Source organism: Mauremys mutica, chromosome 5 (genome assembly GCF_020497125.1).
Source record: "Mauremys mutica isolate MM-2020 ecotype Southern chromosome 5, ASM2049712v1, whole genome shotgun sequence".
Taxonomy (NCBI): Eukaryota; Metazoa; Chordata; order Testudines; family Geoemydidae; genus Mauremys; species Mauremys mutica.
The window spans coordinates 33,303,958-33,514,624 of record NC_059076.1 but is presented as its reverse complement, the minus strand read 5'-3'; the positions used below and the strand labels follow the sequence as shown (position 1 = coordinate 33,514,624).

The 210,667-nt window shown below is 43.4% G+C and overlaps 1 protein-coding gene and 1 non-coding gene across 4 annotated transcripts; one reads left to right on the top strand and one right to left on the bottom strand.

The window, feature by feature from the left end:
• Positions 1–11,120: 11,120 nt before the first annotated feature.
• Positions 11,121–143,098, bottom strand: ELOVL6 (ELOVL fatty acid elongase 6). 3 transcript variants are annotated; one of them, XM_045018842.1, is made up of 4 exons: positions 142,843–143,098; positions 48,445–48,576; positions 22,882–23,033; positions 11,121–17,594 (listed from the first exon to the last, which is right to left on the bottom strand). In XM_045018842.1, the coding sequence occupies exons 1-4, from the start codon at positions 142,929–142,931 to the stop codon at positions 17,170–17,172; spliced, it is 798 nt and encodes a 265-aa protein (XP_044874777.1). In that variant the 5' UTR covers positions 142,932–143,098; the 3' UTR covers positions 11,121–17,169. The 3 variants fall into 3 exon arrangements, with proteins under 3 accessions (XP_044874777.1, XP_044874778.1, XP_044874779.1); XM_045018843.1 differs by having other exon boundaries at positions 48,445–48,553; XM_045018844.1 differs by lacking the exon at positions 48,445–48,576.
• Positions 143,099–209,951: 66,853 nt separating this feature from the next.
• Positions 209,952–210,050, top strand: LOC123372101. The gene has a single exon (XR_006580101.1). It is a non-coding gene; the product is annotated as a U6atac minor spliceosomal RNA (small nuclear RNA).
• Positions 210,051–210,667: the final 617 nt, after the last annotated feature.

Sequence of the window (210,667 nt, the reverse complement as noted above, 5' to 3'; positions counted from 1 at the left end):
CCCCTGTTTGCAGCCTAATTAGCTGATTGGGCCCACCTGGCTCACCCCATCACGGACACATACAGTTCTTATAACACTGTTAATGGGGAAAACCCCACCACCCTCAAAATCTTACATAGAAAGCAGATTGCAAGCTCTTTAGGACAAGGGGCTGCCCACTTATTATATGTACAACGACAAGCACAAATAAGCCACAGCCTTGTGGAGCCCTCTAGGTGCTACTGCATTACATATGTATAATAATGATTAGGGCTCTGTGTTTTTCACAGAGGTCATGGAAGTCACAGATTCCATGACTTCCTGAGATCTCCATTACTTCTGCAGCGGCCAGCGTAGCTGACCCCAGGGCTGCCCAAGGAGTCAGCTGCCCAGGTGACCCTGGGGACAGCCATGTGGGCTGCTGCTGGAGCGGCTCTGCAGCCAGCTGCTTGGGTGGCCCTGGGGCCAGCCGCACCAGTCGCTGCTCTGGCGGTCCCGGGCAGCTGATCCTGGGGACCACCCAAGCAGTGGCCAATGTGGCTGGCCATGGGGACCACCCAAGCAGCAGCCGATGCAGCTGGCTCTGGGGACTGCCTGAGCAGCGGTGCTGGGGGTGGCCAGAGCTGCCGCTGGCCCCCCAGGGCTTCCCGCACTGTGGTGGCCAGAGCAGCCATTGGCCCCCTGGGGCTTCCCCCCGGCAACTGGTGCCCTGGGCCCCCAGCCCCCACGGCAGCCTCCCCTCCTAAGATTCAATCAGGGGTATTTATGGTATAAGTCACAGACAGGTCACAGGCCTGTCACGGACAGGTCACAGGGTACTAAAAATACCCATGATTAAACCGTAGCCTTAATAATGATATGCTAAATTGGCATGCATTTAGTATATGAAGATCATCAAGAAACCAGTACCAAACACGTCTAGGTACCTGGTGATTGTATTAAATTATGAGACTTTATTTTTTCCTCAGTAATACAAGCAGACATCCAGAGCCCAGTGCCTCAAGATACATAAAAAGGTACATCAGCAGCTGACGTTACCCTGCTACCCACACACACAGCCAGACAGACATATGGTGATAGAGTGGAGCTGAGAAGAAAAGGCTCTGCAGATATTTTACAGGTGCCACAATGATGGATGTTTAACATGAGTCCAAGAGTGGAAGAGGCTGCTGTGACTAAGACTATCACACACAGAAGTGTCCATTAGAAAGAAAAAGAAACTGATTTAGAATCTCCTTTGCCCTGTTGACTCATTCAGCTACCATGGCATTGTTGCTGAGTACCATCTATTCTGCATGTAATGTCCTTTTTAAAAAGTATGGCAAATACTTTAATTTCCAATTGAACAGACTTGTCAAAGCTTACTGGTATTATTTAGGCTCCTATTAAATATCTGTCACAAAATATAACCCCTTGCATTAATACATGGCTATACTTTGGACCCAGCCCTGAGAAAGGGGTAGTGCTTATGCTGCGCCACCCTCAGGAAGTATTGTGCCTCCGAAGGCAAAACTCATCCCCTCCCTGCTCCGGGGTAGTATTTTGTACCTCTATGTGCTGACTCAGCAGCACTGGCTAGTGAGTTGTTGGGTGACACCAAAGCTCCTTCCATTCCTCACCCTTCCTAATTCCTGGCGCTGGAGTTAAAGTAAATGGATTTGGAGTGGCTGCTTGCTGCTGCATAGATATCTTGCACAGGAGTGTAAGGGGAGTTCTCACTCCCCTTAAAACAAATAAAAGGAAGTTCTTCTTCACGCAGCGCACAGTCAACTTGTGGAACTCCTTACCTGAGGAGGTTGTGAAGGCTAGGACTATAACAATGTTTAAAAGGGGACTGGATAAATTCATGGTGGCTAAGTCCATAAATGGCTATTAGCCAGGATGGGTAAGAATGGTGTCCCTAGCCTCTGTTCGTCAGAGGATGGAGATGGATGGCAGGAGAAAGATCACTTGATCATTGCCTGTTAGGTTCACTCCCTCAGGGGCACCTGGCATTGGCCACTGTTGGTAGACAGATACTGGGCCAGATGGACCTTTGGTCTGACCCGGTACGGCCTTTCTTATGTTCTTATGTTCTTATGTTCATGCAGTCCATCACAATCTAGTCCTTAGTTTTACTCACTGTTGTCTAATGATCTGTATGTGATCCTATGAGAAGAATGTTCTGGAAAGTATGTAGAAAACCACACTTGCAGAATCTTTTGGCTATAATAATTCAGTACCATATGTGGAGCTTACTCCATTAGCTAGCTCTTTATAGTCATAGGCTGAAATTGTGAACAAACAGCATCACTTGCCCCATAACCTCAGCTGTACAGAACGCAATGCCATCCACAGCCTCAGAAACCACTCTGACATTATAATCAATGGCTGACAAAGGAGGTGCTGTAGTCATAATGAACAGGCTGGATTATGAATAGGCAACTCTCCACCACCACATGCAACTCTCCACCACCACATTCTACAGGCCAGTATCCTCTGATCCCACTGAGGAGTACCAAAAGAAACTATAACATCTGCACAAGAAACTCCCTGCTACAGCACAGGAACAAATGTACACGGACACCCCCCCAGAACCCCAACCAGGGGTATTCTATCTGCTACCTAAAATCCATAAATCTGGAAACCCTGGACACCCCCTCATCTCAGGCATCGGCACTCTTACAGCAGGATTATCTGGCTATTAGAAGTCTCTTCTCAGACCCTACGCTACAAGCACTCCTAGCTATCTTTGAGACACCACCGACTTCCTGAGGAAACTACAATGCATTGGTGATCTTCCTGAAAACACCATCCTGGCCACCATGGATGTAGAAGCTCTTTACATCAATATTCCACATGAGGATGGACTACAAGCTGTCAAGAACAGTATCCCTGATAAGGCCACGGCACACCTGGTGGCTGAGCTTTGTGACTTTGTCCTCAACCCACAAACATTTCAGATTTGGGGACAACTTATACCTTCAAGTCAGTGGCACTGCTATGGGTACCTGCATGGCCCCACAGTATGCCAACATTTTTATGGCTGACTTAGAACAGCGCTTCCTCAGCTCTTATCTCCTAGCGCCTCTCCTCTACTTGCGCTACATTGATGACATCTTCATCATATGGACCCACGGGAAGGAGGCCCTTGAAGAATTCCACCTGGATTTCAACAATTTCCACCCCACCATCAACCTCAGCCTGGACCAGTCCACACAAGAGATCCACTTCCTGGATACTACAGTGCTAATAAGCGATGGTCACATAAACATCACCCTATACTGGAAATCTACTGACTGCTATATTTACCTACATGCCTCCAGCTTCCATCCAGCACATATCAGACGATCCATTGTCTACAGCCAACTCCTAAGATACAACCACATTTGCTCCAATCCCTTAGACAGAGACAAACACCTAGAAGATCTTTATCAAGCATTCTTAAAACTACAATACCTACCTGGGGAAGTGAGGAAACAGATTGACAGAGTGAGATGGGTACCCAGAAATCACCTACTACAGGACAGGACCAACAAGGAAAATAACAGAACATCACCGGCCATCACGTACAGCCCCCAGTTAAAACCTCTCCAGCACATTATCAATGATCTTCAACCTACCCTAAAAAATGATCCCTCACTCTCACAGACCTTGGGAGGCAGGCCAGTCCCTGCTTACAGACAGCCCCCCAACCTGAAACAAATACTCACCAGCAACTACACACAATACCACAGAAACACTAATCCAGGAACCAATCCCTGTAACAAACTCCATTGCCTTCTCTGTCCCCAAATTTACTCTAGCGACACCATCAGAGGACCAACCACATCAGCCACACCATCAGGAGCTCATTCACCTGCATGTCTACTAATGTGATATATGCCAACATGTGCCAGCAATGTCCCTCTGCCATGTACATTGGCCAAACCAGACAGTCCTTACATAAAAGAATAAATGGACACAAATCGGACATCAGGAATGGTAACATACAAAAGCAAGTATCAGAGGGGTAGCCGTGTTAGTCTGGTTCTGTAAAAGCAGCAAAGAATCCTGTGGCACCTTATAGACTAACAGACGTTTTGCAGCATGAGCTTTCGTGGGTGAATACCCACTTCTTCGGATGCAAGTGCACTTGCAAAAGCAAGTAGGAGAATACTTCAATCTTCCTGGACATGCAAGTGCACTTATACAAAAGCAAGTAGGAGAATACTTCAATCTTCCTGGACATTCTATAACAGATTTAAAAGTAGAAGCAGCAAAGAATCCTGTGGCACCTTATAGCCTAACAGACGTTTTGCAGCATGAGCTTTCGGACTTGCATCCGAAGAAGTGGGTATTCACCCACGAAAGCTCATGCTGCAAAACGTCTGTTAGTCTATAAGGTGCCACAGGATTCTTTGCTGCTTCTACAGAACCAGACTAACACGGCTACCCCTCTGAGATTTAAAAGTAACTATTCTTGAACAAAAAAAACCTTCAGAAACAGACTTCAAAGAGAAACAGCAGAACTAAAATTCATTTGCAAATTTAACACCATTAATTTGGGCTTGAATATGGACTGGGAGTGGCTGGCTCATTACAAAAGCAGCTTTGCCGCTCCTGGAATTGACACCTCCTCATCTATTATTGGGAGTGATCTACATCCACCCTGATTGAATTGGCCCTGTCAACACTGGTTTTCTGCGTGTGAGGTAACTCCCTTCTCTTCATGTGTCAGTATATAATGCCTGCATCTGTAATTTTCACTCTATGCATCTGAAGAAGTGGTTTTTTACCCACAAAGTCTTGTGCCCAAATAAATCTGTTAGTTTTTAAGGTGCCACCAGACTCCTTGTTGTTTTTGTGGATACAGACTAACACAGCTACCCCCTGATACTTATAGTCACAATAGTCACTGGACAACATGCTAGAATAAGATTGAGAAGGTAAATTCCTTCCAGGTCTTTCAAAATGTCTATTTAAAACCATACCTTGCAGGTCTAATAACTGGCTCTATAAAAGCACTTTGGGCTGAAACCCTGTATGGTATACAAGCTATTAACAAGAATGCAGCTTTGCTTCACACACTTTATATTTTTTGCCAGAGTCTAGCAAAAAAAAAATTGCCTTAAACAAATCAAATTTAAAGGTATTTACAGTGGTTACTATTCCCAAGTAGGAAGATCTCAGGGGAAAACTGGTGCTTCTCTCCTGGGTTTTTCACTTCTGTCACTGAAAATGAAAGAGGCACTTGCAAGGACTCCCATAGCATCATATTTTAAAGCAATCTCCTATTTGTTTTGCACTGGACAGCACAGAAGATGCTAAGTCCAAAATTTTCAAATGTGGCCTGTAGTTTTGATGCCTTATATAAAACTACTTCACTGGGAGTGCTCGTGTGCTTAAAGTTAAAGTGTGTGATCAACTGCATTGGTTTGCTGTGTCAGGGTCTTAGCAATTTATCAATCTGTTTGCAATGAGAACTGAGAGGGATACAAGATGGGAAGAAGAGGTGGAGAGAAAAGGGCAGGAATAGCAAGTACTGTATGAGGGCCCATTAGATTGTGAGTTTAGGGCAGACAAGACAATGTGGTCATAAAGCGGCTTTTATGGGGGAAAAAATGTACTTCAGTTGGAACTGTGCATGTTCACCTTTGAAAATCAGGCCGTACGTCTCTACAATCAGGCAATCCAAAAATAAAAAAACCTTGAATTTGGAGCCACTTTTGAAAATCTGGGCCTTACTATGCACCTCATTGGGTTGAGTAAGTAGTGTTGGGCTGCAGATTTAGATTAGTTTTAGGCTAGAGTCTGAGTTTCTGGCTGAATCAGGGCTAGGGTTTGGTCTTCAGTTAGCACCAAAATCTCACAAGCTATTTTGGGTAGATTTCGGTGACACAAGATCTGAAACCAGAAACCAGGCCCATTCAGTTTTGGATCTGACCCAGAGAGCAGGTTTGGCTCTATTTAAAACTGAACACCCCCCTGCCTCCCATGTTGAAGGAGTTTTCATGAAAGATTGTGGTTTGGGTTTATATCTAGTTACTTTAATATTCCATTTGAAACAATCAAGATATTTACACATAAAATAGTACTTGTTGGGCATCTGAATTGTTTTACTTACATGTTTTTAAAGTTGTGAATAATCCTATTATATATGTTAATTTTACTAATTACTATTAAATAATTAATACCATTAACATTATTTAATAGTAATAATACAATTTTGTAATATGGTATATATTCCATCTGGGCATTAATGTGGGCCAGAGAGGCCCATTAACCTCTCCGGCTGTACCTGGAGGGTGGGCCAGCCCTACTCAAAAAGGAGTCCTAGCTGGGAGAGGAGCTGGGTGGGTGTGTTGAAGGCAGGAGGCCTGGAGCAGAGGGAGGCATTAGAAAGACACACTGTGGTCTCGCCCCTGAATTTGAGAGTGGAGAGACCAGGAGTATCAAGAAAGAAGCCTGGGGGGAGAGTTGGCCCTGGGATCTGCTGCTGAGTAACAAACTCTGGCAGGATACCAGGAGAGAGACAGAGCAGCCTGTGAGGGTGCAGCAGGCTCCAGCGGTGAACCCTGAGAGTAGGGCAGGAGGTGTACTTCTAGGGAGAAAGTCCTGGGAGGCTATCAGTGAGGGAACACAAGGATGAAAGGTCAGCTCGAGGAGGGCAGAAGTGGGTTTACGTTTATCCTTTTGAGTTAGGATTTATTAGGGGATTCTGGGGAAGCCCTGGGAGTCCTGGCCCTGAAAGACGGGTGAATGTGGAGAGGCTGTCAGAAAGGCCTATTGATAGGAAGAAGTCCAGGGCAGTGGCAACAAGGAGTCTGGCAGAATCACTCTTAACTGCCTGTCTTGGCGTCCCGGGGCTGGCGCTAGGGTTGCCATCTGTCCAGGTTTTCCCAGGCGCGCCCCTTTGTACCGCTAGCGGTCTCAGGAAATCTGAGAGGGACTTAGATGTCAAATTTTATGGTCTTAAAATAATCCCACATATACCTCAGAGGTGGCAACCCTAGTTGGTGCCCAGGGTACGTCTGAGTTCACCTGGCAACCACTGGTAAGGTGCTGTGAAGCCCTGATATAAGGGGCTATGGACTGTTGGAAGGCCTGAGAAAAAGGTGCATGAACCCCTGCACTGAAAATCGAGGCAATGGATTAGACACTGTGTTTTTGCTGAACTTTGTTCCCCCAGAAGGGATGGGACCTAGCTAGGGGGAGGGGTTTGAAGTGGTGAGGGCTGAGTCATGAGAAAAGGCAGACCATTGCAGGGGGTGCTAGATGAGGAGAGCCTGGTATGCTCTATGAAGGCACACCTGCAGGGAGTACACCCTTCTAAAATGTTAGTTACTGAAGAAAATGTATTTGATGCACACATTTCATACTTTACTCTTTAGGGTGATAGGGCCTAACCACGTATTAATCACCTGGGATGAAATGTTTCCCTTGTCTGCCAAAATATTTGGAGAGTTGGTTTTGATTTACTCCACTGCAAAACTGTGGTTGTATTTAGCTTAGTATTTTTTCAGACATGATTTTGGTAAATTATGACATTTTGGTGGTGGTGTTGCAAACTAAAGGATACTTTTCTAGTCAATGTTATGCAGGATTATCACATTAATTTTATTCTACAAAATCTTATTGAAATAAGGTAGGGGGAAATGGAGATTATATTTGTACAGCAAGTGTAATATTGTTTCATATTGCATAAAGAGAGCTTGGACTAGAGTCTGATCTCACTTACATTGACATAATCCTGGAATAACTCCATTAAATTCAGTGAAGCTACTCACATGTTACTAACAGCCAGAGTGTCCACAGTATGTAGTGTATATAAAAAAAGTTGGCTTTGCTGTAGAATGAGAAGGGAGTAGTTTCTACTGAATAAAGTCACTTATTTAATGTAAAAATGCACCACGGATTTCAATAGGACGTTGCCTAATTAGCAGACTACTTAGGAGTTCTGCATAATACTGACATAATATGATATAGTTACTGTGCAAGAAAGCTAAGATGGTTGCTGCTGCACCTGAGGGGACAAAAACCACATTCCACTTGGGAAAATGTCCTGTGCTATTTGTACTATTAGTTAAGACTAATCATTAAACAAACAGACAAAAGCTAAGCTGTAAGGGATACATTTTCCATTTGCGATGTGGGAATTAATTCCATCAGCAAGAATAGGAGCTGTATTTTGTATTGAATAATCTGCGTACTGCTTTGAAAATTGACCCCATAAATCTGATGAGTTTACAAAAGCAAGGGAACGCAGAGTGGCACTATGGTTTGACCAAGGGATGATCTTGCTCCAGCTTTAACTCTTGCTGGCCGTTTCCAAACAAATGGTCAAATGAATGCTTTGCCGGGGTGTGTGCACGTGTGGGTACAGATTATGAAATATTCTTTTTGTCAAAGGATTAAACTTGAGTGGTTTGCCTGAGCATTTTATACAGCACTGTACATCTAACTGCCCAAAGAGACTTTTTTTCTTTCTATTTTTGCTTCCTGTAGAGTGTCAGGATTTCTGCTTCCAGCTGGCCCACTGGTATAGTCTGTTCTCAGAAAAAGCACCCAAGGGGAGCGCTTTTTGGTTCTGCATCTGGCTTAGGTTTGGGTTTGATTTCAAAATTCAGGTTCAAGGCTGAATGAAGTCAAGAGTTCAGGATTATTGACACTGAAATCTCAGGAGGTGGTGGTGGTAGCCTCAGATGGTGAAAAACATACCAGGTTGGCCATTCTCCAGGTGGTTTTTCTCCATTTTTGGCAGGAAAATCTGCCTGTGACCCAGAAAATAAGACCCCCACTGGTTTTGGCTCTACCCTGGATCTAAAGCTGTTGGGAAGAGTAAACAGAGGTATTCAAGTATGAACCTACCCTGCCTTCCCAAATTCCAGGGGGCTTAGATAAGAGGTTCTCATTTTGGCCCATCTCTACTGTTGTCCCATTTCCTAAAGGCCTCTCACATACCACATAGGCTGCAGTACTTGGCCACAGCACAGTCTGTTAAGAGCAGAATATAATCATCCCTCTCTTTTAAGGACACTATGTGAGATTTTGTTAGCACATAAATATTGTCTTGATGCAGTAGTTTCTTGTATTTAATCAACATAGAATTAAACACATTGCTGGCTTGAATTTTCATACACAGAAGTCCAAGTGACAAAAGCTTTACTAAGGACACCTGGTTTCTATTCCTGGTTCTGTCACTGACCTGCTGGGTGACCTTGGGCACATTGCTTCACTGCACTATATCTCAGTTTTTGCATCTGTGAAATGGGGGCAACAATGCTTACCTTCTATTTCAAGGTACTTTGAGAACACTAGCCGAGAAGCACTGTAAGAGCTAAGTATTGTGACAGAGTTCCTCCTCTACCTTGGTGGGTCCTGCACTTATTGGCAGATTTGCTCATCTCACAGATTCATCCTGTGGGTCAGGAACCAGCCCAGAGACCTTCCCCTCTGGTAGAAGCCACAGTCCAGGTTAATTCCTCCTATGATTGATCAGAGGTTTGGGGGAAACCCGGGCCTGCCCTCTACTCCGGGTTCCAGCCCAGGGCTGGACTGCAGCTGTCTCGAGTGCCTCCTGGTACAGTTACACAACAGCTACTTCCCCATGGCCTCCTCCCAACACCTTCTTTGTCCTCACTACAAGACCTTCCTCCTGGTGTCTGATAACGCTTGTACTCCTCAGTCCTCCAACAGGATGCCTACTCGCTCTCAGCTTCTTGCACGCCTCTTGCTCCATTCCTCACACACACTTCCTCTCCTCTGGCTCCCTTTGGCCTGACTGGAGTGAGCCCTTTTATAGCATCAGAGGGGCCTTAATTAGAGTCAGGTGCTTAACAGCCTCACCTGACTCTTTGCAGGTTAATTGGAGTCAAGTGTTACAGGACAGAAAGCAAACTCTTTGCAGGTTAATTGGAGTCAAGCAGCCCCTGCTCTGGTCACTCAGGGAACAGAAAACTGTTTATCCAGTGGCCATTATATCTCCCTTCGACTACTTTGCTGTTCCCAACTGGCCTGGGTCTATCACAGTGTGCTTATTGTCCAGCAAAATAATATGCTTGTACATTAAAAGTTTAGCATAATTAGTTAAATTAAAGTATGGCTTTGATTTAACCGCAAAATTTAAAAAACATGGATGTTTTTGTTGATGTAGGGCTGTGGAAGAATGTGTTCATGTTTCAGTAGTGGAGTGTGTCGGTGGTAGTGTAGGCTGCAATTCCCAGTACTGAGGCCTGGAACAAGCAATGTTGTGTTTAATGTTTTGTTAAAAAGAGAAGCATTGTTCCAAACTGGACCGGGGGCGGGGGGAAGGGAGCCTGTTTATTGAAACTCTCATGTGGTAGGCCAGCAGTTCTCTTCTGAGGATGGGTGGGGTAGGAAGAATAAAATACTGGGTGGTGTGTAGGGACGAATGAAGTTGTGGGAAGACCGCTGGAACTGTCAGCGTGACTGAGTAAACTATTTGATGGTTAAAGAGGTTTAAAGGGCACGTGGAGGTTGGGAAGAACTCCACGTGCCCTTTAAGAAAGGAGAGACCTGCTCAGAAAACTTCAGCAGAAGTTACTGTGACTCTTTCAGTTTTATGAAAGCAAAGGGGTGTACAGTTTCTCAAAGGACTGTTTCTGTGTCTGTGCATTCCACCTTTCCATTCAGAGTGCAACAGGGCCAGACTTCGACCAAATGGCACCCCAGGCAAGAAGCGTCTTCGACACCTCCCACCCTCCATTTGTTCAACTTTTGAATACAGACTACCGGAAACATTTAACTTCAAACATTCTATTTTCCCTTTTGTTGCTAACAACCAAAACAGCACCCTGAGCCCGGGTCCCCAGGCAGTCGCCTGGGTCACTCGCCCCTAAATCCAGCCTTTAATGTAATATAAACATGATGAATAGAGCTTTTCCAAAGTTAAAATCAAAAGATTATGATCCTTTTGAAACCCATTACCAGTAAAAATTCCTTTTATGCACATTTAAAATGTACACACATTATATACTCGGAATGAATAAAGATACTTGTGTGTGTGTATAAAAATCATAGTGGGGGTGGGGCATGAAGTGAGATACAATAGGAACACCATAGTTTGATGGCCAAAGAATTGCCTATGTCACCCTATAACCACACATGACAGAGTTATTACCCCAAGAGATAATATAAGAAAATAAAACACAGAAAAATAATTTATTTTGAACCAAAAGTTAAAATTTTATTTCGAATAGCAATATCCCTCCCAAAAATAAAAATAAAATTCCTTTTATGTAGTGAAATATCCATTTGAAAATGGCAAAATAAAGATATTTCTCTTATTATTCTCTCCTAGTTATTGTACACATTTAATCTTATCTGAATAGCAATCTAGCTTGAGGTTTAATACTCCAAGAAGCCTAAAAGGTATATTGGCTTTTGAGAAAGCAGAAAAGTCAATCAGAGCTGTGGGGTGGGTGGATTTGTTTTTTGGCAGATGGGCCTATTTGAAGCTGCCCAGGATTAGGAAGAAGTGGGACCTCTCAGGAATATCATTATGTAAGGGGAATACTGCTGTATGTCCAATAGGAAAGAGATTCAAACACATCGAGTTGGCAAAATGCAGCATTCCACTGAGATACTGTCATTTTAGGAAAGGCCCATTAGCTCCCAAGCTGCAGAACTCACTCTGCAAAAGCAGCAAAGAGTCCTGTGGCAACGAAGTGGGTATTCACCCACGAAAGCTCATGCTCCAAAACGTCTGTTAGTCTATAAGGTGCCACAGGATTCTTTGCTGCTTTTACAGATCCAGACTAACACGGCTACCCCTCTGATACTTGTCACTCTGCAAAGCTGATCTAACTTGGTATAGCTGATTATCTTGAAACCTGCTAGGCAGTTTTGGCTCCCACAGGTGCTGATCCTGCAACTAGTTCCGAGTGCGTAAAGCCCTCTCTGCCCATGTACAGCCACAGTGACTTTGGTGGAGCTCTGCATGGGCAAGAATCCAGTTGCAGGATATGGGTCTTTTGTCTTTAATTAAATGAACATAAGATATATAGAAATAAAATAACAGAAAAATATTGACGATTTCTCCTTATAAACTCTGCAGTTCATTTAGGGAGGGTAATGTGGCTAAGGATTAATGACTTGTGTCTTCAGGGCCTGTGATGTGCTGAGGAACCTCAACACCCATTGAACTTAGCAGGATTTAGGTCTTTTATCACATTGTAGGATTGGACTGTAAAGGCCTGACCCAAAGCCCACTGAAGTCAATGGATGTCTTTCCAGCCACTTCAATGGGCTTCAAATCAGGCCCTGAAGGAGAGAGACATCACACCAATGCTGGAGCTCATCATCATCTATTCAAATTGCTTCCTCTATCAAAGCCAGTTTATTACTATACATAAAGTATACCTATATTTATTTGTATATAAATATATTATACTGTTATAAGTGGTTCTGAAATACAGGACAGAAAGCAAACAATTAACTTGTTTTGATACATCACAGTGCACTAACATACTATATCTGGCACCTGCCCACAAAGGCTGCTGTTTTCATAGTTACAATCATTTGAGTTTTACACAGTCTGTTACATAAAATTGATTACCTGAATACAATAGGAGTTTAGCTCACTTAAGCGTTTGTCAACTGATATATTCTCCCAAGACTTAATGTTATGAGAGAGAAGAAACATATGGAAATCAAGTCTTCAGGGTCAAACAAATCATAGAAAAATTCTGAAGTTGTCAAACACTTGAGTGGGACCAAGGAGCCACTGTGCAATTAACTACTCAACAAAATGTGTAGGGACAGACCATTTTCCACCAGCCACGGTAGTATAAGCTATATAGGATACAACCCATTTACATTAGACTAATTTTTAGAAAGGTTCCTAATCCACATTTTAACCTCTCACATCTAATATCCTAAGCACCCTGATTTGTAAATGGCTTTTATCAGTAACTATCATCTCTTGGAAAACAGGACAGGATTGCCTTGTCATATCTACTGTAACATACATCCTAATCCATGATTCCAACTACTCAGGTTGCTTGTTGACTGTATTCCATTTGCATGGCTGTGTCCTTATTTTGTAAGGTAAAAACAGTTGTTAGTTTACCGTGACATTCTCCTGGTTGGGCTCCATGGGAGTAGCTCTCCTTTGCATCCAGTCACTCTTATGCGCTATCTGGGAGATTGGACACAAATCATTTGTGACTCTGATGTACAAATGTTTGTAAGCATGGGTTATTTTCCCACAGGCACAACTTAAAGAGCTTTCAGACTTACCCTACTTTTTTGACATTTTTATTAACCAGTTGAAAATATTTTCTTTAAATAGTCACTATACAATTTCACTGCTCAGCAAGAACCAAATTCTGCTCTTAGCTTCATGAGTGTAAATCTAGAGTAACTCCACTGACTCCAGTGAACTCATACTGGATTTATACTTGTGTAAATCAGAACAGAATTGGGCCCCAGTGGGCTGAATTCATAATTTGTGTAACTTCCTTGACTTCACAAGGCCAAACGAATCCCATGAACTGTGCTGCCAACTGTCATTATTTTATCCTAGGTTTACAATACTTAAGAGTTTTTCTTACAGTCTGAGCTCCTGGAGTCATGTGACCACAACAGAGTCTTAGCTTTCATTGAAAAAAGATAAGTCTCTAGCCCTCATGTTTGTAGAATAGAGGTTGAAACTGTGACCGCACCCCTAAGGCTCAAAATGCTGAAGGCAAAGAAAAATAAACCCAACACTTATTATTTTTAAATCATGATTTTTAGGGCCTGACTCATGAATTTTGAACAATTTGGATTGGCAATACTGCATAAACTTCAGTGGAATTACACCAGGACTGAAGCCCCATAGGTTTAACCCTAATGTTATTGGGTTAAATGACAGGGGCCTGAAGGGGATGTGTGCTTTTTTGAAACTAAAAATATAAAAACAAAATTTTTTTGTATTTGGACTTAATCTAATTTAAAGGAATTGAGACTATCACATTTGAATCCAGTGAAACTTCATCAGTAAAAATTCTACTGTACAGTACTGCAATATAAATAGGACATAAGTAAATGAGTCCATGGTATGGCATCAGATAAAGCAAATGACCGTTCAATTTTCAGTGCAGCCGTCAATTTACACAAATATACTGCCGAATACGATTCTGATCCTGCAATCCATTAATAAGTAGTTCTTATCCGAGTAGCCCTATTTATTTGCATGAAGACTTTACTCTGTAGTTGAGCTCCCATTGACTTTGGGGACCTCGGTATGTACTTGGATTACTAGCCCATGCTGAACTCCTTGCTACCACATCTTCACTCCTGTTACTCACGCTAGCTTTAATCCAGCTAGCATGGGTATGCCTACCCATCCTATACTCGCAACTTTATTTGCTCTGCAGATGTATTCGTAGTGGAGTAAAGTATTACTCAGTGCGTGAAATTCTGGTTTTGTTTAAGTCAATGGCAAAACTCCCAGGATTTCAATCTCGTCCTACATTTTTAATACAGTATCATTTGTTTTTCATCTTGACAAATTAAACAAAATGTGTAACATATACAGTATTTTTTGAAAATACTGCACAGAAATAATTGTTTTAAAAAAGTCTACTGTATTATTTCCTCTCTGTTATACCACTGAAATTAGCCCACAATACTTTACCTACCTATGGTCTAGCTTCTCATTTCTAAGGTTTACTGAGCCTTTAAATAAACATAAAATAAATTAAAATGAATGCATTTTTTCCCCATTACTCAGATAAAAGAAGTAGCATTATAGGGTGAAAATGTTAGCCTCATTCAAGTCAATGGCAAAACTCCCATTGATTTCAGTGGAGTCAGGATTTCACCCCTAATTTCAAAACACATGTGGGTCACTTTCATCTTTTTATTTCAGCCTGCATAGAAATGATTAGAGACCACAGAAACACAGAACTGAACATCTGAATGGCACAATCGTTGGCTTGTTACTGATGCTTCTGTTCTGACTGAATTCAAGTTTAATTTTGTCTTTTTCATCCTTAATTATTTTTCTTCTCTTCAGTTACTGCTACCTTTAAGCCCCGGCAAAAGTTAAGCAGGAGAAAACAGCTTATTGTGCATTATAATTATCTACTTCCAAATTTGTGAAATACCATCGTTTACATGTTTAATTCTTTTTGTCTAATAGCGCTTATACAGTAGTTCTATCATTTAAGCTCACGTCATCTTCATTACTGAATATCACATTTTGCTGTTGGTTGTGTACCATAAAATAAGGCCAGAACATCAATAACGTAAGTAACACACATGTAAACTTGTTTTTCTGCTTGTTATAGTTATGGGTAGGCCCCCAAGGACTTTCTGATTCTTTTAAAAGCATTCACATAATACGGAATGTAACTTTATTTTTTTTCTTCTTCACATAATGAGACACTGAAAGCCCTTCTTGTCTCTAATAGGATATTAAGCAGCTCTGTTTTTATGAATGTCAGCACAATTAAAGCCAAAATAATAATAATAATAATACTTTGTACTGTACAATCTCAAATTAAAGCAAGAAAGATAATGACAACTTTTGCATTAGCCAGAAAATGTGATTCTCTTCCACTGGATTTTTTTCTTGTTGACAAGTCACATAACGTGTATATGGGTGTAGTTGTGTATATTCTATGCAGAACAGCAACCCCTATTCTGTTCATCTAGTTCTTCTAATTGTTTAGTTAAACTAACAAACTGATACAATTTAGAATACTACATTAACACATTTAACATCAAGTTTACATACTTGCTTTTTTTAAATACTAGGAACTTGTACACATTTTATTTGGCTTTGTAAGGACTGAAATATTACAGATAATGCAATCTACTTTTCTTTGAAAGAATATGGCTCTTATCAACTAACTCTCTCTGAGGTTCAGAGTGAAATACCTTTTCTTCTATCTGTAGCTGACTTGAGAACAGGATGTCTTCTTAAGTGGTCAGCAGGATGCTACAGTACAGATTGTTCTTAATTAAGGATAATTCTCTCCGGACATTAGAGTTAAGCTGTTGCAGCAAAATTATTTCATTTAGACGAATTTTTCTATAGAAGTCTCAAGAAAAACTATTCCAAGTATGTTTTGTTGTAGTATCTCCACATGACCAGAGGAGGGCACTTTAAACATCTTTGCACTGCTCATGAAGCAAATGCAGAAACACAGTGTTACCCAATGTCACATACAGTCCTGCCGAATGCTATTAAGGTTGCAGATATCTTTTTCCGAAGTTCACAAAAATATAAAATATGTGCTGCACCACAGGGCTCTATTCTGTAGATAGAGAGAGTGCCTATCTCTAGCTATCTAGATTTTCTTCTGATTCCTCCCCACTTTCATTTTCTTCAACTTCTATTATACTGCTAATTAGTCTGAGACTCACAGATAATTGTTAAAAATATCTGGGGGTTCTCTCCCTCCCCCTCCCCCTCCACTGCTCTGTTGCTAGCCCTAGGTAATTTAACAGAGATTGATTTAACCCTCTGTATTATTCTGCTGCAGAAATTCCTTGACTTTGATGCACTTGGAAAAAGCACTCTCTGAGATATGATATGTATTGCAACAGCACATCTCATCACAGTAAAATCTTGTAAAATTACTGGTCCCCCCTGCCTGCTCAAAGCACTGATGTTTCATACCAGATCTGCATGCACAGCATAGTACAGAATGGAGAAATCAATCTTTTATCCACTACATTCACTACTGGAATGGAGTTCAATGATGTTCCATAATAAACATTCAAGATAGCATTCACTTTTCATTTTGGGGGTAAACATGTCAACCCTTTAGGATAAAGTTTTTAATTTTGTAACTGTACTGGTATCATAGACACAAACAGTTTGCTCTCTGCTTTGTTTTGTTCAAATTTAATGCAGAAAAAAGATTAGAAAGGATATAGAAATAATTTGTTTTTAATAAAAGTCTTTCTTCCATCTTTGGGGAAGAACAACGCTTATTTTTTTCCCCACAAAATGTTATTTTCCTTCCTTTTTCAGAGCTGACAGGTACAAGAAGGAAGATGTCTTTCCTCAGCAGTCCTTTGAGATGGAGTAGAATTCAGTGAGTCCTCACCATGATAGGATCATAAACTTACTGGTTTAAACCAACCTAGCTGTCCCTAAGCTGCTGAGTTTTAGCTGCACCATACATGTTTCCTTGTGCCATTTTCTTTTGTTTGTTTTTATTTTGTTTTTCTTGATGACCCTGAGCTATGGCTTCTGTCTTGTTTATACCACTAGTCAGCCTTCCTTGCTTTTCTGGTTTTGCCGACGTAGGCCTCAAAGAAGAAATGGCAGAATAACACGAAGTAGCTGAGGTACATGAGAGAAGACCAGATGATGTTCTGAACATGGGAGTGGCACTGCCCCTGCTGCATCCAGGAGAAGACCAGATAATTAACTACACAACCAATCAACATCTGAGTGATCTGTGATAAGGTGATGAACATGGCAAACTTGCGTGAGACTCTGAAGCCAGCAGCCCGCAAGGCATAGTAAGAGTACATAACGGCGTGGACCCCATAGTTCATGGTCATAAACCAGCCACCGCCAGCCACCATGTCCTTGTAAGAGTACCAAGAATAAAGCAGCACCGTAATGTGGTGGTACCAGTGCAGGAAGATGAGCTTCTGTTTTCTAAGAATAATGAATATTGTATCTCCTGTAAGAGAAAAGACAGGGGGGAAATATCAGAAACAAATCAAACTACTTTGTAATTCTTATGTTCTGCCAGGTTTAAAATGGTGGGAAGTTATTTAGATTGTAAAGTTTTGGGGCATTGATAAAAACCTCAGATCTAAACACCCCATAACTTTATTGGAGTTTAGAAACTACTTCTGTATGTATGTCCAGAGCCAGATTTTACAAGTGTCCCGTTATCTTTATGATGGGGAACCAAAACTCCAGGTCCAAACACTGTCTGCACTGGTGGGGTCTTTCTTTGAAAAGAACATAGGATCCAATCTTTGTGACATGGCTAACTGCTATTTTAAAATGCTACTGCTTAATTTAGAGACATTCTCTGCTCAGGAGGCAATCTGTGAAAGTCTCTCGTAAGCACTGTATTTTTGACTTGTGTTTTGACGTTCTGAGTACAAGCAATGTCCATTTGTCTGATGCAACTTCAGGAAACAGTGGTATTTAACAGACACCAGGAAACCACGTTTAACAAACCAAAAGCTAATTATAGTAAGGTAAGACTGACTATGTGTTGTCCCTGAGGTTATATGGCAAAAATTCAAGTCAACATTTTCAAACCTAGGTGCCTAAAATTAGACCCCTAAGGCACATGAATGAAAGTATCTGATTTCCAACCCCTGCTCACATGAAAGTCAATGAGTGGTAGCTGCTCAGCCAGTTTTTACTAGGTGCCTAAATATGGATTTAAGTGCCCAAATGTAGACGGCCCTACCCCCCAGGTTTGAAAATTTCAATCACAGAGCACAAAGATTTTGTATCACTGGATCCTGGCATATAGGACAAAGTGAAGAAAACTCCTTATGGACCCGTCCTTTCCTGTGTCTGTTTGCCAGTGGAATTACAGTGGGGTGAGAGCAGAATCAGGCTCTGTGGAGTTACACAAAGCAGTGACAGTCATGGGTAACTCAGGGAAGAGTTTGGTGTGCCATTGTGTTCTCACCAATAAATATCTAGTCATCTGTGGTACTCAGTGTTAATATAAATAGGAGCAGGAGGGACTATACTAAAAATGTTTCTCTAGCAAAGTTCTGTGTCTGTGTAACTCTTTAAGAAATCTGTTTAATATACGTGTCTTCAGAGTTTGTATGAAGAATATTATAACTTGAGCAAACTATTGTCAAATCGTTCACTGTTGATCTACACAAAGTTCATTAACAAACGAAGAAAGTGAGTCTCTCTGCAAAAGGCTTTAGGTTTTTCCATCCATGAAAGCAGGATTTTTTTAACCTAACTGACGGTATTGTTAAAGGGACTGTAGTGGTTGGGAAGGTGGAGGGAATATAACATAAAACAATGAATACAGTCAAGTTTTTCAAAATGCTGAGTGACTTTGAGTCCTCAGTTTTTTGGCTGCCCAACTTGGGACACCTGCAACGGGGCTGATTTTCAGGGGCAGGTGCTCAGCAATTTCTGTTAATAAGGTACATCTAAGATGCCTCAAAAACCTGAGCCAAATCACTAATTACATTTGAGAATCTTGGTTGCACCTTCCACTGACACTTCACTCAGAGCTCGCACCCAACCATGTCTGAGGTTTTGAAAAGTTTCTGGGACTTTTTTTCTGCCATTGGTTGTCATTTCCCCACATTTCTGCACTTCCTGGTTGTGGCTTGACTAAAAGTACTAAATAATGGAAATCGTAAAAAAAAAAAAGTCCTCTGCTGTTTCTAGCCAAACTGAAGCAGGAAGTACCGGACATCTCAAGGGAGAACCTGCTCTCATGAGAGTTTGAACTCATTTTTTAAGACTTGGGTCAATAAATGTTGTTCTCAGTAGCTCCATTAATGGCAATGGAGTCATTCTGGATTGACTGACTAGTGTGACAGCATCATACAGTATGAATAAGTATCTGAATGCTTGATATTTATGCAAATCAGCCTGAAACACCTGCATTCACTTACTACTATGCAAAATGCTACTGTATATGTAACCTGTACCACTGGAGAGGGAGTGCATGTGTAAACACTTCCTGGTTTTAGAGAGAAAATGGGGTAATTCTGAAATACCTCATATCCCTTTCTTCCAAATTCTCATGCTATTGCTGCAGAAATGTGTTTTAGTCTTCATTCCACTTACTCTTTTTTTCCTCTCTTCCTGCTGTTTGCCACTACTGCATTGATCTTAATTATTTTATTTATATGCATATGCTCTTCTTATAGACAGTGATTTATGGGGGGGTGGGGAGTGTAAAGCATGAACCACAAAGTGTGTTTATATGTGCATATATCATTGGAAAAAAGATGAACGTTAGTGAGGGGATGGAACTAAATCTATGCCTTACATACTAATGCTACAGTTATGCACGCTTCTGTTTGCTTCATTAGCTGCAGGAATGCCGAGTCACATTGGTTAGAATCTACATTTCTAGCAGATAGTTCCTAATTTTAACAAAACCAAATCTAAGTGAGTTTTCATGTAATTCAAACAGTAAGAAACCAAAGAGTCTGAAACAGCATGAAGGGGGCTGTGTGTCTTCTTCTCTCATGTGCTGATAAATTGCTAATCTGAAATCCACTGAACTGAGTTTGCTGCTGAAATACAAACCTATTCCTGCTGTTTATCTGTATCTAGTGAATTCTGCTGCTCTGTGAGGTTTCAGTAACCTGCAGCCTCAGTAGTGAACTGGGGGGCTGCTGAATCATTGTCCCCTACTTTGTATTAAGACCATTCTCTCTCATACTACTAAGTCCTATGAGCAGCAAACATACAGGCTGGGTACTAAACATACTCTAACAAGTATATTCTTTATAGCCTTACAAAAAATGCTGGAGAGAAAACCATTTACAAAATATGCATCCAATAGGAGGGTGGGTGGAAGAACTACAATACTATGGGAAAGGTGTTTATTTTCTGTCTGCAAGAAGCAAACTGCCAACTAGGTTTCTGATATGTTTAGGGTAGGGGGAAACACAATGTTCCTGTGTGTACACACACAAAATAAGGACAAATAAAACAGAACTGAGGTAGAATGGGACCTGAAGCCTCTTGCTTCCATAGCTTGATGCTGTTGTGTGTGGCTTCCAGATTTATATACAATAAGGCAGATGTTGAGTCACTCTGCAAATCACTCTATTAATGTTTATCTGTAATGACTGACTGCTTCAGACATGGGGCACCCTGTACAGTCTGACAGTGATTTCTTTTTGTGGTTATTTATGGAACAGGCCTAGATAAGGTTATGGAGGAACCTAGTGTATTGCTCTATACTGGGTTCAGGACCTGTCCCCATGTAATCAGTCAAAGTACAGTGATAAGCCCGAGGCTGCAACTTTCCCTTGACACTAGATACAGTCAGTGTGATGTCTATTTTTGGTTATTGAACCTGTGACCTACAGAGCTTAACCGTGAACCTCAACAGCTTGAGTTTAAGGACCCTGGCTGAAAGCTGTAACAGATTCATCTCTGGTGCAGACAACACAGAGTGGGGGCACTGAACAATGGGTTACATCAGGTTTTCTTGACCTGCTGACTAATATGTATGTTCCTGAGCTACCAGCTGCACAAAGTTGAATAGCCCCAGGAACCTGGACCTAAAAGCACTGCTATTTCTAGATGGGACATCTTTGGTTCCTTCCCCAACCCCCAATTTCTACTGATCCTAGGTGGCTTTTAGGGTGGCTTCCCATGGCCATATGGAGCAGTCAACCGCTTCTTCTCCTTATACTCCAGGCTGGATAATTTGTTCTGGTTGCACATTTTGGGAATTTCTATTAAACTTTATTTTTATTCTGAACAAATTGCATCAGGAGTATGAGGCGGATTCTGCCTTCACTTACGCTGATATAAGAGTAACTCCATTGAGGTTAATGCCATTTTACTGGTGAAAAGCTCATAGCAGAGGATGTATCAGACCTTAAGTATATCTGTATGTTGGTTGTTCAATTTCAGTCAAGAAGCCATAGGCACTAGCTCAGTGGCTGATATCCAACTCTAGTTGGTAGCAGACTACCCAAAAACAATTAATTTTTAGTTATGTTCAATGAGTTGATGGTCACTAGGTGCCCACATCACCAAAACCACAAACACTAACTAGCACCTATCTCAGAAGAGACCAAAGACCGAAGAGAGACCTACAGTATCATTCCTATATGTCACCTGTCTAGATCAGGCTTGGGGTATATTAGCAGGGTAGTATGGGGAAGCTTGCATTGCCAGTGCCTGCACTATATCTGAGAGAGCACTTCATGGTCCAGCACTGCTGAGCTAACAAATTTAACAAATACTAAATTTAGAAATAGGGGTCAGGGCCCAACTATTTTGCAGGAGGTCTGTGTATATGATCATTAAAATAAAGGAATGAAGTTTCCAATGCCCTGGCTGGTATAACCATTAGATAAAGGCTTATTTATCTCTATATAAGGTGAGAGGAGAAACAAGGGATCCTATGAAGAGAGAAATGAAAAACAATACAACGTGGGCTTATTTGACACTGTCAGTCACCTTCTATGGGAGAAGAGATTGCCCCAGCATGAATATTTTCCTTAATCAACAGGTGACAGACTGCCCCCAATCTAGCAGATAACACTAGGTAACTCTCACTTCCACTATGAACTGCTAATAGGGGTTAGGTTGTCCCTAACCCTAGCATAGGTGTGTAGAAATAGTGAGGAAAACAAGGGCACAAAAGGTCTCTCTGTCTCCTTCCACACCCTCCAAAAAAGTCAAGGAGAAATAAGGTCCCCTGTGCTTGGAGGAGCACAGAGACTGCTCCATCCATTGCGTCTAGTAGAACACTGTGCCCCAGAGAGGGGGTTGGGAGGTACAGGGCCATGAGCCTACTTGCCCTCTAGATTGGCCTGTGGCGTTAGCTGGGTGCACTGGGAACGAGCAGGCTGTACCATCCCAGGAGTACTGGGGAGCTACGGGAGGGGCACAATGCGTGGGCTTCATGTGGTTCTTTAATGTCCCCAACTCAGAGCTGTGCTAAATGCCACGGGTTAACCCAGGGGCATGAGTTAACTAAGCAAAAACCCAAGCTCGCCTAAACTGAATCAAACCTGCTAAAAATTAAGGTGAATTGACCTGAGGAGTTTGGGAGTCATCTTATTCAACTTTTCATTGCTCTAATCTTAGTTCAATTGAGCGTAAAGCTTAGCGACTGAGGAATATGGGGCGGTTTTGGTTTGGCTTTTTTATTTACAAGCCTGAAAAGCGGTTTTCAGCACCACTGAATGGTCTGCATGTTTTCTGCATAAACTCTTTTGCCCCAAATGTGCACATTAAATAAAAACGAGAGCAGGGGTACTCACCTAGTTCGGGTGCTTTGCTTAGCACAAACGCGTAAGCCCAGAATTTGCTGACAGGTCCATTGTAAAAACTCTGGTCACACACTGACTGCTTCAGGCCTTTGGTCATCAGAATGTACAGCATATAAGCACCAGTTCGAACAGCACCAAATATACTTCAGAAAAGAAAGAGAAAATAAAGAACATTCAGTAGTTACTTAATAGCTAAACTTAATCACTTCAAATCATTATAGTAAAAAGCTAGCAATGGTCTTAATTATTAGCAGGTTGGGGCCAAATATTGATTCAGGTGTATAGCTAGAGTAACTTCACTGCCTTCAAGAAGTGAATATGAATTTCTAGAGTGAGTGGAGAATATGGGTGTTTTATTGGACTGAAATATCTGGTACAGTCATGTCAGTTCCCTTCTTTCGGTCCTAGGGAAATGCTACTTCAGGTGTCAAGAGTAGATGGGAATGTCTCCTTTAACTCTGAGTGTGCAACCTGCAGAAGTTTGATCTTGCTGGCTGGGAAACTGCACAGTCCACCAGCGGTGAGTTTAATAGCAGCTTGCATTTTTTATTAACTCCCTCCCCTGAGTTTCTCAGTGTGTTCTGTCATCTGTTTTCTGTGCCCCAGTCCTGCAATGAGTTTCATCCAGGTGGAATCCTGTACCCAGCCAGAACTCCACTGACTTCAGTGGGGAACCTGCTTCAAGAAAGGAGCTTAAGCTTGTAAACGCTTTTGGTAGAGGCCCTGGCTGGCTTCATTTTGTGTCTCAGACATCACCTGGCACATTGTTTGCTCTTAACTCATTACTAACAGAGGAACTGACAAACTAGCACTAGACAAATTCATTTCATGAGATGCACAAATCACCCTTATTTCCTTAAACTTGTTTGGATAGCCAGATATGTTGTGTTCTGTCAATGAGGTATATTAGGATGTACATTATGGTGTTAATTAGTGTCATCGATGGAGGAGCTCATTTTAGATTACAACTGGCATACAGGTGGCACTATTGAAACAGCTTCACTTCAGCAACACCAGCTGTACCATCATCTAGTAGCTGAGCAGGTCTCCACTTTGCAACCCCTAGCTGTTGGCTCAGTAACCAGAAGGATGAAAGGCCATTCTGGATGCATTACACTCCAGCTTGATAACTGAATGTGGAGAGAAACTGAAAGGCTTCGTTCTCACTCTGCTTGCTAAGTTACAAGAGCACTCATGCATACTGGTTAATTGAGTGGTTTCACTAGCATTTCTGAAGTCCATACTTTGAGGAACTTTAAGTAACCTGAAAAAAGTTCAGGCCTTTCACCATCTGAACACTCAGGCATACAGAATTCACCACACTGGATCACTGTGGCCCACCACTACCCCGCATCACCTCAATCAACGCTGCCTTGCATCACTTCAGCCAACATCACCTCACATTGCTGTGTGCCAGCACGGCCTTCATCACCTCCCCACATCCCTGAGGTCCATCGTTGTCCCACAGCACCATGCCCCATCGCTGCTCAGTTTAACTGTCCCGCATCACCTCCCTCATCACTGTGACTCATCCCTTCCCAGCATCGCATCCCCGCTGCCTCCCTCGCATCATGTTGCCCTGCATCGCCTCCTCCATCCCTATGCCCCATTCCCAGTGCCCTGCACCACTGTTCCCACTCACTGGTTTGTGATATTGCCCCATCACTGCTCCACATCACCAACTCCATCACTTCTCTGCATCTCCATGCCCCTTCACTGCCCCCATTACTGTGACCCACCAGAGCCTCCCATCACCTCCTCCAGTCTCCTATCATTGTGCCCCCATCACTGCTGTGTCACTGCCCCCATCACCTCCTCCACTGTCTCTCATCCGTGTGACCCATCACTGCCCTTCATTCACCACCTATCCCATGTCTTCCACTCAGCTCATGGTCCCCTGTCATGGACAGCCATGTGACAGTAAGAGGGTTGATGTGATGGATTTGACTGTGGAAATGTATGCATATAGGCAATACATATTAATCACCTATGCAAAGAAAGAGGAAATACGGTGCACATTTTTAACAGTGTGGGTAATCAGCCATTGGGACCGCTCACCTAGAGTTGTGGTGGATTCTCCATCACTTGCAGGCTTTAAATCAAGACTGTATCTTGCCAGAGATATGCTTGAGCTCAAACAGAAGTTATAGGCTTCAGGCAGAAATTACTAGTTGAGTTTCTATGACCTGTGTTACACAGAAGGTCAGGCTACATGATTATAATGGCCCCTTCTGGCCTTAAAACCTGTGAATCTATTAATCTAGATCTTTATATCATTTATATAAAGTCCCTTGACTTCTAGACCTACAGCATTAACAGGTATGTGTAAACTGATCATTGCTGGCCAGCAAAACACCATCCTCACCGCCATATACAGCATTGCACAAGAACACTGTACCAGACATTACAGTGGTTTTTAACTTCCTGTGGAGCATCAAGTATTGGGTTCTTCCCCTGTGCTGCACGTGGAGGGAAATGTTGCTTGCTGACTCCTGCACTGATCACCTTATATCTTGAAGCATGAGGTTTGGGTATTCTATTAGTATATAGAACTACAGGTGTTATTAACGTACAAGTTAGCCTGTTCTTCTAAAGGTCAAGCTTCATTGTATGATACGATGGTGATATCATCATTTGTACTGCAATAGCTATTAGGACCCCCACTCGTGGACCAGGACCCCATTGTGCTAGGTGCTGTATAAAAACATCTCCATCCTTAGCATCTACCTGGACCCTACGGTCTCTCTTCTGTATAGGGTTGCCTTCCTGTAGAACCTTTTTCCCAGCATGCTTTTTTCATATCGTTCTGGGGCTGGCCCTTTAACTTTGGCAGAGACAGACAACTGCAACCTTAAAGCAGCTATATGTAAATTGAGTGCTCCTTGCTGTATCTCCTCTTCTTTCAGCTAGTAAGTATTCAACTCCTGTTATGCTTTCCTATTCTCAGTCCTGAGGAGACAGCACAGTGAATTCCGCAGGCTGACTGGGATAGCCATGTTGCTGTTGTTTCATTTAGGAGTTGGGTGGGACAGCAGGGATTAGTGGGATCAGACGGAATATGTCCTGGATATGCAGTAACAAGCAGTCTAATGTCAGCACTGAGGCATTTGCTGACATGAAAATAAAACGGGGAAGAAAAAAATCTGAAAGAAATATCCTCTATTACAAAGTAAAATAGTTGCAAGCAACATTATGTCCATCGCTCTTTTAAAAGAATCATATTTTAATAACATTTGCAAATCAAACAGGTTTCTGAATCGTGAATTTAAGCTCAGATCAGAATAGTGTCTGTCTAAAATAACAGACCAAATTCTGATTGAGCTAAAAGTGGTGTAAATCTGGAAACCCAAGGAATTACTTTAGATTTATATCCAAGTAAAATCTGGCCCCTAGGGCATACCGATCAATTCTTAATTTGGCATGGATGAGATCACATATGTCTTTATATATTTCTTTTTTGTTAGTATTGTTCTGTGGTTTCCCTTTGGTACTATCTGTGTGTGTTGGTCCATGTATTCCCAATTACTGGAAGCCTAGCTAGGTAATAGCAATCCCATGGCTGGACACTTTGTTCTACCTCCATGTTTCTAACTGGGAGTGACTTGTGATTAGTATTCTACCCAGAGTTTTCCTTACTCAACCATAGTGATCTTTTATATTAGGCAGACGAAAGCAACATTACCTTCAGCATAATACATACATTGAACTGATATATTGGGGTGTGCTGCGTGCCTAAACTCTATCCAGCTGACAAGCCGAGGTTACCAGACAGAGTAATGTTTAGTGAATGCCCCAAAGTGCATGTGAACTCAGAGAAACGGCGCTGCTTTTTGTGCCCCCACGCCTTTAATCGTGTCGTTCCTTCTGTGAGGTGAGATCTACCAACTGATTTATGTCTCGCACAGAAACGATGTGCAGGAGGGTGATGGGACTGCTTGCTCAGTAAATCACTTCGGCTTCATTTTGCCCAGGCCCTGGTCTGTACTGTCACTATTGTGAGGCATTAAAACGCACTGCCTACCAAAGCAGTCTGGCGAGTGGGAGTCAGCTGGGATTCTAGAGTGAAGGTAACTACTGAAAAGTTACAGCCATTCCAAATGAAGAGATCTATCAAAGACATACTGCACTGGTAAATACTGCTTTCGCGTCTGTTCAACTAAAAAATGGCCTGCATTTCTTTCCCTTCCGGCTGTGCCTTCTCGAGTAGGCTAACAAGCATCCAACTGATATGTTTTGATCATGTTATGGACAGGTAAATAACTGCTAATATAAAAATAATACTCTTCACTTACTTTCTCCTTTTAACATGAGACTCAAAACATTTTAAAACATGGCTTAAGACCATGAGACTTTTGAGTGGGCAGCATCATCGCCCCATTTTGGAGATGGGGGAAATTGAGACACAGGGCAGTTAAGTGATGGGACTAAGGTCAAAAAGCAAGTTAGAGATAGGAGCTAGGAATGATCTCTAGGAATCCTGACTCTGACGTTGCTGATTTAACCACTAGACAACGTTCTTTCCACACAACCATAATAATGGGAATTGAACCTGCTTCTGCAGGGCTGAATTAACTTTCGGTGTCCATGCTACATAGATATGAAAGCATCTGACAAACACTACTACATATACTAAAACATTGCCACTGCAGTGCTGAGCAGAGAATGTGGTCTTATTTCAGCTCTTTAGAACTATCCAAAAATATCCAATTTTCTTGTTTAGCTCGCTGCAGCATCAGTACTGTGTGTGTTGTTCTACCTGGAATATTTGATATATATTTTATTTTCTGCTCACAGATCTAGAGACAAAGCCCATTTTCTGGCTCTGAATAACATGCACATCTCAGAACAGAAAACATCAGCCCATAAGTCAAACAGTTCCTCCTATCAGGCAGCACAAACATAGCACTATGGCTGTTCTTTAAAAACAGAAAGAAAACAAAGGCATAGGTTTGTGTCTGCAGGCCTACCTGAAGATGGCACCATACTGGAATCCGTAAGAATTCTGCGTATGGTTCTGCTAAATTTAAAATGAAATAGCTATGTGTTACACATGCACACTGTGTCCAGATCTTTGTGTTTTGCATGTACACAGTGTCTCTTATTCCAAAGGATCCCACCATGCTTTACTAACTATGTACATATGGCACTAATGAAGTGCAGCCAATTGGATCACAGCATACTGCACAAACATAAAGGCAGAGAAATTCTGGCCAAAGACTTCAGGCAAAACTCTGCTTATACATATGGGATACTTAAACCCAGAACAGAGAGGAGCTTGGCTTGTAAGATCTCATCACAAATTCATCTTCTCACATCCGCCAACCCACACTAAGTCTGGGTTAGAACAAAAGGGTGAGCTTTGAACCACTAATTCCAGGAAAAGCCAAGCTATTCCAGACTTGCAGTTTGGGTGTCACTCCCTTCCCTGGGAACATCCATGGGAAGAACTGGGGGGAAGAGAAGGCTGTCATGTGACTATGGTAAAGATTCAGAGAAAGTCACCTTCTCCTAACACTCAGGAGGGAGCTTCATTACAATGAGGATAACAGTATTATCCCTAAAGCTACTCAGTCTCACTGAGTTTCACTGTAGATCTTTTGCTTAGAAATGGCCAGGGGTGGCTCTATGTTTTTTGCTGCCTCAAGCACGGCAGGCAGCCAGCCTTTGGCAGCGTTTCTGCGGGAGGTCTGCCCCAGTCATGCAGATTCGGCGGCATTTCTGCAGGAGGGCCACCGATCCTGCACCTTCAGCGTGCCTGCCGCCAAATTGCTGCCGAAACCGTGGGACCGGCGGACCTCCCGTAGAGATGCCGCCAAAGGCTGCCTGACTGCCACCCTCACGGCGACCAGCAGGCCGCCTCCCCCCCCGCGGCTTACTGCCCCAGGCACGTGCTTGCTGTGCTGGTGCCTGGAGCCTCCCCTGGAAATGGCTCCAACCTGGCTTCCTGCCACAAGTTTAAAAAACTCCAGCAAACACACCCTTGTAGTTTCCCTCTTTTTCTTTATAACGTGTCTTTTTACAAGAATTAATATGTAACAAAATATAGCGCTGGACATAACATACCACTGGCTTTATCACCCTCCTGGAAGTCAGGATATCTCTTAACAGGTATAGGCAGGGTGACCAGACAGCAAATGTGAAAAATCAGGATAGGAGGTGGGGGGTAATAGAAGCCTATATAAGAAAAAGACCCAAAAATCGGGACGGTCCCTATCAAATTGGGACATCTGGTCACCCTAGATATAGGGAGCACGTCGGGGTGGGGAAAGAGTTTTAGGGGACTCGTAGGGCCCATTAAAAATCCAATGGCAGAATTCAGAGCTGCAACCATTGTGGGGCTGGCCTACCCCTGAGAATTGGGGAGCCTTAATTCTGCCTTGACGTATTTATAAAGAAGTGTTTATTCCTTGAACTGCCCATGTATCAGCAGTGAGTTTCTGTTGAAGTGCACATGTGTAGAGTTAGCCAGATTTTCTACCGAGCATGTTTCATAGTTAAAATCCAAAACAAAGAAATATCATACTTAAAAGAGCACATGCCCCTAATTGAGATCAACATCCATGCAAAGTTTGAAGCTTCAGCAGCCTTCAGCCTCTTTTGGTGTATCCCAATAAATAAAAGAATTGAGGCCACAGTTTTTTATAATTAGAAGATTTACAGGTGAAATATGTTGAGTCAGGTAGAAATGTCTCTAGGTCAGTTCCTAAATTTTTTTTGAGCACATAACAAAAGTTCATTAGCCTTAACGTTTAATTCAATAGAAGATATTTTATTGTATTAGATTTCCATTCTTCTGCCAAAGAACTGGTTTCTTAATGGCTTGGGGTGGCCTCGCTGTGCCAGCATGTCTGCATGCTGATGTAACTGCTGCAACCTCTTACAAATGTGCAACAGGTTATATTTCCTTTTAGTAATGTGGAAATTGAGCTGTTGCCTGCATGTTTGAAACAACGACGTCCCGCACACTGACGGAATGGAGTGGCATGGTGTACTACAAACATGCTGAGACAGATGACAGATGAGGTAAAAATACCTAACAGAAAATCTCTATGCTTAGCTGAGTGAGAGAAAAATGCATAGCAGGAGGTTATATAAGGGCATCTACAGGAAAAATAATTATTTTATCAAGGTTCATAGTACAGTAACTCCTCGCTTAACGCTGTAGTTATGTTCCTGAAAAATGCGACTTTAAGTGAAGCGATGTTAAGCGAATCCAATTTCCCCATAAGAATGAATGTAAATGCGGGGGGGGGGAGGATCCAGGAATTTTTTTTTTGCCATACAGTATAGTACTATAGCTGGGAGGTGCCCCCGCCTTACCCCACACAGGCACAGCCCACTGGCACTGGAGACAATGAGGCTGGCAAGGAGGATGAAGGTGCTGTAGGCTAGGAGAAGCATGTTGCGCAGCAGCAGCGGCAGCTTCCCCTACTCTGCAAGCACCGGGGCGGGGGGGCTCAACCCTCGGCCCACCCACACACCCCCTTCCCCCACACCCCTCCAACCCACCTCTTCTCCCCCCACCCCCTTTACTCTGCACGCCACGTCCTCGCTCCCTCCCCCTCCCTCCCCTGCTTCCTGTCTGCGGCAATCAGCTGGCTTGCGATGTTCAGGAGGGAGCGGGGAGGAGTGAGGACTTGGCGCGCAGGCTCCCCCTTCATCCCCTGCCTCCTGAATGCCACAAACCAGCTGATTGCTGCAGGAAGGAGGCAGGGGAGGGAGGGGGACCCTGCACGCTGAGTCCTCCCCCCTCCCTCCTGCCTGTGGCAATCAAGTGGCTTGCAACATTCAGGGGGCAGGGGGAGAAGGGGGAAGGCGCTGATCCGCGGGGTCTGCTGGCGAGCAGGAGGCACTGGGGGGGGGGCATGTAGGGGAGCTGATAGGGGGGCTGCCAGCTGTGGACAAAGCAGGCAGCCAAATGACACTATAGTGAAGCATTGCACAACTTTAAGTGGAGCATATTCTGTAATTGAGCAGGGATGTAAGATCGAAACAACGTTAAGCGAGAAGACGTTAAGTGGGGAGTTATTGTAAACAGATGTTCTGTATGTGTAATTACATTTATTCCTGTAAACAGAAGTCACAAAACAATCAACCCAGCAAGTCTCAAATCCTCATATTGGAAGTTGTCTTATTTGAACTCTAGATCAGCGAAGAAGCAGCTTTTAGAATCTGGAGACTACAAATCTGTGATATCACATGCACAGTGCATCAAGTTCATAACTAACATAAATGGAGTTGGGCCCACATAAGTCAATTTGGCCCATACCTCCCCATTTTGTAAGAGACACTGCCAGTTTCTTTTTAAAATACATAAGACACATTTCGGACAGAAGAACCTTGAAATATAAAAGATTTTTTTAAAAGTCTTTTAAGAATGTTTAAAAAGGCTTTTCTACTTTCCTACTGATGTTTATAAGGCCAACAGAGAAGCTTCTTTCAAAATGTTTCATATTTACTAGACCCTTTTGAAGCTGCATCCCAAAATACCTGTGACCAGCTTTGTTTGAAAGTCTATCATTGAGAAGCACAGGGAACAAATTCAGCCATGGCATAACTGGAAATAACTTCCATTTATTTCTGCAGGACTTGTACTTGCTTATACCAGAGATAAATATGGTCCTTGGTCTTTGCAGCCTTTAGAATAGTGGTCTTTTTCCTGTTTATTACAGAACAAGTTTTTCCACAGATCTGAGAGAAGGCTGGCAGGAAGCTGTTGTTGAGAAACAGATATTCCTTTGGCATGCATAAGCACTGTAGGATAGTCTGAGCAAAGGTGCAAAGGTCCTTCAAAACAGCTTCATTCATTGCATAACCTTAATTCAGCTCTAGAACACGAACCATCCTGTTTATTCCAAGTACATCTTGCAGCTTCCAAGTTCCAACTAACCTGACACTTCAAGCAAGGGTTGAGATGTATACAAGCCATGTCATTTAAGGTTTGCGAGACTTGCACCATCTGCAACTGGGGCATTTTGCCCAGCTGTCGAGCTATCCATCAGCATGAGAGAATTGGAGCTCGTGTTAATGATGGCTGGTTTCCACTCCTCTAGAATGGTCATCAAAGAAGGGACTGTGTGCATGTTAAAGCTTGTTCGAAAGAGAAACTATTATTCACAACAAATATGTTTTTCTTTTTCATTTGGTCAAACTTTTGTTTTAAAGGATTTTTTTCTGTCCGGCACACAAGTATGTGGTGGTATTGAGTAAAATTCTAGAATCAACATTCTATTTTTTTTTTTTTACTATTTATTGGACACTTATTTAAAACGTCTTGTTTTAAAAGCCTACATTGTGTCCATTTGTCCATCTGAAGGAAGAATTCACCAGGACATCATTTAACATTTGTCAACAGTCCTTCTGCTGAATTGGAATTCCATTCACTTGCAGGGATAGGACCTGCTAGATTTTCTATGAATGTGAACTCTCTGATATATGGAAACAAAGGATGAATGAGCAATGTAACCCCGGATTACATTTTCCCTCAGTTATGTATTCCTGAAGAGCAAACTGGCACGTATCTACATTGTTTCTCACAAACACGTGAGCTTTTCTCCCTCATTATTATCAATGAATGTGTAAACGAATGAAAGTTGCAAAGGAGTAGAACAATTAACCAGAGTCAGTAATAACTTTGCTACACTTGATAGCTCACAGGGTACTACTGGGTACTTGCAAACTGGCCAGATTTGTTGACGCTATTATTTCCCTTTTTAAATTTAATCATGTCTTCCTCTACCATTTGTTTCCTTACATGAAGAAATACACACTCTTCCATAGGTGCCCAGCTTTGCGGTGGGGAAGAGACCGGCCTTAGTAGTCTTGTTGAGCACAACTACTTATGCACACTTGGGCTGTCACATAAGTAATACTGGATTTTTCAGGAGGAATGGATTCTCCTATTGACAACAAGTAACAATTCATCTTTTGATAAGCTTCAACATATTTTCCTTAGCTGGCCAGTGGGAATAGTGATGGGTCTTTAGGCATGATTCTGATCTCGCTTTTACCCAATGATTTTACCCAAGCGTAGCTCCATGTCTTCAGTGGAGTTATTCCTGCTTTAAACAAATGTAAGGATTGTGGTACTGCTGTTTGTATATCCGTGACTGTAGAAGCATGATCTCGTATCAAGCCATGGCTTTAAACTGAGGTTTTGTGTCCGTTACCATGAGATATGCAGTATTGTTGTAACCATGTCAGTCCCAATAACAGAAGTTGATCCAGTAACAGATATTACCTCACCCACCTTGTCTCTCTAATCACCACAAGAGGCTGAGTTACTGATTTCTTGGTAACCAGTTAAAATTTGGAGCGGGTTAATAATGACTGAAAGCTATTAAAAAGAACAGGAGTACTTGTGGCACCTTAAAGACTAACAAATTTATTTTAGCATGAGCTTTCGTGAGCTGCAGCTCACTTCTTCGGATGCATAGAATGGAACACACAGACAGGGGATATTTATACATACAGAGAACATGAAAAGGTGGAAGTATGCATAACAATTGATTAGACTTTTCCTGTTGTTATGCATACTTCCACCTTTTCATGTTCTCTGTATGTATAAATATCTCCTGTCTGTGTGTTCCATTCTATGCATCCGAAGAAGTGAGCTGCAGCTCACGAAAGCTCATGCTAAAATAAATTTGTTAGTCTCTAAGGTGCCACAAGTACTCCTGTTCTTTTTACGGATACAGACTAACATGGCTGCTACTCTGAAACCTGAAAGCTATTACTATCTTATGGTTGTTTAGTGACCTGCGTGGAATTAACCAATCTCATTTCAATGATTAATGGAGAGGTGTCTGCATTGCAAAAACAGACATGACAATTTGGCATGTTGTCTAACTCCAGCTGGCAAAGAGGACAGAAATGGGTTTATAGTCTGACAATAGGCTCATACCTTGACAGTGCCACATAAGGACAGCACTCTTCGGCATTATGTTGGCTGCCAGGTGCATGAGTCAAAACACTGACCCAAAGAGTACAGGCAAACCTTATTTAATCTGATTTTAGTTATCCAAAAATTCAGAGTCAAATTGATTCGTATTCTGAATTGTGTCCTAGATACATAGAAAAGCCTTCATCTTATCCCAAACCCTGCTTATCCACATTATTTTCACTTCCCCCATCTCATTTTGATAAACAAGTTTTGACTGCAACTGATAAAAACGTAGCTTTCAAATAAGATGTCTCTCTGAATTTTTGGAATGCTGGGCTGGTTTCTTTTAAACAAGATCCAAGAATGAGAGTGTGCACAAAGCAATCACTCTATATTTGACCTCTCAATCTTCATCCTCAAGGGAAACCTGCACACCACCTTCAAAAGATGAGCCTCGGAGCTTAAATTCGTAATTTTGCTAGACACTAAAAACAATGGACTTATTAGAATAGAATACTGGATTTATTACAACAATCATTAAGCCACTATCCCCACCCCCATCAACCCCAGTCTCCCTTTCCTCTTCCCATGATGGGAGGGGCATTAACAGGCCCCTTCATCTTGAATGGTCCCTTGCAATATGTGTTAACTACTTATGCTAAACAGTATGTTCCAACTTGTATTTAGCGGTAACACTGAGTTCCTTTCCCAGACCTGAAGAAGTGCTCTGTGTAAGCTCAAAACTTTGTCTCTCACACCAACAGAAGTTGATCCAATAAAAGATATTACCTCACCCACTGGTCTCACTACTCTGAGGTCCATAGTTAAGAGAACTACCACTTCCCTTTTGGGTTGCTCCATAAGTAGTTATCTACAAGCAGGCGGTCACAGTGGTATTCTCGCCAATAATGCCTTTGGTTCCATCTCAGACATCTTCTATATAAAGAGACCTTCACCAAGCATCAGCCTCTAAGCATAGGGCTACTCTAAATTCTGACTTCTGGCACTACTTGAACTCAAATCTAGCTTCCCACCCCACAAGATTCTGTTTCCATCTGTTCTGGTACTTCTATGACCCTCATCCCTACAGTATCTGAGCACCTCACAATCATTAATGGTTTCAGCCACACAGCACCTCTATGAGATGGCAAAGTATAACTCTCATCTTACAGAGAGGGAACTGAGACACAAGATAGTTTGTCACTTTTAAGGAGGTCAGTGATTGAGCCAGGCTCTGAATCCAGGTCGCGAGTCCTAGTTCAGTGCCCTATCCTCTAGACCATCCTTCCTAGATCTGTTTGAGACAAGCAAAGGGAGCTTTGTTCTCTACTTTATATCAGTTAGAAGGGATTATACTATTGAATAAGTGCATAAACGCAGTCCATCAGCAGGCAGCATGCAGGCAGGAATCTAACTCACTGCATCCTTCAATAACATTTCACTTGTAAAGGTTTTCTGTAAATACTTCTCAACTTACAAGCCCCAAATCCTCCATCTGAATTCCAAGAGATGCACTATTACCCTTCAGGATAAATATTTTAAGGATACAGGAGCTGTTATTACACCTCTTTAGATCACATTTTCATTACCTGCTCATGTGATGTACTGGCAACAAACTTCAAGGCCTAAATATATGTGGTGACACACAGAGCTCTAGGGAAGTTTACAAAAATGCAGGGTCTTAGGAACAAGAACACAGCTGAAAATCTACCAATTTAGCAAAAATGCAATATAAGAGCAGCAGAAGTCTTCCAAAAATTCAATAACTGTCTTTCTTCAACTCTTTCCCCTGGACTCACTATGCAGTGGGGCGGGCATAGAATGCCATACGCATTCTAAACTCACTCATCACCTACAGTTTTTCCAGTAACAGCTCCCTTGGTGCCTATGTTTCTGCCTCCATGCATGTGCACTACAGCCTCTCTCTAGGCATCTGGATGCCTAAGTCCCAGTGCAATGCATGATCTGAAAAAATACATAAATTCCTCTGCCTAACTTGCCTGCAGGGCCTGATCCAGAAAGTGTGCTCAGAGGCCACTTAGCAGATCGGGCCCCACATACAAGCTAAACGGGAGGCAAGAAGAATTTCCCTCAACTGTAAGCCCAGTGGTTAGGGTACTCACCTGGGATGGGGGAGTCCCCCAGTTCAAATTCTCCCTCCACCTTAAGGAGAGAAGGGATTTGAAACCTATCAGGTGAGTGCCCTAACCACTGGGCTATGGGATAGTTTATTAAGCCCCCCATTGTCTCTACCTGAAGCTGCTCCACTTTAGATAAATAATTAAAGAGTCACTGGCACCAGGGGACTGGATCCTGGGTCTCTCACCGCCTAGGTGAGTGCTCTAATCACCAAGCTATAGCGTCATTCACATGCTTGCTTTCTCTCTCTCTGGGGCCCACGGACTTTTTAATTATTTATACACAGTGGAATAGCTTCAACAGGAGAGACTGAGGGAGGCAGGAGACCTCCCCCCCGCCATCAGAATATCCCATAGCCTAGTGGTTAGGGTACTGTGCATCTAAACCTTTTAAATATGTGCCTGTTAAGCTCTAATGCCTAGGAACATTTACGTTCATCTAACACTGTTTAAACAAGAATAGGAACTTATTTTTGTTCGGCCCACCAGTGCGAAAGTTCACAGAGTATGATGCAAAAGCTGTGCTAAGCCTTATAGTTTTCATCACTAGCGTTGACATAGAAATTTTTTTTTTTTTTTTGCTTTCACTGTGGATAAGTTCACATGCACTTTAAGGTTTAGGTTTGATTCTACTCAAAATCTCAAAGCTCTATTCAGTAGAATCTGATGACTTGGTCCCTTTTTTAAAAATACCCATTGAAATCATGCATTTGAGAGCAAAACAAACAACTGACCCATGAGGTCTCAAAAGGCTCCTTTGTACGTTTTTCAGTTAATGTGATTTGGCTTTCAATTTGGAACAAAAAGCGAACCCCGGAAGTTCAGAATGATTTAGAATTTTGTGCAAATACTTTACACGGCTCTACTAAGCATGCATTGGCAAGTGCATATATATAAATAGACAAGTAAAAGTGTCTGTGGGTGGCTGTTACTTTCCCACCTGAGGGTTTGTTGGCTGTGTGTGTGTGTGTGTATAAAAAGTGAGATATTGCTCTTCAGTTATTGGACATAAAGTGAGAATAGAGTAAATTAGCACTGTGAGTAAAGATTTGTCTAATGTTTTCCAGAATAAGTTATGCAAAATATTTATTTGTGTCACTCTCACCTCTCTTCAGGTCTTCTCTCCCTACTTTTATAGCCTAGACACCTCCATCCACCTCCCAAATGGAAGTATAACGTGGCTCAAGTTTACAGAATTTAAATGAGAGAGCTGTATTTCTAGTATACAATCCAAGTTCCATGCCACGTAAAAGTAAGGAGGGACTAATGAAATGGTCATAAGTATTTTAAAAACCCTTAACAACTCAACTGAAAGCCTAGTGATTATAACATATTTCATTTTTGTTTACTATAGACAAAAGTTTTCAAACCTAGAGATCTATATAAATTTGTTCAAATTTTCAGTGTGGCATACTAACAGCCCTCAACTTCCATCAGCATGAATGGGAATGGAGTATATTCAGCCCTTTGCAGGATCGGACTCCAAATCTCCTATCTCTGCCTGCATACAGAGTGCTTTAACCTAGGAAGTTTTCAGTCCCACTCTTTTCCATTCTTCTACAGATAGAACAGAACCCCATCTACAACCTACAAACAAATCTATCAGTTACAAGTTATCAGAACTTACTCTGACCGTCCCAAAAACATGGAGCTATATGTACATTCTGAATATGCATACACTAATTCACTGGCCTGGATAACCATCAGTAAAATGGGGATAATAATGCTTCCTTTCTTTTCCTTTTTGTCTGTCTCGCCTATTTAAATGGCAGGCTCTTTGAGGCTGGGACTGTCTCTTATTGTGTGTGACTGTACAGTGCCTAGCACAGTGGGTCTGGTCTCTAATTGGAGCCTCTAGGTCCTAGAGTAATACAAATAAAGAGTAATGATCATGAATCTAAATTTTATACTTTGAATGTAAAACATTAATAAGCAGGGAACTGCAGGAAAGTTTAAGAAAAATCTTTTTAGTGATGAGAACAGGATGTCAACATATGGAGACACAGGCCTCGACTGGGCATGGTCTTTCCCATGTGGGCAATGTGCCTTAAGCAGGCATTGTAGCTCCAGGGGCACTAGTGGAATGCAAGCTGGAGTCATCCCTGGTATGCCTTTCCCAAGGTGCGGTATGAGAACAGCTCTGCTGGATGCTGTAGAGAGGATTTAGGGCCAGATTTTTAAAGCTATTTAGACACACAGGGATGCAGATAGGGGCCTATTGGTATTTTCAAAAGCACCTTGCTGCCTAGCTCCCATTTAAATCAATAGGCACCTCAGGTGCTTTTGAAAAATCCCACAATATAAAGAGCTGGATTGATCCTGGTCCCTGTGCCAGGAGAGGTTGGGGGGCACCACAACTCCTTTGAGAATCTGTGCAGACCTGAGCATAATCTAGTCCAAGATGTACACATTTATTTAACAAAATCTTCATGAAAAAACTGCTGTGGTCTGGCTTAACCCTAGGCAAGAAATAAAAATTCAGCATGCGAGGGGGGGGGGGGGAAATAATAATACAAAGGCAAACTGGGGCAAAGTGAAGAAAGGACAGAGGATGGGATAAGAGACTAAAAGAAAGGGAGGAAGAGACAGAGCTGGAAGGATAAAGAGGAAAAATGAGAAGGAAGAAGTGCTGTTAAGTGGAGGGTGAATTCTTGGGGAGACGGGATGACAGAGTGCAGGTGGGAGAGGAAGAAACATAATAAATTTCATTCCTGTAGGAGCCTCATGTCCCAAGGTCTCAAAGTACTTCCAAAATATGAATGATTTAATCCTCAGTCCACCCTGGGATGGTGGGGAGAGGAAAGTTACAAAGTGGGAAACTGATGCATTGGGAGCCAAGTTTACTGCTGACGTATGCTGATACAACTGCAACCTCACTGAAGTTGCAGCCACTAATAGCACAGGTAAATCTGGCCCAGAGAGATCGCTGTAGCTTGCTTTACATGACAACAGAAGTCTGCGGCAGAGCAGGCCCAGAACCCAGATGTCTTAACTACCAGTCCTCTGACTTAACTAAATGCCATCCCCAATTACTTTTATCAATACTATTTATCTGACAGCTCACAGAGTCTCACATGATTCTAACCAAGAATGTGAAACCACTTACATGCCCAACTTCAGTCAACGGAATTTTCAATTACAACCCACCACATCCCCAGAACCTGTCTCCCTATCCCTGGCATTAACAGAATCTGAAAACATCATGCCTAACCTATTCCTTCAAGTGCCAGGAGATCTCATTAAGCACACCCAAACAACAGCATCTCCCATTGGCCCTAAATGCTGAGAATCAATGAACGCTGTCCCTCTGGAGACTTTAAAATCACATTCATGCTGCAGTAGAATAAAATCCATCCACTGCTCATCACTAAAGTGATAAAACCCAATATCTCTGCCAGCTGCTGCGGCTACCACTTGGATTGATTTTTTTACATGTAAATAGGACTTCTATCCCAGCTACTTTATCTTCCAGTTTGTTCTCATAGAACCTTAGTTCCCTCTCTAGGGAATGCAATTTGATGCCCCAAATCTACCCTCATTATGACAGGGATTAGCTACTTTATTCCAATATTTAGCCAATCCCATGCAGCACAGCACATCAACAATCAATAAAATGAAGCTCTCTGAATTGCTGAAAAGAACTTCACCAATTTAAAAAGCAACCACCAAAGAAATAAGTGACATGATTAAATCCTTGCTTATATTCTTTTCACCAGATGTGGAAATTGGAGGAAACAGAATGGGAGTGCCACTCCAGAGAGAAAATAAGGGTCCACCAAAGAGACCATTCACTGGTTACTGAAGGCCTGGCAGCTTCTGGCTAGGAGATGAAACAGCAGCAACCATCATGCTGGAGACTAGCTTTGGTCAATCATCTCTCTTAAGATATGAAAGACAACATCATTTGCTTATTGGGACATCAGCTTAAGCCTATTCCAATGAAGAATAACTAACTGTTCTCCAGGAGGGGAAAAAAACATGTATTAACCTTTTCCACTGTTAACTTTCCATCTGACATTCCCTGCGAAACTTCCAAATAGTCCCGTAGAAACTAATCAACAGTTTCATACCATTGATTCTTTCTGTATAAGCAAGGAAATAATAGTCTTGCATGTGTGCTGTCAATTGAAACTGTTTACTGGATTTCTGATATGGGTGATAGGCATCTTGATGAAGTGATAATTATTTAGTGAATCTATCGTTTTACAAATAAAAACTCACTAATCCATCCACAAAAATAACTGAACTTCTGTGTATGCCCCATTGACTCCCCAGAACTCTTAAAATAATTTCTTGTCAAGTGGACAACCTTATCAAGAAACATTTCTTAGTTCCACAATATTCATGTTAACAAGTTTGGACTATGGCTAAATTATTTAAAAAAATATTCAATTTTCAGCTTAAACCTAGCAAGAAATCTTATAAGAATTAAGGAATCCACTTAAGGATTTCTAAAGTAGCCCTAAAGGAATTCATAAGCATAACATATCTCTTAAGTAATCCTTAATGAATGCTTCAGGGGCATTTTTGCTCATTCCCTGCATTATTACTGAAACTATTTTAGGCTCCCAACATTATCTCAAGAAAATTTCAGAGTAACTGTAATATTCCGGAGATTTGAACAGTAATCCAAAAAAGGGGAATACCTATCTCTGCAGGATAATTTTAAGATTCTTACCGGATCAAATGTATCAAGTTGTTATAGCAACTGGAATACTTAGCACTGAAATGTAGGTGTTCAGGAGTTTAAAATTACCCTAGCCAAATAATGCAATAAAAGTAATAAAGTAAAAGATTTACCAGGGAATTACATCAACCGAAGAGAACTAGTGATCACTAAAACTGTAAAACAGTCAGCAAACAAATGTAGCAAAATCTAAATTACAAGGAAAGATTAGTATTTGACAGATTAAAGGAGGCTTAAAGAAGCTAAAAGTTATAATATGGCTATAATGAACTGCTCAGCGCCATAAAATGAATGGCAATTACAGGGCCAGGGCCACAGATTCTTACTTAGTTTTCAGTCTTTACCTTGGCAGAACTCCTATTGACTTAAGTGGAAGTCCAGCTCTCAGGATTTGATCTGCAGTTAGTAAACAATATATACATTTGCAATCTAACAGCAAGTTAGAGAAGACTCTGAATGGAACATTGCAGATAAAGGAAGATGAACTGCTTTTCTAAACAAACTTGTAGCTTACAGGTAAATACACAGATCTCTAGCTCCACGTCCTGCCGTTGCTCCTCTCCTCCTCATTTCACTAGAACTCACTGTTTGAGATTACTAAATTAACAGGCTCGTTCATAAACCAACTGTTGGATTTGCTGAGGCATAACAGTTTAAAGAGTTGTCAGCATTTGTTCCAGTGAAATGCCACAAGGATAATCTTTTGAGGCCTGTTCAGCAGAAAGTGTATATATTTTTAATATATAAGGCAACACCTCATCCCCTTTTCCCCCTGCCTGTTCTTCCTCAGGAAGCTGTACCCTTCTATAGCAATATACCAGTCAAGCATATTATCCCACCAAGTCTCTGTGATGCCAACTATGTCATAATTGTGTTTATTAACTAGCATGTAATAACATGATAAAAAGTTGCGGTGAGGACAAGCTCTTGGTGGGATTAGAAGCAATTATGTCACTTCTTCCCCTGCACATAGCATTTTAAGGAGGGAAGTCAAAGGAAAATGAGGTTGTGTTGCTGCTTCGTGTGAAGAGTAGGTGGTCAAATATACACCTAATCTATCTAAGCTTTAGTTGCACAATTCAAGATAATAGTGCAACATATACAATAAATATTCTGGAAGGCCTATGAAAAATTAATTGCAATAATCCATCTGAGATGTAATGAAAACATGAATTAACAACTCAGGGTCCTTCTGTGAAAGCACTGTTCACAGCTCAGCTGTGTCCTAGAAATGCCGGTGTGATGGGTTCGGTCACAGAGACCCCCTTGGGACTGTTACCTGAGGTGCTGAAACTACCTCTGAGCCCATTTTCCCTGTCAGTGTGGGACTCCAGAGCCCTGTCTCGTTGAGCCAGAAATGCAAGCCTGCTGCAACACAGTCCCAGGGTCTGAACCACGTCTCCCAAACTGCAGGCTTTAACTGAAAACCGCTTAGCAGGTACTCCTGTCTCCAACACCCAGATGCCCAGCTCCCAATGGGATCCAAACCCCAAATAAATCCGTTTTACTCTGTGTAAAGCTTATACAGGGTAAACTCATAAATTGTCTGCCCTCTATAACACTGATAGAGAGATATGCACAGCTGTTTGCTCCCCCAGGAGCAATAATAAACAAAAATGATTTTATTAAGAATAAAAAGTAGAATTTAAGTGGTTTCAAGTAATAACAGGCAGAACAAAGTAAGTTACCAAGCAAAATAAAACAAAACATGCAAGTCTAAGCCTAATACATTAAGGAACTGCATACAGGTAAATCTCACCCTTAGAGATGTTCCAATAAGCTTCTTTCACAGACTAGACTCCATCCTAATCTGGGCCCAAACCTTTCCCCTGGTACAGGCCTTGTTAGTTCCAGCGGGCATCTTAGGTGAAAAGCAGGGGATTCCACAGGACTGGGACGCCTTTGTTCTGTTCCACCCTCTTTTATAGCTTTGGCACAAGGCGGGAATCCTTTTCTCTCTCTGGGCCCTCCCCCTTCTAAATGGGAACGCACAGGGTTAAAGATGGATTCCAGTATCTGACATGTTCACACGTTCTGTGAGACTTCATACCCACTCGCTGGTACACACGTATACAGGAAGGCTTACAAGTAAACAGAGCCATCTACAACCAATTGTCCTAGTTAATGGGGGCCATCAAGATTCCAAACCACCATTAATGGTGCACACTTTGCATAACTACAATAGGACAATAGAATTATATTTCATATTCCTAATTTCTGATACAAGAATGATACATTCATATAAATAGGATGAAGACATGCAGTAGATTATACGCTTTGTAATGATATCTTACAAGAGACCTTTTGCATAAAGCATATTCCAGTTACATCATATTTACACTTATAAACATATTTCCATAAACATCTGGAGTGCAATGTCACAGACGGCATGACGTTGTTGTATTATAGCTAAGAAACAAGTATCAAAGATGACCCTAACTTTACCTTTGTAACAGGATGCAAAGTAACTTTATCTAGAGGAACTGGCAACTCAGATTAGGTGTGTTCTTTCAGAATTTAACTTCAGGAAATGTTCAAACATCCAAGACCGAATACCACTTAGACACCTAATCAAATCAGAAATTGCTTCCTTAGGTCATTTGAGATGGAAAAATAAAGCTCTATTCCAGCATCATAACCACAATGATAATGGTTAATTGTTACTCATCCTGTAGCTGAAATTATGCAGCCAAATGAGAGGAAACAAGAACAGCAAAGGTTCAAAAATTGAACCATATGGAACTTCGTCAAAGAACTGAGATGGGTACAGTACGTCCAGCTCATGTAATTAAAATGTGAGAGCTGAGGGAAATAAGACTCAAATAATTTTAGACAGCACCAAAGAATTACTCTTAAGTCGCTCACACTTGAAATGGGTCAACAGGCCTGTGAGAGGAAACAAATGCCTACATTCTTAGCAAAACACATGAAAAACCACGTTTTTGTTGTTTCAAAATGAAAAAAATATTTTGGGGTTATAACTGTTGATATTGTAAAACTATTTTTACTGCAAAAACTACATTATAGCTGAGACAAATATTTGAAAACTGGTAACATTTCCAAACAAAAAACCAAGTCAAATTTCACCCTCCAGAAATGCTGCTTGCTGCTGGCATTGACAGGTTTACTGGCCTAGTGGACGGGGGGAAGCAGTAGATGTGAAATATCTTTGTTTTAGTAAGGCTTGACATGATGTGACATTCTCATGAGCAACCCAGGGAAATGTGGTCTAAATGAAATTACTATAGGGTGGGTGCACACCTGGTTGACAGACCGTATTCAGAAAGTGGCTATCAATGGTTTGTTGTTAAACTGGGAGGATGCATTTAGTGGGGTGCCAGAGGATCAGTCCTGTGTCCGGTACCATTCAATATTTTCATTAATGACTTGGATAAGGGAGTGGAAAGCATGCTCATTAAATGTACAGATGGCACCAAGCTGGGCGGGGTTGCTAGCACTTTGGAAGATAGGATTAGAATTCAAAATGATCTTGACAAATTGGAGAACTGGTTTGAAATCAACAAGATGAAATTCAGTCAAGGCAAGTGCAATGTACTATACTTAGGAAGAAAGAAAATCAACTAGAAAATGGGGAATAATTAGGTGGGTTACAGTGGATCACAAATTCAATGAGTCAGCAATGTGATGCAGTTGTGCATATCATTCTGGGGTGTGTTAAAAGGAATGTTGCATGTCACACACGGAAGGTAATTATCCCACTCAGCACCAGTGAGGCCCCAGTTGGAGTACTCTGTGCCCTATTCTGGGCACCAGACTTTAGGAAAGATATGAACCAACTGGAGAGTCCAAAAGAGAGCAACAAAAATGATAAGAGGTTTTTCTAAATCTAAGAGGAAAGGTTAAAAATATTGGCATGTTTAGTCTTGGGGGAATCCAATAACAGTCCTCAAATATGTTAAGGGCTGTTATAAAGAGGATGCTGATAAATTGTTCTCCATGTTCACTGAAGGCAGGACAAAAAGTAATGAGCTTAATCTGTAGCAATAAAGATTTAGGTTATATATTAGGAAAAACTTTCTAACTATAAGGATCGTTAAGTCCTAGAATAGGCTTCCAAGGGAGGTTGTGGAATCTCCATCCTTGAAGGCTTTTAAGAACAGGTTGGACAAACACTTGTCAGAGATCGCCTAGGTTTACTTAGTCCTCGCCACTGGGGCTGGAATTGATGACTTCTCAAGGTCTCTTTCAGCCCTATATTTCTATTCTAAAATTTACCCTTGGCCAAATTAATGAACTCTCATTAAGCTCCCAATAATTTGTGGTTTAGTGTTGCTGTTTTTTTAGAAGCAGGGGAAGTTAGTCCTGGACTAGGATAAAAAAGTGAAAAATGAACATTTTCATGGGAACAGATTTCAAGAAAAATTATCTTTTGGGAGAATCAAAATGGAATTGTTTTGCTTCCTAGCTGCCTGCCTGGACAGCTCCTGTCCAGTGAAACAAACAGGATCCAGCACAAAGTGAAACTGACAAGAGCCTTCTAGACCAGCTGTGGGAGAGGTGGAGCAAGGGTAATGCAGCTCAGGGAGCTAGAGCCTGGCTGCTCAGTGCCCCCCCGGGTGGAGAGGCAGAGAACTGGGGTGTTCAGACTCTGTGGTCCCAGAGCTGGGCACAGTGCTTAATTTGTAATAAAAGAGGTGCTGGGGCTCAAGCAATTAGATGCCGGAGCTCAAGCAGTTTTTTTTTCATTCGTAACGGATGCAGCAAACCCAGAGGTGCTGAGGCTATGAATTGCCGAGCCTAAATATGCCAAAACTCAGCCCTGGCAAGCCTACAGACGGACAGTGAAATTGGAATTGGAGAGCCATCAGTTTGATCTTTCCTCCCATGGAAAACTGAATTTTTTTCAGCAAAATTGATATTTTTTGCAGCAAAATTTCAATTTTGCAAAAACAGCATTTTCTGTCAGAAAACCATTCCAATGGAAAAATCCCAACCCGTTCTGCTCAAAATCAACCGTATAGTTATATTTTCTTTTCTCCCTCTCTCCCTTCATCCTATACAGTGTAATTGCATCACATAGTTAAGATGCTCTCGAGTCTACAGCTAGTCTTACACTAGGGCATATATCTTAAACTTACTCCAATAGTACCACTATCCTAGAAATAGTGTCTACTGAAGCAAAATTAATATAGTCTTTACACAGTCTTATGGGAATGCTAAAAGGGACATCTAGTCATATGTTTTAGGTACCCTTAACTTAGAAAAAAAAAAAGGTCCTTTCTAAGGGCAGCCAGACATTTTAATATAACTCCACCAGTAACCCAGGCAACTTAAAAACTCAAATCTCTCTTCCTACCCAACAATTGCCCACCTTTGCAGTCCCCCTGCCATCCCCGTCCCGTCCCCCACCCCCGCACTTTCCAGCATGCAGGAAAAATGATGAGTTTTGCAATGTATCCTGAAGGTCATTAGAACTGGGCTATTTAGACGGTGGAGTGCAAGGAAGAGGAAGCAAATTCCAAAGCAAAATGTTCCCTCCCAAAGAATGCCCTGACAACTGCTTCTTCCTGCTTACACTGATGGGGTACCAGCTCAGGTGCCTCTGCTGATCTCAACTGAGGCAGCACGGCCATGGCGAGAAGTAGGCAGTTAGGTCCTGCCCACCTACAGCTTTAGAAGTCAAACCGACACCTTAAAACTTCACCCAGAAATCTGCAAGTGGCTGATGCAAATCACAGAACATGGGCTTAATAGCTTGTAGCAAGATACTCCGCTGACCAAGTGGACTAGCGTATTTTGCACTAGTTTCAGTTTCTGGGTGTTTTAGCCCCATGTTAAGATCATTTACTAAATGTAAAGTACATTTCTGATGTTCATTCTCCTGAGAGGAGTATATTATTTATGTTCGGAAACCCTCAATAAAAGAAGCCTTAAAAACGGTATCAGGTCATCATTACTATATATTTACTTCAACACATGTCAGCCTGGGGCCAACTTGCATTGAATGTAATTTTTTTTTTTAATCATCTTGGTGACCTTTTTCAAAGACAGTTATGAAATCGCACTACACTTTCTCAAATTGGGAATTAAGCTAACACAATGCTACAGAAGGCAGCTACCCACTAACGGCTATGTTTTATTGGAAACAGGATTGTAATTATGTGCATTTTTCATTCAAATGGATGCTAAATCACTTTACAAACATCTACAAACTGAATACCATCTAGGAACGAGTTCACCCATCAATGATATTCAGCCACTTCTGAGATAAAGTACAGCAAATGCTAACAGGTGCCCAGCAACCCTATGGGTCCAGGTAGGATAGGAGGTGGAGAATGCAGTGCTAATTGAAGCTATCGGAAAATTATACATAGACATAATGTAAGAACTTAAAGTAGAATTTAGTCAGGACACTCAGGCTTGTCTTCATTAGGCAAAAGATCATTATTTTAAGAACAGTAGTTCCTAAACAGTGGGTCCTGACCCACCAATGAGTCACAGACTGGTTCTAGATTGGTTGGCATGTACAGGGCTGATCACTGGGCCCTGGCCTAGGCAAACACATGCTTCTCCCAGCCTAGCACAAGAAGAGGTTACAAGTGTTGGGGTGAGGGTGGGGGGGGGGGGGAGGGAGGGGAATAGAGCCTGTCTTGCACTCACCCTGGAGCAGTGGCTCCTGTCCCATGGGGCTGGACTTGGCTCTCCACTCTGGGCGTTGTGACCTGGTGCATGGAGCTCCAGTGCCATTCAGGTTTGGTCTATGACCCTATGACCTTGTGCACCAGGTTGCAATATCACTTGCTCAAATTTGACCTGGCTGTCCCTCAATGATGGAGGGATGGCTGGGCCAAACCTGAGTGGAGAGTGGGCCAGACCTGGATTGGGAAGCTGGCTCAGCCACATGGGACAGGAGCTGCCGCTGTGGGGTGAGCATGGGGTGGGATTGCTCTCCATTCTCCCACCCTCAGCACCGCCAGCTGGGATTAGGGTTGCAGTGCCGGAGCAGAGGGTGCATATATGTAACTACGTAATGGTGAGTTACAAACAAAAGATAAAATGCAGCGGTGTGTCATCTTAGTAAAGAGTTTGGGAATAACTGTTTAAGAGCATCTTAGCTAGCGCGTTCAAACTAACAGGTTATAAAGCTCTAGTGCAGACAAGGGACAGGCAAGCACAGGCTAGCTGGTTGAGTCAATCTAAAGTATACCTTGCCCTCTCTAAACTAGGTTTTAGATTGTTAGTCAAAACTTGCCAACATTTAAAAATAAAACAAAAAACCCCACATCATTTTATCGTAGTGAAGACAAACCCTCAAACTAACCGTCTGTGACATAATTTGCAAACCAGCCACAGTGTTCTACTGACACCTCTGTTCACTTTGCAAACCTGAATCGTGGGTTTGTGAACTGCTATAATGAATAATCCATGGAGGTAGAAATATATGCAGCTATCAGTGGCCTTTGATTTTCGTTTACAAATTGTTTTCATGCTGCATAGTGAATTATAACACATGTTCTGTATAAACACCGAAATCTGTGATACTTGGAATTCACAATCCTAGTTTCTCTGTACATTAGCTGACTGTGGTTGGTGAACTGAGTTGGTACCATGTGTACCTGGAAGGGATATTAGGGGAAAGCTATCATTAAGATCAGTCAGACTCACAGCTGGGTCAAATAGGTGACAAACGGCCTGTCTTTGCTCTCAATGAGAGTTTCACCACTGACTTGAATGGGGCAAGTGCAAGCTCAGAGGAGGTAGGTCACAGCAGAGTAAGATTATTTCCCACTTTTTTGTCATCTTGATGCTCTCGTTATGGCTGTATCTCTTTTAACCCAGATAATAAACTAATGCAAACAATTCCTTGCTGTTTAAAAAAGGCCTACCTGAAGACTGCAAGGCTCAGGGACCAGAGTACTAGTGGTTTCCTCAGTTCAAATTTTGCTCGTTTGTTCATTAGGTGCCGACCACCAAATATAAAGGCAGCGTACAGAGCTGAAAACAGAAAAGATTTCTTCCTGTAAAAAAAGTGAAGAAAAAAATCCCCATAAAACATTTATTATTCATCAGTTGTACACAGTGTTTTCTCATCTTTAGATGATTGCCAAGAACTTGTCATTTTCCTTGCTAAAAATAAAACAATTCCCATTTGAACACACTTCTGCTACTAATTTGAATAATGGAATAGTCAAATGCACATGAGTATGAATCCAGATCTTGAAGTTCCTACTCAGGGCAAAATTCCGATTGACTCAACTGAAACTTTCCTGAGAAAATACTGCAAGCTTTGGCTTGTATTGCAGATAATTTCTTCCCCTACTCAGGAACGTTTTCCTTTAGTGAAGAAAAACAGATGGCGCATGGCCAATTTGGTCCTCTGCCCATGCATGTAGTTCTAAAAATCAATGTTCAGTTCGTATCTGAACCAGCTGATCAGGTTTAATGGTTCATTCAACATGTTGAATTGATATAGTGCTGCCTGCATGTTTCTTGCTTAACATTCACTTGTCTCTCATTGCTTCCTCAAATAAGAATTTTGCTATCTTAACAAAACAAAATAAAATCTGAAGAGGCTCTTAAAAGATGGGAACATCTGGCTAGAGGCCAATAGTTCTAATAATCAGTGGTCATATTGTTTTGATTTTTATAGTTCATGAGAAGCAATTTGGGTGCAGTGCAGGATTATTCTCTGTGGAGAAGTCTAATGAGTGTGCTGAAATGGTCATATACTACTTTGCTAATGAACTGAACTACAAAGCAAGCATCACTTGAAAATGTCTATAATGATACATCAGGATATATATTTCCATCAGTCAGCATTTGAACCTCATTCTTATAATTCACTTAGGCTCAACTGTAGCAGGTCAGAAAAGAATGAAATTTGGTACCCCTTTCTACGCACACAAGAGATTCCGATGGCTTGTAACAAGTGTCTATATGCCAAATTAATAATGATGCACAACATTACTAATGTCCTAACTGTGTAGATATATATTTATGAGCAGATTTTTGGACGAAGTGTGTAATTGCAAACAAAGGGAAAATGAGTAATCATAAATATCAATGGACTAGATAAACCCAGCTGCAGCAGATTGCTCTTTGCTGTAGTAGTACAAAGTCAGCCAGTTTCATCTAAGCCTTAATGAGTGATAAACAAAACATAAATATCATATAACGATGAAAGCTAAATAGCGATGTGAGCCCAAAGACATCACATTAAGACTTGGACAACATAGGACTTTCATGTGTCCTAAAAAAGTATGTTTCTCTTGACACAGCTAATGCAACATGTAACAAATCATCAACTGGAATGAAAAAACAATTAATAGTATTGCATGCAGAGTTATGCTGATATACGGACAGCTCTGCTGCATCCCAAGTCACCCTCCCCAGCTGAAAATATCCTTGTCTGGCCTGGCACTGGAGTTACCTACGTTAACTTCAGTGTCCCTGGGGATAAGAACACTCGTACATCGACTCAGGATCTCAAAGATTTCATGACAAGCATGGGACTGTCCTCCCTTGAAGAACACAGTGATACTGAGAGCCACTGGAGTGGCAATTACAATAGCATGTTTATCATCAGCACTATGCTTTTTTTCCCAATCAGACCTAGCTGCTACCACCTTGTGCTTCCCTGAGATGAGGCACTGATGAGGATGAGTTGGCTGAATTTGACTCCAGGCTAGATGGAGGTGACACCGATGGGCGTGGAAAGCTTCTAAATAAATTGGAGGAGGTGGTGTGTGCTCCCTCTGTACAGGGTATACTCACCCTTTGTCAATGAGGTTCACACCTCAGGGGTTGTTTGGACCCTAAATTGCTCTGGACTGGAATCACACTGTTGTACATCTATGCTTGTCTAGGGAGTTGCTTTCTTTTTTTCTTGGCTATGGTCTTGCCCATATAGTTATCCATACCTTCGTCATCTCTAGGCTGGACTAGAGTAATGCACACTACCTGGGGCCACCCAACAGGGAATCTTCAACTGGTGCAAAACCCAGCAACCTGCTTAATTAGCAATGAAAGCTGCATTGAGCACATTATACCTGTTCTCTGTATATCCTATTGGCTTTGTAATTGCTTCTGAGTGGGATTTTCAACCCCCGCCCCCACAGGGGAGGAATCAGACACCTCAGCTGGGCATCCAAATCTCCTAGACAGTTTTGAAAATCTGAGTCTCTATGCATATAGTTTTAGGCGTCAGTGCTAATCTATAAAACCACGCATGCTGAGCATCCTGGCTGCTTTAATCCGTCTCTCTCCCTGATGTACGTACCCTCCTAAGAGCTGAGATCAGCCAAGGTATTTCTGATAACAGTGTTTGAATTCTGGGTCGCCAGGAGGCAAGTCATCTTCTCTGGAGTGTTCATGACTCTGGAACTGATCCCTATTCTGCATTACCAGTGTTCAAGTTTGTTGAACTTAAGAGCAAGGTGTTAGAGCCTCTGTTTGCTTAGACTTTTCCCTGAGATCAACTCAATAAAGCATTTGATTTAAAGGATGGTTCCAGAAAGGTCTGGGAAGAATTTCTTTTACTTTTGTATTTTATGATGCATTATGGAATAAAGATCTGAGGGATTGTCTTTTGATTCTTCCAGCTGTTGGCAGTATGTTGTTAAAGGTCTTATAAATGATGATCTATGAATGTAAATGCAACCAGAGGCTCAGACAATGGGATATTAAAATAAATAAATAAAAACATATTGGAAGTGCTGAAGAATGTGACATCTAACAATGTGCACAGAGGACCCTCTCTCTTTGTTCTTCTCTAGCTGCTGATTCTGTATCTAATGCTGAATCACCACAGGGAAGGTGTGATGGGGCGTCTGCCTCATACTGGCAGAAGAGGGGGTAAAGCAGCGCCAGGGAGGCTGTGCAGGACGCAGCCATTTAGGAAAGGGCTTGTAGAGACAGCCAATCAGGAGAAGGGCTAGAGAGACAGCCAGGCAGGGCCAGACTGGGCCATATAAGAAGGGCTGCTGAACAGAGAAGCTTCAGTCACTCCCTGGAGTTTGAGGAGAGAGGCCTGGCTTCCCTGAAGGAGGGAGAAGAGGCAGCACCATGGTCAGAGCAGCGCTGCGCGGGTCATGGGAGCATGAGTCAGCTCTTGGCTGACTGCTGCCAGACTGGGGCCCGGAAGGTTCTAGGGCTGTGGGGAAATGGCCCAGGGAAACAGATGGCAGGGGTTAGAGGTGATGCAGTGTGTGACTGCTGGGCCCTCCCCCCCCGACCCTTTGGTCCCAGTTGCCACTGACAAAGGTGGCTAGACCCTGGACTGCTGCCTGCCACTGAGGCAAGTGGCTGGACAGAGGACTGCTGCCCCCCTCCAAAAAAGGGGGCAGGGGAGAGAACCAAGTGGGGCACAGCTGGAGAGCTGTGTCCAGAAGAGGACACTGGGGTCCTGACAGCAACACGGGTCCTGATGGCAGAAGCAACGGTGGTGAGATGCCACTAGATGAGGGTGCACCAGTGAACCAGAGCTAATTCCCAGGAGGGCCAGCAGGAGGTGCCGCAGTGGTGAGTCATGCCCTGTCATAGAAGGAAATTAAATGAGTCCCTATGGAATATCTAATATGTCAAAGTGATAATGGGTCAATTTTTTATTTAGGTATCTAAAGATATAGATACCTGCCTAGGCACATGTGAAAATCCCACTAGGTGCCTCTCTGCATATTTAGGTATGTAGATGAATACCTTTGGAAATATGGGACCATGTTCCTTTCTTAATAAAGAAGATATAATGCAGTTTCAATGATTGTTCTTAACGTTCACAGTCAGGAAAGAAACATAAATATCCCCCTTCATGGGCAAGATAACATTTATTTACCCAAATGGCATTTCACTTAGGCTCTTATTAATGAAATTATTGCTTTGTGTTGCATCTAACCAAGTAGGTCAGTACTGTAATTATATTACACTAATTGGAATTGCTACATTTTAGGTCACTTCACCAGCTTTTTAATGAGTTCCATATTTCCTTATTTAAATGGTACAGTATCTGTATAAGACTTGCCACTGGTGATAACAAATACTAGGGAATTTGACTGTATTGGAGATGTGTACTGTACAGAACAGTTTTAAATTAAGAGGAGCCTTGAGGTCATGACGAGTACTGTATACAAAGGAGTCTGATATTGAAAGTATCCCATTCTCTCTCTTTTTGAGATAGAAAAAGTGAATGGTTATCAGTAGTTGTTTAATTTTTTTTTAATCTTTCCCTTATGGAATAACTATTTTTTAAGGGAGACTGTATTAGAGGACTGGGAGTAATACAGGTGATTGGTTATTGGGCTGCACAGCCTTCCACACTAATATTATGGGTTCAAATCTGGCCAAGATCAGTAATGACCAGAAGTTATTTTGTAATGTTTGTATAATGGTCTGTGTGAAATGGTGGTAGTCTCAGTCCAGTTCCTAATGAACAGATATAAAGCAATGGTAATTAAATGCTATTCAGATATTACTGCAATAGTTCTGGCCAGCATGACACTAGTAACACAGAAGTAATTCTATAGACAGAGTTTTGGAGTAGTTCTAGGACACTGTAATACGATTGTCATCAGGGATTTTATCCTTATATTACAATCTAAACACAACGGAACAATAAAGCAACATTAAGATTTGAAGCTCAAAACCCAAAAAAGTAAGTCAGTAGCAAAGTCTCACATCTAATAATTTCAGCGTTAGCACATTCATATGTTTCCCTTCAATTCTGTTCTCTAAGGATAACACAGTAGACATAAAGAAAGACAAGGCTGCCAAGTCCCCCACATTTTGCAGGAGTTCCTGCTTCTCACAGTTGTCTTCCACCTTCCTACATTTCCAGTCATCAGGGATTAAGCACCATCGGTACTGAGTGCTCTGCACTCTGTGAAGCCTCTGAAAATTGCCTGTTCTCTCAGAGTCAGACTGGAGGAATCTTCCTAAAAGCTGTACAGAGCACTATGCTCAGTATGGGGGTCACTAGAGGGAGGAAGATAATGTGTGGACTTGCAGGCTGAAAATGAGGGGGAGATCTTCTGGAAATCAACAGCAGAGGAAGGGAAACCTTAGCATGGCAGAAAGGAAATTGGTAGGGAAAGGGTTGTAGGAGAAGATGGACAAAAGTGGGAGGCAAATGGAGGAGGGAAGGAGAGGATGATGACTATAGAAAAAGAGCAAAGGAAGTTGACAGAAAAGAGAAGGAAGTGAAGGTGAGAAAACAGAAGAAGGAGAAATGAAGTGTAATAACAGCGGGAGTAAAAGAACAGTGAGAACAGGAGATAGAAAACAGCAAACAGAAAGCATTAAAAACTGAGAAAGGAGAGGCAGAGACTGAAGGAAACAAAGAAAGATGGAGAAAATCCATCCCACCAGAAACAGTGCTTCTTGTCAGTCACAGACAGGAAGTGTTGCCTCCAGGAAAGCCAATTCAGGGATCAAGAAGTGGCAGGGAGAGACTGAGTCACCTGGCCTAAGGTAGGAAAACAAAAGAAAGTAAACAAGACAAAGGTACTGAGTGATAAATCTTCCTCCTCTTCTCCCCCTCCCCCCTCTCTCAAAATATAATCTGTAAAATACTGAAGTGTTTTTTTAGGCCAAATATTCTTGTTGGTGAAATGAAAAGTAAGATACTTTTAAGTGTTTTTTCCTCTGTCAGAATCAGCCTTTCACAGAAAAAGGCTATGGCTATTTTAAACTACATTTGATCTGAGAAACTTTACACTATACAGCACATCTATGCGCTCATTTTGCAAGCAGCCTGTTCTTGGTAACTCAGGCAATGTTGCTTTCTTCAAGGTGCTAATTTACAATTGCAAATGCTGTTCATATAAAAGGTGTGAAACCATTCCTGATCACCTTAGCATTTGCACTTCTGAAATACCAACAAAGCAAAACCTTGTTCTAGCTTCATGGATACAACGAGAAAAATCACTGAGGATGGATTCACTGTACAGATTTGTCAGCTTTATATAATAAATAGTAACTATAACTCTGGAAAGTAAATATGCAATTCTGTAACTATTTCTACAGTACTTAAGAATTTTAAAGGAGGGAAATATATCAGAAGACCAATCTGATATGCACGTCAGAATAATGTGGTTTATGCCTACAGCAAAATGTCCTGTGACATTTATGTTTAGAGCAGTGACAATGAAAGTCACTCACGTGGGAAAGTGCACTCATTAATGAAATTCTTCCAAGTAACACACTACCAGGGAAATACAATACAAACAGGAGTCAGCCTCACAATGTTCCCCCATTCACTAGATTTCTAATAGAAATTGGCTTTCAAAATGCTAGTATGACAGGGTATAATCTGGACTGATGAACCTGGGGTGCCGTTTACACTGCTTTGCTTTGAGCTACCATTCCTGGTCTGCTCACACACAGCCTTCAGCATGTAAATTAATCCCAGTTGTATTGTATGAGTGCTATAGTCAGCCAGTTTTGAATTACGCTGCAGAGCAACACCAGCAAATTCCCAGTCTTTCCCCCAGAAAAGTGCATCTTATACTGCCCAGATCTCTCCTGGACAATAAAACTCGCATAAAGTTTGTCATTTTATTAAAAGAAAGTGATATGCACAAACCCTGTTATCCCAAATGGTGTTTCCCAAACACACTGGTTTAGATAAAACAATAAAACAAATGTGTTAACTACAGAAAAATAGGTTTTAAGGGACAACAAGTAATGAGGCATAAAAGTCAGGATTGATTACAAGAAAAAAGTAAAATGAAACTGAATTCTCTAACTTGTTGAGTTAGGCATTAAAGCAAAGTCTCTCTCACCACATGTTTTGACAGTCTTAGGGTACGTCCAGACTACCCGCCGTATCGGGTATCGGCGGGTAGTGATCGATTTTTCGGGGATTGATATATCGCGTCTCATCTAGACGTGATATATCGATCCCCGAACGTGCTCCCGTCGACTCCGGAACTCCACCGGAGCAAACGGCGGTAGCGGAGTCGACACGGGGAGCTGTGGACGTCGATCCCGTGCCATGAGGAACCGAGGTAAATCGATCTAAGATACTTCGACTTCAGCTACGCTATTCACGTAGCTGAAGTTGCATATCTTAGTTCGATACCCGTCCCCAGTGTAGACCAGCCCTTACTGGCTGAATTCCTTTCAGTCAGGATTCCTCTCCAAGTACAATGCTACTTCCTTTGTTCGTCACATGTTGTCAATGCCGTGGGTAGACAGGGAGAGAGAGATCATTTGGGGCATCTGTTCTCCCTTCCCATAGTTCATTCTCTTCTTGGAGAATCTTCTCCAGCTGAGGTTCAGGAGACAAAGTCTGTGTGGATAGGAACCCTCAGCTGTTTCTCTGTCAAGATGTAGATTTTTGCCCACATCCTCTTTCCTGCTAAAGAATGGCCACTTAACAAGGTGATGGCCCATTTGATTTTGACACCTGGCTGAGGCGCTGGCTAGCCTTTTGTCTCTGGAGAACTGGTTTGTGACTGCTTTCCAGACTTGTGACATGTCTTAGTAGATACCGTATAGTAGATTCTGATAACTTAACATACAGTGTTACCACACATACTTTACCAGGGCCATACTGATTAGCAAATTATGAGTTTTCAAATGATACCTCACAGGCATACTTTGTACAAGATTTATCATAGTTCTATAAAATGGGTGAACATAGGGGGTACAGACTGTCACAGGTAGGTAGCTATTTAAAACACATAGGACAAATCTGTCTTTCAATATCAAGATCTCAGCAATAATTTGATAAACATTTAATTGAACAGGATGTTCAATAGCAAGAGCTTGATTACCCTCTCAAATCAGTGAAATTCCACTGAAGTGTATGGAGTTACTCCTGATTTACACCACTGTGAGAATGAAATCAGGCCTTTAGTATAAGACACAATATGTACCTTGACAGTGATACCCAGTTCTAAACACTGGAGTTGTATTACTTCTTCTATTTCTTGCATAGGACTGGACTAGTGTCTGGGCTAGTGTGCAGTTTAAATAGACACCATACACATGCAGAGAAGAGAGACTTAGGGGCAGGGTAAATGTGCAGTGGAATGTGGCTCACCTCTTACAGCTCCCTGATTGTTAAATATGATACATTTATCATTATTTAAAAGAGGATATTTATGATCAAGCTTGCAGAACATAAATTTTGTAGAAAGATTCGCAATAATTAAGTCAGCATTTAGGAAAGAATATAGCAAATATGGTTAGGGATTAAAACTAATCATTCTTGCTTTCTCTTTTCAGTGTGCAGATGCTAATGGAAATTAAGAGAAGGAATAGAACTTTACCACCACACATGAGATTCAAGTGAAAGGACCTAATTCTGAATTCACAAATGATCAGGACATCACAATAAAAATCATGGCCATCACTCACACCCAGATTTTTAAAGGGAATAAGTTACATCCCTACATACTCCGAAGTTACAAGGTATTCCCAAGAGTCAATTACAGCATGCGTGCAGATAACCAATTGAATTAGGAAACCATTCACCAAGTACATTACTAGATACTCTATTTTAACAGCTAGTTTGCCAAGGATTAGCTATTACTAAAGGCAAATCAGTTGCATCTTGGGATTTGTCCCAGTTTTCCTCTGTTCTTACATGCCTTTTTAAAATTTGACCTCATACGTCAAAACTTCACCCTCACAGAGGTCTGAGGGTAGGGTACACTTCACACTGCTGATGGCAGCATGTAGTATATGTATAGTACACGCAGCAGTGAAAAGCAAGCTGTGCCCACACTGTGCTATGTAGATACATGTGTCAGTGAAAGACTCTGGTAGCGGGGAAAGTCTTCACCAGCTCCTCACTGCTGGAGCCTTTCACTACATGGAGGAAAGGCTCTAGAAGAGGGAGGCAGTGGGGAAACCTCCCTGCCAAAGCCTTCCTCTGTGGCAGGGAAGGGCTCCAGCAGCAAGCAGGCAGTGGGACACTATCCTGCTAAAAAAAATAGTGTAAACAGAGGCATGGCTCGGGCAAGATGAGAGCCATGGAGAATATGTACTCGCGTACATACCAACACCCATCAGGCATGTTTTTACTCTACTCACCTAAGCTATGTCTCACAGCTACACACTGCTATTTATACCCATGCTAGGGCACTTACGTGCGAATGTAAACTACACATTGCCAAAGGGAGCATGCAGCGTAGATGTTCCTTACTACCAGAGTCTGATAGAAACACTATTTATACAAGTTGCAGAGCACTGGATAATGGGTCCACGTCTTCCAGTTATGGGTTTGATTCTGATCTCGTCTTTGGTATAAATCCTTAAGTAACCATGTTTTTGTACAGTTACTTGGGATTTTCACCCATGTAACTAAACAGAATCTGGGCCCATCTGTTCATTTCTGGTAACCCACGAAACAATGAACATCCCTGCAATATTAGAGTTCAGCATGCAGAGAGATTTAGTCACACATAGTTCCCATTTAAGTTAACAGGAATTTGTGTAGCTAAATCTTTGCACATTACACTGAGAATTTACCCTGCATCTTGCACCAAGACTCCCTGTTATAAAAGAGGCAGTGGTGATAAACATTATTTCTCCTTCGACATATTATTGCATTCTCAAGACATTGCTGGCGTTGTCTCCCCATCACCATAGGGCTGACACAATATAGAATACCAGCAAAGAAGATAATGTATGTCCGTCACTGTAGCTCTGATGCACTTTTAATATTATCAGCTTTCATTTAAACTTCTGCCATTTACTATCTCCAAGGTTGTGTTATAAACAGATACAACTGCAGCTGAACTTGGGGACAAGGACACCATTTGTACCTGAGTTTCACCAGAGGTTATTCAATTAACATATCTACAGGTAGAAGCATATTTTATAGATACAATAAAAAAAAATTAAATCTCCATCCCATTGTCAATATTCCTGTGTCTCCATAAAGCAGATCAATAGCAAAGGGATCAAATTATTTTCTAGCTATTCTCATTTAATTATCTGTTTTTCATTTTAAAGATAAAAACTTTACATTTATGTAAGATCCAAAAGGCTCCTGTAATAAAGTCAACCACCTCTTGAGAGCCTCCTCATCAGGGGCGTCTCTAGAGATTTTGCCGCCCCAAGCACGGCAGGCAGGCTGCCTCCGGCGGTTTGCCTGCGGAGGGTCCGCTGGTCCCGCGGCTTCGGCGGATCTCCCGCAGCGTGCCTGCGGGAGGTCCTCCGAAGCCACAGGACCAGCGGACCCTCCGCAGGCACGCCTGCGGGAGGCCCTCCGAAGCCGCAGGACCAGCGGACCCTCTGCAGGCCCGCCTGCGGGAGGTCCTCCGAAGCCGCAGGACCAGCGGACCCTCCGCAGGCACGCCTGCGGGAGGCCCTCCGAAGCCACAGGACCAGCGGACCCTCCGCAGGCCCGTCTGCGGGAGGTCCTCCGAAGCCACAGGACCAGCGGACCCTCTGCAGGCACGCCTGCGGAAGGCAGCCTGCCTGCCACCCTCGCGGCGCCGGCAGAGCGCCCCCCGGGGCTTGCCGCCCCAAGCACGCGCTTGCCATGCTGGGGCCTGGAGCCGCCCCTGCTCCTCATGGCCTGAAGTGAAACTGCTGTACCTTGCCTCGGTTTCCCCTTCACTCAGCCTCCTCAATGACTACACAAAGGCTTGTGATACAACACCCCACCCCTTCCTGGGATCTGGTTTACTAGCATAAAACAAACTCAAAATAAAGTCTCTTCCACACCAGTCTCAGGCTGGCACAGCCCCACCTCCCTGAGGTCTGGTCTGTCTGCTTTTAATTTTCCAAGCTGGGCACAGCTTTTCAGCCCTTAGCAGGCTCTGATCAGCCACTCCCCTCAGCCCACCCTAGACTGCTTGAAACACTCCCTGCTCTCTTCTGAGCATCCACGCTCGGGATTTCCTATCTGGAGTCCTTCCCTGGTTTTTATCTCTGCAGAAACTTCCAGGCATTTCTGCCTGGAGTTTTTCCACATGCTCAGTGTCCAAGTGACCTTTCAGGCCCAAATCTTTCCCAGACCCAGCTCCTTAAACGCTTTGGTCCGATTCACAAGGGGGACTTACGCTTTGCAATCCTCTGCACTCTGCATCCAGATACTGTGCCGTCCAGTGGAATTAGGCACAATGCATAGGGAGAGTTGGGCACCTAAGAATGGGCTTCACAGAAGCTAGCACAATGAACACAGAGCTGCCTACGCTAGCCAATAAGACACAGAATCGTAGAAATGTAGGGCTGAAAGGGACCTTGAGAGGTCATCTAGTCCTTCCCCCCGCCCCGCCATGCTGAGGCAGGACCAAGTAAACCTAACCACCCCTGACATGTTTGTATAACCTGTTCTTCAATGATGGGGGTTCCACAACATCCCTAGGTAACCTGTTTCAGTGCTGAACTATCCTTAGAGTTAGAAAGTTTTTCCTAATACGTAAACAAAATCTCCCTTGCAGTAGATTAGGCCCATTACTACTTATCCTACCTTCAGTGGACGTGGAGAATAATTGATCACAGTTCTCATTATAACAGCCTTTAACATATTTGAAGACTATTATTGTAAGGATCTGCAGGACTAAAAGCTGGGGCTGCAGCCTGGGGCAGCTAACATTCCCACATCACCATCAGGAGGCCACCGGAGCACTGTGGAGATTAGGTGCCACAGGAAGTATCATCCAAAGGGGCCAGAGAAACAGCACTCTGTGGCCTTCTGATTGGTCCATGGTCACTATTTAACTCTCGAGGATGGCCCAGGAAGTTGTCTGGGTAACCATGTAGACTTCTGGCCTGCTGTGACGCCACACCGTACCTTTCTTGCTAATCTCCAGTCTCTGACCCCAGCCTGATTCTCTCTCTGACTCTTGCCTCCTGGTTCTAGCCTGGTAGCCCTCTCTGGTCTCTGACTCTGGGACTGACTTTTGCCTATTTGACCATGGCTCTACCGATTACTCTGATCCCGGATGGATTGCTGACTGCTGTCTTATGATAGTCCTTGACTTGGTAACTGCTAGGCTAGATTGCCTCTTGCCTGGTCTCTTACATTTATCACGCCCCCCCTTCAGTCTTCCTTTCTCAGGACTTAACGTTCCCTTTTAACCTTTCCTCATAGGTTGGTTTCGAAACTTTTTATCATTTTGGTTGCTGTCCTCTGGACTTTCTCCAGTTTGTCCACATCTTTGTAAAGTGTAGTGCCTAAAACTGAACACACTACTCCGGCTGAGACCTCTCCACTGCTGTGTCTTACAAACAACACTTGCCTTTGGTATAAAGATTAATACACCCCAGAACAATATCAGCCTTTTTCACAACTGCATCACATTGTTGGCTCATTTTCCATTGTGATCCTCTATAATCCCCACTCCTTTTCAGCAGTACTACCACCTACCCAGTTATTCCCAGGTGAAGTACTTTGTCTGCCTTTATTGAATTTCATCTGGTTGTTTTCAGACCAGTTCTCCAATTTGTCAAGGTCATTTTGAATTCTAATCCTGTCCTCCAAAGTGCTACCAACCCCTCCTAGCTTGGTATCATCTGCACATTTTATAAGCATACCCGCCACTCCATTATCCAATATTTTAGTGAAAATGTTGAATAGTACTAGACCCGGGGTGGATCCCGGTGGGATCCTACTAAATACATCCTCCCAGTTTGATAGCGAACCACTGATAACTACTTTTTGAGTACTATTTTTCAACTAGTTACGCAGTAATTACTTTATAGTAATTTAATCTAGACCACACTTCCCTCGCTTGCTTATGAGAATGTTGTCACAGTTCAGGGCCAGTATCCCCTCCTTTATGGTCCAGCAAGGGCAAGTTTCCCCCCCTTTATGGTCCAACAAGGGCATCCACTCTAGGCTTCTGGCTCCCCAGCTACTGTCTCTCTTGGATGGAGACACATGTCTCTCTCCCTTCTGAAAGGGGTATTTCCAGGTTGCATAATCCCCAGACTACACTGTAATATCTTCAGCAAAGGACAAGCAGCCTAAGCTGGCTGCTTTTGCCTTCTCTTTAGAGACGATATACAGTGTAATGGCCAGAGATACAAGATACCACACAGATACAGAGATACAAGCTACCACACAGTTTAATCATGCTCTGCTGACTTGAATACACATAACTTTACTTTACCTGTTTTTTTCCCCCTATTCTAGCTTGCATTTCCTCCTTTAGGTTATTAAGTATCTGGTCATTTTAATAGACATTAAAACCTTTGCTTTCTTGATGTTATCTGTTGTTAGCTCTCCTTTCTCACTAAGTAGTGCACCTACACTTTCCTTCATCTTTCTCTTGCTCCAAATGTATTTATAGAATCTCTTCTTATTACCTGTTATGTTCCTTATGAGTTAAGTGAACCTCATTTTGTGCTTTAGCCTTTTTGACTTTGTCCTTACATGCTTGTGCTATTCTTTCATACTCTTTTTTAGCTATTTGTCTATGTTTCCACTTTATTGTAGGATCTTTTTTGGATTTTTTCTGGTCCTTAAAGAGCTTGCAATGGAGCCATGTTGGCTTCTCATTCTTCTTCATAGCTTTCCTTCGCATTGGAATGATTTGCTATTGTGCCTTTAGTTTAGACTACAAGAAATTGCCAGCTCTTCTGTGCTCCCTTTTCCCTCAGATTTTCTTCCCCTGGGACCTTACCTACCAATTCTGATTTTAATGTCTGCTTTTTTGAAGTCCATTGTCCTTATTCTGCTGCTTACTCCTTCCTTTCCTTAAAATCATGAAACCTGATCATTTCATGATCACTTTCACTCAAATTGCCTTCTACCTTAAGATTCACAACCAATTCCTCCCTGTCAGTCAGAATCAAATCTAAAATGCTGTTTCCCTGCTCACTTCCTCCACCTTCTGAAACAAGAAGTTCTCCCTAATTCACTCCAGGAACTTATTGCACATTTTGTGTTTTATACTACTAGGTCTTGTGTGTTTGGGTTTTTCTGTTACTTGTTTTAGAAATGCTTCCTCTACCTCTTCCTCCTGAGTTGGTGGAGGAACTATACTATACTAAGACACCCACTATAGTGGACCCCTACAGTGATTATGGTTATGGCAGTGCCCTGGGAGATGGGTGATGAAATTCAAGTTCCTTCCTCATGAGGCAGAGTGGGGATCTAAACATGGATCTCTCATGTCCTGGATGAGTGCTCTAACTAGTTGGGGGGGGGGGCACCATCTCCTCCTCCTCAGTCATCTCTTGTATGGGTTTATACATGCTCTGAGCACATCTACTGGGTCAGGCCCCAAAGTCAAGTTAGGAGGGGAAACGCCTAGTTTGTTAATTCCACTGGGGCTTATGCATGAGATATGTGCCAAGCTGCTGGACTGCCAGGATTTAGATGGTTGAAATGTAGGTGCCTCAGGGACTCTTAGCATGGAATGTTTAATTAAAATGGCACAATTTGGTATGCTACAAACAACATACCAATAAAGTTTGAATAAAGTTGTCTTTGTCACAGTACCTGTGCTAGATCCAATGCACTGTGATGGAAATGTCAGTCCTCTACCACTGCAATAGCAACAGCAACTCTTAAGCAGTTTAAATGATGGTATCTATTGAAATGGCAAGGGAATGAAGGTAGGAAAAATGTAATTACCCCAAATGGAACATAGGATATTTAATGATAAAAGTCAGCAGCAAGCTGATTGTATAACTGTCCTAAGAGACCGACTCTCCAACAGACAATGACCATTTACACCATTTAGGGGCACTTGCTCAGAAATGATATTGTCACAGCTACCGCTGGATTGTGAAAAATGTCATGCAGGGGCCTCTTGTTTTTCAAGAGGGTTAGCATGACTTACTCCAAAGAAATATAAAGGGATACCCAAGACTTTCTCAAAATTCACACACCAACCTTACCAACAGGGGCATCCAAAGATAGGTTCAAGTTTATTCATGCAAAATTGATGGAAAGTATTTGGGAAATGTTTGCATATTAACTCATTCAGATCTAGAATGTTATCTCTGGACAACCAAAATAAAAGCATGTGTGAAAAATATAAATTAGAAGATAAATAAACCAAATAAATAAATAATTGGATAGAGGAACTGGCCAGGAAAGCAAGACATCTGCACTGTTTGGATATTATTAAAAGACAATGTAGATATGGGTGTGTGATCATTGTTGTAACCACTGTTATATATTTGCAGAAAATATTGTACAAGGGTTGCTGATTGAGGTGTCTACGAAAAGGTTATGTTTTGCTGGTTATGATTATACTATCTGTATGAATGTATCATATTTGTATGTCAAGTTATAAGTATTGGCTCTATACTTGGATTTCAAATGTTGGCTCCTGGGGTAACACCCACAAGGCAGCTAGCCAGCACCTCTTGAAGTGCTGTTCAAATTAAGTGGTCCATCAAGAAACACTTGGTTGACAACGGACTATGGAAGACACCCACTTACACTGAGTGGACTGTCATGTAAACTTGCTGTCTGGAGTGTATGTAATGGCTTCCCGCAATGACTGAGGGGAAATTGGACATGAATGTGTGACTTGCCCATGTAATTCCAAACTCCATCTTGGTGCTGTAAATTCCCACAATAAGAACAATGGGATGCCCTCCACATGGCAAAAGCTATAAAAGGCCCTGAAAACACCTCCATTTTGTCTTCAATTCTGCTTACCTCGGGAGGAACTTTGCTAAAAACTGAAGCAGACGACTAAATAAACCGAACAAAAGACTAAATAACCCATCTGAGCTGTGGATGAATTCCAGAGACTTGACTTACGTCAGCTGTTTATTCCATTATTGCTACAAGCCTAAACCAATAACTTTGCCCTCACTGTATGTAATTAATTCCGTTACCCAATTTTCTTTCTTTCTTTTTATAAATAAACCTTTAGATTTTAGATACTAAAGGACTAGCATCCATGTCAGATCTAAGTTCTATATTGACCTGGGTGTGTTGTTGGTCCTTTGGGATCAGACAAACCTATTTGATGAGACTGATTGTAAAGAACCACTCATTTCTGAATACAATGTTTTTGGTGGTAATATAGAAACTGGAATGCCTGAGAAAACTGCCTTTATGTTTTCTTGTTAGCCAGTGTGGTGAAACAGCAGTTTACTTTCGTGGCTGGTTTGGTATATCTTATTAAAAATAACCACCAGTTTGGGGCTGCGTTTGCCCTATTTCTCAGCAGTTCGTCCCAAATTTGGCATCCTCAGTTGTGACCTACTAAGGCACAGTTACTGGATGTCATCATAATGATAGCACTGCAGCACAAAGCAACTCGCTATCTATCATAGTAACCTCACATATACACTGAAGCAGAGAAGTGACACAACAGAATTTTCAGGTGAGAACCCTTGGAGTGGGTGACCAATTACCCTAGAATACTTGCTGACACCTGTCAGGAAAGAAAGAACGGAGCTGCCAAAGAACAGACCCACCATTCTGACAGGTCCTGGAAGCATGCCCGCAGCACCTTGTGGTCATCAGTATCAAAGGCTTCTTGACAGAGCTAAGAAAACCTGACAGGACTCCTAACCTTCCTTCATTGCCAGGAGGAAATCAGTGACCAAGAATATTAATGAAATCACTGTAGAGTATCCAGACCTAAAACATGGCTGATAGGAAATCAGAGGTATCCAGACGGCGCTGCAGAAATCTTGCCACAACCTTTTCAACCTTCCCCGCCAACAAGAAAGGTTTGAGGAAAAAGGGCTCAACATTGAGCCCTGCTACAAAACCTTTGCACTGCTTTTGCTGCCAGCTAGGGATTCTGCTGGTGCTGTGGGCAGAGCAGGAGTGAGTCAGGGATGTGGCTAGACCATGCTGTGCTCCAGCAATGTTTAAATGGCAGAACACCACCTGGGACACAATTTACAGTAGCCCTGAAAAAGCTCTAAACACCACCTTCTAGATTAGGGAGTGGCAACACTCTCCTTTGCAGCTCCACTGCCTCTAATGTGACCAGTAAAGACTGAATGCACCAGAGAACTTGGCCCAGAATCTTAACTGGTTAGGTCATTAAGATGGTGTATTCTTGAACAAGCATTTAACCATGGTTTATTTAAGGGGGGTTGGCACTTTGTATTCCCAGAGCAGGGTTAAATCCCCAGTAATGAATAACAAACTCAACATTTCCTTGCTATTGACTTTAATCTATGAGAGCCATGTAATAGATTACAGCCTCCAGCTTCACCATTAAATCCAGAACCACTGAAACCAGTAAAACTCCAGCAGTGAAGACAATACATGGAAGTAACCAAACCCATCTCGATCCACTTCATCTTATTTGTGGAGAGGCTGGAAACCACCTGAGGGTGAGAACTACCTCAAGTGGAAGTAGTCTCTATTCACTGGGCTGCTAACCAAGTAGAACAGCCCAGCTGGTCGGGAATTCAAGGATATAAGGATGGGTATGGCGGAAAAAAAACCTCATTTAGCTTCCATTACAGCCACCTCATTGGAATGTAAAATCTTAGTTCTGCAGTCTATCAGACTTGGAATGAATTTCCTGCCCCTAATGCTCAATTTCCCTCACACTGATCCTGCCAGTACTTAATTCACCCAGATAGCCCTTATTCACTCTCACACAGCCCCTGCACATCTGAGCAGGAATTTGCAGAACCAGGCCCCCAAACCTTAATATGAGCTCCACTGCTGTTCTAAGATGCCCTTACCAGAAAATAGATTTTGGGGTAGAAATCAAGGAAGGTTAGGGTGGAATATTAATCAGACAAATAATAAAACATTCTCATTTGCTCAAGGATCCTTTAGAAATAGCAATATAAAGAATATAGCTTATTAAAGTACTAAATAAAAAAAAACAATGTTAGTGTATCCAAAAAGGATTGTATAACCCCCATTTTACCAGCCTGGTGCACAAAACCATTAGTAAATGTTAGAATATGGAAAATACAGAAGGGGATTAAGAAACAAGGTAACTGACTGTGAGGGTGCAAGTGATTACAACGATAATGGAACAGACTATAGTGGAACAGTCTGCTACTATGGTGGAAGCAATAACTGGTATTAACTGCCACAACAAATTGCTATTTCTTTAAAGGTAGCGCTGTTCAATTTGATTCCACTTGCCCAGAGCTATCTCAGTTCCACGCAGAAGATCAGTACAATGGGCCAAAAACTAATTACTGGTAATTTATTTTTAAATGAGCATCTCATAATATTGGACTTAATGAAGTCACCAATAGCTAGGAGATAATACAGCAGTGTAAAGTTCAAAACCAACTTTGTGAATGGCTGAGTGCTGTTGTGATTTTTAAGCAGAACTCCCACCGCCATCAAGGGCAATTCATGTTCCTATAATAAATCTACAGAAGTATCTCAAGCTATAGAACACTATACAGCTAATAGTATATGGATGTAGGTATACTTTATTTTATCACATTATATAGTTCCAGGAATTTTTTTGTTTTACTCTGACTGTCCATCAGTGGCTTTTTATGTAACTTTAATTTGGTTTTCTCATGATTCACCTCATAAATATAAGTTTTAGTTAATTAAGAAGTTATGGGTAATTATGCATCAGGCAGCCTTTTTAAAAATAAATGTAAAAAGTGGGAAAAATCAGTGGAAGCCTCCAATTCCACATTTTTCTGACCTCATATTCATGAGTAAAGTCCTCCTATTGTACATTTGTTGCAATCCTTGCTCTGTTTAATATCCAAATCATGTCTGAATTTGTGGTTTGGATCATTTGAAAATTTCCAGACAGGAGTTCTGTAACAGTTTGATTACCTTATTTTAGGAAATGAGAAATTCAATTAATTAATTTGACTGAGAATTGGGTATCCAAACCCCTTACACTGCTTTGAAAATCTAAGCCAAAAATTCCAGAGATAATCCAGCATGAAAACCATAGAGACATTCAATCGGCGTGGTTTATTATATTTGTTAAGGTGGCAGCCAGCAAAATGATATGGGGTTACTGTTTCCATAAGCAACAAAGGTGTTAAAAAGCTGAACAGTTATGGTCAGTTGTAGAACAAAAGAGAAAAAAAAACCAAGAGTTTCTCAAGTGTTTATTTTTCTTGGCAAACACTGGTGCCTTGTAAATCATTTGCGAGCTGTAGATGTGATTATATTGACTGGCACCTTTTTAAACCGGGTATTGTGGCTGTTGCATAAATCTCTCTATGTGGCAGGTGAAGAAAATGACTAATAAAAAGGCAGGCTTGTCTTAAATTAATGGGAAATTGCCACCCCACATACAGTAAATGTTAGAAACTTGTGCAGTAGAACATGTTTTTTCCTAAGAGAATAGGGGACATAGAAAAGTAGGCTCTTTTCAATGGAAATAATGCATCTTATGGGACATAACCACTTAACAGGCCTTTTTGATAAAAGCAGTTCAAGTCAAGAGTACCTGCTGTATTCAAACCTACATGCAGGAAACTGTCTTCTACCAGTTTCTTCAAACAATTACAGCTTTTATAAGAGCATCAGTGAATCTGTGCCACTGCTTTCATGTCATGACCAGATGTTATCCCTGCAGATGAATTCAGTTATATTAATGCCTCTTGAGTTAAGGAAGACATTCTCTTTCATCCTTTCACTCTTGTTGCTCTTTTACTGTTTTTGTAAGGACTACAAATGAACATGTTAGTTCCGTAGCATACAGTGTGTGGGTGGAGGGGGAGAGAGGGAAGAAAAAGGCCCCTGCTAAGATGCCATTTTCCAGAACATGCCCCAAATGTTACAAAGCTTTCCAAATTTATACATAAATTGCTCTTTGCTGTGTGCCCAGCACAGCCTGTATATCACTCATTGAGCTGTGAGAGCACTGACAACCGTGTTCCACTCAGCACTGAATGGGCTGTCACACTGGTATGCCTTTGGCACACAATGCAAGTCTTTTTTCGGTGCCATGCCTTCTTACTATCACTAATAATTTCCTTCTGCAAACAAATACCAGTCCACTTACTACAGTTTTCTCTTTCTGTCTAGTTTAGTTTAGGGGTGACCTGACTTTGCAACACCCACAGCTAAAGTGGTATTTTGCCAGGATTCACAGGGCCATCATTAATGGGTATGTATAATATCATATGCGGACACCTGAACAATTAACCAACCAACCAAAACCTACACAACCATACTAGCTGCTTGTATCTCTCTTCCTTGTTAGATAAATGGAAATTGCTTGTTGATTGAGTTCAATAGCAATAAAGACATAAAGACAAAGATATTCACAGAGACAGATAAATAGGAGACTTGGACTATGGCCTACTGGAATCAGTCGTCTCCATGGGCCATACTTTCATATCTATTGTAAATTATGCAAGATGGTAGCTATGCACCATATTTTAAGATTCCAAAGGTTACATTTTAGGCATCTATCCAGACCAAGGCAATTATATCATGGAGATGTCATGTCACCATAAATAGACTAAGGCCCGGTCTACACTAGGAATTTATGTCGAATTTAGCTGCGTTAATTCGAATTAACCCTGCACCCGTCCACACAGCGAAGCTATTTAGTTCGACATAGAGGTCTCTTTAGTTCGATTTCTGTACTCCTCCCCGACGAGGGGAGTAGCGCTAAATTCGACATGGCCATGGCTAGGTGTGGATGGAATTCGACGGTAATAGCTCCGGGAGCTATCCCACAGTGCACCACTCTGTTGATGCTCTGGACAGCAGTCCGAGCTCGGATGCTCTGACCAGCCACACAGGAAAAGCCCCGGGAAAATTTGAATTCTTTTTCCTGTCTGGCCAGTTTGAATCTCATTTCCTGTTTGGACATCGGGGCGAGCTCAGCAGCACTGGCAGCGATGCAGAGCTCTCCAGCAGAGGAGTCTATGCAATCTCTGAATAGAAAGAGGGCCCCAGCATGGACTGACCGGGAAGTCTTGGATCTGATCGCTGTGTGAGGCGATGAGTCTGTGCTTTCAGAGCTGCGCTCCAAAAAACGGAATGCAAAGACCTACGAGAAGGTCTCCAAAGCCATGGCAGACAGAGGATACAGCCGGGATACAACGCAGTGCTGCGTGAAAATCAAGGACCTGAGACAAGGCTACCAAAAAATCAAAGCGGCAAACGGACGCTCCGGAGCCCAGCCCCAGACATGCCGCTTCTACGAGGCACTGCATTCCATTCTAGGTGCGGCCGCCACCACTACCCCACCACTGACCGTGGACTGAGGATGGGATAGTGTCGACGGACGGTTCCTCGGGGATGTTCGCGGACGGGGAAGATGAGGAAGGAGATGCGGAGGACGAGGCAGTCGACAGCGCTTACAGCGCTGATTTCCCCGACAGCCAGGATCTCTTCATTACCCTCACGCAGATCCCCTACCAACCCTCCCCAGCCGTTAACCCGGACCCTGAATCAGGGGAAGGATCAGTCGGTAAGTGCTTTAAACATGTAAAAATTTATTTCTAACAGAACAGGAATATTAACTATGCGAAAAGAAGGTCAATATATATGGGGATAGAACAGAAATCCTCCTGGGAGATCTCCACGAAGCTCTCCTGGAGGTAATCGAAAAGCCTACGCATGAGGTTCCTGGGGAGAGCTGCCTTATTGGGTGCTCCGTGGTAGCACACTTTTCCGCACCAGGCTATCCTCAGGTACTCTGGGAGCATTGCCTCCACGAGCATGGCAGCATAGGCCCCCGGTTTGTGCTGGCTTTCACGCAGCATGCGCTCTCTATCGCTTTCAGTGATCCTCCTCAGGGTGATCTCGCTTGGCGACTCCTGCATTGAATTAGGTGAATTAGGGTAATGTTAGTATTGGGAATGCTTCACTCTTCCTTTGCATAACAATAAGCGTCGGTTTACAGCCACGTGGTGGAGGCTGCAGAGGGGCAGCATACAGGGATCTTTCCCGGGAACAGCCGCGAGGGGGTGGAACAGGGGCAGAGTTCATGCTTTCCGGATTGCCTGCAGCAGGAGGCACTGCTATACATTAAGTTTTAAGCAGCCAAAAGTCTATGGCTTACCATGCCTGCCTGCTCCACGGATTCTGCTGTCCTGCCCCGCTTCTCTGATCTCCAGTGCAAGACCCCAGGCAATGAATGCGAAGGCCGAAAATTCGAACTTGTCCAGAGTGCGCATGAGATAGGTACTGTGCATGGTCTTGTTCACAGAGAAAGTCTAGTCTATGTTCATTGTTCGCAAAAATGTATCTTTGTAAGGAATTCATTCCCTTTTTCCCATCACACAGCTGCGACTGTCTCCCGACCTGTCCCAGCATCCCCCTCACAGAGGCTGGCAAAGATTAGGCGGCGAAAGAAAAGGACACGGGACGAAATGTTCGCTGAACTTATGGGCTGCTCCCGAGACGAGGCGGTCCAGCAGAGCCAGTGGAGGGAGACCCTCTCTCAGTACCAGCGCTCACACAGCGAACGGGAGGAGAGGTGGCGTGAGGAAGACAAGCAGGCGACTCAAACGCTGCTTGGACTAATGAGGGAGCAAACGGACACGCTCCGGCGCCTTGTGGATGTTCTGCAGGACCGCAGGCAGGAGGACAGAGCCCCCCTGCAGTGTATCTGCAACAGCCCTCCCCCGCCACAAAGTCCCATACCCCCCTCACCCAAAGTAACAAGAAGAAGGGGCGCCAGGGGCCTTGAAAACTGTCACTCCACCCCTGCAGAGTGCTCAATTACCAAAAAGCTCTCATTCCCTAAATTTTGAGAAGTCCTTCCCTTCCTGACTCACCCAAGCCCCAATCCCAGTTTCATCCCCTGTCTAGTTGATTATTAAAAATACTTTGCTGTTAATTACTGTTTCCGTCATGTTCTTGTACATAAGACTGTGTTTGAAGCGGGGAGGAAGAGGGTTGGTAATTGAATAGGACAGTCACCTTTACCAGGCTACAGACACGGGGGCAGGATCAGCAGCAGGTCACACACACAGTGCAGTCAGTAGGCACCCTGGTCGGTCTGGGAGGTGGTTTTCATGTTCTGTGTGGGTGGGGGGTACGTGACTTTGTGGCGGGGGAGGGCGGTTACAGATCTTATGCAGCGGTCCTTGTCCTGGACCACAGAGCCACGCAGCAGGGGAATCTGTAACTGTCCTCCCCCGCCACAAGGTCACATAGCCCCTGCACACAGAGTCCCGAAAAGGAGGGATGGCAGGCTCCGTTGAAACAACCAGTCCGGCACTGCAGACCACTCTAGGAGCAGGAGCCTGTCATTCCTCGAGTTTAGAAGCGGTCTTTACATCACTACACACCCTACCCAGCACAGTCTGCGTCCCAGTTTCAACCCTTTAACGCGAAGTCATTAATAGAGAAAACGTTAATTAACAATGTTCCATGTATTTTATTTTTAAACGTGTGTTGGAAGGGGGGAAACGGGGTGAACGGGGTATGTAACTGCAGAGGATAGTCAACGGTAACTGGGTAAAGAAACAGGGGCAGGTTCAGCTTCTCTGTAAAGAAACAGAACTGTCACAGGTCACGCTGCTCGCTGAGGAACCTAGCTTTCAAAGCCTCCCGGATGCACAGCGCTTCCCACTGGGCTCTTCTAATCGCACGGCTGTCTGGCTGAGCATAATCAGCAGCCAGGCGATTTGCCTCAACCTCCCATCCCGCCATAAAGGTCTCCCCCTTGCTCTCACAGAGATTGTGGAGCACACAGCAAGCTGCAATAACAATGGGGATATTGGTTTAGCTGAGATCCGAGCCAGTCAGTAAGCTTCGCCATCTCCCCTTGAGACGTCCGAAAGCACACTCCTCCACCATTCTGCACTTGCTCAGCCAGTAGTTGAAGAGTTCCTTGTCACTGTCCAAGGCGCCTGTATAGGGCTTCATGAGCCAGGGCATTAGTGGGTAGGCTGGGTCCCCGAGGATCACTATAGGCATCTGCACATCCCCAACAGTTATTTTGTGGTCCGGGAAGAAACTACCTTCCTGCAGGCGTCTAAACAGACCAGAGTTCCTGAAAACACGCGCGTCATGAACCTTGCCCGGCCACCCAACGTTGATGTTGGTAAAACGTCCCCTATGGTCCACCAGTGCTTGCAGCACCATTGAAAAGTAGCCCTTTCGGTTAATATACTGGCTGGCCTGGTGGTCCGGTCCCAGGATAGGGATGTGAGTTCCATCTATAGCCCCACCGCAGTTTGGGAATCCCATCATGGCGAAGCCATCTATGATGACCTGGATGTTTCCCAGGGTCACAACCTTTGAGAGCAGTAGCTCAACGATTGCGTGGGCCACTTGCATCACAGCAACCCCCACGGTAGATTTGTCCACGCCAAAGTGGTTCGCTACTGACCGGTAGCTGTCTGGCGTGGCAAGTTTCCAGAGGGCTATGGCCACTCGCTTCTGCACACTCAGGGCTGCTCGCATCCGGGTGTCCTTGTGCTTCAGGGCAGGGGACAGCAACTCACAGAGTTCAAGGAAAGTGCCCTTACGCATGCGAAAGTTTCGCAGCCACTGTGCTTCATCCCAGACCTGCAGCACTATGCGGTCCCACCAGTCCGTGCTTGTTTCCCGGGCCCAGAATCGCCGTTCCACAGCATGAACATGACCCATTGCCACCATGATGTCCACGGCGCAGGGTCCCGTGCTTTGTGAGAGGTCTGTGCCACTCTCACACTTCATGTCCTCACCGTGCTGCCGGAGCCTCCTCGCCCGATTTCTCAGCATCTGACTTTGGAAGAGGTGGACGATAAGGTGCGAGGAGTTGACAACGGCCGTAAGTGCAGCGATAATCGCAGCGGGCTTGCATGCTTGCAGTGCTGTGGCGTCTGCGCTGTCACTGACCAGAAAAGTGCGCAAACAGATTTCCCGCCGGCGCTTTCAGGGAGGGAGGGCGGGAGTGACGGTTGAATGATGACAGTTACCCTCGATACATTTTTTTCCCCCAGCAGGCATTGGGGGCTCACCCCAGAATTCCAATGGGCAGCGGGGACTGCGGGAACTGTGGGATGGCTGCCCACAGTGCACCGCTTCCAATGTCGACGCTTGCCCCGTTAGTGTGGACTCACAAAGTCGAATTAGTGTCCTTAGTGTGGATACACACGTTCGACTTTGTAAGGTCGATTCCACAAATTCGAGTTAAGTTAAATCGAACTACTCTGGTAGTGTAGACATACCCTAAGATGTACAAAAGTTACCCATGTGTATACTGGTGCTATTTTACTCTCATGGAAAGTTAATCTTTAGCATCAAGTCATGTAGTTTATCTTGCACATGTGTTGATTACATAGTGACCACTTTTAAAAGCTAAAAAGCCTGATTTTTCCACTCTTTTTTCCACTTAGAGGTTGATGCAGTTTCACAGAGGTAATTTTGCTGGTCTGGGCCAACATGACTGCACAACGTGCCATACAGAAGAGTTCAGGGAATAATTGTAATCACTAACTTTTCTGCTTGCAGAATATCTTGGAGCAGATTCCAGATTCCTAATGGGTCTTCCTTTTCAATTATTATTTTCATAACTGGAGCTTGGCACAAGCAGTTTTCTGTGATTATTCCCTATTTTCTTTTTGAAATTCATGAATCTTAAGGCCAGAAGGGACCGTCAGCTCATCTAGTGTGAATGTCTGTACAACACAGCTCATTGAATTTCACCCATTTACTCCTGTATTGAGCCCAATCACGTGTGTTTGGCTAAAGCATATCTTCCAGAAAAGTGTCCAGCTTGATTTAAAGACATCAAGACATTGGGAATCTACCATTTCCCTTGATGATTTGTTGCCGTGGTTAAAATTTTGTATCTTATTTCTTATCTGTATTTGCCTATGTTGAGTAACTGTAATTGGTTAGAAAAAAAATCACATGGTATATTATGTTCCACAACTGAATGAAGACAAAAACGCTTTTGATGTGAATACTTGTTTTCATCAAAAATTGAACACACACAAATGCAATTTTGAAAATCACTTTGTTAGCACTTCAGAGAGTTTATTCCATCTACTGCAAAATGTATTTAGCTGTGTTCATGTTTTCTCATCTCCTCAGAAGGCTAGAAAATTGTTTTTTGATTAAAATGAATCAGTGAGATTTTATGTTGTCTATAAAGGTACAGGGCAGAGAAAGGAAGAGGAAGCTATTTAACAACATATGTATGCCGCTTATCTTCCAGAATAAATTCACAAAGGTACTGTGAAATTCTGTAGTCTTCCCCAGTCTTGTCTTTCATTATACCTACTGTCTGGTCCTGGACCTCTCCTGAGCAGACACAGACAAGAGAACTAGACTTCGTTCTTGACCTGCAGTATCCCAGCAATCCATGCCAAGGCCTCTCATGAGCAGAGGCTGCCAAGTGTATTAGGTTGTGCCAAGATTAAAAACCAAACAACCCTGAACACATTCACTTCTGTGCTGAATTTGAATATATTTATTTTTAGACCTTGGTTTATGTTTTAGTCCGTCTAGCTATCAACAGAAAGTTCAACAAAGCCCTTCTTTTAGGTATCTGTCAATCTTATATGAAGCTGGTGGTTCATTTAAAAAGAATCAGAACTATACCTACAGAACACTGTCCTTTATATTTATGTTTGAATGCAGAGATGGACTTTTCTCGCCAGTATTTTAGAAATGCTACATTCATATTCAGAACCTCCTCCCAAAAAACCAGTAATGGGGTTATGGTACAGACCTGGAAGTTAGACAAAACAGATTCTTGTCTCAGCGCTAGCACAGTTTTTGTGATCTCAGACCAGCCAGTTAACCTATGTCTTAGTTTAGACCTTTATAACAGGGGGATAACACCTGCCTAACTCACAGGACTGTTATGACACTTGAATGTTTGTAAAGTGCTTTGGGTGGATGGAAGGTAAAGCAGATATGCTGAGATCCATGGCCCTACTCATATTGAAAAGTACCAAACTGCTTGAGTGGTCCTATTAAAGAACATGAGTTAACTAACAAAATGTCTAAGGATATCAGAATCTGGCCTTGTGAATTATGATGATGCCACTGCGACACAGCTGTTAAGTTTGTGTTTTGTTTTGCACTTAAAGTAGGAGTACAACCTCTGTGTTTTATAAGAAAAACCCAGTGTGCGTGTCCCAAATTTGCAACATATAAACTGAGTAAAGTTTGATTTTTCTGAGATGTTTCAACAAAACCAGTGAATTAGTTTGAGGTCTAATCAAACTTAAAAACTACAGACAACAGAAAGTAACAATGTGTACACAGTGATTTTGGTGGGCTCTCTGGGGTTATGCAATTACTATTTTAATTAACACAGGAAAAATGGCATTATTGGTCATAACTGAATCTTATGTGCTGCAGGTAGCCAAGAGAGAAAATGTTCACTGTCAACTATCTCTATTCTCCAATACAGGATGTGGAAGCATTTTTACCTGGTTTAGGAGAGGGATATTAAACTACCTTTTGGCATATACCCCAATAATACTTGCTATATCCAAAGTTTCCTTTTAAAATATGAGGTGTAGGGAATGGATTTGGCTAGTCAAATGGCATTAGTGTTGTGTCAAAGCGAATACTGCAACTGCTGCATGCAAGCCACTTCAATTTCTAAGAGTGAAAAAGGATTTGCTGCCTCTGCTTAACGCAAAACACTTTTTGACTACTGAGAAGGCTTGGGGTATTCTTATACTCATTTTAAATAAAATATACAACAATGAAACATTTGTGAGGAATAATCTGAACTATTGTTTGGCAAATTCACTGGCACAAAGCTACCACAAAAACACAACCAAAATGTTACTGAGGACTGCAATGGCATGTCGCCACGGGCTCAAAGGCCACATGTAATTGGCATGTATACATAACAAACACAGACACTTTAAACAGAAAGGGATGTCATGGTGCCCTATTGTAACCCTAATATTATTTGCTTTTACAACTCTTCAAGATTAGACGTCTACAGCACAAAAAAACCCATCCCTCCATATTAGCCACCTCAGTTTGCTCTCACACTGGTAAGGAGGGAAGACAGGTAAGTTCTTTTTGCTTTTCTTTTAAAAAATGTGATTGGGAATGCTTGTGGAACAGAGGGATTGACAGCCGCCCCAGTCCTGACCTGAATACCTGCGCAGGTGATTCCATTACTTTTGAGCTGTTCCAGTACAAAAACAGCAGACTGTAAGCTCTTCAGGGCAGAGATGAGGATCTACCTACATATTTGTGCAACAGCTACCACAACAAAACCCTGCTACTGAATGGGGCTTCTGGGTGTGAGTGCAATACAACACAAAATAACTGGCTTCTCTCTGTAGAGTGTCTTTCATACAAACTGTATCCAAAGGCAATTTTCAGAGTTAATAATACATTAGAGAAGGAGAGAAATTCAAAGCTATAGACAAAGCAAGAAAGGTATGTTCACACGTTAAAGGGCAGAATGTGGCTAGCCTTACATGAGTATGCCAGGGGAGTAGAGGGCGCCAGTTGGTAAGTCCTCTCCCCCTCCTGGCAATGGCCATGCACAAGGATTGGTTCCAGTTCACCAGGTTCCTTGAATGCAAGGACTGTAAAATTAACAGCTACAAAGGTATGGGAGGAATGAGAATGGGGCCATGGCCACACATACCTCTGCATTGACTAGTTGAGCTGGGCAATCATTGGAGGAAGTTCAAGCTGCTTTCTTCCAATAGGGGGAGCAAGCAGCTCTTCTGGCCCAATCACTCCCCAGCTATACCCAGAGTGCCAGTTTAGCAGCTGAACATGGGGACATGAGGAAGCTACTTTCATCTCCTTGATTCTCTTTCTGCTTTTATGCTAGACATATCCTAGCAGAATTTAAAGTAGTCCAGGGGCACTTTAGGCTTGTATATTTCACTAGCACAATTCTTCATCAGCTAACAAAATAAGCAAACCATTTTTGAGGATTTGACAATATGTCAATTGACTAAGGGCTGACCTCTGAAACCACTCTTCAAGATGCTGAACTGTGCAAGGTAATGCATACTATACAAGCAGCTTGGACAGACCCAGTCCTTAAGAGAACTTTGTAAACATTCTTCACTGTGAGCTCAGAACGAATTTTGTAGATGCACAACTGGACATATCTTATGTAGAGGAGCCCAGGTGATCATCCCAGAAGCGTTGTGACAAATAGTTCTAGATGTAGCTCATGAAATATATTTGGGAATTATGAAGATGAAGGAACTTCTGCCTACTTATGCTTGGCGGCCAGTGCTACACTCAGACATTCAGCATCGCGTGAACGCATGCTAAGACTGCACAATGCATAGAACTATTGCTCTTCTGGCCCTTTGAAACCAATAGTCATAGACAGACCATGGCAAATAATTGCAGAAGATGTTACTGGCCCCTCAACTGTACTTCATGGCTACACACTATTGCCTGTTATAGATTATTATTCACATTACCCCTTTGCATTTCTAATTTCACAAGACACCTCCCTCAAAGGAGCTCATTTCTTGCCTACCCACTTTAATTGTGATGTTTGGCCTACTAGAGAGCCTTGTTTCAGGTAATGGAACACATTTTGTATCAAGATTTTGTATGTGATTCTGATTCTGAAATATACATTCTCATTACAGTGCCAAGCTGGCAGTGACAGAGGATATCACGGAAGGATTATATTACCCACAGGGGAAAGGTGCTCCTTGGAAATCACACTCATGCAACTCCTATTACCTGCAGGCCAACTGGTAGGAGTATGCTGGTTACATCTCTATTCAAGAAAAGGCTCATCTTCCTCCCAGGTCAGCGTCAGAGAACCTGCGAGGGACCAAACTCATGGGGGAACTTTCGCTGGTACATAAGAACATGTTTTCATGCCCCCAGTGAAAAAGAAAGCCCTGTCTATAATGGGCTTTTTTGCTCAGAGTAAATTCACCACACCAGTGCAACTTACTAATGCTAGTTCCCACTTGCACTGGGATCTGCAGCAGTATGCCTACAGCAGGGGTTCTCAAACTGAGGGTCAGGACCCCAAAGTGGGTCACAACCCCGTTTTAATGGGGTCACCAAGGCTGGTGTTGGCCCATGGTCACAGCAAGTCTGAAGCTCAAGCCCGAGCCCCACTGCCCAGGGTTAAGGTTACATGCCCCCCACTCAGGGCAGAAGACCTTTGCCCCCCCCCCCCACATTATTTAGCTTTAGTATCGACTGCATTTTCCCATTTCTTTGTGCACCCTGGTAGGCACTCTGATGCAGATTCTTCTGTCTCTTTGGAGAAGGCTTTTAATTCAGACATAGACTTGTGTGTTCTATTTTATTTTGCTTGGTAATTCACTTTGTTCTGTCTGTTACTACTTGGAACCACTTAAATCCTACTTCCTATATTTAATAAAATCACTTTTTACTTATTAATTAACCCAGAGTATGTATTAATACCTGGGGATGGGGGGGAACAGCTGTGCATATCTCTATCAGTGTTATAGAGGGCGAACAATTTATGAGTTTATCCTGTATAAGCTTTATACAGGGTAAAACGGGTTTATTTGGGATTTGAATCCCATTGAGCTGTCCCTCCCGTAGTCTTTGAGGGCACCAAGATAACAAAGCTGTTCTCACCCAGCCACATGCAAGGAATTACATGGCCTCACCTTCTTGATCATTTCAACATACAAAATGGGAAATGACTACCTAGGAAGGAGTCAGGGCTGGCTCTAGGCATTTTGCAGCCCCGAGCACAGCAGGCAGGCTGCCTTTGGCAGAGGGAGGTCCGCCGAAGCCGCAGGACCAGCGGACCCTCCGCAGGCAAGCCGCCGAAGGCAGCGTGCCTGCCGCCCTTGCGGCGCCGTCAGAGCGCCCACCGCGGCTTGCCGCCCCAAGCACGCGCTTGGCGTGCTGGGGCCTGGAGCCACCCCTGGAAGGAGTACGAGCTAAATATGAGTCAGTGTAACGCTGTTGCAAAAAAAGCAAACATCATTCTGGGATGTATTAGCAGGAGTATTGTCAGCAAGACACGAGAAGTAATTCTTCCGCTCTACTCCATGATGATTAGGCCTCAACTGGAGTATTGTGTTAAGTTCTAGGAGCCATATTTCAGGAAAGATGTGGATAAATTGCAGAAAGTCCAGAGAAGAGCATCAAAAATGATTAAAGGTCTAGAAAACATGACCTTTGAGGGAAGATTTTAAAAATTGGGTTTGTTTAGTCTGGAGAAAAGAAGGCTGAGCATGGACATGATAACAGTTTTCAAGTACATAAAAGGTCATTGCAAGGAGGAGGGAGAAAATTTGTTCTTCTTAACCTCTGAAGATAGGACAAGAAGCAATGGACTTAAATTGCAGCAAGGGTGGTTTAGGTTGGACATTAGGAAAAACTTCCTCACTGTCAGAGTGGTTAAGCACTGGAATAAATTGCCTAGGGAGGTTATGGAATCTCGTATCATTGGGGATTTTTAAGAACAGGTTGGACAAACCCCTGTCAGGGGTGGTCTAGATTGGTACTTCTCAAAGTCGGGCCGCCGCTTGTTCAGGGAAAGCCCCTGGCAGTCCAGGGCGGTTTGTTTACCTGCCGCGTCCACAGGTTCGGCCGATCGCGGCTCCCACTGGCCGCAGTTCATCATCCCAGGCCAATGGGGGCTGTGGGAAGTGATGCTGGCTGAGGGATGTGCTGGCCACCCTTCCCACAGCCCCCACTGGCCTGCAGCGGCAAACCACGGCCACTGGGAGCCGCGATCGGCCGAACCTGCGGACGCAGCAGGTAAACAAACCGCCCTGGACTGCCAGGGGCTTTCCCTGAACAAGCAGCAGACTGGCTTTGAGAAGCACTGGTCTAGATAATACTTAGTCCTGCCTTGAGTGCAGGGGACTAGGCTAGATGACCTCTCAAGGTCCCTTCCAGTTCTATGATTCTATGATTGATTGGGAACCACTGAGTGCTCCCTAGCTACTGACCTTGGAAGGTGTTACCTGTCCTTGCAGCTCCCTGCAGAGCTACTAAAGCAAGAGAAGAGTTTCCTGCCTCACCCATAGCGGAGTCTCAGGCCACTTCCTGCTACCTCCTACCATTGGACAGTGTTCCACCACGTAGGGTCCCCCTAAAAAGCGAACATGGGAGATTGGCCAGCTCACACTCCCCAGAGAACCAGGGGATGGGCCTCTGGGCTCAGAGACAGTAGAGAGGGGAAAAGAGGCCACTGTGCTCCTCTGAATACAGTAATTGTCAGTAAGGAGTCCCCAGGCTTGTGGGGAAAGGGAAGGTTGTTTATGAAGAGAGGGAGGCTAGGGCAGACGTTTCAGAATAGGGTGCAAATTTTTGAACCAAAACATCAAATCTTGAACCCAGGCTTAATGTAACTGGGTTCAAGCTGTGATGCAAACATTTTACCTAGTACCGCTTTGCAAACCTTCTGAACCTCTGAAGTAGTCAATAAGAATGAAAATGCTGCACAAGACCCTCTTTCCCTAAATAGATACACTTTGATTATTCATTCCATTAATTGATTGCATTAAGGAATCAGCAGCACCCAGCACTATGTGTTTAGAAGCCGTCTGCATTTTAAAAAAAAATTCTCTCTTAATCATTTGCAATGTATTCCTCTCATTTGCTATGAAAACAACATTTTCTTAATGCAGACTGAATTTATTCTGGAGGACAAAAGTCAGTTGCCTTTACTACTAATAGATGCACTTTAGTGTAGTTAGTTTCATGACTATTAATGAAATAACATTCGAGCTTTTGCCACTAAAATGTTAATGAGAAGGACTGGATAGTGGCTTGGTAATGGGATATAGATCCTTTTACCTCCAGTTCAATAGTTCAAATCTGGCCTATGTCCATAGTTACCAAAGGTCATTATTACCTGGAGGCTATTTGATAATCCATGTGAAGGGAGTAGGTGGTCTCAGTTCACTTCCTAGTAGAAAGAAGCATCACAAAAACTAACATCACAATGTCTCACTCTCAGCAGAGAGGTGGAGGGTGTGGAGAATGGCTATTCTTTCACTTCTAGAAGTAGTCTTTTCATATCAGTGTTGAGGCACTTTGGTAAATCAGAGCAGTGCCACTGCTTGTACTATACCTGGCCTGTGGACAGAGAACTTCAGTATTCAGAGTTGTTTATTCGGCAGTAAATACAACGAAGAAGAATCGAGCAGAAGAAGTTTTAGTATAGTTAACAATGCTGCGGGTTATTATTGCTTAGCAAGCCTCAAAAGAGAATTAGATACGCATAAACAACAATAGCTCAGCTAAAACCTACTGAAGCTATCACCCACCCCTCTCATGTTTCAGAGCATAAAGTAATCACCAGCTGGGTTCAGGAAGAAATTTCCCTCCATGCTATAGATCTGCACAATTTTTTGGATAAATTATCAGTGGTGGAGGTTTATGTTATTCTTAAGCATCTGGTAGAAGCCACTGCTAAAGACACTATAGCAGACTAAACTGCTACACATGCTGTTCAGGTCTCCAAACAACATAACAAGCAATCACTAGTTTCTGTAATGACTAGTTTGTATAATGCCTCTCAGCCAAAGATCCCAAAGCATTTGACAAACTACAGTAATATAGGTGATCAATTCCACCATTGCTGAAGCAGACACACATCTGGGATGTAAGATGTAAAATTCCACAACCCTACACACAATTCATAACAGAACTGAAGATGACTGGATCTTCCATCTGGATCCTTAGATGGTTCCCTACATAGTACTTGAGCTCCTCCCAAAATCAATGAGTTTATCCTCACAACATCCCTGTGAGCACAGCGAGAAATACTCTGTCCATTTTACAGATGGGTAACTGAGGCATAGAGCAATTAAGTTCTTTGCTCAAGGTTACACAGGAACTGAAACTCATTAAATCTACATGGGGAATTTTAGGTAGCCATAATGTAATTACTCAACTAAAAATTCAACCAGTTCACCGAGGTGAACATCTCTTCTCCTATAACCACACATGGTCTAGACTTAGGTTTTATGTTTAATTGAGAAGATGGCACCTTCACACCGCAGTTCCCCTTACAATCATGCTGGACCACTGCTTGAGTACTGGACCATTATTTCAGAGGAAAGACTGCTACCAGCTGTATCCCACACACCACTTCCTACAGCACCTATAATTTTCAATAGAAATATGAACATATCATCCTGTATATCATAATCTGAATTAACCTTTCTTGTTTATCTTACCTTTTTCTTTGCTTGTTTCTTGGCCATAGGAAAGTGTTTTTTATTGGACTAGATTCTCTCCTGGGGGTGAGGCAGAAGAGGAGAGAGCAGGCTCATTGATTCTTGTGGCTAGCATCAGCTTGATGCATTTTAAGCTATTGACAAGTAGCTATAAATTGTGTCTGTGGATCTCCACCACACCCTTCACACATCAGTGTATTGTGTTTGATCATTCTTTTAAATGTGTTTTTTGAGACACAGTGCCCTGAATGCCTTGGTGTGCAGGGGTAGGAGAAATACAATAATGAAAGGCTTGTACTGTGTGGTCAGCAAAATTTCATGGGAAACCATGGCAATATATAAAATAATCAGTTTCACTCAAGCCAGTCTAGAGCCAGTCTTGTGGCCCTTTCAGAAAGCAACATTTTAATATAGCCAAACCCAGTGATTCCAGAGCATTCTTTTAAAAGTTATATAAAATTATGTAAAATGGGCGACATTGAAAGTGGCCTATATTGGTGATGTTACTCTACTGTAAACATATGCAGCTGGTATTTCATTAGCAATAAAAGATGCATCAGGCAGTCAGAGTTTCAAGGAACAGGGATTTATTAAACATAATGGCCTATATTTCAAAAGTGACTAGTGATTTTGAGTGCCTCCATTTTCAGGTGTCAACCTGAGACACCTGTAAGGGACCTGGTTTTCAGAGCGTGGTTGCTCAGCACTTTTTAAAATCAGACTCCTCTAAGATATTTCATGTCAGGCACCCACATTTTAGGGCCTCTGGCCAGCATGATAGCAACCAGAAATGCTACCTTTACAGAAAGGTGTAGCAGAGAGCAGTGTGCCAAGAGCTCAAATGGAGGCTCTGTGAGGGTTGATAAAACAAGGTATCAGGTCAGTTACTGAAGGGAAGTTGGCCTTCAACATTGGTTCTCCACTTGTCAGGTAACTCCCTTCTCTTCATGTGCCAATATATGTTTATGCCTGTTTCTCTAGTTTTCACGCCATGCATCTGAAGAAGTGGGTTTTTTTATCCACAATAGCTTATGACCAAATAAATCTGTTAGTCTTTAATGTGCCACCGGACTCCTCGTTGTTTTTGTGGCTACAGACTAACACAGCTACCCCTCTGATGCAGGGAAGTTGCAAGCCAGTCCCTTCAGGAAGTGGGCCGTGAGTGGGTGGGTAAATACAACGTAGATGTCTATTGGGGGATGAAACACACTGATGGCTGACAGATGACAGATGAGGAAGCTAATACATAAACCCCAAAGATTTTAAGGACAAGAGGTAATTTGGTATACCTGGGATCTTAGCCGGTAAAACTTCTTGCTGATTACACCAGTACATAACTTTGCTTTGTTTTTACAGCACTTTGCTTTATAATATTTTCTGGTAGCCTTTTCTTCTGCTGCTCAGAATGAGCATCAGATGAACAAGCCCTCTAACTCCGATGTCCATCCAAATACCACGCCCTCAGGTGAAGCGTGGCTGGGCTGGGATTGCAAATTCATCCTTTGTCCTGGGTTAGCAGCTGACATATCAGATGAGTACAGAGAGGAAACTGGGCAGAGAGTTGCAGAAGCCCTGAGTACCAGAACTATCACTCTCCCACCCCCCCAGTGCTACAAGGATGACTTGTGTCTTGTCCTGCCTGATTCTCAATACCCAGCATAAGCGGGGAATTGGAGGGAACACATATCTCAGGGCTCCTGACCATTGTATGAAGAACATGTTGCCCAGAGAGCCTGGATTGCAATCCCCTCTGGAGCAAAACTCTTTCACTTATTATTCACATGGGAGGTGAAGAGGTATGTGGATAGGAGACCCCACAATCAGAACACCTCCCGGAGAGTCAGGTCATGTATCTCCCACTCGTGTCTGTGGAGAAATGCCTTTTGAAAGTATCCACCAAAGTACTGTGGATCCTTGGCAGCTCGTGGCTTTCCTCCTAGGGAATCATGAAGGAGGTTCAAACAATACTGGAGGGCCTTCCGTTCAAGTGTGATGCTCTTTTCAGTGATAAAACAGATGAGTCCCTTCACTCGTTGAAGGTCTCCTGAGCCACATTGTGATTGCTGGGTATTACACACCTGCACTCAAAAGAAATCCCAGATGACCAGTCCCACCTGACTTTTATCACTAGCAGCAGTACAAATCAAGCATCAGAGAAGATGCTCTTGGACAACCATTTTCTACCTCCCAACCACGACCACCCTTGAGACTGACATTTTGACGGGACCTTCAAGAGCTGTGCACCAACTGTCCCTCCTGGATTTTCACAACCCCTCGGGCTTTTCTACTCCTTTTTGGAGGATGGTTTTCTCACTACCTATCTGTCTGGACAGAAATCACAATGGATGGGTACAAGAGGTTGTTTCTTTGGGGTATACCAGCCAGTTCTCTTCCCTGCCCCCACTGCCCTTCCCCATGCTCTTTTAGGGACCCTTCCCATGAGAACATCCTATTGCTGTAGGCAGAACTGCTCCTTCAGCTGGAAGCAAAAGAACTTTTATGTCCTAAAACAAGGGGAAAGAGGTTCTACTCAAGGCATTTCCCTCGTTCCCCAGAAGAAAGGTGGATGGAGACCTATTTTGGACCACAGGGAACTGAAGAAGTTCATCCACTGCTTAAATTTCAGGATGGTGACTCTGTTGTCCAAGTCTCTCAATCTCAAAGTCGCCTACTTTCACATGGACATTCATCCAGCATACAGGAGATTCCCGAGATTTGTGGCCGGTCAACAGCACTACCAATACAGAGTTCTCCCCTTTGGATTCTCGACAGCACCAGGAGTGTTTACCAAGGTATTGTCAGTGGTAGCAGCTCACTTTCCTTGGCAGGGGGCCATGGTTTACCATTACTTAGATGACTGACTTCTGAAGGGATGATCTTCCCAGGAAATATGAGAAGCAACTTTTATGCTTCTACATCCGTTTGAGAAGCTCGGCATAGAAATGAACCTGGGAAAGTCCATCCTGGAACCCTCTGTCAATAGAATTCATCAGGACAAGGCTGGATGCTGTTACAGCCAAGACTTACTTACCGGGGAACCACTTCCTCTCTGTCACCAGGCTCATTCAGTGACTACATTTGAGCCCCAAAACATCCATGCAATCCTGCCTGGCACTATTAGACCATATGGCCGCAAGTACTTATGTGATTCTGTTCACAAGTCTTCACCTCAAATGTCTGCAAGCCTGGTTGTGCGCTATCTATACTCCAGCCAAACACAGTCTTGAGCTATTCTTCATGGTCCTACAAAGTCCCTTAGCCTTGGTAGGAGGATAAAAGAAAAGTATGTGTGTGGGGTATCGTTCAACACCCCTCTTCCAACAAAGACTGTGACCACAAGGAACACACATGGAGGGACAGGTTGCCCAGAGGATATGGTTCCCTCACAAGACTATGCTTCATGTCAGTGTGTTGAAGCTGAGAGCACTCAGACTAGCCTGCAAACAATTCCTCCCCTCATCTGCAAGTCAGTCCAGGTACTATCAGACAACATGACGGAGGTCTATTATATCAACAAACAGGAATGAGTGTGCTTTTCCCAGCTCTGCACGGAGACAATCTCCTTCTGGAACTGGTGCATATCCATGCAGATTACCCTAACTGCCATGGGTCATGGGTCTCATCACTTCATCTAGGGCAGTCTGAAGCATCAATCTTGTCACCAGCTTCCCTTCATTGATCAGGGCCTGGAACAGGTCTTAACGTCCTGAGGCACCTGATTGTTAAAGCCGGCCAGCTTGTCCTAGATGTTAAAATTGTATTTGACCATCAGAGCTTGGCAGTTTGAGACTCAGAACTGCAAAGAAGCCAAGGAATACATCTTCTTGCCAAAGAGGTGAAGGCTCTTGCGTCTTTCTCAAGTAGCATAGACCAGGGTTGTCTTAGGCAACTACACTCAGTGGCCACAGATACCACCAGCAATCTGGGAGGTGAGGGAGAAAATAAGTACGCTGACACTTTTGCAGTAATGAAGTACCTCTTCTTAGCTTGCTTAGATACCAGTGGGATTGTAATGGGTGTCTACCTGAGGGCAATGGTGGGTTCAAGCATGGCCTCATTAATAGGGAATGCCACCTTGATCAGGTCCGAGCTGTGCAAAATTTCCAGCAGTTTTTATGGTGCTCCCTGGACCTCTTCCAGGGAAATCTGAAGTGACTTTGCCACTTTCTTAAGTAGTCCTGGAAAGCGTTAGGGTCACCAGGACATGGTGGAGAAGCTGGAATCACCATGTCATCCAGGGAAAAAGGGAACAAAGTCATAGGTATAGATTCCTCTTGTTCTTGTTGCTCTTCTTATTGCTGCTGGGGTTGAGGCTCCTGAGAAGACTGAGGGAGCTCCTCTTCTATCCTGGAAACTCAGGGTCTGCTCCCTCTGTGGGAACTCATAAATCTTTGGTACAGTGCCCCACGTGACAGGGTACCAGTGAATATAGGGGAAATATTCTCTTGTATGGGAGTGGTAAGAAACCTTGGAACCTCCAAATCCCCTCTCCAGGCTCCAACCTGTCACAGAGCCTCTTGGGGCATAGCAAGGGACCAGATTTATGACACAGTCCTCTCCCAACTCTGAGAATTCAGATTCTAGATCCAGATGGGCATAGGCACGGAAACTAAGAGTGCGGGGGGTGCTGTAGCACCCCCAGGTTTTATGCGGGGCCCCGGCTGTCGGCCCCACTCCCAGTCCTGCACCCGGAGCCCTGGCTCCCAGCCCGGGGCTCCATGCCTACACCCAGCTGTGGCCTCAGGCTCAGGACCCTTACCCCTGTCTGTGTTCCCCCCTTCCGGAGCCACAGCCCTGCTCCCAGCCCCAGCTCTAGGGAGCGGGGGAGGCACAGACAGGGGTAAAGGGGAAGACTTGAGATAAAAAAGGTGATTTGCAGTTTTGCTGGCTTTCAGCAACCCCACTATAAAAAGTGTTCCAGCACCACTGCAGATGGGAAGCCCTTGGTATCAGAGGAGTGGGTGGTGACCTGCCTCTTCTCATTGTTGGTACCAGAGAGACTGACTCGACCCCTACTTCTGTATGGGGAGAGAGGCAGGTACTGTAACAGTATCGGTACCAGCTGCAATTCCAGTGGCCGGAGTTGAGTCTGGAGAGGAGAGATTACTTCAGTTCTGGCAGCAGGAAAAGGTCTTTAGCTTGCTTCTTGGCTCCCAAAGCTGATGGAGTCATCAAGATAGGGGGAGCCAGATCTGACAGTGCTGACTATGGTTTTGGTGTAGAAGAGGCATCCCCGGTACCAAAGGGTGCTGTAGTTTTCCCTTTCAATCTCTCGGTCTGATCATTCCCAGTACCAGACGGTCCTACTCCAGAGAATGGAGCCAATGACTAGCTTCGGGATGGGAAATCTGTCTCTTTTTAGAGGGCTTGGAAGGGGAACCTTTCTTCTTATCCTTATGGAAGAACTTATATCTCCCTGTCCATTTGCTTTTGAATCTGTTCTCCTGACTCTCAAAGCTGGAGAAGGGCGGAGGTTATCAGCCCACGCAGCACCAAAGACAACCTCCTTCAGGCCAACATACAATCAGGGTTTCCCACTCAGACGCTGTTCCCATCTTCATGGCTTCCTCTGTGAGAGCCCAAACTCTCCACATTGTTTAGTCCTACTTGTGAATAACCTGGAGATACCGTACCTGGAAGGGATGTGCACTTCCCCCAGACAGTACAGACAGGTGTCATGGTAGCCTGTGACCAGGAACAACTTGTGGCAGGTATTGTAGCTTCTGAAGCCGGGGATCTTAGGCATACTCCTGACAACCTGAGAGGGGTGGAGCATGACAATGGTTTCCCACCCCAGGAGGTTTCCAAGATAAGGAACCAGACCCTTTTAAACTAATTCCTAACTAACTATATTAAGAGCTAACTAACTATGGCTACATCTACACTTGGAGCTAGGGGTGTGATTCCCAGCTCACACAGACATACCTGTGCTATCTCTCATCAAGCAAAAATATTAGTGTAGCCAAGGTAGCAGTGAGCAGTGGCACAGGCTAGCCGTGCAGAGCACAAATCTGCTTGAATCCTGTGGGCACATACTCGGCACGGCTAGCCTGTGCTGCAGCTCCCATTGCCTGGGCTACCCCAGCTACACTATCGTTTTTAGCATATGTTTATGCAAGCTGGGAATCATAGCCCTAGCTCTGTAGTGCAGACATACGCCAATAGACAATAAACTTTTCTAAAACTATTTACAGCAGCAGCAGAAGGAGCCAGCACAAACACTGAAGCTCCATCTTAGACCATGAGCGGTAAGAAGGAACTAAGTTGGTGGTGGTCCTGCCGACCTTTTTATCCCTTGTATTAGAGTACATTGAGATCTATCTTAATGCACAACCGCAGTACACAAAAAAGTATTTGTTTAATAGCTCAGTCTGAACTTTACAGTTTGCTCCACTGGAAATTTAATCTTTTATCTAGTGTTCATGACTTTATCCAGTTGAAAAGATGTTCTCTCCATTGGTTTCTTGTTGCTGTTCAGCTGATAATATATCTTAACATTTGGGGGGGTTTCTAAGTGGGATCCTCTGCACTTTCCAGTGACAGTCCTGAAATAACTTTAGAGAAGAAATAATGAGCCTCCTCTTAGGTTCTCTAATACAAGGTAAGCAGCTTTACAAGGCTTAGCTAGTCTCTGCTGACCTAACTGCATACTTTACTCCTACGACAGGCTAACATAAGCAGCCCGCTTCCCAGGACAACTCAGTACTTAAAACATCAGCTTTCCTATTTTTTAAGACCATGCACAATTTTTGAATCAGAGAGACCATGTTGCCATGGATGAGATCGTTAGAAACATTTCATGTTTGGAGAGAGTTTCATATTAATAAGCAAATCAGTATATTGATTAAACTCCCAGTCCAGTTTCCCCTGAACTGTGGCCCTGTTGCCAGTGGGACAGATATCCTTGACCCCTCACTCCACTCCCACCTCAAGCCCAGCACCACACCAGCAAGGATGGGATTCGGGACCAGCTAAGCAGCCAAGTTGCTCCTGGCACTACAATGGCAGGCACTAAACCTGAGCGGTACTGCAATCCTGCGCGCCAGGTTGCAATGTCACTCAGATTCAGCCTGGCCACCTCTTCATCATGTTGGAGGGGCAGCCGGGTCAAACCTGAGATGAGGGGCCCTGTTTGCAAGTGCACCGAGTGCACACTGGTCAATCCGGGCCTGCTTTCTCTGGGTGCAATTACACCCATGGACCCCAGCTACAGAGGCCCTTGGTTGTTCTGTTCTTTTTTTAATTTTACGGTTGTTTTGAGTTGTCTGCCTTTGATTCATATTATCATGAGAAGACCTTGTGTCTGAATCGCTGAAGGCTAATGAGTTTGACATATTGCCAATCAGCACTACCGTATTTATATAGGATCAGGCTGCCAGTAAGGAGGTCAAAGCTCCATCTCTGCCTATGCATATGACTCTAACCAGTAGCTGACCTTTTACTGTATGCACAAGAATGTAACCTGTGCTGTTTCTTCCTCTTTGGACATTTGACAATGCTCTGATGGAGAGAAAACACTGACATGTCTCTGTCCAAAACAGGAATATTGAGGGATCAGACATGATTTCTACATATGCTGTTTGGAGACATGATGTAATCACACTTGCACCATTGCTTCTGATTGGAGTCCATAAACACATGCTGCATCTGCTCATTTTCTCCACCATCTATTTTATTAAAGATTAACAGCAACAGTGTAAAGAAAGGCACTGATGTATTGGTCTTTTGTGGCTGTACAAAAGGGGAGGTTACTTTGTAACCTGAGAAATTCCTCCCCATGCACTGTGTGTGAAGGAAATGTCAGAGCAGACAACAGCAAGATGGGAACAACTAAAAGTATAGAAAACCCCAAGGTGGGCCCAATGTGAGAAATCAAGGTTAAGTATATAGGTGAACAATTCACAGTTCAGAGAGGGAAAGGGTAGGAGGGATGTTGTGGTTTTACATGTAGCAAAGGAAAAAAATGAGACTTGGCATATTTCTGCATGAGATGTTCATTTCTATGCTGACTGTGCGTGGAAAACAGCAGATGAATTATAGAGCACATTAAATATATCTCTGGCACTAATACTGTGAACCACAGTAAGAAATTCCTCCCCAGACATGTACCCAGAAGCCTCCTACTGCAAGACAAACCCAAGAAAGAAACCAACAGAACTCCACTGGCCATCACATACAATCCGCAGCTAAAACCCCTCCAACGCATCATCAGGGATCTACAACCCATCCTGGACAATGATCCCACACTTTCACAGGCCTTGGGTGGCAGGCCAGTCCTCGCCCACAGACAACCTGCCAACCTGAAGCATATTCTCACCAGTAACTGCACACTGCACCATAGTAACTCTAACTCAGGAACCAATCCATGCAACAAACCTCGATGCCAACTTGCCCACATATCTACACCAGCGACACCATCACAGGACCTAACCAGATCAGCCACACCATCACCGGTTCATTCACCTGCACGTCCACCAATGTAATATACGCCATCATATGCCAGCAATGTCCCTCTGCTATGTACATCGGCCAAACTGGACAGTCTCTACGGAAAAGGATAAATGGACACAAATCAGATATTAGGAATGGCAATATACAAAAACCTGTAGGAGAACACTTCAACCTCCCTGGCCACACAATAGCAGATCTTAAGGTGGCCATCCTGCAGCAAAAAAACTTCAGGACCAAACTTCAAAGAGAAACTGCTGAGCTTCAGTTCATCTGCAAATTTGACACCATCAGCTCAGGATTAAACAAAGACTGTGAATGGCTTGCCAACTACAAAACCAGTTTCTCCTCTCTTGGTTTTCACACCTCAGCAGCTAGAAGAGGGCCTCATCCTCCCTGATTGAACTAACCTTGTTATCTCTAGCCTGCTTCTTGCTTGCTTATATATACCTGCCCCTGGAAATTTCCACTACATGCATCCGACGAAGTGGGTATTCACCCACGAAAGCTCATGCTGCAAAACGTCTGTTAGTCTATAAGGTGCCACAAGACGCTTTGCTGCTTTTACAGATCCAGACTAACATGGCTACCCCTCTGATACATCACAGTAAGAAAGTGGATGGACATTATGGAGGTAGCATGTTAACATTGTCGTGATTGAGATACTGAAATATCTGTTCACCAGTAGTCTGATAAATATGTAGCAAGCCTTGTGCATTTCGTTTTCAAAATATGATGGCCAGCAGGAAGAATCAAGAGAAATTATATTCAAAAACTTCATTATTCAATTTAAAGGTTAAGACTTTATTTGCACAAAAGTAAGGACATTTAGGCCTGGTCTACACTAGGACTTTAAATCGAATTTAGCAGCGTTAATTCGAACTAACCGCTCAACCGTCCACACCAGGAAGCCATTTAATTCGAACTAGAGGGCTCTTTAGTTCGAATTTGGTACTCCACCCCGACAGGTGGAGTAACGCTAAATTCGACATGGCTAGCTCGAATTAGGCTAGGTGTGGATGCAAATCGAACTTAGTAGCTCCGGGAGCTATCCCACAGTGCACCACTCTGTTGACGCTCTGGACAGCAGTCCGAGCTTCGATGCTCTGAGCAGCCACACAGGAAACGACCCGGAAAAATTTGAATTCCTTTTCCTTTCTGGACAGTTAGAATCTCATTTCGTGGTTGGACATCGGGGCGAGCTCAGCAGCACCGGCAGCAATGCAGAGCTCTCCAGCAGAGGAGTTCATGTAATCTCTGAATAGAAAGAGGGACCCGGCATAGACTGACCGGGAACTCTTGGATCTGATCGGTGTGTGGGGCGAGGAGTCTGTGCTTTCGGAGCTGCGCTCCAACAAACGGAATGCAAAGACCTACGAGAAGGTCTCCAAAGCCATGATCCAGACAGAGGATACAGCCGTCATGCAACGCATCGCCGCGTGAAAATCAAGGACCCCAGACAAGGCTACCAAAAAATCAAAGCGGCAAACAGACGCTACGGAGCCTGCCACCACTGCCCCACCAGTGACCATGGACTCTGATGATGGGACAGTGTCGACGGACAGTTCCTCGACGATGTTCACGGACGGGGAAGATGAGGAAGTGTTTGTGGAGGACGAGGCAGGCGAGAGCGCTTACAACGCTGGTTTCCCCGACAGCCAGGATCTATTCATCACCGTCACGGAGATCCCCTACCAACCCTCCCCGGCCATCAACCCGGATCCTGAATCAGGGGAAGGAGCAGTCGGTAAGTGCTTTAACCATATTAACTTTTATTCTTAATATAACAGGAATCTGAAGTGTGTGAGAAGGAGGTCTCTTTATATATGGTGATAGAACAGAAATCCTCCTGGGAGATCTCCACGAAGCTCTCCTTCCGTTAATCGATAAGCATCAGCAGGAAGTTCCTGGGGAGAGCTGCCTTATTGGGTGCTCCGTGATAGCACCCTTTTCCGCGCGAGGCTTTCATGCGGTATTCAGGGAGCATTGCCTCCCCGAGCACGGCTGCATCGGTCTGTGGTTCGTGATAGATTTCACGCAGCATGCGCTCTCTATCTCCTTCAGTGCCCGTCCTCACGGTGATCTCGCTAGGAAACTCATGCATCTAAGTAGTGGAATTACTGTTATGGTGCGCCTGGTCCAAAGTATTTTTAATAAATCCACGGACAGACGGCATAGCACAGACTCAGCACGCAGCTGCGTGACGAGCGTAACGGAAAGCCAAAGAATATAATGGACGCTCATGGAGGGAGGGGGGAATGAGGACGCAAGGTATCCCACAGTTCCTGCTGTCTCCGAAAAGTATTTGCATTCTTGGATGAGCTCCAAATGCTTCTAGGGTCAAACACAGTGTCTGCGGTGGGTCAGGGCATAGTTCGGCAATTTGCGCACACACCCCACCCACCACCAGAAGTGAAAGGGAAAACAATCCTCTCTTGACTCTTTTACATGTCACCCTATCTTTACTGAATGCTGCAGATAGACGCGATGGTGCAGCACTCAACACCAACATCCTTGCTCCCCCCACGCTATGGATGGCTGATGGTGCAATATGGCTGGTATCCGTCCTCATCATCAGCCTATTGGCACATGGGGCAGTGCAAAAGGACTGGTAACCATGCGTACTAGCATCTGTGAGGTTGATCAAGGGCGCCTGGCCCTAATTTTTCATGGTAGATGGTGCAGTATGGCTGGTAACCGTCCTCATCATTGCAACAGGGGGCTGAGTTCCATCAGCCCCCACCCTTCCTGTGTAAAGAAAAGATTGAATTGCCCCTGGACTAGCAGAGGGATGATGGGCTCCTTCATCCACAGTAATTAATGTCCTGCCTGGACTATCATTGCAGCTGGAGGCTTCCTTCCACTCATTTCTCACAAACAAGTCACTGTGTCTTATTCCTGCATTCTTTATTACTTCATCACACAAGTGGTGGGACAATGGTATGGTAGCCCAGAAAGGCTGTGGGAAGGCCGGAATGAACAGGTGGTGTTGTTGCAGGAGCACCCCCTGTGAATAGCATACAGCTCCAAATTTATGCAGGATCGGACACAGAGCAGCTGTGCTATCTGGTTCTATGATACAGTGGTTCTCTAGTACACTTGCCCATAATCTAGGCAGGACTGATTCTATTTTTAGATACCAAAAAGGAGGGATTGACTCAGGGAGTCATTCCCAATTTTTGCTTTTGCGCCCCTGGCTGCTCGGCCAGGGGCACTTATGACAGCACCAAATGGTGCAGTGCAAAAGGACAGGTAACCATGCCCATCTTATTACCATCTTATTACCAATTTATGGTATGGTAGATGGTACAATATGGCTGGTAACCATCTCTGCTGTCATGCAAAAGCAAAAGCATGCTGCTGTGTAGCGCTGCTGGACCGCCTCTGTCAGCGGCATCTAGTACACATACGGTGACATACACAAAAGGCAAAACAGTGTCCATGGTTGCCACGCTATGGCGTATGCCAGGGCAATTCTGGGAAAAGGGGCTTGAAATGATTGTCTGCCGTTGCTTTCCCGGAGGAAGGAATGACTGGCGACATTTACCCAGAATCCACCGCGAAAATTATTTGTGCCCCAGCAGGCACAGGGGTCTCAACCCAGAATTCACAGAGACAGCCTAGACTCAGTTAATTGTTCGCAAAAATGTATCTTTGCAAGGAATTCACTCCCTGTTTCCCATCTCACAGCTTCCACTGTCTCCAGACCTGCCACAGCATCCCCCTCGCAGAGGCTGGCAAAGATTAGGCGGAGAAAGAAAAAGACAAGGGACAAGATGTTCGATGAACGTATGGGCTGCTACCTAGCCGAGGCGGACCAGCAGAGCCAGTGGAGGGAGACCGTCTCTCTGTACCAGCGCTCACACAGCGAACGGGAGGAGAGGTGGCGTGAGGAAGACAAGCAGGCGACTCAAACAATGTTTGGACTAGTGAGGGAGCAAAAGGACACGCTCAGGCGCCTTGTGGATGTTCTGCAGGACCGCAGGAGGACAGAGCCCCCCTGCAGTGTATCTGCAACCGCCCTCCCCCGCCACAAAGTCCCATACCCCCCTCACCCAAAATAACCAGAAGGAGGGGCGTCAGAGGCCGTGTAAACTGTCACTGCACCCCAGCAGAGTGCTCAAGTACCCAAAAGCTCTCATACCCTACATTTGCAGAAGTCGTTCCCTTCCGGACTCACACAAGTCCCAATCCCAGTTCCATCCCCTAAGTGTCTACTTAAGTAATAAAAATACTTTGCTGTTAATTACTGTTTCTGTCATGTTTTTTCAAAGAAGACTGTGTTTGAATGGGGGGCATGGGGAAGGGGGTTGTTAATTGCATAGGACAGTCACCTTTCCCAGGGTACAGACACGGGGGCAGGATCAGCAGCGGGTCACACACACAGTGCAGTCAGTAGGCACCATGGTCGGTATGGGAGGTGGTTTCCAGGTTCTGTGTGGGCGGGGGGGATGTGACTTTGTAGCGGGGGAGGGCGGTTACAGATCTTATACAGCGGTCCTTGTCCTGGACCGCTGAGTCACGCAGCAGAGGAATCTGTATCCGTACTCCTCCGCCACAAGGTCACATATCCCCCCGCACACAGAATTCGAAAAAGAGGGATGGCAGGCTCCGTTGAAAGAAGCATTCCGGCACTGCGGACCGCTCTAGGAGCAGGAGCCTGTCATTCATTGAGTTTAGAGGAGGTCTTTACATCACCGCACACCCTACCCAGCACAGTCTGCCTCCCAGTTTCAACCCTTTAACGCAAAGTCATGAATAAAGAAACCTTTCTTCAGTAACAATGGGACAAGTATTTTATTTTTACACGTGTGTTGGAAGTGGGGGAAACGGGGTGAACGGGGTATGTAACCGAAGAGGAGAGTCAACAGTCAGTGGGTAAAGAAACAGGGGCAGGTTCAGCTTCTCTGTAAAGAAAATGAACAGTCACAGGTCACGCTGCTCGCTGGTATTTGAAGAGTTCCTTGTCGCTGTCCCAGGCGCCTGTATAGGGCTTCATGAGCAAGTGCATTCGCGGGCAGGCTGGGTCCCCGAGGATGACTTTAGGAATCTGCTCATCCACAACAGTTATTTCGTGGTCCGGGAAGAAACTACCTTCCTGCAGACGTCTGAGCAGCCCACAGTTCCTGAAAACACACGCATCATGAACCTTGCCCGGCCACCCGACGTTGATGTTTGCAAAACGTCCCCTATGGTCCCCCAGTGCTTGCAGCACCATTGAAAAGTAGTCCAATTTCTCATCAGCTGACTGTGGAAGAGGTGGACGATAAAGTGCGAGGAGGAGAAAACGGCGATGATCGCAGCGGGCTCCATGCTTGCAGTGCTGTGGCGTCCGCGCTGTCACTGACCAGAAAAGTGCACGAACAGATTGCCCGCAGGCGCTTTCAAGGAGGGAGGGAGGGAGGTTGTGATTGACGGTTCAATGACGACACTTACCCAAAACCACCCTCGACACATTTCTCCCCCCAGCAGGCATTGGGGGCTCTACCCAGCATTCCAATGGGCAGCGGGGACTGCAGGAACTGTGGGATAGCTTCCCACAGTGCACCGCTTCCGAAGTCGACGCTGGCCCCGTGAATGTGGACTCAGAAATTCGAATTAATGTATTTAGTATGGATACACAAATTCGACTTCATAAGGTCGAATCCACAAATTCGAACTAAGTTGATTCGAAATAGTCTTGTAGTGTAGACAAGGCCTTAGTTTTATCATTCGCAAACTAACTTTGTACTCTTGCACTTATGCATTGCATTCCTCACATTAATGTGCAACTTTAGGCAATGTGATGTATTTATTCAGCAAATATTACATTGTACAAGGAACTACACTTTTTAAACAGTAGATGTATAAATGTTGTACTTTGCTTTTCTGTAATTATTCCAGGGCTGTACTTTAAATACTGATACTCATATGACTATGTAAACGTGCTTAATTCTGTACTATGCATGTATATTTGAAATGTACCCTTTTCTCAGTGCTTAAATTTGTAATGAAAGACGTGCCGGGGCTCAAGTAATTTTTTTACATTCATAACTGATGCAACAAGCCCAGAAGTGCCGTGGCTATGAACTGCTACGTCTAGAGGTACCAGGGCTCAGCCTTGGCAAGCCATGGCAAAAATTAAGCACTGCCTTTTCTGTAATTATCAGTGCATATTACATTTTGTATTTGTCATGTGATCATGTACTTTAAGAGCTTACTGTAATGCATAGGAGCAGAATTATACTTGCTATAGGAACCTTAGCTCTGAATTTACCTGGCCATACTTTGTGTTACACCCCATAATTCCTCACTGAGGCAATGACTTTGCACAAGATGAATGTTGGTGCTGAATTTGGCTCATTGTTTTTTGTATCAATCTCAAAGGTAACAGTATATCAATAGTTTGGGGCATACATCTAGATAATATTTATAGTCATAAGCTTCCCACAAGTAACTCTCATTAGCCAGAAAGGGAATGGTCTGCAAATACTGGAAGGAGAAAAAAATCAAGTCCAATTCAATACAGCATTTGCTTTCTGGTTTTTTTCTCTGGCACTAATTCCCAAGTGTCTTCCATATGCTTTCATTGTTCTCCCCATATGCACAAGTCCTATAGAACTTTAAAGGGATGAATCCAGTAGGGCTCTACAGAAATTATTCTAAAAATTTACAGAATTTAAAAGGGAATGAGATCACTTCAACAGTTCTATAGCTGGGATCTTATCCACTAGGAAGACACTTCCATAAGATTCTGCATTTGTGTATACCAGGGATTGACAACCTTTGGCCTGCGGCCCGCCAGGGTAAGCCCTCTGGCGGGCCGGGCCGGTTTGTTTACCTGCCTCGTCCTCAGGTTCAGCCGATCGCGGCTCCCATTGCAGCTGCGGGAAGTGGCACAGGCCGAGCGATGTGCTGGCCACCGCTTCCCGCTGCCCCCATTGGCCTGGAGCGGCACAATCGGCCAAACCTGTGGATGTGACAAACCGGCCTGACCCTGGCAGACCGCGTGCCAAAGGTTGCCAGTCCCTGGTGTATATGTACCTGAAAGGAAATTTTGTGATACACCTGATCTCCTAATGCACATAACTGGCCAAATTCAACCATGATATAATTCCATCTATTTCTCCCAAGATGAATTTGGCTTATTATATCTCAAGGAAAGTCTGATCATATTTAAGTCTCTATGTGAAGTTTCATTAATTAAGGAGGAGATATCAAATATTGCATATGCATCAAATAAAATGTAAGGAGACACAAGAACCGATGCTCAGTTGCTACTGTACTTTGACTATGGTCATTAACCATATACACAATCTCTGGAATTTTAAAAAGATTAATAAATGTCCTGATATTCTGATTACAATTTCCCAGCTCCTAGTAAAGCTTGAGTACAAACCATAGACAACAGCAGGGATTTTTCTATCTTCTGGGATGCTCTCATTTCTGGCAGATTTGGAGCTCAATCATTCCCTAGGCTACCACTGCTATGGCTGGCTTCAGGGAGCAGGAGTAAGTGAACATATAGAATCAGTCTCCCTGGGCAAACAGAGTGAGCGCACACCACAGCACTCAAGTGAGTGCTAAGAGAAAGTGTACAGGTTAACACATCAGCCTATGCAACACAGACCCCAGCCCTTTGGGTAAAGGAGTTAGGGAGATGTTCAACTCCACTAGTGGTTACTGCATGTGCTGCAGGCAGCAGCAAGCCCTAGTCAGGACACATTTTGTTTCTGGTCAGAGGACGACTTCATCATGTGACGACTGCCTTGTCATCCATCCCCTCCTTCCTGTGGATTCCTGTCTTGGTTGGCAGGAGTCATTTGCAGGATAAACTGGGCAATGTCTCTATACCTCTTCCTCAAACAATTTAGGGCAGAATTTAGCCCTTAACATTTTTAAAAAAAATCAAGTTGAACTGAAATGCATTTTAATTATGCAAGACAGACTTAATTTACCAGGCCCAATAACAGGATATCAAGTGGAGTTAAATACCAGAGTGATGAGGGCAGTATAGAAACTAAAGAGCACGGAAGAGGTGGAAAAAACATGCAATGGATTTCAGTAGAAGAGATTTCTGACAATGACAGGAAATGAATTAGAAACAAAGTATCATCTTTTACTTTTAATTGCGTCCTTTCCTTTTCATATTAACAGATATTGATAGAAGGTGTTCTCTAGTGTCCATCACTGTAGTATCTAAGCACTGCACTGATAAATTCGATCTGCACTAAGAAGTCCAGATTGGATATTAAGGAGTAATTCTGCTGTCCTCCCTTCCCACATGCCAAGGGAAAGGTTTCCTAACCACAGTCTTCACCCTCATCTTGGTGGAATTTTTTTTAAATTAAAAAGCAGTTTGTGCTGTGCAGGTGGTGAGCTTTTGGTTAGTCTAATCCAGTGGTTCTCAACCTTTCCAGACTACTGCAGCCCTTTTGGGAGACTGAGATGAAACTTGGGGTATGCAAGACAAATCCCTTATAAACTACTTACTTACAAAATCAGACATAAAAATACAAAAGTGTCCCAGCCCACTACTGCTGAAAAACTGCTGACTTTCTCATTTTTACCATATAATTATTAAATAAATCAATTGGAATATCAATACTGTATTTACATTTCAGTGTGATACGTGAAGCTGTTTTTCACTTGTGAGCCTCGACTGAAGCTGGAGCCCTGGGTGGCAGGGCTGAAGCAAGTAACTTAGCTTTGCAGGTCCCCCAGTGGCGTGGTGCCTCGGGCAATAGCCCTGCTTGCCACCCCCTAATGCCAGCCCTGCACTTGCAACCCTCCCTAAACCTGTCCTGCGACACCCCCTCCCCCGGGGGTTGTAACCCCCAGGTTGACAAACACTGATCTAGATGAATTGATGTCCCTCCTGAAAGACCTTTGTGTACCCCGATGAGTACATGTACCCCAGGTTGAGATTCACTGGTCTAATCTCCTCTGGAAGCTCACTCCACAGCTAAACCTCCTTGCCCAAGGGGATACACGCTTCAGCTCTCAAGCCTTTTAATCTGGAATCTCTTAGCTGCATTGTCCCAGAGGAACACAGTCGCTTTCATGAACCATAATTAGGAAGTGGTCATTCACAAAGCAGGCTCCTTATCTGTTGATGACTTTAAAGAGTAGGACAGAAGACTTTGCATTGGCAATGGAAGTTCTTTGGTTAGCCAGTGGATGATAAGGAGCTCTGAGTGATATCTCAGCACCCTATCTTGCTAGGGGGTCGGCTGCCATATTCTACATAAATTGCAGCTTCTGTATTACTTTCACCTTCAGCTCCAGGTGCAATGAATTACAGAAATCCAGTCTGGAGCTTGGCTGTACCTACTTTCTCAATGACTTCTACCTGATTTTAACTTACCCTCACCAAAATAAAACACTGGCTCTGGGATAGGAATATTATGCATAGAGCTGCTATACTGTCCATGTCTGTGTGGCTAGCATAGGTCGTAAATGCTGTGGCTTGGAAGGAGAAGAAAAGCAACTTTAAATAAGAGGTGTAAGACTGTTACTAACCCTGAACCTCAGTTAAAATAAAAATTTTGTAATTAAAATTGTTTATATTTTGAGTTAGCCATTTAGTGGGCATGCATGCTCACCCCCCATAAAGATAACTACAGACTTTCTTTGGAGAGCTTCTTTTGCAAGGTGAGCAACTAAAAAGTGTAATTGGTTTGTACTTTAACTTCAAGAAGGCTGTATTTTATGCTTCAGTTCTTTTTAAATTCGCTAGAGAACTTGGTATCCTGATTTATGAACCTACCTATAGCAAAGCATTAAAGTGATATGCTGGAAATCCTGCCAGTACCTTTGACTGTCATTTTCAGCACAAGCCCACATCATTACAACAGCATAGCTTTAGGGCAGATTTTAAATCTCCTAAATTAACCTCTTATCAGACCTAATATAGTTAACCAAGTGATGCTGAAAACATGGTGACCTATTATTTTGCTGTAGTGGTTATAGAATAAAGTTATGTAAAACAAAACTCTGGTAGAAACATTGAAACTTTTTTTAGACTTTTAAAAAAACCCAAAATTGATGTGAAACATTTTCAGATTAAACAATGAGTTGAACTTAAACTTTGAAGAGTACAATATGATGGGATTTAGGTTCCAGTTTACGTTTATATGATAGGAGATGGGCAACACCCAAAAACAAAGATCCTCAAACCCCCCAAGACAAAAGATTTGAGATCTGGACCTGAATTTTGTATCTGGTGTATACAAGTCTGATTCTGATGGTCACTCTGGTGTGAATCAGCAGCAAGTTCATTAAAGTCAGCGCAGTTATACCTGTTCAAGTGAGATCAGAATCAAGCCCTACATCTCTAATAAAATAATTTTCTGTAAAACATGGCATACACAGAAAATATAATGATGTGATACTTTTTTATAGACACTTGTTCTTGATTGTGGGTGCAAAATGGGAAGCTGGGATCAGGCCTGTATAAAACGTTGTCCCTTTAAGTTCGAGCGCCACTACGAAATTACAAACTGGTAACAATCACTAATGCATATCAGGTAACATTTCCTGTTCAAGAACTAGTAAGCAGATGCTTGCTATATCAGAAATACTGGCATCAGTAGGGCCTACTAAATGATACAGTCATTGGTCCCTAGTCTTTAATCTTTGGAGACCAGAGTTCCAACGTGGTTTAGGTTAGAAATTTGGTGGCCACTATTTAGTCTTTTGTGGACATTTGTTTGTTTCATAAACTCACCATACAAAGCTCTGTCCACAAGTGTACTAGTCTAGGCTCTTTACAGACAAGGTGTCTCTGGTTATAATCTAAACAGATCACATGCAGGCAAAGGAGAAGTGAATGGGAGCAATTAAAGGTAATGAGATTGAGCAGTGAAATTAACTAAGCATTTGTAGTTCCACAATTTCTGCATGGATTGATTTTTCTTTACAAACTTCTTCAGTAAATTAAGCTAGATATAAACTCGCTGTGAGTTAGGGGTTTATAAACGATTTTGTAGAATTCAGTGTTATGTTTTTATTTTTTTTTAAAGATTGTCTTTTCTATAATTATACAACAGTGTATATATTTACAGAAGGAAAGGTTACACAAAGCTTATACAAAGAAACTTCACACAGCAGGAGCAAACAACAGCGGGAACACCTGGAACTTCAGTGTGGTCCAGAGTGTGTGTCATTATTTAGGGAGAATGGTGATTTAAGGAGGGAATTAATGGGCAAAATTTGGCAAATAATTGTGGATGCAGAATATGACATTTCAACAACTAACTGATTTCATTCACAGCTGTTATTTTAATATACAAATGTCAATCTGCACCTGCCATTTCTAAATATTAGACAGAGAGAGCTGATCTAAACAAGGTGAACAATCATATTATACCAATTGCCCTGAAGATGTCAGAGATCAATAGGCAGAATATCCTCAACATGAGGTCTGGGAAAATTAAGTTGGCAATCTGTATATGGCTCTGAACAATAGGGTTACTAGCCCCTTTTAAATGGCAGTTTGCAATTACAAATTGTTGTTCTAGGAAATCAGTGGAAGTTTTGCCTGACTAAAAGTTGCTAAGGGCCTGATTCTGTAGGAGACAGTTGCAGAAATATTTCTCATTTGCAACTGTAGCTGATGAACACAGGATTTCAAGAGTTGAAAGGCTAGTGTCTATTCCATCTACCTCATCTGTCCTCCATACTTTTTTTCTCTCCAAAGTAACAAAACTTACTGGACCATATCAGAAACTGCTTTCAAAATTCAGTTTTGAAGAAGACTTTTTAAAATTATATGAACAAAAGTTACCCAAACTTGACAAATGCCCCCTCCATTTATATGTATATAGATGGATTTACAATACATAAAGTTAACAAGATTTGTTTTTAATTTGTAGAAAAAAAGTCTCACTTAACTAGAACCTTGCATGCCAAATTTCCCTGACAAATATGTACAGCTGAGATAGTAAACTCAAAAGGTAGGGTTTTATAGTTATTTACAAGAGGCTCACTGACACCTCCTACTATAGTTCTGCATAAGCTCAGACAACAATGTATACTTTTCCTCTGAAATACTAAATAAGAAGTGTGAGATCCCAGAACAGAGAGAGAGACTGCAGAGTGCCTTGCGGGTTCTAATTACTGAAGCCTGGGTCCACAAAAGGGACCTAAGCCATTGCAGTGTGTGTAAGCAGTCACTGGAATATTCAGAGAGAGGGAAAAGGCTAGGGCACCCACCTGGGACTTGGGAGACACAGGGTCCAGTCCCCCTGCTCCAATGACTGTTCATCCAAAGTGGAACAGGAGAGATTGAGGGAAACCCAAATCAGAGTATCACATAGCTCGTGTTTGGAGCACTCTCCGGAGAGGTGGGGGACAGCTGTTTAAATCCTCTCCCCCTATCAGGCAGAAGCAGGTAACTGAAACCATGGCTCCCATATCTTGGGGGAGTGCTTTAACTACTGGGCTAAAAGTTACAAGGGAGTCATCACCTCCTCCATGATTTTGGATCATGCTAGGTGCTCCTCTGCCTATCTTTCCCAGTCCGTGGATCACACTGGGGCTTAGGCATGAGATAGGCATCTGAATGCCTAGACCAAGGCAGCAGCACACATCCCCAGAGACAGAAACTTAGGCACTCAGGGGACTTTTACAGCAAACATTTAGGCACCAAGTGTAGGTGTCTACAGGGTTTGGCAGCAGCTGGCGGAGGGGGGTGTCTGTGGGTCACAGTGGTGCCTAAAACTGGGACAAAGGCTCCCAAGTCCCTTTGGGGATGCGGGCCTGAGTTTCCAATTTAAAATCAGACTTAGAAGAAAACCAAAGTGTTTTGAGGCCATAAATAACCAAATTCTAGGCTCATTTTTAATCACAGCAAATCAGAATGGAAATTACCAGCCACTGGAGAGCAGATTAAAATTTAATGCAGTGCAGAAACGCTGGAACTTAAAACTAAGTTACTAGAGAAGCACTTACACCAGCTGAGAAGGTGTCAAAACAAAATACCAGAGGAATGGCTGGTATTTATTATTGAGTATATTGTTCTACAACCATATAACCAGCAGGATGCTATTTGGGGTACTGAATAGGACAGGAAAACTTCCAGTGCTAGATTACACACCTTACTTTTCAGTGCAAGGGGGTTTTATTGTCCATTAAACAGCTTAGACTCATAGACTTTAAGGTCAGAGAAATCACAATTTACACTAGTTTAAACCTGCAAATGACCTGTGCCTCATGCTGCAGAGGAAGATTTCTTTGAACTCTTTGGCTGGTGTAGTTTTACATGCATCATCCAAAATAAACAGAACCAGTTTAGCTCTCTTTACCAGCCACTGAACACCACTGTACACTGTATTTTCTCATCCCATGCCTCCTGCCACACACGGGCACATTCCTTAAACTGAGACAATCATGCCATTTATGACGTCAGTATATCACAGGTCCAGCTTTATTAGGAACTCCTTGAAAAGTCCCCCTTAGGTCTGAATACAGCGTTGGATCGCCACTGGCTGAATGATAGTAACAAGTATGTCAGTACAGGAAAGTCATCATGTATCCAGGAAATGTGACTAGTTTTCCTATCAAGGTCACCCAAGAGAGAAGCTTAATTACTAGCGTACACAAAAGACAGAGGGCCATGGAGGGCAATAAACAGGGCTAGATCAAAGCACAGAAAATATAGACTCATGCCTAGGACCCCAGCTTCTGGAGTCTCGTGACGAGTCAGAATCTCAAGTTTCTTTTAAAAGAAAAAATAAGCGTTTCAAGCCCTCATGCACGCAAACAAGCTTGAAAACATGGACTCTAATATAACCAATGCAGGGATGTTCTCCTGCAGCTGCATATAGTCTGAAATAACAGATCTGAAAGATGAATGAGACAACCCTCACCTTAGCTCTGAAAGCAAAGCTGCCACCCCAGGAGGGGTGGGACCATGCACAGAAGCGTGGCCACAATGTAAGGGCAGGGTCATGGGAAGGGGACATGTGTGGGCTGTGCTTAGGGTCTAGGATTGCCATAATTCAGCCCTGGAATGAGCCCTCTAAATTGTCGGGAAATATTCTCCTAACAGGACAATCAGTCATTCTTGCTTACTTTTTAAGCAGATATTTGAAAGCTGGGCTGCAAGGCCTCTTTTCCAATTGGACCTGCATGGGGTGTGGGGGTAGCTATGTGTTGGAGCAACCATTCTGCTCTGAGATATTCAGCATGCAACATGCAGAAGGGGACATAATTTTTTTTGCCAGAAGCAAGAGTTGCAGTCTGTGAGAAGAAAAGAGTTCATTGCTTGAGAGGTCCATGGTTCAGTCCTCACTACGGCAGAGTGCATGGAAAAGAAAAAACCTATTTGCCTGCAGTAGGCACCAGAAGCTAAGAACTATGTTACTAGAACAGACCCAATAGCGTATGTGATACCACTTACTGGCAAAAATAAGGCCTTTTTTGTTTTTAAACTCTTGCACTAATATGTCTGTTTCAAACTCGTCTGCTATTTTGAGGATACAGAAATATCAATTCAAATCAGAGATAGCTAATGCTCTTGACCAGTAGGTGTAATGCAAATTCAAAAGGCTAGAAAAAAAAAGAAGGTCAAATTTAATGTGGGCCAGGAAACTCTGTTCAGCCTTTACACACAGTTGCAACGGCCGACCGGGACATTCTTTGCATTGAGGTCTCAATAGGAATAAACCAGAAAATATATCTATTTGAAATTGTTGGAAGCAAATATTTGGCCCAGTTTGTATTTGGACCAGATGATAAAATATAAATATAAAGCTGAACAAGGGCTTGATCTTGCAAGCTCTTCACACATGGAGCTGCCAGTGAAGCTAATGGAAGTTCTGCACTGGAAAGACTTTCAGAGGATTTGGTTCAAAAAGTGGAATGACATTTTTGCCGTGAAAAGTGACTTTCTGCTCAATGAAAATAACACAAAAGTTGGGCACCTAACTCCCTCCAGCTCTTTTGGAAATCCCAACCTAAATCCCTAACATTTTAAAATCCAGAATGTCTGTTTGCAAATGCTCATCATTGCTTTGGCTAATAACATGAAATCTGCACCATTTAAAAACCCACAGTAAGGAGTGAGATAAGACAACATGGTTCAGTGGGGTGCTTTTGATAAACAAAGCATGCCTAAAAACCAAAAGCTAAAATCCCTCGGACGGATTGCTTTAAGGCAAAGCCATCAAGCCCAAAACACTCAGAATTACCACTGAGACCAATATTCAGACATAGCAATGGCATCAGAAAGGAAAACTGAAGATTTCAAAGATACTGCAAGTGGTGAATTCTGTACAGTGAGGCTGTGGAGTGTTACACATATATTCCCAATATACAAACTGAAGAGCAAGATAAAGAGCCTGAGTTACCAGGATCATGCATTAATGAGAGGGCTGCTGCATTGCCAAGTGTCAGGGTCCTGACAAGGGCAGCCAGGATCCAGGGCTGAAGCAGCGTCAAATCAGAGGCCAAGAGTAACAGAGAAGTTCTTACTCAAGTTCCAGGCTGGGGTCGATACCAATATTCAGAGTCCAAGTCAGGTTTCAGGGTCTGAGTCAGGAGGCAAGGTCCAAATCAAGCTGAGGCCAAACCCAGGAATTCAAGAGCAGGAATGGTTGTGGTAGGTACAGGAGATCTGTGCTGTTGCCCAGACCATTCCTGCAATGCCCCTTGGGTTTATATTGGGCAGAGAGCCAAACAGGAGCTATGAGGCTGGTCTCTGTCAGACTCGTGGAGGTGGAACCTCCCATGGTTTGTGTCCGCAGAGGTCGTGGATAGTAGAGCACAAGCTGGTTACAGGTGGAAATATTTTCTGCCTGGCAGCTCGGTGTTCAAGAGCTGCTGGGCCTTACCTCAACTCACTCTCGCTCGGTACCTTCTCTTCTGCACATGTTAATAAACCAAGATGTTTGGATTATTATTACCAGACAATATCATCTAACTGATTTTGCCTAGAAGTTTGTCACTTTTCACATGAAAACGGTGTCTGACAAGTGCATCCAAAATAGACCCCAACAGATAGCTTTGAAGCAATACTCACTGAAATTAAATTTTGCACTGGACTGTGATCAATCCCAAAATGTAGTATTGATGGTCCCATTCTCCTTCTTTAGGGCCCCTAATGGGGATGTAATGGAAGGCAATCACTTTCTTAGTCATGATGTTATATCTGTAGTGCCTCACACTGCTCCCTTCAAGGCCTGCTACACCCAAACCACTGCTTCTTTCTGGTGGATGAAGCCTTGTGACTCCAGCCCCTCAAGACCATCTTCCATGGGGCCCTTGCTCCCACCCCCAGGAATATCCTTCCATTAGCTCCAAATGTCTTTCATTTGTCTTTTCTCTGACTAGCCAAGATTTAGATAGCATTCTTCACTTACCATCAGTTGCGCTCCATCTATTTTTTTCATAGCTGATGGAAAGTAGGACGAACGTGGTGAGCATGACCATACCCCATAGAAGGTGATTTCCTCCCTCCCAACATGAAGCATTTACAAAGTTTTATTTTGTGGGCTGCCAACCTCAAAAGCCCAATAACAAAGGAACTCTTATTTCAAATTCCTCTATGGACTCACTTCTTCCATGATGCCCACAAAAAGTAAGTCAATTACTAAGAACATAAGAACGCACACTGGGTCAGACCAATGGTCCATCTAGCCCAGAATCCTGTCTTCCAACAGTGGCCAATGCCAGGTGCTTCAGAAGGAATGAACAGAACAGGTAATCATCAAGTGATCCATCATAATAAATAATAAGAAGAAATATATCATTCTAGCTATTCTCTCCTCTGGGTTTCTCAGTGCATGTCCTCTGTACTGTGTCTGTGATGTGTAGCTTGAAAACTCTTTGGAGGCAGAGCCTGTTTATAATTTGTATCTTTTAGAAAGAGAAGCATGTTGTTGGTGCTTAACATTAAATAACAGAAACAGCACTGGGGGATTCACAAGGACCTCTAGACAATAGGAAAGAATCCAGTAAGGGGCACTGCATCCTCCATTGACCTTTTGGGGATTCCTCGGTTTTGGATCTTTTACAAACCCCAACGTGCGAAACCTACTAAAACTGGGTTTCATGCATTTTTTTTTAACTGGGTAGAGAGCTTGCAGATGGATAATAATATTGTATCCAAACATTGACACTTTCCACCACAATCTGAGACAAATGTGAATACTCTGTGTATTGCAGTGTCTGCGCACGACATTAATAGCTGAGATAAAGATGAACACAAATGGGGAGAGGGCAGAGGGAAGCAGTACAACAGTGAGTCAGCACATTCTCACACATTAGGCTGATCCGTGCTTTTGAACTCCCTGTGAGATGACTAATATCCCAGACAAAGTCAATATGTGCAATCAGAACCCCATCCAGCTCTGTTTACTTAAACAATACATCACCTTGTGTTAGGACCTTCTTTTGCAATAGAAGCTATTTATTTCAATAGTATATTGTGGAAGGCATCACTGCAGTTTTCTTCCATTACTCCAGTTAAAGTTGAGAAAAGAAAAAAAGGTCTATATAGTATTTAGAAAGACACAGATCTGTATGTAGTCTATATTATATTTACTAAAACAGAGGATTATGGTGATGCTAATGCTGTATTAAACTGTCCTGATAAAGAATCTATTTTCAGAATTAGCCTATTCACTTTGCCTGTCATATAATGCACTCTTAAGTCTGTTTTACAAATCTATGCCTGTGCTCTGACTTCTCTTTAAATCAGGCACCTCAGTAAAAGAAATGTTACGTGGCTCCTGAGAACTGAATAGAAAGAAGGTGCCAAATATGTAGGCCATAGCACAGGTTTGCAAATATTTTTCAGTCAATGGATCTGATTGCATACATCAGAAATAATTCAATTGAAATTAGTGGACGTACACCAGCATAAAACAAGTGAAATAGGAGAATCAGCCTCTAAGCAAACACAATCTGTGCTTTTGCTGAAATCGCTGGACCTTAAGGAAACTAGGATACCCTGCAATCTTGCTGATCTGAATTCTGGATTTTGCTAATTGCCTTTGTTTGATATTACAATGAGAATTTCCAAAATCTAGGATTCCAATCAGTTGATGCATCGTGACTTCATCAGAACCCTGCACTCTTATTGTTTGCCTCTGTACTGCTGTTTATAAACCAGGGATACTTTCAGGACATTTATATTCAACTATATTTTCACACACAAACAGCCAGTTTATATTCTACAAGTAAACAACCTTTAAAACGGTGATGTGAACTTGGATTTTTCCTTTACGTTCTGTAGGCCTTGTCTACATGAGAAAATTATATCCACATTTTAAGTGCTATAGCTATAGTGGAATAACTCCCTATGTGGATACTCTTATTCCAGAATAAGAGTGCCTACACGGAGTTATTCCAGTCAATTTCTCCTTATTCTCCATTGCCACAAGTTAGCTCACAAGCTATGTGGCCTTCTGGTGATGCTCCAAGTGTAGGAGCTGGGGAAAGAAGGCCATTTTCCATCTCTTCCCCTTTGCTCAAGTTTCTTAGAAAACACCTGTGTAAATGTTGTTTACTCAGACTTTAAGGAGCAGTCAAGAATTTGACTCTGAGTCTAGTGCTAAAGCCAACTGGTCTATTTATGCACTAAGATTCCAACTCTCACTCAACTCATTGTGAGTCTTTCCATAGACCTGAATGAGCATTGATTCCAGTGCTAAGTTTATTAGTGCATGACCACAAATGCACTGAGGTTACAAGTACAAATCATCGTGTCTGATGTATTAAAAGCTGACAACTTCCTTTCTCCCCCCATTATTGCCATTCTTAAAACTGATGTTTTACCAATTCATTGAACAAAATGGGTGGAATTAGATATTTTAGAGCCTGTAGCCCAAGACACTGTCTAAGCAGGCTGCATCCCTGGTTTCACTTATGGAATGGGCAACAGTGTTTGCCTAATTCACAAATTTGAAAGTTTGGCTGCTGACGGGGGCTGAGCCTTTTCTCCTTGTGCACACTGCCAGGTATGATCCTTTCATACTGAACATGAGTGCATTTGAAAGTCCACCTGAAGAACGTACCAGCATGCAAGCCACGCCCATGCTAGCAGAAAACATAGCAAATGAGGGCCAGATTCTCTCTTCGTTCTGTAGCTAATGGGACTACTCAGAATAAGGGACTATTCAGCATTAGTAATGGGGAGACTCTGCCCCTAAGTCAATGGCTCCAGCTCCAAGCAGCAGTAAATACCCAATAGTACACTATGGTACCTTGCCCTGATACCACCCCATTGTGCAAGACGCATGGCCCAGGAATCCACCACTATTGCCCCACGTGCCGGATAACAAGAGAAGGGCAAGATCTAGTTCTCTGTCTACATAAAATAAAGAGCAGACAGCATGATTAGTTCAGCCATCAGAAAGCAGTGCTGCTGTGCCCTGAGCTTTAGTACGTATAGGGGTTTTCCAAAGGGTCTAAGGGACCACAGAGCACAAGTCCCACAGACTTTCAATGGGACTTAGGGATGGAGGAGCAGAAGTCCCACTGAAAGTCATTTGGGGTTGTGCTCCCAAATCCCTTGGATACTTTTGAATACACACAGGCTAGTAGCTTTTGAGCCTAGTAATAGTGCTCAATATTTATATAGAGCTTCATAGTCTCAAAATATTTTACTGCCTTTAGATAATTAACCTTCAGCATCAAATACTATGAGCCACCTTTCTTACCCTCGCCCCGACCCCCATACCTGGCCCAACCATGCGCCTAAGGCATACTCTAACTTATACTGGCTCCTGTGCCCAACTGAATGAATGCATATGCTGCAAAGGCTAAACTGGCTTATTCTGTTATCGTCTCTCTATATTAATAACAACTTCATCACCAACCCTAAGCTAAATGCAATGTATGGACAGCACATGAAAGGTGCTTATTCTTGTTTTACGTGCTTCATATTGCTGGATTGAGAAAGACAAGATCCAACATTAAAACAGATTTTCAAGCTGCTAAGAGAGGAAGAGCATGAACATGTATTTCAAATTTAATGGTATACACCTCCTTTGATTTAGTTTTTGGCACAGTCACTTAGAATATTCAATAAAAATACCTGTGGCTGGCTGGTGTCAGCTGACTAGGGCTCATGGGGCTTGGGCCGTGGGGCTATAAAATGGCAGTGTAGCTGCTCAGTCTGGAGCCTGGGCTCCAAAGGGGGAAGGATCCCAAAGCCCGGGCTCCAGCCCAAACCCAAACATCTACACTGCAATTTTAAAGCCCCAGAGCCCAAGTCAGCTGCATGAGTGTTTTAGTGCAGTGTAGACATACCTTTTAGGGTCTAAGGGTATGTCTTCACTAGCAACGTTAAAGCGCTGCCGCTAGAATGGCTTGTGTTAAAGGCACTGACCTAGCTTTAATTCCTGTCTCTGCCCCAGACCTCCTGTGTAATGTTGGGCAAGTCATTCAATACATCTCTTATACCATCTTCAATATCTCAATATACCATCTTCAGAATAGAAACCATAATCCTTCCTTTGTCTATTCACATTCTAAATTCCTTGGGCACGGGGACTGTCTCTTAGTATGTGTATCTATAGGGACAGATCCTCAACTGATGTAAATTGGCATAGCGCTGCTGATTTCCGGGGTGCTATGATAATTAACACTAGCTGAGTATCTGTTCCAGAGTTCCTCGCTCAATGCGGGGCTGATCTAGATTGTGGCCTCTGGGTGCTACCATAATGCAAATAGTAAATGACACTACTTTTGATGGTTCTTTGCACTGGAGATTATCTGAACATGACAAAATGCAAATATTCCTGTGCTTGTTTTACCCCCCTTCCCAAGCCTATTGGCTTGTAACTGAAATGTTTTCACCAACTCAGGCTCTGTCTGCTTTGATTGTAGTAAGGTGCAATGTTAGGTTCTTACTAGGGGGGGGGCTGATTGTCAAATTTCAGAAAATAAGCAGCTGAGTGATCCTACCTGTCCACGATGCATCTGAATGAGGTAGCGGGTTACCTCCTTACAGCAACTAGTATCTGCAGCATGTCCAACAACAACCAGAGCAGCAAGATTCTACTAGTACAACATGCCTGCGTGGACAGGTTTTTTCCAGCAGCTTCAGCTCAGATTGAAACTGACTAGTCACTTTTACTCTATAATAAGTGCTGCTGGCAAACTCTTCGGCACAGGAACTCTGTGCTACCCCAGGTCACCAGAGCTGCGGGCCTGTCTGTTCTTAAATGAAAAAAAGATACAAAGAAGATCAAAGAGAGAGAGAGACACACACACACACACACACACACACACACAAAGGGAGGAGGGGGATGGTGGAAATATGTAGAGAAAGGGAATGGGATATGTAGAACAAGGTCCAGAGACAATGGAAGATGACAAAAACTAGGGAGATACACAGAGTAAGATGATGAACCATAGTCCAAAACCTGTCTTTAACCAACACTAGTATCCCACATAAAGGCTGCATCAATGATTATGCACTGTAGACTAGATATGGCTCACAGTTCTCTCACAAATAATACAATGTCAATTTGTCTAATGCGGCACAGTCTTTATTCTGCAGTTCACGTGTTTTAGTCCAGGTCTCTAGTGATTGAAATTTAATGGCATCTCACAGCTGTTTGGAGTCCTATGGACAATTAAGTTGGTTTGAGTCAGCTCCTAGCAGACAGGAGTCCACAGCACAAACAAAATCACTACAAATTAGCACTAACTAGATAAAGTCTGCAAAGTGCTTGAAGGGCAAAAAGCAATAAAATAATGAGTAACAACTTGCACTCTTGTTGGCAGTCAGCAAACGCCAGGGATTGAACGGGCATGCGAAAGTTAAGCCTTCCACGACAGGAGCGAGGCACATTGGTGGAAGAGTCTGTGGGAAGCCTTCATTGCCACTGTCCACTCTGCACTAGTTGGATGGGTGAACAGATTACTTCAGTCTCCCAGGCTGTCGAAACGACACCTTGTGTAGGCACAGTGGGCCAGATTTTTCAGAAGAGCTCAGCATCCACAATCTAGCTTTTCAAACTGAATTGAAATCCCATTTAGACACTAAAATAAGTGGCTGCATTTTCATAGCGTAGTATCTTGGGCGCTAAGGTCTTTTGAAAAATCTGGCCATAATTGTTGCAATGGGAGCTACTAAATCCTGGACAATTTTGAAATCTGGCCCTTATTCAATTACGTATATGGGAGCTGAGCTCTTTTGCAAATCTGGCCTCATCTGTGGGTGCTGAATACTTGAAAATCTGGCCTGAGCTCTATAAAGAGGCTGAAAGTTCACTAGAGTCAGAGGCGGAAAATATTTTAGATAGCGTGTCTATTGACAGTACAGTTCTTTGTGAATTCAGTGTTTCAACTCTTTTATTTTGCAGTCTTCCAAAGTTTTAATTTTTCTTTTTGTCCTGAAGTTGCTTGGAAAACTGTTTGGCAGCTTTGCTTGTACACCATCAACTCACTACTGCCTTCCAGTGGAATGTGAAATGACTCCCATATTCTATAAGTGTGTAAAGCTTTTTGAATCTTTCAGAATAAAAAAAGTATGTTCTGGGTGTAACATATTATTGTTGTTGTTAAAAATGGATTGACATATTTTGGACACCTGGCAACAGAAGCAAGTGATCACTGGTAGACAGACTTCAGTTTCTTTTCGACTTTTCTCCATGCAAACAAAGCATGCTAACTCTGTGGCTGACCTTTTTGTATGTTTGTTTTACCCTCCTCCCCATCCCCGCCACATACTTAGAGCCAGCTCTGCCTACTGGCACAAACTACTCTCTTTCCATCACACCATTGGGCACAGTGCAAAGTTCACCGTTTTATCACAGTGATGGTGATGACATAGTACAGCTGATCTCACTCTTGCATTACTGACACCGACTGCCAATATTTATCTTGACCATTTGGGGGGAAAAGTCACACTATGTTTCACCCATCTGTTGAGTCTTGTCTAAGCCTTGGGACTCTTGGAAAAGGGACTATCTTTCTATAACATGTCTGTACAACACCTAGTATAATAGGACCTGACCTGGTTGGGGCCTATAAGTGCTAGTGGAATATATATTATAATAATTTGGAGTTTTCCACATCATCCATCAGGCCATGTACAATTTTTTTTAAACAGAATTTAATTCTAAGTTACTTATTAAGTTCTGAAACTGCAAAAGAATGATGCAACAAAAATTAGCTGTTGTCTGCCTACACTGATCACATTCGTGATGTACAAACAGAATAAAGTCAAACAAAGTAATATATATACTTGGCACTTTAGAAGGACCAGTTTCACAACGCTGAAAACAATTATGAACTAAATCAATTGAGAGAGAATTTAAACAGAAAATTGTTAATGATAATTTGGAACTGTTTAAGAACATTTTTACCAGATACCACAATCGAGAAAGAGGCCACACTGCTTTAAAAAAAAAAATCAACTTGGGTGTGATGCTGTATGGAATTTGAGGGACACTTTAGGATAGTATGAATACCAATATTAAAATCTCTCTTCTTGTTCTCTCTTTTTTTTTTATAAAAACCTTTAGTTTTAGACACTAAAGGATTGGCTGGCAGCATGGTATTTTGGTTAAGAGCCAAACCTATACTGACCTGGTAACGTGGCTGACCCTTTGGGATCAGAATAACATTTTGTGTATATGAGCAGAGTTTTTTTTAGTAACTTCTCACTGTACTGGACCTAGATGCTGATTGGGAGCCAGAGAACTGGAATGGGATAAAGGGGGCCGTGTGATTTCTTTTTTGCTTCTGGATAGCCAGTGTGGGGGATCAGAAGCACAGTTTGACCTTGGCATTTCCGGTGAGGGCTGCCCTAGGCACACTGCATCTCATAAGGGCAGTGAAGACAGCTATATATTTTTTTAAAATATATATAACAAATGGAAGAAAGAAGAAGTTGATAGTAATGAATATTAATCAGAACCTAGGAAGGGAAGCCACAAGAACAAAGAAAAAATCTGTGATCAGCAGAGTTAAGGATAATAAAGTATGTGGGGTTGGGGGAGGTTTAAGTTTAAAGGGCTTGTCTACACTTACTGGGGGATCGACGAGTGGCGATTGATGCATCAGCGGTAGATTTAGTGGGCCTAGTGAAGGCCCAATAAATCGACCGCAGATCGTTCTTCTGTCAACTCCTGTATTCCACCGGATCGAGAAGAGATGGGGGAGTTGACCAGAGAGCGTCTCCCGTCGACATCGTATAGTGTGGACCCTGCAGTAAGTAGGTCTAACCTATGTCAATGTGAGTTACACTATTCACGTAACTCAAATTGCATCGATTTGATCGAATTTCCCCTGTAGTATAGACAAGGCCTAAGGAAGAAAAAGAATCCTAACAATGGTATGAGTTTATTACTAAATGAAAATGATACAATTGTCAATAATAGTATACAAAAGGAAGAAGAGTTCAATAAATATTTCTGTTCTGTATTTGGGAAAAAATAGATGTAGTCATGAAGAAACATTTTCCATTTCAATAGGAACTCAGGAGGATGTTAAACAGCAGCTACATTTTTAAACAGCAGATCTGGATACCCTGCATGCAAGAGTTTCAGAAGAGCTGACTGAGGAGGGCTCACTGGACCGTTCATGTTTATTTTCAACAATTCTTGGAACACTGGGAAATTTCCAGAAGACTGGAAGAAAGCTAATGTTGTGCCAATATTTTAAAAGGGTAAATGGGATGACCTGGGTAATTATAGGTCTGCCAGCTTCATATTGGAAGTGATTAGTAAAGAATAAATGAGGATAATATAATTAATGCCAATTAATTTGGGTTAATGGAAAATAGACTCTATCTAATTAACTTGATTTTTTTTAATGAGATTACACGTTTGGTTGGTAAAGGTAATAGCGTTGATGTAAGATACTTAGATTTCCATAAGACATTTGACTTGGTACTACATGTTAGTTTCATTAAGAAACCAGAAGGATATAAAAACCAACATAACATACATTAAATCAATTAAAAACTAGCTGACAGGTCTTGTAATGTAGTTGTAACTGGGAAGTCAACACTGAGCTCAATCTATTCATCTTAACACAGAGAAGTTTAAGGGGTGACGTTCACTGACTATAAGTACCTACGTGGGGAACAAATATTTGATAATGGGCTCTTCAGTCTATCAGACAACGATCTAACAACATTCAATGTCTGGAAGTTGATGGTAGACAAATTCAGACTTGAAAATAAGGTGCAAATTTTTAACAGTGAGGGTAATTAACCATTAGACAAATTTACTAAGGCTGTGGTAGATTTTTCATCACTGCCAATTTTAAAATCAAGACTGGAGATTTTTCTGAAAGATATGCTCTAGTTCAAACAGGAATGAAATCAGGGGAAGACCTATGGCCTGTGTTATACAGGAGGTCAGACTCCAGAACCACATTGGTCCCTTCTGACATTATAATCTCTGAGAGTTTTAACAGGAAATCAAAAAATGGTTTTTTTGGGGGGGGGGAAAAAGAACATTACACACATAAAAACAACCTGTTTCATACAGTAGTGCAAAACCTTGCTCACATCAATTTTGATTATTTTTACTGGTAGGGTTCGCTTTTCACTGGTTTCATGACTTCAATTTTCACTTTGGAAACACAAAGTGAAGACACAAGAACCAGGTGAGTTTTGTTGGATTCATATCATCCTGAACTTCTCTTCCCCACAGCACCCAGAGCCTTGTCCCCACTTTAGCCTCCTAGTCAGGCAAAGGAGACCCAATGGGCTGTTATCACACACAACTCTCAGTGTCTTCAGGAAGGGGCCATCCAGTCTGTTCCCCATCCCATCTCTCCAGGTTCTGTCTGCAAAGCAAACCTCCTCCTACCTCGTGTTTGGTATTGTAACGGAGTCGGACTCACCCCTGCGGCGCCTCCTGCTGGTGACTCCGGGGAATTAGCTTGGTTTCCAGCACGGAGCGCCCTCTGCAGGCCAGTGATCCGCCTGTTCTCTGGCCCCGAGTCCCTCCCTGGACCCCAGTGCCCTTTTACATGGGGTGCTGCCCCCCAGCAGTAACCCCTTCCTCTCAGGGTCTCCCCTCTCAGGGAACCCCCACCCTCTATCCCCACCTTGCCTCAGTGTATGGCCACTGCCAGTCATTGTCTAGCCCCACGTCCTGCGGCAGACTGTAGTATCAGCCTATTCATCCCTGGTAAGGAGGGTTTGGACCTGCTGCTTTGGCCTACCCCTGGGCTGCCTCTGCAACCCCCAGTACCTATTAGCCCTCTTCTAGGCGGCAGCCTGGGGCTTTCCAGGCTGGAGTGCCCCAGCTCCTCTGCCTTTCCCCAGCCCTGCTTCACTCAGGTACTCGGTCTGGCTCCCTGCAGCCAGGCCCATCTCCCTCTGAATGCAGAGAGAGACTGTCTGGCTTCTGGCTTCCCTGGCCTTCTTATAAGGCCCTATTGCTCAGTTTGGGGCGTGGCCCCAGCTGCAGCCACCTCCCCAATCAGCCCAGCCTAAAGCCCCTTCCCAGGGCTGTTTTAAAGCCCCAAAAGGGCAGGCGTGGGTAACCACCCCGCTACAGGTATCGTCAGGGAAATGCTTCTTTTCCCACTGCTGCTGAACACAATGGCCTCTAACAGCAGGGATCATGAGACAACGTACAGAATACTCATTCTGCTCTTGTATGAGAATGGGGATTTCCTTTAGGCCCACTGCACTCTGGGCATCAGTTAACCCTAGAGGTAAAGGGTCAATACTGGAGTAGCCAATGCAAGAAATTGGGTGGCAAGTAATGTAGGCAGTTAGTATGCCACTGGAAGAAGAGCTTTGCAATCAACCATTCCCTGAAGAACATGGAAAGGGGAGAACTGCAGTTCTACATATTCTGCACTCAGAGCCGTCCCGGGGGGTGGGGGGAGGAGACAAATCAGCCTGTTTGGGCCCCCCTTAACATTTTTTATACTGTTGAAATCTGGTTACAGTGAACTTCAAGGGCAGCTGCAGGCTGCAGGCTGAATATTGATAGAGCCCGGCTGTATAATTATAATGTAGTTCATATAATTTAAAAAAACCTCACCATGAGGCCGCCCCGCCCCAGGACTGAGCTGTGCATGGACCCTCTAGCTGGGGGCCAGTGTCCAGACACTCTGCACCACTGCGGGGAGCTCATGGGCAAAGGCCCGGCAGGCCGCACAGAAGTAACTAGCCACGAGGGGCCTCTCACAGGCTCCCAGAGCTGGGGTCTTCCTGCGACCCTGCTGCCGGCGAGCTGGGCTGGGGACCCCGGAAGGACAGCACTGACCCCCGCAAGATGGGGCTGGGAGGTCCCAGTCCATGGGACGCCCCACCTGGATGTGCTCCCCCCCTCCCGCCCCACACTCACCCCCTGCCCCTCCGGTGCTGCCTCCTGCCTCTGATCCCGCCATCACCACAGCCCCGGTCTCTGGGGCAACCGGCCACGGGGCCCGCACAGGGACAATCGTTGCCACCTCCAGCGCTGTGAGGCAAAACTGAGAACCACCGCCAGGATCCCCCCACGAATCGCCATGGATCTCCAGCCCTGATCGGCCCCGGGATCCCTGAACCACCCGAGCAACACACACGCACACTCTGATGGATGCGTGTGAAGTATTGCATCTGACACCGTGATGTCGAAGCGTAGGGACCCCAGAGCGCGGGGCCCAGAGCAGTTGCCCCAATTCGCCCTACCCAAGGGACGGCTCTGTCTGCACTTGATCCAATTCCCAGTGATGTCAATACAAATTCTGCTTTCAGAAAGAAGAGAGAATAAGCAAGAGAGATCTGCACTGCAAATCAGAGAGGACAATGGTTCCCTTCAAATTAAAGTTAAAAGGAAACTTAATTTTGAGAGCCAGGGATTGTCAACAGTTGTTAATAAAACCACTACCCTTCCATGTCCCATGGGACAGTGCAACAATCTCATTTTTCTTTCATCCACATATGAGTATATCCCTAAGGGCCATACACTGCAATACAGACATTAAAAACACAGAGTCAGGTTCATCCTTGGTATAATTCCAATGTCTTCCACAGATCATTTTACTGAGGTCAGTTTGGCCCAGTGTCTCTTCCTCCTGAAGTGTCAATTAGCCCCCTGCAATCCTGGGGTCATATTTTTTCCCAGTGTATTTACATTTAATTAATGTTTGCTCGAGATTTACAGAGAAGATATTTATACATACAAATGCTCTTTCACTGGGCATAAGTTTCATATCCTAGAATACATGAGGCAGTCAGTTATTATAATCAAGATATTAAATTTGAAAAGCTCATTATAACAGCGATTTTTTTTTTAAAAATGTTCACTTGGTTTGCAGACTTCAGATGCTGCAGCTACATAGCAACAGATCTTGAACATCCTTTTCCTGCTGTTTACACTCTACTTCTCTCCACCAAGGGATAGGGGCTCCTATGCACAGGTGAGATCTGGTCACCATTTCTTCATTGTGTGACACCGACTCCCTGCAGACTCTTTGTCATGTCACTATTCTTCTAGCCAAAGGGTAGACAGTACTCCCTTTGAAGTCCCTCAGTCCTGCTTTTTAATCAATAAATGGGGCTGATGGTAATCAAAGTAATTGAGTCCACACAAGGGCTCAACCAGTTGCTTCTGCTAGCCTGGGGAGATTAGAAACAAACTCAAATATAGGTTGATCTGACATCAGAGCTTATGTGAGAACTAGCACTGCACCCTGTTATTATTAGTAGTAAAGTAGCACTTGAAAGCCTCAGGCAGGGTCAGGGAGCCATTGTGCTACGTGCTGTATAAACAGAATAAAGACAGTCCCTGTCCCATAGAACTTAAATTGAAGACTATAAAACTAGATGCAACAAGTGAGTTTGTCGAATAGGAGACAGAAGAGGAGGAAGGGTGAGGGGAGCAGTGATAAGATAATGTGGTTACATAAGGCTAGCTAGTACCTACAATGAAGAAGTCAGATTCAGGTGAAAGTTTGTTTTAAATCTTGACCAAAGCTAATTTCCATTTTAAAATAATAAGCCAGAGGTGGAGATTAAAATGTATATTTCCATTTTTGAAAAATGTACAACTTCTCCCCAGACCTAATCTTTTTTTAAAAGTATGGATTATAGAGTCTTGCTATGCACACTCCCTACAGACTCTGTACTATAAAAAACAAGCTATCATAGCTCCGTGAATGCTAATGAGGTTTATCACTGAGAGCAATAAGAACAGAAACCGCAGCTCTGCTCCCGAGATGGCCTTCAATATTTTTAATTTCCTATGTAGGCAGGTACTCTACACATCCCAATTACCACACAGCCATAATTCCCTGAATTCCTAGCTCAAAGTCAACCATCCTCCATCTTCTCCAAAGTATAACCACCATGAAAACAGAAACAGTACAGCCAGACGCAAAAATATCAATTATCCTTTTTTCTCCAATCTTATTACTATAAGTCAGCAGATTTAGTATATTGGCTTAAAGAAGGGTTATGATAAAAGCCTTCATTAATGACCAGCTTGTGACCTGGGATCGTGTGGCAGTGCAAAGGAGGAAAGATGCACAAACCACTCCCTTACACCCTGGTGCCAGCTACCTGCCCTGCAGGTAGCAGTACAGGGAGGAGAACACCTTCCAAAGTGCCTTCCCACCTTGTACACACAGTGGGGGGTGGGGGGAGCCTTGGCTCTGTCCTGTCATACTACAGCAAGCATAGTTATGCAGGTGCACTGTGAAACCCCACTGGAGTGAGTAGAGACCTGGCTAAGGGTACTTCCCCTGAAGGTAAGGGGAAAACAGAGGCAAGATTGTGACTGGGAGGTACAATTTGCCTTCTCGTCTGTTCCTGTGGCAGCATAACAATGCACTGCCACTTGCTCAGGGCTCATGGAAAAGCCCTAAGTAATTGAGCCCAACGTGAACATGGCAACTTTGGTGAACATGACTTCAGGATACACAAGATACTGTCATAACTCCCCCTCCCCCAAATAAACACAAAACAAAAAAAAGTGTTGACTCCTCTTAGCACTGGAGAGTCAAGACATCTGTGGAACAGTGGGATGGGTTCCAATCTGCCTCGTGCGTCACCCACAAAATGGTCAGCAAAGTTCTTATTATGGGATCTTTAGTCCTGGAGACAGGTTTCCAGATCCCAAATCAAGGTTGTACACCAGAAACAGCGGTTGCAAAAGTTGGCCTGGCAGAACCCCTTGCAGAAAATCATCTACATGGGAGTCACAGCAGCACAAACCCTAGGAGGGTGCAACTGACTGGCTCAGCTAACAAAAGGGGAAGAAGGGATGGCCTGGGAGAGGACAGAGCAAAACTCCTGGGCCTTTGTTTATATAGTGCCTAGTACAGTGGGGCCCAGCGTGCACAACTGGGTTTTTAGGCACTACAATACCAATAGTGAATCAATCAGTTCCATCATCTGTGGTGATGACTTGCCCCTGTGCTGTGCTGGAGAGGGGACTCAGCCATAGGGGAACCAGGTGATTCCCTCTGCTCTCCCTCGAGGTATTGCCAGGCTGACAGAGAGCTCAGTTTTGGCCATATCTCAGCAGCGAGGATGCCCAAATGCATGGTGTCAGCTAGACCAGTGGTTCTCAAACTAGGTCCGCCGCTTGTTCCGGTAAAGCCCCTGGAGGGCCAGGCCGGTTTGTTTACCTGCCGCGTCCGCAGGTTCGGCCAATCGCAGCTCCCAGTGGCCACGGTTTGCCGCACCTGGCCAATGGGGGCTGCGGAAAGTGACAGCCAGTACGTCCCTCTGCCCGCGCTGCTTCCTGCAGCTCCCATTGGCCTGGAGCAGTGAACCACGGCCACTGGGAGCTGCGATTGGCCAAACCTGCGGATGCAGCAGGTAAACAAACCAGCCCAGTCCGCCAGGGGCTTTCCCTGAACAAGTGGCGGCCCTAGTTTGAGAACCACTGAGCTAGACAAATCTAACGTGGAAGCCAGAGTTTCACAATACCAGTTCTTCAAAGCTAATTTTCAGAGCAGAACCATATGTTAGTGTTCAGATAATTTAGTCTAAATATTGTCACAGTCTATCCGTGATTCACTCTAGCAATACCTAATTATACTGGTTCACATGCAAAACTTCTGTCCATTTTTTCTCAGGTAACTATGACTTACTTCCAAAATTATGGAAAGTTATTGTTATTTAACATTTACACAAAATCAGCAGCGTACCTGATGCTTCACAGTTGTACTAAACATTTCATTTTCTCCTCCCCTTCTGCCCGCAAATAATAAAACCAATGAGGAGGCTTATTCAGAAAGAAGTGAGCAAATGTTAACTAAAGAAAAAGCAAGTCAGGTGAAGAGATGTTGCAACCTTCTGTTCAGTCAATATGCTCCTATTCTATTTGGCTCTGTATGCCACATCCATCACTGTGGTATTGGATTGTCTATCCTGAGCATGTGTATCACTTGTTCTGAGATATGACTTCTATCAACTCTAACCTTTGACTAATCTGTGCAGGAAGGCTGGAAACCTCATGTCATTACCGCATCTGTTACGACATTACTGTTTTTTAGGCTGTGGACGGCCTCGCCTAATAGGCAGGATGGGGAGCTGGCCTAATGGTTGGAGCCTGGGTGACCAAGCCTAGTAGCCAGAGCCCAAATCAGGAGCCAAGTTACCAAGTCCATGGAGGGAGCTGTAGTTGTGGACCAGGAACCAGGGGCAAGAGCTGGGGTCCAAAGCCAAATATCCAGTCCAGGGGGCAAACCAGAACTGAGAGCCAAGAAGCAGGAGCCAAGGGTCAGAAACAGAGTATGATCTGGAGTAGGAACCAGGAGCAGGAGCCAAGAATCAGGGGCAAAGAGTAGGAGACCAGGAGCTGGAACAAGGAGACCAGGACTAGGAAGTGGGACCAGAAACACAGCTGCAGGTATGAAATGCTATTGAGCAGCCAGGGTCTAGGGTTGCTGCAGGGTTTAAGAATGTGCCTGCTGTAGTCTTCAGCCAATCAGGTCAGGTTCATTAGCTGAAGGCAAAAAGATGTGTGTTGGTTCTGCTGTAAGTCCCAGATATTGTCTACTGAAGAAATGTATAACCACATTTTCAATCAGTAAACTCGCAACATGACACCTGGACCACTGGCTTCATCATCAACACTTAAAGTTGATCTCAGAGTAATATATTAGCCATACCAGAAATCATAACTAGGGCTTCCTGTTTGTCATGGAGGTTGCAGAAGTCATGGATTCCGTGACTTCATGCAAGTCATGCAACCTCCGTGACTTCTGCGGCAGCCAGTGTGGCTGATCACAGGGCCGCCCAAGCAGCTGGCTCTGGGGCCAGCAACACTGGCCTCTGCTGGAGCAGCTCTGCAGCCAGCCGCACCAGCCGCTGCTCGCGGTCCCGGGCAGCTGGCCCCGGAGACTGCCCGAGCAGCGGGCGGTGTGGCAGGCCCCAGCGACCACCTGAGCAGCAGTCCCAGGGGGTGGCCAGAGAAGCCGCTATCAGCGGCCCAATGCAGTGGTCCCATGGTGGCTGGAGCAGTTGCTGTCGGCAGCCCCTGGCAGTGGTCTCTGGTCAGCCCCCAGCAGCGGTCTCCAGGCAGCACCCGGCAGCGGTCGCTGAGAGCAGCCACTGTCAGCAGCCCCCGGCAGCAGTTCCCAGGTGGCCAGAGCAGCCGCTCCTCAGCGGCTCTGGCAGCTGGTGCAGCTGGCTCCGGCCCACCCACTCAGCCGTGGCCCCTGGGGCACCCACCCCAGTAGTGACCCCCCCCAGTAGTGACCCCTCCCAAGATTTAGTCAGAGGTCAGCAACCTTTCAGAAGTGGTGTTTCGAGTCTCCATTATTCACTCTAATTTAAGGTTTCGTGTGCCAGTCATACATTTTAGAAGGTCTCTTTCTATAAGTCTATAATATATAACCAAACTATTGTATGTAAAGTAAATAAGGTTTTAAAAATGTTTAAGAAGCTTCATTTAAAATTAAATTAAAATGCAGAGCCCCCCAGACCAGTGGCCAGGATCCAGACAGTGTGAGTGCCACTGAAAATCGGCTCATGGGCTGCCTTCAGCATGCGTGCCATAGGTTGCCTACCCCTGGTATAAGTCATGGACAGGTCATGGGCTGTGATTTTTTGTTTATTTCCCGTAACCTGTCCATGACTAAATCATAGTCTTAATCATGACATGTACTCTTTCTTTTCTGCCCTCCATTTTTCACTATCTTTGGCTCAAAATCTTTGTTGTCGTTCTCCCCCAGTTACACTCTGGTAACTGTGATCATTATAGGTGCAAATTTACTTGCAGTAAAGTCCTACCAGGGCAAAAACTACTGTTCCTTTACCCCGTCCCCAGAAGGAGTGAACTAAGAGGGGCTTCTTCAGTTGTCAAACAAAGGCTTGGAAACACACTGCTCATTGGAGATGAGATTCCTGACCCAGCAGCTAACTTCAAGCAGCAAATCATAGGCCAGATCTTTCTCTCCCTGAAGTCAACGGAAGCAGGATCAGGTTCTGCATTAATAAGGACCAACAGGCCCACTGGACATCACGAACACTTTATTTATATCACAGTAGCACCTAGTGGCCTCAACCAGGTCAGGGCCCCACTGTGCTAGGTAGTGTATAAACATAATAAGCGACAGTCCTGATCCTGCAATGAACTCTATGTGAGTGCACCCATGTTCACACGGAACCCAACTGAAAACAGAAGTCTGCTCCCACAGAGTTCACTAGGTGACTGCAGCCTAACAAATTACTAGTCTGCCTGCATTATCTCCCTAGTCATATTGCTGCATTAGAATTTAATCAGACTGTATCTATTTATTATAGGCAGTAAGAAAGAATAATCTCCTTTGTTCGTAGTATTTGCTGATTGTATATGAGAGATGTTAAGGATTGCCAGGTTGCAAAGGGTTGATAACTGTAAATGCATTATTAGAAATACTAACAGAGGGAAAAAAGAATACATCAACCTAAGTAAATGTGGTACATTGTTACGGTTTGATTAAAAATTGAAACTCATGAGTGGTATATTGTGCAATACCTGAGGCCTTGTCTACACTACAAGACTATTTCGAATCAACTTAGTTCGAATTTGTGGATTCGACCTTATGAAGTCGAATTTGTGTATCCATACTAAATACACTAATTCGAATTTCTGAGTCCACATTCATGGGGCCAGCGTCGACTTTGGAAGCGGTGCACTGTGGGAAGCTATCCCACAGTTCCCGCACTCCCCGCTGCCCATTGGAATGCTGGGTAGAGCCCCCAATGCCTGCTGGGGGAAAAAATGTGTCGAGGGTGGTTTTGGGTAAGTGTCGTCATTGAACCGTCAATCACAACCTCCCTCCCTCCCTCCGGGAAAGCGCCTGCGGGCAATCTGTTCGTGCACTTTTCTGGTCAGTGACAGCGCGGACGCCACAGCACTGCAAGCACGGAGCCCGCTGCGATCATCGCCGTTTTCTCCTCCTCGCACTTTATCGTCCACGTCTTCCACAGTCAGCTGCTGAGAAATTGGGCTACTTTTCAATGGTGCTGCAAGCACTGGGGGACCATAGGGGACGTTTTACAAACATCAACGTCGGGTGGCCGGGCAAGGTTCATGATGCGTGTGTTTTCAGGAACTGTGGGCTGCTCAGACGCCTGCAGGAAGGTAGTTTCTTCCCGGACCACGAAATAACTGTTGTGGATGTGCAGATGCCTATAGTCATCCTCGGGGACCCAGCCTGCCCGCTAATGCACTTGCTCATGAAGCCCTATACAGGCGCCTGGGACAGCGACAAGGAACTCTTCAAATACCAGCGAGCAGCGAGCAGCGTGACCTGTGACTGTTCAGTTTCTTTACAGAGAAGCTGAACCTGCCCCTGTTTCTTTACCCAGTTACTGTTGACTCTCCTCTTCCGTTACATACCCCGTTCACCCCGTTACCCCCACTTCCAGCACACGTGTAAAAATAAAATACATGTCCCATTATTACTTAACAAAGGTTTCTTTATTCATGACTGTTCATGAAAGGGTTGAAACTGGGACGCAGGCTGTGCTGGGTAGGGTGTGCGGTGATGTAAAGACCGCCTCTAAACTCAAGGAATGACAGGCTCCTGCTCCTAGAGCGGTCCGCAGTGCCGGAATGCTTCTTTCAACGGAGCCTGCCATCCCTCTTTATGGAATTCTGTGTGCGGGCGGATATGTGACCTTGTGGTGGAGGAGGACGGATACAGATTCCTCAGCTGCGTGACTCAGCGGTCCAGGACAAGGACCGCTGTATAAGATCTGTAACCGCCCTCCCCCGCTGCAAAGTCACATCTCCCCCGCCCACACAGATCCTTGAAACCACCTCCAAAAACCAACCAGGTTGCCTACTGACTGCACCGTGTGTGTGACCCGCTGCTGATCCTGCCCCCGTGTCTGTACCCTGGGAAAGGTGACTGTCCTATGCAATTAACCACCCCCTTCCCCACGCCCCACATTCGAACACAGTCTTCTTTGAAAAAACATAACGGAAACAGTAATTAACAGCAAAGCATTTTTATTAATTAAGTAGACAGTTAGGGGATGGGACTGGGATTGGGACTACTGTGAGTCTGGAAGTGAAGGACTTCGGCAAATATAGGGTATGAGAGCTTTTGGGTACTTGAGCACTGTGCTGTGGTGCAGTGACAGTATTCACGTCCCCGGCCGCCCCTCCTCCTGATTATTTTCGGTGAGGGGGGTATGGGACTTTGTGGCGGGGGAGGGCGGTTGCAGATACACTGCAGGGGGGCTCTGTCCTCCTGCTCTGTCCTCCTGCGGTCCTGCAGAACATCCACAAGGCGCCTGAGCGTGTCCGTGTGCTCCCTCACTAGTCCAAGCATTGTTTCAGTCGCCTGCTTGTCTTCCTCACGCCACCTCTCCTCCCGTTCGCTGTGTGAGCGCTGGCACAGAGAGACGGTCTCCCTCCACTGGCTCTGCTGGTCCGCCTCTGCTAGGTAGCAGCCCATACGTTCCTCGAACATCTTGTCCCTTGTCTTTTTCTTTCGCCGCCTAATCTTTGCCAGCCTCTGCGAGGGGGATGCTGTGGCAGGTCTGGAGACAGTGGAAGCTGTGAGATGGGAAACAGGGAGTGAATTCCTTGCAGAGATACATTTTTGCGAACAATTAACTGAGTCTAGGCTGTCTCTGGGAATTCTGGGTTGAGACCCCTGTGCCTGCTGGGGCACAAATCATTTTCGCGGTGGATTCTGGGTAAATGTCGCCAGTCATTCCTTCCTCCGGGAAAGCAACGGCAGACAATCATTTCAAGCCCGTTTTCCCAGAATTGCCCTGGCATACGCCATAGCGTGGCAACCATGGACACTGTTTTGCCTTTTGTGTATGTCACCGTATGTGTACTAGATGCCGCTGACAGAGGCGGGCAAGCAGCGCTACACAGCAGCATGCTTTTGCTTTTGCATGACAGCAGAGATGGTTACCAGCCATATTGTACCATCAACCATACCATAAATTGGTAATAAGATGGTAATAAGATGGGCATGGTTACCTGTCCTTTTGCACTGCCCCATTTGGGGCTGTCATAAGTGCCCCTGGCCGAGCAGCCAGGGGCGCAAAAGCAAAAATTGGGAATGACTCCCTGAGTCAATCCCTCCTTTTTGGTACCTAAAAATAGAATCAGTCCTGCCTAGATTATGGGCAAGTGTACTAGAGAACCACTGTATCATAGCACCAGAGAGCACAGCTGCTCTGTGTCCGATCCTGCATAAATTATGAGCTGTATGCTATTCACAGGGGGTGCTCCTGCAACAACACCACCTGTTCATTCCGTTCTTACCCCAGCCTTCCTGGGCTACCATACCATTGTCCCACCACTTGTGTGATGAAGTAATAAAGAATGCAGGAATAAGACACAGTGACTTGTTTGTGAGAAATGAGTGGAAGGAAGCCTCCAGCTGCAATGATAGTCCAGGCAGGACATTAAGGAGTGTGGATGAAGGAGCCCATCATCCCTCTGCTAGTCCAGGGGCAGTTGAATCTTTTATTTACAATGAAGGGTGGGGGCTGATGGAGCTCAGCCCCCTGTTGCAATGATGAGGACGGTTACCAGCCATATTGTACCATCAGCCATCAAAAATTAGGGACAGGCGCCCTTGATCGACCTTACTGATACTAGTCGGCATGGTTACCAGCCCTTTTGCACTGCCCCATGTGCCAATAGGCTGATGATGAGGACGGATACCAGCCATATTGCACCATCAGCCATCCATAGCGTGGGGGGAGCAAGGATGTTGGTGTTGAGTGCTGCACCATCGCGTCTATCTGCAGCATTCAGTAAAGATAGGGTGACATGTAAAAGAGTCAACAGAGGATTGTTTTCACTTCTGGTGGTGGGAGGGGTGTGTGCGCAAATTGCCGAACTATGCCCTGACCCACCGCAGACACTGTGTTTGACCCTAGAAGCATTTGGAGCTCATCCAAGAATGCAAATACTTTTCGGAGACAGCAGGAACTGTGGGATACCTTGCGTCCTCATTCCCCCCTCCCTCCATGAGCGTCCATTATATTCTTTGGCTTTCCGTTACGCTCATCACGCAGCTGCGTGCTGAGTCTGTGCTATGCCGTCTGTCCTTAGATTTTTTAAAAATACTTTGGACCAGGCGTAAAATTACAGTAATTAACCTAATTAGATGCAGGAGTCTCCGAGCGAGATCACCCTGAGGAGGGTCACTGAAGGAGATAGAGAGCGCATGCTGCGTGAAAGCTAGCACGAACCAGGGCCCGATGCAGCCGTGCAATGGGAGGCAATGCTCCCTGAATACCGCATGAAAGCCTCGCGCGGAAAACGGTGCTATCACGGAGCACCCAATAAGGCAGCTCTCCTCAGGAACCTCCTGCTGATGCTTATCGATTAACGGAAGGAGAGCTTCGTGGAGATCTCCCAGGAGGATTTCTGTTCTATCACCATATATAGAGAGACCTCCTTCTCACACACTTCAGATTCCTGTTATATTAAGAATAAAAGTTAACATGGTTACAGCACTTACCGACTGCTCCTTCCCCTGATTCAGGGTCCGGGTTAATGGCCGGGGAGGGTTGTTGGGGGATCTCCGTGACGGTGATGAATAGATCCTGGCTGTCGGGGAAACCATCGTTGTAAGCGCTCTCGCCTGCCTCGTCCTCCACAAACCCTTCCTCATCTTCCCCGTCCGCGAACATCACCGAGGAACTGGCCGTCGACACTGTCCCATCGTCAGAGTCCACGGTCACTGGTGGGGCAGTGGTGGCAGGCTCCGTAGCGTCCGTTTGCCGCTTTGATTTTTTGGTAGCCTTGTCTGGGGTCCTTGATTTTCACGCGGCGCTGTGTTGCATCCCGCCTGTATCCTCTGTCTCTCATGGCTTTGGAGACCTTCTCGTAGGTCTTCGCATTCCCTGTTTTGGAGCGCAGCTCCGAAAGCACAGACTCCTCGCCCCACACACCGATCAGATCGAAGAGTTCCCAGTCAGTCTATGCTGGGTCCCTCTTTCTATTCACAGATAACATGAACTCCTCTGCTGGAGAGCTCTGCATCATTGCAGGTGCTGCGGAGCTCGCCCCGATGTCCAGCCAGGACGTCAGATTCAAAGTGCCCAGACAGGAAAATGAATTCAAATTTTCCCGGGTCATTTCCTGTGTGGCTGGTCAGAGAATCCAAGCTCGGACTGCTGTCCAGAGCGTCAACAGAGTGGTGCACTGTGGGATAGCTCCCGGAGCTACTAAGTTCGATTTGCATCCACACCTAGCCTAATTCGAGCTAGCCATGTCGAATTTAGCGTTACTCCACCTGTCGGGGTGGAGTACCAAATTCGAACTAACGAGCCCTCTAGTTCGAATTAAATGGCTTCCTGGTGTGGACGGTTGAGCGGTTAGTTCGAATTAACGCTGCTAAATTCGAATTAAAGTCCTAGTGTAGACCAGGCCTGAGAGTAGTCAAAATTCATGACTAACATAACAAACTAACTGCTAACAACAGCTCAAGCATGCTCATATACACCTGTTTTTCTTAACATGTGGGACTGACCTTTAAAAAAGAAATGAGTGACTGCTCCTTGTACCTAATGCATTTATCTAAGGCAGTGGTTCTCAACCCGGGGTCCAGGGCCCCCTGGGGGAACACGAGTAGGTTTCAGGAGGCCAGCATTAGACTTGCTGGAGTCCAGGGCAGAAAGCCAAAGGCCCACTTCATGGGGCTGAAGCCCGGGGCTCTGAGCCCCACCACTCAGGGCTGAAGTCTAAGAAATGTAGCTTTGCGGGGGCCTCTGTGGCATGCATCCTTGGGCAATTGCCCTGCTTGCTACCCCCTAACGCCTGCCTCGCTTTCATATGCAGAAAAACAGTTGTGATACAGGTGGGCCATTGAGTTTTTATAGCATGTGGGGGGGGGGGGGCTAGAAAGAAAAAGATTGAGAAACCCTGATCTTGGGTACAGAAGGTCCCATTTAAATTATGCATGTGGATTGACACTTTCACCACAGTAGACAAAATAGAGGGATCATCTCATAACTAGAAATTATATCAGTTTTCAAATGCCCACATAGCCCAATCTGTCCTACATTTCATTACAAGGTTGCACATCATATATTGGAAAGCCAAAACAATACACAAAATATGTCAAACCCCTCCCCCCCCACAATCCTAGCTGAGAACTAAGCAGGTAATTCAAAGTGCATGTGTATATGTACAAAATATTAGAATGGATCTTTATGACCAAATATTACCTCCAGGGGGAGGGTTATTGGTGGGGCAAGAAATTCATGAGTTTCACTTTGCAGTTTCCAACAGATCCTCCCCGCAACTAAGAGGGGTTTGCAGGGGCAGGGACGAGGCAGGGAGCATTGCTTTCAAACCTAGGATCCACGGGGAAGACACATTTCAGTCCTGAGGAGAATAAGCCTCTCCACATTGCTCCTTTCCCACCTCTCCCACTCAGACAGCATGACTCCCGTGGAATCCATGTCGCCATTGGCTAATAAAGCTATGCTTGCAGAAATCCCCTCCCTGCACCCTGCTTCTAGCAGCATTTGCTTAGGTGATGGTATTGGGTAACAGTTTTCAAAAGCACATAAGCGACTTATGACCCTACAACCCATTTTCAAAAGTGATACGGGGTATTTAGGAGACTGCTCCTAAGTCAGTTTTGCAGATGGAAGCAGGGTCCAGAGTCACTTGGGCACTTTTGAAATCCTGCCCATCGTTATTACTCTATTATTTCTACAGCATTATAAGTGTGAATGGTGCTTTACAGACAAATAGAAGATGAAGTCTTGGCTCTCAGAAACTTAAAAATTAATGATGCCACATGAGGGATGTGTTCAAACACCATGGGCATGGAGTGAACAGGAGGCCACGGGCTACAGTGGTAAGTTTAAGTTAGCCTAGTTACAGATGTTGACACATATCTTGAGAGTTAGGATTTTTCTTCTTAATATTTTTCTCAACTCTTTGCAAACACTGGTATTTGCCGCACATACACACAACTACCTACAAACATCCCCAATAAAGAGACTGTCTCTGAAATGCCATCCATTGTCATTCTTCCCTAGCTCCATCCCTGGCAACTCCAGGTAGCCTTAACCCCGAAGGAGCTCCAGCAGACTGGCCTTTTGCTGAGGGTGCCAGTGGGGTGGAGACAATGCAGCGGACTTTGCACTCCCCCTATTTCTGCATCACCAGAGTATTCTGCTGGATGATGGTGCTCTCCACTCAAGGTAACAAAGAGACGGATTGGTCTCATACTTAGCAATAACTCAGGCAAGGAATATTACCAAAGCAAGCCTCAGTTTCTCTCTGACACACACACACCACCACATGAACCGTTGGGTGGAAATGTGGAGATTTGTGTGCGCAGCCATTTATTAGAACGTATACCTTATTCTATTATCATGTTATCATTTCTGGTTTCTGTTTGTTTTTTACATTGTCTAGGACCTGCTCCATTTGCCAGGGTCAGAATTTCAGAATCAGGCCTATAATGACAATGACCTGTGTGATTTTTAGTTTTTTAAGGGCAATAGAAACCTTTTCTTAGTTGTTCCGTGCCTACTGATGTGCTTTAATATAGCACGGTTTTAAATTCATCTTGCACTTGGAAGGCAAACCACTAGGGTATGTGAAACGATGCTCACACTATTACCTCATTCTCCTTTCCACCTCCCATGCTACTTTTTTGTTTGATCCACTTGTAAGTTTTTGGGTGAAAGTATTGCTTTTACTGCATGACTGCACATGGCTTAGCATAATAGTTCCCCCATCCTTCTTTGAGAGCTCTAGTTGCTACTGTAATACACAAATAAACAACAATAATGGATAATGCTGAGTGCATTTCACAAAGGGCTGGGCAAACTATGATGAATGTTGAATATATATATTTACAATCCAGGAATTTGAGTTTATTTAAAGGAACACGGTAATTTTAAAAATCTTAAACTAAATTCTTGGCCTCACTGTAATTGCTTTACCAGGCTCCAGGGGCATAACATAGCTGTAAAGCTGGCAGATCCACGCTAAAGATTACACTTGTGCAAAGAGAATCCCAAACAGCTGGCACAGCGGCTTTCCAGCATCACCCCTCTCTGTCCCTAGTGCAGGGGGCTTTTCTTGAGAATGGTGGAGTCAATGAGGTATCCTTATACTTTGGCCTTCCCTGGCAGTTGGAATGACCTCCGGGAACCATGGAGAGTGGGACACACAAGTTAGAACAACCTTCAGTTTGCTCGACGTTAAGTCCTGCAGGATCTATCCTGGGTTCAGTTCTATTCAATAACTTCATAAGTGATCTGGATAGCAGCATAGAGAGTACACTTATAAAGTTTGCAGCCAATTACACGCTGGGACTCGGGATTGCAAAAGCTTTGGAGGACAGGATTAAAATTCAAAATGATCCTGACAAACTGGAGAAATGATCTGAAATATATAGCATGAAATTCACTAATGAGATATGCAAAGTACCACACTTAGGAAGGAATAATCAGTTGCACACTTACAAAATGGAAAATGGCTGCCTAGGAAGGAGTACTGTGGGAAAGGATCTGGGGGGTTATAGTGGATCACAAGCTAAATATGAGTCAACAATGTAATACTATTGCAAAAAAAAAAAAAGGCAAACATCATTCTGGGGTGTATTAGTAGGAGTGTGATGTTGCAGTCTATATGATTTCATAAAAAATTGATAGAGTGAATAATATGTAACTAGAATATGCTTCATGCAAAAGGTCTCTTGTAAGGTATCATTACAAAGCTTATTATCTACTGAGTGTAATCATCCTATTTGATGATTTGTATCTGAAACTACAAATATGAACTTTAACTCTGAGGGCCTATTGTAATTATGCAAAGTGTGGGCCATTAATGGTGGTTTGGAATCTTGATGACTTCCATTAACCAGGACAATTGTCTGCAGATGGGTGTGTTTTACGTGTAAGTCTTCCTGTATATGTGTGTGCTGGCAAGTGAGCAATGAAGTCTTGCAGTGACATGTGATCATGTCACCTGAACTGGAATCCATCTTTAACCTGGTGTCTTTCCATTGAGAAGGAGAGAGTGGAAACCCAGAGAGGGACAAAGGATTCCCGCCTTATGCAAAAGATATATAAAGGAGTGGAACAGAACAAAGTGAGGGGAGAGGAGCCATCATGAAGAATCCCCCAGCTACCACCTGAGCTGGAACAAGAGCTGTACCAGAGGAAAGAATTGTGCCCAGGCCTGGAAGGTGTCCAGGCTGAGGAAAAAACTTACTGAAGCTTCTCTGAGGGTGAAATTATTTGTATTCAGTTTGATTAGACATAGATTTGCACATTTTATTTTATTTTGCTTGGTGACTTACCTTGTTCTGTTTGTTACTACTTGGAACCACTTAAATCCTACTTTCTGTATTTAATCAAATCACTTTTTACTTATTAATTAACTCAGAGTATGTATTAATACCTGGGGGATCAAACAACTGTACATCTCTCTCTATCAGTGTTATAGAGGGTGAATGTAACAGGTGGGTCCGGGGCTCAACCCTCTGAGGGGAGGAGGGGAGCCACACCGGCCCGCTTGTCTCACAGGGGTTCTGTCCTGTCTCTTTAAGGCTAGGACAGGCCCAGGCCCCCTGGTGCAGGGGCTGGGCGACAAACAGTCTAAATAGGTCTCAGGCCTTTGGTAGCAGGCTGAGCCAGTAACAAACAGTACAGGGGCTCAGGCCTTTTGTGGCAGGCTGAGCCAGTAACAACAGTATAGGGGCTCAGGCCTTTTGTGGCAGGCTGAGCCAGTAACAAACAGTACAGGGGCTCAGGCCTCTTGTGGCAGGCTGAGCCAGTAGCAAGCAGTACAGGGGCTCAGGCCTCTTGTGGCAGGCTGAGCCAGTAGCAAGCAGTACAGGGGCTCAGGCCTCTTGTGGCAGGCTGAGCCAGTAGCAAGCAGTACAGGGGCTCAGGCCTTGGTAGCAGGCTGAGCCAGTAACAAACAGTACAGGGGCTCAGGCCTTGGGTAGCAGGCTGAGCCAGTAACAACAGTATAGGGGCTCAGGCCTTTTGTGGCAGGCTGAGCCAGTAGCAAACAGTACAGGGGCTCAGGCCTCTTGTGGCAGGCTGAGCCAGTAACAAACAGTACAGGGGCTCAGGCCTTTTGCGGCAGGCTGAGCCAGTAGGTAGAGGGGGACAACTGCCACCCGTGAGTGGGGTGGCAGGGGGGGACACAGGCCCACCCACTCCACTGTGTCCCGGCCCGGGGCCCTAGGCAGCGGTCCTCACCGCTGCCGGTCAGTGGGGATCCTGACCGCAACACACTGACATGGGTTCAGTCTGGTCAGCAGCCTGACTGAGGTCAGCTGCCCCCGGGCCACTTCCACTATCCCCCTCTTGGCCTACCTGGTCCACGGCGTCTCGCCCCGGGAAGTCCCACTGCATGGGCTCGTCCCAACCTGGGCTGGGGGGTAGGTCTGGTAGGTCCTTAGGGAAGTCCAGCCAATCCTGCCCCGGGGGCTCCTCGGGGTAACAGCATGGCAGCTGGGGCGTTCCCCCGGGCTCCTCGTCGTAGGTGGCGCGGGGGAGCTCCGGCTGGTCTTCCCAGGAGCGAGGTAGGGTGCTCTCCGTCCAGTCCAGGCAGTCGCTCGGGGCTCCAGTGGTTCCTCCGGTAGGAGCTCCCTCAGGCAGGTCTGCTCTCCCCGGTGGCTGAGAGCTGACTGAGCTGGGAGGCCCGGCTTTTATTCTTCCGGGTCGCCGCCTGACCCTCTGAGGGGCGGGCTCACCCTGCTGTAGCCCCGCCCCTTCCTGTGTCCGGGGCTCAACCCTCTCCGGGGAGGAGGGGAGCCACACCGGCCCGCTACAGTGAACAATTTGAGTTTATCCTGTATATGCTTTGTAAAACGGATTTATTTGGGTTTAGACCCCATTGGGAGTTGGGCATCTGAGTGTTAAAGACAAGCACACTTCTGTTAGCTGCTTTCAGGTGCAGCTTTGGGGCAAGTAATTCAGACCCTGGGTCTGTGTTGGAGAAGATGGGAGTGTCTTGCTCAGCAAGACGGGGTGCTGGAGTCCTAAACTGTCAGGGAAAGCAGGGATAGAAGTAGTCTTGGCACATCGGGTGGCAGCTCCCAAGGGGGGTTCTGTGATCCAACCCATCACAAGGAGTATTATAAGAAAGACACAAGAAGTTCTTCCGCTCTCCTCAGCACAGATAAGGCCTCAACTGGAGTACAGTGTCCAGTTATGGACACCATACTTTGGGAAAGATGTGGACAAACTGGAGAAAGTTCAGAGGAGTGCAACAAAAATAATTATAGGTCTAGAAAGCATGACCTCTGAGGAAAGATTGAAAAAATTGGGTTTGTTTAGTCTGGAGAAGAGAAAACTGAGGAGTGACAAGATAACAGTTTTGAAGTATGTAAAAGGTTGTTATAAAGAAGAGGGTGATAAATTGTTCTCCTTAGCCACTGAAGACAGGACAAGTAGTAATGGCATTAAACTGCAACAAGGAAATTTTAGATTAGGAAAAAACTTCCTAACTGTAAGTGTAGTTAAGCACTGAAACAAATTACCCAGGGTGGTTGTGGAATCTCCATCGCTTAGAGGTTAGACAAACTCTTGTCACAGAACATCTAAATAATACTTAGTGCTGTCTCAGTGCAGGAAACTGAACTATATGACTTAATGATGTCCCTTCCAGGCCTACATAGCTATGATTATAATTTATGCCAGAGGATAGGCTCTGCCCAGGATTGTGGGAACACAAAAGTGGCTTAAACCCATCTCTGCCCTCCATACATGCCCTCAACCTTCGACCTGGGTTGAGCAGACCAGAAAAACTGGCTCCATGTGTGAACAACACATATTTCTTTAGTGTGGTGCTTATGCAAATTATTAAAAGTAAATGAATTTTAAAAATCCAATTGAGTTATCAACGTCTACGGCTCTTTATTTTTACACTTCCCCCAGCTTTGACTCTGAAAAATCAACTGTTAGATTCAAGTTTGTTTGTAATCACACTCAGTGCTACAATGTTACAGTTTCAGACAATAAAGGGTTAAAAACAATTGCAGCCATGGGAATTTGTTTTTAAATTGCAGAAACATTTCTATTGGTCTCAGGTTTACAAATCTGAGTTGCCTGTGCTCATTAAATAAATGACTGGCTTACTTCACACAGTGTTTCATTTTGTACAAAAGCTTTCTTATTAAACAGCTCTCTTCTATAATATACTCCAAAGAACATTTGTAGCAAAATAACTTACAGAGTTAGGACGAAATGCTGCTCTTACTTATACCTGGAACTCCATCTGGTTTGCAAGGTGTTAAATGAGAGCAGATATTGGCCTGTATATATATATATATATATATATATATATATATATATATATATATATATATATATATTTGTTTGTTTGTTTGTTTTAAAGAGAGTAAATCATTTCAGAAATAAGCAAACCTGGAAAAAGAAACAGTTTGAGAAGCATCTACTGGTAGTATACATCACTATACGGACTGTACAAGGTTCCACAGAACAGACAGGGGAAAAGTTTGTGTGTCATTTTAGGCAAACCCTCTCATGACGTAACCTCACATACATAATCTCCGAGCAGTCAGCACAGACCTCAGGCTTTCCTATTGGTGAACACAGTGTCAGCAGACATCAGAAGATAATTATTATTGGCTAGACAATTACAACAGGAGCAACTGTCATTTAGTGCTGCTGGCATAAACCTGGCAGTCTGTAGGAGTACAAGGAAAGAAAGAGTGAGGATTTATTGCTCACTCAGTTAATTTCTATCATTTTTTCCAATCACTGACCAATTTTGCTACCTCACTGACTGCAGCTGTAAACTAGAAACCCAGCTCTAGAATCCATTTCACAGTACATCTGACTGCAATATAAATTTTCTTTAAATAAATCATTTATATGTACGTTCTACCTGACACAAAAAAGTAAAAATGTATTCACTCCTCATGCAGCTGTTTAGCTAGAGAAGCAAGAGTCTGCAGATTTTGCTAATTTCCTATATCCCCCTCCCTTTTTTCTTTTCAAGAATTGGGGGGGGGGGCAGGGGGTTGAATAATTTAAGAAATCATCTTAACAAGTACTGGGCCCAATCTTGCTCCCGCTGAAGTCAACATTCCTAAAGTATAGGCAGAGCAAGGTATAGTTTGGTATTTTTTTTAAAAACCACCAGCAATATGTAAAAAAACATACATCATTAAGTGAAGTAAGATTTTATTATAACAAGTGGGCCTACTGGCCCTAAAAAGCACTGTGTGATTCTGTAAATTAACTGCTGAGTCAGTAATCTCACCTCCAGTGGGTGATGCATTGTCAGGTCTTTGTTTGGCAGCCAGAAAAATCATTCTCAATTAATTTTTAAGTGGGAAAGAACCAGAGATTTTGTGGGGATAGCTGGAGGGATGGAGTTACATTATACATACACACATGTTAACAGAAACACAAATATTAGCTCATACAGATCACAAAAAACATCATTCATTTTGCCTGCATTTAAAAACACTATGCTATTTACTACATTGCCAATTTAGCCCAGATTTCAATGGGACTGCATCCGCACAGCACTCCACCCATGGGCCTCATTGCAGGATCAGGGTCTTCATGAAGTAAAATAAGAACATCTCGAGTTAAACCATGGTTACTCCCACTATATGTCAGTGGAACTCCATTAATTCCCCCCCGCAGCGTGCTGGAGGCATAGTTGGAGAGTGAGAGCATGCCAATAGTGCTTGTTGCTATGAGGATTCTGGATTGCATCACAGTCCCTGGGCAGCCCAAGATGGGCCATTGTAGAGGGACATTTTAGTCACTGAAGTGGCCCAGAATCCAGAAGGCATGAAAGGGTGTAAAGCTACTTTTGCCATACTCTCCTGTAGGCTTCAACTTCTGTGCTGAGTCTTTGTATGAATAAAATTCTATAAACTATTTAGATTCCAAACATGCTATCCAAAATGCAGACACAGTAAATTCCCTAGGTCCTTTTCACTCTATCCATTCAGAATAATCATTTAAAACATTGCAGATTTATCTTATTTAGGTAGCCTGGTAAGATATCAAGATACATTTCTAACATGGAATAAATGCCATACCTATTTGATCTTTTTTCTACCTCCATGTTATGGTGATGATGATGTATTCTAACTTAAAAGACTATTGCAATCTCTAGTATAAAGCCTCCCACCAGTGGAATGTCTTGATTTTTTTTTAAAGCAACAATTTTGCTTATTCCACTGATATTTGCATTTGCTACAAAACCAAACATGTTTATCCCTGAAACATGCTTTTTAATATGCCTATTTTAAGGCCCTTATGTTAATTACACTGGTCCAGACAACTTCATATCAAGCCTATAACAAAGTCAAGAAGCCATTTACTATCCTTAATTTGTGTATAGAAATCCCATTATGTCACTCTGGTGGGAGATAAAGAGGCCTTTCCTCATGCTCTTTACCTACTGAATTTTATCACATAAGTTCTCTTAAAAATTAAAACACTGGAAACACAATTAATTGTTTTGTTAGGGAGTTGTATTTCCTGAATAGGTTTATCATCTACTTTAACAACAAAGAATTTTTACTAGCATTTCCAAGGGAACACTCACAAGGCAGAAAGCATCTCAATGGACATGACTCCATTTCATTTTCAATAATATTCTCAAACCTGAGCAAATCTCTCCTCCTACAGTTTAATATGAACTGGAGGTCTTAATTCATCAATGCCCTTAAAACAGATGAAGTTAGATTGAGAAGTTCACACACGGATGACCGAATCTCTTCAACTATAAAGTAATAGCATGAAAATGTTTGTCCCCCCTGCCTTGAATCTAGAGAGTTGGGAGCTTAATATTATTGGAATTGCAGCAAGCAAACCTTTGCAGTAAACTGAGGCACTTAAGGGGATTTTAATATTATCTAGCACTTATACAACACTTTACATCTTCAAAGCAATGTACAAACATTAGCTAATTAATCTTCAAAGCATCAATCAGGTAGTTATGCAAGCAATATTATCCCCCTGTTACACCTGGGGAAACTGAGGCACACCGTGGTTATGCAATTTCCTCAATGTGATGGCCACATAATGAAATGTAGCAGAACCAAGAAGAGATCACAGGAGCCTGACTTCCAGTCATGAATTAATTCATTAGGCCACACAATTTCCCTAGTGGGCTTATGAAAGTATTTACTGAGGCAACAATTTCCTCCACCCCAGGGTAATCAATTATTTTTTTGTCAAGGTATAATCAAGGTGCAGACTTCAGAGAAAATAATACAAAAATAATAACAATAATGATAATAAGTAAATAAAAAGATTTTGCAGTCTGTTCAAAAGCATCTGGAGGTCCAGATTTGGCCTGCAATCCGCCCATTGACTATCCCTGCCTCCACTCCTTTACTGAAATGTTACATCATGAGGATAAGTTTCTCCAGGAGCAGAGACAGAGAACAAAAAGAACAAGAACCAGAGCTACTAACCCTAATAAGATTTTTAAGATCTAAGAAAATAAAAACAAACAAAGGCAAAACAAAGAATCAGGCTGAACAGAGTGCCTCAAAAAGGTACCCTTCAGGAGCTAATTTCCCTAATCATCTCTCCTGCAGGTGAACAGAGAAGCCAAAGCATTTAATGGTCATTTTAATTCATTGCTGTTCTAGAAACCACATATGCCACTGAGCTATCCCAGAAGCATCCCTGGTACCCCAGTGAGGGCCTTGGATCATTCGGCCTAGCAAACCCAGGATGTGCAGCCTTAGCTTGTAGCTGGTTCCTATCCCTCATCTATCACCCCCGGGGAAACAGGGAAGTTACTCACTGGGGTAGCAGGATGAGAAGAGAGATGGCAGGGGATGTGAGGGGAGTGCCTGGTAAAGGAGCGAAGGGATGGGACACAGGATATGAGGGGAAGGATGCAGCACAGAGACAAATAAATGAGAGGTTTGGGGGCAGAGCGCAGCAAAACAAGCAAGCATAAGGGGCAAAGGGAGAGGGAAAGAAGGGCGAAAGTCTGGCACAAAGCGGGAGGTAAATGCAGAGGGTGAAGGAATGAAGGGCACAGTGTGCACTGGAAGGCAGATGCAGAGGGTATGGGATGAGAGGTACAGGAAGCTGGGAGAGAGAAGGGGGTGCAGGACAGGGGAAGTTGACACAGGGGACAATCACACACAATCAAAGCGCAGCAGCAGAGGAGGTGGTGGGAGGCTCCAAGCCTTGCACTGGGGGCTTTGCTTTTCACCTGGCCACTTTAGTGTTGATTTTATAATGAGACTCATGATATTTGGTGTGTCTGTTAAAGCCACAGGTCCTGTAAGCATGTGATGAGGTGAGACTCTTGGCTTTCATGTCCTACACAAAAGAAGTTTCTAGCTGTCTTGGTTGCCCAGAAAAACTTAAGTGACCCAAGTGCAGCCTAAAGGTGGGAGAAACGAGAAGGCACATAGAAAGAACCCAACATTTATTATTAATGAGTTTTAAGTCTCATGAGTCAGGCTACGATTTAGTCATGGAGGTTGCAGAAGTCACGGAATCCGTGACTTCCAGTGATCTCTGTGACTTCAGCCTGTGGCGGTCAGGAGCTGTAGGTTGCCCCACCACCTGTGGGGGCAGGGAGCTATGGGGTACCCCCGCTGCCTCTGGGAGCCCGAGCTCCAAGCCACTGCAGGCCCCTGGACCTGTGGGTGGCAGGGGTCCCCTGCAGCGTCCAGCTGCTGCAAGTGGCAGGGGCCCCACTCCCAAGCCTGGGCAGCAGGGGACCCCGGAGCTCCTAGCAGTCGCACAGCTGCCCCACTGCAGGCAGTGTGGGGATGGCAGATCCCCATTTTTTTTCACAGATATTTTTAGTAAAAGGCCAGGCCATGGCTTCCCAGAATTTTACTTGATTGCCCGTGACCTGTCCTGACTTTTACTAAAAAATATCTGTGATAAAAGCTTAGCCTTACTCCTGGTTTCAAGGCGGTCATCATTTTGGGGGTCCCCACTCATGATTTTTTAAGCTGGGGGCTGGCAATTCTGCCATTTCGGGGGTTGCAATGGTTTCTCTTCCTCCCGCCTCCCTCTCGCACGGCGCTGCTGCTGCTGCTGCTATCGAGGTACCCCAGCCTCCAGCTGCTTCCACGGCGAGGAACAGAGGCAGCCGCCTCAGCTCAGCTATGGACACCCCCAGCCCCGGGCACCAGAGCAGGGCCCCCTCGCCATCCCCCCAGCCTAGGCCCCGGCGTGAGGCGCCGGGGGAGAAGGAGGGTTAAATGCGGCAGCGAACGGGGCGATGATGTGCCACAGTCCAGCCCTGGGAGGGAGCGGGAGCGGGAGGCGGCGTGGAAGATTTGAAAGGGAGGCGAGCGAGCACTGGAGAGAGGCGCACGTGTGTGTGTGAGTCCGAGCGCCCGGGGGATGGCGGCTCTGCAGTCCCGGCCGGCGGCGGCAGCAGGCCAGCCAGCGAGACCCGCCCGCCAGCCGGCCCCTCGGCGCCCGGGCAGAGAGGAAAGCCCCGCTCCCTAAAATCGCAGCAGCAGCAGCAGCAGCAGCAGAGCGTGCGCACTGTCTGCAGCGACCCGGTAGCGTCTCCCGCTCACTCCATCTCATCAAAGAGAGACCGGGGGGGGGGGGGGGTTGTGGTTGTGAACGAGACAGTCTCGCCGGCGAGCTCGCGCTCCGTGCATGCCGCCGGCCGGTGTCTGGGCAGACCTCGCCACAGGCTTTTTCTGGCTCCAATCCTCCACCTAGAGGACCCAGCGTTTGTTTGTGCTCACACATCCTCCCGGCGAATACACATGCACTTTGCAAACCCTGCCGGGCGACTCCATGCTCTGGCTGGCTGGCTGTACCCTCCAGTGCCTGGATTGTCAGGCACCCACCGCAGACATGATGTGCCCGGCACGGGAACTTTTCCTGCACGAGTTCCCCGCCTGCCCCTACGCAGTTTAACTTTTCTCTTTTTTCTGATCAGTCCAGGTCACTGAAGATCTCCCCCGATACAGACATGCATAAAAAGTTAATAGCGTGGAGGCAGTTTAAGTTGTATTTGAAGCAGGGGACTCGACAGTTCCTTGTGTTTTGTTTTTAACTTGTTCTTCTGCGTTAGAGTTGGAAGGAGGTAACTGGATCAGTGGGAAGGGAGGACGGGGGGAGAGACCCTGAAAGAGGAAATGGGGCACACGTACAGAAAGGAGTTGCAAGGAGAAAAGAAGGGCATAAGGGAGATGGCAAAGGTAGGGGTACAACAGCGAACGAGGAAAGAGGAACAAAAGTAAAATGGAAGGAGGTCGCAGGGAATCGTTTTATCTCATTATAAAAAATATTTTATTAGTGGGAATGCCATCGGTGTTATATAACTTTTTAAAATTAGAAAAACAGGGCAGTCTCTCAATATTAGTATCCTTGAGCTTTTATTGTGTGGTTTGTTATGTCACTGGAATAATTCACACACACTCTAATGTGCATATGCACACAATATATGTATGTTTATATATACATACACACACACACCACTGCACCTCATCGGAGCCAGTAATATCCAGAGACTGGCTCAGCGATTACCCTGTAGTCAATTATGTCTAATCCATCCATAGATATAAAACACACATGCTCAGAGAGAGAGCTACAGTAGCTACTGGTAAATACTACATTAACCATCACCTACCAATTCTCTTGCATCCACTGGATGGCTTCATTCTCGTTGAATTGCTTTTCAAATTCGTATTCTTGCAAAGTCAACACTGACATGTTCATTGGACCAATCTTCTGGGGGATGCCTTCCTATGTCTAAAAATAAATATACTATCTAAAGATCTTTTCCCCTGCGTATCTTCCCTTCAATCGCCCCTTTCTCTCTCCCCCTCTCTTCCTGTCTCTCTCAGCTATATCCTTGATTTCGCATTGCTTTTCTCCTCTTCCTATCCTTCTCCACCCGTGTCTGGAGGTCTCCTCCTCTCAGCTTCTGCATCCACCCTGAGAGGAAATGGAGGCGTTGCGGTCTTAGTGCCCGTCTGTGTAGAGTTTAGCCTCTGCTTGCTCACAGTGACATGCATATACCTCGTGCAAGTGCAAACGTAGCCCCCGAGCTAGAAAATCCTCCGCCGTTTAGAACAAGACAGTCTGACTCATGCAAAAACTGGGAGGTAAAATAATCTAGACGAGGTTGCAGCATTAAGGGAATCACTCCTGAGTATTAGCTTCTTTGGCATCTAATCACGTTCACTTCCTTTATGGCTTTGAATGAGACACGCTGCCCAGTCTCCCATCACTGGAAGCTGCTAATGACCTTACCCACGATTTTCACGTTAGAGTGGTAAAAACATATACATCACAGGAAACATTAAGTACTGCTAATACCAGAACAAAGCTTACAGCACATTTTTTTGGAGATTGGATTTGAAACTGATTAACATTTCTTTCCTTTGTGACAGGAAATCACCTGGGGGTGAGGGGAAGATCATTAGATCAACTGTCCCAATCAAATTCTCTCCCCCTCCCTTCCCCACTACTACTAATGTGAATAATTTCCTTCAATTAACTTTGCAGATAATCGTTCCTCAGTCAGATTTTGCTCCGGCAACCACTGTTCAGCCTCGTGCACATCCTAACATACATGACTGGCCAGAAAACTCAGCCTGGTTAGTGCAGGTCCCTAGATACAGCAGTGATGGACACACTATAAATACGTAGGGAGGTAGGGTTGGTAGCACTAAAATATATATTTATAGTTATGTATGTTACACATCACACATTACCCTTCCCCCCTTCATTTCCCTCACCCCCTACATCTCAGCTGTACCCACAGTTGTACCCACAAAACAATTTAAAGAGATGCTGTCAGGTTAAAAATAATATGTGAAGACAAACTTCCTGAATTATTTTACAAACCCCCCTTTTTTTTCTTTATTAGCAAACAATTCCTTCTATGCTGCGTTTCCCCCTCCTTCAGTTTAAGCACTGATACTGGTCACTTTCACTTTTGTAATTAGTCATTTTCACCTCCAGGGTCATGCTCCAACACAAGGGTGCTCTAGTTCAGTGGTTTTCAACCTTTTTTCCATTTGTGGCCCCCCTAACAAATTTGAATGGAGGTGCGGACCCCTTTGGAAATCTTAGACACAGTCTGCAGACCCCAGGGGACCACAGACCACTGCACTACTTAGAAGTTAAAAGTAAACATTCCCCAGCAGTGTTTGCAATCTCTCTCCTCCCCCACCCCCCATCTTTTTTGAATAATTTTAAATCATGGGAATATTTGATTGCTTTTAGGATTCTGATAAAGCCCAAATATCAGGCAGAATTTGACCTGATTGTGTCCTTAGCAGATGAATTTATATAGTTCTTTGGTTGATGGGATGGGTGCAAAGGGTAATGATTTCGTGGGCTTCAGGACCCAGGAGACAGCTCTCTCGCTCTCTCTCTGCAGTTGATGAAGCAGACAGGTTCTCTAGCTGAATGTCAAAATGGACTGCACCATTGAGATCTGAAAAGGGGGACAGGATGTTCAGTAGGGATGTTCAGTAAATTAAACAAAAACACTGAAATATAAGAGTCGGCTGAAGCGACCTTTAAATAAACAAGCAGGGACTCAGATTTAGGTCAAGTGCTAGTGTCTAAATGAAATGTTTACTTTATTGTGAAATATTTCAGAAAGGTCTAAATAAGTTAGGGGGAATCCACCCCCCTATTTTTTCCAGTTTAAATGAACTACCTCTCTAGATTGTTCTGTAATTGAGGTATGAATGAAGTGATGTCAGACTCAGGAGAGTGTATGTACCTGTGTGTGCTCTCGCAGGGGAGATGAATAAGGAGGGGAAGCCAGCAGGATGCTCATATGTTAATGCAGTTGCATGTGGCAAGTAAAATCACTGCAGACCAGGTGATCCAGTGGACATGTGGTTGTAGCTGAACTTTTCTATATTCACCTCTCCCCTACAGAGAAGCACTCACAGAGAGGCACCCATAGCTTTATGATGCTAGGACATGTGTGTTGTTTATGTGACTGTTTAGAGTACAATCCACATTGAGAGTCAGGGAATCTAAGTTGCTAGCTGTTTAACCATCATTTTCTCATGATTACTGTTTATGGCACTTGCATGTCCATAGCTTTGTTTTCACGTCTTTCCAGTCTCACCTGTTATATCCTGATGTCATTGCCACTGACTTCTTATTAGTTAGACAGCACCATCTATGTACTTAGTGTTTTACAATACGACGAAGGGCTTGCAGTCTCACGCCAGAAGGTTTAAAGCAATAAGTTTTGGTACAGAGAAATCTAGTCATAAATGAGCTGATCCCACAAAGACCTGAATGCTCTTAACTTGCATTGAGTTCAATGTGATTAGAATGTGTTCATACTTTGTAGTTTTCAATATTGTCAACCCCAATCATTCAAAAATCAGAAGTCAGACCCTCCCCGCCTCCATACACACACACTCCAAATCATGAGATATTTACAACTAATCAGTTTGGGGTTCTTTTTATTTGCTGTCTGGTTTTTGAGTCCTTGGGGGAATATTTTCAAGCTTTTCTCGATTTCTCCCGAGGATTAGACATTTACCTTTTTTAAAATGAAAACAGAGTCTCTCACATCATCCTCTGGCTCCAGGTGCTTGGACTTTAAGCAAAACACCAAATATCACAAGACATGTTATAACGGAAAGGATTGACAACACTGAATTATTCTTCTTCACTGTAGCGCCTAGAAATCCCAACTAAGAGCAAGCCCATGTTGTGCTGGGGCAATATTTTCCCCAGAGAGTACAATCTACATAGACAAGCTAGGCAAAGGGTGGTAGAAAGGAAATAATATTATTCCCTTTTGACAGATGGGGAACTGAAGCACAGAGTTTAAAGATGGGATTTTCAAAGATGCCCACTGTTGGCCCAGCTTTACTTCTCTGAAGTCAATGGTAAAACTCCCAATGGGAGCAGAGTTAGGCCAAATCTACGTGCTTTTGAAAATCCCACCCTATGTGACTTGCCCAAGGTCACACAGGAGATACTTGCCAAAGATAGGAATTGAACCCAGATATCCTGAACCTCATCCTTGTGCCATAGTTGGGGTGCTAAGCACCTGTCAAGATAGAACATAAGACCGGCCCCTACTGAGTCAGACCAAAGGTCCATCTAGCCCAGTATGCTGTCTTCCGACCATGGCCAATGTCAGGTGCCCCAGAGGGAATGAAAAGAACAGGTTATCATCAAGTAATCCATCCCCTGTCGCCCATTCCCAGCTTCTGGCAAACAGAGGCTAGGGACACCATTCCTGCCCACCCTGGCTAATAGCCATTGATGGACCTATCCTCCTTCATGAATTTATCTAGTTCTTTTTTGAACCCTGTTATGGTCTTGGTCTTCACAACATCCTCTGGCAAGGAGTTCCACAGGTTGACTGTGTGTTGTGTGAAGAAATACTTCCTTTTATTTGTTTTAAACCTGCTGTCTATTAATTTCATTTGACCCCTAGTTCTTGTGTTATGAGAAGTAGTAAACAACACTTCCTTCTCTACTTTCTCTAGACCCACTCTTAGAATTATTTATCATTTGGATAGTGTTATTGTTGTACCTGATACTTTACAACAGGTACAGTTGTAAGCAAGCAAAAACAAAATAGAATACACTTGACTGAGAATGTAAAAGTGTGAACAGGTACAGTAGACAAAGTGGCATAGGGGCTTTATTGCTGTCAGGCTACATGGAACGGATGCGTTTTCAGCACATTCATTAGGAGGCTGTTTCCAAGAGTAAAGGACAGCATGAAAGGAGACAAAAAGAGCAGATAAAACTGAAGACCAGACTGTGGCTGGCACATACACAAGGGAGTAAAAAGGGCACACCCTGTACAGGGTCACACCAGAACTGCAATACCTATGCTGTCCTGAATGATGATGGGAGTGCTCCTTGCTAGCATCTCTTGGGGCATACATTACCACAAAGTGGACATAAACCATGCTACTCTTTGTCACTCTATTCCACACCAACCAGCAGTGCTGCCTAGACATGCAAGGGAATGCCTTCCAGAGGAACAATGTCTTCTGGTGCTCCCACTAGGCAGTCCACACTACTCCAAGGCTGGGCTGTGCCTAAAAGGCTACATGCAGCCCTAATTGGTTCAACACAATATTGTGTGTATTTTCATTAGGACATTTGTATACTGAAATGTGTTCCAATCAATATCTGATAAAATCTGAAGGTGATCTCTGTAACAAATACTGATGCATCATTATGTGGTTTAGTATAGTCCTACTTAATGAATAAATCTATCATCTTATGGCAATATCCCAGTTCTGATAGGGTGATCCTGTGTCCTGCAAATATGCTTCCAGCAGCAACATGAATTTTTGCACATTGCTACCATAAAGCTACAGTTATTATGGGGAGACTGCACTCTCTCCATAGGTAAGGTTGTACTTTGTTTTCTATACTCAGCCTTATTTTAATTAATAGATTTTCAAGACAGAACGGACCATTATAATCATCTATTCTGACCTCCTGCATTACACAGGCCACAGAACCTCACCCAATAATTTCTGAATCAACACTATAAATCCTTTTTGTGCTAAAACCACCGCAATGCCCCTAATTTTGCCCAAACAAAACCAATGCATCTACAATTTCTCACGTGATATTCCTGGGGGAATTCTGCACCAGTGCACAATGCAGAATTTTGCAGAAATTAATTTCCCCCACAGAAATGGGCTGCAGTACTGCTGGCCGCGATTAGGGGCTGCCGGACCCATCAGAACCCAGCTGGCACATAGAAAACAAGGCAGCTGTAGTTCCCTGCCTGCCCTGAAGGAAGGTGGTGGTGTGCAGGAAACACCATTCAAGCCCAGGCGACCCAGCATCAGGATATTTCTCCCTCCGGATCCTGGGCTCTGAGAGGTAGGGATTGTGGGTATCTGGGTTTGGGGTGAGGGCTGCAGCTGGGCTCTTGGGGGAAGGGAATGAGGGTGTCTGGGCTGGGGGGAGCCTGCAGGTGGGCTCTAGGGGGAAGGCTTATGGGTGTCTGGCCCCTCAGCTGGGCTCTGGTGGGGGAGGGGTCAGAGAAACAGGAACTAGGTTGTCATGGGGTTTCTTTAACTCTCTACTTCTGGGGAAATTTGTGGTGTGTCTGTATTGTTACAGACATCCTTGCTGATAGGTATTTCGATATAAATTACCAGAGTAATTGAAACTGGTGTGATTATGTAGTGTTATTTTGACAAATAACATTTGCAGAATTTTGCAGAATTTTAAAATATTGTTCACAGAATTTTTAATTTTTTGGCACAGAATTTCCCCAGGAGTAATGTGAGGTCACCGATTGATAAGACTTATCTGTGTAATAACATTGGGGTGGGAGAGGGAGGGTTCAAACAAACTGTTAGCTGTGACAATTTGAAGTATCAGAAATCTTCACTTTTGGAAACATTTTCTAACTTTGATTATGAGGTGGGGGAAAAAAAGACAGTTTGGATTAAGATTTGGTTTAATGTGCTGCCCTCTGGAATGAAACGGGCCTTTGGGGTTCAGTTTAAATCTGTCAGAGTTATTGTTGCAGGGTACCTATAGATTCTGGCAGACATCCCTGCACACATGAAAATTTGCCAAGAATTTGGCAAGTTTGTGAAATTTGCAGATCAGATGTGGGGGGGGATTTAAAAAGTCTGAAGTTGCAGATGAGCTGAAAGGTTATATGAGGTTTAGGATGTCTGCACCCTTAGACTGGAGAATGCTTAAAGTCCGTATCACAGCTGGCAAAATACATGGGATACAGAGGAAGGCTCTAAAATGCTGTAAGAAAAACTATGGCAGGGACTCCTGTAGGGATTTCTGTAATGGTAACAGCCACCACAGGGATTTCTACCCAGGAAATAACTCTGGCAGGGACCCCTGTGAGGATTATAATCACTGCAGGCTGCAACCCTCTAGGAATCCCAGCAGTATTTAGAACCTGTGCAAGAGTTCTTGTGGTGGATATAACAGCCACAACATTTCAAACTGAGTTGTAATCTGTACAGGAAACACTGGGATAGTGCAAGCTAATAAACTCCATTGGGATTCTCACATGTTTTATAAAACTAGCGGGAAGTTCTGCAGGTTTTATAAATCTCACAGGACTCCTGCAAAGGTTAAAAGATCTGCAAGGAATCTTTCTGCAGTTACTGTCAGATCTCCACACAGACTTCTTGAAGATTTTTAATTCCATATGAAGCCCTGGGAGTTTATAAAATTCATACAAATTCTGGACATTTACAAAGTCTGCATGGACTCTAGCAAAATAAATAAATAAACAATAACAGAGAAATTCTCATATAAAAACTTAATTGAACTGGAGTTAAAGTTGTAAATACATATTACATTCCCCCCCCCACCCCCCAAAAAAGGTATGCTAAAAAAGAATGGTAAGGCTACTAAGTCAAGCACTCAAAGTTAGGAAATGCCAGAATTAAGGTTACCTATGCAACCTTAATTCTGCCCCCTTGTCTGTATGCATTATGATACAGTCTGTAACTCCATATTTACATACTATTTTTTCCATAGGGCCCCTGCCTTATTCAGTGAATGGGAAATTATTCAATATTTCTTTTTATCCTTCTTATTCAGTGTGTCACCACAGGCCTTATTTAATTAACACTGTCCAAACCTTGCACCGAACACAAGATTATTAATATCCTCATGGGTGGTTTCTGGTGCATCATATGAGTGCTTCACAGACATTAATGATTTTATCTTCACAACACCCCTGTGAGATGAGGGGGTATCATTATCCCCATTTTACAGATGGGGAACTAAGGCATGGAGAGGTTAAGGCCAAAAGGCCAGATTTTCAGAAGAGTTTAAAGATGCAGATAGGCACCTAATGGGATTTTCAAAAGTGTGGAGGCAGTTTAGCCACTTAACACACATTACTAATCAAAGACCTTACCCTTCTCCATCTTATCTTCCCACTGTAGCCAAAATACCACAATATGTGCACATTTTACCTTCTACACACTCCAGATCCTGTGTGCTCTGCGGCAAACTGGACTCAAATTCTTCAGCAAGGTCTGGATTCTGTAACTCTGGTATGGTTGTCTGGAAATTCTTTTATTTAAGTTAAACACTGGAGGTTTGCAATGAGTTAGACATGAAAATGAATGATACAACTAGCACAGTAACCTCTGTGTTATTAAATTCAATGCATTTTACACTGTCCTCACACTTTCCATTTTCAATAGGCCACAGATTTTTATACTGGCAAAGCTCAATCACATGGCAGAAGAAGTAACAGAGGAAGATGAAAATTTCAGCAACTGGATAGGGAAGAGTTGGGACTTTCAGCATCTGGGAATGTGTGGGAAGTGGTTTGGGATTATGGGATAAACACATTAGCTGGCTATTTCTGCAGAAATGATCATCAGTGAAACTGTAACACTACTGATATTTAAATACTCATCTTTGGGGTTCAGTTTAAATCTGTCAGAGTTATTGTTGCAGGGTACCTATAGATTCTGGCAGACATCCCTGCACACCCAGTTCCTATTATCAAGGCTTTCTTCATAACCATGAGGGATAGAAACATTTTTTTAAATGAAAGCTTAAGTTCTATGACAAGAGGTGAGTCCCATGGCAAATTCTGTGCTCATGAAATACATAGGGTCCTGTACACATAATGTACATTCCACAAATACCACCATAGGTGCTAGAACTAGGGGTGCTGGGAGTGCTGCTGCCCCTTGCGTCCCTCCCCCCAGCTTGACGTAATAACAATACATGATTTCCGCCTTCCTCATCCTCATGATAAAAATGGTTCCAGCACCACTGAATACTACCCTTCCTTTCTCAACCACTCCACTATAAACTGCAAGTACCAACCTATCCTCTCCACAGAGATTAGAAATAGCCCTAAACATATTTTATTTACTCCCTCAATATGGCTCCAGGACTCCACTACCCACATGCAACTAGCTGTCTCCTTTGATCCTTCTCATTCTGCAGATACAGCCACAGAACCCAGAATATTTCATACTCCTAGGCAATAAATAAAATAATACATTTTTCTTCCATAGCACCTTCCATCTGATAAGATCAAACAGCTTTACAGAAATGAATTTAATCTCAGTACACCCCCCATGAGGCCAACAAATATTATTCTCACTTTTCAGATAGGAAGCAGAGATTAAGGCCACAATGTTCAAAGTTGGGTGCCTAACTATGAATTTAGATATCTAACTTTAGTTACTTGCATTTGAGCATTGCAGTTACACAGGAAGTCTGTGGCAGAGCCAGGAAGAGAAACCACATTTCCTAACACCCATTCCTGTATTTTGGCCACAAGATTGTATAATTCTTTTCTCCCATATAATCTATGATTTTACCTATTCTGCAGAGAAAACACAGAAGAGTTGACACACACATAGATTTTTTTTATAATTAATAGTTTAAATTTTTTTTACAATACTAAAGGCTGCACTATACAATACTAAATACCCATGTTAAAAGATTGTTTCATGTATGGAAAGGGGAGGGTCAGATTGTTTGGACAACTTTAACTATGTGGTGCCAGTGTAATATTATCTGATATATTTGGAGGTGAGTGGGTAGGAATAGAAGGGTACAAACAAGAATTACAGCTATTTGTACTACTTTGACTCTGTATACTTTCAAAACAAAATTTTAAAGTATGACATGAACTTTACATTTCTGGTCTCTGTGTCTGCGTGTGTTTGAAAGGGACAGGACCAGATTTTCAAATGTGCTCAGATCCCATCTAGTCACCTAAACGAAGTGGCCAGATTTTCAGAAGTCTGAGAATGGAAGCTGCTGAGTATTGAAAATCTGGCTGACAAGGTTCTTTGAAGATTTTTTCCTCTTAAGTCATTGATATTTGTTTACAATCTTAAGTAAGTTGTTTGTCTGGGAACTGAACTGAGAAAAAAGTTGTCAGTCTATTTTGTACTCTTCTCCTACCTCCTCTCTTAGCTCTGCTGATTTGTTTTTACTTCTATCGTCAGCACAACTAATATTGCCGCATCCCAATGAACAAAATGGCTCACTCCCTCTTCTAAAAATTGCTGTGTAATAATGCTGGTGCCAAATGCCTGCTATGTTCTACACCTCCCCCCCGCCCAAAGATGGCTCCTTTTCAGTACATTCAGACCTTGATCCTACTACTGGATCTTCTAGCAAGGATCCCTGTGCTCATGTACAGCCTCAAGGGGATCTGCAAAAATGCAGGAGTCCAGACTAGCAGATCTGATTGCAGAATCAGTGCCATAGGCACTGATCCGGCTGCCTGCTGTGCTCACTTGCTGTCAGTGATAGGATTGGGGCCATTTTTGTAAAGCATTTTGGAACCTTCTAGCAGGAGAGCGGAGCTATAGGAATGTTATTTTTATTAAATCCAACGTAGAAGCATCACGCAAACCCCACACCAAGTCATTGGCAATGATGGGCAGGCACAGTAGGCTAAATTCTATCCCTAGTTACACTGCTCAATCCCTTTGGTTTTGATGGGATTACACAGGTATAACTGAACGGTCACTGATTTTAAAAATAGGAAAAAGGGTTCTTTTTAACATAAAACGTAGCTTTAAAATATTATATATGTTAAATTTTAATAAGTTGAAAAAATTTCTTCAACAATGACTCAGCTACCCCTGAAAAAATGAAAAGAGAAAGCTGGCTGCTAAGCTTTTTTTTTTTTTTTTGGTTCTTTTGTTTGATCACTTGGGCTACTAACTGTAGTTAGTGATGAATGGGAGACAAAATGCTGCATCTACATGTACAGTCACCTGCTCCAAATTCTGAAGCTCTAAGTAGCAAAATCATTTGCTCCATACAATGAGGGAAGAAAATGAGGGAAAACATATGCAGGTACTGCACTTTGCAATTTAAATAGTGCCGTGCACTTCAGCAGACAAGAAGAAGTTTAATAGTAAAACAATTAAACTTTGAATGACTATCTAGATTTTTGAAGGGTCACATCTAATCAGTGTGTCTGGAGCACCTTCCACAGGAAGCAAACACAAAATATTTATTCTCTCTCTTGTTAGTGCTGGGAATTTTTTTTTTTTAAATAAATGAGGATGCTGATGAGTGGTTGAGAGGAATATTGTGAGAAAGCGACATCCAGGAGATGGGGTTTGTCTCTAGTTCTGAGTGCAAAGGCATACTGTTACTGAGTGCAAAGGCATACTGTTACTAATTCAAAAGGATTAAGAAGCTCTATTTACTTATGCCCTGATTCTGCCGCCCTTATTCAAACTGAGGGCTAGTCTACACTAGAAGCACTACATTGGCACAGCTGCACTGATGCAGCTACACCGCTATAGCTCATCTGGTGAAGATCATAGAATCACAGAAGATTAGGGTTGATAGAGATCTCAGGAGGTCATCTAGTCCAATCCCCTGCTGAAAGAGGGACCAACACCAACTAAATCATCCCAGCCAGGCCTTTGTCAACCTGGGCCTTAAAAACCTCTCAGGACGGAGATTCCACCACCTCCCTAGGTAACCCATTCCAGTGCTTCACCACCCTCCTAGTGAAATAATGTTTCCTAATATCCAACCTAGATCTCCCCCACTGCAACTTGAGACCATTGCTTCTTGTTCTGTCATCTAACACCACTGACAACAGCCTATCTCCAACCTCTTTGGAACTCCTCTTCAGGTAGTTGAAGGCTGCTATCAAATCCCCCCTCACTCTTCTCTTCTGCAGACTAAATGAGCCCAGTTCCCTCAGTCTCTCCTTGTAAGTCATGTGCCCCAGCCCTCTAGTCATTTTCGTTGCCCTCCGCTGGACTGTCTCCAATTTGTCCACATCCAGTCTGTAGTGCGGGGGGGGGGGAAGGGGGGGCCAAAACTGGACAGAGTACTCCAGGTATGGCCTCACCAGTGCTGAATAGAGGGAATAATCACTTCCCTTGGTCTGCTGGCAATGTTCCTACTAATACAGCCCAATATGCCGTTGGCCTTCTTAGCAACAAGGGCACACTGCTGACTCGTATCCAGCTTCTCGTCCACTGAAATCCCCAGGTCCTTTTCTGCAGAACTGCTGCTTAGCTAGTCGGTCCCCAGCCTGTAGCGGTACATGGGATTCTTCCTTCCTAAGTGCAGGACTCTGCACTTGTCCTTGTTGAACCTCATCAGATTTCTTTTGGCCCAATCCTCCAATTTGTCTAGGTCACTCTGGACCCTATCCCTATCCTCCAGCATATCTCCCTCTCCTCCCAGATTAGTGTCACCTGCGAACTTGCTGAGGGTGCAATTAATCCCATCATCCAGATCATTAATAAAGATGTTGAACAAAACTGGCCCCAGGACTGACCCCTGAGGCACTCCACTTGATACCGGCTGCCAACTAGACATTGAGCCGTTCATCACTACCTGTTGAGCCCGACAGTCTAGCCAGCTTTCTATCCACCTTATAGTCCATTCATCCAATTCATACTTCTTTAACTTGCTGGCAAGAATACTGTGGGAGACTGTATCAAAAGCTTTGCTAATGTCAAGATATATCACGTCTACCACTTTCCCCATATCCACAGAGCCAGTTATCTCATCATAGAAGGCAATCAGGTTGGTCAGGCATGACTTGCCCTTGGGGAATCCATGTTGACTGTTCCTGATCACCATCCTCTCCTCCAAGTCCTTCAAAATGGATTCCTTGAGGACCTGCTCCATGATTTTGCCAGGGACTGAAGTGAGGCTGACTGGTCTGTAGTTCCCTGGGTTCTCTTTCTTCTCTTTTTTAAATGTGGGCACTATATTTGCCTTTTTCCAATCGTCCAGGACCTCCCCCAATCACCACAAATTTTCAAAGATAATACCAAATGGCTCTGCAATCACATCAGCCAATGTTCTCAGCACCCTTGGGTGCAATAGATCTGGACCCATGGACTTATGCATGTCCAGCTTTTCTACATAGTCCTTAGTCTGTTCTTTCACCACTGAGGGCTGCTCACCTCCTCCCCATACTGTGTTGCCCAGTGCAGCAGTCTGGGAGCTGACCTGTCTGTGAAAACGAAGGCAAAAAAATCATTGAGTACTTCAGCTTTTTCCACCTCATCTGTCACTATGTTGTCTCCCCCATTCAGTAAGGGTCCCACACTTTCTCTGACCTTCTTCTTGTTGCTAACATACCTGTAGAAACCCTTCTTATTACCCTTCACATACCTTGGTAGCTGCAACTCCAATTGTGCCTTGGCCTTCCTGATTATAGCCCTGCATGCGCTAGCAATATTTTTATACTACTCCCTAGTCATCTGTCCAAATTTTCACTTCTTGTAAACTTCTAAGAAGCTCTAAGATGTTAAGATGCTCTATGCAGATGGAAGAAAGCTCTCCTGTGGGCATAATAAAACCACGGCAGTAGCTGTGTTGGTGGGCGAAGCTCTCTCGCCAATATAGCACTGTCCACACCAGTGCACCTTAGGTCGGTATAACTTATGTCGCTCAGAAGAGTGGCTTATTCACACCCCTGAGCGACGTAAGTTATATCTAAGTAATTGTTATGGTAAACCTGACCTGAGTCATAACTTACTTCTCCAATAGTCCTACTGATGTCACCAGAACTACGTATAAAGTACTACTCCACATGAGCAAGGGTGGCAGAATCTGGATCTATGATTCCTTTAAATTTGCATCTATCATCAGTTCTCTAGGTGCAGGCATCAGAAATAGGCTTTCCCCTCCCAAACTGAGCTATAATAATTCACCTCTGTCCTTATTCCCTTCCCACCGGTAACACTCATCTGTTGTCTCCTTCTCCCTATATGGGAGAAAGATGAGTCTTACAGCACATCAGGATGATCACCAAATTCATGCTTTAGTCTTAAAGGGCCCAAAACTGCCATTGCCCACCTTGAGAATTCGGCTGAGGGAGACGTTCTGTACATTTTGCCTGGAACTCCAGCAAAGGAATAGCCTGACTAGCAAAGGATGCATTGAACCAATGTCTTCTAGATGCCCTGACTCCCTGTAACATGCTGCTGGAGATACTGTGGTTCACAACTTTGGGTGTTACCGCTTTGCCTCAGCAAGAGTGAGTTTTGCTGGTGGTTAGATTGTCAGTCAGCTCCCTGCTCCATTGTTCTGTCTTCCTCACCAGCAAACTCCTCAAGACTTTCCTGGCCCAAACCTTGCCTAGCAGGTAACAAGCAGTGAACTCCAGTCCCCGAGCTCCTCAGAAATGTTTCTCTGCTATGCACTGCCCCTCCCATTATGCATTCATAGACTATATTAAGTTTGCTGCTCTGTAAAGAGTCAGTATATCACAGCTTATTAATTTAACTGGGGTAAATACACCCTTCCCTTCAAACACAGCACTGCATTGGTTTATAGGGGATGTAAAATAAATTTATTAGCAAAAGAGCAGGGATTAAATGATACCAAGCAGGGATTTCCCTAGACCCCCCGCCTCAAATTTCCCCAATCCCTTCCCCCACCCCAGTTACATGCAGTGTTTCCAATTTAGTTATTGGTTAGAAATTTGAATTGAAATTGAAACATTAATACACACTTTAAAAGCATATGCAGTATATGAGAAAATACTTGTACCTGAGAAAGCATAATGGGTTTGAAAAGTGTGAACAAAGACTAGCTTCCTCATACAGCTGTTATTTATGACATCAGCACATTTGTTTCGGCTATATTATACAAATATCATTGCAGTCGTGTGTAGGCTGTGAATACAAGGATGACTATGCTCGCACCTCCACCCTCCCTGGCCTATCCTGACCGCTTCTTGGTTTTTTCAAGCCAGCTCCAAGATCCCCTCCCCAGCAGAATAGGGATTATGGCCAGTTTGTTTTGCTTCTCCCTATCCATCTGGACAGAATTTCTGCCTCCAGGAGCCTGTAGCCGAGACTCCACAGCTCAAAGGGCCTACTCCTACATCACTGAAATCAATAGGAGCTTTTGCCAGGGACTTCAGTGGGTTCAGGCCCAATGGGAATGGGCCAATCCCTAGAATTATCTACAGACACTATTTATGGTTAACACATAGGACTGAGAATCGGGAGATTTGGGTTCTATGCCAGGGTTTGCTGCAGAGCTTTCGGGTGCCTTTTTACTTAACTGCCTCAGTTTTGCTCTGTGAACTGGAGATTGTAATACTTATTTTCTTTACCGCATGTTTAAAGGTTGTGCAGTTAAATTCATTACTATATGTTAAAATCTTGGAGATTCTCCGACGGACGGTGCTATGTTAAGTGCAAAGTATTATTATTATGCTGTATAGACACTATATACATTCTCAACAAAATTAAAACGTGCTGTATTTAAAGTTAGTGCTAAAAGAGAATAAAACCTGTAAATTATATCATCTATCTTAGTCATTTATAGAGCACCAGTCAGGGGAGTATCTAGGTGCTGTAGTGCTGTAGCTAAATGTCAGTTTGTATTTTGTCACATATGAGGACTATACTTACTAATGTGATCTGCTGAGGCAAATGCATAAAGGTCAAGTGTGCCTTTGAACTGCGACTTTAAGGCAGAGCCGTGCATTGGCCAATGCAGAGTTGCACATATACAAGCTGGCACATAGAGAGTGGATGGGAATGGCCTCATCTCTACTCTGTTCCTTTTGGAGTGCTATGCACCCTGATCCAAAGACAGGGAGCAGTCCCTAGGCATTCCTGAGTGCTGAGACAACAGTTGTTACTGGTTCTTATGTGGGAACCCCACGCCCCTTTCCTCACAGGTGGACTAAACACAGCCCGACCTATAAAAAAAAATCTTGCAATTTAAAGCCAGCTATTTTTCTGTTTTTCACAGCAGAAGGTGAGACCAGACCCTCCTAGCTCCTATCAGACCCTCTCTTGCCCTGGGAAAATAGACCTTTGATACTCTGGTGAAATTAAGCCCATTACATTTTGAGATACTTTGGGGGGGGGTCTCTTAAGAGGTTGCCTAATAAAAGGCTGTGGGAGGGTCTTGCACAGGTTTCATTGTATAGCTGAACTTCTTGTTGAATATACTATCCATGTGGGGCCAGATTGTCAAGAGTGCTCAGGACCCGCTAGCTCTTATCGTGACTCTTATGGGTGCATTTTCAAAAGAGCTCCGTGCACAGTAGACTGAGAGCTTTTGAAAAATCTGACCCCATATTTTCAAATAAAGAAAATTGCAGCTATAACAAAACTATAAAAGAAATATGAAAAATATATTATAAGTATGTATATATATATATGTGTGTGTATAGTAATACAAAGTGAGTTTTATGAATCCAGCCAGTGGATACTGAAAACGTTACAACATGCTCATTAAAGTTCTTCATTTTGTAACAGTACATAATTTCCATCCTTTCAAAGAAACACAACCAATACCGAGTTAAAAGAATAATACACACAAAATGTGGTCATATATATTTATGGTGTATATGATTTATTTTATACACCTAAGGTAAGGGAAACTAATTAAAGTGTGTTAACTGAAGGATACCTTAAAATGGAGAATTGGTATGAGTTAGAAGAGAGGTGCCGGTGGTTAGAATTGCTAGAATTGCTCCTAAGATTTATGTAAGGATACAGAGTTGCTGGGACACATTCTTAGCTGGTCAGAACCATCAAGGTAGAGGCATGCCACTTTACCCAATTGAGAACCTAGCCTATTATAGACTTTGTGAAAATTCTTTTTGCAAACAGTAACCCAGGAAAGTACTATATTTCCCCCTTGTGTCTAGTGCAGACATATTGAATCGTAAGGACTTGATGACATTGTGGTATGTATTTATGCCTTCCTCTTTGATGTTGAAAAGAGGATAATGAAATTTATCCATCACATATTCCCCTCTCCGTGCCTTTATGCATGTACATTCTACGCACTTTGAAGGCTGATTCTGTTTTTATTTATATTGGGTTAGTGTATTTACTGCCCGCCCCCCAAAAAACAAACAAACAAACAAAAAACAAAAAAACCTGAGTACTTCTAAAGGCAGACTGTTGTTCAGGCAACATACTGTTCCATGTGGATTTTTCAATATACATTATTATGGCCTATGTGGAGTGAATTGAATGGTCTCAGTCCAGTTCCTAGTACAAAACCCATCCATACAAATAGCACTACTTGGCATCCTCAAATGAGAGGCCAAGGACTGGATGGCCATGAAGATAGACCTATCCTCTCACCTCTAGCAGTCCTTCTGGGGCACTTTTGTGGGCAGAGCATTGGAGCTTGTGTGCTCCCCATGCTGTACCTGCTCTGCTGATAAACAGAGGACTTCCGGGCTAGCAGCTTTTACAGACACAGGGGAAGAGGTTTATTAGAATGAATCTGAAAAAAATAGCATCATGTTCATTCTTAAATCAGTCATCTGACACTAATATTTAATTATTAGACTTCCAAGTTATTTTATTCTGCAAGCTTTCAATCTTTCAATTTTTTGAGCCAGTTCCTGGGTCGGTTAATGCCACATCTTTCCCAAGCCCTAAATTCACATACAAACACGAGCCATTTATTCAACACAGTGCACAAAATAAATATGACTCGCCAAGTTACAATTTGTACTGAACACAAACATTGCTTCAACAATTTAAGAAGAAAAACAAACAAACTCTAAATAGAGCAGAAGTGAATCACATCTTTCCATCAGCCTGCACATGCATGCCCCAGAAACTCTGAACTGTGCTTGACATTTTTCACTTCCAGGACATAATAGAAATGTTGTAAGCACGTTGAGTTAAATATATCCTTGGTGTAACTATGACTTCGGTATGGTATAGATTTGGCCTGCATGGACTGATCCTTCTGTGCTAATCAGTCTTCCTCAAACAGAATTCCCATTGACTTCAGTGTCATGCACAAAAGTCAAATTTGCTGTTGGATTGTACCTGAAACTTGTCTGTGAGAGTTTCACCTGAGTGAGAGCTGAGAAATTGCCTGTAAAGCACCATACGCATCTGGGTGTTATATAAACAACTTCAATAAAGTTGTGAATTTGCACAAGGGTTATAGATTCAGTATTTTAGTCCTTACTTTAGTACTATAGAGACAAGCAAGAAGATTAGGGGTAAAATCCTGGCTCCATTGCAGTGCAGTTAGTGGCAAATCTCCTACTGGCTTCATCAGGGCAAGGATTTCACCCATGCTTTCTACCTTAAGGAATTTACAATCTAAAAATAGACAGTCAATGACTGAGGATACAGGGGGAAATAGGGGAGATAGAGGGAACGGGAAGATTGCTCTTGGGAGAGTACAAACAGCTACAATCATCCAGTTTGTTGCAGTTCCCGGTATATATTTTTCTTTTCTCTCTCTTGTGTATGTTTTTTTTTTAAATTAAACACACATCTTTAAATATAAATGATCTCATATATATATCTTGTAAAACAGAGAAATATATTAAGATACACTCTTATTTTATATTATATAATTAAGCTGTCAGAGAGAGCAAATAGTGCCAGAGCTGAGATCAGAGATACATTTACTTATGCCTATCTTGACATGCTGCAGACATGCCTTTTGTGCCAGAGAGCTGAAATTGAGAATGGGCTTGCTACCTGGTTTCAAATGGCACCAGTTTGCAATCCCATCCTGCGAGATTAAAAGCCCTCCCTTTCTAATAGCATAGAGCACCTCTATGCAAAATTGCATAGCAACGTCAATGCATCTCTCCAAAAGTGATAGTAAGGTTGAAACATAGTAAATTCAGAACATGGGAATTCAGGGTTCTGACTTTTACAGCGTATCTTCTGCCTACACTGACTTACAGGCTATAATTAACCACCTCCTTTCTGGTCCATTGCTTCAGCATCTATCCTGCTGAGCTGACTGAAAAATAGTAAACGTAATTCAAAGGTCTAGGGTCTGGAGCCAACCTCTACCTGATGGCTCCTTCAGGCAATGAGATAATTCAGTGGTGGGTGCAATACAAGAACACAAATGATAAAAAGACTTCAAGAGTAAAGGAAAACTATATTAGATTGATAGATTTCATGGCCAGAAGGGACCATTAGTTCATATATTCTAGATCAACCTCGTGTATATTACAGGCCATTATATTTCACCCACTTATAGGTAGTCAGTATACCTCACTAGAGAGATTATTCATACTCACAGGCTTTATCTCCCAGCTGTTTCCTTAAGCAGACGCATTTCACTGAGGTTAAGATACAAAAGAGGTCAAATTAGTCCTAATTTTGATTTTTTTTAACTTGATCATTTAAACAGCTAACACTTTTATAACATGGCTGTTTTTATAAAAGTCGTGTCTTTAAATAGCTGACTGGTACTTTAAAATGCATTTTTTAATTTCTGAAATTGTTTTGAATCAGAAATCACTTCAGTTTACTTTAAAAAGCAGTAAACAATAATCAATAAGAAATTAGCCGATTGATGATAGCGAGGTTGAGAGGCAAATAGGGAAAGCTGGCTGTTACCTTGACTACTACTGGAGCTGGACTGTACCTTTAGCCCTGATTTTACATGATATTGACTTCGGTGGAGTTAATCCTGATTTACTTTGGTAGAAGATCAGAATCAGTCTCTGTGTCATGTAACCGGTCCTGGCAAGGCAAAATCTTATAGGAACAATAGGCCTGATTTTCCTCACACTTACACTGGTTTTACATCCATTGACTTCAGTGGACTCCTGCATTGAACCCATACAAATGAGAGAATAATGAGGCTCTATATCTCCAGCATACTTTTATATTAATGGCATTGTTTATTTTGCTTTGTGCTTTATTAGCTTGTATTTATATTACACACACACACACACACACACACACCTGTGTTAAAGAAATATTAAGGTTGCAAAGTCAAACACTCAGAAGTAAGGACATGTTAGAATTAAGGCTCCCTGTGCTAGTGGGAATGGGGCATGTTCAGTGCACTTGGCATCTTCAGAGAATTTAGCTGCCAAACTAACAAGTCTCCATTAGGCATGTGAGAACAGAAATTTTTCAATGGCTTATAACTTGGCCAAATTTGGGATTTTTCCCTCCTGAGAAATACAACCCTCTACCCACAACAAAATTTCAAGCTTCCGCTCCAAATAGGCTGATCAGACAGCAAGTGTGAAAAATCTGGACGGGGGTAGGGGGTAATCGGAGTCTATATAAGAAAAAGCCCCACATATCGGGACTGTCCCTATAAAATTGGGACATCTGGTCACCCTAGCTCCAAAGCATGGGGGCACAAGAGCTTTTGAATGAAATAATGTTTTTAACACGAGCAAAATAATGTATGTTTCCCTAATTTTGTTCTCAGTAACATCTGAACCATTTTAACTAAAACTTTATAAAAAAAAATCGGCCTGAAGCAGAAGTTCATGGAAAATTTCTGCACGAATGGTTATAGCCATGGGCGGCTCCAGGCACCAGCACGCCAAGCATGTGCCTGGGGCGGCAAGCCGTGGGGGGCGCTCTGCCGGTCGCCGCGAGGGTGGCAGGCAGGCTGCCTTTGGCGGCTTGCCTGCAAAGGGTCCGCTGATCCCGCGGCTTCGGTGGACCTCCCGCAGGTGTGCCGCTGAATCCGCGGGACCGGGGACCTCCCGCAGACAAGCCACCGAAGGCAGCCTGCCTGCTGTGCTTGGAGAGGCAAAATACCTAGAGTCGCCCCTGGTTATAGCTTTGTCAAACTTTAAGCAACTGAAAACCATATATTATAAAGGAAGTGGCAGGGAACCTTAAACATAGGCAGCACTACCAGCTCTTCTGGTCACCTTACAAAAATTAGTACTTTTTAGTGAGAATTTGTGCTGGGGTAGCTATCACTGGAGTGATTCAGCCTCCCTGTACAAGAATGTGCCTAACTGAAATTGTGTGCAGATACAGCTATAATTTATTGTAATATGAGCACTGAAGCATAATGTTAATGATTCCAGGCATCTTATTTTGACAAGCAGAAAAAGTGTCCATCAGCATGGCTCAGTGTAAGAGAACTTTCTTAGCTATGCCTGAAAGAACACAGATTTTAAAAACAGCAATTTGTTGTTATAGGTGCAATTTTAACGCATCTATTAGCTGACAAGGTTCAGATAATATTATAAACATATCGTACAGCATGCTTAAATTCTCAGGCTTATAATGAATCATTGGTTACAGTGGAAAACATGGATTTTCTAACATGAATGTACAAACTTGAATAAACCACAGTTATAATGAATACTTAGGACCAAATTAAATACTGGGATAAGCAGGCAAATTTCTAACTGAAGTCAAAAGAAGTTGGGTCATTAGACCTGATCAAAATTTTATGAATTTCAGGTTTAGAACTTTCATTGATATTTTGATTTTTGATGGAAAAAAACCCTTGAAAAATGTTGACTACATTTTCAGTTTTCCCCTAGGTTTTTGGCCAGCTGATTTTCACCCATAGTGCAGAGGTATGCATGCAGTCAGATTTTTTTTTGCACATTCAGATTTCTTGTGTGTATGTTTTTTAAATTGAATTTTCAAAATGAATTTAGTGCTCCTGAATATGAATTTAGTGGTGCCATCCCTGCATAAACTGAAGTTCTTGCTTTGGTCTCCAGTTCAGTAGGGAATCCTTATTCAATAAAACACTTAAGCATGTGCTTAAGTCCCATTGACATCAAAGTTAAATACAATCTTAAACCACTGGTCAATTAGGACTTCAATCCACAGGATAGGTATAGCATAAAGAGCAGTAGTACATAATTTACCACACCACCCTATCAACGTGCCTCAACACTGACCTCTAGGGGTAAGAGGAAACTTCAGTTTTCATGCACATTCCATCTTTGGTTTATCATCTGAAGCTGTCATAGGTGCCAATTAATGTCAATCATGGTGATTGTCTTGATCTGGACACTTATCTGCTAGGAGAGGGACTGCCATCTCATGTCACATATGCCACTGAACTACTGTCATACAATAGTGATTTTTTATCATTATGGACTTGGATTATATTTGAACTAATAACCTAGAAGTGAAAGGTCTTGAATCCATTATCCAGATGTCCCATTTTTAAAGCAACAGTCCCAGTTTTTGGGACTTTTTCTTATATAGATGCCTATTATCCCCCCACCACTGTCCGATTTTTTTCACAGTTGCTATCTGGTAACCCTAACTGAAACAGCCAGTGTATCATCCTTGAGGTTTACAAAGCTATCAGTGCATGGGGTTAGCAGTAAATTCCCTTAGCCATCAGTGAGAATAGGAAAAATATTGCTTAAAAACAAATGTTAAAGACAAGTCAGGTGGGGGTCTATGAATTTTTGTTTTGTTTATATACATGCACAGAAGTAAAGGTGAAATTAAAATATTTTGAAAGCATCGTTTCAGTAGTGTTTTCTACATGCAGATGTGAAGGCCGCGGTAGCACCATCCAGTAGATAGGCATTGACATGGGACTTCAGAAACCTCAATTCTCTTCCTGGCTCTGCCATTGATCTGCTGCACGAATTTGGGCAAGTGCCTCTATTTTCCTCTCTACCCTTTATCTGTCTTTTGCAGTGTTGTAGCCATGTTGGTCAAAGGATGGAGAGAGACAAGGTGGCTGAGGTATTGGATCGTGGTGGGGCAGACGTCCCACCCTCTGAGAAAAGGGCTGGAACAGGCCTTTGCAGCTGTGCAGGCTGGCAGCCTATCAACAAAGGCCTGTAAGGAGCCAATAAGGCAGGGCAGAGGCAGCCAATCAGGGCCGGGCAAGACTCTATATAATGGCTGCCTAGAAGAGGAGAAGTCAGTCTCTCACTGGCTGGCAAGGGAGAAGGACTGGCTCCTGAGGAAGGAGTTAGCACCTCAGACAGAGCAGTGCTGGGCAGGCTCAGGGGAGCTAGAGAGAGCTCCAGCCCCATTACCTGCCAGGCTGCGCCCCCTGCTACGAAGGGCCGAGGAGGTGTACAGGGCCAAAGGGGAAGTGGCCCAGGGAAGGAAAGCAGACAGGAGGGGAATGAAGGAGGGCAGAAAGAGGCTGCCGTTAGAGGGTCCCAGAGTAGCGGGAGGGCCTGGGTCCTGCCCCCCCATTCCACCCTTATACTGCACCTGGCCACAGAAGACTGTGGCCAATATAGACTGCAACTTGCCCCTGAGCTAAGGGGCTAGACTCTGGGTTGTGGTTGGCCACGGAGGCAGGTGTGAGTCCCAAAGACTGTTGTCAAACCCCCGCCCCGCCCCGGAAGGGGATGAGTCTGGAATAGTGGGCAGTGTCCTGAAAAGGATGCCACTGAGCGGAGAGCAACATGGGTCCCTGAGCAGAGCAGAACAGACAGCGGACAAGACACCACACACTGAGGGTGCTCTGCAGTGGACAGAGCTAATTCCTGGAGCAACCAGCGGGAGGCGCCAGCGGTGATGAGTCTTGACCCCCGTCACATGGACCAACTTCCATGTTGGTGAAAGAGACAAGTTTTTGAGCTACACAGACGTGAAAAGCGTTCTCTGGTCATGAGCTCTCAAAAGGCCAAATTCAACCATGGAGAAAGTAGGTGCATCTTCAATGGGATTGGTCCCTGCTTCCTTCAGGGAAGAAGTTGGCCTGTGTTGGCAGCTACTGAAAGGAGACAACCACCCAATTGTCAGAGGTGGTGATAGTCACAACTCCCACTGAAACCGATGGCAGATGTGAAAGCATAGCACCTCTGAAAAATTAGATCATGCATTTATATTTTTGACATTTTCTAATCCAAGTATTTAATCAGCACTTTTACTAACTGTTGGTTAGATATGATTGGAAAAACGCCAACTAAACACTTTTTCATTGAATATGTTGATGTGTCAGAATCGAAATGTTCTGCAGAGATATGTCAATTTTCACAAAATGCTGACACAATCCAGGCAGGGTTCCTGCCAGCTCACCTGCCTGGCTCCTTGGCTGCCTGCCTGGTGGGCTGATGGGGATCTAAGGGCATGTAAACCCTGAAGGCCCTAGCTTCCAGGCTCACAGTTTTTCAGCAGCATGGGCTCCCTGGGTTTTCTGTGCCCAGAGATACGGGCAGCCCACCACGAGGACTACCTCAGAATCAGGGACCCTAGGGCTTCCAGGGTCTGCACCCATGGTGCAACCTGCCAGGTGCATGGACCAGGAGCCAGAGCTTCATTCCTCTTCATGGAGAATTTCCAAATTTATGGATTTTTTCCACACAGCTCTAGTCTTAAAGTGTATGATTCATGAATCATTCATTACACTGACACGTGGATGATGTTCCACTTTGTATAAAATTCTTTAATATTCATTGGGCCAGAGAGTGTTAGAATGACTCTACAGCTTAGTGGTTCAGACGCTCACCTGGGAGACCCAAATTCCAGTCCCTGCACTAATGAATAAATATTTTATACAAAGTGGAACAGCTTCAACAGGAGACATTGAGAAACACCCACCCAGAAACACCTACCCCAAAGCCCAACAGTTAGGGCGCACTCCTCAGAGGGAGGAGATCTGGGTTCAAAGTCTGAATCAGGCAAAGTGGGGACTTAAAGCTGGGTCTCCCACATAGTGGGTGAGTTCCCTAACCCCTAAACTATTGGTATAAGGGTACCACTCCTCCCCCACCCACTCTGTTTTTTGCAAGAAATGACTGACCAGAGTTAGGTGCCTAACTCCAGGAAAGGGTTCACAGCTGTAAATCTCAAGCAGAAGAAAGTGCCTCCCTCTAGCCCAGAGTTAGATGCCTAACTCTCTTTGAGGGGTAGGGCTTAGGCCACACTCCTCTCCTCAGCATTTCCATTGGTTACCATAGGTAGCTCCCCACCCAGTTTTGTAGATCCCTTTCTTAAGCACTTAACTCTCCCCATGCATTGCATAGGGAGCCTGGGTGCCTAACTCAGGCTGTAGATTCCACTAGGTAGCAGGGGATATTAGGTGCTGCAACCATGAGTCTAAGTCCCCTGTATGATCTACGCTTGAATATCTGATGTTGCTTCTAGGCAACTGCTAAATGCAAATTCTGGTTATATACATGCTTTCCTCGGGGGTCCAAAAGCTATGCACATAATCAGAGTGCACTGTAACATTAAATGAATTTAAAGGTAACACACTCATTTTAATATTCTGAGACACTTGCATCTTTTGAATTACCAGTCAAAAGCCAGGTGTTTTGCTTGGTATTCCTCCTGTAATTCTAATTTGGTAGCTTCTGTCTGCTCTATTGAGCAGCTGCAAAAAATTCAGCACCAGTGCAGTAGCCTGTGCAGTTATGAAGTCTACTATGATTCCTAAATCTGCAGGTAATAGAAATCAGAACCATTTGTAGCAGATTTGAAAACCAATCATGTCATCAGTCTCAGTTTCATTGGACTTACCACTAGGGAGGATGTAGCATTTGATTGCTACAGTCCTGTGACAAGTGTGTGGGCTGGCTGGTATATAAAGTACAAAATCAGCCTTAATCACAAGTGACTGCTTGGGGCCCTGTGCTTCTCTGAGCAGATTTGCTATTTACAGGGTGGCTCAATTTCCCCCTCCTGCAGAAAGGATGCAGTTCATGACCCAGTTCCCACCTTAGCAACTTAGGGGGCCATAAATCACGAGGTTATCACTGCACTCCCATGACTCACTAGGAAATGCCATGGAGTGCTAGTATTGTGTACCAGGCCCAACAGTATGTGATATGTAGGTGATTTAGCAAAATTCCAAAAGAAGGAAGTGGCTGAGTTTTCAGCTGTGCTGGTAGTTGGTACATTAATTAAAAAACAGGATACAATGGCTGCTTGGAACATCTTATACGCCTGGCAAAAATACTGACTTAGGGTGCAAATTACAAACAACCTTATATCTTTTGTTCTCCTACTCTCCTCTCTCTGAAATAAAACGGTTCAGCTAACAATTGTTGAAGTCTGATCATTGTTGAAATCATAAAATGTATCTGATTTTTTTTATAAGGCATTTCTCAGGCATTTTCTGACTTTGACACTAGACAGGCTGGACTGGACTGGAGGGCTCAGAATGGAGATGAGAGTGAGGCAGTTCTAGTTTCTCATTCCAACTCTGTTTTGAAGGACTTCTCACTGCCTTACTTTCCCTACCTGTAAAATGGGGATACTACTACTTATCTACTTACCTCAAGTCAGTGGGAGGATTAATTAGTTAATGTCTAAACAGTGCTTTGAACACAAAGTGTAATCTATAAGTACTAAGTGTTACTAATGTTACAGAGAGCCAAGCAGAGAATTTTTCTTTAACATAACTAAAAACACACATTTTGTTCCTTGGCTCCTGCAGCTTTTGTGTTTTCATTCTTGATCATAACTCACACCATACATTTTAAAACTAATTTCATTTTTAGATTTAAGAGAGAACAAGACAGGAATTTATAGCTAAATCTAATTCTCCAAACTGCAGCCTTTTAGGACTGATCAGAGCAAAATACACAATAGTTATCTAGGAGCTGAAAAAATGCTTTCATACATAATGTTATCACAGATGTTAGAGATGGGAAAGGCCTACTAGGTCATCTAATCCATCTCCCTGCCACTGAAGGATTATTCTCTATTGCATATTTACTAGTGCTTTGTCCAGTTTGGTATAAATGTTCAAAGCTACACGCTTCCACAGCTTCCCTCAGGAACCCATTCAACAGTCTAATAGTTCTCAGATTTGGAACAGTTTTCGTGATCTTCATTCTAAATTTTCCTCAGTTTCACCTTGTAACTACTATAGACAGGCCTGGACCAACATCTCTGACCTGAACATCTCTAAAATTTTGGGGTGAAGGTGAGGGGGTGTTTGGGTGCATATTTGGAATCTAATCACAGATGCGAATTTCCCAACCAAATCCCGAGATTCAAATATTCTTAATTTTAGGAGTGTTCAAAATCAATATAAAAATGTTTTGATCCAGACCCATATCTACTATTTATACCCACTTGTATCACCATAAAAATTCCCCCACCTTCTTGATATTTAATCAAATATTTACAGACCTGTCCCTACCCCAGTTTACACCCTTGTTCATTACTTAGTCAATCTAAACCTATAATTTAGGATCAAATAAATCTTCCCCTGCACAACCAGGTTTGACACAGGGTAATTTTTTACAGGGGCATTAGGTCCCTCCCCTTCAGTCCCATCCCCAGGAAAGCAGAGTATTAGCAGAACAACTTCAGAATCTATTACTACAGCCCTGAAACCATAGTAGTCTGTCTTGGAGGCAAGGCAGAGAATCTCAATTGTGCCTTCATAAATGAAGCCCAGAACAGATTTAGACTCTCCCCCCCGCCCACCATATTACATTGTAAACTCATTTCATTTGCCTCATTTCATTCACAATCTTCCCTATGTCTTTTCATATCTCTTCCTTGGGTTATTTTCTCCCCAGATGTATTAGTTTACATTTTCCCATTTTGAATCATGTTGTTACTTTAGTCCCACGTTCCATCCTTGCTAGACTCTTTTGTATTTTCTCCCTGGCATTGCTGGTGGTAGCAGTTCCCCACAGTGCTGTCTCATTTACAATTTAATTAACATTTCATTTACTCTCTCGTTAATAAAGATATCAAATGAAACCAGCCTAACCCCACTAGGCACCTCCCATTGGTAGACACATTCATATTTCCCTTTACCCTTTATTCATGGTACTTTGGCCTGTTTTCAAACTATGTGACAGTGTCTCCATTCCCCTTTGAACTAATTTTGAGTGGAAGAATTTGTCAAATGCCATTTGAAAATTCAAATATACTATGTACTGCTTTCCATTCCTTCATCCACTCATTTTGTAATTCTTTAAAAAAGCTACCAAATTTTCTTAGCAATTTTTCCTTTATGAGCTCATCCTTCTGATCACTCATGGTTCTATTATCCTCAGAGAGCCTCACTCTGCTATCACTTATACCAGTTTTACTCCAATTTAATTCCATTGACTTTGATGGAGTTACTCCTCATTTACATTAGTGGAAGTGAGAGGACACTCAGGCCCTAGATGGCGAGTGATGTTTTCCCGCAATATTTGTTATCTTATTACCTTATTAGGGATAGATGTAAGATTTAGGAGACAGTAACTACCAGGATAATGTTTTTTTTTCCATTTCTGAAGAGCATTACTAGATCTGCTTGTCTCCAATCTTCCTGCAACTCCTCACTTTCCATGATTTGTCAAAAGGAATTGTCAGTGCCACAGTAAAATTGTCTGTTAATTCTCTCAAGGGCCAATCCCACACTGATTGACTGAAGACATTTGTAAAAAGCCCTTGACTGAAGAGTACAAATATACTTCCACTGAATATCCAAGCATGCATATAATTCAAAGTGAGTGATCTGCATATGTTCACATTTTATAAGTATTCTCTCACAGCTGCTATCAGTAGATCCATAGCCATTATTAGTTGGTCTTCCTTACTATCTGATTGTCTCAACTTCTTTTCCTCTCTCTTTCTCTCTCTCTCACTCTCTCTCTCACACACAAAATTCTAAAGAGAAATTCAGTATCTCAGCTATTTTCTAGTCATCATTAATTTTACCCGTGTCTCATTTGTTTTCCTCTGACCCATTTTTCCTTCATATATTTGTAAAAGTCCTTATTTCTTTTAAGCCTCTTTGAGTAGCATTAACTTATTCTGCTTTTTTTTTTGCTGCTTTTATCTTTTCTCTCCATGTCTTAACCAATTTTGTGTATTTCTTTTTGTTTGCCACTCTCATCACTTTCAACTTCCTATCCAGGGTTTATTTTGTTTTTTAACCTCAGACATTGGAGCTTTTTATAAGTTTATGATATTTAGTGCATTAGAAAAATGTAAGATTTCTATACATATTTAAGTAGTACAAAACAATTTATATTATTGCTCTAAGCAGTATAAAGGATGGATTTTCAACAATTTCCAAACCCAATACATGCATTGCCAATGCTTGAATGATTATACAATTTCAACTTGGTCATCTTTTTTCAATGTCAGCAGTAGTTTTCATGACCAGTATAAAACACAGCAAGCACAGGGAGGGAATAAAAGAAAGAGAAAAATAAAGGAGAGGATAATGCTGAAAATAAAGTGGGAAGAGGAAGTATAATTTCAATATTTCCCACATGATCTACTGGGCACATCAGCCAGTAGGGACTATTGATTACTTAGAAGCCAAGTTAATAAAGGTTTAATACACTCCTCAAAAGTTTTATCAGAATACTGTCTTTTCTGCAGAAAAGCCCAAATTAGTCAGCATCCTAAATAATGACTGAACACAGAGAATGCAGAATTCTACCTCTGTAATAAGCAAAATTCAGGTGCTCAGCAATTCTGAAAGACAGGCTCAAGGTGTCCCAAGCTGGACATCCAAAATGCCAGGCACCCATATTTACTGACCACCTTTGAAAATGTTGTTCAATGAGTCTGCTTCAAAGCCCAATGAAGTTGTTGGACTAGGAACTGGTTCTCCCACTGGGCTATAGAGTCATTCTCATACCCTCTTTGGCCCAATAAATATGTAAGTATTTAATACAAAGGGAACAGACTCAACAGGAGAGCTTGAGAGGCCTAACTCCAGGCCATGGCTGTCTGTGAATCACAAGTGGAGGGAAACATCTCCCTCCACCCAGAGTTAGCACCTCAGTCCCTGTGAGAGGTGTGGCTTAGGGAACAAACCTTGCCTTGGCATTTCTTACTGGCTAGCTTCTTTCTTAGGCAGCTCCCTGCTCAGCTAGCTGGCGTTTTTGAATCCCATTGTTAGGTGTCTATGTCTACACTACGAAATTAGGTTGAATTTATAGAAGTCATTTTTTCAGAAATCATTTTTATACAGTCAATTGTGTGTGTCCCCACACAAAATGCTCTAAGTGCATTAAGTCGGCGGACTGCGTCCACAGTACCGAGGCTAGCGTCGACTTCTGGAGCGTTGCACTGTGGGTAGCTGTGAGTAGCTATCCCACAGTTCCCGCAGTATCCGCTGCCCATTGGGATTCTGGGTTGAGATCCCAATGCCTGATGGGGCAAAAACAGTGTGCGGGTGGCTCTGGGTACATGTCGTCAGGCCCCCCTCTCCCTCCCTCCCTCTGTGAAAGCAATGGCAGACAATCATTTCACGCCTTTTTTCCTGGGTTACCTGAGCAGACGCCATACCACAGCAAGAATGGAGCCCACTCAGCTCACCGTCACCGTACGTCTTCTGGGTGCTGGCAGACGTGGGACTGCATTGCTACACAGCAGCAGCTCATTGCCTTTTGGCAGCAGACAGTGCATTACGATTGGTAGCCATCGTCGTCATATGCCTGGGTGCTCTTTTAGCCGACCTCAGTGAGATCAGTCAGGGGCGCCTGGGCAGACATGGGAGTGACTCAGCCAGGTCATTCCCATCTTCTGCCAAGCACCCAGGAGATGATAATGGCTTGCAGTCGTACTGCATCATCTGCTGTCAGCCTAAGATGTAAAAGATAGAAGGATCAAAACAAGAAATTGACCCAATTTGTTTTGTGAAATCAACGGCCTGCTAAACCCAGGGTTTTGAGTTCAATCCTTGAGGGGGCCATTCTGTGTGACAGTGTTTGTGTTTCTCCTTGATGCAAAGCCACCCCTTTCGTTGATTTTAATTCCCTGTAAGCCATGTCATCAGTCGCCCCTCCCTCCGTCAGCGCAACGGCAGACAATTGTTTTGCGCAAAACCAGGCAAGGAAGCAACGGCAGCATGGTGATGAGAGGGACATAGTCATAGGCTTCTCACAAAGTACGGGCTGGGCAATGCGCCCCGGCAATGTGCACGTCATGCTGATGAGCTCTGCATGAGCTCTGCAAACATGCTGGCCAAACAGGAAATGAAATTGAAAAGTTCGCAGGGCTTTTCCTGTCTACCTGGCCAGTGCATCTGAGTTGAGAGCGCTGTCCCGAGTGGTCACAATGGAGCACTCTGGGATAGCTCCCGGAGGCCAATACCATCGAATTGCGTCCACGCTATCCCAAATTCAACCTGGAAAGGCCGATTTCAGTGCTAATCCCCTCGTCGGAAGTGGAGTAAAGAAACCGATTTAAAGAGCCCTTTAAGTCGAAAAAAAGGGCTTCGTTGTGTGGACAGGTCCAGGCTTAAATCGAGGTAACGCTGCTAAATTCAACCTAAAGTCGTAGTGTAGACCAAGCCTAACTCTCTCCATGCATTGTAACGAGGACTTAACTCAGAGTTGAGCATTTCACTGGGTGGCAGAGTGCCTGATGGTAGGTATTACAACACTGATCCTAACTCTCCTGTGTGGTTTTTGTTTGAACGGTCATGTTCCTCTGAGGAAGCATGGGGGGCAGCATAAGAAACGTGTCCCTTACAGCAGTGCAAGGAGGGCAGTACAGTCTGGTACACTGTACCAGCAAGATAGTTATAGCTGGTATGGTGTACCGGAAAGAAGAGCCGCAGAACTTGGGGCCACGCTGGCAGCTCCTCCAGCGCAGCTGTACCGCCCCAGTCCTCCCATGCAGGATCTCCTCTGTCTGTACAGCAGCCCACCCAACGGCCCCATGTTCCGCTCATTTCCCCGCTGCGGTTCCCGGAAGAGTCCTGTGGTTCAGGGCTCTCCTGGGACCTCAGCGGGGAAAGGAGCAGAACACCCAGCCCTGCCCCCTGCCCTTCCACAGAGCTGTGTCTCCTCCAGCTCCCAGCAGCAGCCACGCCAGATAGGGTGACCAGACAGCAAGTGTGAAAAATCGGGGAGGAGGGGGTGGGTAATAGGAGCCTATACGAGAAAAAGACCCAAAAATCGGGACAGTCCCTATAAAATCGCGACATCTGGTCACCCTAACGCCAGAGGACAGGGCTGGGGGTGGGGCTGGGGTGGTTCAGCTGCCAGAGGAGCTGCTGACGTTCTGTTCCTTTCCCCACTGCAGTTCCTGGGAGAGCCCCAGCCCGCAGCTCCTTTGGCCTGGCTGCTGTACTGCCCCCAGCCCTGTCCTCGGGTGGGGCTGGCTGTTGTACAGACAGAAGAGACCCTGCATGCAAAGGCTGGGGTGGTACAGCCGTGCCAGAGGAGCTGTGGGCATAGGGCTGTCCGGTAGCCTCACGTTCTGCTCCTTTCCCTGCTGTGGTTCCAAAGGTGCAGCAGGAGGAGGACTGAGCTCCCTCTCCCCAGCTAAGGTGGGTGGATCATGGGGAGGGGATGGGAAGAGTGTGGGGGCCCTAGGATAGGGGCAGGGTGGGGAGGAGTCATGTGGAGGGTCACGTGAGGAGGTCATTCCACTTGCACCACTGGTTCCTTCAGGTTAATGCATCCAGGAAGCAAGAAAGAAATAAAAAAAACACTGAAGATAGTTGTACTTTTGGGGGATCTGGCTCCTGGCTCTTTCAGGCCACTTCAGCAGAGCTATGCTAAAGGGAAATGGGGGTTGACAGACACGGTGTTGCTATGAAAAGGGTGGGTAGAAATAAAATTATATAAAAATAATACCCCTCAGATAAGCAGAAAATAATTCATGAATCCTATTCACACACGTTAATTCCCACTGCATGCTTTATTTATAGTACTGTAATCCTAGAACTGTGAGTAGCTCTATTGTTTCTTTCCCCCTGTTAAGATAAAAGGTCAGAAGGAAATGTATAAAGAGTGTCAAAAATGTGCATGAAAGGGAGCAACTGATCATGTAATTAGAATAGGGCTCTTTGCATGGAATTTAAAGATTTTGTAAAATCAATCTTACATAATGGAGATTTTATATAGGATTTTTTCACAATATATACAGTGAACTCAAGGGAAAAAGAGATCCCAACCATTTATGGATAAATTACTCTCAGTTGTGCAAATAACTATTTTTGTGGGAGCTCAGCTCATTTCTAGCTTGCATGCATTTTTTGGTTTGGTGCCAAAACTGAATTCCAAGTGAAGCTGAATAGATTCAAACTTGCAAGGAAACCCACAAAGTTTGACCTGTGAAACCAGAGCAGATGGTTTTCATAGCCAGGGCCGGCATGTTTGTATGATTTTTGGTGGTGCCCAGAACAGGTCCAAGTCCCGCCCTTCCCCCACCTGCCTAAGGCTCTGGGAGGGAGTTTGGGTGTGGAAGGAGGTTTGGGTGCTGGCTCTGGGCTGGGTTGGGATGTGGGGGTGGGAAGGTGCAAGATGTGGGGACGGGGGATGAATCATAGAATATCAGGGTTGGAGGGGACCTCAGGAGGTCATCTAGTCCAACCCCCTGCTCAAAGCAGGACCAATCCCCAACCAAATCTTCCCAGCCAGGGCTTTGTCAAGTCTGACCTTAAAAACCTCTAAGGAAGGATATTCCACCACCTCCCTAGGTAACGCATTCTAGTGCTTCACCACCCCCCTAGTGAACAAGTTTTTCCTAATATCCAACCTAAACCTCTCCCACTGCAACTTGAGGCCATTACTCCTTGTTCTGTCATCTGCTACCACTGAGAACAGTCTAGATCCATCCTCTTTGGAACCCCCTTTCAGGTACTTGAAAGCAGCTATCAAATCCCCCCTCATTCTTCTCTTCTGCAGACTAAACTATCCCAGTTTCCCTCAGCCTCTCCTCATAAGTCATGTGCTCCAGCTCCCTAATCATTTTTGTTGCCCTCCACTGGACTCTTTCTAGTTTTTTCACATCCTTCTTGTAGGGTGGGGCCAAAACTGGACACAGTACTCCCAATGAGGGCTCACCAATGTCGAATAGAGGGGAATGATCACGTCCCTTGATCTGCTAGCAATGCCCCTACTTATACAGCCCAAAATGCCGTTAGCCTTCTTGGCAACACGGGCAGATTGTTGACTCATATCCAGCTTCTCATCCACTGTAACCCCTAGGTCCTTTTCTGCAGAACTGCTGCCTAGCCCTTCGGTCCCTAGTCTGTAGCAGTGCATGGGATTCTTCCGTCCTAAGTGCAGGACTCTGCATTTGTCCTTGTTGAACCTCATCAGATTTCTTTTGGCCCAATCCTCTAATTTGTCTAGATGCCTCTGTACCCTATCCCTACCCTCCAGCATATCTACCACTTCTCCCAGTTTAGTGTCATCTGCAAACTTGCTGAGGGTGCAGTCCACGCCATCCTCCAGATCATTAATGAAGATATTGAACAAAACCGACCCCAGGACCGACCCTTGGGGCACTCCGCTTGATACCGGCTGCCAACTAGACATGGAACCATTGATCACTACCCGTTGAGCCCGACCATCTAGCCAGTTTTCTATCCACCTTACCATCCATTCATCCAGCCCAGACGTCTTTAACTTGCCGGCAAGAATACTGTGGGAGACCGTATCAAAAGCTTTGCTAAAGTCAAGGAATAACACATCCATTGCTTTCCCCTCATCCATAGACCCAGTTATCTCCTCATAGAAGGCAATTAGGTTAGTCAGGCATGACTTGCCCTTGGTGAATCCATGCTGACTGTTCCTGGTTACTTTCCTCTCCTCTAAGTGCTTCAGAATTGATTCCTTGAGGACCTCTCCATGATTTTTCCAGGGACTGAGGTGAAGCTGACTGGCCTGTAGTTCCCCAGATCCTCCTTCCCTTTTTTAAAGATGGGCACTACATTAGCCTTTTTCTAGTCATCCGGGACCTCCCTGGATTGCCATGAGTTTTCAAAGATAATGGCCAATGGCTCTGCAATTACATTCGCCAACTCCTTTAGCACCCTCAGATGTAATGCAGCCGGCCCCATGGACTTGTGCTCGTCCAGCTTTTCTAAATAATCCTGAACCACTTCTTTCTCCACAGAGGGCTAGTCACCTCTTCACCATACTGTGCTGCCCAGTGCAGCAGTCTTGTTCTGACCTTGTTCGTGGAGGCAAAAAAAGCATTGAGTACATTAGCTTTTTCCACATCCTCTGTCACTAGATTGCCTCTCTCATTCAATAAGGGGCCCACACTTTCCTTGACTTTCTTCTTGTTGCTAACATACATGAAGAAACCCTTCTTGTTACTTTTAACATCTCTTGCTAGCTGCAACTCCAAGTGTGATTTGGCCTTCCTGATTTCACTCCTGCATGCCTGAGCAATATTTTTATATTCCTCCCTGGTCATTTGTCCAATCTTCCACTTCTTGTAAGCTTTTTTGTTTTTAAGATCAGCAAGGATTTCACTGTTAACCCAAGCTGGTCGCCTGCCATATTTACTATTCTTTCTACACATCGGGATGGTTTGTTCCTGCAACCTCAATAAAGATTCTTTAAAATACAGTGAGTTAAAATGAGGAGTTTGGGGTGCAGCAGGCAGGCTGCCCGGGGATGGAGCAGAGGGCCAGAGAGGAGGACTCCCCACAGCCTCTCCCTGCCGTTAGCAGTAAGCTCTGGGGGAGGGGAGCCCCTCCCAGGCCCCCCTGGCATGACACTCACCCAAGCCCCCTAGGCTGCTGATCAAGATGTCCAGCCAGGATAAGCCTCACCCCCACCCCCGAGTCGTCTCAGCATCGCCTGCTGGGGGAGGGGGAGAGGAAAGGGGCTGCCATGCGCCTCCTCCCTCTGCAGGCACAGCAGATGCCTCAGCCTGGCCCCGGCGCTGCTCCCTTGTAGCTGGCAGCAGCTGGCAAGGGAGCACGGAGCTGTAGGGGGCAGCTGCCTGCTGCCCAGGGCAGGCAGTGACACCTTGGGGGAGGCATGTGAGGGTGGCAGGCAGGGCCAGAGGAGAGACCTGGCCCTGAACATTGGTGAAACCGGGACCCCCAAACCCTGAGTTTGCTGGAGCCCAGGCACCAGGGACCCATACAACTCGTCGCCTCTGTTCATACCACCCTATTCCTGACATAATTCCCATGAACTTAATTGTCACCTATACACTAGTGATAGGGTACAGTTTGGCTGGCTTAGAAGCAAGATCCAGACGTTGCCAAAGTTATTGCTCAGGACTCCAGGTTTTATACAAACTACAGAAGTGATCTGGGTGTGGCTTCTGCACCAAAGTGGTGGGAATCTTGCAAAAACAGCTACTCTCATGAGACTTACAGCATATCTGCTTCCCCCAACTCACCAGTGTTGTTCTCTGGGAGCAGGCTGCACAAGTTTCCTATCCACTTCCACATCTGTAGGAGAATGCTGGCTACTCACCTCCACGGCTTCTTTGTGGAAGCTGCCAGATGAGGGCATTATCTATAAATCCAATAGATATCTGCCAAAGCGTGGTAGCCAATCTGTTCTTCAGCCTTCTCCATACAATTGGGGCAGCGCTCCTGCTCCCCACTGCTACTGGAACTACAAATCCCAGAAACCCTCATTCAGAACCCTATCCCTGGGGAGAGAGCTTTATTCCACTTCTGAATCTGGGAAATGGAATAAAGCACTGGGTGAGATCCAAAAATCAGGATCTGTCATTCCAGAGCCAAACAATTGCCAAAGTCAGAGATGTTTAGATGTTCAGATAAATAGCTCTAGTTTAGACACATCTCAATGGTAGGGTACTTCCTCTCTGAACCAGAGCCATCTCAACCACATGCTCATGAATTGTGGACCAAGAAATGTACTATATTCTTAGTTTTTTTTAATTATAAAAGGATTGAATATCAGTAGTTTAAATTCAGGAAACAAAATTTGTACTGCCTTGGCAAATACAAAGAAAAGGAATTGTACAGTGTACACAGCACCCTATACACTAGATATAGATGGATGTGTATATGCATATGTGCAAAGACTCCAAAATTGTGGGCCAGATCCTTGGCTGGGGTAGAGTACAATAGCTCCACTGAAGTTAAAAGAGCCGTGTCAATTTACAGCAGCTAAGAATCTGACTCATAGTTGTTACAGATTGTTCTGAAAGATTTTTGTTGATGGAAAGTAAAATACACAGAGCCTTTGAACTGACTCTTCCTTTCCATACTTCCCTGTATACACACCTTTGCAACTTCCATTAGTGCCAGTGGAAGCTGAGCATGACTCCTATATATAACTTAAGAACATAAGAACATAAGAAAGGCCGTACTGGGTCAGACCAAAGGTCCATCTAGCCCAGTATCTGTCTACCGACAGTGGCCAATGCCAGGTGCCCCTGAGGGAGTGAACCTAAAAGGCAACGATCAAGTGATCTCTCTCCTGCCATCCATCTCCATCCTCTGACGAACAGAGGCTAGGGACACCATTCTTACCCATCCTGGCTAATAGCCATTTATGGACTTAGCCACCATGAATTTATCCAGTCCCCTTTTAAACATTGTTATAGTCCTAGCCTTCACAACCTCCTCAGGTAAGGAGTTCCACAAGTTGACTGTGCGCTGTGTGAAGAAGAACTTCCTTTTATTTGTTTTAAACCTGCTGCCTATTAATTTCATTTGGTGACCCCTAGTTCTTGTATTATGGGAATAAGTAAATAACTTTTCCTTATCCACTTTCTCAACATCACTCATGATTTTATATACCTCTATCATGTCCCCCCTTAGTCTTCTCTTTTCCAAACTGAAGAGTCCTAGCCTCTTTAATCTTTCCTCATATGGGACCCTCTCTAAACCCCTAATCATTTTAGTTGCTCTTTTCTGAACCTTTTCTAGTGCTAGAATATCTTTTTTGAGGTGAGGAGACCACATCTGTACACAGTATTCGAGATGTGGGCGTACCATGGATTTATATAAGGGCAATAATATATTCTCAGTCTTATTCTCTATCCCCTTTTTAATGATTCCTAACATCCTGTTTGCTTTTTTGACCGCCTCTGCACACTGCGTGGACATCTTCAGAGAACTATCCACGATAACTCCAAGATCTTTTTCCTGACTCGTTGTAGCTAAATTAGCCCCCATCATGTTGTATGTATAGTTGGGGTTATTTTTTCCAATGTGCATTACTTTACATTTATCCACATTAAATTTCATTTGCCATTTTGTTGCCCAATCACTTAGTTTTGTGAGATCTTTTTGAAGTTCTTCACAATCTGCTTTGGTCTTAACTATCTTGAGTAGTTTAGTATCATCTGCAAACTTTGCCACCTCACTGTTTACCCCTTTCTCCAGATCATTTATGAATAAATTGAATAGGATTGGTCCTAGGACTGACCCTTGGGGAACACCACTAGTTACCCCTCTCCATTCTGAGAATTTACCATTAATTCCTACCCTTTGTTCCCTGTCCATTAACCAGTTCTCAATCCATGAAAGGACCTTTCCTTTTATCCCATGACAGCTTAATTTACGTAAGAGCCTTTGGTGAGGGACCTTGTCAAAGGCTTTCTGGAAATCTAAGTACACTATGTCCACCGGATCCCCCTTGTCCACATGTTTGTTGACCCCTTCAAAGAACTCTAATAGATTAGTAAGACACGATTTCCCTTTACAGAAACCATGTTGACTATTGCTCAAGAGTTTATGTTTTTCTCTTCTAACTCCAAGTGGGGAATTTAGTTGAATTGCTTTGTTCTGATTTTTCTTTTCTGGCCCACACTTAACTAGGGACCTTTGAAAGCTTGGAGTGGAGGATAAAACATCAGCATTAAGCCCAGTAGGCTGAGCATCTTTCTTTCTTCAACTACTTATAGATACCAGTGACATGAGAAATGCTCACTTCACATATCTTTCAGAAAAGTACAATAGGATATATATGCAGACCGAATGGAAAAAGATCTTTACTCAGATTCAGATGGGGAAGGTAGACATAGTCCCTGAATATACAGAATTTGTGAATAATCACATTGTTTTTTATCATTAAAATAAATGTATATGGGGTGAAAAAACCTTTGCCGTTGTTGACACTTGTTTATTTTTCATCCATCTTAAAAATTATTTGTTTCCCATATACAGCACAGAGAGGTTGACATTTAGGGACTAATTTTATTACTAGCTATACTGGAGGTTGTGTGGTCTACTGGCTAGATTTCACACTACAAATTAATTGATTTAGGTCAGGGGTCGGCAACCTAAGGCACGCGTGCCGAAGGTGGCACGCGAGCTGATTTTTCATGGCACGCGGGGCATGAGCTGTTCAGCCCGCCGCCGCTCTGGGGTTCCCGCTGCTGGCTCCTTGCCAGTCAGGGTCCCACTCAGCACCCGCTGCTGGCCTGGGGGAAGGAACCCCAGGCTGGCAGTGGGCTGAGACTCCAGCTGGCAGGAGCCGGTGGTGGAAACCCCAAAGCGGCGGTGGTCAGCCCACCGCTGCTCCGGGGTTCTGGCTTCTGGCCCCTTGCCAGCCGGGGTCCCCACAGCCCCACTCACCTTGCTTCCAGTTGGTGTTCCAGCACAGGACCCCTGCCAGACAGGGTCCAGGCTTCCGGCCCTTCTCAGCCCTACCAGCCGCCGGCTCCACTCACCTCAGCTGCCGATCTGGGGTTCCAGCCGCTGACCTCCTGCCAGCCGGTTATCAGCTTATAACTCAGAAGCCTGTGTGCAGCTTAGAGTATCTAAATAGGTGCCACCAGACATTGGAAAACTCAGCAAGGAAAAGCAAGGGCAAGGATCACACTAAACTAATAAGATCTGCATTTTAATTTAATTGTAAATAAAGCTTCTGAAACATTTTGAAAACCTTGTTTACTTTACATATAACAGTAGTTTGGTTATATATTATAGACTTATAGAGAGAGACCTTCTAAAAACCATTCAAATGTATTACCGGCATGCAAAGCCTTAAATTAGAGTGTATACATGAAGACTCGGCACACTGCTGCTGAAAGGTTGCCGACCCCTGATTTAGGTTTTATTCCTGGTTCTGCCAGGTGTGTGTGACGTTAGCCAAGTCATTTCACCTCTCTGTTCCTTATCTGTGAATGATGGTGATCATGATGATACCTACCCACCTTTGTGTAATGCTTTGAGAAGAAATATGCTTATCATCATTACTACTACAAATCACACTGTATAGCTTATGAAATCAGCTTATAGATAGGGTATCTGATGCTATAGCACTGAAGTGGGTGGTTACTCGCAAATTTGATATAAAATCCTGACCTTCACTGTTTGCTTCTATAAAGGACACCTGATGCTCCATTGTATACTGGTTACACAAGTAATAATTTCCATAAGTTATTGGGATACTTTATGGAATATATGGAACGATAACAAGAAGCTCCTCCTACCCACACCCAGGGCCGGCTTTATGCCCATTCCCCCGATTCCCCAGAATTGGGCCCTGCGTCGAAGAGGGCCCGTGCCTAAGGGGCCCCCGCTCTGGGGGTCTTCGGTGGCATTTTGGTGGCAGGGGGTCCGCTCCGGGGGTCTTCAGCGGCAGGGGGTCCTTCAGTGCCATGGAAGACCTGGAGCGGACCCCTCACTGCCGAAGTTCCCCCGAAGCCCCCAGACCGCCGCCGAGTATTCCAATCAGGCCCTGCGGGTCATAAAGCCAGCCCTGCCCACACCACTCTGCCACTGACGAAATCTACTCGCTCAATCAGTGTTACATGTAAGTTTGAAATATTTTCAAACTAAATGACATCTGCTCTGCACACCGGAAAAATAAGATTTATGATTCACCTTAACCATTTTACAAATTCATCTCGAAAACATCCATTTTCAGTTCAATGCCTTGTTTAAAAAGTCAGCAAACAGGTACCGCTCGTAATGCTGATAAGGAGGACTGTGAGCAGAGATGGAAAGGATTCCTGGGCCAGACCTAGGAATCCTAGGACATGTACGCACATGGAATGCTCTCGCAGACTTGGGTAATCTGTGTAGCATACAGAGCTGTGTAAATCGGTGTTTTCAAAATTAGATGGAGAAAACTTAAGTTAAAAAAAATCATCATCTAAGTAGCATAACTGCTTGACTGTCAAATTATTCCAGTTTCAGTATAATTTATTTTTCTGTTGCAAATATCCATCCATACCCAACATCTTAATATGCAAACTATCACTAAAAATTCAGGAATGTTATGAGTGTTGACAAATCTATTGGAAAAAAACTTAAACTATAGGTCATTCTTCAGTAAAAAGAACTGTTGGTATTCCACCCAGTTGTTGTGGAATTTGCGCTGTAGGAGGCATATAGCAGCTATTTTAGTGCATTAACATTTTCAGATACTGTACACTGCGGTGCAGAGCTCTATCTTGCAGCAGCCTATAGATTTCAATGGTATGGCTAGAAAATAATTAATTCCTATAGTAGTTTGATAGCTCTAATACTAGGAAACTATTGACCAACTTCCTCACTCTTAGCTGCTGATAAAATATGTATTGTTTCAGCATTACATTTTGGTATTTATTTTTTCTGCAATACAATAGCAAATTGCTATTGAAAACAACAATTTTCCAGATCCGTAAACTGGGACCTTAACTTTATTACCAGCAGTTACAAGGTTGGAACCTTGCACTGCAGAGTTGGTGTAAAATAGAGCAGCTGCTCAAAAGTAATTTTTTTTTTTGGTAAGGATAGTGTTTTTACTTAGCAAAATATACATTTTGTTTTGTTCCGTAGCGATGTCCCACCCTTTCAGATCCTTGGAGCTTCACACATTTGCAGGGCAATTGGATGGCTCAGGTAAGTAGCAACTAGCTACACAATCTTAGCTTTTGGTCATTGGTTCATCTCCAGCCCAAGTCAACAGTAATTGAAAGTAGTTACCATTTGATGGTTATTGAGTGGCATATATCTGAACTGAGTTTGTATTATAAGTCTTTATCCCGTGGACAAGTGACCACATCCCTATCAACAAGTACTAGTTTACAATCTCAGCAGAGAGGCCAGAGATGTAACAGCCACAGCACCCCCCGAATAATGGTCTCTCCATGGCACAGAAGGCACCTAGCACTGGCACCGCTTGTATTGGACAAAATCATTGTGCGTTATACACCTACAGCCTCTATGGGGCCACTACTTCCCCTCTGATGCAGGTGGGTGGACAGTGGGGTGACAAAAGTGGGGAATGGGCAGAGCTTCAACTCTACCCCCATATTGCACTGGCCAGAACAGCTGAACTGGCACAGTGGGGGAAGGAATCTGCATCTGGTAAAGGGCTGACACAGGCTATTTCTCCCTTGCAGCAAGAGGATACTAGGGACCATATTGTGACTCAGAGAGTCACAGTTTAGTCCTGCTCTGCTGGCAGCTATACAACTATGTGCTTCTCCCGACTCAGGGCAGAATGCAAAATGACTATCTAGCCCATTATTACCCTTTTTGTGGATTGATGACGACATTCTCCAGAGCTGTCTAGACAGCATCTTTCATGAGCTCTTTATGTACTTAGAAATGTATATGCATGCTATAATATGTAGCCACCTTAACATTTTTTACATTTTTAAATAGCAGAATATAACAGGATCTCCTGCTTATTAACAGAAAAAAGCCTTTTCCCAATTATTAAAAATGTAAAAAACAAAAACTACACACTTTGCTCTCCACACCTAATACAATAAACATCTCACACAACAGATTTCTTTCAAACATGTATTTGGAAATGAGGCTGTTTCACAGCTAGATCACATGGTTGAATGTAATGAAGCCACAATCAAGGCCCACACTGAAGTAACTGTTCTTAGAGGGTAATGCCACACCTTCCTCCAGATAGTACTAATGGTAATTAAATTCTGGTACCTCCAAAATAAATGATGTTTGGCATTTAAAATTGTTAGTAGTTATAGATTAACCTTTGGGGACCAAATATTTTCTCATTTGAATTCAGGCCCATTGTACTACAGAAGAAAGATGAGCAAAAGCAATCAGAAAGTAGTGGGGAAAAATGCACTGCTTTTAACTAATGGCTAACTCTCTCTCAAATCACCCATAATAAAGTGATGGACAAATGCTTGGTGCTGAATCATCTGTGACAGGCATACTGTACTACACATATATAGTACAGCTCTATTTGATTTTATATTTAACATAGTACATGGTCTGACGTGAAAAGAGTCCCAAACATGTAGGGTGAACCTTCACTGTTTTTCATATAGAGAAAGAATATAGTTGATATATGTTGCTATTACCACCAGGTGTAGGGTGTTTCACTGCCTTGGGCTAACTGGGAATTATATCCCTGCTATAGGATCACAGTTACGCAACTGAATGAACCGCCACAAAATATTTTGCTGCCTTAATTGATCTCCTGTTCTGCTTGCATGATTGAGCTGGTCCTGTCTACTGTAGTTTGGTACAAGTGGGAAAGACAGACTTTGCCCACATATATATGACACTGTCAAATACTGAATGAAATAGTAATCTCACACTCATGATAGTATCTTTCATTTCCATTATAGATCTTGGCATCAAGGTTGATCTGACTCAGCACGCGGTTTCCATTTAAAGGTATAACTATCAATCTTCTTTCTCATATCAATGACTCTAAGTAGTATTTTGTAGAATCAGTGAGATGGAGCAGTTATAATTTCCAAGACAACTTCCCACTGTAAAACAAGTGTGCGGCTAAGCAACTTTCAGTTTTTACTATAAGAGCCTTCAACTGTGGCAGAAATACAAAAAGTCCATGGGAGTGCTGATATAAATTGGGAGGAATCCCATTGACTTCAATGGAGATACCCTGATGTACAAGTGGTCTATGCTAGTGGAGAATCAGGCCCCATATGCCTTCTGCACTGTAGCTATACGGATGAAAAAGTGTTTTTAAAAGAGTTTGTTTTTAAAAACAAACAGCACTTTTCTGGCTGTGAAATGTGTGGGATTTTAAAAAATAAAGTGAATTTGGTGCTCATCAACAGTTCTTGACTGACAGACTTGGAAGGCTGTTGTATCCTTGTTGGTCCCAGGTTCCAGATTTCCTGAAATAATTTTTTCCTGAACCCCCTCTTCTGGCCTTCAAACAACCCTCAACCTCTCCAACCTCATTGTCAGAAGCAATCTCCCCACAGACCAGGACACATCAACTCAAAGCGGCACCAGACCCTGCCAGAACAACAGATGCAAAACCTGCAGACATAACTCCACTGCTACCATGATCAACACCCTCCACAACATCTCTTTCAAGATGCACAGGCCCTATGCATGCCTACTATAACATGTGGTGTACCTCATCCAGTGCACTAACTGCCCCAATAGCAACTACGTGGGTGAAACCAGACAATCACTAGGCTCTCATATGAATTCGCACAGAAAAATGATAATAGATTAAAAAACACCACTTTACCTATGTGTGAACACTTTTCACAAACTGATCACTCTCTCTCTGACCTATCAGTCCTCATCTTCAAAGGAAACCTGCACAACACTTTCAAAAGACAAGCCTGGGAGCTTAAATTCATAATTTTGTTAAGACTTTAAAAATCATGGACTGAATAGAGCCCCTGGCACAGGTTGACAGTGTATTGTGTGAAGTACTTCCTCATGCTTGTTTTAAATCTGCTGTCTATTAATTTCATTGTTCTTGTGTTATGTGAAGGGTAAGTAACACTTCTCTATTCACTTTCCTATACCATTCATGAATGTATAGCTCTCTGTTATATACCCTTCGTCGTCTCTTTCTAAGAGGAACAGTCCCAGTCCTTTTAATCTCTCTCATATTGAAACTGTTCCATACCCCAAATCATTTTTGTTGCCCTTCTCTATACCTTTTCCAATTCTAATATATCTTTTTTGAGATGGAGCGACCAGAACTGTATGCATTATTCAAGGTGTGGGTGTTCCATGGATTTATATAGTGGCATTATGATATTTTCTGTCTTTATATCTATTCCTTTTCTAATGGTTCCTAACATTCTGTTGGCTTTTTTGACCGCCACTGCACATTGAACAGATGTTTTCAGAGAACTAACCATAATGACTCCAAGATCTCTTTCTTGAGTGGTAACAGCTAATTTAAACACATCATTTTTTATATGTTTAGTTGGGATTATTTTTTCAAATGTGCATAATGTTGCGCGTATCAACACTGAATTTCATTTGCCATTTTGTTGCCCAATCACACTGTTTTGTGAAACCCCTTTGTAAATCTTTGCAGTCAGGTTTTGACTTAACTACCTTGAATAACTCTCATCATCTTCTAACTTTACCACTTCAACGTTCACCCTCTTTTCCAGATCATTTATGAATGTGTTTGAGTCTGTACTCTTATGTTCACTCTTTTACAAAATTATGATACATTTTGTACAAAGTGTCTTGTGAGGTATCATTTGAAAACTCAATCTGCTGAATATTAATGTGTCGGTAAAAGATGCATTGTAACATTGTATGTAAAGTTATAAGATTCTACTCTATGGCATCTATGCATCGATCACCGCAGCATCAATCCCCCGGTAAGCGTAGACAAGCCCTTAGTTTAGAAAAGCAGGCACAGATCAGTTCTTCAGAAACAAAAGACAAATGGATGCCTCAGTCAGGAGCCACATAATCAAGTGGGCTATAACCTGTGTAAGCGGCCAATGTTTGGCAGGAAGAAGGGTGTAAATGAGAAATTTACATATTGGCAAAGACACAGCTGGGGTTCTCGTCCCACAGATCTCCTGCCACCTGAATCCCAATGGGAGATGTCCCTCAAGGAGGGGAGATAGGTACAAGAAGAGAGAACAAATCCTACAAATCACTTCTCTCCTCCATTCCTCTCTCTCATGGCAGCAACAGTGCCTGAAGAAACACTGAACTGTGGGAGAAGGGTCCTGGCTGGGAGGTTTCCAGCCCATAAAGACTGCAAAGAGCAGGTGAGAAAAACCTTTGCTTTGAATTCATTTAGCTTGCTAAATTAGGTATTCGCATGCATTTTAGATTTTACTTTCTTTGTAACCAATTCTGATGTTTATGCCTCACTACTAGTAATTATTTAAAATCTATCTTTCTGTAGTTAATAAACTTGTTTTATTGTTTTATCTAAACAGTGTGTGTTTGGAGAGAAGTGTTTGGGAACCTCCACTTCAGATAACAGAGTTTGTGCATATCATTTGATGAAATGACAGATGGATGGACTTTCTTTGAGCTTGTATTGTCCAGGAGAGAGCTGGGCAGTACAAGATGTACATTTCTGGGGGAAGGTCTGGGACTTGGAATTTGCTGGTGTTGCCCTGTAATGTAATTCATGAGTGACAGGCCAGAGCATTCATGTAATTTAGCTGAGAGTGAGTTACACACTAGAGGCTGCGTGTGAGCCGGACCAGGAGTGGTTTCACTCAAAGCAAAGCAGTATAAAAGGCACTCCAGGTTGGAGATTTGAGGGGACTCAGATGTCCATCTGTCCAGATTGTACCCTGCTTGGGTAATGTTACAGCGCTGAACAGCACAGGTCTCAGTCCAGTACAGATCCTTGGGACACACTGCTATTTATCTCTCTCCATTGTGCAAACTGACCATGTTTTCCACTTTTTGTTTCCCATCTTTTAACCAATTACTGAACCATGAGAGGACCTTCCCTCTTATCTCATGACTGCTTACTTTGCTTAAAAGCCTTTGGTGTGAGACCTTGTCAAAGGCTTTCTGAAAGTCCAAGCATAGTAAATCTACTGGATCAGCCTTATTCACATGCTTGTTGACCACCTCAAAGAATTCTAGTAGATTGTTGAGGCATGATTACCCTTTACAAAAGCCATATTGACTCTTCCCCCAACATATTGTGTCTGTCTATGTGTCTGATAATTCTGTTCTTTACTATAGTTTCAATCAATTTGCCTGGTATTCAAGGTAGGCTTACTGGCCTGTAATTGCCAGGATCAACTCCGGAGACTTCTTAAAAAATCTGCATTACATTACCCATTCTCCAGTCATTTGGTACAGAGGCTTATTTCAGTGATAGGTTACATACCACAGTTAGTAGTTCTGCAATTTCATCTTTGAGTTCCTTCAGGACTCTCGGGTGAATACTGTTTGGTTCTGACTTTTTGCTGTTTAATTTGTCAATTTGTTCCAAAATTTCTTCTCTTGACACCTCAATCTGGGAGAGTTCCTCAGATTTGTCACATAAAAAATGAAAGGTGCAGGTGTGGTAATCTCCCTCACATCCTCGGCAGTGATGACGGATGCAAAGAATTGATTTAGCTTCTCTGCAATGGCAATATCTTCTCTGAGTGTTTCTTTAGTAGCTTGACCATCCAGTGACCCCACAGATTGTTTGGCAAGCTTCCTGCTTCTGATGTACTTACACTTTGCTGTTAGATTTTGTGTCTTTTGTTAGTTGATCTTCAAATTCTTTTTTGGCCTGCCTAATTATATTTTTACCCTTGACTTGCCAGAGTTTGTTCCTTTCTATTTTCCTCAGTAGGATTTGACTTCCAGTTTTTAAAGGATGCCTTTTTGCCTTTAACTGACCCTTTTACTCTGTTGTTTAGTCATGGTGGCATTTTTTGGTCCTCTTACCCCAAATACTTTTTTTAAAATATATGAATTTATTTTGAGTATTATAATGTTTTAAATAGTTTCCATGCTTGCAGGTCTTTTACTCTGTTCCTTTTAATTTCTGTTTAACTAACTTTTTCATTTTTGATTAGTTTCCCATTTTGAAGTTAAATGCTACTGTGGTGGGTTCCTTTGATATTTTCACCCCACAAGGATATTTGATTTAGTTATATTATTGTTGCTCTTCGTGAGTGAATCAACTATATTCACCTTGTGAGCCAGACCCTGTGCTCCATTGAGGACTAAATCAAGAATTGACTGTCCCCTTGAGGGTTCCAGGATGAGATGGTCAAAGAAGCAATTATTAATGGCGTCTAGAAATTGTATCTCTGTATCCAGTCCTGTGGTGACATATGCTCAGTCAATATGGGGATTGTTGAAATCCCCTATTATTACTGGGTTTTCTTTTAGCTTCTCTAACCTCCCTGAGCATTTCAGTCACCATCCTGGTTGGGCGTCAGTAGTGTATCCCTACTGCTATATTCTTGTTATTCATTCATGGAATTTCTATCCATAGAGATTCTTTAGTACAATTTGATTCATTAAAGATTATTACTATATTTAACTACCATTCTTTCACAAAAAGTGCCACTCCCTCACCAGTGCAACCTAGTCTGTCATTCCTATATATTTTGTACACTGGTATTACCGTATCCCATTGATGATCATCTTTCCATTAAGTTTCTTTGATGCCTATCACATAAATATCCTCATTTAATACCAAGTACTCAGGTTCACCCATTTTAGTGGTTAAGCTTCTAGCACTTGTATACAAGCACTTACAACATTTGTAAATATTTGGTTGTCTGCCTTCATGGACAATGACATTGACAATAATCAGTCATTGCATATTAGCCCTTTCAAGCAACTGAAACATTCAGACCAAAGCAGAATCTGCTGGACAAATGAGCTGGTTTTAAATCCTGTCCTAGCACTGAGAGTGTAAAATGACATATGGCAGTGTGATAGTGGTAAGACGGAGGCTACTATATAGCTAGAAGGGTTTTTTTGGGGTAAACCACATAGTATCATTCAAAGAGGAAGAACTACACCAAAGTATATAATTAATATAACAACAGTGGAAGTAGTAGTTCAGAATACAAGCCTATTGCCTTCTTTACTGTAAACACAATTATATAATCCAATTATGCAGAAGTATTTTTCACAGCCTGCTTCTGTATCTGCCAACCTGGTATACAGATATCTAGCCCAGGATAAATAATCTGCAGGTGTTCTTCCTGATAGATTTGATTGCCTGGGGTTACTCATGTACCAGACACTCAATGTTCAGGAAACTTTTAATAAATGGTCCAAGAAAAGGAAAGAAAAAATTATGCAGACAGTTTTAAAGCAATAGAAGGTTGTTTCCCCCCCGCCCAGCCCCGTTACCACTGTGCAGGAGTTATGCATCAGTTGCAAACAGGAGCAAAATAAACTGGAAGTTTCCAGACTAAGGGGTGCTGATTACAGATGTAAATAGGGATAGATTAAGGCTACCTGGGAACTAGATACACTTATGTGTCTCCCATCTGCTGCCCTTCTCCGCCACCAAGCAAACCCAGTGGCTGCCCTCCTCAGTTCCCCCAGCCCTATAATCTTTAATTCTTTACTTGGGCCACTTAAAGACATGAATTCCAACATTTGGACAATGAACAACAGGGACAATTTTGATGCATGATAAGTCTCTTTCCCAACAACCAGCCAGGGTTACTCCTGGCATTTGGTGGGCAGGGCAGGAGGGTTGAGTGACATAGAAGGATTTTGAGGGGTCCCACTGCCATTAGCCAAGCAGCAGGACTCTTCCCAGCAATGAATACTGGCCCAAGGATTCCAAGGAACCACTGATACGTCTGTCCCTGCGTAAATCACAGCAATTGCTGGATAACTATTGATACATGTCCCTGGCTTGGATACCTGTTTCATCTACCATAGGTAAAACCAGACAAAGGAGGGTCCACTCAAGCCCAGAAAAAGAATTTAGAGTCAGTTGGCCTGTTCTGTACCTTTAAATGCAGAAAATAATAGTAAATCAAGAGACGTGTAGATCCTCACACAATCTGAGATAAAGGCTCCAGGGCTGAGATTCTAGAAGTGTTCCTATCTAAGTGGACAATTGTAATCAGACTATTATGGAGATCACTGAGGGCTTATTTTCTGATAGCCTTAAAAAATGTCACAATTAAGTTTAGGTCCTGTGACTTTTGTGTGTCTATGGTGAGACGTCAAGCTTGTGTTATGGAAACCTGCCCTCAGTAAATGGATTCTGATTGCCTGCACAAGCTCTGTAGTATTTGAAGGAGGAAGTATTGTGAACCAAGCTACAATGATTTCTCTAACAAAAAGCATTTAGTGCAGCACATGCGTAAGACAACGTTGTTAACATAAAGTCCTCCTCATTGAAGAGGTTAAAGAAGACTGAGAACAGGAAAGGAAGTGCTTCCCCAAAGGTGAGCTCCATGAAAATTGTGCTTGAAAAACAAATATCCAAGTTTTATCCAAAACTAGACCTTACTACCAAATCAAATGAGAGTTTCTAAAGCAAATGTATGAACAAGTCAGTAATCACCAACCTGCACCTGGTATTGAAGATTTCCCATAACAGAACTGGTGCCATCCTTATCAACAGCCCATGAACCAGATGATCATCTTCAGTATTATGGCTGAGCCTGATGCAGACCAAGCTACATCCTTGTCTAGGTGGAAAATACGAAATGTGGATCATGAAGTCAGTAAAAATAGTAAACAGAAATGGGAGGGATAACATATTCTTAAGAATAACACTGCTCTACTGAGAGTACTGATCCAAGACATTAGTACATACAATGGTGATATTGTAGTCTTTAAGGGCATTGTTATAGTGGCTGTACTATTATTTGGGATATTTTAAATATCCTACAGTAGGCATTTCAAAGAATTTTATGGAGTAATAAAAAAGGAAGCAATGTATCCACTCTTCATCTTGTGGCATAATATATTTGAGATCAAATTTTTCCCCAAGAAGGGATTTTCAGCTTTCCAAAAAACTGTTTCTATTTTTGAGCTATGTTTGGGAACCCTGGGCTATATTTATACCTGGTATAACTTCACTGAAATTAGGACTAATAATATAGGCACAAATTGTGGCATTATTTTTACAAGAGCCCTTATTAAGTCCAGCTGTTGTAACTTTAATTAGACCAGTATTCTAATCCTGGACCTAATGCTCCCAAACACTTATGCAGTGAGTAGAATTAAGTACGTGTGTAAGTGATTGCAGGAGCAAGTCCTACCCAGTCTGTTAACAGTGTCATTGCAGGGCACCGCATAAAAGAGGAGCACAAAATTAAAACAAGGATAAAAGATGTTAGGCTTACGGAAATCAGAGGAGTAATGTAAACACTTCAAAACTATTGCTTGGAGTACTGGACACCAATTAATATTTTATGAGAGTAGAACATATTTACCTACAATTCTCTTGGCAGTTTTCAAGAAAGACTCCTCATCCCTTTGTCAAAAGCTGCAGCATTAGAGAAGGATCACTGCACTGTGCCATGTGTACTTGGCTTGCCCTCAATTGATATATATCGTAGGAAAATATTTGCAAAAACCTCTGTGATATAAAACAAAAGAAAGGTCAGTGGTAAATGTGTCTCTCTTTCTCATATTTTTGATGTCCTGGTGTTGCCAAATACAAAGATACATTAGAACTCATTGCCAAAAGCCATGTAACTTTGAAGTGGAAATCCAAATCAACAACCATAAAAACCTGACCGGAGAAAATCTACAGACTTATTCTCCCACCCCACACCCACTCATTCACAAAACACACACCAAAGCCCCCTGCCTCCCACAATAAACACACAGAAGAATGTAAATCATGTAGACAATCCCCAAGCTTTGAACTCATATGGACATTTTTATATTATTTTATGGAAGAAAGGTAGGACTTCTGCACATAATCATCTTTGGGATCAGCACCAACACATAGAAGCACATTGTATATACAGCACAAATGTACATGTTATTTACAAAATAGTAAGAAAAAAGGCAAATTGAAATGATAACCAATTGTTTTCTATTTTTATTTGCACATTCAGTTTGGTTTCTCTTGTATTAGGACCTACTGAGTACATCTATTCTTAGGTTAATTAGACTTTAGATTATATGAATTGCATGAGCCATATTGCCCATATACATCTTCTAAGGGGAGACAAACAGGTTATAAAAAAGATCTTTTTGGAAATAAGGAGAGATTAAAAAAAACAGATACAGATCATATGGCTTACACCCATCTGATCTTAATGGGTCTTTCTGCTCTGTGAGTAGATAATACTCCTCTGGCTTTGAAATTCATTCCCCACCCAAAATCTAGTATTTATATTTCTGTGCTTGTGAAAGGAAATATTTAACGTGATGGAAAATAAAAGGTTCAGCGGGCATCCAGGTAATCCTTCCTATTTCTTACTACTGCTAAATAGAGAAATCCAAACACTGATGATTACCCTATGAGTTTAAAAAGAACATATTGTTGGATCAAATACTGATTTCAGCACTTGATTCCATAGAGCCTTACCCTATCTTTGAGAGTCCCTTTTACGTTCTATAGTGATACTTCAGTCATTTATATTCGGTGAATTATTGAAATGCGTTCTATGTAAAAATTGCACTTGGCCCTTTGTACAGAGTTATAACTGTGGATGTACGTTCAAGAAGGTTCTAAATAGCCATTGCCCTCTAATTGAATACAGCCTTGATGTAATGAGCTAAAAGATGAGAATGAAACTATATAGTGGTATTTAAGCTTCTGATTTTAAAACTAAATTAATGCATTTTCCTTTAAAAAGAGATGTGGTCAGACAAAAAATTCTCATTAAACGATTCTTACAAATTGAAACGGAAAAGAACACTGTTGCACAGACCAAACAAATAGGGCTTTACAATAATGGCAGGAATCCAGTAAACATGGGAGAGTGTTACTGGACCGATTAGATCAGCCAATACTGTAAAAATACGAAGATCAAGCCAATTATAGTGGCTGGTAGACCTGGGAGAATTAATTTTACCCTAAAAATGATTTTTCTGAAGAAGAAATAAAAAGGAAGAGAGAGAGGAAAACATTAAACCCAATAGACAAATTCAAATAAAGTGTTAAGGGGTCAGAAAAACAACAAATTAACACAGGCACGCAAATTAAAGACAACACAGGAAGCATTTTTAGCAGTAGCCCTTGTAATGCACATTCAGCTTACAACAGAGAGAGTCACAATTTACTGCTGTGACTGATAAGTCTCATGCTTCCTGAGGATGTCATCAAGCGTGTGAAGTACCGGTAAATCTTACACTAGGTGAAAACCTGGTTGTGTCAAAGCTGAGAGTGCTTGCTGGGTGAGCATTACAGCAGAGTTCCTTACCCCAAACAGAGTTTAGACCTTTAAAAAGAGAAAAGTGCTAGACTCCATGAAGTCCATTATATGAAGGACTTTGCTATTTCTATTGATATTGCATGGAAATAGGATGACCAGATCTCAATTTTATAAGGACAGTCCTGATATTCAGGGCTTTGTGTTATATTGGCACCTATTATCTCCCACCCCATCCCAACTTTTCACACTTGCTATCTGGTCACCCTATATGGAAGGCACTCAGAGACTACAGTGACAGATGGCAGAATAAAGTCCTAAAATAGACAGATAGGCTCTTATTTGCAATGAGCCTGACTTTTAGTTCTGAGTTATTTTCAAAGTTCAGTATTAGGTCGATTAATTCTCTGTATTTATCTTTTTTAAATAAAATAGTAATGGGTTTTAATGTCACAGGTAATAATTAAAACCCTCTCTCATCCACTTGTACTTTTGAAGAAGGCAAAAAAATGCAGGGTAACATTTTCAAATGAGCCTAAGTGACTTAGGGTCATATGTCCCATTTTCAAAAGTCACTAAGAAGTTCCATGGGGTCTTAGGCTTCTAAGTGCTAAAATGACTTCTGAAAATGGGACTCAGGTGCTTCTGAAACGTTTGCCCAGTGTCTTAAGATGTTAAGCTACTGGTTTTTGGAGCAGTTCGAGATGATAGGCCAAATTATGCTTGCAGAGAATTTGACTCAATATTAGGAGGGATAAAAAAAATAGCAAGAAAGAAGAGGACAGAAAAGCAGAGCAGTCATAAAGGTCCTGATCTAACTCCCACTGACTTCAGTGGACATTGGATCAGGATCAAAACTTATTGGGAGAAGAGCACTAGGAGACAGGATCTGGAGTGAGGCAGGGAAGTAGGAGATTGAGTGTTATATTAAGAACTACTACTAATTATTATACATAATTCTTAAACTTCCTAAGGATCTATTCAGAAGAAAATCTATTTATTGTTTATGTAACTGTAGACAAACTAGGTGTTCTATGCTGTCATACACTTGTAAGTTAGTCAAGCCCAAAATGGAACTCATAATGTTAATCAAAGAACTGAGTGATGCTATGGTTTTAAAGGTAAAGTAATTTTAGACTCTTGATGTATCATAAAAAACGGTTTTAAGGATTCCTAAACTAAAAGTATTTATTTGTTAGGTAGCATTATCTCTTAGCTTTACCATTAATGAAACCTCTTGAAAATAATAAAATAATAAATAACAACAACAATCACATGAAATGGCAGTAGCCAGCTAGAAGAGCAGAAGAGTTCACTAGCAGAATATGCATCTCAGGTGCTGTCTCTAGCCTAACTAAGCATGGTGTCCTTTTGCAAGCAAGCAATGGTGAACATAGATGCCAGAGGACAGCACTTCCTTTAGACAGTACATTTGCAGACAGTGATTGGCTACTGCACTATAATGTATTTGCTGGGAGCAAGATAGACCCACTTTCCTTTAACATGACCTACCATCTTGAGTTGTCAGGTCTCCATCTTCAACTACTAAGGCGCAGACCTGGTGGTGCCTATTTTTGAGTTCTTTACTATGTTAGGTGAAGGAAAACATGCTAATTTCTTATTGCAAAATGGCCAATTTTAAAGGACTCTATCAATTAGCAAGAGGAAAAACTTTCTGCTTGTACATTTCCAATTCTTCAGGCCACACTCTCCCACATCCTGGTTCCCCTTTCCTTCAAGTACCCATCCGAAAACCAAAGACATTAATTCACTAAATGTAATCCTCATTTTATCACTGGACACTACAGTCAGCCCTGGCATAAATCCAGCACTGGTTGGTGATTAGCACATTATTGCTCTTTACCTTCCTGGCTTTCCCAAAAGAGAAGCTATAGATACTGCAGAAACTTGCCACACACAGAAGCTCATAAATATAAAAATATTCCCTGCAGTGATTCTGAAGGTTAGATATGAACATGTGAAATTTTAATTCTAACCATTCCACTTTGATCTAAACACATTTCTCACAATACATATCACTGTTATACAAAGAGACTTGTCATTACACATACAAATGATTAATGTTCAAAGTGTTCTCAACTTTCAAGGAATTTAAGAGTTGATTATCATTCTAAAAGTGTCCAAAAGAATTTATTTTGTACCCAGTTTATTCTTTATTCAATTCCAAATAATTATTAAGTTTCTGAATGTGTGAAAACAGATTTTTGCTCCAATAGGCTTTCCCTCCATAAAAGATGTTTAATCAAGCTGCCAAGCTTCTCTTTTTTTCCCCCTTTGATAAAATGTTTATTCTCTATGTGTACAAAAAACATTCAGCTGAATTTAGAGCTATGGGACAACAAGAAAGCGAAAACATTTTAGCTTTTGAGAATGTAGACCACAGCTGCTTTCAGTGTGACATATAAACATGTATATTACTCTGGCATATCCTTCCATAAAATGGAATCATGTTGTATTTTATGAAGGTCACTTTAAATCTAAACTAATTCTTTGCATCTCCAAGAATCTAACATGTAGTCTTCCAAAACAACTGCATCATAAACTGTGGGCTCTCCAAATTTAAACGTATCTGTGGTTCTTGTTTCACTCTTGAAAGATAAGCTACAGAGATCCTTAACTTGTATTATTTGTAACTGCTGGGAAATCCAGGTCGCTATTCATCTGGGAAAACTGACACAACCAGGGGCGGCTCTAGGAATTGCGCCGCCCCAAGCAGGGCGGCACGCCGCGGGGGGCTCTCTGGCGGTCGCTGATCCCGCGGCTCCGGTGGACCTCCTGTAGACGTGCCTGCGGAGGGTCCGCTGGTTCCGCGGCTCGGGTGGACTTTCCGCAGGCATGCCTGCGGATGCTCCACCGAAGCCGCGGGACCAGCGGACCCTCCACAGGCATGTCTGCGGGAGGTCCACCGGAGCCACCTGCCGCCCTCCTGCGGCACGCTGCCCCAAGTAAATGAAGAAATAGTCAGCAGTGACCGAACATCATTGCCATCTGTTGGCTGCTTGGTAACGTAAGTGACATGAGATTGTTTAGTCCAGTTCCAAGTGGACAGATGCCCACATCACAAAACCTACCACAATTGGCACCACTGGCACCATTGTTGGCTGGCAATCTCTGCACAGAGTCAGAGAACTGAATCAAGCAAGGAGAAGAACTGTTGCCTTTCCCCTAGAAGTAGTCCCTTCAGGCCAGGTTGTATAGGAAAGCTACAGTGAGTGAGCTTGCAATGCTGCTGCTTGTATTATACTTACTATGTGAATAAACAGAAGACTCCAGTCTTCAGGGCTCACAATCTGACACCTTTCACTAGTACGAACACAGACAAAGAGAAAGAAGTGGGACTAATCATATCACCTTTTCATACAATTAACATTCTGTAAGTGGCAGATCTGCACATGGTGACATTTATGAATTGCTGGAACTGACAAATCTTGTATTATCCAAAACATTTTCCAAGAGAAGTCAGTAATGGCAAATGAACCATTGAAGGGTTTTGTCCAAACTTGTACATTCACCCCCCACCCCCACCCCATCTGACTGGAGTATAGAACTGTGCAAATAACTGGATTTGTGTCTCACTATCCATAACAAAAAGATAAAAAACAGTTTGCTTCAGGTCAAAAGAAACATTTTGTTTGACTCATTCAGTTTGAGTTTTTGAATGTTTATTTTAATAAAATTTAATAAAACCACATTTTGATTAGAAAAATCCAAACTTGTGTTTCAAAAATGTCAAAATGAAACCTTTTTTTTTTTTTTTTTAAGGATTTTTTTCCACACCTGAAACAGTTCGGCAAATTCATCATGAATTTGCATAATGGTTTCGGTTGCCCTGAATTTGCACTTTTCAGTGAAAAAAAGTTTTGGTTATGGCTATGGCTACTGGCATGTCCCTCACTTACACAGGACCTTGCCACCATAAGAGCAGGAGTAATAGCCTAATAAGATCTCTACCAGCACCACTTACAATCAGTAGTGCCTTACTCTGCGAGTAGCTCCACTGGAATCAGTTAGGCTAACTGTAGAGTTAAGCACAACTCAAGAGAAGTAAGAGAGACAGACTCTGGCCTTAAATGTTGAAATGGCTTAGCTGCCAAACTCTATTTTTCTTTTATTTCATATTTTGAAGTGCTGTTTCAAATAAACAATAATATCTGTTCAGCAAATGCAAACAAAATCCTGCACATCTGATATTCATAAATGTTATTGGGGCAGATCCTTGGTAGAAATTGTCATACTGCCACTGAAGTCAACTAAATAAGAATTAGAAACTTTTCAAGAAGTCCCCTTGCAATTTGAAGTCAATGGAGCTATGACACTTTACACCAGCTGAGGACAGTGAATTTAACAGTGGTATGGAAATATAAATGGATCCTTGATTTTGGAACTTGCTGCCCCTTCTTGGTCTGCCAGAGCCCAAAATATGTTCACATTCTAAGGATTGCCCATAAATATATCCATTTCAACCCATACCATCTTTTCTTTTTTCTCTTTGTTCAAAGCTGTTCAAGATGGTATGGGTTGAAATGGATATATTTATGGGCAATCCTTTCTCTAAGTTTAAATTGTAATTTTTAAATATGTGGGATAGATGCCCAGAGCGCTGGATGGGAATCTATAGAATATATTTTTAAAACTGGAGGGGAAAATAAATGAAATGTTAATATACATAAAATCAATACCCATCACACAAGTGCTGTACAGTGAGATCAGACTTCTTGGAATTCTCATTTAGTTATAGTTACCAGGTCTATTTAACTTGCAGTATTAAAAAGGGCTCCATTACATCACCTACTAACTTTGTTTGTTTCAATTGTCCCTCCATATATAAGACAAATAAGCATTGCATTGTTCTGAAATGTGAGGTGCAACAATGGGAAATTCCCAGCTCCTCAGCTGAGTAACTCAGCCATGGGAGCTCAGAAGGCTGCAGATGAGAGTCCATCTTATGCATCCTTCTAGTCTATCTGCTAGCTCTGTTCTGCATAGGTGCTGGAACTGCGGGTGCTGCCGCACCTTGAATTGGTTTCCATGATATACAGGGATTACAGTTTGGTTCAATGGCTCTCAGCACCTCCACTATACAGATCATTCCAGCAGCCCTGCTGTTCTGGTGAGTTGGCAGGATAGGCAAGGATCCTACACTCTGGTCACTTTAGAGAACAACGTGCTCTTCTTAGTTTCAATGCCTGTTAACAAGAAAAGGAGTTGGCAGGGATGTCACTGTACACACGCAAGGGCCTGTGATCACAATAAACCCAGTGTGTGGGGTTCACCCTTTGCCCAGTTCAGAGGTTGAGATTTAGTAATAATAATACTTACTATTTACTGTGTGCTGTATGTTATATCTTGAAAGTTCTGTGCAGACATTAACTAATGCTAATGTCCCAGCAGCACTATCAGACTGGCCAATACTTTTGGAGTTATTTTTTATTAGGTGGGCACCAGCCCTCTTGTTTCAGGCTCAGCCAGTGGTGCAAATAGAATTGATTTCTTACCAGCACGCTGCACCAGCCAAAGGGGGCGGGAGGACGTGACCTCCCCATGTGACCATCCCCCCATCTGACTCCTCATGTGATCCTGCCCTGTCCCCAGCTTGGGGCCCTGCGCTCTCCACCTCCTCTCCCCATGATCCATCCCACATTACCTGGGTGGGGGGAGCGCTCCCAGTGGGTGGACACGGCACAGCTGCTGTGTGGCCTGCTAAGAAAAGAGGAGGGTTTGCCAGTCCACAGTCACACCTCTTTGGGAATTGCCAGCCGAGGAGCTTCAAACCAGCGCCCTCTGACAGCAGAGAATATTTTTTTTCAGACACGCTGGCAACCGAGCTCCATGCTGGGAGCTCCTCTGGCGCAGCTGTACCGCCCCTAGCCCTGCGCCCTGCCCTTCCACGCAGCTGTGTCTCCTGAGTCCTGTCCGGGGTCTGTACAGTACTGCTGGGGGCGGTACAGCCAGGCCGGAGGAGCTGCCAGTGTGGGGCCGCCCGGTGGCTCCATGTTCTGCTCTTCCTATGTCTTTCCAGAACGCCATACCTGCTATAAATAGCGTACTGGTATGGCATACCGTACCGTACCACCTACATGCACCACTGGGCTCAGCTTCCCATAACCAGGCTGGTTCTTCCCCTTCTTCCTAGACTGAGGTTACCCAGCTCTGGCCCAACCTCACTATCAAGTTTTTTTCATCTTTTGTTCTTCTCAATGGCTCCCTGAAACAGCTCTCCTCTGCTGCTCCTGTTTCTCCCCAGGTCTCTCCTTTCTTCCTGAGGCAGTTCTCATCTTACCTCACCTGCACCTTTTCCTGACTGATTCCCCCAGCCTCCTTCCTTCTAGGGCCCCGGTGGCCTCTCTTAAGCCTAACCGGGGGCGGGGCACCCTGTGATAATTTCCTTCATTTAAAAAAATATCTTTCTGTGTTTGGCTTCTGAATGAAAGTGCTATACCAAAGTTCTAAAACACCGAATTCTGGGAGTTCTAACAATGTTTAACTATTCCTAACAACAAAATAAAATGTTCCAGCTATAAAATTGCCAGGAACAGGGAACAACTAGCCTTAGTTTATTCACCTTTTGGAGGGCCGGGGAAAGAGTGCTTAGAACAACTGAGTCTTCTAAGATAGGAGTATCAGAAAATCCAAAAAGTCCTTATAACAGAAGTGGACGGGCCTGCTTGCCTTTCCAAGGTAGACATCCCAGGGCATTTCATCATTAACCCATAAACTTGCAAGCATAGCATACTAATAAATAATGCAGGTACGGGCAGTCTATTCTACTATATACACCAGCAGGCTGAACAGAATTCAAATACAAAAAAGGAAACCACCAAAGAAATGTAGAAATGTCTTTATAATGAATCTCTTTCTGGCCTTCACATTTTCTATCCTTTCTTTTCCTTTAAGTTTCTTCACTGTTTCCCTTTCCTTCTGTCTGCTTGTCTTTTCCCCTTGGGTTGTTAGTTTCCCTTGTGATTGCCTCTGTCATTTCCACCATCATCTAAATCTCTCTCCTGTCCTTTCTACATTTCCCCCTTCTATCCCTTTCCATTCTCCTCTTTTCATCCTTTCCCCTCATTCCCATTTGGGTCTGTATTCTCCCCCCTGCCTCTCTTAAATTTACTCTCCCTCTCCCAGCTACGGAGTTCCCAAAAGGGAGAGGACACTGACTTTTGTTGCCCCCGAGTCTTGTCTCCCTAGGAGTGGGGAGGTTCTCCTCTTCTATCCTCCTCCCCACATGGAGCTGACAGCAATGGGTCTCCTTATTCTCCTGTCCCCTTGGAAGGGAGGCAGAGCTGGTTAGATGGATTGGGTACATTCTACTACTCCCATCAGGTATTGCTGCTTCTCCTACCACTGGTAAGAAGGCTGGAAACTCCCCAGCCACCAAATCCTCCTGCTGCTCCCACCATGGACTCCCCTGGCTCGTGTACTTAATTACAGCAGTGAGGAGCAAAATTCTTCTGTTCACAGGGGCCAAAAAAAGAGGGATTAGAACTTTTGCTTCCGACACAGATCTGAAGAGTTGGTGCTGTAAGGAATCATGCACATAACCTCACAGCCACTGCTTTCCACTTTCACTTTCTACCTAGGCGCTGAGAACACCTGTAACTACTAAGAGCAGGGTTCCAGGTGGTTAATTCTCAAAGGAGAAGAAATCCTTTTATATACACACCTTCTGCCTCCTACACTGCAGGATAAGGCACATCATAAAACTAGATACATAGAGAAGCCAAACAGCCATCAAGTAGCTTTACTTATTTAATCCATTGCTAGTGAGGAGCAATATCAATGTGCCTTCTGGCATTCCAACCTCCTTCTCTCTCTTTTTGCTACTAGAAAATATATGAAGGCCAACAACACTATTAGCAACACAAATCAAATGTATGATAATGCAGATAATGTCGGACTAAACATTATGAAACACAACACCACATGCATGCCGGAGAGAAGAAGGGCCTGTGGAACCCACTGAAGGCCATCTACAGGAAGGGGTGTGAAGGAGCCATTTGGGGCCAAGGAGGAGTGCCTGTTGGAGGGCAGAGAAATGGAAATAAAAGGTTATAAGTGAGAGGAAGTTTCAGGGAATGGGCTGAAAATCACATTGATTCGTATTTTAGCCGAGCTATTTTGCCCATTCCCAGCATATGCATACAAGCACATATCACACATCATACGCTATCATGTGGCTACATTCTGATGTAGCTAAATTAATGATATATACCCACCGGCTTTCCCAGCCTATGTTATAGTAATGTGAAAACAAGGTGATTATGCATGCTCAGAGATAGCCAGATGTTATGGGACCACTGGCACTGTGGTATAGTAAATTGGGCACTAAACTATCCCTCAGAAAACCTGGGTTCTGTTCCTGGCTTTACCCCAATACCCTATGTGGCCTCAAGCAAATTATTGCACCCCTCTGGGTTTCTACTTCTTCTCCAACCCTTTGTCTATTTACACTGTAAACTTCTCGGGGCTGGGACTGTCTCTTACTATGTTTGTATAGCAGCTAGCACAAAGGGCCTTGATCTCACCTGGGACCTCTAGATATTACTGTAATAAAATTATTAAACAAACATAATAAACATTTGTAAATATAAAAACACAATGCACCCGGTTTGCCTGACCTTTGTTTCAGTTTATCACACCAAGAGTCAGCTAGACTTATAATGCACAAATGGAATCATCCGCATATTGATTGAAAAATGGCTTTTACATTGGCTCCGAAGCACAGGATGATAAAAATGACAGTAGATAGAGACCTAGGTTGTTAAAACAGGCTACACATGGATAGTGTGAAGTCCAGAGGTACTGACCAGTAACATAACAAAGCTTAAAAAAAATAAAGATTACTATTGCTCTCTGAATCTGTACTTCATATGGACTTCATGTAATTTATTTTTAAAATGTTTGTACCTCGTGAACATAACTGAATCCAAAGGTCACAGGTATGCTCAGAAACATAGCCATCATCTAAGTGATCTTGAATTGTCCAGTGAATTCCTGGTGGAGTGTTTGATATTTGCTGCTTTGGCTCATTTAATATAGCTATTTTTATTTTATGGAAAGTGTGGCTATTGTTCTTGAGGATTCTTTCCATGATAGATGCTAGGAATTATCTTGGAAAAGAGAATGGTCTTGTGATTCAAACAGTGGTCTGGGTCTCAGGAGAACAGCATTCTATTCCTGGCTCCACTACAGCTGACCTTGGGCAAATCACTTGATCTCCCTCTGACCTTTTTCTTGTCTCTAAAACAGGAAATAATATTTTCCTACTTCACTGAGGAGCGGTGAAGAAACATTAATTCATATTTATAAGGCACTTCAGTGATTGTGATGAGCACCATAGAAAAGCTGACATACATAAAAATCATGCTGTGTTCTGGTATTCAAGTACAGATGTTTTCTCTTTTTCTTAAAGCAAGGACTTTTTCTTGGGAGTAGTATTTTTCATCTGTGACATTTCTTGCTTTTACCTCTGGACAATATGTACATGTACATTGTAATTGCAGTGATTATATTTATGAACTGCATGCTATAAAATCTTCAATGCCCTCTATAGCATACTGAAAAATAGAACCAAATGTTTTCTATTAAGATTTATTTTTTCAAACCCTTTAAAGGTACCAGACTTGGAGAGCACAAGGGCAGGGCCGGCTCCAGGCACCAGCTTAGCAAGCAGGTGCTTGGGGCGGCCACTCTGGAGTGGGGCGGCACATTCAGGTATTCGGCGGCAATTTGGCGGAAGGTCCCTCACTTCCGCTCAGAGAGAAGGACTTGCCGCAGATAGCGATCGCAGCTTTTTTTTTTTTTTTGGCTGCTTGGGGCGGTGAAGGGTGTCACTTTCTTACACAAAATCAGAGAAAGGACAGGAAGCCACAACGAAAGAGAAAGTCCCAACTCCACGTTCCTTCAGTCCCAGGAAGGATGTGGTTAAGATACTGGAGACTTAGGAAATCTGGGTTTAATTCCATGCCTTGCTACATATTTCCTGTGTGACACTGGGCAAGTTGCTTAGAACCATATTTTCCAGGGAGCTCAGTGCCCATTTAGACATGTTAATATGAGCTAGATTTTTCAAAAGTCCACCCAGCAGCTCCCATTGTGACAATCTCTCTGTGCCTCATTTCCCCACCTGTAATATGGAGATACTTCCTGTTTTGTCTGTTTAGATTGTAGGTTCTTTGGAACAGGAACTGTCTCTTACCATTGCCTACAATGCCTAGCACAAGTTGGGGCCTCTAGGTGCTGCCATGGTAATGATAGTGTAACTCTTCTGCCAGGTGGTTAAAAGCAGCAAAAACTACTGGGTGAAATATATTTAGGGCCCATCTTGCCAAATAACTAAAATGGCTCCAGTCCCCACCCTCTTTGTGTGCCTTTAAGAGGGAGGACTCCCCACACTTGCAAGCACTTGGAGACTATGCTCAAACAAGGAAATCTTTGGTAAGGGAACATGGTCATAAACTTGGGAAAACTCAGCAACAGAATATATGCAAATAAAGAGTAACATACTCCCACCTTCCAGTAACTTTGGCAGTAGTCCCTCTAACTCCCTTCCCACTCAACGATGAGAATGTCCCATAGATAAAATCCCCTGGACTGAATCACCTCAGCCACCCACAAAACTCCACTAATGGTTGAGCTCAGTCCAAGTGTCTGCCTCCAGTCCCAAGGGAACTGCTTCCCTGGTTCCTTCTGGAGGCACCCCCACCTAACCTAGCTTACCGATTCAGCTTTATTAAAGTGCCGGGCAGGCAACGCCTCACTAGAGTCTACTTAAGCTCTGCTGCTATCTTCTGTGGTGGCTCTCACAGCAAAGTCCTCAATCTGCATAGTCTGTGGCTGGCCAGCCCTCTGCACTATTTTCAGTGAAGTCTTTTCTTTGTGCTGTCTCTTGTAGCAGAAACCCCACAGGAGCACTTAAGATCTCTGAGCAGCAGGCTGGCTGCTTGGAAATGAGCTCTTTGCTAGAGATAAGAGATCTTTCCCCTCCCGGGGAGCCCAAGTTAATATATAGGGATAGCTCAGCGATTTGAGCATTAGCCTGCTAAACCCAGGGTTGTGAGCTCAATCCTTGAGGGGGCCACTTAGGGATCCTGGGGCAAAATCAGTACTTGGTCCTGCTAGTGAAGACAGGGGGCTGGACTCAATGACCTTTGAGGGTCCCTTCCAGTTCTATGGAAGAGGTATATCTCCATATATAAGAGTTATGACAACTCCCCAAGAGTCACAAAAGGAATTGTAGGTTCATAGCCTATGCAAATAAATCTCTCTTTGGCTGCTCTTTCTGCTTTTCACCAATAGAGCAGAGAATTCTTACCCCTCTAGAGCATCTGCCAATAGTGCTTACAATCATAACCGCCATCATCTCTGCTAACAAGATTAATATGATGTAAGATACAACGTTGTTATTGTTAGACACACCAGCCAGATTAAAATGATAGAAAGAGAGGGATAACAATGGGTGCTGGAGTTTGAAGGAATCACTTGTATTGTGGGATAAATATTATGGTAATTGCTGCTGATTTAATCATTGTGGGGGTAAACTCTTGAGACGATTAACAGTGTTTCAGGGTTTGCACTAGCTAATTCTCCAAATGGTGGTAGTGCAAAATATAATCTGAATATTTATTTTGTGCTCATCACTACAGCATCTGGGAACTTAACAAAATTATTACCACCACAGAGGTAGTTACTGCTGTTGCTATAATATTTACCAAGTATATTCCACTTTGAAAATACCAAATCTTTTTACCATCAACTTTACAACATCAGAATGACATGCATAAGTTAAGTTTCTTCTATTGCTGTTGAACAATTCTTTTCCTAAATATATAGGAGAGTTGGATAACGTCTGAGAATAATATAGAAATTAGTCAAGCAATGTTATTTCAGAATGCCAGTCAGTAAATGAAAGACTCCAAAATATGCTGAGAGTGTATTAAATACAGCACTGGTTCTCAACCCCGGGTCTGGGGCCCCCCGGGGGGCCAAGAGCAGGTTTCAGGGGGTCCGCCACGCAGGGCTGGCATTAGACTTGTTGGGGCCAAAGGCAGAAAGCTGAAGCCCCGCCACCAGGGGCTGAAGTAGGGTGACCAGATTACATGAACAAAATATCGGGATGCATGGGGGGGGCAGGTCCGGAGTGCCACCGAAGCAAAAAAAAAAAAAAAAAGTACTGCCAGAGCACCGCCAAAGCAAAAAAAGCCCCGTCGGGATGCAGGACAAACGACTGAATATTGGGATGGTCCCGATTTTATCGGGACGTCTGGTTACCCTAGGCTGAAGCCAAAGCCTGAGCAACTTAGCTTTGCAGGGTCCCCTGTGGCGTGGGGCCCTGGGCAACTGCCCTGCTTGCTACCCCCTAATGCCGGCATTGGCTCTTATATGCAGAAAACCAGCAGTTGTGGGCCATGGAGTTTTTATAGCATGTTGGGGGGCCTCAGAAAGAAAACGGTTGAGGACCCCTGATATACAGCATCTTAAAAACAACTTGATAAAAGATCATCTAAACAAAAAGATTCTAGATGTTTGGCTATATTTTCATATGCTTGACTAGTGTAAGGAACAGCAGGAAGGTCTGTCAGACTGTGCAGACAAATAGAAGATTATCTAGACAAGGTTCTATTCAATGGAATTCAGTAACCCCAGTGATTATCGTTTCCTGCTAATGTGATGGAGTTGATTGAGAAACCACCACTGGAGAAGCATTTTTAAGCCATATACTGCCACTTGCAGGTCAAAGTAAATCTGCATTTGTTACATTAGGATACATGAAAACAAATGTATTTGTGCAGATGCTGGGCATGGCTTCAATGAGATATAGAGATAACACATTGGAAACATCAGAGCTGTAGACTATTACTCTATTAGGAAAGGGTGTTAAATATGACCCCAATCTGAATACAACTTGCTTTACTGTCAGTGAGCAAATGTTGACTGGATGAGATTGTTACTCACAAAAGAATCCTGTTTAGGGAAACAATTTTAATGTCCAGGATTTTAATGAAGATGCCATTGGAACACTCCTCCTTGACAAATCAGTAGTATGAGCATGCTCATTAGAATAGGCCCTTCCTTTAAAATTTGAATTATTCATTGCAAGTTTACCATAAGCATGTGAAGAACTAGGAAATTAACACTGAACACACAATCATAGTTGATTATATAGCTTAGGCTCGGCTATGCCAAATTCAGACTTGGTGCAACTGAGCTGCGGGGAGGCATAACTGGATTTATATCTTTGACCCTCAAGCTGGCTTGGGGCCTAACTGGCGCCTAATGCAAATTAGAGCAGCCACAGGGCTGCTCTAAATTGTGCTGGTTGGAATAATTCACTAGTGGGCTGTTCTGCTGGCCCAGGATCATCTCTATCCATTCCCTACCTTTTTTGAGGGTAAGTAGGAACACAGGGCTGGCTATGCCAGCTTTTCATTGCTGATGGATTCACCAAAATCATGGCAGCTGTTAGGGCAGCTTTAGGTTTCCTTTGTGCCAGTGTATCCTTGGCTGACAACCAGACTCCTTGTCCACAAGGAAAGGAAACACTCCAGTCCATTATAATAACCTTAATAGAATATTGTAGTGGGATCGCAATTGAGGACCATAAGGAAGAGAACAAGAAAGAGGAGAGCAAATAGAAAAAAGAAGATGAAGGCATGAAGATGAAGATGAAACATGCTGCTTTGGCAACACTTGTGATTTAGAAAATTTGACCTACCTGATTAATCCTTTATTTTACATAGGGAAACAGAGGCCTGGAGAGCTTGTGATCTGCCCTAAAAGCCTTGAATGAGAGTTTGTGTGGCCTAGTGGATTAGACATGAGACTGCATCAGAAGACCTGCTTTCTAACCCTGAACTGACTTCTTGTGTTGCATAGGCAAGTCACTGAGGCTTGATTCTCGAATATGCAGATTTCTCTTAGGAGGCGCTGAGCTCTTTCAATCTAGTTGACTGCAATGGAAGTTGAGGGTACTTTTAACGCTCTGTACCTTTTTCTGAGCCTCATTTTTCCCCTCTGGGGAAAAAAATGTGTTTTGCAAAGGAGACATTTTCCCATCTGGGAAAAATAGGTATAATGCCGCATACACTCTGCACCTCACAGAGGCATAATTCGTGTTTGAAAAGTACTTTGAGACCTTTGACAGACATGAATAAGTTAAACTTCCAAGCTGAAAGACAAAAGGAAAAAATTCTTCTCTCTCATTTCAGTAAATACCCTCAGTACCTCCACAGCAAATGAGGAACTACTCTGGGTTTGCAGTGGAAGTGCCATATTACTGCATGATTTTATCACAATAACTCATGTTAATTTTTTGAGGAGCACAAACTATTCTTAAAACTTGCCTTCTTTCTCTTTTTGGGTACCACAGATTCACTCTAGCCATCTCCAGCTCTCCTTGAGACCCCAGAATGCACCTAACTGGCTGGCTCTGACACCAAAGGTACCTGTAACGGGCGGACTCACCCCCGCGGCGCCTCCTGCTGGTTGCTCTGGGGAATTAGCTCTGTCCAGCGCTGGAGCGCCCTCTGCAGGCAGGTGATCCACCTGTCTTCTGGCCCCCGTGTCCCTCCCTGGACCCGGTGCCCTTTTACAGGGGGTGCTGCCCCCTAGCAGTAACCCCTTTCTCTTAGGGTCTCCCCTCCTCAGGGAACCCTCACCCTCTATCCCCACCTTGCCTCAGTATATGGCTACTGTCAGTCATTGTCTAGCCCCACACTCTGGGGCAGACTGCAGTATCAGCCTACTCATCACCGGCAAGGAGGGTTTGGACCTGCTGCCTTGGCCTACCCCTGGGCTGCCCTCTGCAACCCCCAGTACCTGTTGGCCCACTGCTAGGCCGCAGCCTGGGGCTTTCTAGGCTGGAGCTCCCCAGCCTTCCCCAGCCCTGCTTCACTCAGGTATCCAGTCTCCAGCTCCTAAGCAGCCAGGCCCATCTCTCTCTATAGCCAGAGAGAGACTGTCTGGCCTCTGGCTTCCCTGGCCTTTTTATAAGGCCTGTGGCTCAGTTTGGGGCGTGGCCTCACCTGCAGCCACTTCCCCAATCAGCCCAGGCTAAAGGCTGTCTTCTCAAGCCCTGCCAGGCCACTTTTTAAACCCCTCCGGGCCGGAGCGGGGTCCGAAAGCTGTAGTTGAGTTGTAGACAAGACATATTTAAAGCATGAGCCATTAGATTGTAACTTTGTTGTAACTTTCTCCTCTGTGGGTGGGTGAGCAATTTCAGTTTCCTAGAGCCTAGAATCACCAACACTGGTCAGCCAACCCAACTCAACCCTTAAGTTTCTCTTTCACCCAGCCTGGCCATAGCCTTCCTTATTTGTGGCTAAACTTTATATAAATAAATAATAAAATGTAATAAAAATAAATAAATAGTATTCATGTTCCATTCCCATATGAAAGGGAGCTGATGAGCATACTGAATGGCAAGAAGAAACCTCAGCGCCCTGGTTTTAAGCTGCAAGGCAAACTTAACTGCCTCATAGTGTTGTATGAAAGGAGAGAAGGCTAGCACTCCCCTTGAGCTTTACAACATGCATATGGTGAAGGCATTGCCACTTACTTTGTGGCATTTATCCAAGGTGGGGGTTTTTTTAAGAGTGAAAACACATCTCTACCATTTTCTAGTAAATGATTTTGCATAGCTAAGATGCTAGGAAGCATAAATAAGGGCAGTCACTGAATTAACCAGGGATGAAAAAACTGTTATGGAATTACACAGTAATGGTAACTAACTGCATTTGCTCCTTGATGTAGAACTTAATTGCTCTATTTTTATTAGTAGAAACTATATGCATTTCACCCATGGATGGTATAATTAAGTTAATGATCAGTGAGTGTAATTAATTTGTGATTAAGCCCAATTTTCTGAACCTTTCATTCTTGCACTTTCTGTAATTAGGCATCTTAAGTACCTTAAATGAGTTGGAAAAATGTTTACTTTTCTTTAAAAACCTTCCTGGCAAAGAGAAAAAGAAATACTGAAAAAACTTGCTCATTTGTACTAATGACCAAGAGCCCCACTGAGAATTACTCAACTTGGTGAGTTATCAAACGAACAAAAACAATTTTTAAAAAGTAAGGATAACACATCACCAAGCATTTATGTTGAGAATCATAGTTTAGTTTTAATTATCTATTAAACTACTTCACAGAGAATATATACTAGTTAAAATAGTGAAGTCTTAGTTATCTGAAACC

Bases quoted from the DNA above. Each gene is read 5' to 3' on its own strand.
- ELOVL6 (XM_045018842.1), bottom strand. From the start codon at position 142,931: ATGAACATGTCAGTGTTGACTTTGCAAGAATACGAATTTGAAAAGCAA. The intron at 48,577-142,842 runs GTAGGTGATGGT...CTTTTTTTACAG, and splicing joins CAGTGGATGCAAGAGAATTG to GAAGAAATCTTTTCTGTTTT. The intron at 23,034-48,444 runs GTAGGCCTTTTT...TCTTTTCTGAAG, and splicing joins CTGAGCCTTGCAGTCTTCAG to TATATTTGGTGCTGTTCGAA.